This window comes from Urocampus carinirostris, chromosome 1, assembly GCF_059441175.1.
Source record: "Urocampus carinirostris isolate Australia breed hairy pipefish chromosome 1, RoL_Ucar_1.0, whole genome shotgun sequence".
In the NCBI taxonomy this organism is placed as follows: Eukaryota; Metazoa; Chordata; class Actinopteri; order Syngnathiformes; family Syngnathidae; genus Urocampus; species Urocampus carinirostris.
The window spans coordinates 34,750,068-34,955,702 of record NC_142349.1 but is presented as its reverse complement, the minus strand read 5'-3'; the positions used below and the strand labels follow the sequence as shown (position 1 = coordinate 34,955,702).

Sequence of the window (205,635 nt, the reverse complement as noted above, 5' to 3'; positions counted from 1 at the left end):
AATAAAAATGCACTCGGAGTAAGCATGCTGCAGTTCACTCACAGTTCGGTAGAGAACGTCCATTGCCTCCTTCGTATTAGCGCTGGGGGGCACGTACACGGCAGTAATGATGGTCGCGCTAAACTCCCTCGGTAGGTAGAATGGTCTGCAGATCACCGTCAAAAGTTCAATGTCTCGTGAGCAGTGTTTCGATATTATCTTCGCATTTTTACACCAGTTGTTGTTGGTATAAATGCATAGACCGCCCCCCTTGCTTTTGCCGGTGAGCTCGCCGCTTCTAAGAGTGTTGGCTCATTTTTGTCCTAAATAATGGTTTCCAAACAAGGTGCAATCAAAGTTCTTTGGTAAAAATGTCAGAAATTACTGCAAGGGAGGATACAACTATTTACCTTCGGTGCAGACAGCGCTGGGTAAAGGAAAAAACGCGTGCGTGCCCTGTCTGTAGCTCTGCCCATTCCTCCAGCTCACCCAATAAAACTGGTCTTTTTTTTCCCCCAGAGCTTGTGTTTTGGGTTTGTTTGTTCCGTGCCTTTTCATCATAAAGTGCCTCAACAATGAACAAATTGTTTGATGAGCTTCCACAAAAAGGCTTACTTGGAAAAACTTCATTCGATTACCTCGTTACAGAACAAATAATTTTGTTACTTAACAGCGTTACAGTCCAAACACTGTTGACACATTGTTCTGAAATATTGTTTAAAAAAATGCAAAGATGGCCTAGTTTGAATGCTTTTAAATCGGCAAATACATTTTCTTTTAAATATTTACAAATGTAAAATGTTAATTTGTAATCTCAAAGATACATCAATGACAAATCAATTACAAAATTAGTTTAGAATAAACTGAATTAACTTATTATTACTTGTCGTACTTCAACTTCTGCAGGTTCAGACCTTGTTATCACATTTTGGGAAGACGAGGTGTGAAAAATCACCGTTAATATGTCTTCGTAAAACTGCGGATAACCTGACTTAACCTTTTAAATGTCTCGTCTTATGTAAGGTGTCCTTTCTTTGCTCTCTGTCGCTCGTGTCTTTAATTACTTTACTTAAATGCTTAGTACTTTAGTGTCTGTGCGTGTGCTTGTGTGTGTATGTAAGCCAGACGACCATTCATATTTAAGATTGTGCTGGCAGGAGCGTTTGATGTGAAAATGTTAGGACTTTTTCAAGACGTAAGCGAAGCATTGCGTGTGACGCTTGCCTGGCTGGCAGCTTTGCCGCCTGAGCCTCAGGGCACGGTCGGACTTCCCATAGGGCACTTCTCGTAAGATCTGCTCTTTGCTTTGCTGCGTTGCTGTGACTGAAAAGCAAACGGAAGGTGGAATGACTGCTCTCACTCGAACTCTATTACCGGTGGGAATTTAAAGAAAACAACACATATGTACCGCTTCGTTCCAGCAGGATCTTGTTGCTCGAGTGTCAATTTACGGGGTTAAACAAACAGCACCGTTTGAGACAGAAGGAGAAAAGTCGTTTGTCACATTAAGACACAATGTTTTTGGTTCTCATACATTTGACAAAATTTGGAGCAGGTTGAAATAGCCCACATTTTCATTTTTCATTCAACAAAATTACAGGGGGTGTCCTATACCCGTAACATCAGAATCAAGACCAGGTTCGGTTCACCCCAACCAGATGTAAATCCATTACAATGGCGCAATCTGCTACCAAACAGTATTTAGTTAGTGTACTAAGTGTCTTGGTAGATAGCTGTTTTGACTGGCTGCCAAAATAGTCATAAGGTACACGCTGCGGTTCCCCCAAAAATGAGCATGTGCCGTAAAAAAATGAAAGTCCACTGGAAAAAAGATAGGTAGGCTGGCCGAGATTGTAACTACTGTTGGACATGAGTCGAGTAGGTTATAATGTCACCTGTATAAAACAACCCAATTTTTGGTTTTGTTTTGTCAAAAGGCGCGACGTACAGTGCCTTAAGAAGAATTTTGCCCACTTGAACTTTTCATCCTTTCGACAAAATATTTGTATTTAAGCCTGAAATGTGTCAAAAGGTTCAAGTGGGCCGAATAATTACTCAAGGCACTGCATTTTAAGTTTAGGTGTTCTTTAAAAAAACACATTTGGGGCATTGTTTTCCATTAGTGGATAAGCCCACTATCAACCCAATTTTTTTTTTTTTAAATCGAATCAAATTTATTTGTAAAGCACTTTAAAGGCAATAAACTGCCACTCAAAGTTATGTACCGTAAATTCCGGACTATAAGCCGCTACTTAAACGTTCAACCCTGCGGCTTATTCAGTGATGCGGCCAATTTATGAAATTTTTCTAACGGTCGCCAGTGGCGCTGGAGTACAAAAGCTGAGATTTAGACCGGTGGAATATATGCGCCGAGGAAGACTGCAACTTCTTGGCTTGTGCATTAATTAAGTTAGCGTAAACATACCCTCATCATGCAAAATGCAAAAAAAAGGCACATCAAAAAATCCACCATCACCAACGTGTTCTGAAAAGCCGGTCTGCTGCGTGACGGAGAGGAGGGCACAGAATCAGGAGTGGATGGGAGCGTGGGACGACGTCTATATGACAAAGTTTCTTTCCGACACCGAGGTAGACGACTTGGATGGCTTCAGTTCTAAGGAGGAAGATGAGGTTTACCGTGATTTTTACAAGTACGGTATGTTTTTTTTAACAGACCGTTTACTGTGTTGCGAGCGTGTTGCTAGCGTGTTGCTACCATTAACTGCCCGGATGAAAGTTATATTATTATTATTAAAGCTTTGAAAACTCTCTCGGTGTACCGTCTATGTATTTGCAACTGTATATTTTTGTAATGTATTTATTTGTATTTATTTTTACACTTATTCTGATATGTTTTGGACGGGCGAAATAAAAAGAAGGGGCGTAACAAACGCGGGGTGACGGGAAATGGGGACCGGTAAAGGTGAGTGTTTGTGGACACGGCGGACAATAGTGGATACATATTTTTCCCACCCTTACCTTTGGAAATATACACTTTTTTCTTTGGATCACTTTCAACGGGACCCGGACTCTGCAGGTCTGCATCAAACTTTAAGTACCGGTATCATTTTCCGTTCATTTTGCCGGCTGGGATTTTTGGACTGTGTACTTTAATGAAGGACATTCAGTTTCATATTGTCAGATATAACGAAATTATGAATAACGAAATTGTGAACATGCTTTATTGCTGTTAAGATTATCGAGAAAAATTGTTCAAACCTCACATTGTTTATTTGACGTTAGTGTCATTAAAATTGTTCAAACCAAAATTCAGTTTTAATCGCAGGACTTAAAATCGGGTTTGGGTTATTTTTGTGTTTGTGTTACATTTTTTAATGTGGGCGCATGCGGCTTACATACAGGTGAGGTTTGTGTAAGTACAAAATCGGTTTTCCTCTTAAAATGCGGTCGGATCCGGCTTATAATCGGGTGCGCTCTATAGTCCGGAATTTACGGTATTTACGCATTCTGTATACAAAATGATAGTAAAATCCCCGCTCCTGCCCTGACAACCCAAAGCACATATATAGGCACACGCATTGGTTAAAATACAATAAGAACAAACAAATAGTGATAGGGATAAGATGTGATTATGGCAAGGCACAGACTAAGCATGTGAGGAAAGAGACCTGAGGGAGCCTTGTCCACACTGATGGGGATGGCAGCAGGTGGCCTCAGGATTTTCAGCCATTGAACCACAGCCAACCAGTGTAAGTGGATTGATGCGGACAGTTGAAGTGAATACATCTGACATTGTGGAACACTTGTTAAGCTGTGTGAAGACATTTGATCTGAGAATGTCCCTGAAGGCACTACTAGGCAGGATAAGGATGGACAACTCTATTTTGAGCAAATCCAGACTCAGTGAAGGAACATTTGACAGACAGAACAATGATCCAGGTTTGTTGGAATGTCACTGAAGGCCACATCAAACCGTATTTTGTTTCACTAATAAAAACGTAGACAACTCAATCTTTGAGGATTGTTGAGTAAATTACCTGAAATCAAATGCACGTATAAAAAAATACAAGAGGATGTTTGGGCGCCCCTGATAATTTTTCAAGATTTGACTTTATAAATCATCGTTTGTTCAAATCAGCAATTTCAATTCAATTATATAGCAGTGCTATTTGAGAAGTGAAATTAAGATTACTGAAAGTGTGCAATGAATTAATAAAAGAAGGCAAGTGCATAAATATGGGCATCCCTACAGAAAAACATGACATCAATATGTAGCAGAACGTCCTTTTGACAAATTACCTCCTTTAAATGAGGGCCTGGTTTCGGATTTACTGTATTTTTGACCATAAGCTTATTGTATACTTCACCTAAACTGTTGAACAGTCTTTGTTTTCAGGTCCTTTGACATGTTGCCACTGTTCAAAGAAAATACCAAGAGAAAAACAACTTGCAATTGGCCACCCTAATGCCATTTTTTGATTGGCTTCATTGTGTATTTAGTCAATGGGGCTACCAAAAAAATAAGAAAAATTAAAAAATCTAATCATTAAAACTAGGTGTATTCAACTCAATAAAAAGACAAGACTGTCTAAATATATGCACTGTTAAGTGATTAATGCACAAAAGTCCTATAAACTTCCATTCACTTTTCAAATATCTCTCGTATATGATGAACTGAAATTGCGCATTTGAACAACCAATAATTATAAAATAAAATCTTAAAAATAAACAGTGGTGCCCAAACTTTTTCATTCAAGTGTACTGTACGTGTGTGTGCATTCACGTCAACCTTTTGACAAGAAAAAAGCGGTCGATGCTATTATGCACTCTTGATGTGCAAAACACTTTTCGTCTGAAGCATATTAAAGAAAACAACATGTGCTTGTTCAAGACTATTACCAAATTAAAAATCTAATGTGATCGTTGGAGCGGTTTATGCATGCACAAAGACTTAGGCTTGCTTAAAAATAAAGAACCCTCAGAATAAAATACGTGTCCCAAGTCCAGATTTTTTGTTGAGTGTTCAAACTATAATAGTGTTTTTAAGGCAGGAAATGCACGAGTCTAATGCATAAAGCGTCAGTGTTGATTGACATTTCTGTGTGCAGGATTAGGAGGGTTACTTTAAAAATGTAATCCGATACAATTACATGTTGAAAAATGTAATCAGTAACGTAATCTAAATACTATTACATCAAAGTAATGTTACAGGATTACTTCTTGAATTACTCTAGTAAGAAATATGCTAATAAAAGACAAAAACAATATAAACGAAATTACCAATTTGTGTTTAACATAAATGAACAATGTATCCTTCAAAAAGATATGGAGGAAACCAAGGTTTGGCAGTTGCTTGTAGTCCTACAAAATGTTCTAAGTAAGCAAATATAACATTTCCTTTTTCACATGGCTGCCAAGATATGTTCTGTTTTTGTTTCCATTTAGAGGACATTAAGAACCTAATATTCTTTTTAACACACTAATTGTACACTTCAACAAACTTTTACTTGTTTTCAGTAGGGATGCCAAACCTCTTGAAAGTACAGTATTCAGATTCACTAGTCTAAGTTAAGATAACAATATAGTGATCAAATATTAGATTTTGAACAACTATTAACTGCAAAATACAAAATGAAGATCATCAAATTTCCTAAATGTCCCTCAACGCATCACTAGCGAGCAATTGCACTGCCCATTGTCAAGTACACACACATTCTAGAAGCCCCACTAAACTGCAGGCTCACCCAAATTCAACAAAATGAGTGTTACTTTGAAGAATAAAATGGAGACAAATGCTCTTACCTGCAACACACTGTCATGGATGCATTGATGGATAAGGACTCAGTCCGTAGAATCTGAGTAACAGATTGACCTCACGCGTGTAGCTCCTGCGTGTGTGTAAACCTAATCTCTCTCTGTCTTAGTAATGAAATGTTTATTGAAGGTATTGTTGGATACATTAATCAAAACATGACACAAAGGAAAAAATAATAATAATGCTGAGAGTGAGCATGGCCAAATATGGTCACCTTACGCCCCCTCCCCTAAGGAAATTTGACAGATCTGTTTCTGCCAACCTTTGCTTAAAGGTTTGCACCGTATTTGCAATAATAACCCGGTCAGGCAAAAAATTCCAAATTTTTGGTATCCGGAAAGAAATAAAGTTTCCATGCAAGTTGCTGGTAGGTCTAGGCACACGTAACTTATATCTGTGACCACGTAAACCATCAACACGACAGAACTCAAAAAATTGATCAAAAGGCTTATGTCAGTGATTAAAATTATAACGCAATTCCTCTATTGGCACATTGTGTGTTAAATAAAAACGGAATCCTGCAAAGTAATTTCTTGTGTGCACTAAATGTACCTGTCTTTCTGTAACTACCAGAATACAATTACCGTATTTTCCGCACTATAAGGCGCACCGGGTTATAGGGCGCACCCCGAAAAAATAGTTTTTGGTCCTATTTTTGACATACATAAGACACACCGGATTATAAGGCGCTACAATGGGAACGTGGACAAAACAGTCAGATAGTTCAGTCCAACTTATTACCCCCTTAACATTCCCAAAGCTTGCAAAGACGCAAATACGTGTCGAGAACACGTGCGGATGCGGTGTCCGTAAGATGTCACTCAAATGCATCGTTCCATCATTCGGAAGGTTAAAGTCTTGGGATTCAAGAAATGCTAACCATTCCTTAGTATCTATTTTCTTTTTTGCTCGCAACTTTATTGTGCATATGACAATAAACACTTGGAATTGAGTTTAATTTAAAAATAGACACTCCATTCCATCCATTATCTGCACCGTTTATCACAGAAACATCGAGTTCAGTCTGAAACAGGATACAGGGACAATATAAAACCCGGAGTAGCTCACCGAAGTCGTTGTGTTCATAATAATGTGCAGGCAATGTCCTCTTATATCCGTGAGGGTAGTAAATCCAGGAGAATACAATATTTACAAATACAGAATAGAAAAAAATGCTTTCTCTATGCCGTCAGCCACATGCTATACGCATTTATCTTTTTCGGCCAATTGCAGGCTTTGTTTCGCCGTTTAAGCCAATGGCAGCCTGTAAATATAAAAAGGATCCGCCCCTTGACCTCCGAATAACTTTAGCCAATAGTGATCGATTCAACTGATGATTGACACATCTTTTTCGGCCAATTGCAGGCTTTGTTTGCCGTTTAAGCCAATGCCAGCCTGTAAATGATAAAAAGGATCCGCCCCTTGACCTCCGAATAACTTTAGCCAATAGTGATCGATTCAAATGATGATTGACACATTGGTTAGCCAATGAAACGCCGGTAAATAAATCCCAGCATACACCGCGGACTACTTGGCGTTCGGGGGAAAATCTAGTCGGCGGCTGCAAGTTAGTTGGAAAACTTTGCAATTTTAAAATTGATCCATAAATAAGGCGCACTGTATTATAAGGCGCATGGTCAGCTTTTGAAAAAAATAAAGGCTTTTAGGTGCGCCTTATCGTGCGGAAAATACGGTACATGTTTTTTGTGTCCTGGTTACGTTACACCGTTACTTGTATTCCATTACTCACCAATCCTGGATTTGTGAATGGAAAAAAATGGATATTTTTAGAGAGTGCATTTTAACGTAGGTTGCCACTTGTAAGCGAGTTTCGGGAGAAGTAGTTATCTTATGAGTGTGATTTGTTTTTGCACGGTTGTATTTTCCAATTTTGTGTCAATTTAGATGTGTAATTTGTTAAGAAACGCACACACACTGAGCGCAGAGGCAGCTGCGAAACCAGTTAGCTTCTTCCAAATTGCTTTATCTTCGTGTTAGCGGCTCGCCTGTCAGCTCGGATTTTGGACCTGCAAGGTTAAAATAAAACACACACACAGTATACAATTAATACACAACGGTGGCACAGCAGCGACACAATTACTGGCTTCGCATGTCTTGTCCTCAGTATTTCTATTGTGTTACCTTAGCTCGCAGCAAGCATTCCGCCTACTTATTATTGTTGCCAAGTGAACGTAATGAAGGTGCAATGTTGAGTTTTGTCTGGCTGGTGTTTTGCTTCTGTTTTAGCTTGCCCCAAAGCACATGAATCACTGGACAAGAACAATTTAAAATTGAGTTTGATGTTGTGAGGAAGGAACATACTTCAATTGAACACAAGTACAGATGAACTCATAATGACTGGAAATACGTTTTGTTTTTTATAATGTGTCGTATGTTTATATATGAGTAGACACTCAAAAAAGGAGAGAAGATAAGAGAAGAGAATAATTAATTTTGAACTTACAAGGAGAACAGGAGAGGGCTGTACAAATGAAAAACAAGATGTAAAAATTCCAATATATTTTTAGGGTCCTCCCCTGAGCCCTTTTTATTAATTCTCCCAGGTGACAAAAAACAAACTCAGCCAAAAGGGTGTGGAAATCAAATAACAGCAGCATGATTGGTCAATAGTGACAATTATTTGACTATTTACTATTGAGTGGCAAGGTAATTTATTGGACGCCCGTTTCTTATTTGGACTCACTGTCATTTGTTGTTTAAACTATTGCATCATTGTCGCTATTGGCCAACCGTGTTGCTGAATTCCACACCTTTTTTGTTTTTTTTTGTGACCTTGAAGATTTAATAAAAAGAAGGGGCTTGGAGGAGGGCTTTAGGAAGGGATGTAATTTTATCATCCGAGTTTTCCCCTGGTCCTTGCAAGTTAAAAATCCATTGATTTCTTCTTTCATTAGTTTGAGTGTCTACTCAAGTTTAAACTTAACAACAGTTCATAATAGTCAAAATAACAAACAACCCTGGCATCCTATGCAATCTACTTTGCATGTGTCCAAAAACATAACTACATTCCATTCTGTAAGCAAGCAACATGAATTTATCAATGTGCTTTGAGCTTAATGATTTTGAAAGCCATTTTTTAGTTTTTTCCAACTAAGTCCAAAGTCTTTTTGATGTGCAGATAATCCTTCTCAAATGTATTTTCCTCTCATATTTTACAATGCATATACTTTTTATGATAAAGGATGGGTAAGTATAAAGGTAAGATCTTGGGTTCAGGGATAAAACGTTGATCAAAACTGCAAAGCATGCAAGCTGTTTGACGCACTTACTTTTACTCAATTATTTGGATGACTTATTTTTACATCTTGAATAATATTATTCTGAAGTAACAGTACCTTTACTCGAGTAACAGACTTTGGTGCTGCAGTACTTTATCAATCTGCACACTTGATTTGAAGTAAACCTGAAGCTGTACTTCGGTTTCACGCGTACTTCGTGCACGCTTCGGGTATACTTCAGGCTTTGTCCCTCAAATCAAGTTAATCGGTCAGGCTAGGGCTGTTTATACCTGCGGGTTGGGTCTGGCCGGATTTTTTTTGGGCTCGATCTTAGCTCTAAGTGATTACCTATATTAGGTGTGCTTTCATTTTCAGTACTTGTGATGGCTTTAGTTACTGGTATACAACGCTGCAATTTTGGCCGTTCAATTAGGAACACGAGGCATTTACAGATGATGGTTTAGCCTTTATTTTTTCTATTTATTTCTGTGTTCATACATAAATATGTATTTTATATGTACAAATGGGATTAAAGATTAGCATTGGTAGCATGTGATTTTAAGAAATTCACTCTATTATGTTTTATAGTGGTCTTTTTACAATGTGTAACTAGAATTTATGAAATAAAACATATAGGTCATTTTAGTAAAGATGTAGTTTGATGTATAGGTTTTTTCAAATGATCGATTTTAGGAAAATATTTCTTTACGTTATCGTCTTTTATTCGTAAGGTCATTTAAAATGTCAAATTGTATTTTATATTATATATTTTTTAAAGATAATAGATATTACATTTTGGTATTTATTGCTGACATTTTTAGTTTCCAGTTGCTATCAATGACTGATCAACAATCGAGAATCAGTATTGGTCCGGTATTGTACAACAACAATTTATGTTGAACTAAAAATACTATTGTCACTTTGTCTTGGAGGGTTCTGAAAAGTAAATTGTATTCTTTTCGGAGATTATAAATATCCCACAAAAAAAAAACCTTATCTAACTTATCAATTTTGTTGTCACTTGGGAACTGTGAGTATTGATCCATCCGAGTACTTATATTTGTATTGGTCTGAAACAAAATAGATGTCTGACATCCTTAATTTAGAGTAGCATATTGATACTATGGGCATTTTGTAACAGTGAGTACGGATGAATTGTGTACTGCTATCAGTCTTAAAAAATGTGTAACTAAACATCCCTTTTTCAACACTATTAAAACATTTTTTTCTTGAAACCAAAAACATGAATGTGTGGGCTTTTCTTAGTTTATTTTTTCTTTCTTCATATTTCTGATACTATTTCTTTTTTAAATCTATTTTAAAATCGAATATGTAGTCTGGCATGTTTATTTGTATGCATTTCATTCGTTGCGCTCATGAAACGCGCCTCTTTAGCACCCCCTGTCTGCTGACGGTGACAATGCCCCAACTCTATGCTGCGGTCCTGATGCTGAGGGATGGAGGGGGTGACGGAATGGGTGGTGTATCAACCCTTTTCCGCTTTTATGTGTGCTTGAGTCTCTGTGGCGCAATGGAATAGCGCGCTGGACTTCTAATCCAGAGGCTCCGGGTTCGAGTCCCGGCAGAGATGATTGTAATTGTGGCATTTTTGGCAATGTGTTTGAGAGGGGAATAGAAAGCCTGTTTGAGGCGTTCTATTTATAGCTTTAGAGGATGGAGACTAAGATTGGGTAAGGAATCTTGTGTGAGACATGTAGCTTTTCTTTTCAAAATACGTCTTGAAATATAACTTAGCATAGGTAATATTTGCGATTTTATGGAAAATTGTTTCATTCATACAGCACATTGCAGCCTTTGTGTGTTCACGTGCATGCTTTTTCACTTCCGGTCTTCCCAGCCCCCACTTTATAAGTAGTTTCTTGCTAGGGAATATTAATGCCTTAATGTGCTCTGCTTTTACATGTCATTTGAGTTCCAATTCTGGTATGTGAATATATTTTCCACACATATACTTTTTACTGGCTTGTTTTAATTTTCCAAAACAAACCAATCATACCACCATTTAAAGAAAATAAAGATCCATATTTAGCACCTTATATTTCATTTCTGAACATGCAATTTTTATTAAATGTAACCGTTTATCTGTGTCATATCTTCATATATATATCATTTTTGTGTGTACGTTGGGTAAGAGCTTTAGCTGGTCCACAGACAGCAACATTTGCACATAAGTTGACAAATATTATATTAGCTTATGGCAAATGTTCCATTCTATTTGCTTGCTTTTTTTTTAAAAAGGAAAATCAATCCGATGATTTATGCCTGAGTTAGGCAAATTACATAATTCCGATTGAATTTCATTTGTGGATAGTAATCAAGCAGCAAAACTCACCATGCCAAATAGTCCCTTGATGTCAAGTAAATATGACATCCGGTAAGGACCAATCACGACTTTGCTTTAAACAAAATATGAATTTTGATAGCTCTATTTTGCTTCAGATTTTTTTCGTTTTTTTTAAATAATTTCATCGAGACTCTAGATTCTAAAGTATTGTTTTATCCGAGTTTGCTGATGAACTGCAAATTTAATTATATTCTTAAAGACCTTTAAAAATCTCTTTGTTTTTTATGGGTGCTTAAAGTGACAGTGTGCATTATCTGACCATTAGATATCACTCTATTGTGTAGTGCAACTGAAAATAAGTGCTAAAAAGTGCAAGTAAGAATACGAACTATGGAGACTCAAAGTAACCAAACTATTTGTTCAAAAACGTTTTGGGCCAGCATTTCATGCTTTGGGTACCAGTTGCCGTAAGAAGGTGGACAATAATTGTACTTTCTCTAGGTAAGGCTCATGATATTTTAGATGAATGTCAATTTCTTGACCTAAGGTTTTTGTTTTTTAATGCATGTTTAAAAGCATGTATTTTTTTTTCTTATTTAAATCAATATTGGGCAACACGGCAGCACATTCGTCCGCGGCACAGTTCCGAGGTCATGTGATCAAACCTTCCTGTGTGGAGTTTGCATTTTCTCCCCATGCTTGCGTTGGTTTCCTCTGAGCATTCCGGCTTCCTCCCACATTCCCACATTCAGGTTAATTGGCCGGTCCAAATTGTCGCCAGGTGTGAATGAGCGAGTGAGTTGTCTTTCTTTGTGTGCCCTGCTATTGGCTAGAAACCAATTCAAGGTGTGCCCTGCCCACTCCCCAAGGACAACTGGGAATGGCTTCACTACCCCTGCGACCCTACTGAGGATAAGCGGTGCAGATAATGGATGGATGGATAAATCAGTATTGTTTTTCTTTATTAATGGCGTTTTTTTTTACTATTACGCCCTTAAATCAAACTGTCCCTTCAAAGCTGCCGCCATCCAGGTTTAACCCAGTCTTGTTACACAAATGCGCGCACATGCATTCACACGCACGCGCTTAATCCGCCACTAAAACTAATCTTTAATCCTCTCTGGCAAGTTATACACCCCACCCCTACACTCTCCCGCCATTTTCATTCCCAAATAGGAACAGACAAGTACAACCTGCAAATTCAAAATTAAGTGCACGCAAAGGCTTTGGGGGCCTCACACAGTTTCTGCTGATTTCTGATGTATGTTTGTCATTTTTTTAAATTTCTTAAATTTCATTTAAACATATCTTTTGAACAGTTTGGTTATCACAAATGTTGTGTCCAGCAGAAAGAAGTTGTTTGTTATCACAAGTTTGCAATGCAATTGAGATGTTTTATTGAGACTTGTGCAAACAAAACCCGTACTAATGGTATACATTTACTACACCAGAACAAATAATAATGGTTGAATTTGCACATTACTTTGCTGATATTATCCATCCATTATCTGCACCGCTTCTCCTCGGTAGGGTCGCAGGGGTGCTGGAGCCCATCCCAGCTATCTTCGGGCAGTGGGCAGGGGACACCCTGAACTGGTTGCCATCCAGTCGCAGCACTCACTTGCAACTCACTTGCTCATTCACACCTAGGGACGATTTGGAATGGGCAATTAACTTGACACGCATGTTTTTGGAATGTGGGAGGAAATCCACGCAGGCACAGGGAGAAAATGCCAACTCTGCAAGTGGAGGCTGATCCCATCTACTGCAGTGATGATTTTTACATGCTGTGGCTGCCGAAGTGTGGAACGGGTTGCCGGGCTTCTACACCCTTCTGGAAAAAATAAAGCATCTGGTGGCCGCGGTCAAAGTACAGGTGGACGTAGGTCAAGCAGGTCGTAAGTCGGATGTTACCTGTAGTAGAACAGCCGAATCTTATTAAGAAGAATGCTCTGCCCTCTGAGATTCGATCTGCAACCTCAGCATAACTGTTTAAATCAAGCCTTAAAACACATTTATTTATATTATATTGCTTATGAATGACCAATATTTCATGTTGACAATATCTTCTTGTTATTTGTTATTGCAACATCCATAGCAGCCCGGTTATCCTGGAAGTGGGATTCTCCTTCTCAAGGTTTCTTAGTTTGCTCATGCTGAGGTTTTCCTTGCCCTCATGTAGGTTTTAGATCGGGAGATGGCGTAATAATAGTCTGTTGTATGTAATATTCTGTACAGCCATTTGAAATTTCTTGTGATTAAAGGCTATACAAATAAACATGACTTGACTCATCATTTTTGAAGCATTTTTATGTCCTTTAAAGAATAGGATACAAAGTTGTAAAACACTCTAAGCAATATTAGTAGTCAATAGAAGAAATACAACAACGTGTTTGGCTGGGCGGTCTTCCATTTTCACAAGTTTGAAAATGATCATATTGCAGTGCTTCCAGAATATTATAGGACACACCTAACTAACACGGAGTAATGCTAAACCGTGTTCTTGTTTGTGAACCCAAAGCATTACATATTTTCATTTCAGGGTGAGGATTTGAGCAGCCTTAAATGCTACATCCTATACAGTCCCTCTTTTACTTCGCATGATCCGCATGTGCAATAAAACATCATTTTACATTTGTGTGTTTCTCAATATGTTGGGCTTTGAGCACACCGCAAACCAGCTTGTTTCCTTCTACAAAGAATAGCGCAGGGTGGCACGGTGAATGAGTGTTTAGTGCGTCTGAGGTCATTGGTTCAAATCCAGCTACCAGCCTTCCTGTGCGAAATTTGCATGTTCTCCCTGTGCTTGCGTGGGGTTCCTCCCGGCACTCCGGTTTTCCCCCACATTCACATAACATGCATGTCAGGTTTACTTGCCGGTCCAAACTGTCCATAGGTGTGCATGAGCGAGTGACTTTGTCTGTCTTTGTGTGCCCTGCTACTGGCTGGCAACCAGTTCAGGGTGTCTCCTGCCCACTGCTCATAGATGGCTGGGATGGACTTTAGCACCCCCGCAACCCTACAGAGGATAAGCGGTGCAGATAATGGATGGATGGATGGATGAATAGCACAGACCACGTTTTGTACTCTTAAAACTCGTGTGATATTCTGTGCCAAAATTGTGCCAGGTCTTTGCTCCCAAATTTTTAATAAGTTGCAAGTTTTCAAAAAAATAAGATAATTGGTAAAATTTTGTGACTTGAATTATGAATTCAGACTGGAAATTTAGTTTTGGCATTGCCACCTTTTTGTATCGAATCATAAAGGGCAGGTATCGTATTCATTGGTTAGGTATTGACGTATTAGCCCAATGTATGCATACTTGTCATCCAAGACCATTTTAGTGTACTTTATTATTTCTATTTTTTTTTTTACCAAAATGTTTCAATAAGATCATACTCTGAAATACGATTTTCATTGAACATACTTATTTTTCCCCACCTTAAGAAAATATTTAATTAAACATAATTTTCTTTAGCTATTGTTTACATTACCTTGCATGTGTGTACACTTTGGTGTGTTTCTGTGATTTATAGCGCTGAATTTGGATATTGGGGATAATCAGGAGCTAAAAAAGGAAAGCCGACTCGTAGATCTACACTTTGCAAAACTGGCTGGAATCCAGACAAATTGAGCGATACGTACAAGGATAATAAAGCTGGGGAAATAACAAAAAGTGTGACAAGCATGGAACATACCTGTCAAGTTTTTCGTTTCCCCCATATTCTATGCATTTTTTTTTAATCTTTTCAAATTGGGTTTGCCGTATATTAAGCAATGTTACATTTACTGAAATTTGGGAAACAACTAAGAAAGATGCTGAAAGAATTGTGTGTGTTGTTTATTTGATAAATAAAATAAACTTGTTTTACGGATATAATATTAATTTGTATTTTACATAGTTTTTCTGTGAGTAAAAAAGGGGACGCGTTATGTCTTCTATGTTTATTCTAACTTAATTTCAATCATTCATAAGGGGAGCAATTGGCTAAGGTTTGCAGGTGTGCAATACGTACTTACACTTATTTTAATCAAAACCCCAAAGAAAATAATCCTCAGATTTTTCTTTTTAATTTTATTTGTAGGGTTTTAAGTCACTTAAAGTTGACAGGTAAAGTGGAGCAAATAAATATTTAGTTGACTACCATTTGTGCGTAAGTTCTCCTACTTGAAATTCTCAATATAGCTCAACCTCAACAATGAAAGACAGAAAATGGGGAAAAATAGCAGAAAATCAAGTTTTATTTTTAACTTTTTTTAAAATTATTTCCAAATTAGAGTGGAAAATAAGTTTTTTGGTAACCTACAAACAAGCTAGAGTCTGTTCTGTCAAAGACATCTAAATAGGCTCCTCTCATTGCCTGTATCATTGGCACCCGTTTTATCGACTGATTGGTGTAAAAGACACTTGTCCATAACCTCAGTCAGTCACACTCCACACTCCACTAAGGCCAAGACCAAAGAGCTATTGGAGGACACCAGCAACAAAATTGTAGACCTGCACCAGGCAAAACATTTGGTGTAAAGAAATCAACTGTGGGAGCAAATGTTAGAATATGAAAGACAAACTGTACAAGACCACTAAAAATCATCCTTGATTTCTATAAGCTATAAGCGAGATCTCACAACGTGGCTTCAAAATTGTAACGAGAACTTTGAGCAAAAAACCCTGGATCATCGAGTGAATGTTATGTGATGGAGTTGTATTTATCCTACAGTTGACATTTAATATGTTATATGTGTTCTCAGCCATTTTGAAGAGTTCTCAGCCCGTAAACTAAACTCCAAGGCCATGAGTTGTTTTTTTATGTACAGACTGTGTTTTTGTTCTCACATACCAACGAAATACATCCTGACCTGGCATCCCATAACTCAAGATTGTTCTTCACCAAAGAGCCTGGGAAAAAGGAGTTTCCCAGGACCAAGGTCACCTGTCATCATTGGATGGAAAGCAGACCTTCGAAAGAAGACTAATCAACTCTACGTAGCAAAGGCAAAAACTGAATATTAGAAGGGAGGTTTTTCGAGGAGATCCTCAGAGCCAGAGCCGAGCCGAGCCAGAGCGCAGCAAGCAGGGCAGAGCGAGCGAAAAGATGTCTAACAACAGAATGTCGGCGGCTCTCAATATGATGATTAATAAAGTAACTAATTATAAAGAACCGATTCTCTTTGTCCTATATTGCAGAGCGTTTTATTAAAAATGTTGGGGACATGAACCTAACATTTAATTGGTCCTTCGAAACCGGATTCCAAGATACCAGACGATTCCAGGACGCGAGAGGAAAATCCAGCAAAGACTGTGGCCACAGCATAAAGACCCTTTTTCCGGGACTGGACCTTCCCTCGCGGGCTGGGATCTGACGGTTGACGGAAAGCCAAGGACTTAGAGAATCGTGAGTAAAATTTGTTCATAACATTGTGTAGATAACCGGTAAAAGAAATTGACTCGCGAGCGCGGGGGGTAGATTCTTAAGGTTTAAGGATCCCCCGTCGAAAAGATTAAGAATTCTCTGTAGAAAAGGAAAATCTTAACAGAGACAAAGTTTAAGAATCCTCCGTTGAAAAAGAAATTACGGGGGGCAGATTCTTAACAGAAAAACCCTGACAATTCTAGACTCTATCAGGTAAATAGTTTTCAGACAGTTAAAATTCCGCGGGAGGTGTGGACTCCCCTAACCCAGCGCTTTAAAGTTAGTTAAATTTCACAAGGATGTGCGGAGTCCTCTGTCAACTGAAAATAAGTGGAAAAAGAACAAGCGATGTAAGAACGTGATCACGATAAAAAACAAGACGTCTGTGTGATTGAGAAAGAGCGAATGAAATATAAAGTTGCCCCTGGGCAATTGTATTTATATAAAAAATAATAATAATAATAATAATAAATACTCGATGAACTCATAGGTGAAGAGTCATTTATAGGGAAGACCCGACCGCAATCGAGCCTCTGTGTTACTGGATAAAAGTGAGAAATTTGGGAAAAATATAAATGAGCTATTTAGATGCGTTAAATCAAAATAATGCCAGAATAATACCGAAAAAGATAAAATATTCCTGTTTTCAGTTCAAAAAATTGGTAAAAAAGGACTGGGAAGAATAGGAAAAATCTAATTGAGTGAATTGAAATACACTAATTTGAGATAAGGGCATTTTTATACCAAAAAATATTGAAAAAATTGTTTATAAATATTTTTTTTTCTCTTTCAATTAAAATGGAAAAAATGGATTGAGTGAAATTCAAATGAGTAAGATAACTCATAAATAAATAGATGCCATTTTCACATTAAATGGGTGAAGCTAAAATAGTAGATTTAATTGGTTTAAAGAAAAAAAAAAAAAAAAAAAGAGAGAGAAACATAAAGGGGAAAGTTAATTAAATATTAAGAGAGATAATTTGGTGAAAATTAAGTGAGACTAACCTTAATACAATAGATTGGAAAAAAAAAAAAAAAAACCTTACTTTTTCAACATTGAACTGTTTTAAATCTAGAGTAAGTAAATGGGTAGAGTGGAGCACATTATAGAGTGCTTTTGAAGATCTTCATTGACTTGAAATGCGTTGTTTAGATGCAAACCATTTGCGATTTATGGCATTACCTTTGTGGAAATACCGTAATGTATCCTAAAAAGGAGGATAACGAATATACAGGGCCATATAGTGAAACAATATTTACACAGAAATATTTGCATGTAAGATGTTACATACAGTTGAGATTTGTGTAATATGCATTTGGTGAAAAATAGTCAAAACATGTGACAGTAATTTTATAGATAAGCTATAAAAATAAAAGAAAATTATATAAAGGATGAAAATCTATTTGAAGGCAAATGAACATAGACATAACATATTGTTTTGCTTTAGAACAAGAAATGAGAGAATTGCAAAGTATTACAATAATAAATTCGACTACAAAAATACTGTAGTGATACAAAAACTACACTATTTTGTTGCCATAATGAGAAATATTATAGACTAAAAAAAAAAAAAAAAAAAAAATATATATATATATATATATATATATATATATATATATATATATATATTAGTGAACTATCGTGAAAACACTGCAAAGGAAGGAAACGTTTGATTTTACAGCAAAAGTGTTGCTCTAACGATGTTTCTGAGTTTCAGAATTTTGGTTCTTGACTCATTTGGACTCAACAATCCGCTGAGGAGAAAATGGAGGAACGGTGAGGAAAAAAAGTAGCATTACTAACGATGATGAAGATATTTGAATGGGATGAACGATGGTAAGTGAAAAACCAATTTTTATGATATTAAAAAAATATGTCAACAATAAAGGCGTTACAGGTGAGAACCAGAAAAGTTTTGTGTTCATATTCGGCCGGTATGAACCATAACTATGATAAGTAGATCTCATCTTGTTGGAATCCATCACAGCGATCATCGAGCAGCGATTGGAGGACACCCTGAACTGGTTGCAAGCCAATTGCAGGGCACACAAAGATAGACAATTCACTAGCTCATTCACACATAGGGACAATTTGGACCAGTCAGTCCACTTGAAATGCATGTTTTTTGAAAGAGGAAAGTAAACCGTAACAATGAGAGCATGCAGGCTGGCTTGGAACACACACACCTGTTCCCAGGTCCTTAGTAATGCCGCACACGTGCTGGCCACTGCGCCACCGTGCTGCACACACACATATATAATATATATCTCATCTCAGCAGCTGCACCGCTTATCCTCAGTAGGGTCGCGGGGGTGCTGGAGCCCATCCCAGCAATCATCAGGCAGTGGGCAGGGGACACCCTGGTATATATGATTTTTTTTAAACTGAACTATCAATAATGATAATATGATAGGAATTTTGAATTCCGTGTACTAGCTTGCTAAAAGATTTATAGATCTTGGCAGAACCCCTGAAATTTAGTGATACAAAGATCGAACTTATAAATCGGTGACAAATATAGTAGATATCTGCGTATTCATTCAGTTTTGATCATCGAATTATTAATTTATGTTCTGCATTTGTTGATGGTAATTGCGAATAACAGGCTTGTCTTTTTCCATTTTTCTACTTACTGTACTTTTCTTTAACATCTTAGTACAACATAATTCGTGATATCAATCATCAAAGCAAATGAGCCGTTTGAAAGCAAGCTCTCTTTGATGAATTGAACAAGGAAAAAAGCCGTTTGTCTAATAAAAAGACTGACCTTCGCTCGACAAGAATTACCAACAACAATGACGTAATCTCGAAGCGACGAGATCTCATTAGTGAAGATCGGCGTGCAGGAAAATAAAAAAAAAAACTCGTACAGCAAATTCAAAATAACGACAAAGCTTGTAATGCGTTAAATCTTTGTTAAAGAGTAAACTAAATGATAATGAAAATTTAAAGGAAAAAAAAGGTTGCGTACCCAGCATAAATGATGCGTCTTGGACAGGTAAGCGGGAAAATGAAAACACTGAGTGTATAATACAAGATAATTATACAGAATAGTATAAAAAGAAAGAATATTTGAGTGAACAACTAATCATTTTTCGTTGAAAATGCGAATAGCAAAGGGTAATAACTTTAAGACGTGTAGTTTTGCTCTTAATAAAGAAAGGACGATTAAAGCAATGAAGCTGACTAAAAATGGTCCATAATTTTAGTGTCAATCTTCTTGTTCGTAAATGGACAAATTCAAAAGAGGCGTAAGACGTAAAAAGATTATTTCCTTAGTTGTTCTCGTATTACAGAAAAGAAAATTCGAGACTAGAAATAATTAATAACGTAGCTGAAGCTATTTCAGTCAATGAATGAAATGATTCTTTTAAACAAAGGAAAAAAAGAAAAGTATTAATAGTCGGACCAGATCATGTTGATCTGTATAGCCTTGATCACAAGGGATCTCGAAGGGCTGCATAGAACATAGACTAATGCGTAGAAGCAAAGATTGTTGCGCAGAATAAAAGATAATGAATAAACAAAATAAATACACTCAACAAGATGGTTCATGAGTGACGGTTATTTATTGCTGTATATTGAATCAATAACAAAAGATTGATTATGATTACAGAGAGAAGAAAATACAATTAGAAAAGTTATGACATTAAGTTCGATTTGGCATTTTTAGAGATTTTTTAGATCTTTTGAGATTTTTGATGTTTAGATATTGTGTGGGTTTGGAATTTTGACAAATTTAGCCCAAAAGACAATGATTACACACTGAATTTTTTTTTTAGAATGAATGTTACGATTGACAAGTGATAAGCAAATGTGTAACAAATACTGACTTATGGTTTGGTTAAGTTAAAAGGAAACGGTTTCTATGGAAGAGCATTTTTACAGTAGAAGACAATAAGAAACTGATCAATCTTGAAGAGAGTCATAGGAAATAAAAGTAACGGATTAGTTGATTTCGAGACATATCGGGCTAATTTAAGAATAATTGCATGGGAAATAAATGGGTAGAAATTGATTAAACTAAGATAATGTCTACTAGTACTTAAATTTAGAGAAAAATTTAAGACATAGAGTAATCCGGCCAATTTACTAAAAAAAAATCCCACTACGTAAGCACAGTGGAATTAACGAGACTCTCAAGTGCCAGTGAATTCCGCAAAAAGACTCTTTCTAAGTCTCCAAAGGACATATAAATCTGTCAAAAAGAGGCCATGGACTAATTTGCTGAAAGAGCCAAAGACATCAGTCATCCATTGTCTGCGCCGCTTATCAACAGCGAGGCCAAGGGAGTGATATGGAGCACATCCCAGCTACGCTCATAAACAACGAGCTCACGGGAGTGTGGGGGTAACACACACGGCGAGACGTAAAGTGTTGGGCCTGCGGTCGAAAGGTCACATGTCCTTTAAATGTGAAGAAGAAAGCTCTGCTGAGCAACACCAAACAGCATGACTAGGCCAAGATAGTATTCAGACATAAAGTCAAATAGATAGATAGATAGATAGATAGATAGATACTTTGTTCATCCCCGAAGGGAAATTCACATTTCCAGCAGCATCCCTGAGCTGAGAACAAACAATCGAGAACAATCGAAAATAACACGGGAGCTGCTGGAGTGGCTGCCATTCGTGACGGCGCCGGAAGAAACGATTCAATTTGAATCATGTACAAACAAACAAACAAAATATTATTGCATATGGTAGCAGTTCTTTTTTCGAGCAAAATATAGAGTGGTTTTCGAGTGCCCTCTTGGAAACAAATGAAAATCATGGAACTTCAATGGACGCTCAGATGCCAATTTTTGAACGCTCATTGCAAATCCTGTTGCGTTTTTGCTTTGGAAAATAATTGTTCATAAGTATGAAACTGATTGTGCTTACTTGAATAATGATTTGTGTTTATGGTAACTGTGTGTACAAAATAATGTATGCCATAGCAGCAGTATTCTTACCTGACCCACTCAAGTCACTGTTTAAACAGCATAACTGGCTTATGGATAGATGCGTACCGCATATCTCGTTGTGCAAAAAGAAGAGCATCAAATGGCAAGACTTGGAAAAATTTGTGTACAAAGGAGAAAGGCTCTTTTCTGGTCGGTGACAGTGCAGTCAGAAGTACACTTAATAGAAGAACAAGAATGACAAATCTTTTTAACCGGAGAGGACGAGGAATTGTTGACCAGATTCCCGAGAAATTATGGTCTCAGGGGCCTACTGACGTGGGCCTTGTAAAAGGGGCATCTCCTGTAGTAGTCAGACCAAAAACAGAGCATCGCCCTAGAATAAAACAATATCCACTCAAGCCAGATGCTATGGCTGGGATACAACCAGTGATTGAAAATTTAATAAAAGCAGGGGTGTTAGTGGAATGTGCCGACTCTCCAGTAAACACGCCACAACGTGCACTCCTTGGTTAATATCGTGGACCTATAACAACTCTGTGACAGTGACTGTGCCACCAAATGCCACCATTGTGATGTCCATACCGATAACCTCTTTAAAAGGGTTCCAGTGAGGCAGTCTAGGGAGACAGCCAACACATATTACTGGGCAAGGGTGGGAGGAGTACTGGTGGTACGTGTTTGGACACGGAGCGTTCCAAGGGTGGGAGTATTTGGTTATAACGGAAGCAGGGGAGTACTGGACCCCAGGGGACAGCTCTGAGGCCCAGTATTTCAAAAATCGGGTTAAATTGCAGTATCAAGGAAGCAATTTACAACTGACTATAACCGTTACAAACCAGACAATTCGACCTCCGGGATCCGATTTTTTTTAACAGCACGTCCTGGGGTTTCACGTTATGGGCCTGGTCCTCGGGCATGGACCCCTTTTTCCCGGTCGTAGTGTGTGTAAATGACAGTATGAAACCGACTGATCAGCCAAAATTAAGTAACTACTCTGTAACGACAAATATCACATCAGTAAGCATGTCAGTCGAAGACATTGATGGGTGGTTCAAAGTTACCACAGGAATTTCAAGGATAGATAACAACTGGTTGCTAATGGCTGAGCAGGCGGCACATGCTGTCATGACTGATTGTGTTGTGTGTAGTCTGAATGATATACAATGTCACCAAATGTTGACAGTCAATATAACATTTAAACCACTCTCCCGGAGTGACATCTGGTGGTGGTGTGGAGAAGACAAGTTGTATGATAGACTACCGTACAATACCACGGGATTGTGTGCATCTGTGTCTCTTATTTTACCTGTGTCTATAACCGCCACCACAATCCCTGAATTGCTAACATCTGTGAAGAGCTTGTTACCACATGCATGGAAAAGTAAAGGTCTACCTATGCCTGGAGTGACAATGATCCTACATACATCGACAGCATCGGTGTTCCAAGAGGCGTACCAGATGAATACAAATTAGCAGATCTAGTAGCAGCGGGTTTTAAATCTTTGATTTGTTATTAGTGTACAATTAATAAAAATGTTGACAGAATAAACTATATCCATTTCAATGTGCAGAAGTTAGGAAACAAAACAGAACAAGGTTTCTCCGCCATACACGAGCAACTCTCTGCTACCTCCCTCATGGCTTTCCAGGACCGGATTGCTGTTGATATGCTACTGGCTGAAAAGGGAGGGGTCTGTTCTATCTTTGGTGACCAATGTTGCACGTTCATACCGAACAACACGGCAGCAGACGGAAGTCTGACAAAGGCCCTGGAAGGCCTCAGGTCACTTAACAACAAGATGAAAGACCACTCAGGAGTTGACACATCAATGTGGGATGGTTTTGGAGATACGTTTGGGAAATATAAAAAATATTAATATATGGCTATAGCCGTTTTTGCGGCAATTCTCACATTGTGTGGATGTTGTTGTATTCCGTGCATAAGAACATTGCTAACGAGACTAATTACAACAGCTCTTGCCCCAATGCAGGCAAAGATGGTACCTTTGTATGCTCTGTTGCCCTCGGACACCGATGCTGATGATGACTCTGGCAATTACCATAAAAATGACGATGGTGAAAATTGTAATGACACAAATGTTGATGATGATTTCCTGTCTCTGCATTTTCATGATTTTTACTCAGATCCTGGTCATTATGACGACAACCTCTAAGTGTAACAACTGTTGTTGTGTTCATGATTTCTCTGTTGAAAATCGTATTGCGAAGTGACAGTTGAATGAAGTATTAAATCACCAATAGGATAAAGAGGAGGGAATGATGGAGTTGTATTTATCCTACAGTTGACATTTAATATGTTATATGTGTTCTCAGCCATTTTGAAGAGTTCTCAGCCCGTAAACTAAACTCCAAGGCCATGAGTTGTTTTTTTATGTACAGACTGTGTTTTTGTTCTCACATACCAACGAAATACATCCTGACCTGGCATCCCATAACTCAAGATTGTTCTTCACCAAAGAGCCTGGGAAAAAGGAGTTTCCCAGGACCAAGGTCACCTGTCATCATTGGATGGAAAGCAGACCTTCGAAAGAAGACTAATCAACTCTACGTAGCAAAGGCAAAAACTGAATATTAGAAGGGAGGTTTTTCGAGGAGATCCTCAGAGCCAGAGCCGAGCCGAGCCAGAGCGCAGCAAGCAGGGCAGAGCGAGCGAAAAGATGTCTAACAACAGAATGTCGGCGGCTCTCAATATGATGATTAATAAAGTAACTAATTATAAAGAACCGATTCTCTTTGTCCTATATTGCAGAGCGTTTTATTAAAAATGTTGGGGACATGAACCTAACATTATGTTCAGCTGAAACCAAAATAGAACCCTTTGGTAGAAACACGGGCTCTCGTGTTTGGAGGGGAAAGGATACTGAATTACATCTGAACACCATACGCCTTGTGAAACATACGGGTGGAAATATTATGCTTCTGCAAAGGGAACAGGAAAACTTATCTGTGTCAAGGAAATAATGAATGTGGCCATATATTGAGAGATTTTGAGTGAAAATATCTTTCCATCAGCAATACATAGCCAGGAGTGTCTTCGTAAGAAGCATTTCAAGGTCTTGACGTGGCCTTACCAGTCTTCAGATTTAAACGCTATATAATATTAGTGGAGAGAGTTGAAAGTCTGTGCTGCCCAATGACAGCCCCAAAACATCACTTCTTTAGAGGAGAACCGCAAGGAGGAATGGGCCAAAATACCAGCAACTGTGTGTGAGAAGCATGCGAAGATTTATAGAAAATGTTTGGCCTCGGTTATTGCCAAAAAGAGATTAACTTTTGGTATTGACCAAATACTTATTTTCCATCATGATTTACAAGTAAATTCTTTACAAATCAAATATGATTTTCGGTTGCGGTTACCCATGTTGACAATTACAGGCCTCTCTCAAATTTTCAAGTGGGAGAACTCACACAACTATTGGTTGACGAAAAACTTATTTAACCCACTGGATGTATATATGTTAGTCCTCAATCCATCCATTATCCATCCATCCAATATCTGCACCGCATATGTTCAGTAGGGTCGCGGGGGTGCTGGAGCCCATCCCAGCTATCTTCGGGCAGTGGGCAGGGGACACCCTGAACTAGTTGCCAGCCAGTCGCAGAGCTCCATCTATTATTTGTAGGCTTTTTTTCCTTCACTCTATTTCGACCCACAAACGTGATGATGACGTTTCAGACACACACACTCACACACTCACACACCCCTCCCTTTTCTTTGCTTGGCTCTGGCCCCTGCTTACTCTGTTCTGTCGTTATGGGCCAAATGCTATTAAAATCCCCTCCCTCCCTCACCCCCTCTCTCTCTCTCTTACCCTCCCCTCCATCTTCTCCCTCCTCGCTCGCCCCTCCCTCACTCTCCAGCCCAGACTGTGTTTTGCTGCAGTGAGCGGCAGCCGTGTGCAGAGAAGCGCGTGAAAAGGGGAGTGCATAACAAAAACAAAAACAACCGAGAAAAAGGTGAAGAAGTCACTTGGATAAAGCAGTGTGGAGTAAAAGAAAAGAAGCGAACCCTAATAAAGAAGAGCGCATCACGCGGGAAGTGAGAAGCGAGCAGCGGATCTCAGTGGAGACTCCGGGAGGCGGAACGTTACGGTGCGTGCACACACTTAGTAACATTCCTGAGTTGTATATTTTTTGGTGTTATTGGTGGGAGCGTGAGAGTTGAGACACCTGTCACGCGTCTGCAGGAATGTGCGTGCGGTCAGCACGCTCCCTTGCCCGGTGCGCACGCGCGCACTAATCTGCGATGCAAGATCGTCATCATAATCTCTTTGTTGTTTTATTTCTTTTTAAGTTTAAAAAAAAATGCTTTCACTGCTCATAGTTTTCTAAAGTGGGATCATCATCGTTATCGCCATTATCATCATCATCATGCTCTTGCGTTGTTAGGGTCGGCCATTATTGTTATGACGTGATAAAGTGTGTTGCAACAATCGAACCCCTTCTTTTTTCCCTCTTCCCCTCCTCCTACCTTCTGTCCCCGCCCTAACCGTCCGCCCGTCCCGCAGGCGACGCTCCCTCGCTCCGTGACAATGAGCGTGCACGCGCACGGCTATTTCCAGACGTTCGCGTGTGTGCGTGTTTGAGTGAGACAGGTGCACCCAAGTGATGCTTTGTTCATTCTTATTAAAAGCGGTTTTATAATCTAGCTTGACTGAAAAATACGGATGTCCCCTGTTATGACGCGGCACCACTTACTCACTTACTTCACATGCAGCGAGTCATTGTGATGATTTTGACACCGGAGTTTCCACTGCCAAATTGATGCTATTTTTCTTGCTCATCGATTATATCGGGCAACTTTTCCAGTCGTGGGCCAAATTGGGTTAAAAAAAATGTCAGAGGGGCCGGGCAAGGAGGAGATAAACCGATTGATTTGTTTTGTTTTGTTTTTGCTGACAGTCTCTGATCAGATACAACTGCAGTCACGGTTCATATATCTTTTAACCACCTGGGTTGTAGGGGCACCATTTGCTATGGTGTGTCTTGAGCAAGTCCAGTCTGGCTGCGTCCATCCCTTTCCAGCCCATTTTGGGGGTATGGGGTTTGGTTACCAGTAGCAGGAGATGCCTCCTGATCTGACTCAGATACACCACCTTCAGCATCTGGTTGCTGTTATTTTTTGGTGTAAAGCTTCACCTTTCTTTTCAGGGATGAGCTGTGTTTCAAAATTCCTTCCCACCCATCGTGACGTCCTATAGGCCCAGTGCACATCCTCATAAATGAGCAAAAGGCCGATATCGAGTTTTCGTCCTACCGATCATGATTATGATTTTCTTCTTTTTTTGTCTTACGTGACATTTTCGTTGGCTCAAAATGCCTTTCGGCAGATGTGGCTGTCAGATCAGCCTATGGTAGGACATCTCACGAGGGTAGGACGTATCAGCAGAACACCGGATCTTGACCATGGCGGGCGGCGGCGTGTGTGTGCGACAATACTGATACTAGATCCTGAATCATTTTTTATTTGTACAATACACATTATTATATATTTTGATTTTATCAACTTTCATGACTAGATTAAGCCAGCTGAAACCTTTTACCTACTTTTGCGGTAGTAGGCACAGTCTAATACAACAAACGAGTTATACTCGTATGATGGCTAAAGTAAAGGAATACTAATAATTGTAAATTACAATAATCCTTTGCTACATTGCAAACATTTTTGAACAACTACTAACTACTCTCTGTCAGACTATTTAGCCAATCCAATTGCAGAACACCGTAGCGAGGATAACAATGACGCTAAGCGCCAGCTAATCAAACTGACGATATCATACCCAAAATACATATTTATGGATTAAATCGGCTAAACTGTAGTAAGTAAGCTGTGTAGTGTTAGCATGTAAACATTACGGAAAGTCCGGCTAACGGCTAGAAAAATATGCGGCAGCAGGGGGACATATGGACTTCAGAGAAAAGGTTGTGTAGACCAGGAATGTTAGACACGCAGGCCCGCCAAATATTTTTGATTATTTCTGAAAAAGAGGCGAAGCTCTTGGTCATTTTAATCAAAAGTTATTCTTTTTAAAACAAACACAAAATCAAATGCTCCCTTCATCTGGCCACCAGAGGGCCCAAATGTGTAAAAGAGCTGACGTCCTGCACTGCTACAACCTTTATTGTGCATGTCTCTTTCATTTATTTAAAACCAGTATAACAATTAAGGTAAACATTACAAACTCGAGTTTGTATAGCGTGGTGACTTGGTTAAGGTGTAAAACTGCATTCACTTAACTGTTAAAATAAACAAGATAACACAGTCAATGCCAAACGTGGAGATATTTTTCCCCAAAGTTTGTTTATAAAAGTGTTGTGCTCAAAAAGATCCTTTGTGTTTGTAATATTTAGGGTAGGCTACTAATGTAGGCTGAGCGATAAAGCATAGTACTGAAAAACAAAGCTGCATATATGAAGTATACATTCGTTAACTGATCCTGCCCACCTAAGTACAGAAAGTCTGGATCCGGCCCCAGAGCCAAATAAAGTTTGACATCCCTAATGTAGACTTATCAGAATCTCTCCTTTGCATCTATGAATAAATATAAATGTTATATTTATAATCCAGCATTAAAAAGACCCACGAGCCGTAGTTTGCCCACTTCTGGATAAAATAGTATTTGCTGGTTAACCCTTTTCACTGCATGCATCATCGCTGATGTTAATCCCTGCCATCCCCTCATAAACAATGTAACACTGCATGACTTACTCTCAGGTGAGATTGTCTGACGTTGAGGAAACTCTCCTGCCTGTTACCCAAAGTTTGTTTTTTCTTGGATCTGGAGGCTCACTTGGGTTGCTTTTCCATGAGACAGTTTTTCAATGCTCAAGAGGCTGTTAGCGCTGTGCGACAACAACATGACAATTTCAGCGCCTTTTTACATCCACGCTTGGTTTGCTTGGTGTTCGCCACTTGCCAGGATAGAGGGACCAAGCTCATCGATATTTAGAAGTGGTGGCGTAGCAGCATACCAGGATGTAGCCCCAAGGCTTTTCCTGCTGTTTAGCCTTTGGCTGTCTTCACACCACAGGTCATCACAGTACTAAGAGTCCTGGCCTTTTTTAAAGCCCAACCCTGGGCCTCTCTGGTATGTGGATAAAAAATCGGATATTTATCTGATCCAGTCTGGGCCCCTTAGGCAAAGTACATCTGACTTATACGGGCAAGCGTCACAGTTATTTGGCGAAGGATCAGCTCAGCAGAACAATTTTGAAATCTTTGCAAATATATTGACTGAACTACAAACTAGGTCTTATTTTGTAAGATTTCCAACATTTCGTGCCCATTATTTTTAGATGTAACATGAATGCTTCTCCAGGTTTCCAAATTTTCGGGTGTGGATATTCTAGTCAGCAATTGTGCCCTGGATCTGAGTCAGGCCTCCCTTGTTCTGTTGAACCGATTCCGAGTACGACCATTGCATCAGTGGCTGCGCATAACAATAGCAGACGACTCAAAGTGGGTCAACAATGGTAGCTTGCTTCCAGATGACCCCTGTTTTGCTTCCTATCTTACATCTAGTTAAAGATATTACTCAACGACTATTTTAACATGCAGATAAGAGTCCGACTGAGATCAGAATTAGGGTTTTTGAGCCAATCTAAAAAATTGTTTAGTTGACCATCATCTTATACATGCGTTTGGGCATAACCGGTTCGTAAGCAGCGAAGCACGAGAAATGTCAATATATAAATAGATGTCATTTCTGCATTTAACTTTTGAAACGAAATAAAAGAGGATTTCATTCAATTTACTTTACCTTGCTTGTTTCCTCCTTGCTCCATAATTGGATTTCATTTCGTGTGTAAACAAGTTGTGCTCCTTGGTTGCTTGCCAGAGGAATGGACTTACACTATGTATGGATGGATACGACTGTTGCATTACAATGCACTTGAGGCTTGTTTAGCCAGTAAGCCAGAGTTGCTGTTTATCACTTGTCTGTATACTACAACTCCACAGTTCTTTGTAGCACCAACAGAGAAAAAATATATTTAAATGGAGAAACAGCAGAGATATCTTGAATGGGTTTACTCCACACTGAAAAGAAATTGTGAAATTAAAGGACTAACCCTTACCATTTAATCGGCATACTCGTCGTTGGACCGAGACCATAATGGACTCCTGTATTGTACTATTCTCGGTAAGGCGTTTTTGCACTGGTCATTTACATGACTATTTATAAGACTTAAACCCGTATACATAGTGTTTGGGTGTAACAGCTTTGTAAAGGGAGAAGCAATATATTGTACAAATAAATGTCAAATCTGCATTTAACTTTTTACATCAAATTGCTGGGTTTTGTTTGTTTACAAGTGCTCGAACGTTGCTTACCAGGATTCTGGCTTTACACAATATACGTATATTTAAAGACAATTGTGATTTATTCTCCGCGGTGACAGAAAATACATTTGAAATATTGTAAACAAATCAACAAATTAGCCAGCTATATCGTGTTTTATTAGTTTCTGTATTATTAGACCAAGGTTCTGCGCAACACCAATGAAGAAGAAAAAAGGCCATAGAAGAAATACAATACACATAACGCATTGAAGAATATCAAGGGCTCCACATGACCTTATAAAAGGAGTATCCCAACCTCCTTAACGAGTCTTTTAGTTGTCCGAATAAGAGCATAATTAGATTTTTGAGTTTAACAACGGGCTTTACAAAACCAGAATATTGTGAATATTCTGTTTTAAATGCGACTATTCCCTGTATGTACACACAAGGACGGTTGCCGCGTCACGTGCGGAGCATCGAAGACCGAACGGCCGCGCTCCTAACAGCTCGTATCTTATTCGCTGCTTTTATGCCAGACGTCTGCCGTTTTGTCTGCTTAATCATGGCACAGATCCACATACCGGAGCCGCAGTTAGTTTAATACATTTGCTAGTTGGCGAGCCAACAAGCTTGGTAGACTGTAGTTTGGGCATCTGTTTTGTGTATGGTGTGGTTCAATACACAACTACTTCGTTCAAGTATCTCTTTTCAGCTATAGTTTGAAATGTGTCGTACAAACATACTCGATTGACAGTTGAAGGTCGCATTCAGTTTGCAGGCTAGAAGGCAGGTTCTATTTTTCATGACTTAGGGCCTTAAATGTTTCTACTCAATGGTTCAGAATTGATTCTACCACTGCTCCACTTACTCGTAATGGATGATTTTCCAATACGCGGGTCAATATTCTATCGGAGTGTTTGCTATTGACATTTTCCCACTGCCAAAAGATCACTTTTCCGCTGCATGGATTGCTTTTCTACTGCATGGCTTGCTGCCGACCCATTTCCCAACTCAGTTTGGCTATTGGCACTTTCACACTGTACGTTCCCGCTTGGAGCTCTCTATTGATGCCTCCTGCTGCTCAGGAGATGGCGTTCCATTGCGTGGCACGCTCACCAACGTTGTTTTCCATGGCGTGTGTTGCTATTGACCATTTTTCACTGTAATACTCACCTTCCCCATTTAAAAGCTCGGCTCCGTCATGACAGGAGCAGAGAAACGGTTAAAACCCAGTCATGTAGAACAAAGAAAGATCACAAAGGATGGGTCATCACAGGATCATATTTGGCGTTTCACTGCTGCTTAATTGCTCAGAAACGTTTTCAGTGCCAAAGAGAGGAGCCAAAATTTGTTTTCAGTTTGGACTGTCACTATTTTGAAATGCAGTCTTTTTGAAGTAATCATTCTTCTGCCCATGAATAATGTTTTCCCACGAGGCCTCAATGATGTCCGAATCTATAATCCATTTTTGATTCATCAATTTAAATAATTTGTTAAATGTCTGTTTGTTAAAAAAATAAAATGGATCCTTCTATTCTAACTGAGGATTAATCCTTATGGGTTCTGTCGCTTCAACACACCCTCTTGCCCAGTATGTCTACAGCTCAATGTAGGAGGTTTCAGCCCTGGATTCCAATATTTGTCAACCCTGCGTGACAAGAGCAAAATAAGCAGCAGTTATGTAGGTCCACTTTGCAGTTTTTATCAACCCTACTAAAAAAGTTTTCCCACCTCTGTGGTATTGGAAGGCAGCAGCACTTGAACCCTGACCACATAAGAGCATTAGAGCATGATACACATTTATAAACTATATATATATATATATATATATATATATATATATATATATATATATATATATATATATATATATTCGTTCACTCATTCATTATCTGCACCGCTTATCCCCAGTAGTGCTGGAGCCCATCTCAGCTATCTTCGGGCAGTTGGCAGGGGATACCCTGAACTGGTTGCCAGCCAGTCGCAGAGCACACAGGGACAGACAATTAGCTCACTCATTCATATCTAGGGACAATTTGGACCGGCCAATGAACCTAACATGCATGTTTTTGGAATGTGGGAGGAAACCGGAGTGCCCGGGCAAAACCCACGCAAGCAGGGGGAGAACATGCAAACTCCACACAGTAGGTTCGATCTCGTTACCTCAGAACTCTGCCGCACACACGCTAACCACTGTGCCGCCATGCTGGCCACTAATATATATATATATATATATATATATATATATATATATATATATATATATATATATATATATACGTAATAAACTTATATATATATGATTACGTAAAACATTATTTTTTCAAATTTTCTGTCAGTCATTTACTTATTTCATTATTACATTAATTCATGTAATTGATTATTTGGAAATGTTTAAATCTAAGCTTAAAACTCACTTCTACTCCATAGCATATGAATAACCTACTCTTCTCGTCGGCTGAAAAATAGTCCGTGTAATATAGTGTAATAATCTGTGAAGCCCTTTGAGTCTCTTCGTGATTTAGGGCTATACAAATAAAAATGACTTGTCTTGACTTGAGTTTATAGTGGGAGTAGAGGTAGTGTGCTGATGAGTAGGAGCTGTGTTACAATTTCGATTGCTGTTGCAACCAATGCCGAGCAACTCAGGTCAGCGACTGATCAATCGTTGCTCAAATAAGGTGGTATTTTCCTCTAAAACCTTGTTATAACGTGCAACCAAACTTGGATTTTTTTCGAGGGGGTGTAGAAAAATGTATGTATTCTCGATTAGATACTGTGTATAAAAAAAATATATATTTTTTTGTCCTTTCTGCAAGACCCTGTATCAAACAACCCATGGCCTGGTACTGGTCACTGCACTTTTTATCACTACTTCTTGACTATTACCCACTGAAGAAACAACAGTCAATACACATGCTAACATTAGCATTCCTGGTAGCTGTTCCTTAGTGCTAGCCAGTAATAAATCTTGTTTGGCTGTCTCATCTCGACCACGCTCCTGCTTCTGGAGCAGTAAACTAATTGCACTTGCGGTCCACCACTGTTGTTTTGGTCGCATTCAAACCCCGTTCCTGGCCCCCACCTCTCCTCCCATCATTCCTCTCTCACTCATTACCGTCAATACGCCGGCCCCCACCGCTCCATCATTCCCGACTCCCCGTTAAACCCCCCTTACCCCTCCTTCTGTGCGATCACATGAACCGATCGATGTTTGCGCGTAGTCGTTTTATTCGCAGCGGGAGTAAACCGACAGCCATGCAATAACCCCCCTGACGTTTTCCTGCAGGTAACCCCACCCATCGGCCTCCTCCTGTGAACTTCCCCCCAACGCCCCTGCCCCGCCCACCAATTGGAAGCCGGCGAGCGGGATATCAGAGCGATCAAGCATGGCTTTCCCATCAGCTCTGTTATGGATTGTCGGCGTAATGACGCTTCTCCCTGCGGTTTGCAGCAACGTTGTCTTTGGTGAGTACCACCTCAGTGTAACTCGCCCCCTCCTGCTCCCTTCACTGGGGGGGCTCTGCCCTCAGCATCCTATTGTTTTATCTTTTGCTCTGCCTCTTATCTGCTGAGGCTTTTTTTCAGCTTTCTTATATTCAAACAAGGGAAGTACTGGAGTGGAACTAACAACGCAGGGCCCTCCTCACACCCTTAGTTGCTCCTGCTATGTATGAGGCATAAATGTATTCATGGGAACGCAAACAGAACAGAGACATTTGACATCATTTGCATTATCTTCTTTACAGTTCGATATGATTAGCTGCATATGTTCATTTTATCATTTAATCCTGATCAACACTTAATGTAACCAAAGTAAATCGCAGGGCTCTGTATAAATTTGATGTATGGTGCAATTGGGTACCTGATGGATGAATAAGGTAATCTTGATCGGAACTCTTATAAACCATATTGTTAGATGAGGCCTCTCAGATATTAAATACTGTAGCTTGACTGACCCGCTGGGTTGTTGTAACCTGTCCTTGCTTTGTATATTACCATCTAAAAGCACTTTTACGCACATTATCCAGTTTGAAAAAGTAAAGACCATTGGGTCTCACACTAGTAGCGCAGTGGTGAGGCTAAGTCGCCTCCCCTCCCTGTGTGGGTGGGCGTTAAGACATTTTAAGTATAGGCACTATTTTAGATAAGACATACGTCTTCCGTGTCACGCTAAAAAAGGCTCCACAGCTGTGTATTCAATCTTTCTGGCATCCAGTAAATAGTTAAATGAGCATATGCAATCTCCTTGTTCTTATTTCTTGTATAGCGAGCATTTAAGATAAAAGAACCGGCCTGTTTTGCATCTTTTTTGTGCAGTTTAGTTTCGGTCCGAATTTACGTGGTTTGGTTGTTGAACGGCAGTCTGTTTGGATTCTGACCAATACATGTCGTTACATGGTTAGTGATGGGCAGGTACTGAGACCAAGTATTGGTATCGTTGCTAAGATAAGCCTTTTTCAAGGTAGTGGGGACAGTGACAGAACCTGAAGTTAAAGCAATGGTCAATTGCCTTTAAATGTATAAAATATTCAAAGAAAATATTCATAGGGTTTTGTTATTTTAAAGGGACATTGTGCATGGTTTAAACAACTCCATTTATTAAAAAGAAAACAAAAAATATAGAGATTTATATAATCAGCAAAAATACATAATAAACTATCATATAAACATGCATTTGAAAAAAAACTTGTAGCTAATGACTGTCCACCATCTAACTGCAACGGGTACCTCCATTTATTTTAAATATCATGAGCCTTACCTAGAAGGAGTTTAAATTATTATCCACCATCTTACGGCAACTGGTGTGAAATACTGGCCCCCAAAAATTCGAAAAAAACAGTTTGGTCACTCTGAGTCTCTGTAGTTTTTTCTTCTTCCTTTTGCTTTTTAGCACTCATTTTCGGTTGCACTACATTATACAGTGACAACTCATGGTTAACAATTACACGTATTATCTGTATTTTCTGCTATTTTATGAATGAATCATGTCGGTATATGTTGTTGGTGTCGATGACGGCTCAAAATGTGGTTATCGGTCTGAAAATTGTGGTATTGTAAACCCCTATATCAAATTTAGATGTTAATCTCGACGGCTACAGGGTTCATGGTTCAGTTAGGATATTGGGAACAAAACAACTCAGAATGTAGGATCAAATTAGTTCATCTGAGACTCCATCCATCCATTATCTGCATCGCTTATCCTGAGTAGGTTCGCAGGAGTTCTGGAGCCCATCCCAGTCATCTTCGGGAAGTGGGCAGGGGACACCCTGAACTGGCTGCCAGCCAGTCACAGGGTAGTGCCTAGAGGAAACCCACGTAGACACGGGTGGAACATGCAAACTCCACGCGGGGACCGTGAACTTCTGCACTGTGGGGCTCCGCGCTAATGACCCAACCGCCGTACCGCCTCATCTGTGACTCAATTTGAGTTATTATTGACCCAAGAGATTTTTAGGTGAGGGGAAATTCATTTCAAAATGATGCAAACATTTATCATATAAGCATGGTATGTTTTATTTAGGAAGGCTGAAAGAAAATATTATCCATTTTCCTGTGTTTTTCTGGGTTTGAAGGATGACGGCTTGCTTTTTGCAGTTCTTGTCCCAGCATAAAATGCAAAAACAAACAAACTACTGTGCCGATTGTCAACGAACTTGGCGGAGCGGTAGAGCGGGCAGAGGGAGAAACCCGAGGGCGTTGGACCCGTTTGATAGTCAACAAGTGCAGGCGGAGGATCCGTCTGCGCTCTGTCGGCTATGAAAAAAGAAACACGGAGGGCGCTCTGCAGCGTGCTATCAAACATCCCGGCGAGCTTCCGTTTGATTGACACTTCATTGAGCAATGTGTTTATTATTGCGCTTGTAGCACACAGATTACAGTTTAGCCCCTCTCACACGGGAGTGCCAAGGAAAGTGGAGCCCTGGCAGTGTTGGCTCTTATTTACGTTGTGTTGGCATTTATTCGCCGGTGCCTTTCAGACATTTGTGCGGGGGAAAATTATCGTCACAACCTGAACCGTACCCCCTGACATGTTTCCAGCTCCGTATCCGTGATACTCCCAGATTAGCTGTAACTTTTATCGACTTTGAAAAGAAAACACCTTTGGCAATCTAGGGGAAAGGGGACCACAGTATTTATATCCTAATTCTGGTCACTTTGTTCATAAACAAAAGCCCGTTTCACACTACAGCTATCCCTTTGGTTGTCCCGGTAAACGGGGACCTAAACCACCCGCGTAAAGTGAAAATCCGCAGAGTAGCGTCACACCTTCATAATTGTCCCCAAAGAGTTAAATTTACCTCCATATGACAGAGTATTCAACTGTAACAAAATAACAATGAAATACAAATAATAACACACGACACATAATTGCAGTTGAACGAATGGTTTGATTGTCATTATACAACCGTAAAATTAAATCAGAGGGTTTTCTCCTTTCAGTGTAAAAAGCAATTTTGAAAAAGGCTGGCTAGCTGCGCGCTAGCATTCAGTGTCCTCAAATTGAGCCACTTCTCTCCGATGATTAAAATAAAACCGTCTCGAATGTTGCTATTTCCCACGAGTTTTGACTCCCAGTCAATCGTTTCATGGCTAATAGACCTGGCGTTGGTAAAATACAGAGGTGGTTTAGCAGAGTTTTTAGGCCGGAATAGCAGCACCGCTCTTTGCTTCCCCAGACACCGCCCGAGTCACTTCTGGAACCAAGATAATAATCCCAGGAAGCACGTGATGGTGAACACAATTTTGTTGAGCTCTTTTGACTTTTCTTAGAGTCCGATTGAATTGATTAATTATTTTCAATGTAATTAGCCACTCAAAGCTAGCACTCACTTTGCTTCCTCGATTGTTTATGGAGGCAGCGCCCACCTGCTGTGTGACTGACAATTTACACCAGCCTATCAGAGTCGCAAACACTGACAGTCACATCCACCCAAAAGAGCGCCTTCCCTAATCTGTCCGTGCGGTGTGCTGTCTAGCAGAACACAATGCAAGGTACAATGATATTAATGGCAATAAAGACAAAATCAATTCAATTCAAAATCAGTGGGAGTGAACCAGCAATAACTGAAAGTGAGAAGTAGCGAGAGGTCTCTGTATATGCAGAATCCATCCTAAACCAACCCATACAGTACCTATGGGGTTGGAACAGGGGCTTGGGGCCATATTAGGCCCGCCAACAGATTGAATCGCAAAACGACGCCGTGACAAGCGCAAAAGAAAAACAAGCTGCAGTTTTTAATATGTCCACTGGATGTCGTTAAACCCAGGAAACCACTTACAAAAAAATTGGAGTTGTCCTCTTTCTATACTTTTTTCTCTATCTGTCAAAACTGTCTTTCTCTTCTACTCCCTCTTTCTCTCTTTTTCTCTTTCTCTTTCAGTGTCTCTCTTTCTGTCCTCCCTTTCTCTCTCTTTCTATTTTTATATCCCTCACCCCTCTCCCTCCTCTCTCTTTCTCTCTTTCATTTCTCACATCTGTCTCCCTCTCTTCTTCTTTCTCTATTTGTCATTTACTCTCACTTATTCCCACTTTCTCTTTCTTTCGCATTCTTTTTTCTCTTCTCTTTTTCTCTTTGTTTCACTGTCTTTTTTTCTTTCCTATTTTTCTCTCTCTCTTTGTCCCTCTCTTTCTCTCTCATTTTTTCCTCTTTCGCTTGCTCTTTTGGTCTTCCTTCCTTTCTTTCTTTCTTTTTTCTTTCTTTCTTTCTTTATGTCAGTCTATTCATAAATGCACATCACCGCTGCTATTCTATTAAGACTTATTTCCATATTTTTGTAGTTTTTTAAAAACTTTTTTCCTGGATGGAATTTGCAAAAAATGCAATAAACAATGTCCCAAAAAACAGATGTGACCCTGAAAAATGAGAAAAATTGTGATCATTGTTTGATGACAGATTAGTCATTTTTTCCCCATTCCATTTTTTCGTATTTTCACCCATTCCATTTTATAGTGTTTATAAACTTATTTCCATTCTCATTCTCTTATAAATTACATTGATATAATGTTTATAATATAAAACATTGAAATCGAATAATTGTCATCAATGCCCAGTCTTACTAAAAAGTGCAGAGAAAGTTAAATCATGCCCCCAATAAGCAGCTAGTTAATGGGTAAGTGTGAAGCACATTGTAAAGCGCTTTGGGAGGTCTTCATTGACTTAAAAAAGCGCTATATAAATGCAGACCATGTAAATGACCTTTTTCCCTCGTATATTGCCATGGTAACGTATCGGAGACGTGTCGGGTGATACAAAAAAAAAATCCGAATATTTTTAACCCAATGCGACTCATAGGGTTTGCTTAACCCTCTGTTAAAATATCGGAAGCAGGATTTTGTTTATTTTGCAAAATGCTCGTCAAAAAGTGGGAGAAAAACTAGAAAAAAGAAGACCAATAATTGGTTATTCTCTAAATTCCACAATATAATTTCTGAGGTTGGCAAAATATGTCGAGCGTAATTGTGGAATGTATTGTAAATGTAAACAAACAAAAAAAGATTAAAAGACTAAATGAATAAATGGAATACCGTAATAAAGCTAAGTTAATTCGTCTGCTCCTCAGTTCTGAGGTCTCTTGTTCAATTCCAGCTACCGGCCTTTCTGTGCAGAGTTTGCATGTTCTCCCAATATCTTTGTAGGTTTTCTCCGGGCAATTTGATTGGTGCAGCAATTAGATGGATGGATAAAATTTGCCTTGTTGAGTTATAAGCATTTATCACTGTCTATTGGCTCGAGTAAAACTTAGGCACATGCCGACGCCCCCAAAAGAAGAAAAAAGATCACTGACATGATCATGTGCCAAGTCTCTGCTTGGCTGCGGCTACCAGTACCTTGATGTGTACTCTAATAACAAAAGTGTTTGCACTCCAAACACAGAGCAGGACGGACGGGTGTGTCTTGCAGTAGCGCGGCTGTGTGACTTTGGAAGGATATTCAGCCCCCCCCCCCCCCCCCCCCCAACCCCCCCCGCCCCGCGGCCATCTTCAAAGGAACCCGACGGAATGTTAAGCTATGTTGTTAGATCGATCCTGCCGGGTGATGGCAGCGATCCCCTCTCGCTAAGGCTCCATTTGAGACAGGTGCAGGTGGAACGCCGATCCTCACTGTTACCGGTTTAAATTGCAAGTGACTGTAACGCATTTTTCACAACATCTCCGCGGGGGCGCGCCCACATGCATCACCGGCAATTTGATTGAACTCCTGCTGAACAGACTGATAGTGTGTGAATGATAAATTATACCCTACCGTTCAAAAGTTTGCGAAATCTCCTTGTTTTAACGGAAAGGCCCTGTTCTTTTTTCAATGACTATCACATGGAACTGATCGGGAATACACCCCATACATTGGTGACGTGGTAAATGACTATTTAAGCTGCAAATGTCTGTTTTTTAATATCTACACCGCTGAATAGAGGCCCATTTCCAGCAAAGCAGCACATTGTGTTTGTTCATTGCGCTAAAAGCCTAACAGATGGTTAGACAAGTGTTTTTCAACCTTTTTTGAGCCAGGCCACGTTATTTACATCGGAAAAATTTTGCGGCACACCACTAACCAAAAATGTTATAAAATGACACTGAAAAGTAAGTTTAATTACAATATGATTTTTAATACCCCCAGTTTTTATAGCACAGACAATTGACAATGACATCATATTTGAAGAAAATGATTCATTAATGTTTTATTAAATTGTACATTTTAAAAAGTGGATAATTTCTCACGGCACGACGATCTCTCACAGCACACTAGTTTGTCGCGGCACTGTGGTTGAAAATCACTGGGTTGGACAACCCTTGTGCAATGATGTTCGAAAAGCTAAAAACAGTGTAGAGAAGCTATAAAACCGAGTCGAGTTTCTGAAGCATCGCATTTGTGGATGTGCTTCAACTTTCAGAATGGCCAGAAAAAGCGAATAAAAAATGAGGGCCATTCCGTGCGAGCAATTGGCCAGAAACTGAAGATCTCCTACAACAGTGTGTATTACTCCCTTTAGAGATCAGCACAAACTGGTTGTAACCAGAGTAGAAAGAGAAGTGGGAAGCGCAACCGAGCAAAGGACAAACATATTGGTCTCTAACTTGAGAAATAGACACCTTGTAGGTCCTCAACTAGCAGCTTTGTTAATTAGTACCCACAGGACACCAATGTCAACTTATAAAGTGAAGATGCTGGCCTTTGAGGCAGAATGGCTAGGAAAAAGACATACCCAAGACTAGCAAACAAAAGGAAGAGATTGATGAGGGAAAATGAACACAGACATTGGAAAATTTCTGGGATGAATAAAAGTATGACTTTTTCATGGAAAACACAAAATTGTCCGGGTGACCCCTGATATTGGTCGGTAATGTATGTGCGGAATTGCGTGTATAGTTGGTGAGGGGGCCCTGCCCTCCTCTTTAGTAGCCAATGAGGTGGGCTGGGCGAGTATCCAATGCAAATGGACATGTTGAGTGCTGTTTTGATTGATCTTGCTTGTTAAGGTGGGTCATTATTCGTGTTTAAATCAGCACAAACGTGTTTGGAGATTGAGGGAACAAACTAGATTCTTTAACCTTTAATCCAGTGGTACCGAACCAACGTCGCCCAATTCATATAAAAAATAATACTAAAAAAACATTTTTTCACAACTTTTTCCCTGAACTATACTTTTTCCCTTTGACCTCTTAAAAATGTATTCATTTGTTAAAGAATTCATTTGTTTTTCTTACCTAGATAGTTCTGAAATTATATGTCCGTGTCTTTTCAGTTCTTTTACTCCCTTTTTACTAAAATGGATCCTGATCAAGGAACCTTTGCACTGGGTGGGTGTGCCTTCTCAGGACAGGTCTGATCATTCCTTCCTCCAACCGCAGTTTGACATCCCTTTCCGTGTGGATGAGCCTTCCTTAATTGCCTTTCCTCACACGGTTGATCTGTGCCTTCCTATGCTTTCCTTTTTACTCTGTGTTTGTTTGTGTCTGGTGTTTTCATAAAACACTTACAATTGTATTATTTTCAAGGGAAGAGCAATGCAAATACATTAGGATTTTATTCAATGTATTATCTGGACTATAAGGCCTGCATTTGCCAGAAAATCAAAAGTGTTTTTTATCATTTGGTGCACCTATAGACCAAAAATATGGTAAATAAAATCGGAAATACATAATTACAAGAAAATGCTTCTATGTACAGTAACCAATTAAGAAGGATTCAATTTCAGCGGGTATAACAGATTCCCCGATTTTCATTTTTTGTGAAATATGCTTTTATAGTTTTTGATTATTTGTTTTAATGGAAGCTTCACTCTTATTGTAGTTTTGATTTTATGCACCATATACACGAAAAATCTTTCACAAAAGAATATTTTTGTGGGTGTGCCATAAAATCATGTGTGCCTTATAGTCTGGAATATCTGTTCTTTGCAATTCTAAAAGTCTTCTTTTCATGATAAAATAGATCTATTTTCATCAAATTGTAAACCAACCCAAGGGAAATCTATACAATTTGTTTTTGTTTTGACAACTTTTCTCACCCAAAACTAAATTTTGTCATCCCTGTCCACTGTAGCATTCCTACATTTCAATGAGACTCACGTAGAATAGATCTAAATGAACTCTTAACAACTGTACAGACGATTCCCTTCTTACAACCATCAGACTTATGAAAAACGGTAGATACAAACATTTTTTTCAGGATGTCGAAAAATATCCAGACATTGCTGTAAGTTAGATTTTGTATTGTGTGCATCTTTCTACAGGACAGTACTGTTGTGCTTCTTTCCGCCACTACCGGCATGTGGTGGCGCTGTGAGAGTTAACCCAGCATCCACCCGGAAGAACAAAAAATCTGCTTCCTCTTCCTAGTTTGTGTGTAAACATTTCATACTGTCTATACTGTACTATGTCTATACCGTATCTCCAGCACGCTAAGAACTTTGACATTTTTATTGTTTAATATCTCGTGCGTCCATTCAATATGGTTGGTGTAAAGTGTAAAGGAGAGGTGAGCCGTTTCTTTTGATATGAAAGTGGAATAAAGAAGCTTGATGCAGTTGAGAAAATGGTCGGAACGCTTTTTTTTAGCCACGTTTTACCATGAAGGAGGACTTCTTGAAGCGCATCTTCCAAAAGCAAGTTAAACTCAACTTTATTTATCTTTATGGAGCATATTATTTTATAAAATGTTAATTTTTCAGTATAAAACAATACAGGTGATGTATACGCGCCTTAAACATACTCGTACAAAACTTAAACATACAAAATATAGCACTGAAGCAACAGACAAACAAATCCAACTTACGAACGATCATCCTTCGTAAGTAGGGCAGCGTCTGTATCTCGCTTCAAGTTTCTAAATATCGAAGGAATCCGAAAAAAAACAGCCCTAAATAAACTTCTGAAATTAAGATTATATTTTGAAAATATATAGATAAAGGTTTTATTTTTTACTTCTTGCTGCTAACCTCCTTTCCCAAAATGTCGTTTAAAATACCTTCCCCAACCCTCAACTCCTTGCCAGGTTTTGCTGCCACAACCCTCCATCGTTTCGTAAAAAAGACCCTAACACATTTTCATTTGTCTTTTGAATTGTCGTTTTCGCAGATATTTCAATCTCATCCGGCATTCACTACTCTCATATTTTTCTAACTTTGTATTTAAGCGCTGTTCCCTCAGTAAATGTGCCATCTCACCGGAGACAGATGCTAATATTACTTACACTAGATCAAATGCGATGACGCGTCTGCCGGGAAATGAGAACATCCGCCCCCGTTCACACCGCAGCAGACATTAATCAGAGTTCAATTCGCTTCTTTTCTTCATCACCTTAAGTACGGGAATTTGTCAGAGTGCTGCGATAAATAGTCACAATGAATTGTCTGCCCCTGTCCCGCTCACCAGCCAGTTGGCAAAGGAGGCACTCAGCTCCTCTGGGGAGCTTCGCACGAGGAACCCAAGACACCGGCCAACATTTCAACTGACAAGCGAATAAAAGCAGAGACATGGTAGATAACAAAACCCCCTCCCCCTCCTTACTCCCTAAGCCCACCATTCCGCTCTACCCATCGCTATCACCAAGTGCCCAGAGGGAGGGAGTGTGAGGTCACAGAATGGTTAGAGCCAGAAAATGACCTATTTCCTTCCAGAAACATTGCAATTGAGGGAGATCCCTGAGAGGAATGTTGCTCATCCGCCAACTGGAGCGGCAGAGACTCAGAATGATTGTTACCTCCACCAAGGATACTGTGATTCTTCCAATCTTTCATCGAGGAGCATCTTCTGAGTACAATGTGTATTGTGTATGTGGTTTTAGTAATTCTATTTGTACGCAATTTCTAGCGGTAGTTGGACAGATTGTGGGAAGGATTTGGCCTTCACACACACACATAATTTTTCTACAGAAATTCAACATTTACATTTCTGCGTATTCCTAAAATTGCTTTTGATTCTTCTTGTCCTAGATTAGTCTATCCTATAAAGTTCCCCACTCATTCTCAGTGGCAGATTCAACATTTGACATTTCCATTCTTTCACCTGGGGTGGACGGATCGATCTAAAATTCAAATTATCTATAGCGGGCAAGTACTCAGATTGGATCAATACTATTGTCCTTGGATCAATACTTTAGCCCTCCATCAATTTACAGTACAGTCTTTCTCTCTCACGCTGCCCTCGGCCTCTCTCTATGTTTATGCCTGTTTGAGTGACTGACAGCTACACTCTTAGCACCTCTTCCTACCTGGCCTGCTGCTGCATCCTGCCTACCAGGCAGAAGAGAGGGCCAAATATACACATCCACCCTTATCAGAAGTTAAATATGACAGAGGCGAACGGGAAGCGCAGCACGGGGTGTTTTTCTTTTTTTTCAATAACAAGAAAAGACAATGCGAGTGTTATTTGTGTGATAAAGTGGTTCACTACTAGGGCAAATTTACATAAACACATGAAAAAAGTTCACCCTACAAAGAGCAAGGAGCTGCAACCCAAAGTGTAAGCATGTTACTGTTTCTGGACAAAAACCTGTAAATCCTTTGTCACTGTGGCTTCAGAGACAAAATGTCTTGTTCGTTAAATTGCTGACTCTTTGGTTTCACTCTCATGACGTTTGCTTTGTAACAGTTTTTGTATAGAAGTGATTTTTTTTAAAAATGTTATTAATACTAAAATTCCCAGTATTAACCACCCCTACTTTTAATTTGCCATTTCGATAATATCAACTCATTTACTCCACCTTTCGAATAATCTCCATCATCAATTGCCCACAAATTTCCAATGGCAGATTCAAGATTTCACATAAGTTCATATTATTTTGAAAGGAAATTCAAAGTATTTGTGTCAATTAAGTTACCGTAGAAATGAGCTTCAAAATAATTAGAGATTGTGCATCTATGAATTAAATATTAAACATTACACATCTACATTTTTTTCAAAGTGGCACTTAATGAGCAAATAGCGCCACGGAAGTGACTGAAAGGTACACACTTAGCACCTCTCCCTACCTGGCCTGCTGCAACCCTCACATGCAATGGCCCTATAAATGAAATGATGTCGACTTGAAAAGTTCTCAATGTTTACTGTTACAAATTGAAATAATGGCACATTTTTTGGATCATGTTGTCCAATCCGTCAATTGGCAGAAGTGTTTAAACTTGCCCATTGGTGCTGAAAGACAATCTATCGTATTGTTACGCTATGGGGAGAAGTGAAATGTCTGTCCTGCAAGGTATCACTATCTGTAAACACTGACATGAGGAAAAAGGTGCTAGTTTTGATGTTGGCAGTTAGCATTGCATTGCTTACGTTATCTAATGCAACCACAACCAGCCCTAATGTAATTCATTACTTCACAGAAAGGTGAGAAATGAAAACAGTGAAACATTACCCGACATAGTTGTCACCAAGGTGATTAATTCATGGAATACCATTGTGCTAACAAGAACTGTATTCAGATCACAACTCATACCGTAGATTTATGTTTTGTAAAAAATGAATAATAAAACCACCCTGATGGCTCATATTGATCGATGTAATCTGGAAAGTTTACACTCAAGGTCAATCCTATTACTTTCTTTTCCCCAACACTCTTTGTCTCATTTGTCTTCTTCCTCCCTCTTAAACTTATTTGGTAATGGCAAGCCACACAAAGTGTCAATCACAATATTTCTGGACCACAAAAAAATTAAGTCACCTCAAGTCTGATGGATGCCATTTTAAACTGTTTCACCCGAAAAGCTATACTTACAAAGCAGGCAGTGTACCTTCCTTTATACTTCTAAATCTTTGGATTCTCATTAGTTGAAATGTAATTTGTTGCGCTTTAGTAGGATCTTAATAGCTTAAAGGAGAAAAAGTATCGTTTTGATCTGGAATCCCTTTAGGATCTGAGGGAGAAAAATGTCAATACGGCGGCGCGGTTCGCTCTTTCCTCTTACTGGTGACAAATGGTAAAAAGCTTTGGAAGAGGTTGTTTTTCTTCCGATTGTGCTGCAGAATCTTTCTCCAGTCACTCACGCGGCAGCAGAGCAGCGAGGAAGACGAGGGCGTGGTGGCTAGCGGGGGAAAGAAAGGCGTCATAATGGAGTCTCCACGCTAAAAGGGTCCTGAGGCACAAAGATCTACTTAGCATAAATTATTCAATCTTGTGTATTACAGAGAGAACACTGAGCTCAGCAAATCAATGAGGGAACATATGAGACTTCAGAGGACACGGTCCTCCATCCATTATGGTCCTCTCAAAAGTATGCATCCTGAGCGTCCATCTGTCTGGTAAACCGAGTGTCAGTCCACCGGTCTTTTGGACCCAGGGTGACATAGCTAAAAAAAAAACTCCATCAGTCTGGACACCTACGATTTATTTCGATTCAAACGATTAACCTCACCCAACACACATGTATCGTAAAAAGAAAAGAAAAACGTTTTAGGGATTAAAAATAAATCTTGGGCAAAATGTTCGGTCAAAAAGTGATTTTAAATCCGTTTCAACATACCTTTAAAACTCATTGCTCAAGCAAAAATATCAAAAACCCAATTGTTTAGTAGCTATTGACTCATAATCAGCGCCAGCTTTAGGTTGTTCACGTTTAAAGATTACATTTCGACCCTGGGTTTCATGATTTTAGCAAATTTTAAAATCATAGATTGACAAAAATAAATTTATTGCGTAGCCCTCTTTTTACCAAACATTCATTTATTGGCCCTTTCACCCAGCCATCCATAGATCCATCCATCCATCCATCTATCTAGCATCTATCCATCCAAACCAGTGGTCTCCTACCTTTTTTGTACCAATGACCGGTTTAATGCCTGAGAATGTTCTTGCAGCTCGGCCCAATTATAATATTGTCATCAATAATGATAGCAATTACAATAAGCTTAGGCCCATTGTCTAATCACTGGAGCTCTAAGGATGCTGATAACGTGGAAAAAGGCATTCAATTTGATCTCATCATCACACAATTTTTACTATTAGCACCCTGTTGTACAACGTTGTCTTGGCTGCACTCTTTCCCATAATGTTCCATCGCTACAATGTACAAGTTGGCACCATGATAATAAATGTGTGTATACACAAGTAAATACAGTATAAGAAAAAAAAGACGTTTTTGTTTCTCTTGTGCGGTCTGCTTCCAACTGACCCGAGCCCGGTAACAGTCCAGGGCCTGATGGTTGCTGACCATTGATGCAGATGATTCATCCTGTCCTATGTCCATGCTGACATTTTACAGTCAGCTAGCAACCAAACATTATGGGCCCGTTTTTGTATACTGTCTACTATAGCTTTTTGTTTATTTTGAATTTAAATTACTGTTACAAAAGAAACAACACTTTCATAGAGAACTGTTGTTTAATCTTTAGATTGTGGAAACAGTCTCTGCAAAAATATTGTCCAGTACGTTGGCAGGTGAATTTCGCTTTGAAGTGTAAGTCACTTTTAGCACCACTTGCTGCTTTGACCCGAGCTTATCCAAAAAGACTTGCAGTTGTTGTTTTTTGGCAGTATTACAATAGTTGTGTTTGATCTGGTAACCTGTCATTACATATGTGTGTTGATTGTGAAAATGTACTGAGCCAAATTTGGGAATAATTCTCTCTCGACTGGTTGTGGTTAAAAAAAAAAAACAACTGGGGGTTTTATAATCAATCAGCTCCACCAGGCCAAAATACTGATTATATATTGCTTTTCTTGTTGAATAAGATGTAGGTTATTTTATTTGTAAGTATGAATATGCCTCACCGTTTACGAATCTCACAACCAAATAGCCCAAACTGACTCTGTATATCAAAATCTCAAAGGATCGGAAGCTGTCTTAATCTCAACGTGCTTTTAGCATTCGAATCCCTAGCAAGGTCTGGGAGGCGTGCTTCGGCTTGTTAATGAGTCAACGCTTATCAGCCAGCTTTGTTTACAGGCGCGGAACCTGGCTTCCAAGCTTCCAAGACGCCTACTTGTACTTTGGTACGCAACAGCTAATGCGCCGCCATTAGCCCCACTGCCGCTTTCTTGGCACGCTTCAGGGGGAATTCAGAAGTAAACAAATAGGAAGTGGGCATCCCGCCACAAAGACAGTGACGTGCCAGTAGGGGAGAGGTGACTAGTGGGTGGGGATGAAGCTCAAGTCTGAAGATCTTGCTACGCAAATTACTTTTAAGTTTTGTTGTTAGCCTCGAATTAATAAATTAACTTCAAGCTCACAAAACTAGGAAACCGTTTTGAGATCTTGCCTCCATCCGTCTGAGCTTGTCCCACCAAGGAAAGGATCCATACTGATTGCCATCAGCCTAAGTCATTGAGGATCCAAGGTCTAGTCTACAGCAAGCATCCGTCTTCCAACCGTATGGCTATCCATCCACTCGCACTCCTATTCATCTGCTTTTCTCCCATTTATACAAACCATTCAAACAGTCTGACCTTCCATCTCTGCTCTTGCTTGTCAGTCTTTCTAACTCTTTCTGTCTCTATCCCATCTTTCTGGACATTGTTCTTATCCATTTGTTTGTTCTTTGGTTGGTCCATATTCCTATAAGTCAGTTAATCCATTCACCTGTTTATCTATTAGCTAACAGATTTGTCTCACCAGTCCATTCATGTTGACTTATCTTTAGTCTGTCCATTATTACAGCATCCATTCGTCCATTAACTGTTTTTCCACCAAGGCCGGTCAAGTTATGGTTATTTGTATAGCTCTTAACCACAAAAAGACCCAGTGGGCTGGACAGACCAAACACAACCATTACACCATCCGCAGATGTAAAACCTACATTAGGTTAGGGAAAAACTTAAAAACCTCAGTATAAAGAACCAAGAGGAAGGGCTGCAAATGAGGTAACTCCCCTACCAGGATGACCAGGCTGCAAATCGATGTTATGGTGGTTATTTTTGCCACCACAAATCTTTCATTAGTGAATTTAGAGATCGCTTTATGAACACATCGATTACTCTGTCAGTCAGTCCATCCGCCCATCTTACACTTAAAGAATAGTTGGGTCAAATATAACGCAAGTTGGGTCAAGCATGGACCGATCCATTACCAATCGCTTGGGTTGTCATGAAAACAAAAAACAAAAACAAAGTTAGTTATCTTCAAATAACTAAAAATGCTCATTTTGATAAATAATTAATTAATTTTCTTCAAGTTACCCCCCCCCAAATTAATTTCTATAAAACACTAAAAGGGTCAAAAGAGAGAGACACCCAAAATGTGTAAATTTCACCCCAAAAAAACCATAATATCAAAGTATTTTTGTACAAAACAACCCAGAACATTTTATGAAATTGATACAGTAAATGTTTTAGTCAATTTTTGATCAAATTTAGGGTTATTTTTTTGTGTTTTTAAGATTTCTAACCATGCAACCATTTTTCTGTTTTCATCTACAGTATTTGTTCATTTAATTCATTTGATTCATCAGCCCATTTGCAATTATATTATCATCCATTCATTTGTCCATCCTATCTGCCATGCATCTATTCTAACATCTATACAAGCCCGTCTCCCTATATCTGTCTGTTACTCCACCTAGTCATCCATCCAACCATACATTAGGTAGATACAGTCCATTTATCCGATCATCCGCCTGTCTATTTGTTCGCCAGCCGTCCTTCTGTCCCAGTATTAGCTATCCAGGTGGCTAAACACGTGGACCTATTGCACTTTTAAGCAGCACCTTGGTAATTGGGTCATCACGGCGGAATTGGGGCGCAGCCGACCGCCAGCGTGCCTAATCCGCGTGGCCTTCCAAGAGCCACTTTTCCCCCCGGCACGGCTGCACATCCAGCTGCGGAATCGGCGGTGCAATTAGTGCCTCCTCTTCGAGGAAGTTCGGGAGCTGACATATCCGCCACTGCGCAAACGCTGTAATAAGCGCTGACGTGAAATAGATGTGACTCGTGCGATGGCTGCACTGTTGGGAGAAAGAACTATAGTTGGGATCTACTCGGCCCATTGCTGCCCGATGGGGCTAATTATTAAGACTCGTTTTGAACCCCCTTTCACAAGCTGTCCTTTTCCCAGCTTGCTGCTCTGCGTGGAAGGAACCATTTTCAATCACGAGGCCGAAGTTCATCTGTGAATTTGTCTCTCTCCGACAAGGAGCAAGGCGGTTAGCAGGAAATTTAGCATATCGAGCTTCACGACCGCAGCGCTTTGTGTCGCAACCAATTTAGCGATTTCACACAGGCTTTGCTGAAATTGACTTATAAGTGCCTTACCAGTCTTCTTTTTTTGTTCCTTTCAGAAGGAATTCACCCAAAAAATCGTTCACACAAAATCTCCATTCGCATGGATTTTCAAACTCCAGAAGATTCATGTAGTATGAAAATTAAATAAGGTGAATTTTCCATCAACTCTGCATTCTGAAAAAAATGATTGCACAAGGGGCTCAGGTGGTGAGCCTACCATGCACACGGTCATTCCCCAGTTTGCCAGTTTATGTTCCTTCAGCAGAACCAAAGTTTTTCAGAGATCAGTGTCTATCTTCAGAAACTAAAAGATAAATTAGAGTGAGATCAACAAAGGCAGAGGGATAAGAATGGACACCAGCCTCTATCATCTATGTAATTGTGGGGGATTAAAATATCAAATTTGGGTTGTTGCTGGTGAAGTGGAATTGCTTAGTATGCAAAAAAATCGAATCGAAACAGTGATCAGGGTCACACATGACCCGAAGGGGGGGAAGTCGTAACCACGCCCCCAACCAACTAGTTCCTTGAGACCTCTGCAGACCCAGAGTCCACCCTAATAATTAGCCATTAATAAGCTGTAGAATTGAAGTCAATCTGAGAATTTGACGTCTCCGGGCGTACCATAAGAGGCATTTCCATTAAAGCTTGCAAAAAGCAATTAGCCACTTTCACGCTACCTTTTTGGTGAATCGGCATAACAGAAGCATTTCACAGTTCAGCTGGGTATCATTTACAAGTAATTTGTTCTTATTTACCTATTTTTTTGCTATTTTGTGTTAGATTGTAGCTTGAAGTTAGAGAGCAAAACAAAAATATCCATCCATCCATTATCTGCACCGCTTATCCTCAGTAGGGTTGTTGGGGTGCTGGAGCCCATCCCAGCTATCTTCGGGCAGTGGGCAGGGGACACCCTGAACTTGTTGCCAGCCAGTTGCAAAGCACACAGGCTCTGAGAATTCTCATTCACACCTAGGCTCCCTTTAAAGATGTTATTTGAAAAGATTTGCATTGAGAAAATCAAGAATGTTAAATGTTCTTAGATAAGAATTGTATATATATATATCCATCCATTATCCTAAGTAGGGTTGTGGGGGTGCTGGAGCCCATCCCAGCTATCTTTGGGCAGTGGGCAGGGGACACCCTGAACTGGTTGCCAGCCAGGTGCAGGGCACTCAGGGACAGACAATTCACTCGCTCATTCACACGTAGAGAAAATTTGGACCGTTCAATTAACCTAACACACATGTCTTTGCAATGTGGGCGGAAACCGGAGTGCCCGGACGAAACCCACGCAAGCACGGAGAGAACATGCAAACTCCACACAGGAGGTTCGATCTCATGTACTCAGTATTATGCCGCACACGCGCTAACCACTGCGCCTCCGTGCTGCCCCTTGTGAAATATCATTTTCTCATCTTGCACTATTGATTCTAGCTCCCCCTCATGCCTCAAAGTGGAACAAAAGATGACGCCCATCGTCTCACTTCCATGACATACGTGCGCTTAATGTTTCTCTTAACGGCAACAGAGCTTTGGGGTATTCCGGCAAAGTGGCTGCGTGCTCAACGGGCCTCTTAAGAATCACATCAGTCTGCAAGTGTCTCTCATCTCTCACAGTTATGTCTTGTTGCGTCTCTCAAGGTCGGGGAAATTCAACCATCTGCCTCCCGTGCAATCCTCCTCACATCTGCCTAGCAATCTGTATCATCATCCGTCAATCCGTCCCTACACGTGTTTTCCCATCACGTCTGTCATATGTCCCCCATCCATCTGTCTGTCATCTGTACGTCCAATCGTTGATCCATTCAATAGTCCATTAGTGTGTCCAATCCTTTCAACCATTTATCGATCGGCTTATTGGTCCTTTATTGTCCATCTTCCATTCCGTACATAGTCCATTCGCCTATATATGTATGTGTCTTTCTAGTAGTCTGCTATTTGTTCATCTATCCATCTATACATCTGACAAAAAGTCACGGTGTAACAGAAAGATAACCTGGCAAAAACCAGACTGATATAGTGATTCATTCCGGGGAAGCTCTCCAATATACCAATCGCTAATAGCTCAACCAGTATTTGCTCAGAAAAGGCAGCGACTTGTGCAGGCCTAAAATAATACATGGTCATCAATGTGGTTGTATTAAATATATTGTTGCTTATCTTGCCTGGTTATTGATCGTTTTTTTTTACCGATTTTCTTATTCATCCATTTATTCTAATCACCTTTCCATCGCTCCACCCTTCCAACCAGCCAGCTATCTGCTGATGCCTCTGAAGGTCAGCTAAAATTACGCCAACCTGTCCATCCTCAAAAGCCTCACTGCTCTCGATTTAACAAACAACAACGAGAACAGTCTTGGGATGAATTAATTCACCTTGTTTCCACAGGCAAGTGCCCTCATTATCCCCCCCACCTACGTTTTGATCCCTTCCTTCTTGTTATCTGCCGGAAATTCTCCAACGGACGTTTCCTTAATTGATTGCCGCCATAAGGATGATGCATTCCCGGTCAGAATGACCTGAGATTTAGAGGCAGGCGCGCCTTTGTCGGTCAACGACACGCAATGTGCTGCCTTGCTATTGATCGCTTCTGAGTGCCAAGGGTCCGGGGCAAGAGTATGAGCTCGCTAAGGTTTCCTTTGTTGATGATGCCATCACTTCACCAACTGCCTTGGGAGAGGCTCCTTCACTAAGTGTCTCTTTATAGCCAGATAAAGCCATTGTAATTCATTCTGGTGCCTCCAAGGAGGAGGTATATGGCTTCACTTTGAATTTACAGTCCATTTTCTTAAGGTGAGACGCAATCCCTGCTGTCTGATTAGGTGGAATTCAGTTCTGTCTGGGTCTGTGCTCTAATTCAAATCTGAATTTCAACGCTACTGAGTTGTCTTTTTCATAAGGGGCTGTTTGTCACTACTTTTACTGTGACCTGTAGTTGAAAAGAAAAGCCTTGAGAATACCTGTCAATGAATAGGTTAACCTGTATTTTGTGCTACGCAAATGTCCGCTTTGTTCCTTTTGTTATTGTCCAAATCCTCCCTAATTGTTATTATGAAATAGCTGCAGCCGTCCGGGAAATCCACTACTTTTTCTGGTTTCTCTTAGTTTTTGGATTCTAAAACCCTGCAGGAGGTAAGATATTAAGCCCGAGCCCGACCAGAGCCCGAGCCGAAATTTGGGTTGAGTTGGGCCTAAAATGCCAATCATCATGTTGGGGTTCGGGCTGGGTTTCGGCTCTAAACGAGCCGCAGCTGCGCCACACGGGCGTGGCCAAGTGGGCGCAGCCAAGTGGGCGCCATGGCAACCATATATATATATATATATATATATATATATATATATATATATATATATATATATATATATATACAGTATATATATAATTATTGGTGCAGCATAATTAGTACGATATGCAGATGTAAACGACCCTTGGCTTCTGGAGTGCTTTTGACATTCAAACATTTTACTGGGCCTCTCTGAAAATTCACATAATTGCAAAATATTTTCATGAGAATGTGTGTGTGTGAATGTGTGTGAGTGTGTGTATATGTATTTATGTGTGTGCGCGAATGTTTGTCTCTTTGAAGCTTATTAACGTGCGCTTGCCAGAACCAAACAATAAAACAGTCCAAAACCAAATAGCTGAGTGTATTTTCCGAGTCCATCAAATGCGTGTGGATGTTGTGTGTTAATGTGTGTGCATGTTGTGCAACATCACATTCAAAGCCAGGTAAAGCGGCTTAAAGGCAGGATCGCATTCTTTTCCTAGTAAATCTCATTCATTTGAATTAGTTACACATTTAGCTCAAGTTCACTAGGATGGGTGAAGTGGTCAGAAGTGATCTTATACTTTGCATGTTTATTTGTCTTTAATGTCATCATTGTTTTTCAGACTTAAACTTATCATGTACATCAAACATATCATTGGTTTCTATTTCTAAATTAACCAAACAGAGCTCATTACAAATGAATGTTATTGTTTTCTAGAAAATTACAACCATTGGGCAACCCTTGTTTGTTTTAATTGTTTGTATGAAAAACAAAATATTTCAGTCAACCATCAATGTCACACTAACCTGTAGGAAAATACGTACTTTGGGTTTGTTTATGATCAGGAATGATATCCTGTTAAATCTCTCGTTACGTGCACCTATTAAATTTTATTTTTTAATCTTCCTTCCTTGCGAGGCACTGCTTTTGTTATGTTTTTTTTTCTTCTTCTCCCCTCCCTTGTTCGCCAACAATGTTTTTCCCTCTGCTGCGCTTCGTGCCCCCCGTCATTAGCGCCCGCTAGCTTCTTTTCTTCCTCCGCCATCTCGCCCCTACCTCATGGATTCCTCTTGTTCCCGCGCATGCCTCCATTACCGCCCATGTCTTCTCGCTAATCAGCTTATCCGCCGTGTGTCCAAGCTGCCGTGTCTGCCTTCCTCCTCCCTTTTGTTTTTCTCTTCTTTCAGCCCTCAGATTAGAGACGCTTGTTTGCTGCCTTTCGTCTCTGTCGGAAGGCGATGGCTGAGACGGACGCAAAAGACAGTCGACTTCGTGGCATTTTTATTACCTAACTTGCTAATCTTCTGCTGATTACTGTATTTTTTGGTGTATAAATCGCAGTTTTCATGGCTGCAATTTATAATCCGGTGCGATTTATATCTGAAATTATTTACACATTATTATGTCATTGAGTTTTCTATTTCTATTCCTGATATATCATTGACTTCGGTGAAATCAGACTAACTCTTCTTACCACTCAGGTGTACGTTCAGAAGATAAGGCGTAATTTTGCCAAAGTAAATATTTTCAACCTACTCAAAAGTGATTTGTAAAGAAGGTGCAAATGCTCTGTGTTTACTGTTCTTATACATTCCCCAAAAATGAGATACAAAGTTGTTTTAGTAACATTTGCGTGAGTAGGCATTTCATGCAGGGGACTTTTAATTTTAGATTACCTTAAGAGACGACATGTATGTTTTTGGTGTTGGATTTCATCAAATACATTTTCCCCAAAGATATACTCCAGGTGTGACTTATATATGTTTTTCCTTCTTAATAATACATTTTTTTGCTCTTGCGTCTTATACCCCGGTGCGACTTGTACTCAAGAGCGACTTATACTCAAGAGCGACTTATAGTCCGTAAAAACCAGTAATTATTTTGAAAATAGTCTTTGTGGAATTGCAAATTTGTAGATCCAAAAGGATGTTTGGTTGTTTTTACAAATCTATAGATCTGGGCATACTGACGTACTGATGTATGTATGTATGTATGTATGTATGTATGTGTGTGTGTGTGTGTGTGTGTGTGTGTGTGTGTATGTATGTGTGCATGCATGTACATACGTACGCATGCACGCACGAATACACAAATAAATGAATGACTATTTCAATTATGTGAAAAAACAAAACCAAAACAAAGCAAGTCAAAAAAACATGTCCGAAAAGGAGTATGAAGAAACAAAAAAACAACTTCAAGTTTTGATTGCTTACATCAGAGATTTTGCCTAATCAAAGTCGTGGCCCACAGGGCAATTGCGGCCCGTGTGATGATAGTTAGGGGTCCCTGCCTTAATTTGAAAAATGAAATGGACAGTTTTCGTTCTTGGTCGCGTTCGAGTGGTAAAATAATGTTCATTGAAAAAAACTGCAATTAAAAAAAGATATGCCAAAATTCATGAAATCCATCCATTATCTGCACCGCTTAATCTTAGTAGGGTTGCAGGGTGCTGGAGCCCATCCCTGCAGGGGAAACAATGACAGACAACTCATTCTTACCTGGAGACAATTTAGAATTGCCAATTGACCTGACATGCATTTTTTTGGGGAATGTGGGAGGAAATCTGATTGCCCATAAGAAACCCACTCAAGCACGAGGAGGACATGCAAATCTTGCACAGGAAGGCAGGTAGCTGGATTTGATACCAAAACCTTAGGACTGTGCCATGGACGCGCTTACCACTCAGCCGCCTTGCCACTCTTCATGTTATATATATATATATATATATATATATATATATATATATATATATATATATATATATATATATATATATATATATATATATATATATATATATATGTATATATATATATATATACCTTTAGGTTGAGCAATTTGTATTTATTTGACCTAAGGGCCCGGTCACACAGCCGTTTGCGGCTGAATCACGGCCAGAAATTTCTGCCTGTGAGGCGGACGCTATTGGACGCTTTGAGATCGCCATACAGACGAGATACAGCAGAGAATTGAGCAAAGAATTGAGCAGCGCAAAACTTTTTCGCGCTGCTCAATTCTTTAGAGCGCGGGTACACAGCCTCTCACGGGCGTATCGAGGCTGAATCACGGCCAGAAATTTCTGGCCGTGAAGCAGACGCTGTTGGGCGCTGTTGGACGCTTTGAGACCGCCATATAGACGAGATACAGCAGTGCTTTAGTCAAGTCAAGTCAAGTCATTTTTATTTGTATAGCCCTGTATCACGAAGAGTCTCAAAGGGCTTCACAGATTGTTACACTATATTACACAAACTATTTTCAACCGACAAGAGGAGTAGGTTATTCATATGCAATGGAGTAGAAGTGAGTTTTAAGTTTAGATTTAAACATTTCCACTGAGGTTGCAGATCGAATCTCAGGGGGAAGAGCATTCCACAGCACCGGTGCCCGGATGGAGAACGCGGTCGGAAATTCACACGCGGTTGGCCGCGCGAAAAAGTTTTGAGCTCCTCAAAACTTTGAGCACGTGTTAACCGCGGGCGGCACACGAGGTAATGACGTGGAAATGACGCGGAACGACGTGGGGGCGTTGCGTAGGAGTCGGATTTGGGCACAACACCGGCTCGGGAGCTTTTATACCCGTGATCCACACGAGAAAATGACGCGGAAATGACGCGATGAGGAAGCGGAACAGTCGCCGGCGTCTGTTTTGCGGGCATACCACCGATGAACAGCGGGTTGGCCAATTTTGCGCATTTTCCATCGCGGGCAACCACGGGCAAAAAAAAAAACGCAAAATTTTAGCCGTGATTCAGCCGCAAACGGCTGTGTGACCGGCCCCTAAGGGAGCAGACTTGACCGCCATTTTGCTCTTTTCTCTTTTTTTCTGTGTTATCTTTTATTTTTGAATTATTTTCATTTTTAAGTTCCTTTTTTCTTACCCATTTTCTTATTTTCGTTTTTATTTCTTCTTCCTTTTTTCTCATCTTTTGTTTTTTTCTCTTTTTCTTATTTTTCTTTTGTTTGCTCTTTTTTTTCTTTCTCTGCAAAAGGCTGGGCAACAAAATGTAAAGAAAATGGTCATTTTGCATTTCCAGTTTTATTTTTTCTTTGTAGGACTCGTTTTTATTTGCGCACAATAATTAGGCAACATTAAATGTTCAAATAATACATAATACATAATAATAATATCAATTTAATGTAAGTGCAGCACACGCAAATAACATGTTAACTTATTATTGAATGATGTTTTTCATATTGATTCTCGTTTTTTTTTTTTTTTTTTTGTATTAAATCTTTTTTTGCGTAGAAAATTTAAAAAATATATATTTTTAGAGCTCTTCTTGTGGATATCCGATTCGGCCCAACCTCGACCGGACCTTAACTCCAGTAGCCCCCAAGTCAATTTAGTTTGAGACCCCTGTCTTAGATGTTCAAAAAGGAACGACGATTCTCTTAAAACTAAACAAGTTCAATTGGCATCAATGTTTATAAATTCAACCATGTTGGCTTGGTAAAACACTCAGTATTTAATGGTTGATTATAAAAATAAGAGTTTTATCTAAATAGTTTTTTGTATTTCAAAAACACACACAATCAAACGTCTTTGATATTTACAGACCGGAGTCGAAGGCTCATTTGTGTTTGGAATTTACAAATTCCCCAGATTTAGCCTAATGAATGACTGTGCATCCTCTTTATTAGAGAAAACAAGTATCATAGGAACATCAAAGTCTAAATGCTCTTGTTTATGGTAATGAAGTCACATATCTTACTTTAATTGGTCTTTGATGGAAGACCAAAATTGCAAGATCATCATTTTGTTTTACATAATCTAGTATCTTGGGTATAACATGTATTTGCTTCAGTTGTAGAAGACTTAAGTATCTGTTTTAAAAAAATATATATATTTGATTAATCAAATACGTTTAAGTAATGTTTGCCAAAAATGTACATCAAAGTTGCATTAGGCAGTCCAATATAACTCACTTCTGCAACATACCAGCTCAGTAGCCTAGATGGTAGGGCGCCCGCTTTGAGACTGGGAGGTCGCTGGTTCGCGCCTCGGCCGAGTCATACCTAAGACTTATAAATTGGTATAATGGCGGCGCCCTCTGTTGGCTGCGGCTGCATCGGCTCGCTACAACGGGTCAGGTGTATCGACATTTCGTTCTGTGTACATTGTTACAAAGAATGACAATACAAAGGAAATTATTATTATTATTATTATTATTATCTGGACAACAGTGAAGCAGAATTAGAATTGCATGCTTGTCCACCTTTTCCTTGTATTTTATACGTGTTTGGGTCATTTCAAATTCTATACGTACACAATAATTCTCATTGGTGCGCATGGTGACAATTTGCTGTTTTGTGGTGTGTATTGTCCATCATACAAAGTACCTTTGAACCTGCTGCTAGAGGGGCGCCGCCCCCAAACCCCAACTGATTTATAGTTAATACTAATCCGTCTCATTGAACAATTTTTATGATACGCTGAACTGAATGTTTCCAAAAATATGCCAAACTCACTATCCACATCATCTGTACTATACACTGTATTCTAGATTTCTTTAATTACGTTTTTGTTAAGTAATTTAATTGTCTTTTCAGTTCTTACGCGATCGTAAATATATTCTATAGTTGATTTTTGAATAGTAACCTTATCATCATACACTGTAGTCAGAAATATTACAAACCTATAATACAATCACATTCACATATTCAATATTATTTGTAAAGATATTTTAAATAAGTTTTGCACTGTGTAGAGTAATTCTACTGGGTCTTACAATAGCTGAGTATAAACTCGTGCTGTACATTCTGTTAATGTAGTCAGCAATGGTTTTAGTTTTTTTCGGGATTCATCAGGTCAAGTTGAAATCTCCACGGATTAATAGTGTTTTGTTGCTGAATATGTCTTTTCAACTCAGTTTGTGAAAATTTATAGACTTGAGCCAGGTGATCTGTATACACAACTGACTATAGTATTTCTCCTTTTTTCAATGATATCGAACCGGGGTGGCAGTGGCTCAGGAGGTAAAGCGGTCGTCTCAGTATCAAGATATCGCAGGTTTGAATCCCAGCTCATCTGTGTTATATGTCAAAGTGTCCTTGGGCAAAATATTGAATCCGTAATGGCCCCGATAAGCAGGTAGTTGCAAGGCTGACTCTGCTATCGGCGTATGTGTATGTGTGAATGGGTATGTGTGAAGCACCTTCTAAAGTTTGGGACTTGAAAAGCGCAATATAAATGCAGACCATTTACAAATAATGCTTGTAGAATCACAATTATCGAGAATCGCGATATAAATCAAATTGTGACCAAAGCATATCGTCCCACCCCTAGTACAGCCTGCCCTGTAGGATGAGACCTTGGGTTGTCACAACAAAGTCACATGTTTATCAATTTTGTTGGTATTTATTAGAGGTGCCCTGACAGAAAATCTGAGCCAGGGCACGTTTTTTTTACATTGGAAAAATTTCGCAGCACACCACTGACCAAAAATCTTATAAAATGACACTGAACAGTATGTTTAATTACAATATAATTTATAACACCCCCTGTTTGTACAATACAGACACTGGACAATGACATAATATTTGCAGAAAATTACTCATAAATGTTTTATAAAATTTTGAATTTTAAAAAGTGACAGTGGATTTCTCACGGCACACCTGATAATCTCTCACGGGTCACTAGTGTGTCGCGGCACATTGGTTGAAAATCACTGGCCAAAGTATAACTAAAGTATAACTCTGTCAATTTTAACAAAAATCGGTTCTGTCGTTTTGGAGCCTATAAGCCACATAACGTATACACACACACACACACACACACACACAAATTGGGATTTATAAATACGTTCGATTTGATTAAAACATACGCACTTTAAAAAATTTCAGGACAACTCCTATTCTCAGCTATCACTTGGCTTTAGATGTTTGCCAAAAATGTTATTAACATCACTGATAAAGTCAAATTGTCAAACTCTCAAATGTTCTCCATTAGACTACACCACACGTTTGCGTCTCCAAACGTATACTCACTGATATTGATGATGATTATGAACTGAACATCATTCATCTGAGGCCCACGCGTGCATGAAGTGCTGGAGTTCACCAGAATCCTGCCATTGATTGACCGACGATCGATCCAGCAGCCTTATTTCTAACGATTAAACGCCAGATGCCTTTTTCCCCATCCCGAGCTGCAGCTGTCACCAGAGAAAATGAGTCATCCCTCTTTAAAAAAAGGGAAAAAAAACAGAACTCTCAAGGTTAACCGGGTAAAGTGATTTTTGCGTTTCCCCCCCGACAGGCGAGCTTGTTTATGTTCGCACCAAACACCATCCCTCGATTGCTGTAATACGGCTATTACGCTATTTGATGCAGAACATTGGGACTGCTGACAAGAATGATGAAATCATTGGCGACACAAAGGGCGGCTGATAATGAGGTGAAGTGGCAGAACAGAAAAACGGCATAAACAACTTTATTTAGCCAAAATGTGATTTTTGGCAAGATTAATTTAACTTTGGGTTTAATGTCAGGCTGAAAACAAAGCGTTTACAAGATTAAAAGTGTCAAACTGCGGGCTTCTTGTCAAAGCTAAACAATTGCGGGTTGTTAGACTGCATTTACCTTGATTTTTTTTTTAATGCAAATGTAGAAAGTAGATCTATTCTTGTCAATGCTGTTAATGAGAACAAAAATGTAAATTTAGATGCAAAAAAGAAGGAATTGAGGTGTTAATTTCCCTTTAACGATGACAGTGTTGCTAGTGATGATCATTTCAAATAAAGTTTCAGATAAAATATAACATAAATATAATAAATCTTAGAGGTTTTGCCACTTAAAAAAAAGCTCCAATCACTGATGTTGGGCGGCATTAGCTCAGGAGGCAGAGCGATCGTCTTGGTATCAAGAGGTCACATGTTTGATTCCCGGCTCCTCTGTGTTATATGTCCAAGTGTCCTTGGGCAAGACACTTAACCCCCGATAGCAGGTAATTGCCTTGCATGGCTGATGCTGCTCTGGGTTAGTTAGTGTGTAAAAGGGAAATAACAACTTTGGGAGGTCTTTATTGACTTGAAAAGCTCTATATAAATGCAGATTATTTACATGGTGCGTCAGCTTGCCCCAAAGGGCGCCAACCAGGTTTGGAACTGGGTACAGGTCAAAGGGCTTTCTCCTAACCACAGAGACAGGAATCAAACACACCCGAGGGATTTTCTCCTCGCGGTCGAGACATAAAGCAGGGACAGCCGAGAGGGTTTCTCCTCACTGCTGAGAAAGGAACTAGGCGCGGCCGAGGGGCTTTCAACCCGCCACCAAGACAACAAACAGGCGCGACCGAGGGAATTTCACATAGCCGCCGGGACAGGAACCATGTGCACCTGAGAGTCTTTTTACTCGACAGAAATTAGGTGTGGCCTAAGGTCTTCCTTGTTGGAGCAGAGACAGGAAACCCGGTGTGGCCAAGGGGCTTTCACCTCGCTGCCAACAGAGAAAACCAGAAGCAGCCGGGTGGCTTTCTCCTTGCCGCCAGTACAGGGACGTGGAAACGTCCCCCTGGGTCTTTTAGTAGTCGGGCCATTTTCATTTCACATGATTACACTGTAAATAACTCTTTAATTAAGCAATTGAGAGACAATTTAGATAATTAACAAATTTAGATACGTTTTATTCAGGGACAATTTTCAAAAGTACCATCTTGAGTTTTTTAGGATTAAATGGTCTTACTTGTGGACGGCAAAAGGAAGGATTCAAAGATATGATTATGTTCATCTCTGTTTTATGAAATGTTAAAATTATTTTTTATTAATTTTAACAAAATATGGCCTTGGAACCACTAGCGGGCCGCACACCATTTTTAAGTGGCCTACAGTTTGTATCATAAATTAACCCAAAAAGGTTTTACACTCAACTTTTTCTATAGGATATAACAGACATGTTTTTTTTTTATATTAAGTTTACTATCACTCAATTCTAATTCAACCTTACAGAAAGATGATTGGGTTTCTGCTACAAAAAACCCCAAAAATAATCCATATAAGACAAAATAATTTTGGCATTTTAAATGTTTCTGTTAACGTTCAGAAGAGAAAGAAAACATACATGAACGTAAGTCGAAAAATTTTCTTTTATTTTCCATGAGACATCTTGCAGCTACAGGTGCCCGAAAAACATAAAACCTTGCAAAAGGCTGGGCAAAAAATGACCATAAAAAATGTAGGTTTTGCTCACTTTAAATCTGCATAGTTTTTCTTCTTCCCTGTGCGTTTTATCACTTGTGTTCGGATACACGACACAATACAGCGAAATCTGGTGGTCAAATATGTCACACTTTGCCTTGATTTATTAGAGAAGTCTTTTTTTGACCTTTTCATACAGACATGTACTTTAGCTTCACTGTAAATTGTGTTTGATGATTTTACCCAACCACCTGCAGTACATCTTCTTTTGACAAACTTTTGGTCAGACAAGAAAAGCAATGTATTGCCGGCTAGCATCATTTCGGTGCTCCCTCTCACTGCCCCGCCATTAAAAGCCACGGCGTATTATTCAAATGCCCTTTGCATGAATACAGTAGCTGGCATTTAGTGCTGGCCATCATTTATGCCACGGTTATAATTGGTTCAAGCTTTTGCACGTGCCACAAGTAAAGAAAAGGTGGCCGGGGGGCACGGTGGAGGTCTGGTGCTCATACTGGGATAGCGGGGGGCGGGACGATCATTAGAAGCGATAGCGATGTACTTTTCAAGTGGAAAAGGTCGTCTTTTATGAGGCCTTCTTGAAAGGCGGTGAGAATGATGACGCGTGGCTTCCCGCATGAAAAGGGGCGAGCGAGGGATGCGAGGCAGCGATTTCGAGGTGGGGGTCGTTTCCAAGGCCGATGTTCAGGAATCTGCACACTCTTGTTTAAAGTTACTGATCCATTCACAATATTCTCTGTTTCCGTTCATAACAATTTCAGCAATTTTAATGGAAATTATGTTGGTTTTGAAAGTTTTTCCACTGCCAACTGAAATTATTGCAGTTATCCCTTGATTAGGAGTGTTAATGTGGTCCAGGCCCCCCCATGAAAAGTGAATATCCGCAAAGCAATGTCACACCTTCATAAAAGCCCCCGAGGGTCAAATTTATCCTGAGATGACGTCTTTAACGAGTGACAGTAAACGACAGTAAGAAAATAAAAAGTATAAATCTACAAATAGAAACACAAACCATAGCATTGCAGTCTTTTTTGCCATCATACAAAAGTGAAATGAAATTGAAGGGCTTCTCCTTTCAGTGCAAGAAAGCGATTTAGAGAGAGCCTGGCTGGCTGCACGCCACCATTATGTAATTTCGCGTTTAGCGAGGTCTCTGTGATGATTAAGATAAAAAGGTCATGGAGGTAGCGGTTTCCCTACGAGTTGTAGCTCCTAGTCATGTTTCATGGGAAACTGATCTGGCGTTGGTGAGCTACAGGCTCGGCAGGGATGGCTTAAGAGAGTTGTTAGCCTAGCCGTAGCAGTACGACGAAACTGCAACCTCGGTAATGCCTTGTTCACGATGATGACTACATGAATATAATCTTTGCTGGGAGTTGCACATGCGCAATTGCATACAATAGCATAAACATACAGAAATGGCCTTGTCAACATCAACTACGGGTACCAAAATGTTTTAAGTTTTGTTGTATTTGAGCCTGGAAATGGCAAATAAAAAGACCACTTTCAAAATATGCCAAAAGACCTTGTGTATAATGACAGTAAATCAGTGACGCTCGGACATTCAAAAATCACGTTGGACAGTTGAATGAATCTGAATCATATTGGTAAGGTTCAAGTGACGTTCAATCCAATACGGTTTTGATGATGAAACGTTGTGTTATATGTATACATGTGCAAAATAGCTTGTATAGTATTTTGTTGAAAGACGTACGGTTTTTGTCTTTTGCAACTCCCATGTGAAAAAGGAGAGAGACTGTCTAATCCAGGGGTCGGGAACCTATGGCTCGCGAGCCATATATGGCTCTTTCTATGAGTATCTGTGGCTCAGAGACAAATTTGATTGCATGCAAAATTTCTCCATCTTGCTTTAAACTTGAGTTGTCTATCCTATTCTGATACACGCAAAGCCAAACCAAAGCTAAAAAACATGGTATTACTTTGCAGTATATATAGGGCACGTTTTTCACTACAATTTACAGTCAAGGTGTCACACAAAAAAAGGGGAAAAAAACCTCGTTTTGGCTGTACAACGCTAAAGAATCCTTTATTTAAAAGTTCACTATATAATCTGTGTTCAGTGTTCAGATACTTTATGATGAATCCACAGAACTGTAAATACGCCAAAACACCGGAAGAGAACTTAGTCATTTGATTGGGTGAGTGGGAGGGATGGGTGGAGCTATGCAAAAAGTACAAGCATTCCCTCCCATCTCTCGCCAAAGGTAAGCACATAAGGCTCCCTATTCTCAGAATGTTGTAACGTTTTTACAAAATAAATGCTTGCATCTGGTTTTGAAACCAATATGTATGATAAAAAAGGGTCAAAAGGAGTTTAACCGATCTTGAGTAATTGAGAGAAAGAGACAAGTTTAAAGTGGTCTGTTTGTTGAATTTGGGACAGGGGCTCTGGCATTATTCTCTTTTCATAATTTTTATCAAATCATCAAAAATAAATGTGCTGAAGACTAAGCTTTTGTCTGGGGCGCGGGTTTAGCAATTTAGTAAATTTGTCTCATAATATATGGTGTGGCTCTTTCCCAAAATAAAATTAATATTTTTTGCTTTTATGGCTCTTTGAGTCAAAAAGGTTCCCGACCCCTGGTCTAACCTATGAGAATGCATGAAGTCTGTGTTTTTGGCACGTGAGTATAAAAAGTGTGATAATAAGATAAGCTGATGATTTTCGATGAAACCTTGTGTCGTAACGCACACCTACAAATATCAAATGTATTTCCAATCTTGTCCACCGTTTTTCTGTGGTATATAAATGCACAACAGGTTATAAGGCGCACTTTCAAATTTCTGGCCAATATGTGTTTTTTAAGTACACCTTATAGTCTCGAAAATATAATAATATAACTCTGGGCTGGGCTGTGTTTGTATTAGTTGGTTTGTGTGCGTGCGTTTGCAGGTCCGGTCGCGTGTCTTTTCGATTGGAAATGACATGAGCCACAAGTCAAAGCGTCCAAATGTCCGCCATTTAAGTCAAAATAAACACATGTCACACATCTCTACACTTACAAGAGAGCCTCATAATCATCATCAAAGTGCCATTTAGCGCACGCCGTATCAACATGCTCATTTTTTTGTTTTTTTTAATAGACACCACCTGTTGCCACTGATTTTCCAATGAGTTGAAATTGGGTGAGCAACAGCTCGTGGCCACAATGTTTGGCCAAGTACCAGCAGTGCACACTCTCTGTCTTTTGCACGCTTCAAAATTGCTACAAGATTTTTTTCCAGCCACGCCATTCATTTCACGATTTTCTAATTTCGTATATTTTAGAATTAGATTTGTCTCTATTGTCACTGATAACAATGTAGTGAGCATGGTTTACAAAGAGGTTCGATGTGGACCTCCAGGATAAGATCAGAAAAATAAGATTAAGAAAGGATGTTAGGTTAAACCGATAGAAAATCACAAGGTAGCGCCTGTAGACTGGTGTAAGTTGTAATTGCATTAGAAAGAAGTGCAACATACAGAGACACCCCACTATTTTGATCTGCTGGTTCGCTGCTCCTCTGATTTTCATTGTGCGTTGTGTTCTGCATTCTGATTTGCTAAACAGAGCAAGATACTTTCCATCACCAACAAAGTTGGACCTCTCCACCCTGCTCAGGAGCACGATTAACGTCTCGATATCTCATCATGAATAGTGGTTCAAATTTTGATAGAACAATCTCTGGTTGGTTTGGGGCAGAAACAGTCTGTTAGTCCTTGTTTTAAGGGATATCTACTGTCTGCCAGAAGGCAGCAGGTCAAATAGGTGGTGGCCGTGGTGAGAGAAATCCCTAATAATGTTGCCATCTCTGTTGTGGTATCATAAGCCAGCAATGTTTCCCAAATTGGACACAGAGCAGCCAAATATTTTCTGGGCTGTGTTGACGACTCTGTAACGTTTTCATGTCTGCAGCTGTGCTCCCAGCCATAGCACACTGCAATGCCAGTCTGCTCTTTACTGTGACAATATAAAGGAACACCAGTAGCTTCTGTTTCAGGATTTTTTCTTTAGCACTCTCGGGAAGTGGCACAATTCCTGGGTCTCCTCTAGCACAGCCCGGGTTTTGGCGGACCAAGGGAATCATCAAAGACCTGCACACGCCGCAGTTTGAGAAAGTCGACTCCCTACACAGTCTCCATTGATGATGAGTGGAGCTGGGTCTGTACCTTTCCTCCTGAAGTCAAGTATGACTTCCTTGGATTTTGTGGTGTTCAGTATGAGGATTTTTTTTTACTAACACCACATTTTCAGTGTTTCATATTTTAGGGGGGGCAGCACGGCGGCGCAGTGGTTAGCGCTTGTGCGGCACAGTTCATGTCATGGGAACCTGTCGTGGGTTCAAATCCAGCTCCAGACTTCCTGTGCGGAGTTTGTATGTTCTCCCCGTGCTTGCGTGGGTTTCCTCCGGGCACTCCGGTTTCCTCCCACGTTCCAAAAACATGCATTTCAGGTGAATTGGCCGGTCCAAATTGTCCCTAGGTGTGAATGAGCGAATGAGTTTTCTGTCCCTGTGTGCCCTGCGATTGGCTGGCAACCAGTTCAGGGTGTCCCCTGCCCACTGCCCGGAGATGGCTGGGATGTGCTCCAGCCCCCCGTGACCCTAATGAGGTTAAGCGGTACGGCTAATGAGATGAGATGAGATATTTTAGGGGAAAATTGACCGTTGAATGATTTTCACAAGCTTTGTCATCTTTTACTACCACTGTTTTCATTAGTTAAGTCAAATGTCACGGTTGCCATGGCGCCCAATTGGCCCCGCCCGTGTGGCACCAGCTGCGGCTCATTAACAGCTTGGCTTTCCGTCTTTTTAAGCTCAGTGCGCTCTCTTTTACTTTGTCAGTCCGTCAACGAACCTCTGCCCCACAAGACATGGGTTTTGATTCGGTCCTGTTTTCCTGTTGGTGTTTCCAGTCTGGTATTGTTCCCGTTTATTTTTGTCCTGTTTAATATTCTCTCCAGTTTTCGTTCCCGTCTTGTTCATCCTGTTTATTTTCAATATCCTGTTTCATTTTCTATCCTGTCTGTCTGTCCCTTCCTGTCCGGTATCGACTCCTTCTGTCCGATATCAACTCGGGCAATTGGATTCGATCTCGTCAGTCTCTGGCTTCCTATCTTTCCACGCCAGACCGCTGTCTAACGTGCATGACTCCCCATTTACCGTAACATAAAAGGCTTGTGTGAGAACGTCACGCGTTTGGGTCCTGATCCGGTTCTGGTCCCTGACAGTCAAATATATTTGTATAGCATATTTTATTTACAGTACCCTACTTTTTCTGGTGAATTTTTGCTTACATTTTTTTCCCAATTTACGGTAAAATGTGGTGTCCCTGGGTCTTTTTCCATTTGTGTACTATGGCACACTAGTGTTTCGTAAAACACCTTTTAGAGTGCTGCAGGAAATTGTTCAAAAATAAGAAAAGTATGACTTAATTTAAACTAAAGTATACAAATCAGGTGCCATCTGCCATATCAAACAATGTTACCCATTATCTGTTGTATTATCAATTTCAAAATGACTTGCTCAGGAGTGATTTTGGTAACTCATTTTGTTTGAAAAGGGGGATTTAGCCTGGGCTACAAAATAAATAAATATGTATGATTCCTCTGTAAAATATTTTTCCTTATTCATCAGAAATAAAGGTAAACATATGGTATGCATTTATTAGTGTGTATTCCAAATTTAGGCTATACGTATTGCTTGACAACATAGACAATAAAATACAAAAAAATACAATTTAAATTGTATTAATATATTTTAATGTAATACATTCGATAACATAAACTACTATATATTTTAGAACATTTTCCACAAACATTTTGCACATTGTATCCTAAGTTTTCCTCCATACACTCTGGTTTATTTTTTTGAGTGTCATTAAAAGTTTTACTTATAAAGAAAAACATTTATTATCCCCACCACTAACTCTTACCTTTTCCCTAGTAACCTTTCCTTCGAACCGTTTGCCACTTGTTTTTCTCTTCCTCATTTTATTATCTTCCCATCTCTTGTTTGCTTGCTCAGTGCTGCGTGTACTTGAGTGTCATTAAGACTTTTTTTCCCCCACAATGGTGCTGAATGCCAAAGGCTGCTGCAGTAGTGCCATTGTTTTTCTCTTGATTGTCTTTTTTTATTCTAGTGCAATGTGTTATAAAGCGTTGTGTTCTAGTGGCAGTCTCCTCACTTCGATGGCATCATAGCTTCAATTTCTGTGGACCAAAGCATGCTGAACGGTATTACGATATATTGACGACTGTAATTTGTTTTATACGTATTCGTAACACACATTAAAGCCAGGAATGTATTGGATGGTTATCAAAGAACATATGTTGGTTTCATGAACAATGAGATCGTGTATGATGTTAAGGGACAACATGTCTTTGTTTCTTTCCAGTTTATATGGGTTATGGTATTTACAAATGCAGTTACATCAGGTTCGTTACAATTCCTGAGCTGTTTGCTTTTCTTGCAGGATTGCGAGTTTTGCAAACTGACCTTTCTTGCCCCACACAATATTGTGCTCTGTGATAATATAACCACAGAATCTACCTAGATTTTAAAATTATTGAGCACATTTTTTCTGGACTATAAGTTGCTCCAGAGTATACGTCTCACCAGCCCAAAAATGCATAAAAAACACATAAAAAAGACGTACCTGGAGTGTAAGTCGCATTTTCGGGGGAATTTTTTTTTGATCAGCTCTGGTAGCTGGATTTAAAATCCAGATCTGACCTCACAACTGTGAGGCAGGCATGCTAGCCACTCAACCGCTGTACCGTCCTTAATTACTCATGTTCTTACTTATTTACTCAATTTAAAGGAGATGTCTGTCTTGTGTTTTCCATGTCCTGATGCTGCACATGCAAGTTTGTGCATTTCATAGACGGGCTAAAATAATTTCTCCTTTTTTTCATCCTGCTTGGGGTTTGTGTTGGTGTTTGGACTGTTTTTGAAACAGGCATTTTCTTGCTACTTTGACAAATAGAAATAAGGAAATCTGTTAGGACGAGCATAATACCTAAAATGATCTGTCCCAAACAAAGTTGCTAAAAGTAAAATTAAAGTAGATCGGTGCAGTGGGAATAAAAAACAAAGGTTCTTTGAACTCAGTTGGACATTGTTAATATATACGCAATAGTAAAAATATTATACTTTCAACTTTTAAAGGACACGTCAAACAACGTACCCCACCCACCTTTTCAAACATTCATACTGTTCATGACTACATTCTACTGACCCTTTGTGACCTAGGATAAAAGGACTAACGAAATTTGAAAATATATGTATCCACTGATATTTATGTCATCTCTAAGCTATTAAGAAGTCCATTCATTGTATATGTTTACTTATTTAAAAAACACTTTTTTCCCTGTACTTCCATGGAGAGTGTAATACTTGACCACTAGATTTTGCTGTCTTGTGTTGTACAACTGAAAAAGACTACTACAAGAAAGATCACAAACTACGGGGACTCAGAATGACCAAAATACATCATGCCTTCCAAGTTTTGGGTTTTTGGGTATACCTGTACAACCAAATTGGTAGACAAGGGGAGCCCAAGGTATCCCCTGCCCACTGCCCGATGATTGCTGGGATGGGCTCCAGCACCCCTGCGACCCTACTGAGGATAAGCGGTGCAGCTAATGAGTTTTGAGTACTCTCAAAATAAGGAGAGAAAACACCAATGGATTTTGAACTTGCAAGGGCTCTCAGATAAGAAAATTGTATCCCTTCCTAAATCCCTCTTCTGAGTCCCCTCTTTTTACTAAATCTTCAACGTTACAGAAATCAGCCCTAAAGGATGTAGTTATCAAAGGACAGCAACATGATCGGTCGATGGCAAAATGTAAGCAATGGTCGAAAATACGAACAACCTTGAGTCAAAATTAGGGACTGGCATCCTATGAAATCTCCAAAAGTAACAAAGTAATTTTAGTTCATGTAATCTCTCCTATTATTCAAATTAATATATTTATTTCAATGAATGAAGTTTTTTTTTACCACTAAGAGGTACTTGATTATAAACAATGGCCCTTGAATTGAAGGCCATTCAAATACCTTATTTGAGGAAATGTGTTTATGGATGTTAAAGACTAAGTCACGAACCCAATTCAATTCTTATCTTCTGGCCTCATTGTGTTGAATGAGCTTGGCAGGCTTCTCAACTGTACGTCAACTCAACAGCGCCTCAGATGATGATGATGACTTGATAATGGCGATTATGCTGCAACAATAGCGATGATTTGCCGATACCTAGCATGTGGTAATTGGATGACATTTGCGTAAAAGCGCACATCTAATTGCGCTAACGAGCCGCACGGCCTTATCGAGCCGTTCGGGGCCGGAGGCGAGCCTGCTAACAGCGGCGCTAACGTGGCTAACTGTATGTTGATGAGCGCCTCACAGGGAACATCTGATGATAGCGACTGCATTTCGGCTTCCTTCAGGCGAAAACTCTTTCCAATGGAAGTCGAGATTCAGTTTACCCTCTTCATTTTCTTCTTTTGCCTTTTTTTTTTTTACTGCTCTGTGATGAATTTTACAAAACATTCTGCAGTTTGTGTATCAGCTCCACAGTGATGTCTTCATCAGTTCTAAAAAGAACGAGGACGTTTGGTGTAGTAGACACCGGAAGGTTTCAGGTTTGATCTGCTCTAGTCGAGAAGGATCAGCCCCATTTTACGCTTTTTTTTTATCCCTGCCTTGTTTCCGTGTTTTGTCAGCCTAGCTGTAAGCCTCTGCCTTTGCAGAGGGCAAAATAGGGTTTCAAAATGGAGTTGGCGTTTCAAAGCCTGGCTTAGTGTTTTATATTCGGGTTTTGAATTGCAATTGTGGTTTCATGTTTTAACCGGTAAGTTATAACATCTTCTGTTGAATAGGTTTAATTCATCTGACTAAGTTTAGACTTAAGTACTGGGGGTTCAAATGATGTTTAGGGTTTTAGATTATGTGAGTCCTCAGGACTAAAATACTAAAGCACTTTTTTAGTTTTTACCATTGTTTGGTAAACAACAGTTGGACATTGGTTTCTTGAAAATACTCGTTTACAAGAAAACTTTTTTTTGATACCACCAATATCTAAAGGGATCTCCAAGGGTTGAATAAACTCATTCAATATTAATATATATATATATATATATATATATATATATATATATATATATATATATATATATATATATATATATATATATATATATATATATATATATATATATATATATATATATATATATATATATATATATATATATATATACTGGACTGTCTCAGAAAATTAGAATATTGTGATAAAGTTCTTTATTTTCTGTAATGCAATTAAAAAAACAAAAATGTCATACATTCTGGATTCATTACACATCAACTGAACTATTTCAAGCCTTTTATTATTTGAATATTGCTGATTTTGGCTTACAGCTGAAAAAAACTCAAAAATCCTATCTCAAAATATTAGAATACTTCCTCAGACCAAGTAAAAAAAAAAATTTTATAACAGCAAAACTAAATCAAACATTTGAAAATGTCCATTGATGCACTCAGTACTTGGTTGGGAATCGTTTTGCACGGATTACTGCATCAATCCGGCGTGGCATGGAGGCAATCAGCCTGTGGCATTGCTGAGGTGTTATCGATGCCCAGGATGCTTCAATAGCGGCCTTCAGCTCATTTGCATTTGTAGGTCTGGTGTCTTTCATCTTCTTCTTAACTATACCCCACAAATTCTCTATGGGGTTCAGGTCAGGGGAATTAGCAGGCCAATCAAGGACAGTGATGCCATGGTCAGTGCACCAGTTACTGGTGGTTTTGGCACTGTGGGCAGGTGCCAGATCATGCTGGAAAATGAAATCCTCATCTCCATAGAGCTTTTCAGCAGATGGAAGCATGTAGTGCTTTAAAATCTCTTGGTACACAGTTGCATTTACTCTGGACTTGATGAAACACAGTGGACCAACACCAGCAGCTGACATGGCTCCCCAAACCATTGCTGACTGTGGGAACTTCACACTGGATTTCAAGCAACTTGGATTTTGCTCCTCTCCAGCCTTTCTCCAGACTCTGGCGCCTTGACTTCCAAATGAAATGCAAAACTTGCTTTGGTCTGAAAAGAGGACTTTGGACCACTCTGCAACTGTCCAGTGCTTCTTCTCCATAGCCCAAGTCAGACGCTTCTTCCGTTGTCTTGAGTTCAGAAGTGGCTTGACCATGGGAATACGGCTATTGTAGCCCATTTCCCGGACACGTCTGTGAACTGTGGCTTTTGATACCTGGACTCCAGCTTCAGCCCACTGTCTTTGAAGCTCCCTCAAATTCTGGAAGCGGCTCTTCTTCACAATTTTGTTAAGGCTGCGGTCATCTCTCTTGGTTGTGCAGCGTTTCCGGCCACATTTTTCCCTTCCGACAGACTTTTTGTGGATATGCTTTGAAACTGCACTCTGTGAACAGCCTGCTCTTTGAGAAATTTATTTTTGTGTCTTACCCTCCTGATGGAGGGTATCAATGATGGTCCTCTGGACAGCAGTCAGATCAGCAGTCTTCCCCATACTTGTGATTTAGTTTACTGAACCAAGCTGAGTGTTTTTAAGGCTCAGGAAACCCTCGCAAGGTGTTTCGAGTTAATTAGATGATTCAGGTGATTAGTTGAATAGCCTACTTGTATACTTTTTCATGATATTCTAATATTTTGAGATAGGATTTTTGAGTTTTCTTAAGCTGTAAGCCAAATTCAGCAATATTAAAATAATAAAAGGCTTGAAATAGTTCAGTTGATGTGTAATGAATCCAGAATGTATGACATTTTTGTTTTTTAATTGCATTACAGAAAATAAAGAACTTTATCACAATATTCTAATTTTCTGAGACAGTCCAGTATATATATATATATAACCCTATATATAGGAGATCAAGGACGGTGTCAAGTTCGGAAACGAGGTCGGCAACGGGTGTCAGGCAGGTAGCGGGGAAAAACAGATCGGATAATGGGAAGGCAGAACATGGCAGAGTCAGGTCCGGAAACAGGTTGACAACGAGGATCAGGCAGAGAAAACAGCAGGAACAGAGTTTGAACATGAGATCTTGCCGAGCTGGGAGCAACGGGTCGCATAGCGATCTGACAGGGATCTCTTGAAAGCCGGGGCCAATAGCCAATCAGCTCTCAGGGCTGTTGGCGCCAATTGAGCAGTCACAGGTGTCCTGAATCGGCAATCATGACATAGGATTTCAAGTTTCATAGCACGTTTAGAGTTTTAAGTTCATTGTATGGTTTTGAAGGGGATGGATTTTTGAAAATTCAAAATCCATAGGTAGGGTTGGTTAGATAGTTGAGATTACACTTGTTTTTCATCAATTGTCTCGCAAAGTAGGATTTTTAGACTGAAGTGGGGTTTCAAATTACAATCTCGCATGTTCGTCAGAGTTTCACAATTGGGTTTTAAACAATGTCTGGTGTTGTAGACCGGCGTATGTTGGAAAGATGGATGAGGAAGGTTATGGATGCTAATCTCCTAAATGTATTCAGCTTGGATTTCCATAAGGTAATTTCAATGCAATCGTTTTTGATCACTTTCTTTCCAATGTTAATGAATCATATAAGAAAAAAAATATTTGCGGCCGGGATTTAAATGCTTTGAACTGTGGTGTGTTTAAGATCTTTTAACGTTTGATGCCGTCTAAAGGATGAGTGACATTTTGTCCTTGTTTTCCTATTGGGCTTGCGTCTGAAACGGAAAAAGGACGTTTGCGTCAGGGAGGTCGCTCGCCGCCGGAATGATAACGCGCTGACATTTTCCTCAAAACAACAAGGAGGGCTTTGAAATGATTGACACTCCACATTCCAAACATTCAATATCAAATCAAGCGCTAGCGTCTGCCACCCAGGAAAATCAATGAGCCCTTCCAGCGGTCATTCATCCAATTTACTTTATTTTATTGATTGATTGGTTTGCGCACTCACCCCAAAATATTAACAGCACGAAAGACTTGCATGGGTCTTTGTGGTTAAGCTTCAATGTCAAGATAGTTTGAAAACAAGGATGACAGTTTTATTTTGTTCAATTTCAAAGTATGATCTCAAGCACAGCTCATACGGTAAAACTATAGTCAGGGTTTGAAAGTGCGATTTCAAGCATTGGCGTCTAAAAAAAGTTTGAAGACAGAGTAAAAGTTTTGGACCTTTGTTTGGCTTTCAGATCAAATCTTTCCAAGTACAGTTTCAAACCAAGGGTAATGTAATAAAACACGTTTAAGGTCTCGAATAGGATTTCAACCCTGGGTCAGGTTTTCAAAGGGGTGTGATACATTATTCAAAACCGTATTAAAGGTTTGTTTTACAAGAATTTCAGACAGACAATATGGTTTCAGTTTGAAATCCAAACTAAGTTTAACATCTAAATTAAGGATATCAAAATATTGTCCCAAGCCATCGTTATGGTTTCAAGTAAGTTTGGGTGTGAATTAGCTGAAAAGGCAGGGTTGAGATCCAATTTTTTATTCAAAGTTCAGCTCTAAATTTCAAGTTACAAGACTGGAGCTTCATAGTTATGTTTTGTAAAAGACCTAGAAACGATGGGTCTTCATCGTTTTTCAAGCTGAGAGCTACTTTTTGTAAAGATTCAGCGCATTTCTAAAATAACAACTTACCAGGTTGCCACTATGTTATCACAAGGTTAATTATTAGAAGAAGGGTTTAATAGAAATAGTCGACGACTAAAACATTAATTTGACTAGAAAATTACAAAGACCCATCGTTCGTGAGCTTTTTTAGACCAAGTCCTTTGGTTTTACTCATGTTTTTTTTTTTTTTGGTTTGAACAAATTTATTGACACTAAGAACAGAAAACAATCATGACAATCTCAACAGTTAAGCACATTCACAATATTATATTCCAATATTACGTTTTTAACAGCAAACACAAAGTGAGGTTTGAACAAACCTTCTCGAAAATCAAACATATTCACAATTTCATTATATAACATCTTTGTTAGTGTCAATAGATCCGTCCAGGCCAAAGTCGATTGTCCTCGGTCTGAACAAATCCACCGACACCAACAGCAGCAAAACACATCCATCAAGCATATTCACATTTTTTTTATATTTGACAATATGACGTGACGATATGACGTTTTAACATTTTTTCCTGACATTTTCAACATCAATTAAACAATTTCAGAGTTATTTTCTTTTAACAGTAGTAAACCAGCGTGTAAAAGGCAATACTATTGTGCAAGGGCATAGCTCTGCCATCCCACCCTCCCAAGCAGCATTCTTCCAGTCCTCTGTGTGGGTCCTTTCCATTCTGCGTGGGTCCTCTCCCTTCTGGGTTCCACAACCCAGGCCGTTGCTGCCGGGACTCCCACAGTGTAGCTCCGGCTCCCCCCTCCGGGTGGGTACAGACGAGTCTTCTTTATGGCTGCGTCCTAGACCCGCAGCTCGCAGATTGTATGGTATCTGCAGCCATTTGGAGCACAGCCACGGGGGGATCTGCCTGCACCTCCATACCAGCAGGTTTCTGGAGGTCCAGATGGCGTCCTTGATGGCGGCGAGAGTGAGCCAGTCCCTGGCAAAGTCGTTCCGATGCCTCCTCGACCGACTCACCCCGTAAAGCACGTACTGTGCATCAGGGACCTCTCCTGCTGGCAAGTCCGGGAACTTTCCTAGTTGTTCGGCCATTGTCCACAAGACCTTGGCAGCGCTGCACTCACAAAAAAGGTGCCTCACCGACTCCTGGGCGCCACAGCCAGGTCGAGGGCACGTCGAAGTCGCTGACATTCCTCGGTGGTGCATTACAGCTCTGACTGGGAGAACTTCATGAGCCACCATCCATGACAAGTCTCGTAGTCTGTTTGGGAGGGCAGGATGATTGACGTTGCTCCAAACCGTTGTGGATTCGCCAAACGCAAGCCCCCCCACAGGGCTTACTGTAGCTCGCTCTTGCACAATAGCAATAAGGGCCCTGTGGTTTTGTAAAGTGTGACATTCTTGTGTTTCCAAATCAAACTTCTTCAAAAAATCCCGGATAAAGAGATGTGTTGGTGGCAAGTTAAACGAAACTGGAATCAAACGATTGTCTGGTACAAGCTTTAGCTTCCGCAAATATGAGCCCATCCAAAAACGGGTCATTGCTTGACTTTTCGGGTTGTTGGGTGGGCCCACAGCGTTTTGGAAGTGGAGAGAGACATATTTGCTTCCCAGGAAAAGCTGGAGGTCAGGCACTCCTTTCCCCCCTTTTTCCTTTTTCTTTTTCATTGTATCTCTTTTTATCCTTTCCCACTTTGAGCCCCAGACAAAGCGAAAGATGGCTCGGTCCATTTGTAACAGCACGTTTCTTTTAGGCATAAAAATTAAACTGATTGACAAAAGCATTGGGAGGATGATCGCTTTGATGATTAGGACCTTCCCCTCTATTGTCAGTTTTCTTAGTGACCAAAAAACAAGTTTTTGCTTAACTTTCCTTGTCACGTCATCCCAGTTGGTCTCGCCTCCTCCATCCGCATTGAACTTTATCCCTAGGATTTTCTGGTCTGTCTTTAACACCGTCAGCGGGAGTCCTGCCTTTTCTGTCTCTTTCCACATTCCATAAAACTTCACTTGTGATTTTTCTCTATTTAGCCTTGACCCAGACGCCCTCCCAAACCGGTCAGTCAAGTCAAGGGCTCTTTCAACAGATGCGCGGTCAGTACACAAAATATTAAAATCATCCATGTACAAAACACACTTGGTAATTTGTCCCCCACTTCCTGGGATATTGATGCCTTCGACAAATCTATCTTTTCTTAACATTTGTGCCAAAGGTTCAATGCAAAGAACATAGAGAAGGGGAGACATAGGGCAACCTTGACGTACACCGCAGTTGATCTTGATTGCTTCCGATAAATTCCCGTTAATCATGAATTTGCTGTAGATGTCTCGGTATAGCAGTCCTACCCAATTGATGTATTTTTGGGGAAAACCACATTTTTGCAATACCCTGAAGAGGTATTGGTGCGAGACTCGATCAAAGGCTTTTTCAAAGTCTAGGTTTAGGACCGCTAGTCGCATGTTTCTGTCTCTTGCATAACAAATGGTGTCACGGATCAGCATGAGACTGTCGCTGATCTTCCTTCCCACAATGGCACAGGTTTGGTCTGGATCAACCAAGTCTCCCAAGACAACAGACATTCGTGTTGCTAGAAGCTTGCTGAAAATTTTACAGTCCACGTTTAAAAGCGTTATGGGTCGCCAGTTTTTTAAGTCAATTTTGTCTCCTTTTTTGTGCAATAGAGTAACTATCCCGATTCTGAAACTGTCTGGCATATGGTCTCGACTGGAAAATTCGTTAAAAACAGTTAACAGATCTGGTGCTAAAATATCCCAAAAAGTCCGGTAAAATTCGAGGTTGAGTCCGTCCTCCCCGGGTGATTTGCCTTTTTTCATAGTCTTTATGCAATCATTCAGTTGGTCTTGGGTAAAGTCCGATGTTAAAAAGGGGTCTTGACGCACTGATCTTGAAATATGATCTAATACATGCCCCATTTCATTCTCATATGTTTCTTTCTTTTCAAATAATTTTTTGTAGTAGTCTTCGACCAATCTGGTTATTTCACTACTTTCCTTTGTTATTTGCCCGTTTTCGTTTTGAAGTTTAAAAATCCCCTCATTTTTGCCCATAATTTTTTTAAAAAAGTAGCGTGTACATTTTTCCCCTTCTTCTATTTCTCTTTCTCTGCTTCTTATTATGATGCCTTTGCTCTTTATTTCCGCCAAAGCGTTTAGTTCTTGTTTGATCTCTTTGATTTCATCATTAAAGTCCATCCCCTTTTCTGTTAGGATGAAATAGCGTTGGAGTCTTCTTTGTAGTCCCGACATGCGTTTCATCTCTTTGAGTTTCTTGTTTTTCCCTGCATTTTTAAAAAAGGTCTGTGTTCGTTTCTTTGTCATTTCCCACCATTGTGCTCGTGAATCATACGAGTCTTGAAGGGTCTGCCAGTCTTTGTACAGCTCCCTGTATTGTGCGGCTAGAGCCTCATCCTCCAGCAGGGAGCAGTTTAACTTCCACAAACCCTTCCCAACAGTCATACCTGAAGGAAATGAGAAAGAGCAGGACAGTAGCAAGTGATCCGAAAAAAAAACTGGAATTAATCTTGCATCACTCTGTGCTAAACCCCTCGTAAATATGTAGTCTATTCGAGAGGCTCTGGCATTGTCACTACTGAACCAGGTGAAGCCCTCCTCTCCTGGATGTATGGATTTGAAACAGTCCACCAGTTTAAATGTCCGGCACATGTCTTGTAATAAAGTTGATGTTTTATCTACTTTAAACTCCTCATCATTCCTCTTTCTATCCTTCCTACTTAGGATGCAATTAAAATCTCCTCCCACGATTAGTGGTTGATGGCCTAGCATATGCGACTGGATGTCCTCTAAAAGTTCGTACCTGAGTTGTCTGTCGGCATGGCCGTATATGTTAATGAGGTTAAAATCATTCCCTATATAAGAAAGTCTTGCTAAGATTGCGCGTCCGTCTCTCATCACAGTACTCCCCTTTATGATGAGTTGAGGGTTGTTTATTAAAATGGCTACCCCATCGTTACGGTTTTCATTCGAGCCACTCCATAATGACGGATATGGCCAAATCTCTTCCCACTGTTTATAATTTTTTAGAAAGGGGATGCAGCATTCCTGTAGTAAAAACACATCCGTTCTGATAGTTTTTAAGAACGATAAAACACTGTGAGCCTTAACCTTTGATCTCACACTTCTCACATTGATAGTAGAGAATGTAATGTTCATAATTGTTGTTAAAGTATTTAAACTAGTTAGACAAAACCGGGGGATCTGAGTCCATTCTTTGGTGATCATCGAGATCATCGAGAGTGTCACCTGTGTCAGACACATCACTTAAGAGTAGTACCTCATTTTGAGACTCACCGGGGAAAACTCTGGGACCCTCTGACTCTCTGTCTGTGGTTCCAGGTCTTCCCCTTTTTTCTGGGTTAGGGGGTGAGCCAGAGGACCTATCAAAGGGTCTCTTACTTCCTTGCCCACTAAGGGTCAGATTTTTTCCCTCCCCGACTTCCTCCGTCTCAACTTCATACAGTTCCCTTGTGGGCTTATTCACCGGCAATCGGCTTTCTTCTAAATCTCTTATCTTTGTTTCTGGTTTTTTCACCACTCCCAATTTTGTCTTACTTTTACTCCTCTTTCCAGTGCCCGTATGGGTTTTTGGAGAGTCATTCGCCTTTTCGATTTGTCTGACTTCTCCAAATCCCGGCAATGGCGTAGCAAACAAATTTGCTAATTTGAACTCTCTTCCAGGCCCTTCCTGATTAGTATGTGTTTTCGGAGTGGCAGTTGCTTTTTCTATTCGTTTGTCATGTCCAAATTCAGATATTTTATGAGAAATCGAATCAGAATTTCCAGGTTCTTCCTGTTTCAATTTTGATTCTCTGGTCTCTGCTCCAGGGGTTTTGGTAGGTACATCTGTTTTTTCAATTTGTTTGTCTTGTCCAATTTCTTTGTGCATTTCTTGATCAATTTCATTGGGTATTTCCATAACTTTATTCATTTCCTGTTCATCTTCATTGGGTATTTCTATAACTTCATTAATTTCTTGTTCATTTTCATTTTGTATTTCCATGACTTTATTAATTTCATTGTCTTTGTTATCTTTATTCACTTCATTGTCTTTGTGACATTTATTCATTTCATTATCTATGTTGTCTGACATCATTTCATTGTCTTTGTTGTCTTTGTTAACTGCCTTCCTAGCTTTCAATTTGTTAGCAAACGAATTCGGGCAGTTTCTAAAGAGGTGATTCGTTTCTCCACAGAGATTGCATTTTCTGCTATTGCTACATTCCTCAAAGGAATGTCCAATTGTTCTGCACTTTCCACAAAAAATTCGATCACATACCTCAGCCAGATGCCCATGCTCACCACATTTGCGACAGAGTTTCGGTTGCCCTTGATAGTGGATAAAGCCACGGTTTTCCCCCAGGAATATAGTCGACGGAATTTGTTTCATTCCCTGAAAGCCCTGAGGATCTTGCCGTAGTTGGACTGGTACCCTCCAGGCACCATTCCAATAGCCTTTCTCACACCTCACCTTCATAGCCTGGCCTTTTACTGAGCAGTATCTACTCAACCAATAACAGACGTCATCAGCACTGATCATTTCACTAAACATTCTAACAACGACAATCTTGTTAGTATTATCAGTCAGCTTCTCCACTGTAAATCCTGAAAACTGGGACCTCACTCCCTCAAAGCGATTCCAAAACTCTTGATAAAGAGCTGCCGTTTCAAAACTCACATCAAAGCCTTTGCCAGAAGTCATTTTTATGACAGCATGTACCTCCTCCTTTTTAAACTTCAGAATCTTTTCAACAAACTTGTTAATAAAATCCGTCCTTGACATTCCCTCCGAAATTGCCACAACATCTTTGAGCAAGAATCTCACGCAGTTACGTCTCCGCCCGCCGGTATAATGCCCGGCCATGGCAGGACTCGGCTGCTTTACTTCTAACTATGTTAAAATGGTTAGAATTGTAAAATTAATAATTAACAATACTCTTAAAACCGACGCCAATGACAGTATAAACGCATAGAACGAGCAGTGCTAACCTGATGCGTCCACCATCAACCGCATGGTATTTAAGGTATTTTTTCTCACTAAAGTTCTGCTGATAAACAAGGGGTTCAAGCTTAGTCAGGTTTTACAATCTTGGTTCATGTTTTAAGTTAGGGTTTCAAGCCTAGATTACAGTGTCAGCCCAAGGCTGAGGTTATATTTTAGGATTTAAGGACAGTGTTTAGGCTTTCAGATCAGGGTTAATGATTCAAGTCTGAAATGTGGGTTCAAATGAAGGTTTCAGCCTGGCTGGTTTTTCCCCAAAAGCACTATTGAGGGCTGAAATGGTCTTTTCTGTTTTTCCGATTGACGCTAAAGCTGTACCTCAAAAGCAAGAGGAGGACGACTTGTCCTCTTAAACTACATGTCTTCGTTTCCGAGCCAAATGTGAAGTACAGTAGCAGAAGCGGGCGGCACTTGAGGACATGGGCTTAAGGCGCTTAAAAGGCTCTTTCAATTAGCAACGGGTCAAAGCCCAAGAATGACCCGCTTCAAAGTCGAAACAAAGACACGTTCAAGGCTCCTCCACATCCGCTCCCTCTCACTTTGACTGCTTTGGAGTTGTAACAAAACACATAGAGCCATACAAAGTCTGTGGTTATTCTTTCTAAGGGAGCTAATAGAATAATTAGACAAAAACAATGGTGCAATTGTCTGGTCGGCGTTGTGTCCTTGACGGTGTTACGGTGTTGACAATGACTCAGCGCCAGTGGCAAAGAAACGATGCGTGCGCGTTTATTCCTTAACACCGTAAATCCCGTCCTTCTTCTTGGCACTTGCAGATTAGCTGCTGGCGCCGGGACACGATGGAGTGACAGGCGACTTTTTTCCAAACAAAAGATGGCTGACAAGACGACTGGCCGATGGGAGAACATTATGTCACTCTCCCACGTTCATGCTCAAAGGGATGGCGTCCATTTTCTTGTCAAGAGCTTGTGTCACGAACACTTGATTTGCTATTGGAATTATCTACACTTTGTGAATTGTCAACATTCATGACAGGGTTTAATCCTAAAGTAGGGTTTTAACCAAGTAATAGTGTATCCAAGAGGGATTTAAGAGACACCTTACCTTTAGTGCTTTAAGGCAGGCATAGTTTTTGGGACACTAAAACGTTTAAAAACCAAGGGGAAATTTAAAACCTGGAGAATTCTTTCAGGGTTTCCAATTTGGGTTAACATGGTTATATTATAAGGGTTTCGAGCTCAGTGTTCCAGGTATCATTTCAAATCTAGGTTACACATTTGTTTACTGGATTAATTCATCTTTCTAATTTTCTTTCTCATGTACTTTGTTTTGCACCTTCATCTTTGATAGAGATAAAATATTGATAGCAGTAATCCTCTGCTGGAAATGCTATTTACAGGGTACATGGGCTAAATAAACGCCACATTTATTATTCATATGAAGCTCAATAGTTAGAAGATTTAGTTCTTAATGGGCAAACAAACCCAAAGAACACACTTGAAGCTCTAAGTGGGGATGACACAACAAATCTGACAACATCTGAAGTATCAGTCCTTGTTGAATGAGTCTTGGATGTTTAAAAAATAAAATAAAAAACAAGTGGGTTGGATCATTTTAAGAATCTCAAATGTCTTTCTGGTCCAGAAGCGCTTTCAAAAGTTAGATTAATCTTTCTGTCCGAACTGATGATTGCAAAAACTTAAACAAGTTATAAAACAGTCACCAATCTTTCTTTTCTGCGGTCTGCATTGACATGTTAAGTTGTCTAATGATGACTCTGGTCTTTGTAGTCAACAAATCTTCATATCTCACAATAGACTGAGAGTCAACTTTAATGCTGATTATGAAAGAAAACAAAAATGGGTAATGGCTACCTGAAAAAAAATTATGAATTCAGTTTATTGGTGTTTTTTTGTTTCCTTTTCTATCTTCAAATTGGAAAAGAATAAAAGAAAAAGTGCTTTCCGGTAATGTAGCATCTTTTCAATGTTGCCGGCTATATGTAAATCTATAAAACCGTGTCAAACATTGGTGCCATATTTGGGGTCTTATTTTGTAACTTGGGTTATTTTACGACGAGGTGCACAATAAGGGTCCGAGGCATGTTTTATTCATAAGCCTCCACTTTCCTCAACAAAATTGTACTTTGTGTTTCTTCCTCGCCATTGTTCCCCATTGTTCCGCTGCAGAGCTCTAATTTGAGGGAGACACTTTTATTTTTTTCATTTTTATTTTCTTTTGTTATTATTATTTATTTGCAGAGTACACTGAGTCAGTGAAAGGCACTCCACTTCTGGCACTTTCGGCAGCGTTCTTAAGTAAATGTAACGGCGGCATTTAGACAAGTAATTACCTCTAACAAATGACGCTATTACTGCTATTAGTTTCTTCAGGTAGGGTTTTTTTTAAGTGTTTGTGAGTCTGAATTTAATTGGTAAAAAATGGCAAATGGTCTGCATTTATATAGCGCTTTTCAAGTCACTGAAGACCCCCCAAAGCATTTTACAATGCGCTAAACACCTATTCACACACACACACACACACACACTCACAAAAAAACATGAGAATATGTTTTGTTGTCACTTTTGCTATTAGATGAGTAACATTGGTTAATTGTTGTAGGGATCGTGTAATGTAAACGAGCGCACAAAACTGAAAACATATCTTTTTTTTCTTTCTTCGTTTTCTTGTTGCTGGTCAAGGTTATTGCAACTGAGAAAATATATACCCTGTGACTTATTTTGGGTTTCTCGTTGCTGCTAAATTTTATTGGACTATTATGCACTATTATTATAACTTACAACAGTCTCTAAGCACTACGTTGTAATTTATTTTCTTTTTTTGCCTTTTATCCTTAAAGTCTTTAGGACAGGTTTAACCCTAGAGTTCCATGTCCAATCTCGTTGCATACAATGTTGATTTTAATAACATTAAAGACAATTAAATTCAATATTTCAATACACAGTAACAACGAAAGTATACAATTGTAAATGGAAACATGGAATAGACCTTGAAAATAATATGGGTTTGGATTCAAAATCCCATCATGATTTAAGTTTTGAAATAAGTAATTTATGGCTGAATATATATGTTTAAGACAGTGATAAGACAAAAAATACAAGCTCAAAGGCCTGTAAAAAGGTTTTTATACTTTGGCTTGAGTTTCAAAGAATCTTCTTCAAAAATGGAATATGAATTTAGTTTACAATTTTTAACCATCAATTGGGTTACTAAGAGAGATTTTGAATCTCTAGTTTTAGTGCCAAATATTGCTTCAAGATAAGATTTCAGTTTTAAATGAAGGTTGGTTAGGACTTCGTCACGTCAGAGTGCTTTTAATATATCTCAAAAGTTAAAATATGTTTTGAAGTTTTTTTTGTATCACAAGTGGTCTGCGATTTGATGTGTCCTTTCTTTTCTCGTGTTTCTTTTTCATTGATAAAGTATTCAATTGAGCTGTTAATTAAAGTCTAGTCATATTTATTTGTGTAGCCCTTAATAAAAAAAAATTCAAAGGACTACACATACCTTCATTACAACATCCCCTGATCTGAAACCTATATGAGGGCAAGGAAAAACTCAAAAACATCAGCATGAGGAGAATTGAAAACCTTGAGAAGAGGGTGCACATGAAGTAATCCTCTTTCCAGGTTGACTAGGTGCAAAGGATGGTGCAAGGAGATCAGTAGTTCAAGCATAGGTTATTTTCTCTAGTACACATTCAAAACTGGGTTAGGATTAAAAGTTTCAGTTTCAAATCCAACCTTTTTTTGCATTTCTTTCAGCATTTGGGTTTCAGACGGAAACTTGTGTCAGGGTTCGTGTTTTTTTTTTTCTGAAAAAAAATAGTGCTTTACAAATTCAAATTAGCAGTTCAATTCTGGTTTGCCTTTATTCAGCTCAGGTTAGAGATTGATGTACTGTATTTTTGAACAGAATTAACTCTTAAAAATAATTTGAAAAAGGTACTTTGAGATTCGTGTACCAAACCTGAGATGAAAATTTTTGCTGAAGTAACAAAAACCAAACCTCTGAAGCACATTGATGCAAACACAGTTTTTTCTTCCAATAAGGCTCATTTCGCTACGGTTCCTCTTTCCAATAAATTACAGTTCAGTTTTATTTACCGTTGGCGAACCATCAATAAAGCAAGTGAGGACCATTGTAAAGCGGTCACTCCTCTATTTATTTGTCACTTCGGGAAAAGCGGCCGCGGGAGATTAATTAGCTCATTAGCCACAGCTGCTAGCGTTGCATCAATGATACAGTAACAGTCATTTAGCTGCTAATGCTAAAGAACGATCAAAGCAAAACAGCAAAAACAAAAAGTTTAAAGATGTTGTTTGGAAAAAATTGCATTAGAACACCAAGAATGTTAAATGCTCTTGAAAAAGAATTTCATATATATATATATATATATATATATATATCCGTCCCTTATCTGCACCGCTTATCCTCAGTAGGGTCGCGGGGGTGCTGGAGCCCATCCCAGCCATCTTCAGGCAGCGGGCAGGGGACACCCTAAACTGATTGCCAGCCAGTCGCAGGGCACTCAGAGACAGACAACTCACCCGCTCATTCACACCTAGGGACAATTTGGACCGACTAATTAACCTGACATGCATGTTTTTGGAATGTGGGAGGGAACCGGAGTGCCCGGAGGAAACCCACGCACGCATGGGGAGAAGAGGCAAACTACACACAGGAAGGTTTGATCCCATGACCTCAGAAAATGTTTACACAAAAGCATTTGAAAATCTTCTCTCATCTCATCAGCTGCACCGCTTATCCTCAGTAGGGTCGCGTGGATGCTGGAGCCCATCCCAGCAATCATCGGGCAGTGGGCAGGGGACACCCTGGACTAGTTGCCAGCCAATCGCAGGGCACACGGGGACAGACAACTCACTCGCTCAGTCACACCTAGGGACAATTTGGACCGGCCAATTCACCTGAAATGTATGTTTTTGGAATGTGGGAGGAAACCGGAGTGCCCGGAGGAAACCCACGCAAGCACGGGGAGAACATACAAACTCCGCACAGTAAGGCCGGGAGCTGGATTTGAACCCACTCAGGAGGTTCCCACGACCTCAGAACTGTGTCGCACACACGCTAACCACTGCGCTGCCGTGCTGCCCGCAGTTGAAAATGTATTTGAAAATGTATTTGAAAATGTTTGAGTTGTTTCTGAGCTTCTTTATGTATGCTTGTTTAATTTCCATTTCTTTCTTAAAAAGAAGGCACACATCCTTTTTGACATTCGGTCCGTTAAAAACTGTACAGTAATCTTTTGTGTTTCACGAGGTTAACGGTTCAAAAAAATCATGCAATTGTCATAATCCGCAAAGTAGAAACATGTATTGATTTATTAGAAATCAGTAACATATAATATATACGACTGTAAGAACCTAAAAACTACAAACTTACAAATAAAAACACATAAACACAGAATTGCAGTTGACTAAATGGTCCCTAATCTCATTATACCATAGTACGGTACCACAAAATTATAGGGATTCTTCTTTCAGTGTAATAAGTGGTGTTGCCGGCTAGCTGCATGCTTGCATTGGGAATACTCGAGTTGTGCCAGGTTTCTGTGTTGATTTAAAGAGTCACAAATGTAGCGGTTTTTGCACCTGTTGTAGATCCAGGCCATCTGTTTTGTGAGAGATGGAGCTGGTGTTGGTGAGATACAGGCTCTTGGGGAGGCTTTTCAGAGTTGTTATCTTGCCTACCCGTACGAGTAGCCCGGACCTGCAGCACCCCTATTACTTCCTTTCCTGACGCTGCCATGGTCTTTTCTTGAACCTGATAACAATCCACTGAGCACCTGGTAATGATTAACATATTTTTGCTCTCTTTTGGCTTTCCTCAGGGTACGGTTTAATTTATGAATTGAATTTCAATGTACCGAGGTGTGCTTAGCTGGTTCTTTTGACTTGTGTGCCTGCCCTGCTCTTTAACTGACAGCATACGCTGGCCTATCACCGCCGTGCACATAGACAGTCACGTCCACACGCATAAATAGGCCTAGGCAACCTGCTTATGTAATAGCTTTTGCTTTTTCTTTGCTGATTACGATGCACCATGAAAATCCCGGAAGAATCAAAACCCCAAAAAGTGAACTGTGCTACTGCGGAAGATTACTGTAAATTAAAAAATTATGTCAGGTGCCTTCTTTGATCAAAATGGACTATGACACGTGACAAAATGTAAAAAAAAAATTTCTTTCAAGGAAATGCCATAGGAAATGTCTTAATGTTTACCGAAACAAACATATCTTTTGCAATTGCAAATGAAACATTCCAACTTTAGTCTGTTTTCAAAAGCAGTTGTTTTACATCTAATCCAATATTTTAGATTGTCGTTGTATTTATGAAAACATATTCTCATACCTGTCAACCTGTACGGTTTTGCTGTACAAAGTACGTTTATTATGCTTTTTAAGACGTGTACGACGTACGAGAAAACCTGTACGGAAAAACGCAAAATTGTCAATTATGGGTACCATCCGGTATACACCGACTATCACGATACGGCAAATCAATCAAGTCAAACGAGTTCGCCGCGGAAGCCTCTATCTCGGTATCGTTTTTTTCGTTGCAAACGAAGCGAGCGGTTTGATGTAGTGAAAGGAAGTCCGTCTCTTTTTTGAGAACCTGCTTTTTCGGCTGAACTCATTAAAGAGAGCTGGTTCTCAAACGGCTCACTTGCTTTGATGCATAATATTATGAAATATTATGTTGTATAAAGAAGTTAATAAAAAAAGGAAGTATAAAATGAGAAAATGAAAAAAGACAGGTTTGTGGTTATCCCTTTAATCAGTATATTACCAACAATAATTTAATGCAGAAAATGAATTAATAATTTAAATAAGAACATGTATTATTCTACTTAAATATATTTGCATGTATTTTTTCCTTCTGCAGTGAACGTCCAAGCTACTTTATTTTTGAACTTTTTTTATAATAAACCTCATTGATGCCGAGCAACTCAGGATCTCACAACAGAATGTTAATTAACAATATATATGATTTAACAAAACACATGTACAATATAACATGTTAAACTACATAACTAAACACATTTGAAAAAAAATATGGTGTAAGATTATTTTGTAAGGGAAAATATGACAGTTTGTAAGGGCATGGAGCCCTGGAGGTTAACAGGTATGCATTCTAGATTTGTCTAAAATTCAGATGTGTCTTTGATCTTTTATCATGGTAGAATCAAATTGGCCTATGGTCTCTTGGGAAGCCATATTTTAATTGATTTATAGTATAAAATCGCCTTTGATGTTCAACAAACATTGGGTACCCCGTTTGATGGTTCAGCATGAACTCGAGATTGTGTTTAAGCAAACGACTGATGACAAAAAATTGTCTTTGATGTTGACACACACTGAAGGTTCAGTGACAGTAAAGCGGTCTTGCTGCAGCAGCAGCGGGTGATTAATTAGCTCATTAGTGACAGCAGTTTCACAGAAGTCATGTGATACAGTAAGCTTGGAAGTCGGCAGTATCCCATCGTCTTTGAGCTGATCCAGCAGGCTGGCACTCACCTTAATGCTTGGATGATCCCTGTTCTTTGAATCAAGTTTGTCATTACATTGGTCACTTCTAAGACAAACTTTGCCCATGGACTTTATCTGATTGCTACCAAATGGAAACGACAAAATTATGCCAGACTGATGGTGATGATAAATTATGGGGGATATAAAAAACACCAAGTTCTTAGAGGTCGATGCCTGAGAAGAAGGAAGTCTGCATTTTTGTTAAGACGTGATCGGTTGTATGCCTTATCTAAAAAGTCAATGGCTTAATTTAAAATTCAGCCTGTTAATGAAGTTTCACCTAGCTATGCCATGAACCAGAACAGACTCTCGGATCCAATAGCGTTAGTTTCAGAAGACTTTTTATTTGAAAGAGTTGTTGGAGCTGGCTTGGGACGTCTGCGCTTGTTGGTCGTCAGCCTCTTCGGGCGGAATGGCAGTTCCGTGACGGGTAGACGGAAGGTGCAGCTTAGCGGGTAAGTCGATGGCCGGGGCGGGAGAGTAGGTCGCAAAACGTGGAACGGGAACAGGTCAAAAACGGAAGGCAGGCATGAATCAGGCAAGAGGAGTCGTGGGTACCTTGTAGTCTGGAGAAACACTCAGGGATACAAAGAGTACACTCGGACGATCCTCTCTGGACGCAGACCGCTTAAGTGGAGAACGTCAGCCAATCAAGTAGTGCGCTCCAGCGCGCCAAACGGATTGACCCAGGTGACTTCACTTGGGCAATCACGACAAGCTATGTATTTGGTCAACACGTCTCTTGTTATTTGAGCGATAATAATGTAAAACAATTGCTTGAAAAGCACAATTTGGAAAGCTATCATTTAGATATGTATGTACTATGGCCCCTCCTCATCCAAGATTAATTTGTATCCGGATCGAGATGGTATCTATAATTTGTCATATCTCAAATGATTTTTTTCCCCCATAAGAAATAAACGAAAATTAGATATTCATTATCAGCTTTCCAAAATCATCCAAGTTAACACTAAATAGCTAATAGACACATCTTCCTGATCACTTAAAACACATTCAAATAGTATTTGAACGCACAATACAGTAATCTGATAGATAAAACTAAACAAAATAAAATGTAATTTCCTCATGAGCACTTATCTTGGAGGAAGTTGGTGGAGGAGTGAGGAAGAGTGGTGCTAACTGGGCCAGCAGATGCTGGCGGTAAGCTGTCTCGAGCACTTGGTACTCTGGCGTTAGTGTCTGGAAGTTCTCGTAACTTTTTTCTCGTATGTCAGGCAAGATTTTTGCTCGAAAGACATCTTGTACTTCAACTTTGTCGTAACTACAGTAGCTTTATTTAGATGGGTATTTAGATGGGGCCACCGTATTGGTTGTTTAACAAGATTAAATGTGATCAACATAAATGTCACAAGTAGGGCTACAAAAAAACCATACCCCAAAATATAAAGGAAGTTGGCATATTTATATGTATCGTAACTTGACAATAAAAAGATCAGCAGCAATAACTCAGCTCAATGTTTCAAACAAGTAGGCAAGTTTCATAAGTTTAAAGCAATTTTCGCTTAAGCCTCGTGGAATTTGGTAGGGTTGTTTCCTGACAACCATTGAAAGTACCAAACATTTATATGTTACAAAAACACAAGCAGTCTTCTATTTTTGTCTCAGTCTTTCAGGTTTAAAGCCTAGCCATTAAACGGAACTGCAGTAATAACTCCGTTCATGAATTAAAAAAATAAAAAACGTTCCCTGAGGTCAATCTCGGAAATCCGGTTGACAAGCGTATTATGAGTCACAACAAGTCTCGCTAAGTCATGCCCCAAAATACAAGGGAAATTTTCCATACACTTTGATAACTTGCCATGAAAAGCAACTGCAGTCATAACTCTCCTTGGGACTATTTTTGAGAATTCAGCTTCTAAAGTCAGTTAAATCCACTCACATGAAATTTGGGAGACAAGTGAAGGGGGGCATGGTGAGATGAAGCCCCCCTGAACTTGTGGGGTGTGTGATATATCTTGTGGGGTGCGGTGAAAGAAACATATTTATAAATAAATGACATATTGGTTGGCAGAGCAAAAAAAACAATATACAAACTGTAGGATGGAAAAAAAGTTTTATCATCTTACCTTAATTTATACAAGTCTATTTGAGGCTCTTTTTTAATACAAGCATCAATAGATGGGTAATCCTCCATTATAAAAATAAGAAAAAGGTTACTGAGTGGCTTGTCTTGCTGTTAATTAATTCTATTGTTTGGGTTTAAGTGTGTATCAAATTAGAATCTTGGTATCACTATCGCCCTCTGCCATGAAGCAAGAGAATTGTGTGCCTCACCATGCATTTGCAGACCCACTGCAGAGTAATATGTTAGATACTGCTCTTTCCGAATGAAAGGATCAATACGTAGGTAACCATTTATTATACTAAAAAGTCCATATAGGAATTAAAAATACTTGCTAATCATATCAATAATTCTATTGTTTAGCTCTGAAGTGTGTACCTAATAATTATCTTGATCATCATGGCCCCCTGCCAGGAGAATTATGCGCTTTACTCTGGATCTACAGATACATAGCACAGTAATAGGTTATAAACTGTTCCTTTTGAAGAAAAGCATCAATAAATATGTCAGGATCTATCATAAAAAAGTCCATAAATAAACTAAAAAATGACTCCACCAAAAGTCTAAAATTGATTAGTGGAGAAGATAAGAAGCGCATGTATGATGTGGTATTCTTGGTGCACAAAAACATCAAGGCATCTGTATTAGAATGTTGCCCGGTCTCAGGCAGACTCATCACAGTGAAATCAAAGATCAGACTCATGCAAATCTTGGTTTCTTCCATCTTGCTCTAAGCTTGCAAGACATGGAATCTCACAGCAGAACTGGAGAAGAAAATCCAGGCCATGGAGATGCGATGCCACAGGAAGTTCTAGGCATCAGCCTCTTAGCCCATGGGACAGATGAAACAGTGCACAAGGCCACCAGAGGGCACATTGGACTTTACGAAGAACTGTTGTCAACTGTGTGCAGACGGACAACTTCAACTGTAGTGGTATGGTCACGTCACAAGATCTTCAAGACTGACCAAGATCATTCTCCAGGGCACAGTCCAAGGGGGCAGGAGTTGAGGAAAACCAAAAAATAACTGCCGACAACTTCAAGTAATGAAACGGTGCCAACTTTGCCGAGACCCAAAATCAGGCCGGGAACCGTCAACAGTGGAGAGAGCTGTCCAGAGTTGCGTCCTCATTGGTGCCCGAGGACCCATGCGACGAAGGGATTTGTGAACCGTGATATACATACATTATAATAGAATTTATTTTATTCACTCCTCAGTGAACTTTTAACCTATCTATACGTTTTATGCTGAGCAACTTTAGTGTCAAACAAACTTATAATCTCTGAATAACCCACAATAAAACATCAATTACAAATAGAGGTGACTGGAGGCCTGGAGGAAGAGCGCTCGTTTGAGGGCAGAGAGGTTGCAGGTTTGACTCCTTTGAGTAAAATGTCAAAATGTCCTTGGGCAAGACACCGAAACCCTAATGACCCCCGATAGGCTGGTAGGCGCCTTACATGCCTCCTTTTGCCCATGGGTGTCTGAGTGTGTGTGTGAATAGGTAAGTGTGAAGCACATTGTAAGTGCTTTGGGAGATCATCAAAACATCGAATGTTTATGAATTTTCAAAAAATTAAATACAAAACAATTTTAACCTTTTTATATTCAACAAATTAGGTTAAAAACTCTGAATCTCTGAAAAGTACAAAACATATGTATAATGTCCAATTACAAGGGGAAAAAGTGTTTCAAAGGAAACTGGCCCTTGATTGGTAGGGAGCCATCTCCTGGCTTTCACTTTCGAGAGCCCGTTCATAGGCCATCACTGAAGGCCTTGGTGTGAAATGCATGGCCTACACCTGGATCTGATTGGTCCAAAATTGATAGCGCAAGTAAGACAGATGGGGAACGCTTTCTTGTGGAAGACTTAATTCTCATTACCACACGAAGTCGTAGGAGTGAGGAAGTGACAAAGTTTTTACTCGCCTCACAATGCGATAATAAGTCCTTCCAGCCCCGTTGCCGTTTCTATTTCCTCCCTCCCTTCTCATCTTCCGGCTTTCCCTTTTGATTCCAAGTCATCTTCTCTTGGTGCCCACCTGGCGTTCCGGTCCAATCCCCACGTTTGTTACGATTTCTTTTATCCACATCTTTTTTCTCCCCCTTCCTTGTGCTGTTTTAGCATACACCCTACAGGGAGTCCTCCCGTGATGCCAATTATATTGACTGGAGAAAAAGGAAGAGCATGCTTCTGTGTGTGTTGGGTGAGGGTCGATTGATTGTCGGAAATGGAAAAAGAATGCGTACGTACACGCAATGAACATACACACAATCAGAGCGGTTGATGACTGAGCTAACCAACAGAAGACGACAGAGGCCGAGTTTCTGGGAAAGGAAGAGGTTGATGAAAGAGCACCGATCGGGACAGGAAGAGGATGGAGAGAAATTGGAGGCGAGTGAATCTGTTGGGGAGTTGTAATAGTCTCCCATTGGCACACCTGAGGGAATTCAGGCACTGCAGACATGGAGGAGCAAAGGGAAGGAGGAACCAAGATGTAGTCGACAAAAAGATGGCCAAACTCGGTTATGTATGTACGTATGTATATATTATATATATATATATATATATATATATATCATCTCATTAGCTGCACCGCTTATCCTCAGTGGGGTCGCGGGGGTGCTGGAGCCCATCCCAGCAATCATCGGGCAGTGTGCAGGGGACACCCTGAATTTGTTGCCAGCCAATCAAAGGGAACACAGGGACAGACAACTCGCTCGCTCATTCACACCTAGGGCCAATTTTTGGACCGACCAATCCACCTGAAATGCATGTCTTTGGTATGTGGGAGGAAACCGGAGTGCCCGGAGGAAACCCACGCAAGCACGGGGAGAACATACAAACTCCGCACAGGAAGTCCGGTAGCTGGATTTGAACCCAAACACGCGCTAACCACTGCTATACATATATATATATATATTTTTTTTTTGCTTCACTTTTTTCACATTTTGTTACGTTACAGCCTCATTCCAAATTGTATTAATTTATTCTCTTATCTCAAAACTCTACACAAAATACTCCATTATGACAATGTGAAAACATTTTTTTTTTTAACTTTTTTTTAATTTATTAAAAATAGAAAACTAAGAAATCACATTTACAAAAGTATTCACAGCATTTGCCATAAAGCTCAAAATTGAGCTCAGGTGCATCTTTTTTCACTGATCATCCTTGAGATCTTTCTACAGCTTAATTGGAGTCCACCTGCAGTAAATTCAGTTGATTGGACATGATTTGGAAAGGCACATACCTGTCTATATAAGGTCCCACAGTTGAGTGTGCATGTCAGAGCACAAACACCAAACATGAAGTCAAAAGAACTGTCTGTAGACCTGCGAGACAGGATTGTCTTGAGGCACAAATCTGGGGAAGGATACAGACAATTTCTGCTGCGTTGAAGGTCCCAATGAGCACAGTGGCCTCCATTATTCGTAATCGGAAGACATTTGGAACCACCAGGACTCTTCCTAGAGCTGGCCGGCCTTCTAAACTGAGCGATCGGGGAAGAAGGGCCCTAGTCAGGGAGGTGACCAAGAACCCGATGGTCACCCTGTCAGAGCTCCAGCGTTCCTCTGTGGAGAGAGGAGAGCCTTCCAGAAGGACAACATCTCTGCAGCAATCCACCAATCAGGCCTGTATGGTGGAGTGGCCAGACGAAAGCCACTCCTTAGTAAAAGGAACATGGAAGCCCGTCTGGAATTTGCCAAAAAGCACCTGAATGACTCTCAGACCATGAGAAACAAAATTCTCTGGTCTGATGAGACAAAGATTGAACTCTTTAGTGTGAATGCCAGGCGCCATGTTTGGAGGAAACCAGGCACCGCTCATCACCAGGCCAATACCATCCCTACAGTGAAGCCTGGTGGTGACAGCATCATGCTGTGGGGATGTTTTTCAGCAGCAGGAACATAATAGAAGGAAAAATGAATGCAGCAATATATAGAGATATCCTGGATGAAAACCTGCTCCAGAGCGCTCTTGACCTCAGGCTGGGGCGAAGGTTCATTTTTCAGCAGGACAACGACCCAAAGCACACAGCCAAGATCTCAACAGATTGGCTTCAGAACCATTCCGTGAATGTCCTGGAGTGGCCCAGCCAGAGTCCAGACTTGAATCCGATCGAACATCTCTGGAGAGATCTGAAAATGGCTGTGCACAAACGTCTCCCATCCCACCTGATAGAGCTTGAGACTTATTGCAAAGAAGAATGGGCAAAACTGCCTAAAGATAGGTGTGCTAAACTTGTGGGATCATATTCAAAAAGACTTGAGGCTGTATTTGCTGCCAAAGGTGGATCAACAAAGTATTAAGCAAAGGCTGTGAATACTTATGTAAATGGGATTTCTTAGTTTTCTATTTTTAATAAATTCAAAAAAAGTAAAAAAAAAAAACTTTTTTACACTGTCATAGTGGAGTATTTTGTGTAGAATTTTGAGGTAAGAGATTAAATTAATACAATTTGGAATGAGGCTGTACCATAACAAAATGTGGAAAAAGTGAAGCGCTGTGAATACTCTCCGGATGCACTGTATATATATATATATATATATATATATATATATATATATATATATATATATATATATATATATATATATATATATATATATATATATATATATATATATATATATATATATATATATAAATCACTAAGACGGGAAAAGAATCAGCACGTATGTATGATTTTCCAGATATCTGACATGTGACGTATTTACATGGTCATTAAAATTCTCTGATCGGATGCGTTGAATCTTCTTAAAAAAGGAGAATGATCGGTTGCCTCGTTATTGATGCTGCAGTGTCGAAAAGGAGTTTTGGGTTATTTTTATGTGCAGCAATTACCTTAGAGAATTAGGTTGTTTTAGCAGAGGCAAGGGCTGCTTTATACTTCACCAAGCTGTCACACCAGGTCTGATGTAAAACCTCAAGCCCGTGCCATATTGTTAAAATTTTCTGCAATATTTTAAGTGATCTAGTTTTTTTCAATAAACCATGGCGCGTGTCTTTTTGTTCGAGATTTTTGTTCTATGGGCGCCACAGAAACAGTACACTAACCAAAGTAGCATTATAATTATTCCTAAGTGAGTCAAAAGAGCCTTTAAATAAAGGAAACCCAACTATTCTGTCAAAAAATGGCAGAAAATATACCAGGGCAAATATTGCTGCTAAATTTTTTAATTTCTTTAACACATTTAGCCAGCACCTTAAATTAAACTAAATAATGATCAGCGATAATGTTAGTATACGGTAATACCATCACATTTGATGTTGAAACTCCCTGAGTCAGAACCAAGTCCAGTGTATTTCCATCTTTTTGAGTAGGCATTTCAATTAATTGATTAAAACCAAATGCATCAATTAGACACTGAAACACAACAGTAAGCAAACTAAGTGGGGAATTCATGAGAATGTTAAAGTCCCCCAAAATTATTAGTTTTGTAACTAGGTAACTAGGTCAGACAACAGTTCAGAGAAGTCATCTTAGAAAACCGAGTATGGTCCCGGGATGCAATAAATAGTCACTACAAAAACGGTGGTGACATGGAGAAAAATTGATGACAATAGCCTCAAGAGGCACAGGGAGGCAATTTTAGTATGTTTTCAGAAATAAGCGCAAGAATACCATCCTTCTTCATAGCGCATGCCACATGAGAGCCCTCATAATTAAGGGAGAAGGGCTCATTTAGTAGTAAAAAACGCATCTGGTCTCACCAAGGTTTCACAAAGACCAATCGGGTTAAGGTGTATTATTTGACCTCCAGATGTCAGTGTATTGTCAGTGCAATGAAAACGAATGCTAAAATCACACAGACGAATACAAACTACAGTAAACAAAAAATATATCTTCTCATTTTTTTTGCCAAGCCTTTTACATGGTTGTGGTTATCGGGGGTACCTTTAACAGCAAGATAGTGGACTATTATGCCAGCTGTCTCTAGGTGAGGTTCCTGGTATGTAAAATAATTGCGAGTTTCTCGACCTATGAGTATTAGAATAAAATCACATTAATATGATAGTTCGTATATGTTTATGTATTATCTAAATCAATATTGTTTATTTTATGTGAATTACGTTTTTTATTCCAATACAAGTCTTTAAATAATACGCACTGTCCCTTTGACAATTTCTTATTCAGCATCAGAAATTCTCCAAAAACAGCAACTAGCTTTGATATAAGACAAAAGGAACTAGAACTTATCTTATTTCTGACTGCACCTGATTGCAAAACAACCCTCAACTTCCTTGATAGACATTCCGGTCCACAGCTACACCGCAAATGGTCTTTTAGATTAATTTAATTTAGCTTTTTTCCCCCTCCAACCCTATTCCCCTTTGCTCAGAGCTAATGTTTCACAGTCTCGGGCCTGTGATTGAACGCCAGTAATCGGTCACCGCATCTCAATTCATTTTATTGGAAGAAAATGACTTCTTTGCTTCTTTTATCACGTCCAAAGAGACTTTTTTTTCTCTCTGCGCCCGCCGACAAGATGAACATTTTCCTGCAGACGCCGAATACATTAGATAAAACATCGCCGTGATTGATGATTACCCGACGTTTTTTTATTTGATAATTAACTTAGATTCATAACATCATTTACATGCACTGCATTACAAGGTGTGCACATAAATGCTGATCCTCTATAGCTATTTGTCTTCATTTTAGACCGTAGACCGGATTGTTTTTAACCATAGCAAGAGCCTTCACTGTGTTCTTTGTTAGCTAAGAGGGCAAGATGGATCAATGTGTATTGATCTTTTTTTAACAAAGTTTTGAATTCTGATCATTTGGTACTGTTGTGGTGCATCTGAGGTTGTGTCTTATGTGGTATTTACAAAAACAGTATGTACAGTAGGCTGTATGTTTGCATATATATATATATATATATATATATATATATATATATATATATATATATATATATATATATATATATATATATATATATATATATATATATATATATATATATAATTGTATAAATAATTCCAATATATATTGATATTGCTTAACATTTATTTGTACAACCATCCTGATTGGACGCTTTAGGGATTATTGTGGTGTGTTTGCCAACAATGATGCTGATGTAGCGACTAGCTATGTTAGCTTTGTAATAGGTTTTTATTAATTTTTCATGATGACATCAATTGGGAATTGATGCTGTGGTGGATTTATTTTAATCTGTTCTTTAATATAAATTACTAGGTGAATTGTGTTAAATTAACTGATTTTCATCAGGTCACCTGTCTTTGGTGAACAGACTGACTCCTGTTTGCTTCATTATCGACTGTGCGGGTCAGATGTATCGACATTTCTTTCTGTATACATGTGTACAAGAATGACAATAAAGTATATCTGAATTTTGGGTAATGAGAAGGTAGGCTATCAAGATTAAGGCTGAGGGGTTCTATCAAAGGTTTTATTTACAGGATGTTCTGAGCACAAATGAGATAGTGACAATGGCTGTAGCAACGATAAAACGGCCTACCAAAATTCTAATATTAAAAGCACAGTCCAGAAACTGAAAGGAAATCGAAACTTAAACAGAACCAAATCATTTGGTACAACGTTGGAGATTTACACTGCACAATAAGCCTCTGTCTAAACCTGTTGTAGCAGGCCAAGATATGATAACACTCAGAGCCACATCTGACCACAAACAAAGTAAAACTAAAATTATGAAGAAGTTGTATAATCACAGCTAAACATGGGAAGTGACACACTTGATTATTGCAACAGAATTAGCAAACAATATTGTGGTGCTTTTAAGTCTTATCTATTTTAAATGTTTACCAAGATGTTTTCTTATGCTATATTAGTTAAGCTAGCTAAACAATACGTGAATAAAGAACGCCAACAACAATTAGGATTTTTGCTATCACATCCATGATACATTTTTTTCTGCATATCAGAAAGACCACTTTGTGTGATCTGCTTTCTATGTCCTAGTTGCATGTTTATCAATATCCAGATATAAGTCTTTTTTGACATTTGAAAGCAAAAAGAGAAAATTGAGAATTGCTTTGACAGCTTAGGCGAATACCGAAAGCAAGATTCTTGTTAACATTTTTACTCTTTGCCGCCATTTGCAGGCTTAAAGTCATGATTACAGCTTTAGTCAGCTCATTAATGATGGGCGTGCAAGTATGAGCATTTCTTAGACGTGCTTGAATAAACATTTTTATTCATCTGTCTTGAGGTTTGGATTGATGTTTGGACTATACTTGAATAAGTCATCTTGTTACTTTCCCCATTTTCATGCTACACTTACAAATGAACAAAAAAAAACAAACACCGTCGGGACGAGCATGTCATCCCTCTCCAGCACTCCAATTAGCCCCCATTCCTCTTACCTCATGTGTTTCGCCCCGAACAGGTCTGTAAAAGTAAGATAAGAGCAAATAGGCATTTGGGCTTCCTAAACTCAGTTGTGCATTGTTAACGCACACTTGATAAAGAAAATATTCTACTTTCAACTTTTTAAGGACACCTCAAACAGCACACCCCGACCTTTAATAATGTCATAGATATTTTTTTGCTTGTAAGATTTTTTTGTGTGTGTTGTGAAACACTAACCTATGTCAGGTTTATTCCCAAATGACGACAAGATATCTGTGAATAAATTAACTTAATCTAGTTCTCTTTTGACCTTTGTGCCCATTGTTTTTCTCCAAGCATGTTGTAAACCGCTCTGTCATGTTAAACAGATTAAGAGGCGTATTATCTCTCCAGTATGCTTAGACACAGCACACACATGTGTTACTGTTACTAAGACTGGAGTCAGTTATTTGAAGACAGACCTCCTCTTTGTCTTTTCTCTGTCTTTTGGCAAGGACGCGCAGTGTTTGTGTGTGTTCATTCCTGGAAGCCCTTCAGAAACTCTTTGACACAAAGCTTTGTGTCGAAAGCAGTCCAAAGTTTGATTGAGTTGAACGTATCGAATCTTCTCCCCTCTTCCTCTTGAATGCTCGCCTCTCCTGGGACTACCAATGTGCATGCGCGTATTTATGCCTCCCTCCCTCCTCCCCACCAGCATCTCTGGAGAAACTTGCTCGCGTCGTAACGGCTAACGAAGGCAGCCTTTCAGACTGGGCCTGTGGTTTGTCACTCCCAATCATGGCGCTAGAGATCAATGTAGCGCTGGCAGGAGAAGATAAAGACGACACGTTGTTTGAGAGGCGAAAGGGGCAAATCAGTGGAAAATTGGGGTCCGGGGGCAGCAGCGAGGGTGAACAAAAGACCGCTCGAGACGGTCTGAACAATAGCGGTCAGCGGTTTACCAGCGTCTACACACGCCTGACATGACCGGCATGGACTAATTGAACGTTGATGGTGTTTTTCTGTGTCACTTGCGTCGTCAGCAGTGCCCACTTGATGTGCTCTTTTGACCCATTGGGTGGCTCACTCGGTCACCAACTGTATAAGGAGGACAAAGAAAGTTTGAACTTTTACAGGCATGCCACAGTGAAAACTGTGGTTACTTACATTAATGGGCGAACCAGTCTGTTTTGGGGAGGGCTCAAGCACCCATAAATTCAACCCAAGTAACCCCCACAATTGTAACATTTTTAAAACTCTATCTCTTAGTATAGGAAGGCATAGGCTAAAATATGAATAAAAACGTTAGATTTGAATAAAAAAAAAGTACAACACAATGTGAACAACGCAGCATTGGAAGTACCCCACTGCCTTAAAGTGGTTCAGTCCATTTGATTACTAGCGCCGCTTTCTTAAAGACATCCTATCCAGAATACAGTTCAATATTCTGAGATCTATGTCATTTTTCCTCATTAGTACACCGTTTTGTTACCTTGCATGATTCTTTTTCGTTGCATTATTATTATAACTTAGGCCAGTTGTCTAAGAACTACGTTGTAATATTTTTTTTGCCTATTAATTCTGATAGTCTTTTTTTTTTCCCTCCATAGTCTTTACTACACGTTTAACCTTGGAGTGCCATGTCTTATCTCGTTGCATTCAATGTTTCACAACATTGATATCAATGTCAAAAAAGACAATTCTAATCTATCAGTATCATCACATTTTGATGGATTATCTACAAACCATTTAGAATTAAACCAGTAGTGAATTGAAACAAATATTTCATTTTTTTTTATAAACTTGGTTATAAAACAGCTTGTGTTTGAGAACACACAGGTAGATTATTCATTTTATTTATTTTATCATTTATTACTTGTTTAAATTTAAACCAGCCAGACACTCTGGGCACCACAGAAGCTCTAACCCTGAAAACGCCCCTGACGACATTGCCAAGTTTGTGAAAACACCCTGATTTAAAGGTATATCCAAATTCTAAAACAGGCAAAATGTGAGAAAATAGTACATGTTTTTTACATAAAATCTTTGTAAATTTTCTCGGTACATTTTCTGAGATTACGTTTGAAGACAGCCTGTCTCGTCTTTAACTTTTCGAGCTGTGACACCTGTGGGCTTGCAAGCCAGTCACCATAAAGGTTTACTTGCTAATCCAAGAGGTTTCAAGTGTTTTGGTAGTTCTTGTGGAGAATGTCTAGGCGTTGCGTCACAGGTGGATGCAACGATGGTACAACAAATGGTGAGCAGCAATGAAAAGCGTGGAAAAACAGGAGGCTGGATGACCAAATATATGCAGTGAGCAGCCAGGCTAACCGGGAACCAACAACAAAATCGGCTACAGCGACAAATGCAAACTCAGCTGGAAATAAAACAATGAACAGGGCAGGCTCGCCAGCAGCTTAACCGGGACCAAACAAAACTTGAAGCGTTTAGCTGCCCCAGCGCTAAAGGGGAGCTACCTGGACAATTTTGTACGTAAGACACATGGTGAAAAACACAAAGGAGAACTCGCCTGACTAAAAGGAGGCGGAAGCAAAGAGGGAACGCACTCTGTAACATCACCAGGTAAACTCCCCCTTACAGCTTTTAGAGGTCAAAGCACGCAATTCCGACAAACTAGTCACAAGGCCTCCATCCACGGAGTGAGCAAAGTTCCAATTTCTCCAAGCAAAAATAAGTGGTATAAAATAGCTGTTCACTACAATCGTCTGTTTTGGAGCTCGTCTCGTATGTTGTGTTAACGGTATCCGCCATGTTGGAAGTCAATGACGTGACAGCTGTAGTTACGAGCCAAATCGGTTAACTTTTTGAGATGTTTCGAGTCCCCAGAGGCGTGGAATATTTTGCAGTATATCTGCATAATTGTTGGGATGAACACTACACGGTATGTGCCTAAATGAAAAAAGTAATAAAAAATTGCAATACATTTAATGCTATGATGCTAATAGACTGTAACAGCATAGTCCTGCCATGCCGATTTGAGTCACTTCAATGCACGCCATAAATTATACATAAGGAGCTATACCAGCTAAAGACTATTCCATTCATTCATATAGATACAGAAAATAAATAAATATATTCGCAATATAGCAAGAGTCCTTAAGAAAGCCTCCATCACCGCTTCGTTGATTGTTGTAAAAAAAAAGAAAGCAAGAAAAGAAAAGCCAGACTGCATAATTGACTTCTCATTTCTTTAAGTGGTCTATTGGCAAGGCATTCTAGAGTATTTGCCAGTGCGTTAAAATATTTCACTTACTTTATCTTGCATTTTAAGTCTATGCAAGTGTGTGTGCTCTGTTATACGACTCAATTAACCTATTGTTGTCGTTGAGTCTTGCAATTTACAATACACAGCGGTATCTTGGATGCCCCACCAGACACAATCCCTGCAGTTCGGAATGCAGAAAATCACCAGATGTGAGACTTAATTTCTGATGATCCAAAAAAAGTTGATGTTCTTGTTTTTTTGACGAGAAGTAGCACTTTTCAACGGGTCAATGGTGTCTTGCTCTTAACAGCTATGTTAGCGTGGGAGTTTTTGATAGTTTATTTTCCTACTGTGTTATTTTGACTCCTGAAATTGAAAGTGGAACATTTTTGTTATCCTCCATGCCAACAATGACAACTTAACACCATAACACCGTATCTGAAGGTATGATATCATATAGAAAACGAGAGTTTAAAACAACTGTGATGGATTAAGATTTGACACCTCGTGCACTTGACATTTCATACATAGAAGTCTGCTAGTGTGGCTGCTATTCCTGCCTTGTGTGGTGCAGCATTCATAACGCCGATTCGCTCGTGCCAAATTTTGCACCCTCAGGGATGGATTGTAAAGGGGTTAGTCGTTGTAGCGGCGGGGGTGTCGGGGCTACCACAGTGGCCTCAGAGGCTGAGTCTCTTGTTTGGGTTCCTCGATAATCCGGCTTGGAGCAGCGTAAAGATGACACACAAAGTGTCAGTGTTCAGCAAGGGATCACTAGCCTAACACTTACAGACGTTCTTAGCGCCGACAACAGCGCCAAAATTCCCTGTAAGAAGCCAACAGCTTCCGAAACAGATGTGTTTTGATCATTTTTGGTACATTGGTTAAATTGTTTACCGATTGGTTCGCTGCTCCGAATAATTATTGCAGGTGGCTGCTTAAATTGTGACCCTAAGGACAATTGATTACTTAGTTAGTTGTCGGTTAGTTTTCTGGTTCACATATTTAAAAGTCAATGCTCGCAGGTAAAATTCGGCCGACACCGCACCGTGAATTGATCTTGATTCACGAATGTATTATACACCAGAAATCATTGTGTATTTTTCCTTTTTTTTTTCGTTACCTGTTTAGCTTAAAATATTTCTTTTTTCCTCATGCTGAGATTTTGAGTTTCTCCTTAACTGCATGTTGGTTTAAGATCAGGCGATGATAGAATTGCAATCCTGTGTAATCTTTTGAGACATCTTGTGATCAAGGGCTATACAAATAAATGTGACTTGACTTGACTTTAGCTTTTGGTTGTATTTCAATCCAATTATATGTTTTGTTGTTTTTTTTGTTTTTTCAAAAAACAGCCGAGTAATGAAAATTGGTATTATTATTTTTTCTTTAAGTAGATTTGGCCCAGTTTTGCTTAAAAAGAAACTAAAGGCTACTGATGTGTTTCAAAATAAAAGATTACTGGCAGTGATATGAGAAAATATTGCTTTATTTATCTGTTAATACCGGAATATATTTGTAATATTTTCAGTAGGTTCAACTAGGTTGACGAGACAATATGCGTCATTTAAGCAAATATCGATCAGTCAGTTTTTATAGGAGGTCCTGTGTCTGTTTGACTGTGACACCCCTGGTCTTGTTGTTTGCATAGTTGTTTAGTTGGTCAGTGGGTAATTATTTCCATCTTTTTTTTTTTTTTTGCTAAAAGGCGGCCAGTGAGTTACTGGTTAGTCAGTTGGACAATAAGGTCTTACAATTGGTTGGCTGTTGGTGTGTAGGTTGGTAGGTAGGTAGGTAGGTAGGTAGGTAGGTAGGTAGGTAGGTAGGTAGGTAGGTAGGTAGGTAGGTACGTACGTAGGTAGGCAGGCAGGCCGGCAGGTAGGTAGGCGGGCAGGTAGGTCGTCAGGTAGGTAGATAGGTAGGTAGGTAGAGGTTGGCAGGTCGGTAGTTAGGTTTGTGGCTATTTTCATTTTCTTTGGAAAAAATAAATATTCATTTATATTCATGTTTTTGAGTGATGAAAAATTAAAATAATAATCATATCTAAAATGAAAACTGAGACCTTTCACTATAAAATATAAACAAAATAGTTTTTTTCATTCCTCATCTTATCACATAATATTTAACATTTTCATGGTTCGATTTACATCAGCTTCAAACATTTTGATTTGTTCCGCATGAACAGTTTGTCAGCAGATTGTTTTCCACCATTAAGTTAAAAAACAATAAGAATTGAGAGCCTTCTGTTCATCCACTTCAAGATATAATCAGCGTCTCCTTCCTGAAGTGTAATTTCAGTTTTGTAGAAATGGTGTGTTGTCTTGTTTAGTGAACTACTATCGTGTTGTAAAGTTAGGCATTATAGTTTTTGTTGATTTGGTTGCCTTCTTTTTTTAAGAATCATCTTACGTTTACCATGTTTTTTTTGGGGGGGGTGAAGTAGTTAACTTTTTTAATTATCTATAAAAATTTCCAATAATTATACAATAAGTCACCAAGATGGTGCCTCCTAAGAACCTGAGTAGCCCATGGACAGGTTCTGAAAATAGTTCACCAGTGATGGGTGATTGACATTTTGTAATAAATTTGGTTTCCAACCGAAATGATGCTTAGTGGCTGACTTAACCTATAATAATCGCAATCTGGTAATAACATGGTAACAACCTAAGTTTTTATTTTAAAAATGTATATCAATAAAGTTTTCCTTTGCGGCAATCAGTAACAAAAAGTAGCTGTCAGCACGGAACTGTGAAAATATGGACCTTGTGACTCATTTGGTCTTTTTTAGTTGCTGCTAAATGTTATTGCACTTATTTTCATTGCACTATTATTACGATGCACTATTCTTTTTCATTCCCAAATACAGATTGCGCCATTGTTGTAACTTAGGCGAGTCTCTGAGCATTACGTTGTAAATATGTTTTTCTGTCTTTTATTCTGATAGTATTTTATCGTTTTTCTCCTTGAAATTTTTATTACATTTTTTTCCCTGGAGTTCAATGTCTAATCTTGTTGCATTCAATGTTTCACAATGTTGATATCAATGACAATTAAGACAATTCAATTAAAAAAGGTTGATGACTCCTGAATTTTACAGTACGCGTCCAACAATTAGCCTTTTGATATGTTAATTGTTTGCTGTTAACAGTGTTTGGTTGCTTGTCTAGCTAAATTCTTCATTTGATTGGTATAGAGCACCTCTTTACTCCAATCATGAGTCCCCAACATTGTGCCCCTGGGCACCAGGATGCGCTTTAAGGACAGCTGAGGTGCCCGCGGTTCAAAAGCGCACAGTGCTGGATCATAAGGATTTACTCTTAAAATTATTCCCTTTAGGTTGTTGACTGTGTCTTTTCAACCCTACTTCCAATAATTAACATGGTATTAACATAGTAACATAATCGTAATAATATGAGTAGTTATTTTAGAAATCCATATCAAACCGTCTGCCCTTTGCACTAATGAGAAGCAAAAAGTAGCTCTCAGTTTGAAAAAGGTTGGAAACCCCTGCTCTAAATGACAGATGAGTTTGGGGGTTGTTTTTCCCTAGCAGAGTTCTGAGCCTCACTCAATGACATTGTTTTTTTTTTTTGTTTGTTTTTTTTTTTTTTACTTATCAGCTTACTCAAATGATCCTCAAGTCATTTTTATATATATATTCTTATTTCTTCTGGTGTCTCCTGTTTGACTTTGGGCATTTTTCACTCTGCTTTTCTTTCCCCGCAGTACCGTCACACTGTCATCCTGCCTCATTGCCGTCATCCATCCATAGGTGCTTATGTCTCCTGTGTCCTTCCTTCGCGTCTCCTCATTTTCCAACTCTTATTCTTTGACTCTTATCAGCGGTTGCGCCCACCTGCACGACCACCACTTTTTACACCTGGTTCCATCTCCATCCTTCTCCTTGCATCCTCTGCCCTCTCTTGTTTTGATGGTTGGGCTTTGGGTCCAACACAGGAGTGGGTTGGTTGTCCAGATAAACACGTTCGACAGGCAGCAGAAAGCAGGCTTAGTGTGAGCAGTTGGTAATACACGTGTAGGGGGAGGGAGCTCTATTATTCAGAAGAGGGGCATTCTAGGGTGTTTCTTATGAAGGGCTCAGATTGTTTGTGCAAAAGGGCACAGTTTGTGGTTTATAGATAAACCATTTTCAAAAAAGTTGAAGGGACAATGTGTAATATTCAGTGTCTGTGAGTGGTGCAAAAAACGTATAATCATATTTTTTATTGAAGAAAATCATGGGTAGAGAAGTTTGTATTTCGTCTACACCGTGACATCCCCATTCAAGTTGGCGCCATGTTTGTCCTGCATCCTGCCACCACTGGCCCTTGCATGCACCAAACAACACAGTGCCATCTAGTGGTCAAATATTACACATTGGGGCTTTAACGTTGTTTCTATCAGAGCTATTTGATACTACTATTTCAGACTTATATAAAACATAAAACACTGAAATGCCAACATAAACTCGATTTTTTAATGTGAAACAAGCATTAGAGAACAACTGATGTGGTAAAAGTCATTGGCGGGAGTACCCCTAACCTAAAGTAAGGCAGGTATCTGCACCAATAGGGATACCTGATATTGTCAGTCACCCATCTCTGATTATTCTCTTTAGTGTTAGTATATATATATATATATATATATATATATATATTTTTTTTTTTTTTTGTTATCAGTATTATTTTTATTTACAAAGTCATTCAGCACTTATGATATTTTATGTGTCATTTATCTCATCTCATCTCATCTCATTAGCCGTATCGCTGATCCTCATTAGGGTCGCGGGGGGGCTGGAGCCCATCCCAGCCATCTCCAGGCAGTGGGCAGGGGACACCCTGAACTGGTTGCCAGCCAATCGCAGGGCACACAGGGACAGACAACTCATTCGCTCATTCACACCTAGGGACAATTTGGACCGACCAATTCACCTGAAATGCATGTTTTTGGAACGTGGGAGGAGTGCCCGGAGGAAACCCACGCAAGCACGGGGAGAACATACAAACTCCGCACAGGAAGTCTGGAGCTGGATTTGAACCCACGACAGGTTCCCATGACATGAACTGTGCCGCACAAGCGCTAACCACTGCGCCGCCGTGCTATGTGTCATTTATGTATTAGTTTTTTATTTTGGTTTTAGTGGTAGTTTTTATTTCATATGTTGAGGCTAATTACTCCCTATTCCCATTCGAAAAATTAATTATATGCTTTTTTTGAATAGTCATAGGTGACTACAATGTGTCTGTATATGGCAATTATTGTAATTATTCTTTTTATAAAAGATTTATATGGGTAATTGTAATTGTAACAGTGAGCCAGTCTAAACGCAGACTAGCACATACATAAAAAGTACTTTTTTATTATCAGCTTTGGGCATGTAACTGGAAAAAAGTAAATAGTTACAGTCAGTATAGTTATTTCATTTTAAAAGTAATTCAGTTGTTTTCTTTCCAGGCATGGTTTATTGCAAAAAACTAATTTTACAAATCTCATCTCGTCTTATCTCATTAGCTGCACCGCTTATCCTCAGTAGGGTCGTGGGGGTGCTGGAGCCCATCCCAGCAATCATTGGGCAGTGGGCAGGGGACACCCTGAACTGGTTGCCAGCCAATCGCAGGGCAAATTTTACAAATAATAGACCAAAATTTAGCATACTTTTACCATAAATTCTGATTACGTTTGCCCCATTGATTGAGTTGGTTTGTTGTTCCTGTTTAAGCCACGCTCCCTCCCCATCTGCTGCCCAACATTCGCTATTGGTGACTCACAACCAAATATATATATAAAAGGACTCCCTGATTTCAGTATTTTATTTCAGAGTTGTAAATTTTGCTTGGATGTGAGTATGTAAAATAGGGAAAATATTTGTATGAGGCAAAATTCTGTGTTCTCGTATTATATGCTTGAGGCTGCGCCACTATAACTGTATTCAGTTGTACTTTGTAGGTACATATAAAGACACTTCAGGAATGAATTTAACCAGATAAAAGGATGTATGTGACAACATAAGTGGACCAAAAGTACTCAACAATCTGAGGACAGGGATATGCATTTATAAAGTAGCAAAGTAACGTAGTAATCAAATAGTAATGACTGCAGAATTACAAAATTTTATTTGTATCACGTTACAGTACTTGTTACCGAGAAAAGTAATTGCTTTCCAGCAACACATTCCTTGTAATTTCAGATTCAGATTCAGATTCAGATCTACTTTATTGTCATTCTAGTACACGTGTATACAGAACGAAATGTCGATACATCTGACCCGCACAGTTTCCTCGAATGTACAGATATAAGTAAAAGTTGTATTGTATTATGGCTACGTATAGTATTTTACCATACCATAGTGCCGATAGTGCAAGAGGAGTAGCTAACCAGATGTGCAAAATGGGCATTCAGGTTAACAAGTCAGGTAAACAGTAACATTAACACTGTAACAGTAACGCTGTAAGTACAATAGTGCAGAGAGCAAATGTGCAAGGAGTGGCAAGCTATAAAGAACTGCCAGTAGTGCAAAAAGTCAGATTAGCAGCCGTTTATATTTAAGTTAACTATATGTTAGATTGACCATTTAACAGTCTAATGGCCAGGGGGACTAGACTATTGCGGAGCCTGGTGGTCCTGCACCGCACACTGCAGTACCTCTTCCCAGAGGCTAGCAGAGTGAACAGTCCATGATGGGGGTGAGAGGGGTCCCCGTAAGGTGTTAGTCCCAACACTGTCATTAACAACTTAATTATGGTTCGAGCTTCTTATTCAAACACATATTATCCTGAGCTTGTTACAAATTTTGATCACATTTTTTATTACTCTATTTGTATTCTAGTTCATCAAAATGTTTACCTAAATTAAAAAAAATCAGTCAACATTAAAATGTAGACTAAATAACAAATAAAACAAACAGCAATCTAATTTACACAACCACTGCTTTACAAATGTTGCCCCCCATTATGGAGGGAACAACATGGCCTCACCACAACTGGGTCTTTTGGAGGGTAGAGGAGGTCTGGAGGGCAAATACACACACTTGCACATGCTCACATTCGAGGTGGGGTTACGATGAAACAGATTGGGCATGAAAACATGATCTGAGTGTGTGTGCGCTACAAGTTTATTGGACGTGTCCAAAGGAATCAAGCATTGTCTTCCTTTCTGGCTTTGTAGGGGTGTACTTATTTTATTATCTAATTATGCCTACATGCATTTTATACATGCCAATTTTTTGACATTAAAATGTGGTCGATTTTATTGCGCACTGTATTTTATGTGAAAAAACACAATTCGTGTCCAGAATATTAGAAAAAAAAAAAACGAAAAAAAAAAAAACAATACATGCTTGTTTACCAAAATGGAAGTCTGATGAAATTGTTGGAGGAGCTTATTCCCACACAGAGACTCATTCCAAATAAAGGAGCCATATATACAAACACTAGTCTTGAGTGAAGATGTTTTTTGTTGTTGTTCAAATAAAAAAAAAATAGATTATTATCATTTTTTTTAAAAGCTGCAGGCATTTTAATTGGAGAAAAGTCTAAAACTTGGGAAGCCAGACCTGTCACTAGGCAACAGTCTCAAGGGGGGCATATCAATTGAAAAGGGGGGACAATTATTACAGTGGTACCTCTTCATTAAAGCTTAAATTGTTTCAGGTTCATACTTGTAGCTTGAATTGCATGTGTAATGAGCACATTTTCCCAATATGAAATAATTAAGGACTGATTGGTCCGCTTGCGTCCTCTGAGAAGCATCCACATGACCCCTAAATAGCTGTAAAACGCATTTACCTGAATACTAAAAAAAATATTCTCATATTAATTAAACAGTATGAGATAAATAAAATGATATTAACAAAATGAAATGCGAGTTTATTTTGTGCGCTGTAACAATTTTGTGTGCGTGGTGCGGAAGAACGGGGGGGGGGGGTCTTTTATGCACAGGGAGGAGTCACAGAGATCGTATAGACATCTGTCAACTTATGTTTTCTAATTTTTTTGACAGGATTTTTCCGTTTTTTAAAGACCGAGCTCATCGTTCCTATTTGGGCATTAAACCAGATAGTCTCTGTCACTGGCAGCAACCAATGTGATTAGCTGGAGCCCTACCGCCTTGGAAATAGCTTTTGTGACTTTTTCGGAACTGATTGATATCAATCACTTTTTTCTTATTCCTTCTGGAATTTCTTTGACTTGTTGTGTGACCTTAAATGGGCAATTCAAGCTAAAAAAAAACAGTCAAGCTTGGCACAAGCCCTTTGCAAAAGGGGGCCAGACCCTCTATGCCCTGCCCATAGTGAAGGGTGAATTGGCAGGTATGGTCAGCTTGCACTTGTATACTTGATTTCTCACCTGCACTGTGTGTACCAAAATATGCCAGTGCGCGTGAATGGTGTTTCGTATCAAGCTTGAGCGCCACATGAAATTGAACTAACCGGCTGTCTTCTTTGTACCGTACCCCAACCAGCATCATCATCATCGGCATCAGCATTGAAAACATACACGTACATGCACAGGCGTGCAAACACCTCAATGCAGATAAGAAGAAGGAGGCTCATAAATCAGTCAGATGCGCCTCCACACTGGCTGATAAATTCTTGCTGTAAAACAAACAGCCTGCATACAAAGTCGGACACAAAATAAGACGGGAGGGGGCGGGGGGTGGCTGAGACCCCATAACAGGCACACATATCACCCGCCTGCTATCATCCAATCAGACGACTGGCTTGTAGTGCGGAGTTATCGCAGAGGATGAAGAGGCTCAACAGGAGGCTGAGTGCGAGGGAGCGGGTGAGGATGAGGGGGCAGATGGAGAGGGGGGAGGGTTTTGTTGCCGGGGGAGGCAGGAGGTAACGGATGGATAGAAAAAGTGCCGGGAAACCTGCAAAGCAGTTTTGATTTTCCAGACCCCGTCTGTGGGTTTTCCAGAAGAGTTGTGGGTGCACTTTGTGAAGTGTTCATGTCTGAGGCTAAACATAGTGATACTAATGCAACTATGTTTTTATGGCAATTCAGGTCTTGGCCTTATCTTTGGAGTCCCTCAAGGGTCTGTGTTAGGACCTTTATTTTTTATTGTATTTAAATGACTTGTATAATGTATCATCAAACATTTTTTATTTTATTTGCTGACGACACTACAATGTTTGACCCGAGTACAAATCTACTCAAATTCAAAGTAATGACCGTATAATGTAACAAAGTAGAAGAATGGGTCGATAAAAACAAACTAAAATGAAATTCCCAGAAATACATTGGAATATATTAATTCATGTTTCAGGAAAGGTTTAATTTAGGGCTTCAAATTACGATGCGTGGTCTCTGTTTCAAATTTGCCAGTAAAGATAAAGTCGTGAGTTTTAAATGAGTGTTTTGATTATGTTTGGTTTAATTTAGGGATTCACATAAGGGTTTCAGGTTAGGGCTTCAAACTAGACTCACAAAGTTTCCATCTCAAAATATGGGTATGGGTAAGGGAAAGGGTTTCTTTTTACGGACCTGATTGTAAATAGAGTTTTACAGACAGACTATGCGTTTTAAACAAAGGATGAAGGCTTCTTTTTGTTGTAAACAGGGGTTTCGTGTTCCAAATTAGTGTTTGAAACCATGGCTAGTATTCAAAATTAGAGAAGCCAGCTTGCGGTTATGTTTTCAAATTGGGTTTTCAATTAGATATAAGGACAATTTCATAGGTTTAAAATGAAAAAATCCTTGGGAATCAAAGATCAGGAAAGCATGTTGGGTCAAACTTCTTTTGCAAAAGGAGAAGGTGATTTCCTTCAAATGCCTTGTGAAGTGGGAAAGGTCAATTTACTTGCTTTCTGCTGTCTCAAAGCAGGTGCGGTTCACAAACAATCTAGAGTAAGACACTTTTTCAAACAAGGTGGATGGAAAGAACAACAGAAGCTCTATTCTTAAACAAGTTGTAGTTAAAAGCCTTTCAATTACATTCTGCAACAATACACAGGTTGTGTTTTAAAATCAGATAACATATCATTTTTAAATCACCATAGTAAGTTGTCAATCCTTGTGTACATTTTTAATGAGGATTAAGGTTTTTATCATCAGTTTGAATCTAATGTTATCATTTCCAATTGGCATTTTGTCCCTAGATTTGTGTTTCAAATTTAGGTTTTACGCATTAAAAGTCAAAGTTAGCATTTAACTTGATATTTGTAAATGCAATTCTCACATAGATCAGAGGTGCAGACCTGATGTGAGATGCTCAAGTCAGAATTCATGACAGGAAAACTCGCATTGAGTCCTTTTGGTCTGTCAGGGTACGGTTTTGGGCTCTTTAGAAGGTCTTCCAGGTGCTTGCAGAATGGTCATCATTATGTGTGCTCGTTGAAATTCCCCACCAGCGAGCCTTCCGCTTTTTGGCTTCCCACCTCCAGAACACTGACGTCTTTATCATTTTAGATGCCCTCACATTGGGCATTCTAGACAAAAGGGGCCGCCGAAGCCTCCTCCTGGGCCAGGCAATGATACATCTTGGGATAGAATGGTTTTATTCTGAGTTTTGGAGTTCCAAATTTGGTTTCTAAAACTGAATGGAGTAAAATGTTTTTGAAATTAGGGCTCTAAAGCATATGTAGGGTTTTAAAATCAGATAATTGTCATAATGAATTTGGATTTTAAACCAGGATTCAGGAATTGAAAAAGGGGGAGGGTTTTCAATTTGGAAAAATGGTTGTAAACTAGAATCAGATTTGCTCTTGAGTATACAGCTTGGTTCAGTTTCTGGTACCAAAGTTTATATTTCCATTTATGCTCTGAAACATTTGGTTAGGGTTTGATATGAGAATAAGCGTTTTTTTGTGTATTTTTTTTCTAAAAAACATGAAAAAATGAAGTATAAAAGTCAAAGCTATAGAAATATAATGGGCTTTAGATTTTGTTTTCAAAAGATCCCAGTTCAAAATATTAGATAGCTGATCCTTTTCTCTTTCTTGCTGTTACCATGACCAACGTTTTCTTAGTGCTTCAATGCAACCTTTTAAATCTATAAAGAGGAACGAAAAAAAAAACAACCAAAAATTAATCTAGATTTGGCTTTCCGTCGCAAGTAAATCGCACTGTCACCGGGTGGAGTCAAAACAAAGCAAGGAGTGATCTGAATTTCCAAGCAATGTCTTGCTAACAATTGCCATTGATGATCTCTGGTCTATCGTCCACGCTGGCATGCCTGTTCTGCCAGTGAGCAATGACGGACGAGCTTTCGCTTCTTGCTATGATGTCAATGATGTCTTTTTTTTTACATAACGTAATTGAAAAACAGAATAACAAACGCTTGTTAGCTTAACATTTTTTTTATTTCATTTGATAATTTAGTTACATGATCAAATATTTACTACAATGTTTTTTCTTTCGAATTTGATTACTTCATTTAAGTGTTGAATTATCCTTATATTCATTCATTTATTTACTTTTCAATAGGGTTTATGCTTTTCTCTTTCATGTCCAGATGATGACCCACTGCAGCCTGTAACCTCTGATGAGACAGTTTCAGTGGGCGGAGCCGTCACACTGACCTGCTACGTTGCAGAAAGCGACAACTCCTCACTGCAGTGGTCCAACACAGCGCAGCAGACACTTTACTTTGGCGAGAAGAGAGGTATGTCCACCCAAAAACTAATACCAATGTGGAACTTCAAACTGCATTTGCCGAGACGTTTTTAGTTTCAACAAAAAAATATTTCTTATCATGATAAACGGTGACTAAAATTGGTCTCGACGCACATTGTATTAACAGAAATGTGAACCATTTAATAACTTGTTTTGAAAATTGAAATTTATTTTAAACGATACAAAACATGTATCAATTTTTGCTCTGTATAAATGTTCAATACCCAGGGTTGGGAGGACTATTTTAAAAATGTAATCCGAGACAGTCATACCATAATATTGCAGTAATGTTAACTGATCACATTTGATTACTTTTGCGTTACTCCGACACCAAAAAGATAATTTGAAACATTTTCCAAATTTTTACTCTGGTAAAATAACGATTTATGAATCAATGATAAGTATCAGGCTAGCCTCCAGCAAGTCATCTGTGTGAAACATGATACTTTGAAGGGTTTTCCGGGGCGAGAAACTAAGGCGGCATACAAGGTGCCAAAGCCAAAACTTGTAGAACAAAAATCATCCATTAGCTAAGCGCTTGGGTAAAAGTGACAGAGGGTTTCCTCCTGACCCAAAGGGCAAACTTAGTCAGGGAGGTGAAATAGAAAAGTTTGGACGGAATTTTTTGGAAGGCCGCTGAAGAGAAGAGGGAAATGAGAAAACGGGCATCCTTTCCAGCGAGCTGGTATAGCAAAACCGCTAAATGTTGCACTCCAGTTCTGAGACAGCTGAACTGAGATGGACGTGTCAAGAAATAAGGGCTAGACAGAAATTCGGTTTGCAGGAAAATTAGGGGTAATGTTTGGCGCTTCCGAGAGCCAGACAGAAAAAGTCCGAAGCGGCAGGTGAAAACTGCCAACAGATGTCAATACAATGACGCCGCTGCATCCGAAATGCTCACACGCTCCGCTCGCGAGTCACAGAGGACCAGGATGTTGTAATTAGTTCCCATTACCCCGGGAGTGCTTTATTATAACACACCTTTTTGCATGCCTTCATCTGGCGCTCCTTAACAAGTTTGCTTCCTGTCTGCGCTCCTCAAATGTACTACAAGGGCTGAACAGATTGCCAATTTGAGAGGTTTCGAAGTTCAGTGAATTGCGCTTTTTTTTTTTTTTTTAACCTTTACACGCAAGTGTGGGTTGTCATTCATCAAACATCTTTACAAATACAAAAGCTGTAATATTGTCATATTCCAGGTCTTCCTCATTGAACATGTTCATGACATGCTGCCATCAGTGTTTTCATTTTTTCCCCACTAATTTTCGGCCCCATGGAAGAGTGTATGTACTGGTAGGTCATGCATCCAAAGGTTAAACTGTATGCAACATTTTTCATGCAGCAAAGTGCAACTTTAGACCTCAAATTGGTCTGAAATCGACTGTTCTAATAGTCGATTAGACACTGACTATCAAAACGATGCGTTAAATAAGATAGATAGATAGATAGATAGATACTTTATTCATCCCCTAAGGGAAATTCACATTTCCAGCAGCATCCCTGAGCTGAGAACAGTACAATAATAAAGCCAAAAGAATACAATATACAAATACCCAGTGTGACGTGCAAATGCCCACTGTAGCGTGTTATATAGAATAACTAAATAGTGCTACACAGAATACATATTGCAATAAGATTCGGTAATATCCAATGTAGGTGGTGTGGTTTAATGTGGGCCTTTACTCTGCCGGGTGGAGTTAAAGAGCCTCATGGCATGAGGAAGAAAAGATCTCTTCAGTCTGTCCGTAGTACAAGACAGTGACAGCAGTCTGTCGCTGAAACTGCTCTTCTGTCTGGAGATAATGCTGTATAATCAGATGTTCATTATTTTGTCTCAAGTTTAGCATGAAGTTGATTTAATTATGTGGCAAATGAGAATAAACACAAGAAAACACAGGTAGACTGCAGTTTCTCAGAGCAAGAACCGGCAGGCTTAAGGACAGCTTCAGGACTCTGAACTCTCTGCCATACCCCTTTTCAGCTCTATGCCTTCTGACAAATGAATGCAAAACTACTTTACTTAGATTCGGATTATACTTTGCACATGTTTAATTCAAAACCAATAAATTTAATATCTTGTGACTGGCTGGCAACCAGTTCAGGGTGTCCCCTGCCCACTGGCCGGAGCTCCAGCACCCCCGCTTCCCTAGTGAGCTTAAGCGGGGCAGAAAGTGGATGGATATAGGACAAAGGAAAACTCGCTGCTATTGGTTATTTGTTATTATTATTTTGCCATATCTATTGCATGTTTTCAAGCAGAGAAGAGGAAGCAATTTCATATTCACTATGTTGTGGATAGAGCACATTTGACAATTAAGTTGTAGTTTAAAGATTAGTACAATGAAAAATGTTGTACACATCTTTTATTGAACATACTGCGGATTTGTACAAAAATGCCTTACCTAAAAGGCGGTAAGTAAAGACAATAATCTATAAATATACCTTGTCCATTTTTGGGGGGGACAGGCAAATTAATAATAAAATAAAAGTAAGCATTTTGTATCCTTTTAAACTAATAATAAGCTCATGAGCAGCAGTAGAACAGTAAACTAAAAATATATTATGTGCATTTTGTGAAGTACATTCATTTGTCCACTGCAAAGTCTATAACAAAAGAGTCGAACTTTATTTCATCAACTGTTGAGCTGTTCTCTTTAAATTTCCTTGCGTCACTGTGGTACAACCATGATACGCAAGGTCTGCTTTGCAAACTTTGCATGTAGTCTTTTTATTTGCTATATCCAGGCTAAAATCCTAGAATTTTTGGTACACGTACTCCATGTAGAAGATGTCATTTCTGTATGTTACCGCTTGAGCCTGAAACGTTATTGTGTATGAGCTACTCCCAAAGGTGATTATATTTATGTAGCCATGCTTTATTCTTTTGGAAAAACATATCTGGCGACAATAATCGTCAATTTATTGTGGACTATTCATTCTAATGACTTCTAACTATGTTGTCTAATCGCTGCAGCCAAATAAACAAGTAGAACTCAAATTGATAGAGGTGAGTTTTTGTTAATCGCCAATCTTTCAGGTTTTATCTGTTAGTGGAACAGTGAGTATAATTTGACCACTAGATGCTGCTCTATTGAGTCGTGGAACTTAAGATAAGATATAAAAAGTGCAAGGAAAAATACAGTCACCCCTTGGCTATCACGGCTAACAGGGACCAGAACCCCCTGCGAAAAGTGACTCTCCTCGATATAACCCCCAAGGGTTAAACTTACCTCGAGATGACGTCCTTAATGACTGAGCATATGCGACTGTAGCAAAACAACAATCATAGAACTACAAATAAAAACACAAAATTCCAGTTGGAAGAATTATTTTTATAGGCATACAAAAATACAACGAAACTGCAATTTTGAGAGGGGCTGTCTAACTTCATGCTAGCATTGGGTAACCACGGCTTCAGCCAGGTTCAACCAGGCGATGATTAAAATACAACCGTCCTGAATGTAGCGGTTTCCTATAAGTTGTAGCTCCAGGTCATACGTTTAATGCGTAATGGACCTGGCGTTGGTGAGATACAGGCTCGGCAGGGGTGCTTAAGAGAGTTGTTAGCCTAGCCGGAGGAGTTGGCGGGACCTCCAGCTTCGCAATTGCCTTCTCTCCCGACGCCACCTAAGTTTGCTTCCTAAACCCGATGATAATCCACGGAACTCATTTATTTTCGCTTTTCTGACTTTACTCAGAGTCTGATTTAATTCATTCATTTTCTATTTCAATGTAATCAGCGGCTAGAAGCCAGCTGGCTCTGTTTGTTTTGGGTGGACCCAATGACTTGCGTGCCCACCCTGCTGTTCGAATGATAGCATACACCAGCCTACGATAGTTGCGCACACAGGCAGTCATGCTCACCAAACACACACACACATACAACCTGCCATTGTGATAGCATTTGCTGTGTGCTGTCTACTCAGAACACAATGCACGTTATTTTAATACCAATGACAATAAAGACAATTCAATTCAAAATTCATGAAGTAGTGAACTACCAATAACCAAAACAGGAAGTAGTGAGACATTACAGTATAAACTACAAAGAAATCAAAATCGTGGGCTTTTTTTTTTTTCTCGAGACCTTGCAGCAACAAGATGGCGGACTATTATGTCAGCCCCCTTTGGGTGTGACATATGCAGCTAATGAGATGAGATGAGATGAGACAATAATAGAATCATTTTAAGAGGTATCTGTAGACAAATGAAGATAAATTATGACTAGCTAGAGTGTCTGGTGTCATAAACTCAAAACACAAGTTGAGTGTAAAGAACACTGAACTAGTTTGTTGGACACCACAGTAAAATTAAAACAATTGCTTGGAACATTCGTGCCGCATTTTTGAAGGAAAATGACAAAATAACGGTGGGCGGGTGCGGCGCGACAGACGGCGCGACGTGTAGAGTCAAACGACGGGCAAAATACGGACAGAGATAAATAACCCGTGACAGCATGATGGATGTTATTCTTTTTGTGCTGTACTTTTTTGTTATTTGTTTTCTGAAAAAGGTGATTGCGACACTTTGATGTCGTGAGAGCGAACTTGTCATGCTGAGCTTCAATGACGGATGGAGTGCGATTTAAAAAAACAACAACAAAAAGGATAAGAGGCGTCAGCTTTGATTGATCAAAATTGCAATGAGCAGACGAGGTCTTAAATCAATCATAATTAATCAATTGCTCGCATCATTAGGGGTTTTAATCAGCCCATTGAAGCAACTTGATGCTCAATTAGCATGTCATTTGAATTCATTTCAAACCGAAAAAACATCGCTGTTAGTGACTCCTGGGATTTTTATATTTATTTAGCATTTAGCGCTCGCCCACTTTCTTTCCTCCCTTCAGTTGTCTGATCCAAATGAAGTGTACAATTAAGCTTGTTTTACATAACAACGCGCATTTGTTTGTAATGTCAGTCTTATCCACCCGCGACAAAGTCTCAATAAGACATGCCTGAAAACACATATCGAGTGTTCCAGTTTGAGTGACCATTTTGACTACTCTGGAGCAGTGTTTTCCAACTGGTGGGTTAGGACCCATAAGTGGGTCGCCGGCCTTTGCTCTGGCAATATAACGTTAATAAGAAGAAAAACAGAGGGTTAATTACACTCCTTAAAGGGACAGTGTTTAATATTTATTGCTTCATAGTGGTAAAAACAACTTTTTTTATATAAAAAAAAACATGGATTTTATTACGAGGCAAAAATACATGAACTATCATGCCTGTTAGTTTTTCTAAAGAAGTAAGAAAGTTAGTGATAAAGGGGAAAGAAACGTTGAAAACAGTTACAACAACGATTGAGTCAAAGAAGAAAACGGTTGTGAACTACAAAAATGGTGTACAAGTGTCAGCCATTGAAGCAATGCTTGAAGGTACAGTAGATTAATCCTTATTCATTACGGGTATAAATCATTATCGTAATTATAACAATTAAACGTTTTATTGATATTTTGGGTATGAATTGATTCAGTATGTGGCTATTCTAAAATAGTTTAGGGGGTTGCTTTCACTGTATACACTGTATACACTGTAGGTTTATATGCGAGTATATACGTACTTGAAGTTGTTTTTGTTTTGCTAGTCATTCCGTTTTTTGAATCAAAAAGGGTAAATATCTCCACTTCACACATTTGGGTCGCAGCTTGTCATTAGGGTGGAATCAAGAGTCCTCAAGTTAGACCAGTTGCGAACCACTGCTTTAAAGCAGGGGTCACCAACCTTCTTGAAGCAGACAGTTAATTTTTGTTCCTGACTGGTGCGAAGGGCTACCATTTTGATATACTGTATATTTCAAAAATAACAACTTGTTAATAGTATGTTGCTAAAAACAAAACCAAGGTATTACTACAAATGACATAGATGCCATTTTTTCATATGTTTATGCAATTTGGCATTTATTTGATCATTTATTTATTTTGTCATGTATTTGGTTGTGTATTTTGTTGTGTATTTTGTCGTGTATTGTTTTGTGTATTTTATCAGTAATCTATTCATATGTATCTTGTCGTGCAATAAATGTTATTCAAATGAGGGGTGGGTCAAACTGCATGATCTTTTAACCTATTGGTTGATTAATGTAGTCCCCAATTTGTTCATCAGTGATCAACCAATAAGTGAAAAGCTCAGGCGATTTGGCTCAGAGGAATATTTTGTTGTGACACAAAATACACGACAAAATACACAGCAACATAAATGGCGAAATAAATAAATGACATACATAAATAAATGAACACTTACATTTATGTCATATATTTAGGTATTATGTGATTTATATATGTGTTAATTTATTTATATTGCATCTATTTGTAGGTTATTATTTATGAATACATATATTCATAAAAATAGCAGGATCAGTCTTCCATTGCCGTTACATCAAGCCACTGCATGTATTCTTTTGTCATCAGTTTTGCATGCTAAAAGTCAAATTTATAAAGTGTAAGAAGTTGGAGTGTAAAAATCCCCGAACGTAGGGATTTGATACAAACTTTTGTTACATGGTGTGCGAGTGTAATGTGTAAAATGAAAGGGGGGAAAGTTATTTTAAACACAACCCAGCAACAGGATAGTTTAACACATTTGTCAGAAGTAGATCTACGCAATATGGCATTTTTTGAACCCTCACAAATACTGAAATATGCTATTTTGATACAAGTATTCTGCTTATTTTTTTTCCAATGTGGAAAATCAAAGTGCTGCAACAGTTGGCACCTCATCCTTAATAATTCAAATCGGAATATTAATAGTTGCCTGAGAACGAGACCTGTCATGTTTATTCTTCAAGCCGATACAGGGATGACGAATAATCCCTCATTTATTTTTTTTTCCTCTCGAATACTAACAACGCAAGCGGACTTACCATCGCAAAAGCTGATATATTTTAAGTCCTTAATTCTCCATAATTTATTTTAAGACCCTTTTAAGGACCCGTCGACAGCCTTGAGGAAATGCGTGGGAGTCGAGCGGCGCTAATATAAGAGATTAAGAAGGCTAGGAAACAAATGTTTCATTTAGTTTCATTTTTTTACTTTCCCCTTCCTTTCCTGAGATAAAGTCAAACTTTGAGCAGGCGACGAGGGTGAAAAATGAAGAGGGGCAAAAGTGTAAAAAAAACACTCGATACAAATGATTGATTGTCCTGCAATTTCATCAAAACATCCCAAAGTTTATGAAGACATCTTTATCACATGATGAACAACTTAACTTTAACTTGATGTTAGAAATATGAAAGTTTTTTTCAGCTCTCATAGCAGTTATCATGGGATTTATTTTTATTTTTTTCAAATCAGGCATTCACATTTACCTCCAACACAAAACCTTAAAACAAGGTTTTGGGTAAATGTTTCTATATATTGGAAAAAAACACTACAATACAATACAATATATAGTGGGGACTCGCTGGCAAGCAGTTAAGGGTATTGTTTGGTCTATTACAGGGGTGGCGAACAAGTTTGACACAAAGAGACGAAATGTTTAACTGTGAGAGTCAAAGAGCCACACCACTCACTGACCTGCCATGACAGACAGACACACACAAACACACACAATTAAAAATATATTATTTCCCATAACACACTCCTCTCCTGTTAATACAAGTTTTGTTTTTGTGTTAATTTCAAGGAAAGTGTTCACCCTCAATACATACAAAAAAACTAAACATGAAACAAGGCAAAGAGCCACAGTATATAGAAAATATGCAGCTCTACAGCCACGTGTTTGCTACACCTGGTCTATTACCTTACATCTCTGAATAAAACCCACAATAAAAGACAGGAACCATTAATATTGCTCATGAGGAGTCGGTCAGTTATCAGCCTGATTCTCATCTGCCTAAAACTTCACAAACCCCCGTTTTTATTCACAGACTTGTTGGGGAAGGAACAAAGGGAAACTCCATTTGTTTACAGGGGGACATAAAACAGAAGTATGCAGTTTTACTCCACAGGCAAATGGTTGATAAGTCTGAACAGGTCACGTCCCTAAAGGGTGATAAAACTCTCTGAAGCAAGGAAAATACTGTAAGGTTTTCAGTAGTGCTCAATATTTGTAGTTAATGTTTTATACATTTACAATAATCCCATCAGGTGTCCCCTGCCCACTGCCCAAATATAGCTGGGATGGTCTCCAATACCTCTGCGGCCCTACTGAGGATAAGGGTGCAGATAATGGATGGATGGATGGATAGTACATAGTTTTTTTCTACCACTGTGCTGGGGAAATTACACAATAACATCTTTGAAAAAAAAAAAACGTGCCATTGTTCAATAACTTTGCCTCTTCCGGTGATCAATTAACATTCATCTATGTCAGTAGGTAAAAGAGGCTGCGTCTTACTGTCTTTTTCCCCTTATAAAATAAATATCTGCCCATGAAGTAATAAAGGGAAACAGATTTCATACTTTCTTTTTTTCGCTGAAGCTGTCTGATATTAAACTGCATAAAATAAAGAAAACAAAGTAAAAATCCTCCACAGAATTTGGCTTTTTATAATAAATAAACAAATAAATAACAGAAAAAGCTAGAAAAAAAGTAATAAAAATGCTTTGCTCAGCTAGCCTTTTTACTAAGTTTAAGTATGGCCTTTGTTAATTTTTATAGAAAAAAAGCACAAAATAAAATACTGAAAAAATACTGAAAAATAATCTTAAATCCAAAATTACAGCAAAATCAATAACCATAAAAATCAATTGTATTACCTAATGAGCCACAGTCAAGTCAAGTCATGTTTATTCTTACAGCCCTTAATCTCAAAAGTCTCAAAGCCGACCATTACACCAGTGACCGCAAATGAAACTTCATACTGTCCATTTAGCCTACAAAAAAAAATTAAGCTTTTAAAACAACGAAACTGATGCAAGAAATTATTTTTTTAAACGTTTTCAACAGATGGTGTGCGTGCCTTGGGGTTTTCTTTAATAAAAAAAGATGTGCCTTGGCTCAAAAAAGGTTGAGAAACATATTGAGACAAAAACATATGTGTAAAGTGTGAAAATTCTTAAAATGGGTTAAAATGTATACAGGTAGAGCATGCTGTTGACAAGATTCATGTGAATTTTTAAAACATGGTTCTGATTTGCAGGTTTTTACCCCAAAATGAAAAAAAAATTAAGGGAAACTAATTTGCACAGTTTTGTGGTATGCATTGCCTCCATGCCAGTCAATCTCGTGCCCGCCTTTCAAAAAAAGAATTCTACAATTTTTTTCATGTCATTAGGAAATTCAACTAAATGTAACAACATACATCAGATATCGACCTCTTTTGCGACCAAATTACTCTATTTGCATTAAAACAAACAAACAAATAAAACACAACTTTTGGGGGGGCAGAAATACTACTTTTTTCACAGATTGTAATATTGTTTGTTTCGTATAATTTTTACTGAAAACAATGGCCCACATCACTTCTTCCAAACCAAACCAAGTCGCCATGGCAGCAGAAGCCTTCCCCAGTTAAATAACAATGCTAAGCTGTTCCGACAAACAAAAACCTGATTGGAAATGCAGATTAGTTGTTTTGAATGCAAAAGTGCAATATAAAGGTCACACGCCTCCCCTCATGTAAATTCACTGTTTTTACACAAACACAGTTTAAAAACAAGCAATTAGGAATAAATTATTTTCATTGAAAAAAAGGAAAAATGTATTGATGAGAACAATTGGCTCAGTAGCACTTTGCTCTTGAAAACCAAAATTTCTGGAATGATACTCTACTTTTGGTGAAAACTTATGAAGACATTTTTATCAGGGTCAAAATGTCGTTATTTTGGTTAGAAAATAGACTCTGCATTAAACACTTTCCAATGTCATGACTCTCACTTTAAAGCAAAAGGATGCGTTACAAAAAAACAACACTGTCAAAGTTAAACATTTATCTTAGAGTTAAAGCTTTCAAACTCACAGTTTGAGCTATAAAGCCAAGCTAAAACTGCTTGAGTTAAACCAATAAAATGTCAAGTAGTTTTGACTCTGGATTTAAAAGTATTCAAATAGACTCAATTATTTTTCAATTAGGCACAGAACACGTTCCTCTCCGCAATTAGGCAGATATGCTGCAAAATATTCGAGGAAATCTGTGCCAATTGGTTTATTTCTGGCCGGGTTTGCATTTGTAGCAGTAGCCACTTTTCATTGTTGCTCGACCTTCTTTGTAACATTATTGCATCCAAAACTACCAAAACTTGTCTTAAAACACTTAAAATCTCTTCGACTCATTACCAGGTAAAACAACCTTGTGACTGGCTTGCGAGGGTGCCAGTGTTACTCTTGTACAATGTTGTTTGGGCTGAATTATTTCCCATTATGCTCCATTCCAATAGGTAATATCAAACCCAGTGACTTTTTCTATGTCACTAACAACTCTAGTAGGCTAGACAATAGGGATAGCGCTCTCACTGCACGAATCCGGGTTTGATTCCTCATGCAGGTACCAGTCAGCGACCTGGAAGAGAGAAGTATAATTCCCAGAACAATAGTCTCAATCTGATCTGTACTTGCTTTCAATCATTTTTACACACTAAAACTCGCTAAGTGTAATGTAATGTGGAAAATGCTTTAGCGACATCTTGCATTGAAATTTCGGAATGCTTCTTTACTGCACGAAATAATGAACGTTTAGTTGAAAAAGCTGTGTATTTTTATATATATATATATATATATATATATATATATATATATATATATATATCTAAGAATACCATATTTGTTTGGTGGCCCAGATTAAAAAGACAGTGTGGTCTGTGGGTCATAATTTGCCCACCCCTGCCCCAGTTGAAAATGATAGTCTTTATATACTTGGCAGATGAGCTCGACCGCATATCAGGAAAACAAGCGTTACCCTCAATGGGTGCTGGCTTCAAAGCTTGCCGTAACCCCTCCAAGATTCCCTCTTCCATAAAGCGGCACGGAGCTATCTGTGGAGTCGTCAGGGCCTGCTCTAAGCACGTCTATGTATAGCACCGTTTATATTTTCATACGCGGCTCACCGGACCTGTCAACGGGCATCACGGACGGCGATGTGCCTCCGTGCCGTTTAACCAGCTAATGGCTCCCTTGCGCTTTACAATGCAACGACCACGTGGACGCGCTCACCTGGTGGGAGGAGAAACACGAGCCTGCAGAAGCGCTAAAGCGCAACGCTTGTAAATCACTCCATTAAATAGACGCCTCCACAAGCCTGGAGAAGGTTCGGCCGCTAACAGGCTGGAGCATCCTTAAGTGCTGAAACTGAAGGATTGAGACAAACACGGAAAAGAGGGAGGAGGGAAAAACACGTATTGATCCACGTTGCATCAGTTCTTGTGTCTCTCCGGAGAGTATATTAGCGGAGGCCGGCACGGCGCTGCAAATAAATAAATAAATAAAAGAGCAGACAAAAACACTTTGAAAATGAAAGAATTTTTTTGGTGTGTTTTCACTTTTGAAGAGCGAGGGTGTTCTTCTTCAAGTGTCCTTAAAAATAAAGCCGCGTCTCACGCAAGACGGCGAGAGAAATCATGGTTACACCGGCACAATTTGAATTTCTTTTGCAGGTTAATTAATCCCACAAATTTGTCACTTTGGGAATCACTAGTTGGCCTCTTTTTGCCGGTGGCCGCACTGAGTTTGTTTCAGTAAATTCCAGCGGGTATGGACGTTTGAATGGACGGGCTTGTATATTAAACTTCTGATCTGGAAACAAAATGCTTCTTATCTCAACTGCTTCTCCACTTTCTGTAAAAGTTACATACTAAAAATTGAATTGATTACATTTTCAATTATTTCATATCGTAATTGTACCCTACGGTTGTAAATTAATCACAATGGCCATTGGGATTACTGATACCTGCATGTATCAGTCCAATACCGATAACTGATACTCAATACCTAATACCTGAGCCCAAATGAAGAACAAAGCAAGCATTTCGAAAAAATGTCATAATTTCAATAAAATTTAGGTGTTTCACTTTGAAAGGTAAAATTGGAATTTTTTCCTTCTTTACTTGCAACTCATTCCTCTGAAGTGTATTATTTTTCTTATTCCACTACATTTTTCATTTCCTTTCTTTTCAATTACAAAAATCAAACCTGAAGGTGTCATTATTGCAGCCTCTGTCAAATGTATTTTGTGGCACGCGCAAGTACGTGTATTTTTTAAATGTGCTCAAATAAACTCTTTATTTTTCATTTTTTTGGGGATTTGCCTTGGTTAAAGCAGGCCTTTACTTACTGTCACAATTTTTATGCTGCATTAACAAAAAACAGCAGTGAGGGGCATAACGTTATTATTATAAGTATTTTCATTTCTATGCACCTTAAACTCCAGTGTGCCTTATATATGAAAAAAAAAAGGAAAACTTTAGGGCTGCGCCTTAAAATTCAGTGCGTAAATTACGGTAAATAGGAATACTCAAGCTATGTTGGTGTAAAGTAGGTGAATCAGCTGAACTTTTTGTCAGCTTGCAAAACCGAGCTCAAATTGAACAGCGCTTGGGCAAACTTTGCTTCTTTTGACGGCTTTTAATCGATTCTGCGCACTTGTGAGGCGATGATCATTTGAATTCCGTCTGAAGGTGTGTAGGTGGTGCGAAGGCCAGACGAGGAGGATTAGAGCCGGAAAGGCGGCGGGTGGAAAAGGAGGACAGAGGTGCACGTTTAACACATGTTTGATGAGCCGCTATCAATCGCTGGCTTTTGATCAGAGGAGACCGTTTGATGTTTCGGGATCAGCTCTGAGTAAGGAAAAGGGACAAAACAGTGATCATATGCAGAGGGAAATTCCAAGTAGCCATTGATTTTAATACAGTAATCCCTTGCTATAACGCGGTTCACTTTTCACAGTCTCGCTCCTTTACTGATTTTTATCATGAGTTGCAGTGTTCTCGTTTGCCCGCGTCCCTGCGTCCCAGACGCATCATTTTTGCTGGGGACGCATAGTGTCAAATCAATGTGCGTCCCCCGGGACGCAACTCTTTTGACACAAAATTGTCATTATTACCCGATTACTTTTTTTTACTGCACTCCAAACTTTTCGTCAGGCAGATCCGCCATTGTTGTTTTGGTCTCGCGTTTCGAGTTTTCGTCTGCACGCCGATCTCGGAAAACCACATTGTTGTGGTTGTTGTCGTCTAGTTAAGGTTACGTATGCCTCCGAAAAAACAATTAGTATTAGGTGAGAATCAACACAAAACTGGTGATTTCTTCAGTGTCAGTAATAAGTCAAAACATAATGCAGAAAGTGATAAGAGCGGCAATAATTCCGGCACGAAAAAACGGCGGAGAAATTCTTCGGAAGTTCGCGTCAGGCAAGGAAAACACGTGTGTTGAAGGGAACGATTCGACGAAAGAAAATAAACAAAATAATACTCCTAGCAAGAAAAGGACTTTTCTGCCGAAATGGACTAAATTATATTCCTGGTTACGCTACGAGGAGGATATAATGTAGGCTACATGTTCTGTGATGCATGTACCCAGCGTGACAAAAAACTGGATTCGCAATACGAACTTTCAGAAAAGCACATTGGATCGGCACAACAACAATGAAAACCACAATTGTGGCGGGACAGCAAACCACGAAAAATATATGAACTGAAAAATCTGAAGTGATAACAGCCTTGTATTACCAATTAACTGTGATGATTAAAACTGCATTAATATAAAGACTAATATTTCAGCAATATTATTTTGGATAATGTACAACATTTTTGTGAACTGAAAAATTTGAAGTGATAACTGCTTTGTATAACAAATGAACTGTGATGATTAAAACTGAATGAAAATATAGATCAATATAAATATTTCAGCAATATTATTTTGTATAATGTACAATATTGTTGTGAACTGAAAACTCTTGAAGTGATAACTGATTTGTATTATCAATAAACTATGATGATTAAAACTGAATGAATATATAGATTTATATTATATATTTGTCGCCGATTTACAATTTTAACCTCGATAACACTAAATTTTGGGGACCCATAGATCTCTGTTGGGACCCATAAATTTTTGAGCATGCGAGTCCCCGGGACCCATTACTTTTCAAAGATTTTTGAGCATGTGAGTCCCCAGGACCCATCACTTTTCAGAGGTAAAATGAACACTGGAATTGTGTTCTGCAGTCTGAACAGTCCTTTCGAGAGTAGAAATAGATAAAAATATTAATAGATGTTAACAGGTAGAGTATACACTGCTTTTAATTTTAAATGAATGCTTGTATATGTAAAAAACGTTGGTTCTTTTGTTTCTTTGGACTGTATAATTGAGTAATTGTATCGTAATTATACAAAATAAAAGTTTTTACCTTATGGGTTGTTATGTTAAAAAGTATCTTTACTTCTTCAGCTGTGTGTCAATGATGTTGAGGTTTGATATGTACACGTGGGTAAAAGAGCTTGTATAGTATTTGGTTGAAAGACTGTGTTTTCTGTTTCTGTGTTTCCCAACGTTATTGACGCACGGGTGAAGAGGTGGAAAGACTGTTTAATCTATAATAATAATAATAATAATAATGCATTTTATTTAAAAGCGCCTTTCAGGCCACCCAAGGACACTGTACAGCATAATGCCTTTTTATATGTATTTTGTGTGTGTGTGTGTGTCTGGAGGTCTAGCAGTAAGGTGTTGCCGCCGGAACTCAGGTTCGATACCCGTTGCATACAATGTTATGCGATTTTAATCAGCGACACACAAATAAACACGGTAGCTCTTACCATAGTCTTAATTTAATGTGCCCTATAATCTGGTGCTTTGTGTAAAATATATATATTATTTTTGGGGCGTGTGTTTTCTAATCTGGTGCCCCTTAAAATGCAGAAAATAAGAAAAAAAAACATTTGAAACGCCATCTGCCATGCAAAGTAACTTCTCATTTCTGATATTTACTTTTTATTGTTGAATAATACATGACAAAAAATGTCAGAAAAAGATAAAGTAAGAATACATAGTTATGATCATTTAGAGATTTGTTTTTTTTTCCTGAATAATGATTTTTAATTCAGCTCATAAATTAATAAGAAACATTTTAAATGAAAAAATAATATTCTGTGCCATTTTTTGCCATCTGCCAATTATATATAATTTCACTTACCGGTATTTTAGGGATTTTCTCTTTTTTTCTTCTTGAATTCAAAATAACTGTCAAAATAAACAATACAAAAAAGAAAATCTGTCACTGCAGAAAGAAAACCTTAAATGGACATTTGATAATTTCTTACAGGATTTTTTTTCAATCTGAGCGTTGCAACTATCCATCCATCCATCCATCCATCCATCAGCTGCGCCGCTTATCCTCAGTAGGGTCGCGGGGGTGCTGGAGTGCGTTGCAACTAGTGATTTCTAAAATCTATATTCAATTAATTTTAAATAACCGTAATCCGAATTTAAACATTTAGATATAATTTTTCTTAATTCACATTAGAGAAAAAAAGTTGCAACATACCAAAAGTATTCAAGATTACCAAAATATTCTGAGACAAGAACAAATAATACTCAAAATGATCAGTATAACATGATATTAAGTGATATAAGTATATTACTTATTCTTGCAATGTTTTTGGAGTAATTAAAAAACAACAACATGCAATACTAACTAATTCCCCTACATCTTTTTGCTAGCTCTTTTTAAAAAAGAGAATCCCCTTTACTTATGCTGACACTTTATCAGTAGTGAGTAAACATGCAAAAGCAACACATTATTTAACCTTGCATGCGCTTCAAATATAAAAGACACGCACCAAAGTGTCCCCCTTGCTTCTATTTGTCAAGACGTGAAGTTTGAAAATAGTCGTCTCCCTCCTGTGCTCTCTCTCATGCATGGCAAATAAAAATGGCAGGAGAGAGCGGCAAATCAGGCGAGAGGAAAGGGAATATATGGATGTGCTGAGCCCACACCAAACGTCCATATAGTTTGACATTCTATATTATTTATAGTCCCTGGTTCAGGTTGAAAGAGCATGCCAGAGATCGAAGATATGCATTTAGACCTCCATATTTGTTGTCCCTATTTTGATGGATTCTTTACCAAAAGAATAAAGTAAAACTGATGCTACTGTGTCTGCTGAATGCTTCTGTTTTAGATTAAAATGTTGTGCAATTCGGACTAAGGAACATATAGCATAGTATACATTGTTTGGAGTTATTTACATTTGTATATTCACGTAACAAATTTAAATTTAAGTATCTATAAAATTACAGTATTAAAGAAGGGGGAGGCAAACTCTGTGTGCCGGTTTACATTGGGAAACGAAGACCCCTAATGTTAGCTAGAGGTTAGCATTATTACCCATCATGCAACAATCTCAGTCAATAATTGTGCTATATTTTCAGTAATATAATGTAAACCAGTGGTCAGTAACCACCAGGCCCCAGGCCGGTACTGAGCTGTGGGTCGTTTGGTACCATGCTGCAGGGAAAGAAAAGAGGTTGACTTATCTTTTGCTTATGCCGTGTTTAATTGTGTATACATGTAATTTTGTTACCCTAAAAATAACAAATACATATTAAAAACTAAATATTAAATACATTTTTGAGTGTGCGTTGTACACAAGGTTCACAGTAGTATATTACTGTACATGAGCAAAGACAGATCAGTTGACAAATACCGCTGACCACATTTTCTCAGCATTGGATGCAACTGGAATTGAGTCCGGATTGCCGCGGCGAGAAACCCGAATCCTATTAGACAACTAGTATTGTAGATGGACAACCTGGGAAGGAGTGATCAACGGGACCATCTTGGAGGGAGGACCAGAGGTTGCATATGAAAGAAAGAGACACACATACACAGAGCTGGTAGCCGAGTGTCGGGAAGCGAGTTCGGCAAAATCTATCTACCCTGTGGAGTTTGGCTCCAGGGGATTTGTTGGAACATCCATCCAAAGCCTCCTCAGGAAAATTGGAGTGACTGGAGCGAAACTAAAGAGAGCATTTAGGGACCTGGCAGAGGAGGTGGAAAGAGCCAGCTTCAGGTAGTTTTTACCTGTTCTCTAGTCTAGATGACAGAGGTAAAGGCATTAGATTGTATCTCATCATCACACTATTTTTACTCAAGGTGCCACCATGTACAACTTTGTAATGGAGCATTATAGGAAAGTGTTCAGCCAAAACAACGTTGTACAACCATGGTAAAAATAGGGTGATGATGTGATAAAATCAAATGCCTTTTTTTGCTTCATCTTGATCCCTAGTGAGTGGAGTAGAGTTGCTGTTGAGGACTTTTGGACAGTTTTACAGGCTTGCTGTCAAGCACTTTCTGGACAAATCTTTCCATCTTACCCATGTTTTTCTTTTAGATATTCACTATGTTTTGTGTATTGTTACCTAATGCAAAATGTGTTGCACCCTGGTCATCCTGGAAGGTGGATTACCACTTGTGAGGCCCCTTCTCAAGGTTTTTCTTAATTGTCCTCATGTTGAGGTTTTTGAGTTTTTCCTTGTCAGCATGTTGGTTTAAGATCAGGGGATGATGTAATTGTAACCTGTGCCGTCCTTTGAGACATTTTTGTGACTAAGGGCTATACTGTACAAACAATATGATGTGACTCTACTTGATTACACAGTGGATTTAGGCTTATAGTTATGATTATAACTATCGTCATTGTTGTCATTACTAATGTTATTGGTCATCGGCCGCAAGAATATTGTCGACATTAAACGGGTCCTTGGTTCATAAAAGTCAAGTCAAGTCAAGTCAAATTTATTTATATAGCCCTTAATCACAAAAATGTCTCAAAGGACTGCACAGGATTACAGTTACAAAATTACACAATTACCTGATCTTAAACTAGCAAACCAGCATGCGGGCAAGGAAAAACTCAAAAACCTCAGTGTGAGGAGAAAAGAGAAACCTTGAGAAAGGACCTCACATGTGGTAATCCCCCTTCCAGGATTGCAGACCACTGATATACACAACTTTATATGAAACAATTTGACACATTGATTTTGAAAAATTGGAAGTAACGGGCCCGGAATCACAGAAGATGACAAATGTGCGATGTCAGGGAACCAGAGAGAATTAAAAAGAGAGCAAAGTCCAGGGCCATTGAAACCGTATATGTGTGTTGTGTGTATGTGTGTGTGAGGGCCGCTCATGAAGACAGATCTAGTGACCTTGCAGAGTGATAACGCATGAAGATAGAGTAGTGTTGGATATAATAACTATACGTGTGTGTGTAGTAAGTACACAAATCGAGCCAAAGACAAAAGTGCATCTTTATGGTAGAAATAGTGAGTGGAGTACAGTACACCAAAAATAATAAAAATACAAAAAAAACATGTGACACAGTCCGCCTTTTTTAATTCCTACTACTCGGAAAATATAATTATTTATTTAAAAAGGGAACACAGGTGGGCTTTGGCATTTTTAAATGTCAGCGGCGCTGCAAAGAATTTCTCAAAGCAAATCTCTCTCACCACAAAAGTGATGAAAACTTTTCTAGCCAAAAAATTGTATGCGACCTTTGATTATGTCATTCTGTGTCAACCAATTGAGTTATTGTGCAGAAGGGTACGATCACAAACTTGGTGAGGTCAAGTCAAGTCATGTTTATTTGTATAGTCCTTAATCACAAATAGTCTCAAAGGGCTGCACAAACCACAGACCACAGACTATTCCAAACTACAGACTATTATCACACCATCCCCTGATCTAAAACCTACATTTGGGCAAGGAAAAACTCAAAAACTTCAATGTGAGGAAAATGAAGAAACCTTGAGAACGGAGAACACATGAGGTAATCCCCCTTCCAGGATGACCAGACTGCAAAGGATGTTGTAATGACAAACATTACACATATATTGTCAACATGAAATAAAAGTTTTTCATATGCTATAGAATATAAGTGTGTTTTAAGCCTAGATTTAAACAGTTCCTTTGAGGTTGCAGATCGAATCTCAGAGTGCAGAGCATTCCACAGCACCGGGGCCCCAATGGAATATGCTCTCGAACCTGTGAAAAGTTCTCCAAACCTCCTATGAAGCTTTCTGGCTGCTATGTGCCGCTAAAATGTGACAGATGACAGCAGACGCAAACATGACAACAAAGTGGGATTAGCATGTTAGCTGTACTGGATTAATTCCCCTTGGCGACGTGGCGGCGTGACATGTTTGACGCTTTGAAAAAACAACAACAAAACGACAATGGCAAAAAAGGAGCTAAGGAATATTTTAAGGAAATGATTTCAAAGTCTACTTCTTCCACGTGTCATGTCAGCGCCTCTCAAGTTCTGCCGTGCTAACGCGCCAAGCGCTAGCTGCCTGTCACATTGGCAACTGTGCGCGTCAACAACATGTTGTCACGGCGACATTAAAAGGACCTTTCATGTGTAGGACCGACAACAACAATGGCGACGCTGAGATGCTCATGTTTCTCGTTTCGGACCGGCTGGCGATGTGTCTGATGCAGAGATGGAAAGGGAAAGGGACAAAAGGGAAACAGGAATACGCAAAGCCGGATAGATTGGTCTTACAGTAGAGAGACAGGAAGGCTCGGAAGATGAAAGACAGTTAGCCCAAAAGAAAGGTGCACGGATATGGTGAAAAGAAGGTGGGACTGACTAAAGCCAAATGAAGACTGACATAATGATAGACATCTAGACAAAATAAAGACAAACAGTACAAAGTATGCAGCACAAGGAGAATAACCAGGGTTGGAAGGGTTACATTGAATTGTGTGCCCCCCTTTCTGTTTGACTGACAGCATTCACCAGCCTATAACAGTCGCGCATGTAGACAGCCACGCTCACCCAATCCAGAAAGCCCTCTCTAACCTGCCTCCTTGATATCATTTGATGTCAGAACACAATGCAAGATACATTGGTATCAATGACCTTAGAAACAATTAAAATATTTTTTAAAATTTTGTTTAAAGTTAATGAACATATAACCTTGAATAATAATTAGAGGAAAACCAAGGTCAGGTAGTTGTCCTACAAAAATGTGTGGTATAGTTCATAAAGTGTAGTTTTTCACATGTCAGTCAAGGTATATTCTGTTTTAGTTCTCACTAAAAGCACATTAATAGCCCAATATTGATTTAAACACAGCTAGTGTTTACTTTCTAAATTTCCAATAAACTCTGGGATGTCCAAGTTCAAGATTGACTAGTTTGAAGTGGGGATGCCAAAAACTTTTGACTAGTGTTGTTTTTTAGTCTGATGCAAGTGTCTTGGTTGCTTATTTACAACTAGATTGAACATGAATTAAAACATTCCCACAACATAAAAACAATTAACAGCAAAATCTAAAAAGATGACAATCAATCAAATTCACTAAATGTCCCTGACCGTACCACTAGAACACAACTGTGCACATAAGCAGCCTAACAAAAGTGCAGGGTTGCGCCAATTCAACAAAAGGAGTGCTACATTGAAGGACAAATAAAATACAGACAAAAAGAAATGTAACCTGCAAGACAGTGTGACAAACTTTGCAAAATAGATACGGACATAGTAGCATGTGCACGCGCACAACATGTGTAATCCTCATCTTTCTCTGTGTCTCGAGGGTCAGGGATTGAAATCATCATCGACTCAATTTTTCATCAGAGAATTATGTACTTTTAAATATACTTTAAAAAAAATTGTAATCCTGAAAATTAATATTTTGACTAAATATATCTGTAATTTCATGACACCTTTTTTCTGTAACTGTAACAGAATATATATATTTTTTAATATCCTTATTACATAATACTGTTACATGTCAGAGACCCCTTGTTCCTTTGCCCTTCGGTTATCACTCTTTCGCAGATTTTCAATCAACGTATTGAGCATTCTGTTCTGAGCAGACAGCAGACAGCAGACAGCAAGTGCTATCATGGGGGTTGGGTTGGGAGGACTTTGTGTGTTGGGTGGCGTGACTGTTTGTGTGGTCATCTGTGATAGGATGGTGTTCGCTGTCAGTCTAACAATAGGGTGGGCGCACAAGTGGCTTCCAAAACAAACTGCTGGCGCCAAATAGCCATTAGCGACTTGTTATATTGAAAATAAATTCATCAACTAAATCAGACTCGGAGGAAAGTTAGTAGAGCCCAAATAAATGACGATCACAATCGACTGAGGCGGAGACAAGAGAGAGTAAAATGCTGAGACTGTAGGTCTGTCTTACACATATGGCTAGGTTAGCAGCTCTCTTAAACCTCCCCTGCAGAGCCTATTTTGTCTACACCAGATCCATTCCCTATGATCGAATGACCTGAAAGAAATTGTGGGAAACGGCTTCATTTAGGAAGGTTGTTTTTTAATCATTGCCGACACCTGGCTCAACTGGATGCTAGTATCCTAGCCAGCTGCTCTCTAAATCGCTTTCTCACACTGAAAGGAAACACCCTCCAATTTTGTTGTACTTTTGTGCAATGGCAATATAGACCCTTCATTCAACTGCAATTCCGTTTTTATGTGTAGATCTACAGTTGTTATTTTGTCAGTCAGATACTCTCAGTCGGTGAGGACGTCATCTTATGGTAATTTAAACCCTTGGAGGCTTTTATGAAAGTGTGACGCCACTTTGCGTATTTTCACTTTTCAAGGGCGGTTCTCGTCCCCATTAACTGCGATAATTGAGGGTTTACTCTATTTTGTTACGGCGGCACCACAGCTGGTGGTGAGCACGTCAGCGGCACAGGTCTGAGGTCATGGGATCAAATCCAGCTACCAGCCTTCCTGTGCAGAGTTTGCATGTCCTCCCCGTGTTTGCCTCTGCCTGAGGACAGCTGTGATGGGCTCTAACACCCCGGCAACCCTACTGAGCATAAGCAGTGCAGATAATGGGTGGATGTATGTATTTTGTTACATGAGAGTAACAGACAAAAGATTATAGAAGCAGACAAACATTTAGAAGGGAACTGACAGATGGACAGGTGGACAGATTAAAGGGCAGACGGTCAGAAGGTCAGACAGACCGGCGGACCGACGGGCCGACAGGCCGACAGACAGACAGACAGACAGACAGACAGACTGGCATACAGAATGTGGAAGTCAGAAAGACAGGCAGATCGAGAAAGAAGGTAGGCTGACAGACAGATTGACATCAAACCCTGCAGACAAACACGGCAAAGGTCACCTGCCACTTTCAAGGAATGAGATTTCATCCAATTTCATCACCCTCCTCATCGTCATCTTCCTCATCATCTGAGTATTTCTCCTCTGTGACACGCCCACTCATGTTACCCTTCATCTTGATCATTTTTTATCTTCATCCCCCGTTTCTTCCTACTCTCCTCACTTGCTATTACATCATTTTCATAACGCAGCGACTCACGGACGAGCGACACACGCACACACACAATCTTTAATTCACCTCTACCTTCTTTTCTCATATTCCGCCTCCTCCCCTTATTGTTCACCATCCCTCCCTTCTGTTTTGCGCACAGTCTCCGAGGGGCTTTTCATCTCCATTTTGTAAGGCTCCTCTCTCCACTTTATTGCTTCAAATAACCAACAGCAGCACACAATTTGCCAACATCATCCCAGTGCCAAAGAAAACCCAGATCTTATCACTCAACGATTACCGGCCCGTTGCACTGACTCCTATCATAATGAAGTGCTTCGAGAGACTGGTTAAAGAGCACATCACCTCCAGTCTCCCCTCTTCATTCGACCCCTTTCAGTTTGCCTACAGGACAAACCGCTCCACCAGGGATGCCATCTCCTCTGCGCTTCACCTGAGCCTGACACACCTAGAGGAGAAGAACACCCATGTGCGGATGCTGTTCCTGGACTTCAGTTCAGCATTCAACACCATCATCCCACAACATCTGGTAGACACACGATGACACACGACTGCGCCCCTAGGTCCGCCACAAACCACATCGTGAAGTATGCTGACGACACAACGGTGGTGGGCCTCATCAGGGACGACAACGACCTGGCCTACAGAGAGGAAGTGGAGCAGATGGTGGGCTGGTGCAAGGACAACAGCCTGGTCCTGAATGTTGACAAGACTAAAGAGATCATTGTCGACTTTAGGAAAAACCAGCCCAACCATGCCCCACTTTGCATCAACAACAAGGCTGTGGAGGTTGTCAGCAGTATCAAGTTCCTAGGGGTGCACATCACAAACAAACTCACCTGGTCCGTGAACACTGCATCTCTGGTTAAGAGGGCACAGCAGCGCCTGTACTTCCTGCGGAGGATGAGGAGAGCCCACCTGCCCCCACCATCCCTCATCACATTCTACAGGGGCACCATAGAGAGTATCCTGACCAGCTGTATCTCTGTGTGGTGTGGAGGCTGCAGCGCTACCGACTGGGGTAGTGTGAGGAGGGTAACGAGGACAGCGGAGAAAATAATCGGGACTACACTTCCCTCCATTCAGGACATTGGCCAGAAGCGCTGCTTATCCCATGCTAAGAACATTACCGGGGACCCCTCTCACCCCCATCATGGACTATTCACTCTGCTAGCCTCTGGGAAGAGGTACTGCAGTGTGCGGTGCAGGACCACCAGGCTCCGCAATAGTCTAGTCCCCCTGGCCATTAGACTGTTAAATGGTCAATCTAACATATAGTTAACTTAAATCTAAACGGCTGCTAATTTGACTTTCGCACTAGTGGCAGTTTTTTTATAGCTTGCCACTCCTTGCACATTTGATCTCTGCACTATTGTTACTTACAGTGTTATTACTTACAGTGTTATTGTTTACAATATAATGGTACTGTGTACCTGACTTGTTAACCTGACTGCCCATCTTGCACATCTGGTTAGCGTCTCTTCTTGCACTATCGGCACTATGGTAAATAACACAATACAGCTTTATTTATATCTGTACACTGAAGGACACTGAGGGAAACTGTGGGAGTCAGATCCATCGACATTTCGTTCTGTATACACGTGTACTAGAATGACAATAAAGTAGATCTGAATCTGAATCTGAATCTGAATCTGATAAAAGCAGTACAATATTAATAACAACATATTCAGCGCAGAGGCCTTAACAGAAACTTTGCTCCCCCATCGAGTCGGTGCACCCACATGCAATACCTTACCCTTAAGATAACGTCAAAATAGCTAATAAAGGTGACGTGTTTTGTCAAGCAAATTATAGTTATGGTGTATTGCCTATGAGTTTATGCATTTTTAATCCGGCACCCCCCCAGACATGAGTGCACTACACTTAAGGAATCCCTGATTAATGGCACAATTTTGGCAGGAATGGTACCAACAGCCATTACATCAGAAAGCTTTTATGCAAAAGGCCCAAGGGTTGAGAAAACCAATGTTTGATATTGTGCAGAAAGCAGTGCAGAAATGTCATGAGTCAATTGCAAATTACCTTTTGGAAGGCTCTCGTGCATGCCCAGGTGTGCAGGCACCACAGCACGACAAACCCCATTTTGTAGAAAATGGTGTAAAAAGATCACAACTTGGTATAAATGATAATGGTATCCAATAAAAGAGAGCACTAACGTGCCCCCTGGAGTGTGCGCACTAATGTTTGATGATATACAGCATACAGTGAGGGAAGTAAAGTCATCTTAAATGGTAAAAAATGCCATGCAAACAGTTATTGCATTTGGATTCACACTCTAAATTATGCGCCGTTGGGGGTACGGCCAGAAGAATCTGAAGACAACTCACAACTCAGCATAAATATGAGACATGCTCAAGCACATGCTTTCATTTAATTGCCTTTTTTTAACTCAACAAGAGTATGGAGGGAAAAAAACAGTAAAATTCAGCATCTGTGATTCAACATGTTAAATGGATAATGTATAATAACACAAACTATCTGACTACTGTTTGGTAATCTGTTATAAAAAAAGCATATAAACAAATGGAGAAACATCAAAATCTGCAGAAATGTTAGAAACACTCATATCCAAACAGTCATTAAATTGAGTTGTGCTGACGCATCCTCATAAATATGCGCACCAAAGTTTGATGATGTACTTGATAGAATATTAAAAAAATAGACAATTTAGGCTAAATGTTAGTATTTTTCCAACTACCATTCAATTTGATAGTAGTTGTGCCCTTGTGGGGATGTGCAAATCATATATTGGGTAACCTAGATAGATAGATAGATAGATAGATAGATAGATAGATAGATAGATAGATAGATAGATAGATAGATAGATAGATAGATAGATAGATAGATAGATAGATAGATACTTTATTCATCCCCTAAGGGAAATTCACATTTCCAGCAGCATCCCTGAGCTGAGAACAATACAAACCTACAAAACAATACAACCTAGACAAAGGAACGCTTTTTTAATCCAAATTCAGGCACACCAACAGTCAAAAATATTTAAAAAATAATTATGGGCACTACTTCCCTGTTTTTTTTAAGCGTAAATTATCATTTTGCCCTAATTGATTGTATAAAAATTTGTGTGATCCCCCTGGCTTAGGATGTAAGACGTGTTATTAATCCTGATTAATAATTTTGCTGTTGTAGGGTTTTAACTATATTTAAACCGTTTTTCATTTTTACTATATTTTCATCTCGTTTTTTCTAAACAACAAAAATACTACAAAGAATGAGCACAATTATCTGCCAGTGGAACCTAAACCTGTTTTGTGAGGTTCAATATGTTTTGAAAAGTAAAAATATATATATATAGCATAATGAAAAAATATTTTTACTTTATTTGATTTATTTTATTACTTTTTGTTGTGCAATCTCAAACCGCGTCGCAACAAAACAAGGTACTTAATGTATTTATCCGTACTCAAAAGCAGATCATTTGTATATGAAAAGAATATAGTAATCTGGTGCCACCTACTGGTATGGATCAATGTGGTAATTGCTCGACTGATCAATGGATGAAAGCGAAGATACTGACCAATGGCATGTTTTTTTGCAGAGATAAAATTTGTGAATTCCCTGTGGCACATTATACAAGGTCTCACCGTACACTAGTATGCTACGGCTAAAATGGTTGAAAAACACGGACCAAAAAGCATAAAATTTAAAAAGAACACAGTGTAATATTTGACCATTATATACTGCTGTATTGCGTAGTAGAGGTGTTTCCGACTTTTTTTCGAGCTGATAGCTATTTTCTTTTACTCATTAGCGCAAAGGGCACCCAATTTATCTTAACTTATCATGGTGTTACTATGTTGTCACTATGTTATGAGCGGGTTGATTATTGGAAGTGGAGATGGATAGACGGTGTAAACCACTAAAAGATTATTTTACAAGAAAATCACAATGATCCAGTACTGCTAAGCTACTATCCGAACAGGTCCATGGACACCTCAGGTGCCCGTGTGCGCAAAGTTGGAGACCCCCTGATGTAGTGCAGCCAAGAATGAGTGCTAAATAGCACAGAAGAAAAAAAATTACAGAGACTCGAAGTGACTGAACCACAACATTTTTGTATGTGCTCAGACAGCTAAAGCGTAAGATGTCATTCATGCCCAACCCAGGGGGAGCGCATTTGGCATTTTTTAACGCCCCCATGTGCAAAACACAAATCTAATACTATCATAGCTCAGCATAACAAAATGGCTGAGACTCTAATAATTACCGGCTCCATCAAATTGGATGGCCCCAGGGGGTGTGTAAACATGTTTAAAAAACTATCCATTTTGATAAGGGTAAAAAACAAATACAAAAAAATTGCCTTCTGTCTAACCTTACCAAACAAGGGAGTGTGTAATTCACGTTTGAGGAATCCCTGATACATAAATACTAGCATGGGAAACATCCTGACTCAGCATAAAAATTCTAAAACCCTCATTAGATAGAATACGGCTAACGCACACCGCTGGGGGGTGCGTCAGAAATGGCTGAAGTACATGGATGCAATGTACAACTCCGACGACTGTGCTCACATATGTAAAGAGGGAGAAAAGGTGGTGGCAATTAGAAGAGAGAAAATGCAGCCAAGTGGTAGTGAGGGTGGGTTCAACAGGAAAGTGAAACGTTGTTACGGTCGCTCAGTCAAATGCTAACCGCGACGTGTTGCTGTTGTCGTCGCAGCGCTCAGAGACAACCGCATTCAGCTGCACCGCTCGACGCCCACCGAGCTGTCAATCATCATCTCCGAGGTGCAGTTGTCCGACGAGGGCGAGTACACCTGCTCCATCTTCACCATGCCCGTGCGCACGGCACGTGCCACCGTCACTGTGTTAGGTAAGGCCGACCATGCACCAACACACCACCCTTTAGTTTGTTTCAAATAAACAAACTTCGGTAACAAATGTTTGTGTTTTTACCCGCTGTACCGTTTTCAGGCACACCTAAAAACCCCAAATTTCTTATACTATTTTTCCTTTTTTCTATATTTTGGTTTTTTTTTTTCATTTTCACAAAAAAGACAGTTCTTGAAAAAATTAATTAAATTGAAAAACATTATTTAAAACTGGACTTTTTTCAATATAATTGTCCCAAAAAGTTACTTTTTGTTATCACTTTACATATATGTTTTACATTTATATATATATATATATATATATATATATATATATATATATATATATATATATATATATATATATATATATATATATATATATATATATATATATATATATATATATTATACATTAAAACAAAAGAACAAACCTCTTACAAGCACTTGTAAAAGTAATTAAATAAAAGTACTTTATACTCATATATATATATACTCTGGCTCGCGATCCAAATTTGGCTCTTTTCCTGAGTACATATGGCTTGGAGATAAAATCACTCTCACTCAAATGTCAACAATAGCGCGTAGTTGAGTCGGAGCTGACGTAGCACTAGCAGAACAAATGGTTAGGTCCAGTCTGTAAATAACATATTCCCCACGACACCAACATACCCTGTCTTGGCTGTGCGTCACTAAGGAATCCCTTATATGGATGCTCATTCAACAATTTAGGATAACTGTTGAGACATTTAATGATAAAAACCCACACAAAACATCAATTTGATTGGGTGACCGCAAGGGGTGTCTGGTGCTTTGCAGACAGTCCACTTATTTCTGCCCTATGCCGTCTGCATCGAAGGTAAATACATTTCTATCCAACAGTATTTTGTGATCTTTTTACAAAATAATTCCGCTTGCACCTTGTTTTGATTAAGTTATTCATGAAAAAAATAAAGGTGAAAATAAGCCACGACGATCTTATGTAATTGCAGGAGGGAGACAAGTTTAAAGTGGTACATTTGTTGACATGGGACACCGGCTCTAGCATTATTCTTGTTTCATAATTGTTATTCAATCATTCAACGTCACACAGTTAAATAAAATGCACTGAAAAATGTGATTTTGTCTGGGGAGCAGATTTGGCGTTTTTCTGAAATTTGTCTTAAAAACATGGTATGGCTTGCTCATTAAAAGAAAAAAAAATAATATTTTGCAATTATGGTGCTCTATATTCTACACCTAGTTTGTTGATGCCCCAATTTCTGTGGCGTCTAAGTTATAATCTAGTTCTAAATTACCGTATCTACTTGCATTGAAGCCGACCCCCTGAAACTGCTTTAAAATAGCTATATAATAAAAAATAAAATGTGAACATCAACCTGTGGAAGTGGTGAACCTTTCATATTTATTGGCCTTTGCAATCTTGAGAGCTTGCAAACAAGTACTTAGCTGAGACACTGTATACATTCCTTCTATGGGCTTCAAACTCCTCGACGATTTTCCTTCTCCATTTGTGGGTACTGTCCAAGACGTTTTTCTCCAGGCATTTTATATGGGCAACTACTCTTTTTAGGCATTGCTGGCAGATTGAGCTCTGTATGTTACATCGTGCGCGAAGAAAGAATAGTTATCAATCCGAGGATGCTTTTAAAAAGGACTAATGCACTATGTTGTAACTACAGTTGAGTTACAAACTGTTACTAATGCGTTAAAGGACTCGTTGTAGAGAAAAGAGTTGTGGTCATGGAACGGGTTATTCCCAAAACTGGTTGTGACCTTGTGAAAGTCACAAGGCGCAGGCCTGCTAAATACAGCGACAGCGTTCACTGAGGTATCGATCACATAAAAAAAAAAAAAGAAAACATGCTCAATATTTAATGTTGCAGCATTTAAAGCTGTGCTGCGTGGAAAACATTGTGAACGTTTGCTTTGTAGCAACATGGAATATGAATGAGGACATTGGAAAAGTCCACCGACGGCTGCTGCTGTCCAGACAAGAACAATAAATGATTAATGAATGATTCCACCGCAGGCTAACGACAGAGCGCGCAAGCTAACTGGCTAGCGCACCTTTCACAATGACCCAGACGCTCAACGAACGCGTTGTGTCGCCACACACTCCATTTCTTCTAGTGACGTTCCCGTGAGGCTCGCTGGGTTTTGACATTTTATAAAATTTTCATGCTTCTCGAGAGTGATGAAAAATGGAAACCAAGCAAAATCCTCACGGTGCCTCTGCTGTCAATTATGCACACAGAACGAGAAAAGCGCAATTATTGGAAATGTGACCAGGAGCTCTGTTCTGAGGGTTGTGATAGGTGTGGGCTTGCATTCTACAAACCTTTAACAAGTCAAAGATAAAACACTAATAATATAAATAATGTAAGCGGCACGAAACCTTGAGGGATGGACCAAATAATCCATCTATTATCTGCACTGCTTATCCTAAGTAGGGTTGCAGGGGTAGTGGAGCCCATCCCAGCAATCTTCGCGCAGTGGGGAGGGGACACCCTAGACTGGTTACCAGCCAGTCGCAGGGCACACAGAGACAGAAAACTCACTCGCTCATTCACACCCAGGGACAATTTGGACCGTCCAATTAACCTGACATTCATGTTTTTGGAATGTGGGAGGAAACCGGAGTGCCCGAAGGAAACCCACTCGGACATGGGTGGAACATGCAAACTCCACACGGGGAGGCTACGGGACTTGGACTTGAACCCTCGACCTCTGCACCGTGGGGCTGTGCGCTAACCACCCAGCTACCGTTCCGCCTGGACCAATGATTGAATTATTGTAAAAAATAGGAAATAATGTGGCTGGCATAGCGGCGGAGTGGTTAGCGTGTCTGCGCAGTTGCGCACGCGCGCAGCTTAGAGGGAACACTGCCCACGACCGTGGTGAAGTTAAGCGGTGCAGATAATGGATCGATGGTGAAATAATGCACACTGTTCCTTTAAAAAACTACATTACTAATTTTTTGCCTATTTTACTAAATTTCATACAACTCAATTTTTCAAACAATTTACCCTTTGGATTTTCCGACATTTGCTTCAAGAAGGGAAGAAGTATGACTATTAGACACTTTTTTTAAACCACGTTCCAAAATTGCCTCCTTCCTCAGCTGAACTTTTGAGCTGTCCCGAGAGATGCCACTTTTAATTAACTTCCGTGCACAAACTGAAAAAAAAATCAACATTTAATAGTCTGAGTGGGGTTGTTTCTCTAGACTGACAACCTAACTGGCACCACTACCGAGAAAATAAAAACAACAAATGTCGTTTGTACTCAAAAGCAAAAATACTATGCGAGTGTTTCATTTGCTTCTGTCATTTGCTGTAAAATTAAGGCACATCATCCCTTTAAAGACATAAACACTTTCAAAAGCAGGAAAAAAATGCAGGAAATATGGCCACAATTAGCTGACAGCCAAAAAGAGAAGCAGACAAATCCATACTTGAAAGGTTTGCTTGCTTCTGAGCCTTTGTTTGCCTTTCTTGAGCTAGCGCAAAAATGATGAGGACACAATCCGATCCATAAAATGTCCACATACTTTATTGCTTGTGATGGAGAAGCGGAGTACGCACACACTCGGAAGCTAACCTTTACATACTGCTGCTTTGGGAACAACAGGGCACTTGCATGCCGGCAATCAGGTGTACCAATGCAAGATTGTTAAATTAAAATAAAAGGCTTTTTGGCATGTCCCATTTTTGCAGGTCCCTAAGTTACAAATCATTTGCTGATGTGTCATAATCCGTGTGAGGCCCAGTCAAGCTACCAAATAGACCCTGAATTGGACTAGAACCCAAAACTCAATAGAGCACCTATGTCAAAAGCAGTGGTGGGCCTCAAGTGATGTCCTAGGTAGAAAGTGTCCTTCACAATTATCTAAACTCAATAGTAAGAACATGTAATTTTAGAAATGTGCTCTCGCTATCGATCTATCTATCTATCTATCTATCTGTCTATCTATCTATCTATCTATCTATCTATCTATCTATCTATCTATCTATCTATCTATCTATCTATCTATCTATCTATCTATCTATCTATCTATCTATCTATCTATCTATCTATCTATCTATCTATCTATCTATCTATCTATCTATCTATCTATCTATCTATCTATCTATCTATCTATCTATCTATCTATCTATCTATCTACCTATCTACCTACCTACCTACCTACCTACCTACCTACCTACCTACCTACCTACCTACCTTGGTCATATCCCTCAAGACGGGTGACCGACAGCAAGATAAACACATACAATAACAAATAAAATAAAAGGGAAAAAAATAGCAAAAAAGCAAATTTTTGGACCATGGCCAACGCAATTGTCCAAACACCCAAACAAGTTAGGCACCTCGGCACCTAAGTTGGTCATGCTTTCGTCCCTCCAGATGAAATGGGACACCAGAAAGCGGCCATGTCACTCGGGTCAGGGTGACACAACACACTCTTTTGTTCAAAAGCAGGGCCTGACAGCTTTCACTGGTTTACCCCTGCCGCATCATACGGGTGCCCAGCCCATCCTTAAGAACGCGTCCACAATCCCACTATCCTTTCACAACACCTCTCCACTCCTTCCTATCACCAACAAGAGCTCTAGCTTCCATTTTATTTAGACCTATTTCCTCCAGTGCACTCATAACACCATCCATCCACGTCAATCGCGGCCTTCCTCTTGGTCTCCTTCCATTAACTTCTGCTCTGTAGATCCTCTTCAACATTCACTCCTCCTCCATCCTCTCCATGTGTCCAAACCAACCGAGTACTCTCTTATCAACACGCTTGCTCAGTTCCACGACTACTCCAGTTCTGTCTCTCACAATTTCATTTCTCAATCTATCCAATATTGTCACTCCTAACATACTCCTCGAACACTTCATCTCAAAAACTTGTAATTTCCTTCTCAAATCTGCGTTTAGGCTCCAAGTCTCTGCACCATACAACACAGTCGGCACAATCACACTCTCATACAGTCCCCTCTTAACATCCATACTCATACTCTTGTTGCTCATCACTCCTCAGAGCACCCAAAACCTTGCTTCCATGATTCACTCCGTGCAATACCTCACACTCCCTTCCACCGACTGCAGCCACATCACAACCGAAGTACCTGAAGCTTTCAACTTCTTCCAGGACCTATCCATGCAACCTGATTTCTAACGTCATGCCCACTCCATCACGTGAACACTTGATCATCTTACTCTTCCCAACATTGACACATAACTTACACCTATCACATACTCTTCTAAACTCTGTTACCAACCATCTCAATGTTTCCTCAGAATCAGCCACAAGCGCTGTGTCATCTGCAAACAACAACTGACTAACTTGCCACACCGTTCCACTGTTATCGATCATCTCTACACCGCTGCAAAATACTCTTGCATTCACCTCTCTCACCACGCCATCCATGTACACATGAAACAGCCATGGTGACATCACACACCCCTGTCTCACACCAGTCAGCACAGGGAACCACTCACTTGTCTCACTCCCTACTTTTACACATGCTCTGCTCTTCACATAAAAACTCTTGAACGCTTCCAACAACTTTCCACCCACTCCATACATTACCATCACTTGCCACAACGCCTCTCTATCAAATCTGTCATACGCCTTTTCCAAGTCCTTGAAAGCCAAATAAACATCCTTACCTTTTGCAAAATATTTCTCACACACCTGTCGTACTGCAAACACCTGATCCACACATCCTCTTCCTTTCCTGAAACCACTCTGCTCCTCCATCACCACCTCATTTGTTCTTTCTCTCACTATCTTTATCAAGACTCTTCCATACAGCTTACCCGGCACAGAAAACAAACTGATACCTCTCGAATTGCTACATTCATACTTATCACCATTACCCTTATACAATGGCACCACACATGCACTACACCAATCAACAGCAACCACACCACTTAAAAAGCATACATTCAACAAGCGTACTAACCAGTCAATCATAGCTGGGCCACCTTTTTTCAGGCATTCAACAGTACAACCATCCAAACCAGGTGCCTTCCCCTCTTTCATTTCTTTCTCTTGCACCTCCCATGTTTCCACAGGCTTCACATTCAAATCACCCAACACGGGCATTCTCTCCATACCATATATCTCCTCGACTCTCACTTCTCTCCCATCCTCCACATTTAGCAACTCCTCAAAATACTCTGCCCATCTCGTCCTGACTGCACTACCGCTAACCAGCAATCTACCACCCTTATCTTTCACTTTCTCTTCCTTTCCAGACTTAATGTTTCTTACTCTTTTCACTTCATTCCAGAACACTTTTCTCCTTTCCCCAAAGTTCACTCCTATCTTTCGACACCATTCGTCGTTTGCTTTCCTTTTCGCTGCTTCCACTGCCGCTTTTACCAACCTTTTCTTCACTTTATATCTTTCATACGCATCGCCACTCTTATCTTGCAGCCACTCCTCAAAGGCACGTCTCTTTTCTGTCACAGCCTCTGATACCTCATCATTCCACCATTCACTTCCTTTCCTAATACCTCAACCAACTTTTCTCATTCCCCACACTTCTTTTGCACTCCTCAACACTGCCTCTTTAAACCACTTCCATTCAATTTCCACACTCTCCATTTCTCTTCTACTAATTCGTTCATACTCTTCCCTTATCCTCTCTTTAAACTCTCTTTCCTTTTCTGCCTTATTAAACTCTGACATTTTCACCTCTTCCCTCACACTCTTCTTATAACTAGCCCTCCACAATCCATCTATTCTCAGTTTTCCTTCCACATAAAAATGATCAGACATACCACTCATTTCACCTCTGTAAACATGCACATCCAACAATTTACTTAACATCCCTTTCTTAACCACTACATAATCCATCAGTGGTTTGTACACCATCTTGCCACTATCCACTCTGACAAAGGTATACTTATTCACACCCCTCTTTTTAATCAATGTTTTTCCAATCACCAACTCATTTTCCACACATAACTCAATCAATTTCTTCCCACTCTCATTTCCTCCTGGTACTCCATATCTACCAATCACATTTTCAACCGTTTTATCACCCACTCTAGCATTCAGGTCACCTAGTATTACCACTTCCCACCCTTCTTTCGCACTTGCCACACATTCGGACAAGTCCTTCCAGAACTCCTTTCTCTCCTCAGCGCTTCTTTCTTAACCTGGTCCATATGCACTTATAAACATCCATACTTCTACACCCCACTTCAACCTCACCCACATCAATCTGGAAGATATCTCTTTCCACTCCACCAGTTTTTCCTTTGCTTTCTCACTCACAATCACAGCCACTCCTTTTCTAGCATGTCCACCCGTAACTCCAGACCTTCTACCATACATACCTCCAAGCTGTAATTCACCGTTTCATTTCATCTTTGTTTCACTCAAGGCTAACACATCAACCTTCCTTTTAGTCATCATCCTTCTGATCTCCTCTTTCTTCCACTCAGTCGCTTTACTTCCACATCCTCTCACATTTAGTGACCCTATAACTAGGGTTTGTGAGACCTATCGGTCTCCCGCCCCCCTTTCTTTGCCTTGCTGTCTCTTAGGGAGTAGAGTTAGAGAGGAGAGGATCCCCAGTCCCCTCGCTCCCTCCACTTCAGTCGCCTCTTAGGACACGCAGCGGACCACGGTGGGAGAATTCTCTTACCTCTCACGAGGAGAGGGCCCCTCACCACAGCTCTCGCTAATCAGTAATAAAAAAGTACCTCTCAGCTTCCAAAAGCTTGTTGATCTAAAAGAAAGTGGTCTTTTTGTGTCCGTTGAAAATGAAACATTACTGAAAAAGGCATTAAAAATATTGGTCTATCTGATCACATTGTAATATACTCTATTTCTTCGGTTTTCACTAAGTTCCTTAATTTATAAAACATAACATTCCATCAGTCTGGCTCTTGCCTTGCAGTCATATATTTGATTTGGCCCTCTGTCCATTTGTTATTAGCACCACTGCAATTGAAGAAGATTTTTGATTCCAATAGAAGAATGTGAAGGGAACCCTACAGAAAAATAAGGAAGAACTGAACGAGGCTTTTGTGAAGGCTTGGAAAAGCATTTTTGGGAAAGCCCTGTCAAGTCAAAAATCGCGGGATTGATTAAATTCCTTGCAAGTAATGGTTATGACAGTGAAAAGTCAATACTTGAGGTGCTCTGTACTGCAGAAGAAAGCATTTTTTTTTTGAATAGCTGTCCACTGTAGGTCCTGAATCTCAATTGCAGCACTTATAGCTTGCTTTTTTTTCCTCGATTGTGTTTGACCATTGTTGGTGTTGTTTGTGGCCTCTAGGCGTCCCAGATAAGCCTCACATCTCCGGCTTAGAGAGCCCTGTACAGGAGGGCAGCACCATCACCCTGACCTGCACCAGCACGGGCAGCAAACCCCCTGCCAGGCTGCGATGGTTCCGCGGGGATGTGGAACTCGAAGGTGAGAATTGTTTGTGAAGTGTGAAGTTGTGACTGTGTGTGTTGTGCGCCCACATCTTGCTATATCTCTACCAAGATGCATATGTCTTGGTGCAAGCTTGTGTATGTTTTCAACAATATGGTTTACACCTCAATTATCAGTTTTTTTTAATAAAACTTTTCACAAGATCAATGTAAAAAAATATATTTTCCTCCTGGTTAACTGCTTGAATATCTTAAAGCGGGTATGTCAACCATGCGAACCCGGCTTGTTGGATGATTTAACTCGGCCTGAGTATGTCAAAAAACAGGACAAGTCTCTATGTAATTTCCATCAAAAGTTATGATTTTTTAAATAAACCTAAACAAAATGCTCTATCCAGCCGCAAGAAGGCAGAAATGTTACACTCTCAGCTTAAGTAGGCCTAGTCTAGTAGTTTGATCTCAAGTCTAATCATAATGCAGACGCATGGCTATAACTTTTACTTTGTGTTTATTTTTGATAAATTTCAAACCAGTAGAGGAATTAAGGTAATATATATATGTTTTTTGTAGCCCCCACTTGAGTTCGTATGGTGTGGTGTGTTGGTTTTTATGTAAAATTTGATTCGTGTAACTGTTAAAATAAAGCAGTAAACTATTCAAAGTCAAACATGAAAAAACCTTGTTTATCTATTGTTTTTGAAAAAATGTGTTATGCTTTGAAAAAAATCCCTTGTCAGCCATTATTATAATATATACAATAGGCGTCTAAAGTAGGCCGAATCATAAAGCATAGTACAGAAATACTATGGTAAGCTAAAATATTAAACTGAGATTTGTTTAATGTTCCGGCCTGCCTGAGAACTCAAACTGAGTTTGACATTCCCGTTTTGAAGGGACACTGTGCAATATTTGACCACAAGAAGTCACTGTGTTGTGTAAAATGGGACCTAGCAACTAGCGCTTGCGGCTCTTTGGCACTACCTAATGGCTACCTGGCTCTTTATCAAAAATATTCGATAATGGATAATATATATATATATATATATATATATATATATATATATATATATATATATATATATATATATATATAGCAGGGGTCCCCTAAGGCTGAGGCGCTTGTGAACCTGTTCTCAAAATAGCTCATCTGTGCTGTGTCAATGTGTCAATGTGTCAATGTGATCTTCTATTGAAATTAGTTATTAGTGGTTAACTGAGTCTTTTCAAACATCCTTCCAATGAATGACCTGGTAATAAAATAACAACAAGATAGTAATATCAGAAGTTGTGTCTTTTTTTTATTTTTATTTTTTTTTAGAAATGCGTATTAAACTGGGTGCCTTTTGCGCTTATTAGTAACAATACAGCTTGAAAAGGGTTAGGGACCCTTTGATAAAGAGTATGTGTTGCCTTTATTATAAAGCGTATATACAACTTTTATTTTATTTTTAGATTTTTGCAGCTCTAAACATATGTTGTTGGATTTTTTTTGGGGGGGGGTGCAATATGGCACTATCAACATTTTGGGTTTTAACTTCTGTAGTAGTGCAACCGAAAACGAGTACTGTAATACAAGGCAAAAACAATAGTACAAACTATGGAGAGTCAAAGTGACCAAACTGCATCATTTCACTTCAGCCTTTTTTGAATTTTTCGGGTACCTGAAGAAGCAACATAGCGGATAACTATATTAGCTCCCTTGAGGGGAACTAATTAATCAAGGATGTTTTTTCCCTCCTAGAAGGTGCTAAATAATACACATTGTCCCTTTAAGTCATAGTATTATACTTAGGCTAGTACTCACTCTTTTAAAGAGTATTTTAATTTGTCAAATAGTCTACTGATTAATGAACAAACCAGCTAACTGGAATCTATTACATTATTTTGTATCAACAGTTTAAGAACAACAACAATTTAGAGTTGATGTTAGAAATCCTTCAAAAATGTGTTTCCTATGGTAAAAGCAAATGGTATTGGAGAATATTAACTATTGACATTATTATTTTCTTTTCTTTCAAATTATATTGATAACTAAGTCATTACTTACATAGATTTTAGACACTTTTGTAAATAGTAAGTGATTAATATAGTGGCATTTCTACTTACAAATTTAATTCGTTCTGGGAAGAGCTTCGTAACCTTAAAACTTCATAAATAGAGACACATTTTGTATGTGAATGCGTTCCAAGCCTCACAAAAATATGTTATTTTTTTAATAAATCATAATAGAGCATCAAAACATGAAACAAATACATGTTTAAATTAGATCACCGCACAATAAACATACAACGAGAGGCACATAGTATAAAAAACAAAGAATAAAGAAAATAACAAAAATATTAATTTACCTTTTTGCCATTCAAAAACGTATCCAATGACATCTGCTTTTGCCGGCTTTTGCCAAACCATCAGAAATACACGAAGCAGACGTAGCGATATCCCGACTTGTCAACACTTTTTCCAGGTGATTCCTTTCCACAAATTCCGGCACGTCATGTAATTTTGCTAAAATGTCTTTAAATTTGACTGATTGAATGATGCTGCTTCTTGCCATGAACTCTCATCTTACTTGTCTATCAACTCTCAACTGTAACGGTGACACGAAGAGCATACTGGGAGCACGCATGGGCACTGGGTTGCTCGGCAAATTTGAAGCGATGTCCAGTTTGTTTACATTTGCTAAACTCTTGGAAAGGCAAATTGCGGCGCGCACTGTACTCTATTTTTGACTATGTAAGTAGAGACAATATTTTCCTGTTCAGTCACTTCGAAACCCGACACTTTAGTATGTAGAGTCATTCATAAGTAGAGGTACCACTGTAGTACTATTTATTTTTCTAGCATTCCAAGACACATGATAAGGATTTGGTTGTTTTGTGTGTCTGTTGCTTTACTTAGTTGATAGTTGTTTTCCTTTTACAGCTTTTAGATCAATGGTTAGTCAATAGTCTTTTTTTTCTGTAGACGGTACTGAAAGAAACCTATTCGGGAAGAGGATCTTGCTGGGATAAGCGTCCCAAATCTGGCAGCAAAAAGCCGCTCGGATATGAAGATGTCGAAATGAATGGTCGAGTGGCAAGGTTGAAAGCCTCGCTCTCCAGGGTTTGGTACTGATAAACAGCGGGAAATTGGAGGCCATGTCATGAAAATACACATTTACCGGCTTTTTTACGTTATATTCCGACAAAATTGCAACCTCGTGGCTTTTGACCTGCTGTGCTTCATGTCAGCTCAAGGGCTCTCGACATGAGCCGCTGTAGTGCGATCATATTTATTATTTATTCTGAAGAGAAGGTTTATTTTGCCCAGGGTTGTTCGAGACTGCTGTTTTCAGTCCTGTACCTATATTCTGAAGTAGTCAATGATACTGATACCAGATACAGCCATACTTAAAGTTTCCTGCTTTCCCCAAAATCCTAATATTTTAGGTTGAAATTCTAACATGTTGCCCTACAACCCTAAAACTGCATAAACCGTTTTGAATATTGTACGTATAATAAAGATTGGTATCGATACTGATGCCACTATCTGCATTAGAATTCACAATTTTCCTAATGTTATTCTATAATTGTATTCTATAGCAGGGGTGTCAAACATGCGGCCCGCCAAGGGTTTTGATCCTGGCCGCGAGACAATGCTGAAAGAAGCGCAAAAGAGCTGCAGTTTTAAATATGTCCACTGGATGACACTAAAGCCAGATGCCACTCACAATAAATTGCACCTGTATTCCATTCTCTCTTTCTCCCTCTATCTCTTTATCTCATTCTCTCTTTATCTCTTTATCTCTTTATCTATCTCTCTCCCACATTAAATTGGTCACAACATTTCTATAGGAAAACGCAATTTTCAACCTTTAGTCAAATGTATTAATTGTATACAGGAAAAAAAATAAAAGGCCTGAGAAAGAAAAAAACTCAAGAAAAAAAAAATAAAATGGAAAAAATATTATTTGTTTTAAAAGATAAAAATACAACTAAATGGATTTTGGGTGGAGAGGGTGAAGGACACTTCTTTAAAAATGAACAAGAACAAGCAGGAAAGATCAACTCACTATAGTCAGTCACTAGTTACTCTTTGTCATTGACTGTTGGCTGGTTGATGTTTGTTAGTGGGTCAGTTAATGTTTTTTGCAGAATGCTGTTGAATTAGTTTCTTCATTGAATTGTAGTTCAAATCCATCATTGCAAAACTATAGCTCCAGAAATTTGTACTGTGTTTGGTTTGGGTTACGGTTGCTGCTAAAGTCCAGATTTTATAGGAAGTGCAGTCTGTTGCACTCCTGAGTATGGAACCCCATCCCAGTCTGTGGTCTGTGCAGCCCTTTAAGACTTCTTGTGAGAAAGGGCGATGTAAATAAACATGACTTGACTTGACTTTTGGTAGAGGTAGGCCAAAGCGTGGCACCATTGCCACCAAATGTTGAAAGTCTTTGGAGAAACGTGACCATGACGTCACATACGTACATACGAGTGAGTTAGTGCGCCTTTAGACTTATAGTGTCATCTCTGCCTGTCCTGTATTCATGACTACTTGATAGGGAATCATTTTCGCATTCAAGCATATTCAAAGTGTTTTCATAATAGCATTTGTTGTGCATTTGCAGTGGCAGGTATTTGTTGCTTCCTGATGCTTTGTCAATGTTTGGCATAAACATGGTTCGCAATGCATCAAAAGAAGAATGCCATTGACACACAAAGTGGAAGGCAAGGAGAAGTGGCTGAGCTGAAGACACATGATCTATTCTTTCTCTTAGCGCCAGAACCAAGTCGATTTGGCTCGCAGATAATCTAGCAAAAGAGAGATGGAAGATTCCTTGCTTCCTTTTTGACAAATTGGATTTGGACAATTTTTGTCCGACCTAAATTTGTGAAAGTTTTCTCTCCTTAATCATGTCAGATTCGACAATTAGTCTTTTGCGGGTATGCAAAATGTACTGAAATATTTACAATCAATATTAAGAGTTAACCTGTTTACTAATAAAGTTTGCTGTTCCCCAGTTTGCCATTTTGAAAGTCTGTAGCATGCTACTATGGGTTGGTCAGAGTTGGTCAGTTCTTCAATGATTAGTTTACTTCTAATGAATCAGTTGGTTAGTTCATCAGTGTGGTACAAATAATGGTCATCTTGTAATCCATCTTTTCATTGTTTCGCATCATGCAAATTTTTCTGTATTCTGATTGGCTAAACAGTCCTGAAGATAGTCTTTATTGGTCATTGATAAACACGTGTTTACAGTAAACAGTACTTTGATTTGTTAAAAAAATAATTGGGCCTGTAAAAAGCATTTGTTCTTTGACTTCATTGCATTATTATTGTAAATAATTCTACTTCACGGATTTTGCATATCAGGAGTTCATTTTGAAACTTAACCCCTGTAATAAACAAGGTACTATATTTGGCTACCTGTTTATTTATTTATTATTTGAGGCCACAAATAATGCCACAGAATATTGCAAACTATAGACTATTATTACACCATCTAAAACCTACACGAGGGCAAGGAAAAACTCAATAGCCTCAACGTGAGGAAAATTAAGAAACCTTGAGAAGGGACAAGAGGCAATCCCCCTTCCAGGATGATCATGCTGCAACAGATGTTGTAATAACAAATAATACACCGATATTTTCAACGTGAAATAGAGGTCAGTAATAAGCTAAATAATAGAATTGTGTTTCAAGCCTAGATTTAAACAGTTCTACTGAGGTTGCAGATTGAATCTCATGGGGCAGAGCATTCCACAACACCGGGTCCAAATGGAGAATGGTTTTAGACCCGTGGTTCCAACACTGGTTGGATGAAATGATCCCTTTATAAGAAAATAGACAATGAAAGATAACTTGTGTAGTTACTACAAAATGTGGGTTTGCTTTTGTTATCTTTTTTCCTCACGTATTGCCAAGGTATCGGATTTAAGACTTTCTTATACAAAAGAATTAAAAACATCAATCAGCTTTTCTGTTTTTCGAGTTTCCCATCACGATCCTCTCGTAAGTGCACGTATGTGCATTTGTGTTATGCTGTCGACGGGAAGACTCAACAGCCAGCGTGTTTATGTGTATTTATAGGCATGAGGTTCTGTGTACACGTCAACTTGGAAAAGGAAGGTGACAGCAAAGATGTGACGAAGATCGTGTGCCAGTTTGCGCTTTATGGATGAATGAGTGTGGCGAGTGAGCGTCTTTCCAAGAGAGAATGACAACACGTGCGTGTTTGCATGTGTGATGTCAGCGAGTGACAGCCTGTGTGTTAGTGCCTAAAGTGAGGCAGTGTGAGCGTGTACCCCACCAAAAGTGTGAATTTTCAGAGAGAAGAGTGACGTCGTCAGAAGAATCCGTGGGGATGGAGAGATCGGCTTCTCAAGAAGAAGTGAGCGGAGAGCGCAACAGGAGGGGAGTTAGCTAGAAGCTGTGAGGCTGACAAAATGGGGAGAGGAATCAGGATGGCGGTGTGACTGTGTAAAAAACATACGGTGGTACCGCTTCATACGAGCCTAATTCATTCCAGGATTGTACCCGTAGCTCAAATTGCTCACGTAACAAGCAAATGTTCGCAGTTAGAAATCATGAAAAGGTACTGTAATTGTAAAGAATAGCGAGAGAATTCGCATACCTGCCAACTCGTATGTATTCCCCGTTTTTGATCATTCAAAATTTTGTATGCCATGTAACATTTTTTATACGGGGAAAAAAACAAAAGACCAATCTTGTGTTGCCCATTTCGACTCTAATCCGAATGTTAGACGATGAGAATAACATTGTAGATTGCTAATATTGTTGCGGTTTTCTACAAAGTTTCGAAACAAAATATTTATTCACCAGTGATTAAGGATCTGATATCAGTTTATTTGAGGGCAAAGTGGGGCAAAGTGTAAAAAAAAACAACGGTGACCAGATGATGAAGGTGCTGTATCTGAGCCAGATCCTGATACTTCTCTTACTGGTCATGTAGGGGAACAAACCCCAACCCAAAAAGCCAACCTGGAGAGGGATCGGTGCTGCCAGGCTGTACTTGCACAAGACACAGCACAGGAAGTGGTGCCCTGACCACCCAGGTGGTTGAGGGATCCGTGAACTGTGATTCAATATAGTCTGTCTTGCAGTTAGTTGGTGTCGCGTTGTGTTTGTAAGGTTTACCATCATTTGATCAGGAGGGTTTGCAATTATTAATAGGGAAGCAATTGACGCTGGTTGACGGGCATGAGGTCAAGAGACTGTTGATGATAACGAAGCACTTAATATGCACTAAAAATTAAATTTACTATAACTTTAATTGAATATAAACACACATTTTTACAGCCTAGTTTTTTTGTTATATTTTTTTGCTTGTAGTAGTCTGCATACGAAAACTAGACAGGCTGATGTTGGCAGTGAGCAGTCATGAGCAGTGAGCAGTCTCAAGTGGCCTCTAATGGTCGCCTCTGGGACTGTTCCTTACCTTGATTTTCCTACATATAGTGAGCAAGATTTTTTTTCAGATATAACGTATATCAAAGTTCTTGTGCTTAGAGGTGCTCCTATAAATTGGTACCACTGTATCTGAAAAAAAGAGTGACGTGGTAATTGAGAAGAATGAAAGGCCAGTAGCTGTGAGGAGTGTATTAGTTGTACGGTGTGAGAGCTCCATGGATCATTTAGTGACATCCTTCCACTACCCAATAGAGCATAATAGGGATTAATGGCTACACTTGAGGCTCAAACGGGAGAATTATCGCCCCCAGGTTGTCATCGTGTGGACAAGGCCAAGTGGGACATGTGGAACTCTTGAAGGGTGGCTAATGTCGCACGTTAAACCTGAGTGAGGCTTGTGATCACAATACAGCATGTTTTTTTAAATAGGCCTGTGAGATATCCAGTTGAGAGAAAAGCAACTCATTTAAAAAGCTACGCGACTGGCCAAGTCATGGCTACGACTGAGCAAGCATTAAAAATGTAGCTGATATGGTTAGTCATGATCACTAAGGAACAAAAGTAGATATCATCCTGTCTAAAATGCTTTGCAGTAGGAAAACCCCGAAGCAAAATATGTTACATATTGTTTTAAATGTAAACTGTAATCTCTCAATTTCTGTGGTTATTGGGGACCAGACACCAAAATCAGTAAAAGATTGAATAGGAAACTGTTTTTGAGGGTGTCACAAGCACTACAGATGCAAACAAAAACAGCAAAAGAATAAGAAACTAACACTCTCAAATGTGTGTCGAAGTTGAATGTGCTTGCTGGGCACGCTTTGTATGAGATTTGATATCCGTAATGGCTCGGATTTTTAAGCTGCTGATGCACTTGCATTTTCAGCTGCCCATATTTCTATGGCGCAAAGCCAATTTGCGCGTCAATTTTTATTTAATGATAAGTTTTCAATCCGCGATGCACTGGGGATGCAGGAAGCACAAAGTTGCGAGGGATTACAGTATCTAGCAAAGTAATGAGCAAAATGTAGAAAAAGGTTTGGTCTCATTTTTAAAGGCATGGATGCTAATATAGCGATAATACCGTTTGAAGAAGAATCTGCAACATTTTTTAATAGTTGGAAGTTCTCATAGTCATGAGCACTGTAAAGGATAAAAAGATTATGTTGTAGCATATTCAGAAGTTTGAGATGAAGTAAACGTTGATAACATCATGTTTAGAATGATTTCCCCTCTCAAGTTCTCTTCTTTTTATTTGTGTGATACACGATTTAGTAGTACCTTAACTCCTCTTAGAATAATGTGCTGAGTTGAGATCAGAAGTGAAACACGATGAAAATAGAGTGAGTCTGTCCCCGCACCTAAAACAATCAACAGAATCCACAAAGGGTTTAGCATTTCAATAAAATACTTTAAAACTATTTACAAACAAAAAAGTATGTTAAGAGTCTAACAGACAATAGGGTTGAAGGCAAAACAACAGAAGCAGATTGGTCAATGAGGACTTCTAACTAAACTGAAACTTAATGGCTCCCAATGTGATGTCACCTTATGTCCGAGAGGCTCCTTCTATATAAATACGGATAACAAACTAAGTAAATTCCAAATTAAGTTGTCCTAGGGTACTGAACAGAAAGCATAGTCATGATCACAACCAAGCAAAAGTCAGTGTACTCATTATTAAAATGGTACATGGTAAAACAGCAAAACGAGGTTAAATCTCACTATATGAGTGAAAAAGTCATAAGTGAGTGATCCAAATAAAAATAGAAACATTTCGTCATGGATTATTGGTGGCAGGCATAGGAATGAGTGCAACAATGCGCAAATCTTTTTGAAAACATGCAATGTTGCTGGTAAAGTGATGAGTTTGACGAAGCAACAGCATGTAGTATGTTCCTTAGAAAGGTTTCATAGGTGGTATACTTGGCCTGGAGAATGATGGGCGCAACAAGGCTGTACTTGCCTAAGACACACCACAGGAAATGGAGCCCCTACAATCCTAGTGGTTAAGGGATACAAACACAGACACATTCATCAGAGTGAAAAAGCAGCAAGAACACCAATATTATTCCAAAAAGTATGTGGCTGGCATAATTATGAGCACAATAGGGAACAATTTAGGTAGTTTACTGTTAAAAAAGAATTAGCTGACAGGCTACAATTGCATGCAATGTAGGATTTTTGGGGCACTGCAAATCAATTTGTTTATGTTCCTTGAGTCAAACAAATAACCCCTTATTTGCGGTGTTCAGGAGAATTCCTATTACAAGGGTGAACTAATTACACAAAAAGATGTTGTTTCTGTATTTAACTTTTGACATTAAAAGCACGACGATTTCATTCATGTCACTCAGAATGTCCAATGAAATACAATGTTTGTTTCCTCCGTGCCCAAAAAGTAAGTTTACAGGATGTGCTCGTACGTGGCTTGCCAGTAGTATGGACTCACGCTATACTGTATATCAGGGGTCCCCAACCTGGTTCTCATTGGCACTAGGTAGGCTATTAAGAGCACTTCAGTCGCCCGCAGACTGAGAGTTTTGATTTCTTCGAAAACAATATATTAGTGGCTGACCTTGCTTATTTTGACCCTTTTTCTATGAGTACAACCTGGTAATTACCTAATAATAACAGTATAACAACATACTAATAATACAAAAATACAAAAAAAGTAGCTTTCATGTTCAAAAGGGTTGCAAACCCCTGCTATATATGGATGAATACAAGTGTAGCGTCCACAATGTATATATTGCATTTTTGCTGTGAGGGCAGTTAATGAAACAGAAATGTCCTGGATAAAACAACCAATACACATAAGGCTTTTTTAGCAAATAATTTGTGTGTATTATTCTACTTTGTGCTACAAGTCTAAAAATCTTTGCAGCATAAAAATATCCTGGATTAGGTAAACTGCCCGTGTGCAGTTATGCACACCAGTGATTTGACTTTTTCCACCAGAGGGCTGCAACAGGTTTGAAACTGGGCACAGATGTCCAGATGTTTTGCTTTATTATTGTACTGTTCTCAGTGCAGGGATGCTGCTGGAAATGTGAATTTCCCTGCAGGGATGAATCAAGTATATTTGTATCTATCTATCTATCTATCTATCTATCTATCTATCTATCTATCTATCTATCTATCTATCTATCTATCTATCTATCTATCTATCTATCTATCTATCTATCTATCTATCTATCTATCTATCTATCTATCTATCTATCTATCTATCTATCTATCTATCTATCTATCTATCTATCTATCTATCTATCTATCTATCTATCTATCTATCAACACTCACCTGTCCTTGATTATCCTAACCCCATATAAGGAAACTTTTGACAGGACACATTATTGGGTCATTTTCATATTCACTATTATTGATACACCTGTGTGGAGTTTGCATGTTCTGCCCGTGTTTTCGAGGGTTTTCCTCTGGGTACTCCGGTTTCCTCCCACATTCTCAAAACATGCATGTCAGGTTAATTGGCCGGTCGAAATTGTCCCTAAGTGTGAATGTGCGAGTGAGTTATCCGTGTGCCCTGGGACTGGCTGGCAACCAGTCCAGGGTGTCCCCTGCCCACTGCCCGAAGATAGCTGGGATGGGCTCCAGCACCCCAGCGACCCTACTGAGAATAAGCGGTTCAGATAATGGATCGATGGATGGATGTTATTGATACTTCAGATTTGGTTTTTGTTTGCTGTTTCTGGTTTGGATATTTAGTTTGTTGTTTTGAGCCCACTTGTTTTTATTTGTTACTAATTGCTTGCATTTCCATTTTGGTCTTCGATCCAGGTTGTACTATGGTCAGATTTGATTTTGTTTGGAGATTTTGTCTGTGACAGTTTGTCTATGTTCCTGGTTTTGATAGTACATATTTGCTTATTTTGAGCACCCTTGCCTCCTTTTCTGCTTCCCCCGTATGGGTCTACCCCTGAGCAGAATATCCATACATGAGTAAAACAAAAAGGACAAGGCTGACCTAAACATTTTTAACGGGAACGTTTACTGTATATACTGTATATGGCTTAATTCCTTGGCTGCATATTAACATAGGCATTATGCCACATCCCATTTTTCGCAATGTTGATACCACTGATAATACAAACAATTCAATTCAATTAAACACCCCAAACAAAGATGTTACATGCCGGCTAAAATAATATTGTGAGTTATACTCTCAAATGATGATTATCATTCGTACTAAGAAACGTGATGGAAAAAAATGATATAACGTACATCCATAACATCTGACTTCAAATAGGATGCAAAAGGTATACAAAAAAATCTTATGTAACACTCATCTATCAAAATTTAAAAGAATGAATTAGGTTTAAATTTTCTAAATGACGTATCCCACCACCCATGTAATAAATCCTAAAATAAATAACTCGTCTTCAATCTCAAAGTCTGCTGTTGGCAATGTCGGAACAAAAGCATCTTAGAAGAGAAATAACAACACAAAGTAATTCGTTTCCAAATGTAAAGCTTCACACGTTTTGCCGTCAATATTCTCTTGGCTTCTCTTTTCACGCTTCACATCTCGCTGCTCTTTGACGGATCAAAGTATTCTTTTCCCAGCTGCTTGGTTTCAAAATATGTGTGTTGGGTTTTGGGAGAACGGCAGTTAGTGTTCAGAAAACGGCTTAAAATACTTCACATCCTTCATACTCAAAGTCATGAGAACGACTTTCTCTTGGCCGTGATGCAAAAACAAAACAAAACCATCTGGATTCCACGGTCAAATGCTTTGCTTCTGTTGACCTCATGTTGTAGATCAGCACCGCCTGATCTCTCCTCTAGAATATATTAAAAAATGAAATAAAAAAGAATATTTTGTAACTTTCTGAGACAAAACCAACATGCAGCTTTTTCCCCGCTGTGGGAAGGTTTTTTTTATTCGGAGGGTCGAGAGGCTTGTAATTATAAAAAGTAAAAATAAGCGCAGTGGTCTCAAACCACATAATTGTAGCACTTTTTTTTCTTTTCTCGCCATCCTAATCTGCTAACGTGACTAATTAAGCAAAAAGATGACTTCATAAATCAGACGTAATCCCTTTTGATGGCGAGGACTCTTTGGAGGATTTGATTATTTTAAACCAGCACAGTGTGTTGTCCCTTTCCCAAGTACAAGCATCCGCCTACTCGCCGTTCTTAATATGAGAGAACAGCAAAAATAGCTTGCCCCCAAAATATTCATCATCCATCCTGTAAAAGAGGTGAAATTGGGATTTTAGAGTGAAAGTTAACTTTAGTAACCTGTATTTTTTATAAAATGAATGTTAGTTCATCTTTGGTCCTCAATAGCCAATTCAAGTGAATGGCAGTTCATTCTGTTGATAAGAAACGGCAAAAAGGTCATTAAAAAACCCATGCTGGAAGTGGGGATTTTGTTTTGGTGTTGGTGGTTCGAAAATTAACTGTAGAAGATTGTTGTTGATTTGTTTTTTACATATACTGGAAGTCACAAGTGCCACTTGGTATTCGTTGATCTTAATTTAACACACCAAACACACACATGAAGCATTTTTTTTTTACTATAAAACTTCTATCCATCCATCAATTATCTGCACCGCTTTTCTAAAAATCCTTAAACCATTTTGCTGATACAGATACTTATTGTTCAAAATCAAAGTTCAGATTTAGAACCAAAACCAAAAAATGCTTTAAGTTGACTATTTTTAAAAGTTGATGTGATGATTTTAAATGTTCACAAATAATCCGTTGACATCAACTATAAAGTGAGAACGCAAGTATTTCTTCTTATTTTATGTAGTTGACCATATTATTATTATTATTATTATCATCATCATCATTATTATTATTTTCCTTGTTTTGGAATGTAAAAAAACATTTGTTTAGGAAAAAAACTTCCCCAAAAAACTCACACATATTAATACTTCTTTTTTAACTAGCTATGTCAAATGTAATTTCCTGTATATTTGGGAATAGAAGTTGCTCCGTTCTAACAGTCACACTACGCAAACATGATTGTAAGGTGGAATTAATTTACATAAATTGCCCCTGTGGGTGAGGTACCCCTTTCCCACAGGTGACCCTTTCTGTGCCAAGTTTAACACCAATGCCGCTCGATGTGTTCCTTATATACTGTATTCCATGCGTCTCCACCTTTCTTGAGGCCAGAGATGTTTTTTGTTACTAATTAGAGCACCCAGTTTGGTGTACATTTCTAAAGTGAGAACATATCATGTTATAACTATGTTGTGAGTATGTTATTACCAGGTTAATTGTTGCAAGTAGGGATAAATAGACTCAGTCAACCATTAAACATATTATTTTAATAGAAAATAACAATGACGCAGTACTGGTGAGCTATTTTCAGAACAGGTCGGCGGGCACCTCAGTTGTCCTTAAAGTTGGAGACCCCTGATATCTATACCATGATAACATTTGAAAGATAATTGGGCCATGTGATTAAACCATTTTTGCAAAAAATGCTTACGGTATGATTTTTTGACAAGGCACTGTGCAGTCTTAGGGCCCGGTCAAACAGCCATTTGCCTCTGTATGGAGGCTGAATCACGGCCAGAAATTTCTGCCTGTGAAGCGGACGCTGTTGGACGCTTTGAGATCGCCATACAGACGAGATACAGCAGTGCTTTACTCGCGGTCGGAAATTCACACGCGGTTGGCAGCGCGAAAAAGTTTTGCGCTGCTCAAAACTTTAGGGCCAGGTCACCCAGCCTTTCACGCGCGTATCGAGGCTGAATCACGGCCAGAAATTTCTGCCCGTGAAGCAGACGCTGTTGGACGCTTTGATATCGCCATATAGACGAGATACAGCAGTGCTTTACTCGTGGTCGGAAATTCACACGCGGTTGGCCGCGCGAAAAAGTTTTGCGCTGCTCAAAACTTTAGGGCCAGGTCACCCAGCCTTTCACGCGCGTATCGAGGCTGAATCACGGCCAGAAATTTCTGCCCGTGAAGCAGACGCTGTTGGACGCTTTGATATCGCCATATAGACGAGATACAGCAGTGCTTTACTCGCGGTCGGAAATTCACACGCGGTTGGCCGCGCGAAAAAGTTTTGCGCCGCTCAAAACTTTAGGGCCAGGTCACCCAGCCTTTCACGCGCGTATCGAGGCTGAATCACGGCCAGAAATTTCTGCCCGTGAAGCAGACGCTGTTGGACGCTTTGATATCGCCATATAGACGAGATACAGCAGTGCTTTACTCGTGGTCGGAAATTCACACGCGGTTGGCCGCGCGAAAAAGTTTTGCGCTGCTCAAAACTTTAGGGCCAGGTCACCCAGCCTTTCACAGGCGTATTGAGGCTGAATCACGGCCGGGGCGTGGTTACACGTGGGTAGGACGCGAAATCGCCTCCTAGAGGTAATCGTGGGTGGAGCACGGTCATAGCATGTTCTGCGCCTGTATCGCGGTGTTATTACGTGAAATTAGCGTGTTACGCGTGTGACGGTCAAACGCCTTTCTCCGTGTATGTACAGCGCGATTTGCCGAGCACACGTCAGTTGTGCTCGAGACGTCAAGGGGTGGACATGGATCCCCGTCACCGTAGTGACCTCGTCTTAATCCATTTTTATTTCTTGACATTTCTTTTCATTTCATAACAAGATAATAAAATAAAAATGAAAAACTATTACAATAATAACATATTGGCTTCTTCGGTGCCATAGCTTGAAATCTTGATCTTCACCGTATATAAATCACTTCCGAGAACTGTTATGCACTCTACCGTAAAGCTTATTATGCAGAAATAAGCTTTATGGTAGAGTGCGTAACAGTTTCAATACGAGCGATTTCAATAGAAAAAGGCAAAATAAACATGTTACCTGCTCAAAAGTGAAAATTCCCTAAAAGTGAGATAAAACGAGGTAAAAGTGGTTGTAGTAGCGAGGGGATGCAAATCTCGGCAAGGATGCATTTCTCGGCATAACACCGGCTCGGCAGCTTTTATACCCGTGGTCCACAAGCGGAAATGACGCGGAAATGACGCGATGAGGGAGCGGAACAGTCGCCGGCGTCTGTTTTGCGGGCATACCACCGATGAACAGCGGGTTGGCCACGGGCAAAAAAAATCACAAAATTTTACCCGCGATACAGACGCTAACGGCTGTGTGACCGGGCCCTTAGCCAAGGTCATTACTATATGTAAGTCTAGAGTGCCTTTTTATCGCAGCCTGTGACGTCTGTTAAGTAATAATAACTAATCCAAGGTGCAGTTAAACATACATAAATTGTCCCTGAGTATAGGTCACAAAAACAGCAAACCTTTTTATTTAGAAAGAAATAAAATAGTATAATTTATTTTTCCGGGCAGCACGGCAGTGCAGTGGTTGGCGCGTGTGTGGCACAGTTCTGAGGTCATGGGATCAAACCTTCCTGTGTGGAGTTTGCATGGTCTCCCCGTGCTTGCGTGGGTTTCCTCCCACCTTCTTAAAACATGCATGTCAGGTTAATCGGCCAGTCCAAATTGACCCTCAGTGTGAATGAGCGAGTGAGTTGTCTGTCTCTGTGTGTCCTGCCACTGACTGCCTACCAGTTCGGGGTGTCCGCTGCCAATTGCCCGAATATAGGTGGGATGGGCTCCAGCAACCCTGCAACCCTACAGAGGATAAGCGGTGCAGATAATGGATAGATGGATTTATTGTTTCGAAAATAGGGTGTATTCCTTGGGCCTGTAAAAATGAATTGTACAAATGGCTCCCGGGCTGTAGTTTAGGCACGTTTGTTGTGACAGACTGTGTGATGTTGAGGCGAAAAATGATCATTTTTATCAATGCAATGATATAATATTAACAATATTGCATGTGATTTATATAGCGCTTTTATATACTGTACTCATTCACTGAAACACTCTTACTTTAGTTGTGGTATACTACATACAGTATACAGTCGCTAGAACTGCCTCAGGGCAAACTGCCGCTGATGTTGCCGATGTTGTTTCAGTCGTGATGGTAAGAATTGTCGTGCTGCAGGAATGTACTCCGGTACTGCATACCATTTTTTTCTTTTACCTTCCACATAAACTGAATGCATTGGTAGTTTTGCCTAAGCCAAATTACGTACTTACTGTGTCATATGATATATTTCCTGTAGTAAGTTCATGTAATTGAGTGACGCTGACCATTGAAGGGTTTGAATTTTGTTTCGTGTGGACGTTAAATCTCTCCCCATTACATTTATTAATACCTCATCAGTGTTCTGAACATCAGGACCCAGGACATTTGTTACCTTGGAAACTTGAAGTTTAATAGCAATCGTGACTAGAGTTACCAAAGTGGTGGAAAAGACATTTCAAGTTCTGAAGAGGCCATTATAATCAGAGTTTAGCCATTTCCAGATGTCCTTCTAAATCAACCCTCTGTTATACATTTTGAAAGCACTTTTTCCCCAGCCAAGAGTTGGATGATATTTTCTATCCTAAAAATATGTATTGAGCGACTGCCTTGAACTTTCCTACACTAGTGGTTGAGAGGAGTTAGGTAAGCATTATTTTTTTATGTTAGCTGTACAAGAAAAATATTCATATTTTACCACAATATATAGATGGCACTGAATCTTAATTGTATTTATTTGCACAATTAACATGCAGTGTTTTGATCCTGAAAATGCATTCATTTTACTTTTAATTTGAGATAAATTGACTGATTTCCTGACTTTTTATTTTTTTCCTTTTGTTTTTTCCAAATCCTCGGTTACAATACCGTTTATCTAAATACTCGGTTACAAACAATTCAAAAACAACAACTTTAAGACACAATTGAGAAAACAGACGGAAAATAAGGCTGAAAAATCCAGAGTTTATCTTAATCCTGTCCCCTTGACAGTCTAAACCAGGGTTGTTGTTGTTTCAGAAAGCGTGCCAGATTGGTAAACTGAAAATGTGCGAGGGCCGACTGTTCAGCCTGGCCTTCTTTGAACAGTCTTTAATAAATTCACCCTCTGTGAAAGGTTTGCAGTGCTTGGGGATCAGCGTCATGACTTTGTTGCTCGCCTTTTTAACATTTTCATTTGATGCGTAGGGTCTTGTGAAACAGCACTGCTGTGCCGTACCAAATTCTTAGGAACGGATATTATACGTAAAAAGGAATTATATATTTTTATTATTGTGAAGAACTTGATTACATTTAATATATATAAACTTGACTGTTCAACCACTGTTACATTAAATTTGAATCACATTGGCTAAAATAGTTAAGGTTTTATTCTATTTTGGAGCGTGCTTTTGTTTTCTTCTACTTAAGATTTGAAATTGTTTGCCGTGGTCATTTTTATTCAACACCTGAATGACAACTACTCACGAGTACATTTGGGAAGTGATGTTTTTTAGTGCCTTAGTGTTGAAAAGAGTCTCAACTAGTCTGTGAAATTCAGGTTTCCAATCTACGGTTATGCCCAGCCACTTGTCGGAATTGCATTGTTTTAGCTCTCAGCAGTTTTGGGTAGATGATAAGGTTAAGGACTTGAATTTGGTTTGTCACATCAATTGTGTGCTATTACAATGCCAACAGGCCATAAGTCAAACAGTTTTAACACTTAGTATATGGTGTAAACAGAGTGTGTTTCACCATCATTAGAACAAAAATGTTCATGGAATGAAACCCAAAAGACTCTGTTAACATTATTGATTCTCGCCGGGTGGCAGAAAATCCTTATCTCTGCCTCTTCTGTTCTGTTTTAACCAGGTATTGGACTCAAAGGCCTCCAAATAAAAGGAGCTCACTGTGTATTTTAATAATTAACACCACCAGTTAACCAATGGTTTTTGGATGTCAACTTTAATAATACAAGCTACCCAAATGCCATTTTTAACCTATCTTACCCTTGAACAAGATAGCCCTTGCCGTCCTTGCTAATTATTTTGTGAGGACTTGTTGACCGTATCCCTACGATCAATAAAGTCATCGCTAGTGAACAAAACATTTCCAATCGATGGGATGTGACAAGTGGCTACACCAGTAGTTTAATCGAAAGCGAAGTCCACTTCATCCTGCCTGGTGACATTTAGTCACAATGTTAATTATTTGACTGCATGGTGCTTGCCTTTGTTCTTTTTACTTGTCCATACCTAAAATTAACAACTAGTTGTTGTATTTCGGACTCATTTATTTGTTTGCCAAATATGTCAGCACTTAAAAGGAGGGGCGATATGGCCGGTGTGTGAAGCCATTGTTAGGTGAGCTGGCTATGAGGCGTGTCGTGATGGATTGGGGAACAAAACACCCAGGGGTGTGCGACGTTGCTGCGCACCAAACACATTTTTCATTTAATGGGAACAAATGCCCGCTGCCGTTGTGCCGCAGCGGCACAAAAAGTAGAACATTCTAATTAGTTGACACTAGTGCTGTATGGCGTTTGTGGTCCAAGGGAGGTGAACAAAATGAAATTTGAGGTATTAAAAAGTAATGTAATTGTCGTGTTTTTAAAATGCCATTTGAGAACCATTCCTCCTTCCTTTAATTTTGCAACCCATTAGATTTGCAGTCAAGTCAGTTTAAGGTACATTTATTTGAACCCTTAAGAGTTTCAAAGGGCTGCACAGGCCACAATTACAACATCCCCTGATTTGCAACCTGCATGAGGGAAAGGAAAAACTCAAATCAGAAGATTCAGAAACTTTGACATGAGGTAATCCAAATACACCCCATTTACTGCCCCTGACCCCTGATTCTGGTTGCAGGGAGGCCGGATGTGGTGGAATCGGTGCCAGACGAGCCCACCTACAATGTGAGCAGCGAGTTGACCCTTGAGGTGGGCCGCGCGGACGACAACCAGTTGGTCACCTGCGCCGTGGACCACCCTTCGCTTGCGCCGGGAGACAAGAGGAGCGAGCAGGCGCTCCAAGTTTTGTGTAGGTATCTTTTTCCACTGGCAGGTCATTTTGGTCATTTTAGGTCTTGTTTTTCCTAAAGAAGCATAGTGTCATGTTTGCCCACTAGATGTCAGTGTATTGTGTAGTAAAACTGAAAAAAGTGTTACAAATCACAAAGAAAAATACAAACTTCATAGACCCAAAGTGACCAAACCGCTGTTTATTATTAAAATCCGTTATTTGTGAATGAATGTTTTTTTATTTACCTCTAGGAGGCAATAAATAATACGCAATGTCCCCTTCATTTACTATTTTTCCTTATTTTGCTACATGTTTTATTATTTTTGTAGTAAAATAAATCTCCTAAAATATATATTTAAATCATTTTTATTAAAAATAAGAACAATTATACTTAAATAACAATTATATTTTACCTAAACAATAAAATGAATAGTACAGTGGAATTATTAAAATGACAAAAGTGTTGGTCATTTCAAAAATTATGTTTCTATTAAAACTGGTGAAATTATAAGTTAAAAAAATATATATATATTGTACAGCGAGTCCTTGCTTTATGTTCCAAAAAGAAACAATTGCATGCAATCTGTTATGTAGGTCTCTTAATTGTATTTAGCAATTATTATACATACATTTAACTCTCGTAATATACATCAAAACCTAGGAACTAACTCTTTTTACAGGTTCAATCATTCATTTAAAATAAAAGTAATGTTTACTGTACCTGTAATTTTTCTATAGCCCCACCTAATCTTTTAGGAACTTTTTAAACAGGGGGTCAGTAACAAACGGTTCTGAAGCCACATATAGGTTGGCACGGTTGATGAATGGTTAGCGTGTCCGCCGCACAGTTCTAAGGTCATGAGATCGAATCTCCTGTACATGCATGCGAGGTTCATTGGCTGGTCCAAATTGTCCCTAGGTGTGAATGAGCGAGTGAGTTGTGTGTCCATGTGTGCGTTGCGACTGGCCGGCAACCTGCCCAATGCCTGAAGATAGCTGATGGGCTCCAGCACCTCCATGACCCGACTGAAGATAAGCGGTGCAGATGACGGATGTATGTGTGTATATATATATATATATATATATATATATATATATATATATATATATATATATATATATATATATATATATATATATATATATATATATATATATATATATATATATATATATATATATATATATATATATATATATATATATATATATATATTCCTTTTTTTAGTATTCCAACCTCAACTTTAGACAATCAGAATGCAGAACACTAGGTATGATGGAAATTGGTATAGCATATAGATAACTGTACATTAAGGTATATTTCTAAATGTCAGATACCCCTTCAAGTGCTTTCATGTCCCAGGGGTCCTAGTACCACCATTTGAGAACCACTACCTTCGTGTGTTTGATTTCATCTAACAACGCTGCCACCCTGTGGTCCCTCCCAAGTGTTGCTTTTTGTCTTTGTGGCGGGGCCGCTTATGTCATAGTGGGAGGCAGCTGGCAGCTGCGAGTAGATGGCGATACGGTTGAACGAGAGAATCTCTGTGGTGCTCACGCCTGCACCCATTTCAGTCCCGCAGTTACATAAGATTTTTGGTGTGTGTGTGTGTTTCCTTTTACAGATTCCCCGAACGTTCAGCTAGTGCCCGAGAGCGATCTACCTCGCGAGGGGGAGAAGTTCCACCTCGAGTGTTTGGGCAACAGCAACCCAGAGTAAGACAGCATGTACACATACACACTCGCACGCACGTTCACTAATCATAAATGATTAAAGCAACTGTCTAGACACAAAATGAGGTTGCCTACTCTTCTACCTCCTACAGTTATGTTGTTTCATGTTGCGGGCAGAACTATCAATTCACCAAAAATCAAATAACCATTACCATACTCACCAGCGCTACGGATATATGCGTTAGATCAATGGCCTGGAACCTTTTCTGTACCACGGACAAGTTTAATGTCTAACGATAATCTCAAGGCCAATCCCAATAATTACATGAGTAAAAATAACAATAACAATACAAAAGAAAATAATAATAATAGTAAGCGTACATCCTCTGCATTTTCAACAGACCACTAAAGAGGTAGTTGACACAGGAAAAGGCTTTAGCTTTTATCTCAACATCACTATTTTTATTCACAGTACCACATTGCACAATTTTGTTTTGGCTGCACTTTTTCCCAAAAGGCTCCATTACAATGTTGTACAATGTGACACCATGAGCAAAGATAAATGCAATGCCTTTTCCTATGTCATCTACACTTATAATGGCCCAGTGGTTAGGATTTGGCATTCTCACCCCACAATTGCATCTGATGCGGAGCATAAATTCTGCTTTGATTAATCATTGCTCTTATATAGTAATCAGCAATTATTCACACACACACAGATATATATATAAATACACACACACAGATATATATATATACACACACACACACAGATATATATATATATATATATATATATATATATATATATATATATATATATATATATATATATATGTGTGTGTGTGCAAGCCTTGCGTATGACACACACACCCAAAATCTGAGTTTTTTGGGGGGTAGTATTAGTAAAAAATAAGGCTACTGTGTTCTTTCTGCACGGCTGGCTACCAAACAACCCAGGTCTTGCAGAGTCTACGGCCAAGTAGTTGCCGACCACTGCGTTGGACTACCGCCTTTTCCCTTAAAAATGCCTACAGTTTCAAAAAAAGTTTCTACCATTTTTTTCTTTCAAATTTGAATTATTAGAAAAAAGTATTTACTCGAGACGATCGCATTATATTTTTGTTTTTGGTAAAAGTTTGCCACTTCCGGTTTTAAACAAGCACATGGTTTTGTTTTTTTTTTGTTTTGTTTTTTTTATATTCAGGAGACGGATCATGTTTTGTGCATAATAATAGAATGCTTGATAACATCTACCACTTTTTAATGTCAAAAGGTAGGCATGTATGCAATACTATGAGGTACTCAGAAAATTTGGTGTCACATGTGGTGTCTGTGTTATTTTCGTAATTATTGCTGATTACATTTATATTTTGAAACCACCTCTTTTATATAAGTCATCTACAGTACATCAGTACTGTATTTTGAAATACTGTTCTGCAAGAAAGTTGCCAGATCTTTGCAAACAAAAGCATGCCATTACTCAATGGCGTCGCTTTCTTTTATAATCAATTCCACCGGTAGATAGTTTTTGCTAATATTAAGTATTAATTATCCCGAAAAAACAGAAAAATATATTAATACTTGAAAAAGAAGCTAGAAGAATATACCAAAAACCAAACTTACAGCAAGGTTATTAACTTACTAGCCTGTATTATCTTCTTAGCCTAAATTTGAAAAAATGTCAATACAGGCAACATGGTCGTTTAAGCTTAAAACAAAAACACTCTTAACTGGTGCCGTGTAATAATTAATGAACATTTTCAAAGGAGGTTGTACCTCGAGATTTTTTATGAGAAAAAGTATTTGTTGGTTTGATAACACTGATCATTATGATGAACGAGCAATGAACCCAGTGTGATAATGAGATAAAACCTAATGCCTTTTCATTGGTCATCCCCATGCCGAGTGGTCGAGTGATTACAGTGGATTTATGCTTATCATAGTTATTATTTTTATTATTTTTATTATTATTATTACTAATGTTACTATTGGGGCAAGCCACAAGAATATTATCAGACATTAGGTCGGTCCATGGTAAGAAAAGGTTGAGGACTACTGATTTAAGTAATGTCCTTATTTCACAACCAATGATACAGAAACGGAGCTGTCTGTATGGATCTGTCTTAAGTGGGTTCAACAAATGTTAACAACAAGGATCCATGGGTAACATCTATTACATTATGTGATCACCAGAAAAAAAATTGAATAGCCTGCCTGTGGGCAGATAAACGTATTACAGATAAACCATTTGGAAAACTCACACAAACACCAGCGCACATCTCAAGTCAAATGCAATCTGGATCTCCTTGTGGCCTTTCTGAATTATAGATGAAGCTTCTCACCACCCGCATTCATCGATCTGCGCTCTCTCTTCTTGACTGGCTCACCTGCCGCCAATTTGTGCCAGCATTTCCATCTTGTCACACATCTCCAACATCCCCCGTCCCACTCACGGCTTCCCTGTAATGATCTCCACTCGCACTTATTCCATCATAGCACAATTTGATTGACAGATGCATCAGATAGTAACCAGGGGGAAGGTGAGACAATGGGTGAAGGGCAGAGCTCTGAAATAAATAGGTGTACTCAAGGTGCTGGGTGTTAGAAGGGGGATTTGAACAAATAATTATTTTACACAGTGGTACCTCTTCATACGAGCACCTCTAAACCTGAGAATGTCAGTATTTGAAAGTAAATCTAGTCCACAGCATTCCCAGAGGCTCCCTGTGGTAGTTCACTTTGATCATCCTGGCATGATCCAATGATAATGTAGGCTGATTAAAAAGGTTCAGACCTAAAATTGTAGTTTAGAACCCCATGTTTAACTTCATAGGTGCATCATTTCTTATTAAGAAATGTCAGTCTGTGAGGTAGGAACAAAACTAGGTTTCTGAGTATTTGATAAAATATCTATATATGCATACGTATATCTTTAATTGCATGACCTATTCAGGTGTAAGTGGGTGGGTAATTGTTGTCAGAGTTGGTCATTACAAAAATTATAATAATCAACCATTACTTGAAAATAAACACGAGTCGCATAAACATTGAATTGCCCAGAGAAGTAACAAGGAAGAGTTTCTCCTGATGGCCGTAAAAGGCGATGAGCTGATGTTGTGGGCCCCTCTACCCCCTTTCCCATCCCCGGTTCACGGACTCGCAGTGACAGATCGTGTGCAATTAAGCAAACAATTTAGTCGGCATTTAGCGTCCGTAAGTGGCTGTTATGAAACATTATGCTCAAAAGTCAATGTGCATTTTATGGTCCCGGCAGCGGCCCGCTAAAAGCTCGGATGTTGCAGAGGCTTCAAAGTTTATCCACGCAACTGGGCATATCTGGTTTTCGCCAATTTAAATTGTTATAGCGTTGGATATACTGCAAAAATATTTTGATAAATTAAAATCTGAATTTGATAATGATTCTTTAAAAAAAAGAGATGACTTTTCAGGAATTGTATCTATTTTCTGCATTGGGTGTAATCAAAATAATGTAATTTCCTATCAACATTAGGAAATAATGAAAGGACTAGCAGTAGCAGCTATTGGCTGTGTCCACAATAATAGAATTTGCAGTTAAGTTTAGGATTTTAATTTATTCAGCATTTACAACTAATGGCTAAAGCAAAGCTGGTTACTGTTCGATGCTATTCGCCAAAGCAGCTAGTGATGGCGTTAGGGTCTTCTAGAATGGAATAGGCCTCTGGGATGACCTACTGATCTGTTAATGGTTTTTAGACTACAATTCTCCCTAAAGTCAAGGTGCTTCTTTTGAGGTGTCCTTAAAAGTTGGATACTTTCTCTGTTAACAATGTGTTAGTTATGCCCAACTGTGTTCAAAGAGCCCCAATGCTTTTCCCCCCACCGCACTTATCTGCTTTTACCTTACTTTTACCAAAACAGTTCAAAGCAGAACACATAAGGTAGGAGGAACGGATGGGGCCAGGGCTGACTTTATACCTGTCCCAACATTTTTTTGTTTTTGTTTTTTGTAAGTGTAGCAGCTCCGTGCACATACATCAACAGTAGCTTGACAGAAGGTGTAATGATGACTCAAGCCAGGAGATGGAGGCTGTGAGTAAAAAAGTGCTAAATTCCATATAGCTCCTTTAAGTCAGCCACAATCAATTATTGCCCTCACTTAACTCAGATGATTATAAAAGTAATAGGATAGGTGAATGTTTGGATTGGTAAGTAGGTTTTGTCAATAATTGGTCGGTTTGGCAGTTAGTAAGGGAATTTCACTAGTGTTAAATAGTCCCTGAAGTAGGTCAGTCACAGATAAACTGTTTGACGAAAATCAACCAAGAGGCTCATTTTGACTAACACGACTATATTTACAACTGCGTATCCATATAGATATGTTAATGATGTATACTAGTTTGGTTCGATAGTCTGGTATTCCATGTTGAGCACCTTACTGAAAAAAGGTAATCAGTTACCGTTACTTTTTACTTTATTTAAAAAGTAATTCCAGAATACTGGCATCCAAAAGTATCATGTTGCTCTGGAAGTGACTTTGTAGCTCCAAAGTACCGAATACACGCACATTGAGGCCGACCACCTAAAACTGCTTAATACAGCTTCATAATAAAAGAAATAGAAGAAAGTGTGAAAACCAAACTGTGGAAACAGTGAACTTTTTATATTTCTTATGTAATCTTGAGAAAAGAAACTAGAAAACAGCTAGAAAAACAACACTTAGCACTCCATATCCATTTTGTGTTTAGGCGTCAAACCGCTCTGAGATTTCCTCCTCCATTGCTAAGTACTGTCCAGGATGTTTTCCTTTTTTTACCAGGCATGGTGTACTACAAAAAATATTCTACAAATTAAAATAACAACATTAATAGCACTTTCACCTTACATTTTGTGCTTGCGTTTGCCCCATTGATTTCCAGTTAACGTGTTGTTCCTCTTTAAGCAACACGCTGCCTACCATTTGCTACTTGTTCATTCAAGGTGAACCCCTGTTTTCATTCCCTTTTTTATTTTATAGTTGTAAATACAGGTTAGATGTGTGAATATATATATATATATATATATATATATATATATATATATATATATATATATATATATATATATATGTTAGGGAGAATACCAGGAAGGAGAAATTCTTGTACTCTGTGCTTTGAGACAGTGCAATCATAACTAAATCCAGTTGTACTTTGTAGCACCATATAAACATGCTATCTCCACTTTGACGACGTGATTAGCGATGTGATGCTAATCCTTAACCAGAGGGGAACAGGTACCGATCAGATGGTGTAATTTATAAACTGTTTTCAATAAGTAGCGGAGAAGCGCACAAAAATGTAACGGCGTTTGAGCAAGGAATTTTCATAGATTCCATGTTTGAATACTGACAAAAGTAATTGCGTTCGAGGAACGCGTTTACTTTGTTACTGGTGGAAATAGTTGAGGGTGATATATGACAAAACTTGTGTGTGCTTTAATTTTCAGGTCCCATTTTTTTCCAGATTTCCCAGCATCCCTGATAGCTGTCATTGTAATTACCACAGAGCGCCTTGAGGAGCTTCTCATTTGCATAATTGATTCTTTGATCAAGAAACACCGCCGGCATGGCTTTTGTCGCCCGATGGATTGTTGGAGATTCCGATTATTTTTTTCCGCCCCTTCTTTCATCTGCCCATCATGCCATCCCTCCTTCATCCTGTCTTTCATCCATTTGTTTAACGGCTGTCCTGTCTTATTGCCCCTTCGCTCTCTCATTTTTACGCTTTCTGTAAACTTTTTTCACTCTCTCACTTTTTGTATTTTCCAGACCATCGTCCTACATTTGGGAGAAGAAAGACGGAGAGCTCCCCCCGCTGGCCAAAAGCGAGGGTACATTCCTGCGCTTTGAGGCCCTCAACAAGTCGGACAATGGCGTATACTTGTGTTTCGCCGACAACGGTATCGGCAGCAGCGTGGGCGAGTACACGCTGTTGGTGCAAGGTGAGGTTTCGGGGACAGTTGGGGATTCTGTTCAGCAAGATGTAGGTAACAATAAAGCTAGGTAAGGGGTCGGCAACCTGGGCCTCTAGAGCCGGATATGGATCTTTAGCGCTACCTAGTGTCCCCCTGAGACTTTTTCAAAAATGTTTGCAAATGGAAAAAGATAAGGGAGGGAAATCATTTTTTTTGTGTGTTAATATTGTTTCTGTAGAAACACAAATGTGACACAAGCCTTCCTAATGGTTTCAATTGTTGTAAAAATAAGTACAAATATGACATTTATTTTCTATTAAGAAATAATTGCATTATAGCCTGTGATACATAAGCAGCAGAATACCAGTGAAAGATGAGGAAAAAGTGCAATCGCATTACTCTGTAAAAATTAAGGGAGCGCAAAACAAAAGACTATTGATTCTTCAAACTTTACTACTGTTGGAATTTTTGTTGCAATCTGTGAGATATTAAAACTGATCACAGATGGCAACTCCAATAATAGTCATTCATTGACATATCAGAACACCTCTGTGCAGAGTAAGTTCAAGAACAAAACTGAGCGAAGACAGACAATCAAAGACACAGCTTTCTGTTGAGATTTTAGATGGACACACACAGAAGAAGCAGGAAACTCACAGTACTCGAAAAAATGATTGGATTTATTCACAAAAATGTTCAATAAAACTAACAGTCAAAAATAACAATAAAACTGTCTGGATCATTAAACAATAAAACAAACCTCAGAAAGCAGGATGAACTGCAAAAATCTGATAGTGATAAAAAAATGAAAATTACCCATTGCTGAATGCTGTCCCCAAATGTCCTTATGAAGGTTAAGGCTAATTAGGGTGGGGTGATTGGACATACCTGTCCCAAGTACAAACTATTGAGGCGCCCTCTGGTGGACAGAGGCGTCCCAGACCCTAACACTTTCCCCACTAAGACAGTCAGGAAAGGGCTATTAGAAAGACATGCAAATCACCAATCAGCAAATCAATGACATTAATTCAGACCCAGCAGAGGATGCTGCTTTGTAATTACCCATGCACTGAATTGTTTGATATTTGCACAGAAATTAAATAGTAATAATTTGATTTTAGAAATGTTCCCTTTTCAAAAGATTTATTCTTTTGTACAGTAATTGCATGGTTTGTTTTATCTGTATTTACCCAGATAAGGGGTACGTTATGCACCTTCCATCTTGATGGTTGAATCCTCAAAATAGCAATAACATTCAAGTCAAGTCATATTTATCTGTATAGCCCTTAATCACGAAGAGTCTCAAAGGGCTGCACTGACCATAGATTATTGCAAACCACGGACTATCATTACACCCTCCCCTGATCCAAAACCTACATGAGGGCAAGGAACAACTCAAAAACCTCAACATGAGGAAAATGAAGTAACCCTGAGAAAAAGGACCGCACATGAGGATGACCAGGCTGCAATGGATGTTTCAATAACAAATAATACACAGATATTGTCAACAAAAAATATAGGTTATTCATATGCTATAGAATAGAAGTTTGTTTTAAGCCTAGATTTAAACAGTTCCACTGAGGTTGCAGATCGAATCACAGGGGGAAGAGCATTCCACAGCACCGGGCCCGAATGGAGAACGCTCTCGAACCTGCGGGACTCTTCTTGGCTCTTGGGATCACTAGTAGACCAGCATTAAAAATCGGATTTATTTATTACATTTCTTGAATGTTATATAAGCAGTTAAGCACACTATAAATCATCAATGTTGTAAAGAAGTTAAACCTCATTGCATCTTACAACTGAGGAGCCACTTGGTGTGTCATTCTTCACAAAATGCACTGCAAGGAAAAATTAACATGTAATGATGACAGCTCATTATTATTTTGTGACCAACTTAATCATTCTTATAATTGGCTATTATTGCTTATACAAAGCTAATGTACAGTATATGTTTGTTATTAGACTTATACAAGGCTTTCCATTTATGCTCCAGACATGTTTGTTTTTTTATGGTCCCACATGGCTTTTTTTCAAAATGTTGGGTTGCCAACCCCTTAGCTAGGTGGTTGCATAATGTACATAGGAAGTTTTTTCTGTTCTTAATCATTCAATTTTGTTTCGTTTTTTTTCCTCTTATCCATCCGCGTTGCCTTCGCTTTACTTCCAAACACTTTGCCTCGCGCTTCGCTCCCCGTTCTCTCCTCGCTCGTACGGGCCGCCCCCTTTCTCTATAATTGCACATTGTCCTCACCCCCCACCCGTCAAAGATCCCGCCGACCCCACGGACTCCACCATCTCACCTTCAACTCCCACGCCCACGTTCTCCACGGTGGTGACCGATCCCGCTTTTGCTCACTCCGAGCTTTCCTCTACCGGGTCCTTTTCCGAAACGTCGCCCACCACGACGTTGCCCACCGCAACATCGCCTACTGCCGCCTCTACCGCGCTTTCCAACGAGCTTTTCCCAGACATGACCGTCAGCCCCATTTCCTCTGCAGAAGTTCCAACTTTTTCCCCTTCCCTACTAACCCCCTCAGTTTCCGACGAGCTGAACGGACATGGCGCGACCACAGGTAAAAAGAACAAAAACAAGAATAAAAATCCACAAGTGCAAACCCCCTGCCCACAATGACAAATACATACTGTTAGTCAACTTGTCACCATGGAGACAAGGACTTAGTATGCAAGTCCAGATTTCACTGTTTTTTTTCTATGTCTTTGTTTCCCCTTCACCACCTGAACACAAAACCACAACATACCCACATGCATCACAATCATCCCATCGTTTCCTCATCCAATCACCAAGCTGCTGCAGAAAATATCGCAGGTACAACACCCACCTGTTAGTCACCTTTATGTCACCTGGGTGCTTGTGCAAGGCACAATCCGATCAAGTGCAAGAGTTGTATCAAAAATTGTCGGCTTATGTTTAGTTAAGTATGTTGAGTGGTAGTCAGTATAGGTATTGTAAAGGTCTGTGGTAATAACGGTAAGCCTCCACTTGAGATAATTGGTTGTTGGTCATTTCTGTAGGGTAGAAGTAGTAAGAAAGGTATACACAGTATGTTGCATTTTGTTGTTATATATGGTTTTATTTAGCTGATAGATTAGTTAGGATAGTTTGGCAGTTTATTGATGATAGCATAGGAAGAATAGAATACCCAAAGAAACTCTTGATATATTAATCTTCTTTAGTATATTTATATAAAATATGTATTGTATATCATTTTTTAAAATAAATATAAAGTAGGGAGATTTTATGATTAGTTATCACTAATGTAATTACCATAGAATTCGGACTATAAGCCGCACCTGACTATAAGCCATATATAAGCCAAGCTATATTTACAAATAAAACCGGAACACAGAAATAGTTTTGACAATAGATGCTACCTTAACACTTTAACGTTCTGACGGCTCACCGGTGGTATTAACAAATACATGTTTGTGCTATGTCACCAGTCACTGAAATATGTTAAGCCACATATTATTGGAAAGCTTTAACTCTTGGGACCATTTCAAAATATACTCATCACGATCTGTCTGAAACGAGAAACCTGGTATAACTCACCCAAAAGTCTTGGAATATTCCGCTAATGGCCGTCTTGAACTTATTAAAATGTCCATGAAAATAGCTTTGTTACATCAAAGACAATCCATAGAATTCAACCGTGTAGAATATTTACTCCAAAACACACGATAAGGCTGACAGATAAATAGGAATGCTCCTTAAACATTTCTGCTTAATTGGATGTTCTTGTAATCCGTTATTCCCAAAATTATTCCCAATATGGTAGTTAGCCCTCCCCTTTCGATTTACAGTGGGACCTCGCTACTTCGCGGTTCCACGTTCGCGGGTTTAGAGCTTCGTGGGTCTAAAAAATAATAATAATACACTAAAATAATAATTTAAAAAAATAAAAAAATTTAAGCATTTTTGAAGGGGCGTGGCTACTTCGCAGATTTTCACTTTTCGCGGGTGGTTTTGGTCCCCATTAACCGCGATAACCGAGGGATTACTGTACACCTTTACCATGATGAGGGTCCTTTCATGCTGGTTTTATTCATACACATAGCGCGAAGTTTCATTCACGTGCGTCTTCCTCGACACATATATTCCATATGTCCCACTCTTAACCTTACTACTCGGGCTCCCCTGGCGGTCGTTAGAAAAAGGCATAAATTAGCCGCATCAGTGCATTAGCCGCAGGGTTGAAGGCTTGGGGAAAAACCTTATTGTCCAAATTTTACGGTAGGTTGGTGGGGGGGCAATGAAAAATCTATATGTAGGTAAGTAAATGCTATTTTTAATTGAAACGATGAAAGGGAAAAAGTCCTATTGTGAGGTATCTGTTTCGGAGGTTAGTTGTTTGTTCAACAAGCTCAGAGAGTGTTACTGTAGAATGGCGGTGGAATAAGACTGATCGATATTTAGGATCTTGGCTAACCCTGCCCATTGTCTTACAGTATGTTCCCTACTGCCACTTAGAGAATATGAGTGGAACCACATCCTCGTGCACTCGCTAGTTATTCAGGGTTTGGCCTTCAGTGGAGATTTAGCTCGGAATACGACTCTTGCATCGATCTCATTCGATTGTGCTCTTTCGTGGCCTGTGAGTTGATGTGCGCTTTTATGTTATTGTGCATTTCATTTTTTGCCTCCATTAGTCGTGTTTTTTCTGTGTGTATTTTTTGTGTGGTTGTGTGTGCGTGTGTCGATGGCTTTTTCTGTGGTTGTGTATTTCTGTCCGTACACACACACTCTTAGAATGAGTAATGAATGTTTCATGGCGTCTCGCGTATATGCGACACACGTCCTACCAACACATGACCCTTTGAGTGCTACTGGTCAATTACACTGTGTCCACTGTGTGTGTATACGTGTGCGCGCAGCAACACTGACAAGTGGGATTAATGGCCTCATTGGCAGTCTCGCCTCGTCAGCGCACCCTATCACCTCTCTGCACAAGTGTGCCTTTAGTGTTTGAGCGTGAGTAGGGAAGGACTCGGGTAAAAATACTTTCAACATCACTTGTTTGAATAATTCAACACAGGGATTTGTTGTAGGTCTTAAGTGTTGCAAATAATCTTTTTTAATTTGCATTAGTTTTGAGTATTGAGTCCAGAGTACTTGCCAATGTCAAGTCCTATTCCTATCGTTTTTTCTAATGCATATAAAGTTAGGCCTGGAAATGTATTTGGACAGACACACCGTTTTCTCAAGTTGGGCCCTACATGCAACCACATTGGATTTGAATTGAAATATCTTGACCAGAATTTAAGTGCAAAATGTAATGTTTAATTCAGATAGTTGAACAACAACATCTGACTAAAAAACAAGGAACAATTATTTTTCCAAAAGCACCACATTTTTTGAGGGCTAAAAAGTAATTGGACAATCAAGGTTTGTGTCAATATTTTGTTGTATACCCTTTAAAGCAATCACTGCCTGAAGTCTGGAATCCATGGAGAACACCAAGGTTGGTTTTCCTCCTCCTTGATGCTTTGCCTGGAGCGGTTGCTTGTTTGTGGGTCTTTCCACCTTAAGCCTCGTCCAGAGCAAATGAAATGCTCGGTTGGGAAGGATCTGGAGATTGTAAAAGATTCCACTTATTTGCCCTAATAAACTCCTGGGTTGGTTTTGCTGTACGTTTTGGGTCATTGGCCATCCGCATTGAAAAGCGCTGTCCAATAAATTCTTCAGCGTTTGGCTGAATCTGAGCAAAAGTATATACCTGTATACCTCAAAATTGATCCGTCTACTTTTATATGCTGTCATCAATTGACAAGTGACACAGTGCCTTTGGAAGCCATACATGCCCATGCCTTCCCATTGCCTCTCAGGTATAATGTGGTGTGCACTTTGAATCATGTGCTGTTCCCTTTTTTCTCGAAACTGTCTTCCTCCCATCATTCTGGTACACGTTTAGCTTGGTTAAATCTGCCCATAGAACACCTTTTGAGAACTTTTAAAGTCTGGCCTGACTTTTTTGGGGTCTGATGAATGGCTCACACCTAGTGGTAAAGCCTCAGAATTTACTTTCATTCGGTCTTCTCCATATTTTAGACAGAAGACTGATGCAACCAGTTCCTGGAGAGTGTTCGTAACTTCAGTATATGTTGAAAATTGATTTTTCTTTACCACGGAGATTATTTTACAATCATTTGTCGCCAATGCCGGAGTGGCTAATCGGGAAGGATGGGAGATTTCCTGAAGGGCAGGCTCATGTGAAGGTTGCTGTTGGGCTGGCTGAATAATAAAAAATATTTGAACATGTATCTGTCACTCGCACTAACTGACCTTACTTCAAAAGAAGGAAAAGGGCATGTCAAAATAAGATAAAGAGGGAAGATGCTAGAAAAAAAGAAGAAGAAAAGAGCTTGGGAAGAAAAAAAATGGGAAAAAAGCAGGTCCTCTCACAATACAAGCTCCTCTCAGATGCCTACCAAGTCATTGGGCTTGCATATATATACTGTTGAGCATTTCCTGTCCTCAGGTTACATGTGAGTGGAGATTCTCTACTTCTAAATGTGTGAAAACTGGACTGAGAAGCTCACTGTCTCAGGAACTTTGGGAGGCCATCATGCTGATGTACACGGAAAAGGAAATTCTCATGTCTATAGACCACTAGTCTCAAACTTAATTTCCTTGGGGGCCGACAGAGCTAGTGTCTAAGTGAGGTTGGGCCAAATCAGGTTTCCCACAAAAAAAAAAAATCTGATAAAAACTTAACACTGTACGCGGAGCCTCTTCAAAAGAATTTCTTCATTCACTTGCTGGTTGCACTACACAATATAATGACATCTAGTGGTCAAAAAACGAATTTCAAATGATTCATAGTGTGCATAGGCTAGGGGCGATTTTCGGTTGAGAGATTTAGGGGTGCTGAGCACCCAAATTGTATAGCTGGTTAAAAACATGTTTATTGTTATTTAACATGAAGTGATACACCATGTCAATTCAGTTATGATAAGATTTTAATTAAAATATATTGCTAAAGGCTTTTTTATTTATAAAGGCCATTTTTATCAATTTAATGTTTATTTTAACGCTCTTTATATTAACTGAATGTTGGTTTAAGGCTGTTTTTATTAATTGCATGTTTGTTTGAAGGCCGTTTTTAATAACTGAATGTTCCTCTATTTAAATCTAATGATGGCACTCTTGGGCTTCCATGATAACATAATCCCACAGTATTTCACTGGAGCCTCCACAGACTCCGCCGCTATGCCACAAGTGACATTAACCGAGCCAAAAAGGAACAAGAGCGGTGCTAGGAATTATATGGACTGAACATTTTCAAGGGGGTGGAGTAGTGTATTTCAGATGCTGCAGTGTTCACATTTTTTGTTTTGTTTTACTCTTTTTATATTTTAGCAAGCGTATTTTATCATATTCAAATCTATCCTGAGTTTTAAAAATGTTATCATTTTTGGGGGTGCCCGGCTTGAATTTGAAAAACAGGCTGGTTACGCCCGTGTACATATGTAAACATGTTTTCATCTACATCAGAATCTTCATATAATTTTCCTTTTAATTAAAACAGTAGAGAGTTTTCTGTTAACTTATCAACATATACCTGAATTTCTTCCCAATATAAATGCCTCCTAAGAGCTCGCTGCTGTTCCATTCATTCAAAGTTCTCCTTCATGGAAATATGGGCAGGCTTTGGGTAGAAAAAGTGGGCCCATTGCGGCCCTGTCCGTCGCTGTTGTCTTCTGTCGAAGTCCAGGTCTTTTTGAATTGCCAACCTTACTAGTGCATTCGTTTTTTCTTAAAATGCACCCAACTGTTGATTTGGCTTCTCCAACCTTTTCAGGTCTCTTATGGATTCATTCTCTTATTAGTCTAATCTGCTTCACCTTCATTGAGGGCTTTTTGAAGGCATGAGGTGTGGTCACAATAACAGCTTCCAAATGCAAAACCACACAAGACCTTTTCACTACTCAATTTATGACAGGTAAACAAGGGAGTTTTCTGAGTCAACTACAGCCTTCTGAGTCAATTGTCCAATTTCTTTTCTTCCCTTGAAAAATAGGTATGAAGAGTGTAAAGGGCTTTAATTCCTAAACCCTTAGTCTGACTTGGATGTGGAAAGTCTCAAATTGCAGCTGAAATTGTGCACTTTAAGCCCATATTATTGAATTTTCAGCTAAAATAAAAAAAACTTGTGTCACTTTGCAAATTATTTTGGGCCCAACTGGAACAAAGGGGTGGGCAAACTTTGAGTGGCAAGCCGCATTTGGTAAAATTTTTGGCCAACGAGGAAAATGAATGATTAATTCTATTGTCTGGATCTGATACCTTGGCAATGCATTAAGTAAATAGATATGAAGAAATATATAGTTTTCTCCTTACTATATGGTGCACTGGATTATAAGGCCACCCCCCCAAAAAATGGTATTTGTCATACCTATTTTCATATAGGAGTTGCACTGGACTATAAGGTGCATGGATTAAAAACTACAATAAGGGCTACCATAGCTATTCATGTATAACCTTTGCACATTTAAATCACTTTTGGTATGCATCAGTGCAATGATTGCTCAGATGATAAATGCCGTTCACCTCAATCGCAAATCATTTTATGCAACGGGAATCAAGCCTGGGTCGCGATAATGTGTGCGCCGAAACCTAACCACTTGACAAATATTGATACAGATGACACATGAAAAGGCTTTCCATTTTATCTCATTATCACACTATTTTTATGCAAAGTGCCAGAGATTAATACAAATACAGTAGTGTACCGTCAAACCTGTAGGAATGCAAACTTGTCAACTGTATTGTGTGTTATATGAGACGCACTGAGTTATAATGCAAAATATTTGACCAATTTGAAGTCTTCCGATGCATGCAGACATCTACATTTTTTTTTTCTTTCTTTTTTTTTTTTTATAAATAAACCATTTTATCAAACTGTTTTTGAAACATTCAGAATCAGAGCAATATCCCATACAGTATTGTGCTAATTTTAAAGCACCAATTTTGATAATACGAATTAAAAAACATTTGATAAATAGCTTCATAAATAAAAAAAATAAGGTAAATTCTGGGCTAGAAGACGATACTATTTTAAACACCGCAGCTTAAACTACAGTGTTCCTTTTTTTTCTCACGGCTGGATTTTCTTTTTGCCCAACAACAGTTGACCAACAAAATGATTAGTAATTGAACGAGGTCCAATTAAATCGCATGATTAATCACAACTTCAGCTATTATAAATCAATGTAGGTGTGCGGGTTTGCTTTTTGGAAGAATGCAGTGAGTATCAAAAATGTTTGATGATTTTGGCCCTCGGTCGCAAAATTCTTCAAGTGGGGGGGACAGAGGCTTGACAGAGGCTGCAATGATGGCACAAGCCAAGAAATGGCGGCAGAGAGTAACAAATTTCAGAATTCAGTACAGCTTCTTTAATGCTTTGTGGAAAATAGAGCCCTAATAAAAGAGTTATCTTATTTTTATATCCCTATATGAAGAGGTCACTAATAGATTGTGTACACTCCTCTCCTTGATTCCATCCTTACCCTATCACCTCCACCCGTCCCCATTTCCTCCTCCTTGCCTCTTCAGACCCTACGGCGATGTCAACGTCATCGGGCGTGGACCATGCGGTGATCGGCGGCGTGGTGGCCGTCATTGTCTTCATCCTGTTGTGCCTCCTCATCGTCTTCGGGAGATACCTTATCAGACACAAAGGTCTGGCGCATTCTCACTTACATGTACGCTAGCTAAACAAAATAAAACACGGTTAATCCGGATACAAGTGAACCAGGAAAATCATCCGGATTATCAGAGTATCCGGATTTGCCGGTGTCCGGTATTCTCAGACCGCTTGACCTCAAAATGATGTTTAGTAGAAAATAAATGAATAACTCATCTGGTTTCTATTGAACAGTAATTCACACGTTTATATTCACACGGATGAAATGAGAATATGAATGAAACACACTTCACTTACTCTACTTCTGGGTGCGAACAGATGCTTTGGCGTTTGGATCCCTTTAAAATGTCATAGGATATGATAATGTTTGAGGTTTCATGTGAAAATAAACGGTGATATCTTTCTTCTTCAAAATAGGCAAAACTATTTACAAGGTAGTGCATGGAGACTGGCCTAAATTGGAATAGTGCCGTGAAAAAAAACAATGGTGCAATGAAAAGTAGTGCAATAAGATTTAGCGGCAACAACTATTCCAAAACAAGTCGATCAATAAGATATAAATGCACATTTTTCAAAGCAACTGTCCAAATATCTATTTTTCACACTTTTGCACGCTTGTTTAGATTGGTAGTGGCCCTGTGGAGGAAACTATTTCTTAGACGGTTAGTTCTTGTTTTAAAGGACCTGTAGCGCCTACCATAGGGCAACAAGTCAAAGGTGCTACCAACTTTGAATTCCCCCATTTTTCTACACATGTTTTTAGCAAACTACAAAATATGCATTTTGTATGAGCACTATGAAAATCTGCACCGCTTATCCTCAGTAGGGTCGCGGGGGTGATGGAGCCCATCACAGGTATCTTCGGGCAGAGGGCAGAGGGCAGGGGACAACCTGAACTGGTTGCCGGGTCAGAATTGTCTGTCCCTGTGTGCCCTGTGACTGGCTGGCAACCAGGTCAAGGTGTCCCCTGCCCACTGCCCGAAGACAGCTGGGATGGGCTCCAGCACCCCCGCGACCCTACTGAGGATAAGCGGTGCAGAGAATGGATGGACTATGAAAATCGAAAAGAAAAAATAAATCAAGCCATGTTCATTTTTCTATTGATAATGTTGATTGTTCATTGATTGTGTACAGTATAGCAGAGCCGTCATAAGCGAGCTAACTGGCTGCTTAGGGCCCCGGGTCCACTTCATTTTTTGGGTGCCAATATCTCTGTGTTTCCACTGAAAAATACTGCTACAGAAATACAACAAAAATACTACACAGCTACAAAACTAAATATCAAATATAATGCTTAAAAACAGGGACCTCATATATCATGTTGCCTTCATTCTGAAAACAAAAAAATAATATGGAAATACTACAAAACTACAACTACAGTAATATTATATTAAAAAATACTACTATAGAATTATTTACTCCAAAAATACTACAAAAAGACAACTACATTAATATTACAAAAATACTAACGAAATATGACAAAAATATTCCTATGGAAATACTACAAAAAAATCTATAAAAGTACTAATGAAATACTGCTTTGGAAATACATCAATTATACTTCTACTGAAATACAAAAAAAATACGAAAACACAATACTACACTATAAAAAAACTACTAAAAATATTACTACAAAATACGACTACAATGGGTTTACAACAGAAAAACTGCAAATTATAGCGATACTACAAAAATTATCCTACAGAAATATCACAAAAATACTACAAAAATAAATTATAGTAACACTATATTTGAAAAATACTACAGGTATACAACAAACATTCTTATTTGGAAATACTACTACATTCAACAGTGATAGTACAAAAATACTTAAAAAAAATAATACTACAGTAATACTACGAAAATACTTTAATCATAAAACTATTGTATTAATACAAAAATACTATGAAAATACTACAGATATGCAACAAGTAACTACTACTATCGAAATACTACAAAAATAGTAAAGAAATAAAACTACAGTCACAACAATAAACTACAGAACTTCAATTAAAATCCAGCTTCAGAAATACTACAAAAAAAACTACAAAACCCATAGTAATACTTCAAATCTTCATAACAAATAAAGTGCTTAAAACAGGGACCTAATATACTATTTTTGCCCTAATTGTGGTCGTTTCAAAACCAATTTGATGAAACTAATCCATTGAAAAAGAAGTATAACATGCGATCCCTGACTCCAAATAGTTGTCCATTCCTGGAGTACAACATCAAATGAGTTTTGGTAAGTATGCAAACTAACAAGTAATTGAGGGCTCCAAATCAAATTTTGCTTAGGGCCCCATGAAGGTGCAGGACCGTCCTGTGTAGTGTGCATTCTACAAAACATGTTGGAAATCTGGAAATTGTCTGAAATATGATTTTTAACATTCGGCAGTTTTAGATATAATGTATTATGTGTACACACATTATATATTTTTTAGGTTAGAAAACATTTTTAAATTAAAAATAGAAGAACTTCTGCTGACAAATCAGAAACATGCAAATAATTAAGATTTAGGTAGTGTCACGTGGCGTGGTGGAGTGGAAGGGGTGACCGGACCAGAACGGAGGCAGGAAGGGAGAACTCATATGCGTTGACGATCATAAGTTTTATTTAACAAAATAAAAGTCACCCAATACTCCGGGACCAAAACAGAACAATACAGAGTTCCTCCGGCACGAACTCAACAGGACAAGGCATAACAGACGGAAAATGTTTAAACCTAAAACAGGACAAGGCATAACAGACCTGGGATTGTGTAATGAGCCAGCGCCCGCCAAACCCAAAATCCAGCCTTAAATAGCAGACCAGCAATCAGCTGATCTGCTGCAGCTGAGTTCGGGGGCGCGGCAGACTGGTAGCCATGGCGACCGTGACAGAGCCCCCCCTTTAAGGGACAGCTCCTGAGGTCCCTAAAAAAGGAAAAAAATAAATAAATACTACCTCACGCCCCGGAATGGTTCGACGCTCGGCAGGGTTGGGGGGGGCCGGCTGGCAAACTGGACCGGCAAACACGAGGACAGACAGGGAATCAGAACCGGCAAACACAGAGGACAGACAGAGATTCAGAACCGGCAAACACAGAGGACAGACAGAGATTCAGAACCGGCAAACACAGAGGACAGTCAAAATTGGCAAAAACAGGCGAGAGTCAAAATCAGGACCGGCAAAACAGGAGAGAGTCAAAATCAGAACCGGCAAAACAGGAGAGAGTCAAGATCAGAACCGGCAAAACAGGAGAGAGTCAAAATCAGAACCGGCAAAACAGGAGCAGCGGAGTCGGACTGGCAGGCAGAGGAGTCGGACTGGCAGGCAGCGGAGTCGGACTGGCAGGCAGCGGAGTCGGCCCGGCAGGCAGCGGAGTCGGCCCGGCAGGCAGCGGAGTCGGCCCGGCAGGCAGCGGAGTCGGAGTCGGCCCGGCAGGCAGCGGAGTCGGCCCGGCAGGCAGCGGAGTCGGAGTCGGCCCGGCAGGCAGCGGAGTCGGAGTCGGACTGGCACGCAGGGGAGACTGAATAGCAGGCAATCGGCACGGGAGTCGAGCAGGCAGGCATGAGAGTCGAACAGGCAGGCGTCAATTCCTCCCGGGACCCCATTCGAGGCACAGCAATGGCCACGATGGGCGGGGCCGTGGTTCGAACGGGCAGGGAGTCGAAGTCGGACTCAGTGGGCGCTTGCCAAGCTGCGTTCTCCAGGTCTCCCCAAATCGCGCTGGGATCGTTCGCTGAGTTCTTGTCGTGGCTGGCTCATTCTGTCACGTGGCGTGGTGGAGTGGAAGGGGTGACCGGACCAGAACGGAGGCAGGAAGGGAGAAGTCATATGCGTTGACGATCATAAGTTTTATTTAACAAAATAAAAGTCACCCAATACTCCGGGACCAAAACAGAACAATACAGAGTTCCTCCGGCACGAACTCAACAGGACAAGGCATAACAGACGGAAAATGTTTAAACCTAAAACAGGACAAGGGATAACAGACCTGGGATTGTGTAATGAGCCAGCGCCCGCCAAACCCAAAATCCAGCCTTAAATAGCAGACCAGAGTTCGGGGGCGCGGCAGACTGGTAGCCATGGCGACCGTGACAGGTAGTTAGTTTTTTAGTTAATGTAGTGAAATAGAAAAGGATGGCCCTCAGACCAGTACAAAAAATCAGCTATTTAATAAGAATTGACTTAAGTGTACTTAAGTCATAGAAATACACACCCAAATACATATTTCTTAATGTTGTGTGCATTTTACAACAAGCATTAACAGCTCAGCTAAGTCCGCCTCAAAAATGTAGTCTGGGATCCACATATTAGAGTGTGAATCGAATATATTTTTTTAATTTATCATTTTTATTTATATGGCTCGAATAACTGTGACTTGATTTATCCCCCACGCCAGTATATTGTAAATACACAGAAAATAGGTAATTATTGTGAATCCCTAATATAAATATATCTATAGTGAGTATAATCGTTTCACAAATTGAATGGATGGATATTTGGCGAGAATATAGTTAAAAATCTCAATGCGAACAGCAGAGGGCAGCGTTGGCCTTGAAAAGAAATAAGGGTCACTCCGGATCACAACATATATATCAATACTGTACTTCAAAAATCCGAAAGAGAAATTGTGTATCATTACCGTATCATAGTGGTATTAGAACACCATTCATTAAAAAAATAAAACATTGATTTTAATAGTAAACAAAAATACACAAACTAACAATATAAACATGCTCGAAGGTCATGAAAGTTATCATTTTACATACAGGGTTGGGTAGGGTTACTTTAACTTGATTACTTTCAATTACTTTTGGATTACTCCAATACCAAATATGCTAATAAAAGACAAAATAAACTAAATATGAATAAAATTACTAAATTTTGTGCAGGCTTGGGGAGTAACAGAATACATGGAACGGCAAAAATGATGTTGGCAAGCTGTTTGGATGTATTTTCATTTTGTTTCTGTCGCATTTTATGTTAGTTTTGCCTGAGATCAAAGAGATCAAAACCAGGAGAGAAAGCTTACCAAGTGTTGTGAGTCATCATTTCATTCATATTTAGTTTATTTTGTCTTTTATTAGCATATTTGGTATTGGAGTAATCCAAAAGTAATTGAAAGTAATCAAGTTAAAGTAACCCTACCCAACCCTGTTTACATAACATGAGGATCACCTAGTGGGAGCTGACATAGTTGTCCGCCATCTTGCTGAAAAAATAAAAACCTTTTGAAAGGCTGGACAAATAATTGAGAAGAAAAAAATGTGCAGTTTGGTCATTTTAAGTCTCCACTCATTTTCAGTTGCACTATACGACCAGGTAGCCCCCTGTAAGCCCCCAGATTACTGATACTGAGTAACCCACAGACAACCAGTGATGGGTCATTGTGATTTTCCAGGGAATTTGATAACACTTGGCATAATGTTTTAGTGGTTGACTAACCCAGTTTTAACTCTACATTACTTCTTAAATTGCAACCTAGCTATAAGTAACAACATAGTAATAGCATGATAAGTTATTTTAGAAATTCATATAAAAATGGTAGCCATTTGATCTAAAGAGAACTAACATGATTGTCTGCCATCTGCAATCCAAGGGTATCTTCCCCCCCTAAAAAAAACCCCGGTAAAAACCGTGAAAATAATTGAGAAGAAAAATGGTGCAGTTTGGTCACCATGAGTCTCCTCAGTTTGTATTCCTTATTATGCTTTGTAGCACTCGATTTTGGTAGCACTATACAATACAGCAAGTTTTCGAGTCCTGGGCCACATAGGTTTGAAAAGATTTGCATGGGCGGCACGGCAGCTGAGTGGTTAGCGAGTCCGCGGCACTGTTCTGAAGTCTCGGGATCAAATCCACCTACCAGCATTCCTTTGCAGAGTTGGCATGTTCTCCCTGTTCTTGCGTGGGTTTTCTCCGGGCACTCGGGTTTCCTCCGAAAAACATACATGTCAGGTTAAATCGCCAGTCCAAATCCTCACTAGGTGTGAATGAGCAAGTGAGTTCTCTGTCCCTGTGTGCTCTGCGACCGACTGGCAACCAGTTCATAGTGTCCCCTGCCCACTGCCTGAAGATAGCTGGGATGTGCTCCAGCATCCCCACGACCCTACTGAGGTATAAGCGGTGTAGATAATGGATGGATGGATGGCCAAAGGGGAAAAAAAGTGTGCACAATCGTGGATTGACTTCTGAAAAGAGAAGTAAAACATTTACAACTCTTTCACAATGTCCAAAAAATTGGCTTACGTTTAATACACATTTGCAAAGGTTTAGTGTTGAAAACTGCTTCTCTCCAAATGGCCTAAATGCCTAAACCTACCCTTTGAAAAATGTGTAAAATGCAATGTTTAGTTTTCACATTGTTATCAAATTTGACAAGGTTTTAGGTAAGGCTTCAAGCTATTGTCTCACCTGTTTTCTAGCAATGATACACCAGCTACACTTATCTGCAGGCAAAAAAAATCAGGCGAGGATAAAAACTTTCTATTTCTGTGTGTTACTCAACGTTAGTAGAACTTCAAGTTATTATTTCAGTTTGGGGGAAAGGGTTAGTGTTAACTTTCAAAAGAGAACAAAACCGTCCATATTCTCCAAACAGTTCAAGAACAGCATTCAAATTACTATGTACATCTTGGATTGAGATTTCAGGAAAACTTTACAGGAACCGTAAGTGGCTTACTATGACCACAAATTAGTTCACAAATCCATCCATCCATCCATCCATCCATTATCTGCACCGCTTATCCTAAGTAGGGTCGCTGGGGGTTGCTGGAGCCCATCCCAGCTATCTTCGGGCAGTGGGCAGGGGACACCTCGAACTGGTTGCCAGCCAGTCACAGGGCACACAGACACAGACAACTCACTCATTCACACCTAGGGACAGTTTGGACCGGCCAATTAACCTGACATGCATGTTTTTGGAAAACAGAGTGCCCGGAGGAAACCCACGCAAGCACGGGGAGAACATGAAAACCCCACACAGGAAGGCTGGTAGCTGGATTTGAACCCATGACCTTAGAACTGTGCCGCGCACACACTAACCAATGCGCTGCCATGCTGCCTCACTAATCTAACTTGTTGCCCCCGTGCTTTGGCTGTTAATAAAATGTAATATTGCCATTCAACACATTCAGTGCCATTGTCGTCTTAAGACGTAAAATGTCCGATTTTTATTTCAGTAAGTGGGCAGGAAATGACCCAAGATGGGATTTGTTGCCACATCATCATTTTTTGTCTCCCAGGAACGTATTTGACCCACGAGGCCAAAGGCTCAGACGACGCCCCCGATGCCGACACGGCCATCATTAACGCAGAGGGCGGAAACTCCGGAACCGAGGACAAGAAGGAATACTTCATCTAGAGAGACAGAAAAGGAAAGAGGGGGACACAGGAAAGAACAATCTTACATATTGTTTTCACCGCACTCAGTCGGCTGAGAAACGGGCAAAGTTGGGGTGAGGACTTAGTTTGCTCCGATACAGGGACGTGAGATTTGCACTGACACACACGCAACCACTTACTAACATGGTATTATTACGTTACCGTCCAAACGTCCCATTTTCTAAACAGCTCCGAAATTGTAACTCACATTACTTCCTGATTCATTTGACCACCTTAACCTGGCATACGCTTCAAATACATCCGCATATCTACCAAATATATAAAAAAAAAGAAATCGTTTTTGACACCTTACTCCCCCACCCTATCAAACCACACTACATACATGTGTACGTATAACTTTATACATATATAAATATATAAGTATGAGCATTCTTTTAACTGGACGGAACCGGTGTTCGGTGCGCCTGTATATAGGGGAAACCAAGGGAAAAAAACCCTTCTCACTCATGTATCCTCCAGTACTCCTATTGCCTGTTTTTATTACATGCGTTCAGAGTATCTGAGTTGGTAAAAATACAAAATATTCATAAGTACCAACAATGGCATTGCAATGTAAAGTAACTTCAACTGCAAAAAAAAATAGTTTTAGATTTCTTTCCTTTCTTTAAAGTGTGTAACTTTGGGAGGTTGTTTTTTTTTAAGCTTTTATTAATGATTCTTAGGGCCTCACTGAAAAAATATACTCTTGTCTAGGAAGGTAGTTATCGATTTAAGTACATCTAAGTAATGTTTTCAAGAAAGAACAGAAACAAAAACCCCAAAAAGTATTTATTGTATTCGAATACATGCCAACCTTTTGACATTAAAAAAAAGCAGTTGTTAAGTTTAAATTTTAGGAACACGAGTAAGGCGAGAAGAAAACAATGGATTTTGAACTTGCAAGGAGGTCAGGAAGAAGGATTTTCAGATTAAATAATCCCGAAGCCCCCTCTTTTTATTAAATCTTCAAGGTTACAAAAAAACCCATCAGGGTGTGGGGATCAAAGAACAGCAGAATGATTCTCAGTAGCAAAAATGGCGGTCAAAATAATGAACAACACCGTGTCAAAATAAGAAACTGGCATCCTATGATATCTCCAGAAGTGGCAAACTTTTACCAAAACAGAAATCTTAATACGATTGTTGATGCAGTTTATTCATGGGCAAAGATTTAGTCTTGCTTTAAGATAAAGCAGCCCTAGACCAAAATACTAGTCTCAAGTCACATTTGAACAAAACAGTGGATTTTCATTTTTTTTAAATGGGTATTTGAATAGGATAAATGTCGTAGTATAACGCATAAAATGGTAGCGTTGGTGAGTATGTGTTGGTAAAATTCTGAGGGGTACAAATTGGAAAAATAAATGCAAGGTGCATGAAACAAATCTTTGTAACCATGTTGTGAAATAGCAACATTGTTTTGGATTCAAAGTGTTTTTTTTTTAAAGATTTTTTTAGGATAGATATAATTTTATTGTATTTTTAAAAATTTGATTCTAAAATTTAAGTGATACATTGTTATTTTTTTAACAAGGAAGAAATTGTCAACTCAACTTAACTTCCACCTTACAAGTCCTTAAAAAGTGTTTTACATTCGAAGACTTACCCAGCTCCTGATGAGCAACTCGCGGTTCAGGATTTTGTGAAGGAGACATTGTGTAGTATTTAGCGCCTCTTACTGGTTAAAAAAAAAAAAACCCTTCATTCATTAACAAAAATAACTGAATTGAATAATAAGCAAAAATACATAAACTGTCACATAAACGTTATTTTTTTATAAACACTTGGCTCTAGAAATGTTTCACATGACATGAGCCTCACCTGATATAATTGTCCGCCATCTTGCTGAAACGGTTACCCCCCAAAACCAAAAACCTTGTCAAATGCCGGGCAAAAAAAATGAGCCACAGAAAAGGTGCGGATTCGTCTCTTTGAGTCTCCGTTTGTAACCTTGTGCTTTTTAGCACTTGTTTTCGGTTGGACTTCACAATACAAAGTCATTTTGGGGTCAAATAATACACAGTGTCCCTTTAAAGCAGGAGTCAGGAACGTGTAGCTCGTGTGCCAAGTGCGGCTATTTTCATTTGAATCAGAGAAAATTCACTTTTAGGCCAACAGTGCAACTCTGTGTTTCTACCACTAGGAGCAGGAGCGCTGTAGTGCTAATCTACCTTGAAGGTTTTCTGTGTCTGTTAGCCAATGAGATGCATCAGAAAATGCATACCTTCCTTTTACGATTTCCTGGATATTTTTTCAATTGTAGTTTGTAAAAGTTCTGAAATAATTCAGTATCATAAACGACACGATTGAATACGGAAGTTTGTAAATTTCAAAGATGTCAAAGATTTGCATCTATAGAACGGAACGGAGGACAAATAAAGACCACTCGATTCCTGAGGTTAGAATGGTGACCACGTCACATAACTGAAGGTAAATACATCCGTATCCTCGTGTGTACTATTTAGTGACACATTTACGAAAGAACTCTGCTCGCACCTTGTTTTGAAACCTTTTTACGACAAAAATGAGGGTCAAAATGAACCTCAATGATCCTAAGTAACTGCAGGAGGGAGACAAATTTTAACTTTGATATTTGTTGATATGGGGCACAAGCTCTGACATTTCTATTATTCAATATAATTTATGAAATCATCAAACGCGCTGAAGAATTAGATTCTGTCTGTAAAACAGATTTGGCCGTTTTTTTTTTTGAAGAATTAGTGTGGTTTTCTAAAAAATATATATACATATATTTTTCTAACATGGCTTATTGAGTCCAAAAGGTTCCCAAACCCTACTTTTAAGGGTGGTCACGATGACTGCCTGGGTTCAAACCCAAAACCTTCTAAGGTGCAAATTAAGACTCACACAAACCTACAGTATTCTGAATTTAAAAGTTATGGTAAATGGCGCTGAAGGTGCGGAGGTTCAGGGTTCAAGTCCAGCTACCACAGCCTCCCCGTGTGGAGTTTGGATGTTCTCCCCGCGCCTGCGTGGGTTTTCTTCCGGGCGTTCCGGTTTCCTCCCGCATTCCCAAAATTCTGTATGTCAGGTTAATTGGCCGGTCTAAATGGTCCCTAGGTGTGAATGAGCGAGTGAGTTGTCTGTCTCTGTGTGCCCTGCGACTGGCTGGCAACCAGTTCAGGGTGTCCCCTGCCCACTGCGCGAGGACAGCTGGGATGGGCTCCAGCAACCCCCCACGACCCTATGAGGATAAGCGGTGCAGATAATGGATGGATGGATAGTAATTGGTAAATAGTGTGCATTTATGTAGCACTTTTCAGGTTAGTTAAAAACAACAACAATGAAGTCAAATTTTGGGGGGTTAAAAACAACAGGTTTAAATAAACCCTCCAGTCATCTTATTTTCTCAGTGAGGCCCTCACTCATTGGATTTTTTTCCAGGATGAGTGAGTAAAATGTATTCGTTTTCCTTTTCCTTTTCTTTTAGTAATCAATATTTTTGGTCAAGTGTTTACAGAACTCCCTTTGCCCAAACACACAAAACTGTAGCTGAAATTCACCTATTCATTCTCTTGCAATAAAACTACAAGTTTCTAAACTTTATCGGCTTTTCACATCAACAACAATGCATATAAGAAATAAACGGAAAAATTACAATTTCACGCACACGGACAAAAAATACTTTATCACTCACACAGGTGTGGTTAAATTGTATACAATATTACCTTAAATACTTTGTAGAAAGATAATAAATAGAATAGAAACAAACTACATATAACAAAAGGGGAACTATTCAGGTGGAATATGCATGTCGATTGTAGACAAGTCATATGAATATGCAAATAATTTCCTTGCCACTCATCCATGATCACTGCCACTTTACACAGTAAAATCAAACAAAGGGACCAAGAATAATCTACAGAAAAGAAAACCACTTCTATCACCATGTGTTACATTTCAAAATCTGAAAAAAGTTCACAGTCCCCCAAAGATTGTTCTGACATTCGTATTATATAGAAAATGTGATTTATTTCTTGTCACTCATTCTTAATAAATAGGAAATAAACAAAACCCCTCAAAATAATCCATACTTTTAAGGAAAAAGTCAATGGCCGTTTTGCCACACACATAGTTCTTATTTACAGTTACTTGTCACTTTTTTTAAATTGTAACTAAGTTACCCCCCCAGATTACTGATACTGAAAGGTCGCATGTTACCTGGTAAGTAACTATCTAGTTACAAATTACTGTATATACTCGCATCGAAGCCAACCTCCTAAAATACTTTTAAATCGAATAAAATAATAAAAGAAATAGACGAAAATGTGCACACCAACCTGTGGAAGCAGTGAACGTTTCATATTTTTTGGCTCGTGCAATCTTGTAAGTTTGCAGACTAGACCCTCTGTATCCATATTATCTTTGGGCTTCAAACACAAGAAGACTTCCTTCTCCGTTTCTGTCCAAAACAGTTTTTCTCCAGACACAGCATATAGCAAATACAATTTTACCAAAACTCAGCAAACTTTTACCATAAATCCCATGACAATGTTTGCCCCATTGATTTTGCGACACACAACCAAGTAAGCTGACCATGTGATTTTATAGTTGTAAATTTAGCTTAGATGCGAGTATACATGGTAAGGAAAATATCTGCCTGAGGAAAATTTCAGTGCCCTCATACTGTGTGCTTAGAACGGCGCCAGCATAACTTTATTTAGTTGAACTTTAAGTTACATATAAACATCTATTGTTACTGGTGGATTGAGGATTGTCTGTAACATTATGAATAATGCAGGATTGTTTATCACCCGAAGAACATTGTAATTCATTATCTCCATTTAATGAGTAACGAACGCAGTAACTCTCCATGTAGGAACAGCAGTTGAGTTACTAAATTTAATTCATAATTGTAATACGTTAGTCCTAACACTGCTCGCATATCATCATGAATGATGTGAAATTTTCAATTAACAGTTATGTTCCAATGAGCGCAATCAAAAAACAGACGTGCCAAAAGTGATCCAATTGGTCAAAAAGGGTTGCTCAATGGTATAGCTTCTGTTTACAGTTAATTATAATAGCTGCCATTTTGCCAAATAAAATTGTGTAATGCGCTTAAACTAATCCACAAGGTAAACAAAAAAAGACAAGTACACAGGCTTTCATGTTGTCTGTCTCCCTCATAAATAAATGATAGACACAACTATTGCTAACAATTTAAATACAGAAAAAGAAAAATGTGAAATTTCGGACATATCATCTAATACAACCTCTCCATTTATCCCAGATAACCAGCCATCATGCATCAGAACTCCTTGAAATGATCCGCATTCACAAACGTCAGTATGGTCTCTAGACTGGACTATTTTGGGGCTCATTGGTATGTTCCAGGAAAAGAATTCCTGTAAACGTTGGCGCAGCAAGCTAATCTGGCTAAAAGAACGCGGGCGGTGCGCCAACGCCGCAAAGTCGTCCCGTGACTTCAATGTCCTCGTCTTCTGCCCGCTGCGCTCGTCCATTTCTTTTCATTCTTTAATCAATCAGGCCCTGCGTCTTGGTCTAAACCCCCTTCTCCATTTATTTGATTAACGTTCCCCGTTACAGTAAGGAGGCCCCCTTTCAACCCGCTGTCCAAGCACCACTTTGTAGACAAGAGTGTGCAATGATTGTGTACTTCAGTACAAGTGTGTTTAATGTAAAGAAAAACTGAGAATTCCCACCTTGTCCTGCAGAAGGCTTTCCCAGGGAGGTTAAAAGAAGCTGGTGCCACTGCATATACAAATATGTCCCAGTTTGTTTCAATCTTTTTCACATTTTGTTTCGAGATGTTTCTGCATTTTAACATTGGGTTGCCCTGTAAATGCCCCGATGATTTTGTACACTTTTCATAATTAAAGCCCTTGATGGTGTCCTAATACTTTTTGCCACACATTCACCATGACTATGCCACGTCCTTTAGGTGTCCCCACTAATATCCCCACCCCCCAAAAAAAGAAAATACTGTAATAAAAATCCACTTTTCCTTCTTTTCCTTTTCCAGTGTTTGTTTGAATATTTTTGTTTATTTTTGTTTCTATATTGGACCAGCTGGTTAGATAGATTTTTGTTTGAAATATTCAGGGATTCTACTTCTTTATCCACTTAGGCACCTGTTCTCTTTCCCACGAGTTCAATCCACGCCGCCTATCAAATCTTACTTTTGAGTGTGCTGTTCTGTTTTAAAGCTGTTAAAATGGGCCGCTAATTTCCCAACTTTACAGGATGTATCAGTGGCGTTACAGCAAAATGGGAAAGTAATTCTGCTGAAATGTTAAAGGAAATGCTGCCTCCCTATGTTCTGTGTGAAAGACCTTGCATCTAAAACCTTTTTTATTTTGAGGAACCTACACTACTACTGAAATCATCACCAAGGGAGTATCACCATTTGAAATGAATGCCATGCCTCTGTATGAAATCACTGAACAGTCACTCTGGAAGTTTTACATAAAACCCTGCAAAGCCCTCTGTTCTAAATGTTATCCTTATTAAACTATTGTGAATACTACACTATACCCCTCTGTTAAAGCACAGGTAGTGTTATACTAACATGATTACATAAAATTAGCTCAACCTGTTTGCTGTTTTTGTGTGAAATCTATCCACACTAACTGCTAATTACCTTGAAAGGTATAAAATTGATTCTGTCAAGTGTTAAGTGGCTTTCACCCAGAACATTCTCACACACATTTCAGCAAAGCGCTTCAAGCGTGCTGTGTCCCGTACAAAATTTACTGACAAAGCTATATTTTCCAAATTTCTTCATTCTTATTTTGTAAAGCCTTTGTTTTCTAATGTAAAATGAAAGGTAGTGAAAAATGTGAACAATTCCTGCAGAATGTTTGCTGGCTTGTGTGTAAAAGCATAAAACATGCTTTTAATTTCCCATCCAAAGTTACCTTTTTCCCCCCGAGACCATGTCACTAGTTTGATTTAGGAACACAGTGACTGCTAATTTTACAACCATCTGAAAAAGCTCACTTTATTTTGGGAAATTATGGTAAGTTTTCAGAACTCTATGTAAAGCCCGTTTATTACATTTTGTTTCTGTTTCATCTCCTTTTTTTCCTCATGAAAACGCCTGTATGAACGAACCTAGCGACTGTGTGCTAGTGTCCCAATGTATGATAAGCTAAAGGCGTACAAAGTCAAGTCAATTTGTAGCAATTTTAGCAGAACTTGACACTTGATTCATGATTTGCGTCACTGGCATCTACAGACCAGAGAGGGGCGCTGTGGTTCCCCGTCCCAGAAATGCCAATGAGAAGATGAATCAGATGTGTCTTGCTACCAAAAGAAGTGTTGTTTTGTAAAAAACAATGAGAAGAAAAAAAAAAAGTGAAAATCTAGCGGACCTATATTTGCCTGTAATCAGTCGTCCTGTCCTTCGTCTTAGCTAATGTGCTAGCATGTAGCTTGCATGAGAACCAGTGGGGTGGTGTGTAGTCTAGTGCGTGCGGGACCTCTGGTCTGCAGATGCAAGTCCAAAACATTTTACAAAATGATGTCATCCTTTTTTTTCTCTGAGGTTTTAGCTGTTTAGATGATCAGAAATTTGTAGAATAGGTTTATTTTTGTTTTGTTTTTTTGTAAATAGTATTTCATATCACGATGTACGTTAATTGGACGAATGATGATGATGACACCAAGCCGCATGCTGTGGTTGGCGCCTATGTTCAAATTGTACTTATTTTAATTTTGTTTTCTTCAGGTCTTGTTTGTTGAAATTCCAGGATTTGGTTGTTGACTACAATAAAGATGCAATTGGGCTAATTTCACTCTGTCTTCTCCTGCTGCTTATGTATTTATTTACCAGTGCGTGAGTGTGTGCTTGTGTATATTTCACACACAGCCACATAAGCAATGAAAAAAAATGCTCTTTACGTCAAAAAGGTAAATGGAATGGTGATAGGGCAGCACGGCAGCGCAGTGGATAGCGAGTGTGTCACAGTTCTGAGGTCATGAAATCGAACCTTTCTATGTGGAGTTTGCATGTTCTCCCCGTGCTTGCGTGGGTTTCTTCCGGGCATTTCGATTTCCTCCCACATCCCAAAAATATGCATGTCGGGTTAATTGGCCGGTCTGATTTGTCCCTGGGTACAAATGAGCAAGTGAGTTATCTGTTTCCGTGTGCCCTGCGACTGACTGGCAACCAGTTCAGGGTGCCCCCTGCCCACTGCCCAAAGATAGCTAGGATGTGCTCCAGCACCCCCGCGACCATATTGAGGATAAGCGGTGCAGATAATAGATGGATGGATGGAAACAGCAATAATCTAATTACATAGTAGTAGGGTACAGTGGATTGTGAAACTATTTGGCCCCCTCTAACTTTGAGACATTGTGCCACATTTCAGACTTCAAACATAAATATATAAAACGGTAATTTATTGTGAAGCATCAACAATAAGTGGGACACAATCATGAAGTGGAAAACACTTTATTGGATATTTTAAACTTTTTGAACAAATAAAAAATGAAGAAGTGGGTGTTCTTAATGATGCCCTCTGCGCTTTAAACAGACCTCTGAGACTATCACAGTGCAGGTACATTCATACAGAGACTTCATTACACACAGGTTGATTCCATTCATCATTGTTAGTCATTTTGATCCACATTGAATCATTCAGAGATCCTCATTGAACTTCTGGACAGAGTTTGCTGCACTGAAAGTAAAGGGGCTGAATAATTGTGCACACTTACTACTTACTTACTTACTTATTGCTCCAGCGAAGGTCGGGGGGTCCCGTCCCTGTGCGTTGAGCCGACCAGATGAACCAGGTTTTTCCAATGCTGGCGGTCTTGTGCCAGCTGTTCTGCATCCTCTACGGCAACTCCGTGTTGTTGGAGGTCGCCCGCAACGACGTCGAGCCATCGAGTGCGGGGTTTCCCTCGTGGTCGTCTCCAGCCTGCGGCCTTTGGGTCAAACTGGAGAATGGCTCGTGTCGGATGGTCTGGTGGTAGACGAAGGACATGGCCAAACCAGCGGGTGCGGCGTTGTGCGACCAAGGAAGATGCTTGGGGCTGGCACGTGCGGGCTCTGAGCTCTTTATTGGAGACTCGCTGGGGCCACCTGATGTTCTCGATGGTTCTGAGAGCCCTGCTATCAAAACCATCGATTCTTGTGGCCAGGGTGTCGTTCAGGGGCCATGTTTCTGAGCCATAAAGCAGGATAGGGAGTACGGCGAGGTTGTAAATGCGGAGCTTCGTCTTGCGTGCGATGGTCTGGTGCCGCCAGAGTGGTTTCCAGAGAGACTGCAGAGCAGATGCTGCCAGGGCTCTTCTGCGGAGAATCTCTGGTTTTAGGTCCCCATTGTCTGTCACCATGGACCCCAGATATACAAAGCTCTTGACAGGCTCTACGATGTCGCTACCAATTTGGATGGGAGGTGGATCTGGTCCATCACCGACATACATGAACTTGGTTTTCGTCCAACTCACTTGCAGGCCAAGCCGCGCTGCCTCTTCGCTGTAAATGCCCAGAGCGTCTCTCAGCTGGCTGTAGGAAGTGCTGAGAATGATGGTGTCGTCAGCATACTCCAGGTCAGTCAGGTGGTAGTTGCCGAAAGACACTCCGGGGATGCGCTCACTAACCCTGAACATCAGATGGTCGATGATGCAATTAAAAAGGTCGGGAGCAGCCACACAGCCTTGGCGAACGCCGCTGGAGATAGCAAACCAGTCGGAGTCAATGCCGTTGATACGGACACAGCTCTCTGTGTTGCTGTAGAGCAGCTTGAACAGGGCTATGATCTTGGGTGGTGCTCTGAGAGCTTGGAGGATGTTCCACAGTGAAGAGTGGCAGACGGTGTCAAAGGCGGCCTTCAGATCAATGAATCCGATATATAGATGGCGATCTTTACGGAATTCACGGGTCTTTTCTATCAGCAAACGGACGGCAGAGATGTGGTCCGTTGTGGAGCGGTTGGGCATAAAGCCAGCCTGCTGGGGACGGCGGCAGCTTCTGATTGCTGGAAGGGCACGGCTGAGCAAGATCCTGGTAAAGACCTTGCCCGGGATGGAGAGTAAGGTTATGCCTCTGTGGTTTCCACAGACAAGCCTGTCGCCCTTGCATTTCCAGAAGGGCAAGATGACTCCTCTGGTCCAGTCGGTGGGCAGCTGCTCCGATTCCCACACCTGGTTGAATAGGCGGGTTAGCCACTCCACCATGCCATCACCGCCGGCCTTGAGCATCTCGCCGGTAATGGCACAGATGCCGGGGGCTTTCTTGGTGTTCAGCTTCTTCAGAGCAGCTCTCACTTCCTCGGGTGTTACGGGGTCTGTGCAGCAGGTGTCGTTAGGAGGTGCTGTGCTCGCAGCCCGTAGGAGGGTGGGATCAGCCGGGATGGTGCTGTGCTGCAAGAGGAGGCTAAAGTGCTCCTTCCAGCGCTCGAGGCAGTTGGCTTCTGTCATGATGAGGTTGCCGTCTGAGTCCTTTACCAGGGCTGTCTTTATGTGTGGGCCGCTACGGGCTTGGCGTAGTAGACTGAATACGCGGCTCATGTTGTTGTTGTTGGCCGCGGACTCAAGCTGTTGGGCTTCTGCCTGCCAAAACCTCTCCCTATCTTCAGCAATGGCCACATTGCGCAGGCGATTCAGTCTCCGATACTCTGTGAGGTCGCCTCGGAGTCGGGCCTCACGCCGCTGGTCTATGATGTTTAGTGTCCTCTCTGATATCCAGGGCTTTCTCGGGGAGGATCGCGGGCGTCCGAGGACATTGTGAGCAGACTGGAGGACACTTTCCTTGAAGGCCGCCCAGTCTGTCAGCTTGTCAGGAGCCAGGGTATCAAGAGAGCGGCGGATGGAGCAACTGAAGTCTCTGGCGATGTTGGGGTCGCTGAGTCGGGAGGAGTCGGGGCGAGGCAGAGTCTTGTGCTGGTTGGCTCGGAGCTTTAGCTTGAGCTGGGCCACCAGCAGACGATGGTCTGTGTTGCCAAGCTGTGCTCCTCTGAACACCCGGCAGTTGGTTACAAACGACTTCCAGCGTCGTGATATCAGGATGTGGTCCAATCCCTTCCTGGTTCTGCCATCTGGGCTGTACCACGTCCAGTGATGGATGCATTTCCGGGGAAACCAGGTGTCAGCAACACAAAGGTTGTTTTGGTGGCAGAGGAGGAGGAGGCGGTTGCCATTGTCGTTTGTTGTGCTGTCAACGAAGGTGGTGCCGACAGGTGAGCCGGGGGACCGATCAATGCTGGATAGAGTGGCGTTGGCATCAGTGAGGATGATGGTGACGTCGTGTGGTGGGGCTTGGTTGACAGCCTGGTGGAGTTGGTCAAAGAACGCGTCCTTCGCATCCTCATCAGCGACATCGGTGGGGGCGTAGGCGACGATCACTGTCATCTTGCCGTGATGGTGGAGGAATCGAGCAGACAGTAGTCTGTCACTTATTGGTGTCCAGCTGATGAGGGACCTCCGGAGGGCTTTTGGAATGGCAAGAGCCACACCGTAAAGGCCGGTCCGACTCTCGGGGCCACTCCAGATGTAGCAATGGTTGCCAGCTGTTGTTTCACCATTGCCTTGCCATCGTACTTCACAGAGCCCTGCCATGGTGATGTTATAGCGACAGAGCTCTCGGGACAGCAGGGTGGCAGCTCCGGGGCGAAGGAGTGTCTGGACATTCCAGGTGGCGACACGGGTCTTATGACGAAGATCGATCCGTACTCGTTGGTCGGGGGCAGGCTGGGGTCCGTTACCGTGTTGGTCAGTCCGGCTTCTTTCTCTGGTCAGTTTCGTAACAAAGTGTGTTTCTCCTGGGTGAGTTGTTAGCCCTCCGCAGGATAGTCGGTTGGTGGGGCTGCCACCTCACAGCGTACCGACACGCTGGGGTCTTTGTTTGTCTGGAACCTACCCCGGAGACCGGCCCGCCATGGGTGACCCTACCAGGAGCAAGCTCCCGACGGTATCGCTCTCCAGGGTCACTGGAACACGCAAGCCCCCTCGCCGCATCAAGGCCAGACCCATCCGAGGGGGAATTGTGCACACCCACTTTTTTATTTGTTAAAGTTGAAAATATCCAATAAAGTGTGTTCCACTTCATGATTGTGTCCCACTTATTGTTTATGCGTCACAAGAAATTACAGTTTTATATCTTTATGTTTGAAGTCTGAAATGTGGCAAAAGGTCACAAAGTTCAAGGGGGCCAAATAGTTTCGCAAGCCATAGTATTAAATAAATGTTACAACAGAATACAACAAAAATGAATGACAGTACTGATAAAAACATATTGAAATGTGGAAATATTTAAAAAAATGTCTGCAGAAATACTACAAAAATGCAGTAATACTATAATACAGAAATACTGCTACATAAATCTTATGTCAGATATACTACAGAAATACAACAACAGTAATACTACAAAAATACTACAGATACACTACAAAAAATAAAATCCTGGAAAGGGAATTGCCTCATGTGCGGTCCCCTCTCAAGGTTTCTTCATTTTACTCATGTTGAGGTTTTTGAGATTTTCCTTGCCCTCACGTAGGTTTTAGATCAGGGGGTGGTGTAATAATAGTCTGTGTTTTGCAATAATCTGTGGTCTATGCAGCCCTTTGAGACAAATAAAAATAAACATGATTGACTTGACTACTACAAAAACACTGTAGAAATACTACAAAATACTATAAAACAAAAGTACAGAAATATTATAAAAAATACAGAAATACTACAAAAGTCAGACTGCAGTAACACTTAAAAAATACCACATAAATACAACTAGAGTAATACTTCAAAATACAGGCTGGTTACGCCCCCACCAAACATTCTTTTCTACACATTAGAACGCGAAGGGTCATTGCTGAGTTGTGTTGTTCACAACAGAGTTTGCCTCATTTGCAGATTAATGGTGAAACTAATCCAGTCAGTTGGATGTCCTTTAGGGAATTCTATGTTGAAAGCCAAA

General features: G+C 39.5%; 1 protein-coding gene and 1 non-coding gene across 4 annotated transcripts; both read left to right on the top strand.

The window, feature by feature from the left end:
* The first annotated feature begins 10,511 nt into the window (after positions 1-10,511).
* Positions 10,512-10,585, top strand: trnar-ucu (transfer RNA arginine (anticodon UCU)). Its single transcript has one exon. It is a non-coding gene; the product is annotated as a tRNA-Arg (tRNA).
* Positions 10,586-25,520: 14,935 nt separating this feature from the next.
* Positions 25,521-197,152, top strand: cadm3 (cell adhesion molecule 3). Of its 3 annotated transcripts, XM_088336594.1 has the most exons (12): positions 25,521-25,730; positions 33,209-33,387; positions 113,239-113,388; positions 140,309-140,461; positions 148,757-148,894; positions 167,931-168,101; positions 169,709-169,799; positions 175,546-175,718; positions 177,962-178,267; positions 178,501-178,521; positions 185,269-185,394; positions 192,593-197,152. In XM_088336594.1, exons 2-12 carry the CDS (start codon positions 33,309-33,311, stop codon positions 192,709-192,711), a joined length of 1,527 nt encoding a protein of 508 aa, XP_088192720.1. In that variant the 5' UTR covers positions 25,521-25,730; positions 33,209-33,308; the 3' UTR covers positions 192,712-197,152. The 3 variants fall into 3 exon arrangements, with proteins under 3 accessions (XP_088192720.1, XP_088192727.1, XP_088192736.1); XM_088336601.1 differs by lacking the exon at positions 178,501-178,521; XM_088336610.1 differs by lacking the exons at positions 177,962-178,267; positions 178,501-178,521.
* Positions 197,153-205,635: the final 8,483 nt, after the last annotated feature.

Coding starts and splice junctions, on each gene's coding strand:
- cadm3 (XM_088336594.1), top strand. CDS start 33,309: ATGGCTTTCCCATCAGCTCTGTTATGGATTGTCGGCGTAATGACGCTT. Junction 33,388..113,238: donor TTGCAGCAACGTTGTCTTTG/GTGAGTACCACC, acceptor TTTCATGTCCAG/ATGATGACCCACTGCAGCCT. Junction 175,719..177,961: donor GTACACGCTGTTGGTGCAAG/GTGAGGTTTCGG, acceptor CACCCGTCAAAG/ATCCCGCCGACCCCACGGAC.